The 277431-nt window shown below is 48.2% G+C and overlaps 14 protein-coding genes and 2 long non-coding RNA genes across 39 annotated transcripts; 8 read left to right on the top strand and 8 right to left on the bottom strand.

Moving 5' to 3' along the window:
- The first annotated feature begins 22493 nt into the window (after positions 1–22493).
- Positions 22494–51486, top strand: RASGRP3 (RAS guanyl releasing protein 3). 2 transcript variants are annotated; one of them, XM_080588443.1, is made up of 14 exons: positions 22494–23075; positions 23929–24060; positions 25369–25516; positions 27800–27973; positions 28380–28496; positions 28801–29076; positions 35123–35200; positions 38664–38777; positions 41615–41730; positions 43799–43946; positions 47400–47436; positions 49013–49138; positions 49912–50276; positions 50751–51486. In XM_080588443.1, exons 1-14 carry the CDS (start codon positions 23071–23073, stop codon positions 50757–50759), a joined length of 1845 nt encoding a protein of 614 aa, XP_080444569.1. In that variant the 5' UTR covers positions 22494–23070; the 3' UTR covers positions 50760–51486. The 2 variants fall into 2 exon arrangements, with proteins under 2 accessions (XP_080444569.1, XP_080444568.1); XM_080588442.1 differs by having other exon boundaries at positions 38661–38777.
- Positions 51487–59694: 8208 nt separating this feature from the next.
- On the bottom strand, positions 59695–78825 carry FAM98A (family with sequence similarity 98 member A). 3 transcript variants are annotated; one of them, XM_080588444.1, is made up of 9 exons: positions 78784–78825; positions 75405–75484; positions 72980–73128; positions 71297–71431; positions 68701–68885; positions 67284–67364; positions 65805–65921; positions 63035–63202; positions 59695–61567 (listed from the first exon to the last, which is right to left on the bottom strand). In XM_080588444.1, exons 2-9 carry the CDS (start codon positions 75455–75457, stop codon positions 60818–60820), a joined length of 1638 nt encoding a protein of 545 aa, XP_080444570.1. In that variant the 5' UTR covers positions 75458–75484; positions 78784–78825; the 3' UTR covers positions 59695–60817. The 3 variants fall into 3 exon arrangements, with proteins under 3 accessions (XP_080444570.1, XP_080444571.1, XP_080444572.1); XM_080588445.1 differs by lacking the exon at positions 78784–78825 and adding an exon at positions 75647–76052; XM_080588446.1 differs by lacking the exons at positions 72980–73128; positions 78784–78825 and having other exon boundaries at positions 75405–75477.
- Positions 78826–83755: 4930 nt separating this feature from the next.
- ZNF318 (zinc finger protein 318) lies at positions 83756–109848 on the bottom strand. Its single transcript, XM_080588419.1, has 10 exons — positions 109365–109848; positions 104318–104463; positions 98923–99553; positions 96371–97795; positions 94759–94858; positions 93714–94000; positions 90473–90676; positions 89898–89997; positions 88658–88776; positions 83756–88219 (listed from the first exon to the last, which is right to left on the bottom strand). Exons 1-10 carry the CDS (start codon positions 109755–109757, stop codon positions 84791–84793), a joined length of 6834 nt encoding a protein of 2277 aa, XP_080444545.1. The 5' UTR covers positions 109758–109848; the 3' UTR covers positions 83756–84790.
- Positions 109620–131163, top strand: ABCC10 (ATP binding cassette subfamily C member 10). Of its 8 annotated transcripts, none has more exons than XM_080588432.1 (22): positions 109620–109751; positions 116612–116788; positions 117757–119125; positions 120083–120310; positions 120588–120744; positions 121218–121357; positions 121807–121886; positions 122034–122205; positions 123221–123319; positions 123536–123725; positions 124088–124165; positions 124551–124742; positions 125181–125316; positions 125682–125877; positions 126027–126370; positions 126542–126711; positions 127002–127162; positions 127569–127822; positions 128142–128287; positions 128660–128757; positions 128952–129064; positions 130667–131163. In XM_080588432.1, exons 2-22 carry the CDS (start codon positions 116628–116630, stop codon positions 130800–130802), a joined length of 4620 nt encoding a protein of 1539 aa, XP_080444558.1. In that variant the 5' UTR covers positions 109620–109751; positions 116612–116627; the 3' UTR covers positions 130803–131163. The 8 variants fall into 8 exon arrangements, 7 of the variants coding, with proteins under 7 accessions (XP_080444558.1, XP_080444561.1, XP_080444560.1 ...); XM_080588435.1 differs by lacking the exon at positions 109620–109751 and adding an exon at positions 110075–110431; XM_080588434.1 differs by lacking the exon at positions 109620–109751 and adding an exon at positions 115994–116068.
- A 905-nt stretch (positions 131164–132068) lies between these two features.
- DLK2 (delta like non-canonical Notch ligand 2) lies at positions 132069–140321 on the bottom strand. Of its 3 annotated transcripts, none has more exons than XM_080588448.1 (7): positions 140239–140321; positions 137701–137798; positions 137515–137616; positions 136682–136745; positions 135423–135553; positions 134634–134778; positions 132069–134294 (listed from the first exon to the last, which is right to left on the bottom strand). In XM_080588448.1, the coding sequence occupies exons 3-7, from the start codon at positions 137585–137587 to the stop codon at positions 133514–133516; spliced, it is 1194 nt and encodes a 397-aa protein (XP_080444574.1). In that variant the 5' UTR covers positions 137588–137616; positions 137701–137798; positions 140239–140321; the 3' UTR covers positions 132069–133513. The 3 variants fall into 3 exon arrangements, with proteins under 3 accessions (XP_080444574.1, XP_080444573.1, XP_080444575.1); XM_080588447.1 differs by lacking the exon at positions 140239–140321 and adding an exon at positions 139670–139810; XM_080588449.1 differs by lacking the exons at positions 137701–137798; positions 140239–140321 and adding an exon at positions 139670–139810.
- Positions 140322–149770: 9449 nt separating this feature from the next.
- On the top strand, positions 149771–167156 carry LOC308192331. Its single transcript, XR_013948724.1, has 2 exons — positions 149771–150426; positions 166848–167156. It is a non-coding gene; the product is annotated as an uncharacterized lncRNA (long non-coding RNA).
- Positions 150433–151457, top strand: LOC308192332. Its single transcript, XR_013948725.1, has 2 exons — positions 150433–150792; positions 150987–151457. It is a non-coding gene; the product is annotated as an uncharacterized lncRNA (long non-coding RNA).
- A 4602-nt stretch (positions 167157–171758) lies between the features above and the next one.
- TJAP1 (tight junction associated protein 1) lies at positions 171759–188705 on the top strand. 2 transcript variants are annotated; one of them, XM_080585768.1, is made up of 9 exons: positions 171759–171853; positions 173394–173447; positions 175335–175493; positions 178528–178556; positions 179642–179803; positions 180465–180531; positions 182253–182360; positions 183032–183115; positions 184786–188705. In XM_080585768.1, the coding sequence occupies exons 3-9, from the start codon at positions 175368–175370 to the stop codon at positions 186103–186105; spliced, it is 1896 nt and encodes a 631-aa protein (XP_080441894.1). In that variant the 5' UTR covers positions 171759–171853; positions 173394–173447; positions 175335–175367; the 3' UTR covers positions 186106–188705. The 2 variants fall into 2 exon arrangements, with proteins under 2 accessions (XP_080441894.1, XP_080441895.1); XM_080585769.1 differs by lacking the exons at positions 171759–171853; positions 173394–173447; positions 175335–175493; ... (1 more) ...; positions 179642–179803; positions 180465–180531 and adding an exon at positions 180572–181034.
- A 980-nt stretch (positions 188706–189685) lies between these two features.
- Positions 189686–196476, bottom strand: LRRC73 (leucine rich repeat containing 73; the record flags this gene model as incomplete). The annotated part of the gene is made up of 6 exons (XM_080585778.1): positions 189686–190119; positions 191761–191944; positions 192608–192708; positions 193906–194028; positions 195047–195207; positions 195677–196476. 6 exons carry the CDS (start codon positions 196474–196476, stop codon positions 190049–190051), a joined length of 1440 nt encoding a protein of 479 aa, XP_080441904.1. The 3' UTR covers positions 189686–190048.
- Positions 196477–196488: 12 nt separating this feature from the next.
- POLR1C (RNA polymerase I and III subunit C) lies at positions 196489–209630 on the top strand. Of its 4 annotated transcripts, none has more exons than XM_080585782.1 (10): positions 196489–196628; positions 197963–198128; positions 206775–206846; positions 206956–207063; positions 207476–207608; positions 207728–207847; positions 208058–208210; positions 208387–208536; positions 208884–209000; positions 209344–209630. In XM_080585782.1, exons 2-10 carry the CDS (start codon positions 198120–198122, stop codon positions 209460–209462), a joined length of 981 nt encoding a protein of 326 aa, XP_080441908.1. In that variant the 5' UTR covers positions 196489–196628; positions 197963–198119; the 3' UTR covers positions 209463–209630. The 4 variants fall into 4 exon arrangements, with proteins under 4 accessions (XP_080441908.1, XP_080441906.1, XP_080441907.1 ...); XM_080585780.1 differs by having other exon boundaries at positions 209236–209630; XM_080585781.1 differs by lacking the exons at positions 196489–196628; positions 197963–198128 and adding an exon at positions 206511–206694.
- Positions 201352–206484, bottom strand: YIPF3 (Yip1 domain family member 3). Of its 2 annotated transcripts, none has more exons than XM_080585783.1 (9): positions 206317–206482; positions 206046–206246; positions 205865–205971; positions 205245–205290; positions 204728–204820; positions 204260–204391; positions 203689–203802; positions 203090–203213; positions 201352–201844 (listed from the first exon to the last, which is right to left on the bottom strand). In XM_080585783.1, the coding sequence occupies exons 1-9, from the start codon at positions 206413–206415 to the stop codon at positions 201723–201725; spliced, it is 1038 nt and encodes a 345-aa protein (XP_080441909.1). In that variant the 5' UTR covers positions 206416–206482; the 3' UTR covers positions 201352–201722. The 2 variants fall into 2 exon arrangements, with proteins under 2 accessions (XP_080441909.1, XP_080441910.1); XM_080585784.1 differs by lacking the exon at positions 201352–201844 and adding an exon at positions 201852–202274 and having other exon boundaries at positions 206317–206484.
- Positions 209631–211280: 1650 nt separating the features above from the next.
- On the bottom strand, positions 211281–240549 carry XPO5 (exportin 5). 4 transcript variants are annotated; one of them, XM_080585761.1, is made up of 33 exons: positions 240364–240549; positions 239557–239678; positions 238853–238925; positions 238118–238255; positions 237631–237813; positions 236624–236665; positions 235721–235747; positions 235218–235403; positions 234461–234537; positions 233928–234027; positions 232775–232858; positions 232226–232351; positions 231963–232053; positions 230361–230489; positions 229529–229644; positions 228426–228581; positions 227972–228013; positions 227276–227383; positions 225721–225920; positions 225029–225128; positions 223954–224135; positions 219203–219303; positions 218024–218120; positions 217365–217501; positions 216968–217065; positions 216389–216435; positions 215905–215999; positions 215022–215084; positions 214590–214672; positions 214032–214139; positions 213718–213855; positions 213416–213580; positions 211281–212945 (listed from the first exon to the last, which is right to left on the bottom strand). In XM_080585761.1, exons 1-33 carry the CDS (start codon positions 240466–240468, stop codon positions 212805–212807), a joined length of 3660 nt encoding a protein of 1219 aa, XP_080441887.1. In that variant the 5' UTR covers positions 240469–240549; the 3' UTR covers positions 211281–212804. The 4 variants fall into 4 exon arrangements, with proteins under 4 accessions (XP_080441887.1, XP_080441888.1, XP_080441889.1 ...); XM_080585762.1 differs by having other exon boundaries at positions 227276–227365; XM_080585763.1 differs by lacking the exon at positions 236624–236665.
- Positions 240550–240642: 93 nt separating this feature from the next.
- Positions 240643–249978, top strand: POLH (DNA polymerase eta). Of its 3 annotated transcripts, XM_080585766.1 has the most exons (11): positions 240643–240688; positions 240817–240893; positions 240972–241106; positions 241201–241412; positions 241763–241932; positions 244661–244764; positions 245806–245925; positions 246682–246805; positions 247235–247300; positions 247984–248147; positions 249027–249978. In XM_080585766.1, the coding sequence occupies exons 3-11, from the start codon at positions 241021–241023 to the stop codon at positions 249853–249855; spliced, it is 1875 nt and encodes a 624-aa protein (XP_080441892.1). In that variant the 5' UTR covers positions 240643–240688; positions 240817–240893; positions 240972–241020; the 3' UTR covers positions 249856–249978. The 3 variants fall into 3 exon arrangements, with proteins under 3 accessions (XP_080441892.1, XP_080441893.1, XP_080441891.1); XM_080585767.1 differs by lacking the exons at positions 240643–240688; positions 240817–240893 and adding an exon at positions 240695–240816; XM_080585765.1 differs by lacking the exon at positions 240643–240688 and having other exon boundaries at positions 240695–240893.
- Positions 249979–252048: 2070 nt separating this feature from the next.
- Positions 252049–262515, bottom strand: GTPBP2 (GTP binding protein 2). Its single transcript, XM_080585770.1, has 12 exons — positions 262272–262515; positions 260355–260381; positions 259552–259736; positions 259137–259245; positions 258423–258620; positions 257952–258126; positions 257108–257327; positions 256550–256685; positions 256110–256168; positions 255207–255378; positions 254769–254933; positions 252049–254363 (listed from the first exon to the last, which is right to left on the bottom strand). Exons 1-12 carry the CDS (start codon positions 262470–262472, stop codon positions 254166–254168), a joined length of 1845 nt encoding a protein of 614 aa, XP_080441896.1. The 5' UTR covers positions 262473–262515; the 3' UTR covers positions 252049–254165.
- Positions 262516–263001: 486 nt separating this feature from the next.
- MAD2L1BP (MAD2L1 binding protein) lies at positions 263002–266017 on the top strand. Its single transcript, XM_080585785.1, has 2 exons — positions 263002–263993; positions 264535–266017. The coding sequence occupies exons 1-2, from the start codon at positions 263706–263708 to the stop codon at positions 265063–265065; spliced, it is 819 nt and encodes a 272-aa protein (XP_080441911.1). The 5' UTR covers positions 263002–263705; the 3' UTR covers positions 265066–266017.
- A 622-nt stretch (positions 266018–266639) lies between these two features.
- On the bottom strand, positions 266640–277162 carry LOC308192325 (epoxide hydrolase 1-like). Of its 2 annotated transcripts, XM_080585771.1 has the most exons (10): positions 277021–277157; positions 275674–275697; positions 274603–274816; positions 273706–273886; positions 272699–272929; positions 272167–272296; positions 271556–271770; positions 268703–268811; positions 268259–268384; positions 266640–267281 (listed from the first exon to the last, which is right to left on the bottom strand). In XM_080585771.1, exons 1-10 carry the CDS (start codon positions 277047–277049, stop codon positions 267080–267082), a joined length of 1461 nt encoding a protein of 486 aa, XP_080441897.1. In that variant the 5' UTR covers positions 277050–277157; the 3' UTR covers positions 266640–267079. The 2 variants fall into 2 exon arrangements, with proteins under 2 accessions (XP_080441897.1, XP_080441898.1); XM_080585772.1 differs by lacking the exon at positions 275674–275697 and having other exon boundaries at positions 277021–277162.
- Positions 277163–277431: the final 269 nt, after the last annotated feature.

The following is a 277431-nucleotide window of genomic DNA, read 5'->3' as shown; positions in this document are numbered from 1 at the left end:
AATGAAATGGCATTTATCAGAGATAACTCATTTGCTCAATGGGCCGTGCCCTAAAGCACAAGTGCTTTCACCTTTGTCTCAGGCAGGCCTGATATTTTACACTTGGCTCTGCGAGCAGCCATCCCCAGAACACAGAGTGCAGGAGCCTCCAGCTCAGTTCTGCAAGGGCAGTTCTAATTCCCTCTTTGAAATTATTCTCCTGCCAGTGTCCTAAACTTAAGGGAATTCATTCGTTGTGGACTTAATTCTCATTTTTAAACTCTTAGGTTTTGCAATCTCCTCTGCCCCTCTTTTGAAACACCCTCAGGAGCTCTGAAGGCCTCGGGATGGCAAAGCCCCATACACGGGGACACTTTTGTTAGAGGCTAGATGAAAGTTTTCATGGAGTTTCTGAGGAGACCACATCAGCACAGCCTCCCAGGACTACCAAGAGGAACAACTTGTTGACATGTTGCCAAGCCCCTAGTGCACTGGGATAAAGCAGTGCTGCACATCTGCAGCAAACATTTACCCTTTACCTAGACACTAACCTGCCATGCCAGAAGCACTCCTTGTGATGCATTTACTTACTGTGTTTACAAAGGCAAAACTGAGGTCTGGCATCATCTTGTGTTCAAGTGTTTCATGCACAAACCCACATCCCTGTTGTGGGAATTGCCCCAATGGTGCACAACCTTTGGACACTGGACATTCAGAAGACCACCGCCAGCTTCACCCTAGCACCCACATGAGATGGGCCACCCGCGTCCCAGCACCTACCTAGGGCACTCCAGGGGCATTATCATGGGGAACGCAGGTGGCGGCAGGGAAATGGCCACTGAGGTGGGCCAGACTGCACTGGGGACCTCAGGCCACTGGGTGCTGCTGTGGGGCCACCCCTTGGCACCTCTCACTCCCAAGGCTGCAATAGGCCCTGGGGACACCCAGGGGCTCCAGTCATAGAATCGCAGAATGGTTTGCATTGGAAGGAACCTTAAAGATCATTTAATTTCAACCCCCCCACCATGGGCAGGTCCATCACCTTTCGGGTCTGGTGTGCTTCCGCCCTTTGAAATGGCTGGCCAAAAGGGTGAAGTCTGATAGAAGTGTTTCCGTGTCTTCTGCGAGGGCCCTAATGGGACTAACAGCCGGTGAGGTGTGCCGCAGTGGCGAGGGCGGGGAGGGTGCCACTCAGGGCTTCACCCTGGGTGAATAACTGAGGTGTCTCCCTGGCCATAAACTGAAGAGACTTTGAGCTAACGCTTCCTTCTCGTATATCTGTTGTGTTCAGGGTGCAGGTGCAGAGATGAACGAGGACAAACAAGGCACCAAACCCTGCCATATCACCAGGAAAAGGCTGGGGTTTCAGGGGTGCTGGTGGCAGAGGTGTGAGGAGGCCACTAGCCGGGGCTGTGGCCAAGGGACTCGAGGATCCTTCAGCACTGAAACTGCAAAAAAAAAAAAAAAAAGGTCCTCTGACAGTCTGGGTTCCCCCTCATTTTCCTGGGTGATAAGAATCAGTGAGGTCTGGGAGGTTTTTTTCATGAAAACTTTTCAAGGAAACCTAGTGGTTTCTCTGTGATACCAAGAAAATGAGAGACCCACAAAGGCATGGATAATTAGCATGAGGGCTTCTTCATTGCTTCAGGCTGTGCTGGCAGCAGTGAGGGTTGCATGCTTTCATAACCATGTGCAAGTTTATACAATATGTAGAGCTGGGTAAGGTCAAAGGAAGCAACCTGAATTGCCCTTTTTTTTCCCGCAGCCCTCATCTTCTGTGATTTGCAGGCATTCATCAATTTCTGACAAATGTGCCAGTTAGATATGCTATTATAATTTAATAATTTAAAAAACAGGCAGCTTTCTGGCTCTGAGCAATTCCTTGAATTTGTTCAAATCTCAGATGCCATACTATTAGTGGAGGTTGTATTTCAGAAAAATGCCCTATAATGCACTTCATAATCCAATGAGACTGTGTGATCTTGCAAGATCTGGTTTGCTTCCAAAACAATAAAGTACCATCCATCTATTGGTGGTAACCACATCCTATACTAGGGTACAGCAATTGCCTGTGTACTGTCAGTTTTTTAGATTTAAACTACCACCAGTTTCAGTATAGTATTTCCGATATGTGGGATGGAAATTAAGCATTTCAGAAAATTGAGTTTTGTGCCTTACCCTCAAAATCCCATTGACAGTATGCTCTTGTCCTCAAATACCTAAATATCTTTAAATATGTGGTCAAGCTGTGGGGAATTAGGCTACAGAGTCTTAGATAAATTTCAGTTATGTATGGCTACATATCTCCATGGAAAATTCCTTCAGAATCTGTTAATTTCTTTACTTCAGTGTTTCTCCTTCATTTGTCCTACATCTGGGAACATGGGGATAAGGATGCTTTTGTTTTCCATTTTATTGTCTCTGTTTAGGCTGGTAGTCCCCACCTCCAATGAGCTATCCCTGTGTGACTAAGCAATGTCTGGCAGAATGGGGAGCCATCTCTATGCTGAAAAAATGCTAGATACTGAAATAGAAATTAACTGCAAGCGTTCATCACTCTACTGTGCAAACACAAGAGGTAACAACATTGCCACTTAAGCATGCCTAATCCCCAAAAGTGGGATTGTTCACATATTTTACGTGATCTGTGGAGAGGCCAGGTCTTAAAGACACTATGAATGCCACTGTGCTTTAAATTGTCCTGTTTCCAACATTAAGACTAAATTTAAATACAGCAAATTGTGAAGTCAGACACAAAACTGAAGCAATTAACAGGGATGTGTTTAACTTTCCATTTGTACTGCCCCTATTGTTGATTAAGGCTTATCTACTGTTTGGTGTAAGTCATTTAGAAAGAAAAAAAAAAAAAAGTTATGGAACACATAGCACCACGTTCCAGGCAAATGCTTTAGCGAAGGCTGCTGTTATGAAAAGGATTTTCTAATAAGGGGAATAATGATCTTCAGATTCTGACCTCCTGGCACAGCAGTGAGATTTATCAGGAGGGGCATGTGACTAGTTAAGACACACAGCCCCAGCTTGAAGGAAACAGCTGCTCATTTCGTGCTTTAGCACTTGGCAGCTGGACAAGGAAGGGTGATGTTTGTGTTGAATACCTCTGCAGAACCAAGTACAGTAAGTGATTTTCCCTGTTTTTATTTTTTTTTCTAAACTACCACTGCTTTCCTATTTTCATCCGAGACCTTTTGTAAAAACACTTAAGAGTGAGGCGTATTTTTGTCACCTCATTGATAAGCAGTCATTCATACTCTGAATGTCTATATTTTTCTGACCTGTGATTAACAATAGCATTGTTTTTACTGTGCAGGAACTAGACAGGTGCTGTGTTTTGTCCTCATGCTAGCCGGGGAGGCAAAATAATGTTTGTTCACTCAGATGATGGTGTAAAGAGATTGTTTATGGCAAATGTATTTTCCTTTCTCGGTAGAGCGAGTTAATAGGTAATGATGCAAGTTGAGAATACAGCACTTTCAGTATTTGGCTTAAAAATGCTCATGTAAGGAACTGACAAAGGTACCCCACCAAAATAGTGTGATCAGTCTGAAGAAAGTTGCTTGTGACTGGTCAGTTTTTAGGGTTGAAAGAAGAGATTTTTTTGCAAAGAAGAAGGTAGAAACAGAGACGTGTAGGAGAAGAGTAAAGATGCACTGATTAAGATATAATTGATTAATTCTGGATAATAATGCATAATTAGCTTGTAAAGATTAAAAAATCCTCCCTAAAAACAGGGAGTGAGTATCCTAAATATCTCCAGGTTTTTAATTCAATTTATTTTTAGATGCTTGCATTTTTGATGTTTATGCTTCATGAATGATTGATTTCCCCATCTGATAATTCTTGACTGTTCCAGTCTGACGTTTTGCTTAAAAACATAAGAATTAGAATATAAGATATACATAAAGAAACTTTTGATCAATTTTTTATGTAGAGATAAATTATTGTGTTTTACTTTTTGGAGGAAGATTTAGAAGGAATTGGAACAAATAAATGGGTAGTAGAGCTTGGTATGTGATGAGACTGAGGAATGCCAGGTGCTTTAGGAAAGGCTGAGAGCAGCAGAGGTGGACAGCAGTGGGATCCTGTTGAGGAAGGTACATCTCAAGTTAAAAGACCTAAATTTCAGAATGGGATCGAGAATAAACACTGGCAGGTTTAGTTTAATGAATCGTGGTCCCTTCTTTAAAGATGGGCAGAATAATCCCGATTGAGACTTCTCACATAAAAGAGAAACTTCATGTATTTCTCCCTGAAGACTTTTATTTATCTTTTAAACCATAGTTTATGGCTCTGCCAGTTAACTGGAAATTTTATAGGAAAATGTCAATCAGTTTCAGTTGTTCACAAAACCAGAAGTCTGCTTGGTTTCCTGCCTGTTCTAGTCTCTGAGGGTAGACTGCCTTTGAACCACGAGCTCAAGCACTGTCTGGCTGTGGTTACCTTGCAGCCTCTCCACACAAATGACCTGCAAAGCCATGAATGTGGCAGCCCTACAGGGCTGCAAGACGCCTCCTGGCTTTGCACTCAGGAGCCTGTAGTCCCCTGGGAACCTCGGCTCTGATGGGGCCTCGTGGGCCTGTCCGAGTCTCCATCCCACATGGGGCAGGGAGGATAACTGGTTCATCCTCCCTTTTTTCTTTGGACCCCAGAATGGCTCTTCCCTTCTTCGGGTTTGTAGGAGCCCTTAATTTGAGGTAACACTAGTTCACAGTGTGCTCATTTCCAGATGTTGTATTTTATGTCTGTGATGGACATTCTCTGTTGAGCAAGCTACCTAGTCAGATTAAAAGGTCTGTTGAAGGACCATGCTTTGAACCTAAGTTAAACCCCAAATCTACCAGAAAATGGCTAACAGCTCATACCGTTCCTGCTTTCCTTCTTTCCTAGCTCTGGCACAACCACTGTGCCAGGGCTGGTACCAAAGCCTGATGTAAAGCCGTATGTTCCTGCATCAGCTGGATTACTAACCTATTGTGTATGTACCTCGTGCAACTGATTTTGTTCTCAGGCATCCCTGGGAGGTGACAGTAGTATAAAGGGGAACTAGAGATGATCGGATAGTAAAAATTACATAACTGTAGTGCCGAACTCGCCTTCAGGTAATATATGTATTGAAACATGCTGTCAAAGCTGTCACTGACTTGTCTCATAGAAATGTGGTGAGGAAATCTCAGTTTTGTGCCTCTATACTGTTGGGTTTTAAGGTCAGTCACAATAAAGGAGAATAACTCATTGCTTGGATCTGCAAACTTTAAGATAAACAACGCAGTTGTATTTACAGCCTCCAGCTGTCATTACTGTATCTTATTTTGAATAAAATTCAAGGCTACTGACTAGACTTTTAAATCCTCTGTACACAAAGAAAACATGAGTGACATTACAAGATTCTCAAGGCCGGGGTTGTTTAAATCCTTATCATCAGCCCACTTTGTTAGGGATAGTTGCTGTTAAACACAGACAGGGTACTTTGAGAAATGAGAATATCGTAGTCTTCAAGCTTTCCTCCCTTTATGGCTTTTCTCATGATTCCAACTGCAACCTCCATTGTTGGAGTACCAGTCTTAGGATGCCATTGGGGCACACATTGATTTTACACTTGAGCAGAAGACACAACCTCTGTACCATCACTCTTTTGTAATTTAATATCCTGATCTCATGAAAACACATGTGCTCAGCTTTTTGAATATAACACCTTCCTGCCCCTCTGATTACGTTTGTGTAAGTCAAGGCAGTTCTGCATAGGCATAATGAAATACATTATATGAATTTCTGGATGCTTTGCTCTGGGACATGCTTGGCCTTTGCACCTCTCATTGACATAGATATATATCCAGAAAGTCCAATACCTAACAGAAATCATTCATCCTGGAATTTCTTACATACACAGAGATTCAGTAACATTGCTGTCCCTCTGCAGAAGTTCATATCACTGAGAACCTCATAAGGTTCCTGTTAAATTCTTTTCCTGTACTCCAAGGAAATAATTAGGGCAACCTTACAGTTCTCTGAATGGGCATATTTCTGCTCTACAAGAAAACATCTATCTGAAGAGTAACCACAGTTTTGCCAGCTCCTTTCTGTAGTTGAAAATGCCATTATACACAGGAGCCACTCCCAGGATGTTCTGAATAAAGAGAGGAAACTACTTATAAAAATACTGAAGGGGTACTTGTGTGGTTTTCTTTTTTGCTCAGCTGTCTGGGCTTGGCTACATAACATTTGTATAGGTACTCTAAACATCTTCCACAGAATGTTTTCTGTTAACATATTTGTGTTATAATCACTTTTCATCGCTAAGTTTGATAGACATGTTTTCATGTTGGCTCCCTGTTTTAATCCAAGAATGACAATGTCTAATACCCAAGTGTTTGAATAAAAAAGCTGATGCAAATTCTCAGGTCTTCGGATTTTTGCTAATCAGTGCTCTTCTCTGTGGGTTTTCCATTCAGTGTGAATAGTCAGTGTAGTAGTGCTTTTTCATTGTTACATTTGCTTGTTGGTGTAACGTGTCTAAAAGCCACCTGGTTATCAGATTAGAGGCACTGGGGCAGGGGATAATGTTTCTCTTATATTGAAGGTAAAAGAATGTCAGCTACAAGCAATGACAATATCAACAGACTGACTTGGCGAGTCCAGTTCAGCTACAAAGACCAGTCCCCAAAAACACAGGTATTTGCAGAGCTGAACTCATGACCGTTCCCATCAGAAAGTTCAGCCTACACTTAAGTGTGTGGGGGTCAGGATCAAAGAGTGGGTGTGTGGAAATACCCACACGACTGATGTTTACAGCTCAGCAGAAAATACAATCTCCCCTGAGAATTACTCTGGTTGTTTTGGTGGCCATCTGCCGTCTCACTTCTCTGAGTAGCCGCTCCCCTTGATGCTGTATCCTCTGACCACATTCAAATGGGTGAAATGGTTTGACTCTCTCTACACTGTACTCTCGCACCTGTGATTTATGCATATTCTCTTTACTAACGATCTGGAATTTCTCAGACTAGGGGAGAAGGCTTCAACACCTGAAGAGTAACACCAGACACAATAAACTTTTCAAAATTAGTGGCACTTGAGCTATTCTTGTTCAGATACTTGGTATATTTAGTTCCTGTAAACAGAAAATAGCCATATCATCTTAAATTAACAGATTTAATATGAGTGATTCAGTAGTATGTCTGCTTTAGTCTACCACGTAAGTCATACCAAGCTTAGTATACCGGTAGCTGATACATACTGATATGACCTGTTATGTAAAATATTACTGAATTCCCATATGCAACTCCTTCTGCTACTCTTAAAACTGCTTCTTCTTTCAACCCTTACTATGGAAACAGACGTTTCATGCAGAATAGTGGTGGGCTTGTGCAAGAGAATCTGGAGTGTGGGAAATGTGTGCAGGAAAAGGATCTGCTCGGTGAATAAGAATTTTCCATATACTTTTGAAGTACATTTTTCTCACCATGCCTAAAGAAGGCTGATGGTTTTTAATGTAGAAATCAGTCTTAGAGGCAATTATTTAAGTAAATGACAGATGATATGGTCGATCAGATTGAATGTAATTTATAGTGGGGGTTTTGCATGCTTACTAAACATATTGGTGAAGCTGTCTTTAATAAATGGCCCCAGGTTGCATATTTCCTTTGTCATGATGCTATATTATTCTTTATATTTTTTAAAAAGACATAACATTTCTACAGCATAAAGTCTGGTCTCACCAAGTCAAATGTTCTTAATCTGACATCCGTCATCTTTTCCAACCTTGATGATTCTATGAAATATTGTTATCATAGATGGGCTTCTGTTCATAACCCACCATTCGCTTAGGTCCACCCAATCCATAATCTTGTTGCTGGTTCATAAAACATGCATCAGGGAGTTCTGTTTGCTTTGCAGCAACCCAGTGTTTGAACCCAGAGCTCACTTGGAAATTTCTGGTTTTGCTAGTGGGAAGGAGAAAAAAAAGTGTATGCGTATAAAGTTATGATGTAATTGTATGCCAGTGGGGTAAATTACATCAGAAAATCTTTGCTGGACTAGGGCTTGAGTCAATTTACCATCTGGCTATATACTGATTTTTGTTGTCCAAATCAGAATAGCCATGACATTCCAACTTTATCATACTGTTCATGAAATAGCTTCCTAAAAAGACTAATAATAATCTCCTCTGTTAAAGACGTCTTGCCTACTGTAGCTTGCTTACTCATGCTCTGCTTTACCAAACTCATGAACACATACTTCCTAGAACAGCTGCCACCCTTCCTAAAACTCTTGGTTTCCAGGCCCTGCCCTAATGACTGTCTGTATATTTTTATCTTAAGTAGGCATTGGGGCAGGAAGTAGAATTTACTTTTTTTTTTTTCTCTTCTAAAGTGAGTACTCTTCTCCTTAAATTATACAGTCATGCTCTTACTTGCTTTTACTCTGCAGCCCAAAGAAACTTCATTATTTCATTTAATATGGAATTTTGTTGATTTTCTGGGGCTGGGAAACATACTCTGTAATCTCAGCCAAGACAGTGGTGGATCTTCAGTTCTTTTAACTAAATGAAATTATTGATCCTGTATTTCTCACAGCTTTAAGGAGTGTTCAGAAGCCTTGGATAAAGAGCCTGGGCTTCACTGCTGCACCTTTTAGTAAGGGAGTGACAAGCTAGGTATGACCAAAGGGCGCTTAATACAGGCAAGGCAGGGGAGTGTTTGGTGTACAGATTCCAAAAGGATTTAGGACTGACCTAAGTGGGGAGCTGCTTGGTGTTGATGACTCTGATATGCTTCTGGAAGCCCATTGTTGAGCATTTGGGATCTTTAACAATGAAAATTCAGAAATAGGCTAGAAGCTTGATGTGCTTCTCACATCAGGCAGTCACCTTCTGGGGTGAGGAGGTGTGAAGGGAGAGACCAGGCTAAGAATTGCAGCCCTGGAGTCAGGCCCTGGAAGTGAGAGGGAGACAGGATTTGGGCACTTAATCCTTTTTTTTAGATATAGTTCTCAGCTCAGGGTTTTGAACCAAAATAAGAGAGAAGGTTTTCAGATTAACATCTAGTAAGGAAAGGCTCTTTTGCAGTTTGCTTGATGTCTATGTTTCAAAATCTGCTCCTTTTGGAATGTCTTCTCTGAAGTCTGTTGTAGTAGGCTGTGTAGTGGGAATAGTTGTGTAACTGCAAGCCTGTGTTAAATATTTCTTTGTACAATAAATAGTTAACTACCAAGATATTCTTAGAAAACTAAAGATCAAGGTTACTTATTTAATGTATTACTTATTAAAACAGGATCTGTAAGACGCTTTTCCTCTTTTTTTTTTGAAACAGACTCAGGGAGTTCTTTTACACTGCTCCTTCCCCTTTTACTAATTTTCTTGCTGTTCTGTGTACTTTTATACATAGCTCCTTCTTCAGATGAGCTTTTATTTGTGTTTCAGATCTTTTGATGAGAAATTTCTGTGTTGCCACTATTTTATTTTTTTTAAAGAAGTCATTTAACTTGTTGGCTGCAAACCGTCTTATTGTTAGGAAGGTACGTGGTTATTAATAAAACTCCCTCTGTTCCAAAAGCTTGGATATAGCCATTAACCGTGGTGACGCTGTTCTCATATCCTGTGCCCCGTAGACTTCTTGTGTTATCATAAACAGTTTGAGAAGTTTGCTCCTTGTCTTCATAGGATCTAAGATTGTGCTAAGCAATGTGTGTTTCTTAGTCAACAGCTTAGTAAGGAGACAAGGTTTAGTCAGCCAACTGACGGTCGCTTTGTTACCTCTGAAAATAAGTTCAAAGTCTGATCAGACACACTAGAAAATGCAAATAGTCTCTCCTCTGCTTTTCTCTTCGGGAGGCTTACTATTTTGAAAACCTGTGAACTGATTTAAGAAACACTGTATGTCTGTGTTTAAAATATTCTCTCTGCATCACTAAGAAGTCAGAAGCCTGCCATTGTTTACACTTCTTCTCAGGGGAAACTCATTGAAAATACCGAGATGTAAGGAACTGCTCGAGTATTTCTGCTCATGGAACTTGGCAAAGAAAGATGCTGGATCTCTCCTGACCTCCAGGCTGTGTTTTTATTCTACCAGCTTTTTGCATGCCTGCTTGCCTGTGAGCTCTGAGTCATCGGCAACTTCTGCAGATGCAAAACCACAGCACTGTGCAAGGCAAGCATCCCTGATTCATGTGAGTGTGCAGTAGTTGGCAATTTTCACGAGTTCCTAGGATGGAGCAGCAACTCCTTCTGCTGTCATGTGTGTCTGTTGCTGTCTTCTAGTGTAATATTTTAATTTGCATTCTCTCTTTAAAAAGCAATTGCTCTCAATTGAATGGGGTGCTGCCACCAGGGAGTAAGAAGGGTTACTGATCATTAGCAACTGGTCCAGTCTTCTCGCCTTGTCTGGGACCTATTAGCACATCTGTGGAGAGATAGCAGTTACATGTGAACTGTTTTCTACATTCATCAAAGGGAAAACAAAAGATCATTCCAGTAGAAATACACCATAACAGCCAAATGAGGGAAAGTGGCCAAAGTCCTCTCCTGCCCCTCTGTCCTTTTAACTCTGTCTTGCTCCATCCCAGACATCCAGCTTCCCATTACCTAAGTCTCTGAAAGCCTCTTCCTGCCTTTATTGTTTTGCCTGTTTGCCAGTTGCCTTCTATTTACTACACTGATAAGTACTTCCCAGGCCATAAACATGTGGTCGAGATATTTCTGAAGTTACCCCATGTTTTGATTGATCTCACACTGGCATGGGTACAGGTTGTGAATTCATGGGGAGAGATGTAAGGTATGGGATAATGGGGCTGAAGAGGAAAACAAACATGCGCTTAACCATCCCTCTTCACAAGGCATTGCCCTTGCTTTTTGTAAAGTAACCGGTTGTTCTTCAGCTGGGGAAATGCCAGAAACCAGAAAGCGTGAGAAATTAGATACAGTCCTTCATGCTGGAAATGATGGCAGGTAGGTGGTAGGTGGTGAAGTCTCTCTTTGTTGGTATCTGTGACTATGGGTATCTTTTCCTGATACAACATAGCTGCAGAGGTGGAGGAGGGAAGGGGCGATATGTTTTAACATCTCGCTTTCTGGGACACTTAGCAATAATGTCCACGTTTTGCATGACCAGCACAATTCTGAGGAGTTTTAAGTGCTTGAGAAACTCCATACATGGCTGTAATTCTTGTGGCATCATAATAATGCATGGGCATTATATGTATATATACAGTCTGCAATGCAGCTGTCAGTGTGGGCCTAGGATGTAGTATGGCTAGGATGTATAGTCTGCAACAGGAAATAACGGGAAGTTACAGAATTATATGAAGGGATAAAGCTTCTTCCAAGGGAAAATCGATTTGGAAGCCATGGGTTTATCAAACAAAAGCTTTGATAAGAAAATTACTGGCATATATTAGAAGTTAGAGGCTCTTATAATTCCCTTTGCCTTAAAATTGATTGAAAACTAGTGTGAAACTGGGAGTAGTGTTTACTCTTAAAACTATCGTAAGTCTTGAGGGATTTAACAGCTTCACAAAAGACACTGCTCCAGGACTATACTACTATACAAGAATTTTGGCTTAGTTAAAAATAAGAGAAAAATTAGCTTGTGAAGGAAAAATCTCCACACTGAGCATATCAGAAGACCTAGGCAAACAGGGCCTAGGATTTCTTAGTAATCCAATTAATAAATGTCTGATTTTTCTAGCTTGGCTTTAAGAGAATAAAGCTAGCAATAGTAAATGATAATAAAATATTAAAATACTTCGCTACAGATATACAGAAATGAATATACTGACTCTGTGTCTTTCAGAACAGAAGAGTTGATTATTTCCCCATGTGTGCTTTAAAATAGCTTTAAAAAATGTTTTCTCTTGGGAAAAGCGAAACCAGTCTCATTAAAAGCATAAAGCAGTATAACCAGTCAAGAGTATATCCTGATAAGGTGTTGTGTTTTTTTTTCCCCCGGCTTGACTAGGTTAACAAACCAGATTCATTGTGTGAAAGACTGTAAAGAGCTATAAGGAAGTTTGTGAATAATAAAGGTAATTGCCAAGAGTTTCTCTTAAGGCTTACAAGCAGTAGCATAACTCACAAGAACTATTGATAGTGTATTGATTCATTTTCTGAAAAAAATGAATTAGGATAAAGGAGTATATGAACTTTTATTGCTGTTAGCTGTTCTCTCTTGATGGGTTGTCCTGTGGTGGTGAAGAACTCTAACATGTCTGAAGGGCAAATATTCTCAGAAGGGCTGCTTCCTCTGATGTCATATATGTTGATCTAATGTATTATATTTGTAATTTTATTTTTTCCTTTACTGGGAATAACAAAACACTTTTTTATGACAAATCTACTGAGAAGTGTGACTAGAAGTTTCCCTCTTTGTGAAGATGAACTAAAGTCCTCCTTTGGATCTTTCTTTGAACTTGATGCATTCCTGGGTAATTGTATTACCTTGACCTATGTAAAGTGGAAGTAAATACTGTAATAATACATTAGATAATTCAGGGATGTATGTTCAGATTTTACTGCCATTATTAGCTGGATTTACAGTTACAGAGACAGATGCCAACACAATAAATTGAGGAAGCAAGTATAGAAATGGATGGGAAAAAAGCTGAAGTATGGTAGGTAACTAGAATTGATTATACTAGGTATCATTGCATAACACTAAAGTTACAATTGAGAATTAAAGCTTTGTTTTTCAGAAATCCATTTATCAAGTTATCTATTATTTTGTGTGTCTTATATATGAGGAAACCTGTTTTTGTTTGTTTGTTTTTTAATTGTCTCAGAAATCTTGGTTATATTTCACAGTAAGAGGTAGGAATGCTGAACAAAACACTGTTTAAGCAGCTCAAGCCTTAATCAAATGACTTTCTGATTACTTAAAGTATTTGGTCGTGTGACTGTCCATTAGCATTCCTCATGATTTCTGTAAGCTTCTCTTTTGTGTTAGGTCAGCATATATAGTACCCCATAATCTAATTTATGAACTTCCACAAGGCATTACGTGAACTAATAGTTTGATAGTGCATATGAGCAGAGCTATATATCCCCTTGGTCTCTTAGCTACGGTCCTGTTCATTTAACTCTTGTTCCTATAGACGAGTGGATGTCTAGGCATCTAAATTGTTTACAACACCCATCTGTGTTAATTGGGTGATATGTAATGACTTGAATTAATTAGCCCAGTGGACTCTTCTCTCGAAGTTGAACACAGTGAAATACATTTGGCAGTTTGTAACTTTGGTACTTTTCTATTAGGGCCACAAACACTCATCCCTTAGAGACTGTACTGGATGTCAATGGCAAGGCTTGACAGCAGAGGGGCTGCAGGTGAGGCCTCTGTGGGAGGAGGCCAGGGGATGCCCTGTGCCAGACACAGGTGCTCCAGCTGACTTTGCGAGGAACCCACCACAGGCCACCACTGAGCCCATCAGCCAAGCTGGCAGTGCCTCTGTGAAAATGTCTGAGCAAGGGCTGAAAATGTTGAGGGGGAAATAACGTGGAGAGTGTGAGGGATGAAGGGTGCAGGAAAAACAGAGGGAAGAGCAGAGGGAATAACAGGGTCAGAGGACTAGGAGCTGCTCTGTAGCAGAGCAGGTACTTCCCAAAAGGACTGTGGCCCATGGATAAGCCAGTGATGGAACAGGTACTCCTCTGAAGGGACTGCAGCCCATAGAGGACCCATGCTGGAGCACAGGACAGTAATGAGAAGGAAGGAGCAGCAGAAAGAAACTGCTCTGTTTCCTCCTGACCCTGACCTCCCACAATGCTCATTGCCTCACTAAAAGGACTGTGTGTAATCTGCAGCAATAAAAAGGGAAACGGAGAGGTATCTGGAATGAAGCTGAGTCTGAGAGAGTAGGAGGAAGGGATTTTTAATGTGTGTCTTCTGTTTCCTAATACCCACGTCAGTAATTAAATATTTGTGCTAATTGGGAATAAATTAAGTTAAATTCTCCAAATTGAGTCTGTTTGCCTGTGACAGTAACCGGTGAGTGATTTCCCTTTCTTTATTTCAATCCATGAGTTTTCTCACTCCTTTTCTTCCTATTTCACCCCATAACGCATAGCAGGGGATGAGGGGTGGGTGAATGGCTGTGTGGGTGCTTGGCTGCTAGCGAGGGACAACCCACCTTGGAGGTTATACTGTTCTGGGGTAGATGAATGAAACTGAGTAGGTGATACTTTATCCCATTGAGTGTCTAGAGGTGTTGAGCCACTATCCCCTGTGCAGTGTCTGTTGTTAATACGAGGTTGGCTTTAACCACTCATCAGAAGCATATACTTAGCCATCCCCCTGTCCACTCCCCAACGGAGGCATGGACATCCCACTCTATTTAGTGCCTTTTGAAGTTCCACTTTGATCCAGATGAAGGGTGAATTAAAGTAAAAGGGTGTAGACAGTTAACAAGGATCTGCCAGTTTACTGGATAACTGCTGCCTGAAGGTATGTAGCAAAGGTGAGTGAATACTGGTGAGTCACTCTGGAAGTGCCCAAGACTCATATTTAAATTGTATTCCTCCCCTGCCCCCAGCCAAGCCTCATATACTGCATGCATGGAGCAGTGCAACAATCTTCCCCTTGTTCTGTGTTCCCATGCCAAATGACAGAGCATCATTGGTAGGCCAGATGTGCCATCCTGCTGCCAGCTGCATATGATGCTTGAGGTCATGGACTGAGACAGAAGCAGTGGCATTAGGCTGCCTGACAGTCCACTGTCACTGCTCTTTCCTGCCTAGCACATCTTCAGCATGTGTCAGCTGGAGAAACTTGACCAAGTAAATTACTTGCGCAGAGTTTTCTAGCGATGGAGTTGTGTGTACTGTAATAAATAAACCGGTACAGATAACCTACAAGAAAATATTAACTGCTTGTGGGGTGGGTAAACTTCAGGAACCATGCATTAGGCAACCTAGGACCCTTATTGAGCCCAAACAGATGTCTGGATTGCACCTGTGTACACAAAGCTGCAGCCATCAAGTGTCCCATCTGGGATTCTTATTATGGTAATTACACTAATATGTGTGGAGACTAAGTGCAAGAAAGCACCTCATGGTGAGATCCTCTTCTGCATCTGTGGGATAGCAGATGAAGTCTGTCCTGAAGAGCTTGTTATGGACATGAACAACACAGGATAAAGCAGAAAAGTATAATAAGGGAGCTCGCCCGTAAACGTTCTCATGAGACTCAATTTTTTTTCTCAGCTTCTTTTTCTGTGTACTGCTACTGATTCAATTTCCCTGTTCAGCTGCTCACATTTAGCAGTTCTTGTCCAGCAGCCACATGGTAGAAACCATTTAATGCAAGCATTCACTGATGGGTTGTGTAGGCTTGGAGAAGGGGGAGAAGAGGAGAGTTCTGGTGTACTTACACCCTCAAGAATGTCCTAATCTTGTAAAGACTATGAGTCTCCTGCATGCAGGTCTCTGGGAAGTTTATGGATGAACTGAGACCCATAGAGGTGCCTTGGTGTCAAAGTTGAACTGTTCACATGTGGCTGTATTTACTGTCCCTAAGTAGAAGAAAAATAATCCACTTTTAATTAACGGGGGAAAATGCTACATCTACATTTACTTTGTCTTGGCTAAAAAGCTATTTTAATTCCACTTAGCTAAATAAATATTACCTTGTATGTCAAACATAAGCCTATTTAAACCCAACTTACTGGTTTTGCTCACACCTGCAACCAATACAACTTATGTGAAACCCATGTGAAAGTGCCCACACAGGGATTTGTGCTGGCTTGACGTTTTAATATGAAGTTAAACCCCTGTAGCTTCTAGGTGTGGACCTCCCCTTAGTAGCCTCCGGCAGTAAAAGTGATGTCTTCTGGTTATACAATAACAGTAGCCACCAGTTAAAACTTGACTGCATGTTGCCCACTGTGTTCTCACCATTTGATGCTTTTACATGAGACCACATGTTTGCTGGCAGTGTACCCTATTTCTTTTAAAAGATAATGCATTACATCTGACTGCGTCTGTCTCAAGAGCTCACAACCTGCACACTCATTTTAAATACATCTCTCCGGAGACAGCCCACAAGGCCATCTTAAGACTTCCAAAATGTTGAACACAAAATGCAATTACACTGCATGAGAGTGCTAAGGAAAGATATCTGTTCAAAATAACTATCTGTGTGTATGTTAAACATTTTTAATTCTTTCTATGTGTGGTGATTTCAGCCTGATGGGCAGTGAAACTCCACCACAATTTCTCTCTTACTCCCCCTCCTCAAAAGAACAGAAGGAGAAAACATGATGAAAAAAGGCTCATGGGTTGAGATAAAGACAGGGCGATCACTCAGCAGTTACTGTCACGGGTAAAACAGACTCAGCATAAGGAAGACTAATGTAATTTATTGTCTGCTAATAACAGACTAGAGCAGTGAGAACTAAAAACAAACTAAAACCACCTCTTCCCTTTCCACTGACCCTTTTCTACATCCTCCTCCTGAGCAGCACAGGAGAACAGGGGATGGGGCTGTGGTCAGTCCCTGAAGCTTTATCTCCACCTCTCCTTCACGGTCACTCTGCCCCTGCTCCCCGTGGGGTCCCTCCCACGGGATGCCGTCCTTCTGAACTGAGCCTGCGGGGGCTGCCCACAGGCAGCAGCTCTTCAAGAACTGCTCCCACACGGCTCCGTACCACGGGGTCCATCCCCCAGGAGCAAACTGCTCCAGCACGGGTCCCCCACGGGTGGGCGGCAGCTCCCCCCAGACCCCCTGCTCCTGCGTGGGCTCCTCTCCACGGGCTGCAGCTCCGGCCCGGGGCCTGCTCCTGCGGGGGCTCTCCATGGGCCGCAGCCTCCTCCAGGCCACATCCACCTGCTCCACCGGGGGCTCCTCCACGGGCTGCAGCGTGGAGATCTGCTCCGTGTGGGACCCATGGGCTGCAGGGGGACAGCCTGCTCCACCAGGGGCCTCTCCACAGGCCGCAGGGGAACTGCTGCTGTGTGCCTGGAGCACCTCCTGCCCTCCTGCTGCACTGACCTGGGGGCTGCAGGGCTGGTTCTCTTACATTTATTACTCCTCTCTGCCAGCTGCTCTTGCACAACACTTTTCCCTTTCTTCAACCTGCTCTCTCAGAGGTCCAACCAGCATCGCTCCCTGCCTCAGCTCTGGCCAGCGGCAGGTCCATCTGGAGCTGGCTCTGATCTGACATGAGGCAGCTGCTGTGCTCTGATCACAGAGGCCACCCCCACAGCCCTGACACTACAAGACCTTTTGGTGTAAACCAAATACAACACGTAGAAAAGCTCTGCTGTGATTTTCTTGTCTGTTTTTGTTGTTGTTGTTGTTTTGTTTTGTTTCCCCACTTCTCTTGCATTGAACTATCGACTATCAGAATATAATTTATTTAATTTAAGTAGGTGAAACTTATAGTTGTGTTTTACTCATCCATCTCTAGATCTGGTGGGGTGGCTGGATACTGTTATGGCACGATATAGACAAGACTTTTCTCGTTCCAATAGAACAACAGTGCTTAATCACACAAATAATGATGTAGTTAGTGGTTGTAGTTGTTGGAGGCTACAATCAAGAGATGTGACATAACATTTTGGCTCAGCTGTGGATATGTGGCTTAGCCCCAGTCAGCCAGTTCTTCCTCCAGTGGAAATGTTACATCCTTCTTTTAGAAGCATAAAACCCATTAGTGGTCAGATAGGCTGTTTGCGAGGGGTGGTACTGTAGCATTAGGATCTAGGTATCTACTGGTTAAGTAGCTGTCATAATTAAATAAAAAACAACACTGCAATTTTACACAGAGCATTACTTGTTGATTACTATTTGGCTGCTTTAACACTGTTTCCAACAGAAGATAGGAATGATACTATCCTATGCTACATATTATCGGAGATGGTAATACTAGCAAAAATGAAAAAACCAAACAAACAAAAAAACAGATCAAATCTCTTCCCTTCCTACATTTCATGCTCATAAGTTTTCAAGGGATAGGCAGAAATTGCAATAGCTTTTCTCAATCCTTTTTCTAAAGAGCTGACTAATAATGTATTTTGAAATAGCAAATATTAAAATTTGTTTTATTTTTTCTTCTCTTGGAAAAAGCTGTCAGATGCTGTTGGGAAAGAGACAGGCAGCTGGCTTGGTGAAAAATCAAGCCATTAACTTAAGCACTTAGAGAAGGATGCTGGTATGGTCAAAAAGGACAGACATGCCCAAAGTGGGATTCTAGCAAGATTTAGGTGCCGAAGTACTAAGTTATGATTTTGAAAAGTACTACTTACCTGCTGGCTAACCCTCAAAGCATGTGAAAGAAGCGAATGTTCTACTTTCTTTTTTTTCACCGTTAGTACCTAAACAGTCCTGGGAACAAAAACTGAACCTAGGTAACTATGTGTGGCCTGACCAGCAGATTAGAGAGACACTTAACAACCTGTCTTCTCTCCCTGGCCCACATCAGACAACTCTGTTGCTTCTGTGATAGCACAGCTCTAGCAGGAAGGGTTGAGGCTGCTTGGCTTAGCCCCAGTGCTAGCTGTTAGGACAACTGCTACAATGACAAGCCTCAAAGCCAAGGATCACTCTGAGCTCACATTCCCATTTTTCTTAGGTGACTGCACTGACCTCTGTACGGCTGTGTGAAAGGAGTAGTTTTCCTCCAGTTAGATGCAAATAGGAGTTCTGCTTGACTCCTGGAAAAACAGAGGTGTGTTTCTTCAAGTGGGAGTTTCCCACCACTGAACTTCAACAGAAGAAAGTGCTTTCTTTCAGCTTGGAGGTAGATTTTGAAGGTAGATTTTGAAGGTCTTCTCAGCAAAATCCCACTTCATGCTTAGAGCAGCCTGAGCTCTGCAGGCCTCTGAAGCTGTGTCTGTGGAGGATTAACCAATGTGGGACACTTGTCCACATTGTGCTGGGATGCTACAACCTGTGCTGCTAGAGGGTCCCTGACCAGCCAGTGGTCTCCTAAGTAGATCTCAGGTCCAGGTGGGAGTTAGTATAGGCCAGCAATGAGCAGTCTGCTTGTGCCAACTCTCTGGGAGGCTGAGAGACTTCACTGGAGTAGATATGGGACAACCTCTGGTAGTTGGCCTTGGCACCTGGGAGATGGTCTGGTCGTGATCAGTTCAGAAGTATGGACCTAGCCTGAGGAGGAAAAAAAAAAAAAGGCATTTTTTTTTCTTTCTGAGAAATTGGATCTTTGGAAGTCTTTGTTGTCCCTGCCTTTGGCACCATAAGTGCAAGTTGACCAGCTGAGATGGCACCAGTAGGGCTAGCAAAGCTGCCACTGCCCAGTGGCATCTGGGAGAGGGGCAGGGTGGGTTGGTAAAGAGGTTGAAGGATGCCAGTTGTAACAGGAATGTGTTTGCAGTTACGAGGTCAGTGGTATGGCATGTTTGCAAAACTTGGTATTTATGGGAGAATTAAAGTGGATATATATGGTGCTTCAGTATTTTGCCTGACCAACATTAAGAAGTTATTTGCAACAAATTCCCACACAAAAGAAACTTCTGGAAATCCTGTATTGTCTTGCTTCAAGAATTGATTCAGTTCTACTCTTGGATTTTTTTTTTTTTATGGAAAAGTTGCTGCATGTACTTTATTACTGTTGGTATTTTTCAAACACTTTTTAGGGGTCAGGAGGCAGTTGGGCTTAGCGACAAGTAGACATCAACTACTGTTTTCTTCAGTTCATAGAATCATAGAATGGTTCTGGTTGGAAGGGACCTTAAAGATACCTAACTCCAAACCCCCCTGCCGTAGGCAGGGATGCCACCCACTAGATCAGGTTGGCCAAGGCCCCATCCAGCCTGGCCTTGAACACCTCCAGGGATGGGGCACCCACAACTTCTCTGGGCAACCTGTTCCAGTGCTTCACTACCCTTACAGTGAAGAATTTCCTCCTAATGTCTAGCCTAAATCTATCCTCTTTTAGTTTAAGACCATTCCCCCTTGTCCTATCAGTTCTTTAAATACAACTTGAAAATTCTGAATTCTAACCTGGAAATTTATGAAATCTAGTAAGAGAGTACTTTGTGCATCATTCAGGTAAATGGATGTCTGCTAATTAAATACGTAGTAGATGTATGGTACAGTTTAGGAGTTTCTGTATGCATTCAGCCTTTTCTGTGTGTTCAGCTACTGTAGAAAGATTTATTCTTAAAAGCTGTAGTAATCAATCTTCAGGTCCTTTGAAAAATTGCCTCTGAGTTTAGTGCTTGCTATGAACTTCATTAAATGTTTTATGTGGTCTGTACCAATTAAGAACATTAGCATAAAAAGATATCTACCATGAACCAGTAACCTTAGGAAAAACAAATTGTTATGCTTTGAACATGAAAGCAGGGTTATTAACAAGAAGTGACTTATCAAGTGTACATAAAATGACCTGAACAAAGTGTGCGTCATCGTACATGCATGCCCTCGTTTACCATCTGGTTTCTGTTTTATGACCCCTGCCATGGATTTATTTTGTGCTAGTGGACAAACAATTGAACAATTGGAAAACACTTAAAAACACAGGCTGGAACGTAAGGAAAGCTTACCGCAGTCTTTCATGTGGTCTGTGTTGTGTGCAGAAAAAAACACTTTACAGAGAAGATGAGCTGAACTGTAAACATTGCATCCTGATAATTCTTTCATATAGTCATATAGTTTTGATTTCTTTTACTTTCTTTCTCCAGATTTTCCTCGAAGAAAGAAAGCTAAGAATGCAACCAACAATAAAGTGAAAAAGCTGTGCAGCTGAAGAAGCATTCTTCCCCTTGGTGAAAATGTCTTTTATTTTTTGACAACGATTAAAGAACAATGGGGTCAAACACACTTGGGAAGGCTGCAACATTGGATGAACTTTTGAACGCTTGTATTGAAATGTTTGGTAGGAGTTTTCAATGTTTTGCTTTGTTGTTGTTCTTGAAATTCATCTAATAGCATAACCCCTGCAGTTCTCTGATTTAGCCAGTCTTTCCCTTGGCAAACAACATTTCTGTTCTGTAAAATTTTCCATGTTTCATTTTGTCCCGGAATCATACAGACCAGAATATGCATATGCGTATTTAAGCATATGCATACTGTGTTGCATTTTCTTAATACAGATAAAGAACAGCATTGGGTATAGTGGTTTTAAAAGCGCTGACCTTGATCAGCACAAGCATTTAGTTGAATTGTTCAAGGAGTTATTTCTGGCATTGTCTTGAGTGGTTACACAGCTGCTTTTCTGACCAGTTGTTATTCTGAAAGGTTTTCCAAATCATCATGCAATAACTGGAAATAATATGACTTAAGTCTCATGTAATCTTTCTACTCTTATTAAAATGTGATATACCAGGTCTGAGGGAAAGAAGTGATGAAATGGACTTTGATCCACAGCACCATTAATCATGACATATGTCACCCTGCAGCCAGATGAGTTCATGGATGTGCTTAAATGATTTGAAATGGGGCCTTAATTCACAAAGCTACATTTCAAGTCTCTTGAAACACAGGACAGCTTTTGATTTGAATGAGGTATTTTTTTTCCTTTATGGAGAGAAACAAGCATATGAAGGTGAGAAAGATTAAATAATTAAGGGCCAGATCTTGCTACTGAATGTAGTGCATCCCTGTATACCCACTTTTGTAGACCACCATCATGCCTATTGCCCTAGATAACTAACAAGAAGTAGCAGAGCCCATATACTTGATGTCTGCTGGAAGTCAAGCCTCTCTCCCTTGTATACACACTCTCTTGACAACTGTAAATCCGTGTGTGGTTCCCATCTCATACACACATATTGACTATTGGCTATCGAAAGAAACAGAAAATAGTTGAAGATTGTGGGTGAGGAGCACTGATGGTCAGCCAGCCTGCCAGGAAGTAACTTCCTGTAGTCTCAGTGGCTGTGTTGCAGAGATGCAAGGGTCTGTATGGCAGCTGGAGGTAGGATCCTGCACCTCCAGACCTGAGGTGTTGCTTTGAAAATGAATTCCTTGAGGCAGATCCCCTTTTTAAACAGTCCAATATTTAATTGGACTGTTTAAAGCTGCAATAAAACAAATACTGTAAGTTGTTTTGGATAAGCCATCTCCCTGCCCTTTCAGACTAGCTTTGAATTTGTTCTTTGGATTACTGTCAGTCTTCTTGTATGACATTTCATTTAGTGGTGTCCATGCTCCATTTTTCTAGCTATGGTCTGTTATCGTCTCAGATTTTCTTTTCCTTTTAAATACCCAGCACTACAACTTAGCAATATTTATGCCTAAAGGAGCATTTGTGTGCTTTGCTTTTGTTTCCCACCTATTTGGTAGATAATCACCTAACATTTTCACTTTTTATACCTTCTGTCTCCACTTGAAGAATACCAGCTCCTCTCTGTTCATGGGTAGTTAATTCACTTGTTGCTCTTTTGCAGATGACAAAGGAAATCAGTGCTCCAGCCATTTGCCAAGAACCTTTCTTCTAATGCACCGCTGGTACCTGCCTTCCACAGAGCTCGCTGGCAAGCTTCTGTCCACATATCCTTTCAGGAAGTCTTGCAAGTCAGCATTACAATGTTGAAAGCAGATTGCTTCTGTGAACGCATATAAAAAATGTCAGTTAATTACTGACAGAGCTGGCTTTTGTTTGTTGGTTTTTTTTTTTTTTCACACTAGGATGTGGAAATCTGGGAGCTTTCTTCTGCTATTGGTTGTAGACTTTTTCCATAAGTACAAGTTTGCTGAGGCATGCTTTTTTTGAATAAATGGAAAAATGTTGCCAAGATAACTTTTCAAATATATGCTGGCAGGCTGGCAGTGGACTAGTATGAACTACAGTGGTCGCTAAGTGCCCACATGTCTTCAAAACTATTCAGCAGAGTACTCAGAATAGTGTAATAGAGGCATTTTTGCTAGGGCAAAAACCAAAATAGCAGCCAATAAATGTCCTCTGTCCTAAGATGTTGTGAAAATGAATGAAATATCAGGGTATGCTGTAGTTACCTCTAGAAGTTTAATACCGTTCTTATTCAGCTAGTATAGAGTCACAGACTGCTATAGATAAAAACAACACTACTGAATCAAGGCACACAAAGCTTTCTTTAACTAGTCTACATATAGAGATGCCAGTGGTGAGAACTGCAATGAATTCAGATTAAAAATCTGCTATTTCATGAGGTAGGCATGCCTCTGTTTTTATGCTGCTGCAGATACTGTTATTGTAATTTGTTTTTCTAAAGTTTAAAACTAAACCATGGAAATATGCTTTTTCTTTCTTTTTCTTTTCTCTTTCTCTTTTCTTTTTCTTTTTGAAGAAGAAAGAATGTTCTTTCTTCCTTCCTCTGGACTAAATTATATCACTGCCAAGGAAGGGGAGAAGAGTACTGAAAGCAGGACTGATGATGCCTTTTTCCCTGCTCTCTTAAACAGCAGAGGAGTGATCTTGTTTGCATGGTTATCATGGTAGAGCTGCCCCTTAAATTCACATTTTAATTTCCCTGGAAAATCTTTTTCTGAGCACAGTGTCTCCCTCTAGACAAGGGATAATTGCAAGTGTCATCTGGGTGCCCTGGCAGTGTGAATCGGGGCACATGTGGGTGCCTTTTGTGTGTGTCACCCCATGCATCACTTTAATCTGGCATTTCAACAGAATGCTGCTGTGTTGTGCTCTGGTGAGTTAGCTGAAGGAAATTAGATGATAAAGTGCCTTTTGCGTGATGCCACTGATCCTTTCATTGGTTGAATATTTTGGAGTTATTTGAGCCTATTGATTCAGCTACTGAGAGAGCTGGAGGTGAAAACTTTTTTACCAGTTTTGTGACTTTTTATTTTTAAAGTCTGGAATCTTTGTCTTCAGTGTCAGAGAGAAATACAGCATCAACAGACTGGGGTAGTCCACCCTCTCTGCCCTAAAGCCAGTGGGTCTCAAATATTCTTAAGTTCTATTGATTAAAATGTGAGTATACCAGCACAGCCACTGAATATTACACCTAAATCCCTCAGTGTCTAAACCACTTTCTGTTGATTTCAGATACTGGATTTTGGAATTTCCTGCAGAATTTAACTTGGATCTTGGACTGATTCGCTTGACTGAAGAGTTTCGAGAGTTAGCCAGCCAACTCGGCTATGAGGATCACATCCATCTCATTGATATCTCCAGCATGTAAGGATGTCATGAGCTTCACCACTTTTCTCTCTATTCTTTGTAACAGCAGAATTCCTGTTTTGTGCAAAACACAAAAATATTAAGGGCCATCCAGCTCTTGAGAGAGTAAATAATCATTTACAAAACCCCTCTCATCTTCTAAATTTGAAGCAATTAAAAATTGAAATTCTAGTTGTAGTGTCACAGTAAAGAGAAGACTTATTTATACATAAGTATTTAATATAAATGATAAAGAAATCATTTTCCTGACTGTTGAAAAAGCTAATGCTAATTAAATTACTTTTTTTCTTGTAACTTTTCATATAGAATTACAAGCAATGCAGAGACTGGCACATCATGTAAATTTTGTATTTTCCTATGGAAGCATTTTTATTCTTGCATCTGAAACCTTTTTAATTTCGCCAATGCCTTTCTGTGTTCTTTTTTCTATGATTTAACTGGATAAACTTTAGCATCAACGTGTGATTTTTTTGCATCAAAGTGATTACACTACTATTTCCATGACTTCCCAAAAGTTACCTTTTAAACATAGCCAGGCAGGTTTCCATATCTCATGTGATATTGTAGATTTTCTTCTAAATCGTGACATATTCAGAATGTTGTGTGTTTTTTTTTCTTTATTAAAAAAAATGTCATAGTAATCTGGAAGGACAACTAATTTCAGTGAGGGTTGCAAGATTTTCTGCAAGAACAATGCCAGTGAAATCACATAAATGCAGGCTCCTAAATCTTGATTTTAAAATTTTAAGTTAGCAACCACTTTCCACTCTGTGAAGTGCCTTTACTGTATTTGGGTAGGAATTATTCCATTGCTCACAGGTAAATTATTAACCTTTTGATGCACAAACTCCATACTGTTTTGGTAGCTGTTTGACTGACGGTGTTTCTGCTGTTCTATTGTTTCATGGACTTGTGGTCTTACACAGTAAAAATTAATCTTTGATGTTATTCGAGTCTTCTTTTTCTTAATCAGAGTTTTGTGTTACTTATTTTTATTCTGGTCCCAAGGCATTTTTGAATTACAGCTTCCTTTATCATAGAGACTAATACGTTGTCCTTTTGTTTCTACAGAAGCCTTCTATCATTTATCATTTGCAGTAGCACCTCTGAGTGCTACTGAGTGCCCTGAGTTCCTTACCCCCTAATTGCACACCTGAACGTATCTTACTCTGAGTGTTTGTTATGTGCTGGATGTCACAGCTCAGAAAAGTCATGATCTGTCTCTTGAAAATTTTATGCAAACTGTAGGCTACACTCACTTGTACCCAAAAAGCAATGAGAATTGTGCCTATTTTTCCGTTGCAGTCCTTCCTATGACTGGATGAGAAGAGTTACACAGAGGAAGAAGATTTCCAAGAAAGGCAAAGCCTGCCTGCTGTTTGATCATCTGGAGCCCATTGAGCTGGCTGAACATCTCACTTTTCTGGAGCATAAATCTTTTCGGAGAATTTCTGTAAGAAGCCCACAACTTTGTCACTTGCAATTAGGAGCATGTCCTTAAAGAGAGTGTTCATATGGTTTAACACAACTTTTTTACATTTCAGTGTCGTTAATCTTTATAATCCTTCATATGATGTACATAGCCATGGCTGCAGCAGCACTTCCTTAATCTTTTTCATGACTGATGATTTTAGTGACAGAATTCAATTTTGTGGAGAAATTCTGGGTGAAAATTGCTGCTAAAAGCTACTGCAGCCATGTGTCACAGTAGTTGATTAAGCTAATGTTATTGCTCAGAATATTCAGGTGTGCTTTTGTTTTTTTCCTCTGCAGAAAACTGTTAATTCCTTTTCAGGAAACAGCAGAATCTTTGCACTTCATAATTTTTGAAGCGACTGAAATATGTATATAACACTTCTCTAGACTCCCTTCACTCCCAGCTGCTTCAGAAACTGTCCTTTCATTTTTCAGCTTAGCATCAGAGGATAATTCAAGTTGGAAAGATCTCAGGAGGACTCTAACGCAATCCCATACCCAAAGCAGGGTCAGCTCTGAGTTCGGTCCACGTTCCTCAGGGCCTTACTGTGTTGGGTCTTGAAAGACTGCACAAATTCCCTTTCCTCCTGCTCTTAGGGCTCGGGTGATCCCCTGTCTTCCCACACTATTTCCTCATCAATGTATTTCCACGCCTGCTGTTGCATCAGCCTGATGCTCCTGACATTTAAAGACTGCCTGATCACACACCTGATGAGGTGTGTTTGTTACAGAATAGAGCCTGGAATTACTAAATGTGTGTATTACCTCAATATAAATAATGTAGGCATCGTTCAGATACATTTAAGATATCTGTGCATGCCTCTACCTTGGGCTCTTTTCTGTGGTCTTTCATTTTCTAGATGATCTCTGTCTTGCATGGCTTGATAAAAATGGTTGTTTGCAACTAGAACAAATCTAGAAGACCTCTATAGTTCCAGTTTTGGAGAAGATAGATATTGGTACTGAGGAAAATTCGGATACAATTGCTGCTTTTCCAGACAGGATTGTACATAAGCAAGAGGCAAAAATGGATAAAGATGAAAGTAGTGTCTAAGGCAAAACAAATGAGTAACCTAAATGCCAACAGAAATGCTGATTTCTGCTTGAAAATGTCTATCTGAAAAGGGCACATGATGCTACTGTAACTGGTGGCAAATGGAAGCTGTAAGCTCTCAAGTTAAGTTGTCTTCTGCAAAAATATGAGATTTTTTTAAAGTGTTTTCATTAAAGAAATCAAGATCCAAAACTAAGAAAAATATGTCTTTTGTTTATTTGTTAGTTAGAAGGAAAAAGAGATCAGGGAGGAGTTAAGACCAGTCTAAATAGAATGTCTCTTTTGACATCCTTTAATAATGTTCAAAGGTTTATTACTCGAGGCTTCAAATCATAGGAAAACACCCTATAGTGATCTGTGAAAAGCTAACCTCAAAGGTAAAGGAACAAGAACAAAAGGATTGGATTTCTAAATACATTTAAGATATATTTTAATTCCAGTGGGAATTCCAGAAAGATGACTCAGACCTGCAATACATTTTGTTTTTTTTCTTGTTGATTTTTTTTAATTGCGAGTTAATTTTTCTGCTTGAATTTTGCTAGCTCAGATATTTCTCTGCAACCAGTTAGAGTCAACTAATCTTATACTACCCTGTAATGTGAAGAATTAGTTTGAAGTTGTGTTGCCTATTTGCTTGAGACAGGTAACAAAAATGTTGTAAAAATGGTGCATTTCCAGGAAATAAAGTAAGGGCAGACATCAGAATACAGAGTTTGAAAAACAAGCCCAGGATCTTTGAACCAGTTTGCAGAGCAACTGAGAGCTGCTGCAGAGAAACAACTAGCATTTATGTGGAGGTGTCAATGAGTCCAGGTGATCTGGAATCTGCTTAGAAATGTAACAGTGCCACTTATTTTTGCAGGGTAGACTAAAGTGTTTTCCAAAAGTTATGTAATTGTAGATGATGATTAGTTTGAATCTTCTCTTCGGGCTTACCTATTAAAAAAATTAACAAATGGACAGGGGTGGGAAGAGAGAAAAGAGAGTGGTAACTATAATAGAATAGGTAGAGCAGAAGTTATACATTAAGTAATAAAAATAAGACCAAAAAATACTTTTAAGAAAGTGTAGCAGGGTCTACTGATCCTGAGTCTCAGTTTCTTTCTAAATAAGTGGAGCTTTAAAGGGAAAAAAAATAAATATTAGAGTTTGATTTTGATTCTTAAGTTGTCCATCATTTTACTGAAAATGCCTTTCTTCTGTTAGTTCACAGACTACCAAAGCTATGTGATCCACGGCTGCTTGGAGAACAATCCTACTTTGGAGAGGTCTATCGCTTTATTTAACGGTATATCCAAATGGGTCCAGCTCATGGTTCTCAGCAAGCCAACACCACAGCAAAGGGCAGAAGTAATCACAAAGTTTATCAATGTTGCACAGGTGAGTCTTGTATATTAGTCTTCTTTCTCCAATATAAAGCAATAATAAAAATAGAGATTGCAGAAAGCTGAACTATGCTCTTTGTGCTGTTTCCCCAGTGAATCGCCTGTTCAACATAATTGGTAGGTTTTTATTCAGGCGTGGTATGACTGCATATTTAAATTAGCAGACTAAACTATAAAATGTATTTTTTCTTTGTTGTTTTCTAGTTGTCAGCTGTCACTATTGTGAGTTTCTTGTGGAGCCAATCCAATTAAATAAACGCTGAACCCTTACATCCCTTGCTTTAGTCATTTCTGATTTATCCATGGTAGGATGTCTCCTTTAGCTTGTCTTGTGTGATACGGGATAGCTGCCACATGTATTTCTATTATTTTTAATTTTTCATGATCAATCTCTCCTGCAGAAGCTCCTTCATCTCCAGAACTTCAACACACTGATGGCAGTTGTGGGAGGTCTCAGCCACAGCTCTATTTCTCGCCTGAAAGAGACTCATTCTCATCTGTCTTCAGAAGTCACAAAGGTATGGTGGACTCCAGAATAAAAAACATATTGAGCAGAACATCCCCTCTTGGAGGTCTGATGGGTTCTGCAATCCAGGTCTCACCAGCACAATATTTGGATCATGGCAGGGCATCCTAAAAGGCGCTTTGGTTGGGTTTCTCTTGGTGGAGAAGGATCAGCTCACAGAGATCTCTGCTTGATTGCCTGTGCTGGGGAAGAAATTAACACTGTCGACACCCTGCCATGAGTTATGCTCATTTAAAACAGATTAAGGAAATGCTATGAATGCTTTCACAGGGACTTGCTTCTCTGGCTGTTTGTAGGACTGGAACGAAATGACAGAGCTGGTCTCTTCCAATGGAAACTACTGCAACTATCGCAAGGCTTTTGCTGACTGTGTTGGCTTCAAAATTCCTATTTTAGGAGTTCATTTGAAAGACTTGATTGCTGTCCATGTCATTTTTCCTGACTGGATAGATGAAAATAAAGTAAACATTGTGAAAATGCAGCAGCTTTCCATCACCTTGAGCGAACTGGTTTCCCTGCAAACTGCCTCTCATCACTTAGAGCCTAATATGGATTTAATTAACCTGCTAACAGTAAGTATTGTGCAAGTTCCAATTCACTTCCATTACACAAGTTCCAATTGACTTCTGTTATTCAAATGTTGAATGTCAGTACAAGGAAGGTACATGTTGTTATCTCATTTTTGTTTTAAAAAAGGACAACACAAAATGGAAAGTAATTCACATGAGATGTGAATAAAGTTGGAGAGAATTTCATTGATGCAGTATGTGATGGCTGTGTGTAGAAACAGAACAGGATTGCATCAATTATTTTTTTAAGAATGACAGAAAGAGAGGTGTATGTGTATGAGAGGTAAAACCTAAGTTCTGGCTACTTAGAATTTAGGTTTATATGTCCTATGCAAAGATCAGGTGATGTGTTTGCATGCTCACATAAGGAAAATTCTAACTTGGAAGTAATTCTGTTCTGTCTCACCTGTGCTTTGTATGTGGTACAGTGGTCTTCCTATCCAATAAATAAACATGTTCTTGCATGTTCTTGAACTGCTCCTGCAAAACAAAACAAACAAAAAAAAAATAAAACCCACAAAACCAGCAACAAAAATGCACAAGTGATAAGGCTAAAACAGATTGATTTTAAGTCCCCTTTTTGATATGTAGATGAGTGACATTTGATAATAAATGCTATACTTCATTTCAAAACATACTGAAGCATGCAGCCTGAACATACAGACCAAATCCTGCTTCTCTTGAAACTTATTCCACTTAGCACTGATCTTAACTGTAGAAGCATTTGACCCAGCACCGTGGTTTGTTCAGTTTAGGGGCAAAAAAAAATAGCATTTTGGAATTAAAGACAGAACTGGAGAAACTTGAAGACAATAAATGTTTGTTATAAAACAGTTCGTGTTGCACACAGATAAAAGCAAGCCACCTACTTGTCTGAGAGCAGTCTGAAACATGTCACGTTAGGTAAAGGACTCTCTTGATATGTGATCATTTTATGCTGCTTCTGTTCTTGTTATTTCAATTTGTCTTTCAGATCCCAAATCCAGACTGAAAGAGAAGCTGTTTGCTGTCATTAAGTCAGTAGAATCCTTTTCTAAGTAAACTTAAGAAGCAAGCAACTAGGACAGGTGTATGAACTGGGGCAGATTTGTGAACTTTTCCAGTGATTCTGTTTACTTTGTTGGCTAGCATGAATTTCTTAAGACCGCGTTTATCGCCAGATTTCTTTTGTATGGAAGCTGAACCTCTGCTTACATTTTCATTAGCTGCTCTTCTTTCTTTTGGGTGATGGCTTGCATTCCAAAAAGAGCAGAAAGCATCAGATTTTTCTAATACTTCGTAGGTTCATGTCCATCATTGTATCAGCCTAAGTTCTTGTATTTTACCTGTTTTCCCATTTTTAAATATTTTTCTTGTTTTGTTTTCAGCAAAATGATAGAGATTTTATTTATACTCACATAATATTTTATTCAGTAGATTTCATTTACCAGGAGAAGTAATTGAGTACAAGATGAGTACTTCTTCACTTATGATGCTCTTATATATTTGTTCTTCATATAGCTCTGCTGGCTTTGGTAACAATTGAGCCAATCTGACTGTAAATAATCAAAGCCGAATGCCACAATATTAATTCCAGACCTAATCAAGGGTTAAAATTAACTTGTGACACTTTATATCTTTTATGATTCCATGGTGGTATCTGTTCAGCAGCGATGGAGACAGGAATAGGTCCTAAAACCTTTCCAGGGAAATTCTGTCTACTTGTTTAATCATGTGGGAGTTTTGACTTAAGACAGCAACTCCTGGAAGGATAAAAACGAATTTCTACAAGAGACCTCTTGGCCCTGAACTTTGGTAGATCTCATAATATTATAAATATTCTCACTTTTTTTCCAGCATCTAAGTTTTGTCCTCATTTATACCATACGAATACATTTCAGTGCATTTTTTTTATAGTGGTCTCTTGCACGTTAATAATGAACTTTTACAGAAGAAGAAATGTTTCTGTCAATATTTTTGTTAATAACAAAGTTTTAAATTATAGGCTGGGGTCAGAAGAAGAGGAGAAGAAATGCTAGGGTCACAGCCCAAAGCTGACAAGAACTGCAGGCTAAAAATATTTGACCTTGCTATGTGCAAATGGTCTTTTAGCAGATTTAGCCTCCCTTGCTGCCAAAGTCATCCCCAGTTTTGAGAGTATGAAGAAAAAAATATTAAATTTATTGCTATATCATCCCACTCTAATATAAACCCTGTAAAAATTGTCTCATCTTTATGTTACTTAGAGGCTCTCCCTTCCAAAACTAGTAAATGTGTATAAATGTGTGCAGTGCTCTGCGTCATTTGTGCGTCAATCAGCTGGCTCAACTATTTGTTCACTTCTTCTGTTTTCCCATTAAGCCGCTTCTATCCCTGCAAGCTTTTAGTAGGTGTTTTGTTCTGATAAGCAATGTGTAAATCTCTCGTGGAGCCTGCCTTGCTGTGCTGCATTTTACGCTGCACTTGGCAAGCGCCAACAGCCTGGCCTGTGATGGCTTGACAAGTACATTGCTGGGTGCTGGTTTCCTAGTCCAATAACTTGCACAATAAGATAAAATGGGCATTTCATGGACTAAGTGGGCAGGTGGGAATTTGCTCTGATCTTTCTTTTCCACAGTGAGGGAGCCTTGTCTGTTCCAGGCGAGCTGATCCCTTTGAAGTGTTTTGGAAATGGTGTTCGAGGAAGCTGTGTTAAGAGATATGAGGCTATGCTGGCCTAAAAGCTGGGGCATAGGGCTGGGTAGTAAAGCTCAAGCCACTTGGTCAAGGGTTTTACAGGCATTTCCCAGGTGCTATTGTGCACGTTGACCAAAAGGGTGAATGGGGGAAAAGAGGACTTAAATCTCTCTGACTTCAGGAGTAGCTGCTGCAAGGTCAGCATTTTGGAAGGTTGGAGCTCTCTCTTATTTTAGATGTCTACATGCAAACTTAGAAGTCTGCTCCCTCCTTTTCCCCCTCTCTTCTTAAAGTCAGCATAAAACATCAGCTTCTAGATCAAAGGATTTTAACTTTGATCACACACCTGAAGGAAGCCAATATTTTGCATGGAAGGTAAGATGCCACAAATAAGGCAAAATTTTGTTGTATGGAGGGCAGTGAGACAAACGCCCACTTTACTGGCACAGGAGGCTGCAGAGACTGAGAAAGAGCTTTAGTGATGTGAGTCCTCACTTGGTCGTGTAAACGAGACCAAGTTACATGGGCAAGAGGCCTGAATATGGCATGGCTCAGCTGCCAGGGAGCCAGAGCATGTTACACGAAGACAGACTACCGCCTTTGTGCATGCCTGCTCTTAGACCATGCTCTTCTTCCTCTTGTCCTGAGTTATCACCCACACTTATTCCATCCCCACTGACTGCACCTGGCCCTGGCCCATATCCTGGTATCTGAAATCTGGGGCCAAGAAACAGAAGTGATAAAAGCAGAAATAAGCACAGGCTCAGCAGTGTACCCAAGAGAAATAATGGCTCTAGTGACGTTTTCACAATTAGAAAACTTACGTTTGGACACAAAGCTTAGGGGATTTTCTTACCTGCTGTGTGGTATTTCCACTTTTTAAAATTTCACAATGTGAATAAAAGCCTGTGGGTAAATATTTCATCACTTTCCGTGGATTGGGAGTGGATCTCAATCTCTTAATTAGTCTACAGTGCATTTATACTGAGTTACAACTTATTTGGTGCCACCATTTTTTTCCCTGCTATTTTTAGGTCTCCACAGATATTTAACTAACCTGTTCTGAGACTGTATGCAAATGGCTGGAAAGTCCCATTTGTTTGTACAGTCTAGTGAAGAGAATGAGAAATATCTAAACAATCAAATTGAAAGTCACCCTGCCTAATTTTTCTTCAGTAAGTTCCACTTACAAAAATAAGCCATGCCTTTCTGATCCCCCTGCACCCTCCTCACCCCACACCCCAAATTGCTGAGGAAAAGAGGGCAGCAATGAAAGTCGGATTAGAATGGAAACCACCACCTGCTGCAAAGATTGTCCTAGGAAAACTCTTAGTACACTTCATCTGTCAGCACAAAACTGTAGCTGAAAGATAAAAGGACAACTTATTTAACTACCCCGTAGGCACTATGCCTGAATATTTTGTGCTAGTATTTGACACTTTGCTAGTATTTTGAAACTACGCAATACTTGATGCTTACGTGTTGTGCTTAATTAAGTGACAACTGCTGCTTATTACAAGGTGAGATAATTCAGGCAAGGGACATTAAAACTCGTTCAGTAGATATAAATGTATTTCTATCCCCAGACGCTCCCAGCCTGATGATAAAACTGTGCTCTTTGGTAGCAGGGTGCAAGGCCTTCTGTCAACTTGTTCTGCTGTCAGTCCCCATCTGATCTGACAGTGTCATTTGCTCCAAGTGAGTTGTGATTACTTACACTGCTAAGTAGCCTAAGAACACAGCCACTGAACAAATAATACCTGTACAGTGTTTGTTGCTTGATCTGCGTTATGTTTAGGACAGGTCCCCATGTTCCCCTGTGACAACAGTGTGCGAAGTGGCTGGATGGATCTGCTGAGGGCCGGCTTTCACTGCTGTCCATGACCAAATTACAAAGCACAAAATTTGGTATAGTGTTATTGCTAGAAATAATGAGTAATGCAAAATCCAGACATCCCTAAAGTGATGTGTTCACTCTTGAATGCAAACCTATCTTGGGAAAAAGACACAACCCTGTCTTGCTCATTGCACAAAATTTTGCCCAAGAGAAGGTGGTTCCTGGGACTGGCCCTGTTCCTCACTAACTCAATAATTCAGGTTTCCTAAAAATAACCTTCTGTTATAGTCATTTAGTCAGTAGTAATTCTATCTGTCTTCTGTAAAATATCCTTTTAACTCAATCTAAGCTTAACTGGAGATTTGCAAGGTGGTTGGTAACTTCAGATCATGTCAATTACTCCAAAGCCAGTTAATGCAGGGAGATGATCACAGGAAACATGTGATGCTCGCTTCCTCTCACTGCATAACGGTGATTAGATTTTTTACACCACAGATTACCTTTTTTTACACCACAGTGGTGATTACCTTTCTCCTTCATCACTTCAGCAGGGGGGAATTAACTGCAGACCTGCATCTGCACAAGGCCACAGCTGCCGAAGCAAAAGCAAACACAATCATTTTACTTCCACTGTATGCCCCTTCTCTTCTCTCAGCAAATCCTCCAGGGAAAAAAGATGAGTACATGGAAGAAAGATCTTTAGTTTATCTAAAAAAAAAAAAAAAAAAAAGAAACTGAAAATGGCTGGCTGCTGCTCAGGGCTCCCCAGGGAGGCTCCTGCTGCATGGGTTGCTCTCTGTAAAGGGTCGCGGTAGTCCCGTATGTCTTCATGAGTCAGATTTCAGCACAACATCATCTGTAGTACCTCCAGCCTTGCCCTTTTACAACCTGTTCCCTGCAGTTTTTATATTCACCAAAGTACTTCTCTGTGATCTATCGCGCCCACTGAACTGCTCAAAGAAAGCTCTTTGTGTGAGCATGGTCCTTGGTGCCAGTTCTCTTTTGGGAAGGCCAACGCGCAGGCCCTCTCACCCGGCATCTTGTGCTGCAGGCCATGACAGCCCTGGAGTACATGGAGAGAGCCAGTCTCATTTCAGCAGTGCCCAGTGCCAGGACGAGGGGCAGTGGGCACAAACTGGAGCACAGGAGGATCTCTGTGAGCACCAGGCAGCCCTTCTGTGCTGTGTGGCTGACAGAGCCCTGGCACCGGCTGCCCAGAGAGGCTGTGGGGTCCCCATCCCTGGAGACCTTCAAAAGCCACCTGGTAATGGTCCTGGGCAGCCTGCTCTGGGTGTCCCTGCTTGAGCAGAGCTTGGACCAGGTACCTCCAGAGGGCCCTGCCGACCTCCACCGTCCGGTGATTCTGTGCTCAGCAGCACGGCTGTGCCAGCTCTGTGAAGCTGCAAGCAGCTCCTCCGTGTATCCTAAGTTCCAAGCAGCAAAACTTTTGTTCAGCATCGGTGGGAGGTATCTGTCTGCTAACAGCCCTATTGTATCCGAACCAGTCTAATAAATATTGCTTTTTTTCCTCCCTTTTTTTTTTTTTTTTATACATAGCTGTCCTTGGACCTCTATCACACAGAGGATGACATCTACAAGCTCTCATTGGTGCTGGAACCAAGGAACTCCAAATCTGTAGGTCATCTTATACTATGTTTTGTTGTATTACTTATTTTGTCTGCATGCAATTGCCTGTATTTTTGAATGTCCATTAGTACATTTCATTATTCACCTTCATTTAAAGCCTTTTATTGTGTACGCTTGTACAGTAAAAACAGTCACTACAGGTTTTAATACACATTAAAAGTGAATAGTGAAACATGCCAGACTTCATTACTAATTATTTTGCCATAAAGTCTCTGGAAAACATAGTTCTGCTTTATGTGAAAACATCCTTTGTAAGCTTATATCAATTATTTATTGTGTGACCATTACTTCATTTTCTGGATGCTGGTGCAGTTACATAAAACAACACTGAGTCCAAAGATGTGTCTTAGGTAAGCCATAGCACTAGCTGCAATGTTTTAAAAACTGTTTGCTTATGCGGAATTGACAGTACCTTGGGCTCTCAAGCAATGTCTGAACACCTTAGGATAGGTACCTTCTTATCTTTTAGTATGTGCGACTAAAGATAATGCTTCATTGATAATATTTTATATTATGCTTTGCAAGTCTGAGGTAAATTTCTTAATTAGTAGTTGAATTTGTCATTTAAAGTATTACTGTCTCTCCTGTTGTCAATGTTCGGGTCTTACGCTGCCCTGTGAGCATTTATTTTGGTGCACTAACACCCTTATTACATTCAGCACATGATCCTCTCAGGTCGAGCCCTCCCAGTCTGACACCAGCAGAAACTGAGAGTGACTGGAAATGCTTAGGAGCATGTGAGAGCAGCATCCAGCAATGGGAGGTCTTTCTCTTCAGTGTTTTTTACTTTTTTGAAGTTTTTGCAGAAGCAAGCAAGGAAGCAAAACCCCTTAGATTTCAAGTATAAGGCTTCTGTGGCTTTAAGGGTGGTTCATCACTCTTGAGCAGCTTGAGGACTATCTGTGTGCTCTCAGCAGAGGATGAAGAGCAACACTGAACAGTTCCATAGTCAGCATTAATTCAATCCAAACACCTGGAATTTCATTACTGAGTCTCCAGTCCTTGTTGGATACAATTTGGCCACAACTGTTCCCATTTATTACAGCCATTCTGGCTCCCTCACTGCTTTCCATCACTGCCAGCAAGGTTGCACAGTTACAGCTCCGTGCTGTGGAAGGACTAATGAGCCACTACCTTCAGTGAAGAAAATTACCATGTTGCTGCCTTGGTCTTAAGCCTCAGCTTAAAGAAGGACAAAAGCAATAGGAACAGTGCTGTGGATTTTAACAGTTCCCAGCAGTTGGTGGAGACTTATGTGATCAATGAATAACCAGGGACATTCAGCTGCTACAGCACCATAATGGGTAAAAAGCTATGGCTGAATCTACAGAAGCCGGACTATTTGAAGCGTATGTCTCTGTACTTCAGGTCCCAATGCACACAAAATATTTTGAAGGGGAAAGAAGCTGTAGACCTTTTGTGTGTGGCAAAATTTGTCAAAGGAATCAGGACAGTGTAGTTGTATCATTAAAAGCACTCCACAATTTATTGCTGCGTGGGTACAGTCCCCACGCTGGTTGCTGCAGTCATTTTCCAGGCGGACTGTATGCTATCCATTAGCATGAGCAAGACTTTTGTTGTGCTAAAACTGGAAAGAGACACTTCAGTCAGTGTGGCGGCCTAAAGAAATTAATTACTGGGGACTGACTGCCGGCTGTAGTGTGGCATCTCCCTCTGTCACACAGCCCTGCTGTTTCCTGTGTTATTTTCTTGTTGGGGTTTTTAACTACTACAGCTGTTTGCTAGCAGGCAGCTCTGCCCAGCAAAGTTATGCCACTGAGGACACACTAACATAGGTTTTTTGCTTCTGAATGAGATTTATTTCATTGCTGAAATATTGGCATTGGCACCGTAAATAAATAAATAATGAGAAATACTGAATGAAAGCCCAAATTAAATAGCTCAGAAGAAAGAGGAAGGCAGGAACGCTCCAGTGGATTTGATCTCTTTCTGCCACTGTACACACGGAGCAGCAGTACTTAATGGCTCTCCGTGAGGATGTGGTGGTCTAGCACCACTCTCACACTTTGCTGCTGATGCTTTTAGTCCCATTAGTCTAGGCATTTTTTAAGAGAAGGAACACATCAAATTTCTTCTCTGACCATATTGGCAAGAATGTCACAATATTGGCATGTTAAGTATTACCATGTAACATGCTGTCTTTAAAAAACTGCTGCGTTTCCATGTATTTTTAGAGCAAAAACACTTACCAGCAAGTTGATCCATCACTGTGTGGTGTCATTCATTTTAGGATTAAAAAGTTCTGTAAGTGCTACTGGGATATAGAGCTGGATGTTCAGGTTCACCATTTTGTTGTTGTTGTTGTTGTTGGAATTGAACTCTGTGGATATAGGGATTTTCTTCTTCCTAAGCTTACCTGAGCAGATGTGTATAGTGAGTCAAGAGACATTGAAGAGCTAATAAAAGCTGTTGTGACCACTGAAAAGGGAAAAGCCAAATGAGTAAAGCAAACCATTAACACATCCTTCTTTTTTTTCCTACCAAACACAGTAGAGTATGACCTTGTGACCATTTTTCATCTCAGTGTGAAAGTCTACAATATCCTTATTATACCCAATAATAGCTATAACATTTTTAGATAGCTTAATTACCTCTGTCTCAAATCACACCAATTAACAGAGGACATGTGGGACCCAGATTTATGGCTCGTCAGCTAACACAGGCAGACTGCAGGCCACCTCCTGCTCTGATCCAGACCAAGCTGAAATTTTCCTGCCTGATGCTGCTTCCTTGGCCAGATACCCAGCAGCAGATGTAGGACAATGCCAGGCTGCCCTGCAGCATTTTTAGTGCTGACTGGCGATTTTTGAAGCCTTACCTGAAACTGAGTTCAGGTTTGTCCTCTGTCTTCATCTTGCTGCGTGCCAGAGCTGTTCCCAAAACACCATGGCCGCGTGGAGTGAGTCAGACTGCGTGCTCTGTGTATCAGCTGAGCTGGCAGCTACCCTCTCATCAGGACAAAGATGTTTTTGAAGTAAAATAGCCTGGCTGGTCTTATCATGGCCAGGTGAATCAAGCCATGCCTCCTGGCCTGTTGTAAATTCACTCAAGTCCCCGCCTGGAAACATTTAGCTCTTGTTCCACTGCAGCGCAGTGCCTTGGTTGTAAATCAGTGGTGTTTCTGTGCACCAAGCACTCAGAGATCAGCACTGACATGCAGTCCTTCACACAACTCCTGTGCACCCTCCCTTTGTCCAGGTCACCTCATGCTGGCGAGCTCCTTGGGGGCTCTGTCAGGATGGAGAAAAGCAGATTTCTGTGCTATTTCTGATTCCCATTGTGTCCAGAGACCCTCCTTCCTGCCTGCTTCCTCTGAGTCTTGTTGCTGTTGAAGCTGGTTCCAGCACTGCATATGGTGCTGCTTGTAACAGGAAACTGGATTTCGTAATTCAGATTCAAACATCTTTATGTTTGGCTTGTCTCCCAGCAGCCTACCTCCCCGACGACCCCAAGCAAGCCAGTGGTGCCTCTGGACTGGGCATCTGGAGTGGTACCCAAGCCCGACCCGACAGTCATTAACAAGCACATAAGAAAGTTAGTGGACGTAAGTATCTGGAAGAATTTATTGGCCAAAGGGAACAACAGCTTTGATACTGTCATCATTGCAATTAATTTCATTTGAGGTTTTCAAGGAATTGTTGCAGTTGAGATGAATTTCAGATATCTGATAACAGATTTGAACTTTTGCTGATATCTTTAGAAATATTTCTATTTTAGTCCTGGAATCAGAGGCGGCATAAGTAAGCAGGTTTCCAGATGCAAACAAGCAAGCTTTCAGGAACATCCAAACCTGGCTGCTGTGCAATGGGTTCGATTAGCAAACATAAATTGAAAGGGCAAAGCTGAGTTGTTGCAGCTCTAGCCATTCAGTTAATGTCTGATGACAGACAGCTGGAAGTAAAAACACTCAGAAACAAGGACTCACACATTGCTAGGTCCAGAGAAGGTCTCCAGAAACCCTGCCCTATACCAAGCATTGCACTGTGCTGATCTGCTGGCAAAAGACAAGTTTTTTGGTGTCTGTATGTTAGTGCCTGGTGGCCAAGCTGTCCAAAGGGCACAGATCAAATCTACTGCTCAGACCAGTATACCAGAAAGAGACTTTATTTATTTATAACAGAAACCGATTATCCAACATGCCAAGGTTAAAATGACGTCCTTGTTCTCTAAGGAGCCACCTGGGAGACAGCAAATGCTGACTGGCAAATTCACTGTTGGCCGGTGCTTTCCCAAGGGTGAAGACTCCTTGGAAGCCCTCCTCTGGTGGAGGTGCTGTGTCTGCTCTGTGGGTAGCTCCTGGCTGGGCAAACACCTGCCTGTTTTGCTGCCTTGTTTGGAGCCTCCTCATGAGTCTCACAGTGTGCTCAGTGACTTCAGTGAGTGCTTAGGGAGTACGTTATTACACCTCACTGACTCCCACTGGATTTTGGAGATCAGATTTTTAAGTGGAGCTGAATTGGAATGACCTGGATTTTTTTCCCTTTATTTACTTCTACACCAGTGCAGTCTCTCTGCCTTTTTCTGGTTTTCAACTTGCTGTCATTTGTCCAGAGCATATTATGCATGGTAAAGATAGTACTGTCTTGTTATCACTTTGAAAATCTGGGCATGAGGTCATGGAGAATTACAGCTGGGATCTTGCAGCTTCAGTTTAGAAGCTGACATGTTAGGTGATGCAAACAAAACCAGGCACCATGAGGGCCCTTTGGAGCGACTGAGCCCTGTTGTGTAGCTGTCTGAGGGACTTTTAGTGAGGAACCAGGAAAATGTTATAGATAATGAAACAAGATATCCTTTTGCTTTTTACAAATTAATAACTAACTCCGGGAGGAAGTATTAAATTCTGATCTTGTCTGCATTACAGGTCATTAATTGGGGTTGTGTAGTTAAGGTAACGAAGTCTTCAGTCTCTCACTCAGACTACAGATACATTTTGCAATTTCATCTTTGTATGTGTTTTTTGTTGTTTGTTTTTTTTTTTTTTTGCTTGCTTGCTTTTCCTCCTAATGTGGGATGCCAGAAGTGCATGTGCTATTTCAGTATTGCTTTTGTCAGTGCCATATGTTGATAAATTCACCCCACATCCCAAACTGTCTTTGATATAGCTTGTTTAAATCACAAGTCTGTTGGAACTCCTTAATCTTTCCAGAATGTGGTGGGCAAAGGAAATGCATGCCTTCATTCCACAATTTTGGCCTGGTTCAGGACACGTGAGCTTGAGCCTCACAGAATTAAAACATAGTTTGGGGCTGTTAGAGATACGGCTCACCAAAAGGCCCACCACACCATCTGTACAACTCTTTGTTTTGCCAGTCTTTGTCATTTACCAGCTGCTTTGAGTTGGGCCTTAATGCATTGTTTTTAATACTAAAAGTGCTGGATACTGCTTGGTTGTGCAAGTTGATTCCTTCTCAACATATTTTTGAGGTCTGCCAGTCATCAGTTACAGGTCATTCCATGGTTGCTTTGAAATTGGCTTCTTCAAATTCTCATTAAAATAAGGACTCTAGAAGCACCTTTCAGAGGTCTCAGTATACCAAGTTCTTGTCTTTGTCAACCAAATATTAACCTAATGATAGAGTTTGTGTTTCAAAATATCTTTTACATGCTCATGTTGATTTTGACACATCTTTCCCAACAGATTGATAAAACATGTAGCTTTAATGCCCCTTATGGATCTCCACAATTAGTATAAAATGGAATATACTAACTCCTTAGTAGCTAAGGAGAGCTTTCATCACTTTGTGCAACCTTTTAAATTTGATCCCATGTCTCTTTTTACTTAGCGGTACACTGGGTTGGGTTGATGGGAGGGAGTGTTTGTTATATACAAAGTGCTTGTGATCTGGTTGCCAAAGTATCAGTAAGCAAATTGGATTGAAACAGCACTGTGGCAGAACAGCGGTGACCAGTTAAAAGCTAAGTGAAGCCAAAAATATCCAAACCACTCATGGGAAAGCTGCTGTTGGGCTGGTTTTATTTAATTTCTTCTTTTTTTTTTTCTTTTTTTTTAATTAAAAAATATACTTAGTGAGACAAAGGGAATATGTCACACAGGGCAGAATTTTAGTGACATTTCAAAAAAAAAAGAAGAAATAAAGCCAAGAATAACTATGTCTGAAGAGGTGTGGAGGAGCTTGAGAAGCTTCACTAGCTAAATACTGAGGTCAAGTTTTCTTAAGAAATTAGCCATTTTCCCCTACAATCAAATAAATATGGATATTGAAGTGCCAAGTAGTATTTATAGGAATAAAACAATGGAGTAGAGCATGTGATTAGTAATCTTGAAAGTTCATTTAAAAGCAATTAAAAGACTGAAGAGCTGGTACAGATTCAGGACAGACTGGATGTTATGACAAATATTTCCTTTTGTTTTTCCAGTCTGTCTTTAGGAATTATGATCATGATCACGATGGCTATATTTCTCAGGAAGACTTTGAAAGTATAGCTGCCAACTTCCCCTTTTTGGACTCTTTCTGTGTGCTGGACAAAGACCAGTAAGTTTGGGGGTTTCTTGTTATTTTTGTTTGTTTAGTTGGTTGGTTGTTTTATTTAGTTTTGTTTTGTTTCCTTAATTGAAAAACTCATTAAAACAAAATGTTGAAGACACAATGTCTCCCAGTTCTCCAAGCCTCTTGTGTTTGGCTTCTCACTCAAGGAACTGAAGATCATTGATGGCTGAATTCTATTTTCATTTAACTTCTTACACTGCATTGCCACCCAGGTAGCAGTCTGGCTTTTCCTGTTACCTTAAAAATCATCTGTTTAATAGCTTAATGAACTTTGTTCCTTCCGGAACTGAGCTGAAACCCTTAGAGTACTGTCAAACTACTCTGGAGATCCTTACCCAGACCAGCTATCAGACTGATAAAAAAGTTTTGTGTGGGACAAGAGAAATGAGCATAAGTAGCTGAAAGATGTTAATAAATATTCTGGGAGGTGCTGGTGGTCAGCTAGGGGCATAAGCATTGGGACTGTGTGAGTAGAAAGTGGAGGTATACATTCTGTAGTGGTGGTTTATTGAGATAAGAGGTTTACATGGTCAGTTAGGCCCTCTGTACGTATGCAGTCTTCCTGTGGATTCAGATGTTGGTGAATCCAGCAAAACATTTGAGCACGAGAATTGTGCTCCTGCTCGTTAAGAATTGAGTGGTCTCAAATTCCATTTTAATGAAGCCATCTCCATCTCTACCAGGGAAAAATACACAAATAGTATTTTGCAATGATTTGACTTCCCAGTTGCACCATGTACGTTTTCAGATGAAAATACACAAAAAATGCAGTTCAGCTGAGCACAGCACTAACTGTATGGTTGTCTTGGCTTGTAGCTGGCATTTGTTTTGTAGATGGCTCTTCTCTCTTTCAAGATGAAGTGGTAGATTTCACACCCCACAAAAATTATCACCAAATGTTACTGTTCAGTAACTGCAGGATGTTCCCAATCCCTACTCCTGGTTTGCCTTCGGCTTTCTGAGACTTGGTGAAAACACTGTGCTTTAAAGATCTGTCTGGTTTAGAGCTGTTTGCAGCAAGTGCTTTGCTGTTCATCAGTTCAAACAGACACAGCCCCCATCTGCCAAGGGAAAGACGGGGTATAGTCACTTGGGATGTAAGGATATGCTCTAAAGGACATCAAGCAGCAGGAGGATGTGTTTTGGGTAGTCCATTCATTTCTACTTCCCCAAACTGTCCAGCCCGTAGCTCCCTTGCAGCAAACCCCAGGGGTACGTCTGGCATCAAAGCCTCCAGCTGAGGCTTTCAGCTTACCTGAACTAGCAATCCTCACAGCTTGGGAAACTGCTAAAAGCTCTGTTTAAGTAATTTGTGAAGTTTTTTGTTTTGCTTAGCTGGGTGCAGTAAAACCTTGGACTACTTGGGGACGTGTTTCTCTTTGTCTTTCCCTGTGTCTTTGATGACCTAGTCAGACCCAATGTTTACCATGTAGGTCCTTTCTAGGTACATCCCCGATTCTCATCCCGGCCATGCACTGTTTGGTAGGGCTGGTGGCTAACACCAGCCTTAAGCTCTCCTCCAGAACTCGATGTGTAGGAGATCGCAGCCAGCAGAGCATGGCTGTTTCTCTAACATCCCTTTCGAGAGCTTTTCAAACCCAAGTCCAGGAGAGAAGGTGTTTGACCAGGCCTTTAGCTTGCTGTACCATTCTTCACTGGGACATGGTGCATGGTTCATGGGGAGTGGTGGTGGGTGCCGAGAGCAGGCCCTGGCTCCTTTCCAAGCCACCTGTCTCCATGGCTGGCTGGGCCAGCAGTGGCCATGGGCCTAAGGAGTCTCCTTCACAGGATGGCCTGGTCTGGGCCACCAAATGCTCTGATACCATGAACAGGTGAGAAACCAAGGCCCGTGCTATGAGTTCAGTGTCTGCTGTTTAATGAAGAGTAAGAACCGCAAAGACGCTAAGGAAAAGCTTGTTTCTTCTGCCAAGACGATCGTAGCTCTTTCAAAGAACGCACTTTGTGTGCTGCATGCTTTTTGCAGTGAGAAAATCCTGACGTGTTTGGTGCCATGAGCAGTGACAGATCTACTCTATTGTTTTTTTCCTAACAGAGATGGTCTTATAAGCAAAGAAGAAATGATGGCTTACTTTCTGAGAGCTAAATCGCAGTTCCAGTGTAAAATGGGACCAGGGTTTATTCACAACTTCCAGGAGATGACCTATCTTAAACCAACTTTCTGCGAGCACTGTGCAGGATTTGTAAGTATGTTTTTAGTAACAGCATACCTCACACGAAATTTCGTGTTCTTTAACATAGATAGGGTCAAATTGGTTCCATGTGCTGTTAAAGTTTCTTCAGCTTGGCCAAATTTCCTCATTGCACTTCGAAGCACAAAGCATTTCCTCATGTAGCTGTGGTACCCAGTTTTGTTTTGGTGGTTCCTGAATACAGGCATTTGTAAGAATTACTGTTACAGGGAAAAAAAAAAGTAAAATTATGTTAGCTAAAGGACATTAGAGACTGTATGAATGGCCTTACTTGGTTTATCTTAAGTTCTTAATTTGGCTTGATTTCCCATGTAAACAAGCTCAAGGGAAAATGGGTGTCTGGAACAGAGGATGTAGATGAAGCAAAAGCCGTTCTTTCTCAGGAAATTGCACATGGCAACATAGCTCTGCTCATAATTCTCTGAACAGCCATAACAGCCTTATTCCTTTCTCTATTGAATTAATAGATCTTCTAAATCAGTCAAGAAATCAAAAGTGCTTCCAACAGTTCTGTAACATGAGAAAGTTTGGCATTTAATTATTTTTTAAGTTGCTTTTTCTCTCAGTCATAACTTACAAGAAGACGTTTATTAGAGTGCTCTACACAAAGCTGGCAAACAATTGTGTTTGTGAACCTTTGTGTTGCTTGCAAACCTCTTCCATCTTTTCCCACTTCAAACCAAGTAAGGAAAATTAATTATTATGATTTAGATGTCACTTTAACGTACACACCTTGCTGAAGTCAAATGCCCACACGTGGCCAGCCACAGGAGTATGCAGGGCTAGGAGTTTCCATCAGGGCAGAGGATCCTGCTCTCTGCCTGCACGTGGCCCATGCTCAAGGTGTAAAGCCAGAGCGTTGTCCCTGCTGTCCCATGCTGACCTGCTGCCGGTATCAACGGCAAAATCTTCAGCTTCTACTCTGTGACCTTTCCCACCAAGTAATATTTCTTCATGACTGAAGGCAACAACTACAGCACCACCGAGCACAAAGACGTGCCTGCTCTCAGGCTGGGGCTGCCGTTCCTGCTCCTGTCCCTTTTCCCACTGATCGAGGCCAGGGGAAGAAGGAATTCCACCTATTTCCGCTGGAACTGCAGAAACCCGAGAGGTGACAGAGTTAATGCTGATTCAGGAGCCTGGTGGCGGGCTCTCCAGCCGAGAGATCCAGCAGACCATCGGGGCGCTGGAGGTGACCGGTCTTAGCCTATTGTTTCGGGCTGCCTGCAGCCTCAGGAAGATGTCATTGCGTTCGTGACACTTGGTTCATGCTTGGAAAGCTTCCATGGCCAAGTGGGGCTCAGGAATGTCCTGCAATGTGTTCTCCACCAGATATTTTTCTCCTGTATCAGTTTACTGGCTGGTCATTGTTGTATTTTTCACGTCTCCCCGAATACATCCAGTTCAGGAATAAAAATGAGTAAGGGGTTGTACGGGAAATGGAAATAAGGTCATTTTTCCTGTCAGCTCACTGAATTCATTGGCATTGTCCTGTGGATGAGTTGGGCGGATAGGACAGGAACCAATGACAAAATCTGCTGCGTGCTTGCTGTGCATTTCAGTGCCATCCATCCGCAGGTGGAAACTTACTTTTGCACTGATGCAGTGATTCACCGTCAAAAAAATGTGCACTGACTGTGCAGTAGGATGAATGGGCATGACAGTGCAATGTCCGCTGTACCCAGTAAAATATCTATTATTAAAACTATATGACCTTTAAAGGTCAAGCTAAAATCTAATGCCGTTCACAGTGTGAAATTGATACCACCGCTGCCGGTCTCAGTTCCGACCCACAGCTTGAGTTGCGCCATGTGTCGGGGTGGCTGACCACCCATCCCTTCCAGCTTTGTCATCCGAATTTGCACAGATCCTCTTACCCTGGGGCTGGCTCGAGCCAGCTTTGCTGCAAAGCCATATCAGATGGATGCAAAGCTTTAGGTCAGGATCACGACATGGCGCTGCAAGGAAGCTGTGCCAACTGTGTGTGGCCATGAGAGCAGTGCCAAAACCAAGTAAGATGAAGGCTCGGAGCGAGAGAGGTGAAAAGGCTCTCCAGTAGGAACAGAACGGAGCTCTAATAAAAGAAATAAGTCATCCCCCTTCAGGTGATTCTGGTGTCTCTGTGCTGCTCTCCCAGGAGGGACAAGGGGGCTCCACCACCACCATGAGACCACAGCACGCACAATTGCTGTGCACATCCACAGCATTTGCAGGAGGAGGGCAAGCAGCAGGCTTTCTAGGGGCTTTGTTCCCACTGCTGTCCCTTCTGTTATTTTATTCACCTTTCTTCCTCCTTGCCTAATCTGGTTTTCTCTCTTTCCAAGCCCCTGTTTTTCCTCACAAATTCTTTTTTGCAGCATATGATTGTTATGTTTGCAGCATATATAGGATTTTTTTCCCCCATTATCTTCCTATTTTGTCTTATTTTACTCTTTCCTTTGTCCTCCGAATGTTCTGCAGCTCTTCCTTTTGGATATCTCTTTACTCAGCACATTTACCCCCTGCACACTGTGCATCCCCTCTTAAAAGCACAGCGAGGCAGCACGTGCAGTTTTGACTGCCTTGATATGCTCACCCTCCCTGCTAATGTTTTGAATGAGTTCAGGATAAATAAACACTGCAGTCCTTGACCTTTTTTCCTTTAACACTGGGCTAGACTCCTCTCTCTGCCTCTTGGAGTGAAAAATGTTTGTTTTCATAATGCCATGGTTGTAGTTATCTCTCTTTTTTAAGTGTAGAGATAACAATTTACTAGGGATTTTTTTTCTACTTCCAAGCAATCCTGCTCACATCACGGGCAAAGCTTCCCAAAAGTGGGACCGTACATGCTGCCTCCTGGAGGGCCAGCATTTGCTTGTTTTGTACTTCAGCAAGGACAGCCTCTGGGAGGAGGCAAAGAGGGAATTTATCGGCTTCTCTGCCTGTTTCAGGCTTCAACCATCTCGCAATGGAAAAAGTCAGGTGAATGAATCACCTTGCTATGGCTGGGTGTTCTGGGGACCAGTTCAGGAGCCAAGAACCTCGTGTTTGTCCCCAGTGGTGTTTTCACCTGCTATTCCTGAATGGCACAGACCATTTGTGTGTCTGAAGAATGGACGTACAATGGAAGTTACCCCCGAGATGACACAAAGTGAGCTAGAAGCAGAACACACTCTGCCGGTTTCAATAAGCTTGGTATGACAGCAATTCCCAACACGTTCCTGGAAGCACACCTCAGCTGTGTCTCCCCTTCTCTGGTAATCCCACTGTAGGCAGTAGAAATAAGGGGGGAGCCACACAAGCCTTATCACAACTAGAGGGGGAGGTCTGCCTGACAGGAAGGGTGTTAAGAGCAGTTGTATCCTGTTTGTGCTTTTGTAGCCATTGGTACTTCCTCATTGTGACCTTGTTTTCCTTCCGGCTTTCTTTTCTGATTCCTTGACGTTCTTTTGTCTTTCTTTGCAGCTCTGGGGTATAATCAAACAAGGCTACAAATGCAAAGGTAAATAAATATTTTGCATGGATTTTTCATGGTATGGGTGCTGGGTTTTAACAGAAGTCAACCATATTTTTTACTAGAACGGCAACTGTTCATCCCAACTTTGCTTAAGGACTTGGTGCCACCTATGACCGGTGGCTGCTGCCACCCCACAAAGCCTCACTGCAGCAGGGGACGTGGCTGTTCTGGGAGCTGAAGGTCCAAAGCAGCCACTGGCTCCACGAGGTGTCACTTTGTACCAGCAAAAAAATTGCATCTCAGAAGACCAAGTGTCCTCCTGCCAGCAGGGAGACATCCTGAAATATAACTCCTGAGACCTGGGGTCAGGAGAAGGTCTGCTGGCATTAGTGTCTGTATCGTGTACATCTGTGTGCCAGTACTGAAGGCTAGCTGGCCTTGCAATGCAGCAGTGGCTGAGCTAGAAATAGACAAGTATTTAATTCCTGAACTGCCCAGCAGATCTCATTGCAAGGACTTCTGCAGCAGTTCAGCATAAAAAAATCCTAGAGCTCTTACAGCACTCTCAGTTGCTTTCACTAATGTTTAATTGCTTACGCAGTACTTGCACCATGTCAAGCAGGTCAGACCAAGAATGACATTGTGCTGGTCCCCATCGGCTCTAAAGTCCTGGACCAATTTGTTTCACAAGCAGAAGAAGCTGAAGGGCTTTTCACAGCTGTAGTTGCACCTCAGTTATTTACAGAGGAATGTTCACATTGGAGCTTCACAGTCATATTTATATGCAATCTCTTTTTCCCTCGGTCTTACCCTGGCACCCAGCAGACTGCTGAAGAATTGGCAGGATTGTTTTTTAGGATACCCCCTATTTTTTAGGATACCCTTATTCCCATCTTCCTCTCCCACCCACGAACATCTCTTCCTCTGAGGGGGTGAGGAAAACGCCCATGACTAAGCCACTGCACGCAGCTCAGCTGTTCCTGACCACCGTCATCTGAGCAGCTACAGCAGGGCCAGTTGTGGTCTGCACTTTTCCTGGTAGGCTGAGGGAAGGAAGGTAGAGTTTTGTCACAGCAGCCCTGTAAACTCGAGATCCGAAAGCTGAGCTCTGTCCTGCATCATTGCTTGCAACCGTGGCCCAGTGGGGAGAGAACAAAAGTGGCTCTGTAGCATCAAAATCACAGGCACTGGAGCGTGAGAGTAAGAGAGCCGAGCTTCTCGCTCAGATCTCCACGTGGTCAAGGAGTGCCTGCCCTCTGTGGGTACCAGCTGCTGCACCCGTTTGGGTGATTTCTGCCTCTGGGCACAGAACTGTCACCTTCTAGCTGGCACCTCTGGTGCTGCACTAGCAAGGGGGGCAGGATTCATCTGTTCAGCTCTGCTCCTGACCCCAGCGCCGTGGCTCAGGAGATGAAGCTGGGCAGTGTGGTGAAGGTTGTTTTGTTTTTATTTCGAACTCCCATCACAGCAAATGATCCATTTTTGTAACTCCCTTCACACCCTCTGTCAAAGTATCTGTTTGGTCAAGGTCCCTCCTCTCAGCTGCCTGCTAACAGCCCTGAGGAATCACCAGGTAGCCGTGACTTTGCCTTCGGTGACTTGACAATTCCCTCCCTTACAGACTGCGGTGCCAACTGCCATAAGCAATGCCGAGACCTGCTTGTGCTTGCCTGCAGAAAATTTTCCAGAGGAACCTCAGTGGGCAGCAACCACGGCTCCCTGCCTAGCAGCCCCTCTCTGCCGCCAGGTGAGAGCACTCTTTTGTTTCTATTTTAAACCATTGCTGGCATCCTCTTTAATAGCCAGTGTCCTTACTGCCTCTTCTAACTTTTCCTTTGTACCAACACACAGAGCAGCCTGTGTACTTTCCGATGCACTGGCTTGTGTTCAATGCTCTAATTACAAGGGCTCTTTCTGCAGGGAGCTGTGGTGGCCTTAGTCTCCCGCCTGAACCTCCCTGTCCTGCTATGCCAGCTGAAAATATGAAAAATAAAATGAGAATTAGGGAAATTGCACTTTTCCTTGTAGGACACTTAGCGGCAGGGACTGAGACACACAGAGGCACAATTCTGGCTCTGCCTTGCACCCCCTCAAGCATGCAGATGGAGGGAAGAGAAAATTGTGCACACAAGGCCAGAATCAGCTTCTGAGCAGCATATGGATATTGCTAATTACACCACTGCTTCATATAGGGGGCTATCTGGAAGAAGGAGCAGCCTCCTTCAGAGCTTTCCTCGGCAAAGTGATGCTGCTGCCTTGTCCTCCATGCACCCTAATGCTGCCTGCAAAAAGCACCCCTGCAAGCCATCATGCAGTTATATACAGTGGCATATCAAGACCTAGTCCTGAAATAGATTTAACTACTAAAAGACTTGCACAAATCTCCCAGAATAGCCAACTTTTTTTTTCTGAACCTTTAAATCCCTTCCTTCTCTCCCCTTGACCCAGGCTTAAGGTATCTTTTTGCAAAGATCTTGAAGAATAATATTTAAAATAAATAATTTCACTTTTTTCTTTCAGTCCAGGATGAGGTATTTGAATTTCCCAGCGTTGCTACAGAACACCAGGACCTCGATAGCAGAGCTATCACCCTTGTCACTGGCTCCTCGCGGAAAATTTCAGTGCGGCTGCAGCGGGCAACCACCAGCCAAGCAACGCAGACAGAACCGCTGTGGCATGAGCCGGGCTGGAGCGATTCAGGATCCCATACTTTCCCCAAAATGAAGTCCAAGTTCCACGGCAAAGCTGGGAAGAACAAAGGGTTCGCAAAATGGGAGAACGAAAAGCCCAGCATGCAGGCCAATGTAGATATAGACACTGAGGCTCCCCAGCACATCCTGGATCACAACGGAATAGAAACGCTCCCCGAAAGACAGGAATCTGAGGTGAGTTGAAGCAGCCACCAGGACAAATTACAATCTGCTAGTCTGCAGTCTCATAAGGCTACTTCATGAATTTTAAAACACTTTTTTCACTCACGTTTCCTGTTACTTCTTAAATGAGGGTCACTTTCAGAAAAACGTCAAATCATCCCTAGATAATTTTCTACACCGCAGCGTGTATTTACTGTAACTCTGTAAACACGGGTTTGGTTCTCGGTGGCAGTAAGCGCTTTTAGGAGCTTGATGTTTTTCTTTTTGAGAATCATTAAAATACCTGGCTAAATTCTGCTGTACCTTCACACCACATGGCTCCGTGTTAGATTCACAAGAACAAGTCTTTCGATAAACATGCGAGTCCAGGCTAGGGCATGGCTTCTGTTGCTCTTACCCATAAAGTTTACAATCCCAACAATCCCAAGGCCTCATGCTTTTATTGACTGCTTTTGGTAAAATGTGCCTATTTTCTTTTGGTTACAGGACAGCTGATTGCTCACCCTGAAACACAGAAAAATGTATGACAACTGTAGTACAGCGAGTTGACAGACTGTCATAGACCACATTTGGCCATGGGAAGTTTTCCTGTACCTCATACTTTTAAATTCAACCGTAGCGTTTTCCAAGCTGATAGGTGTTACAGAGCACTATTTATTTTCTTGCATGATTAAGCCATTTGGATGAACATTACACGGACACAGCAGAACAGATCTCTGCGCTCAGTGTTTTTTTCTCTTGTATGACTTTGTGGAAACTTCCTCTACATGCCAGCGAGGATGTATTTGGCCTCCTTTGAATATACTGCATCATTTCAGTATGTCTGCCAGCAACAACAATGGTGAGGACAGAAGCCAACCATCCACGTTCGTTTGATAACACTCATTTTTCAGAGGCTTGTAATGATTTTTAATGAAAGAAGTAGGTGTGTATGTTGATTACATCCCAAACAAAAATCTTTCCAAAAAGTCCTCTACACTGAAATCCTTTGCACACCTGGTGGTTTGAATCTGGGGCACGTTTACCTTGCTAAAGCGAGCGCAGTGATGTTCAGCACGGTGATAGCAGTTCCCAGACCGAGGATCCTTCGAGCACACAGCCCGTGGCTGGGAGCAAAGGAGTTCCAAGACACTATGCAGATGTCTGGTGATACTGCAAGGGAGAGGAGTCCTCTCTGCCAGCACTGATTATGGTAGAATTAGTATGTAATAAACATCTTAGTTTAAGTGTGTGTCTGTATGTGTATGTAATGTTTCATGTTTTTCTCAGGGTAGCAATCCATACATGTTGAGTAAAATATGACACAAAGCGTACTGATGAGTAACTTTCAAATTAAGTTCGTTAGTGTAGGATCTAACACCTCAATCTGCAATGACTGGAGAAGCAGACTCGAAGTGGGATGTCTCAGAAACATTAACTTACCTAAGGCGCACAACCCTCACCTGGAATAAGAGAGAAAAGCAAAACCCAGGGCAAAGCTCAAACCTGAACAACATGGTCCACACTGGTAAACACATTGTCGTCATCTCCTTCCCCCTCCACCTCCCCAGAGAAATAGTGGCTGTGGGGGAGCACACACGCTGAATTAAAGCAACCCTAAATAAAAGATTTCCTACAAAATTCAAGTCATTGCACCCTTCACCAGGTGAAGCCCTGAAGATCAAAGAGCACTTCCATAGACTTCCCTAACAAAACTGACCAACTCCTCTGTGGAAATCTGACTGTAAACTGTGCTGTGACTACACGAGGCCTGCTCAGAGTTGCAGGTTTCCTTTGTTTTCCAGCCCTAATGGTAATGATGGTAAAAATCCGAGAACAGAAAGAAAAGGTACTCTTAAAAGAAAAGAATTAAGAAATAAGCACTGCAGTGAGCACTGATTTCTGAGCTAGGATGAGAGCCAGAAGCATCCTTCACTCACACTGCTGCGGGCAAAGAGCAGACACGAGCAGAAATAGAGAAATACAGCCTGTATTTCCTGTGGGGGCCAGGTGACGGGCCGCCACACGCTGACTGCACAGCTACCGTTACAGCGCACGGCTCGCACACAATGAAAATGATGTGGTAGAGAATTTGAATAGAAAAATTTGGTTACGATCCAGGCTGTTGATGGATCTGTTGAGATAAGCCTTTTAACGCTTTATAAATGAGGTGTTTGTGTGTAACTTCATTCTTAACATCATGTAAGAGTTTTAAGCAGCGCTGGGTCTGTACAGCTCAGGCTATTTCTCACAGGCTTTTGAAAATCAGTTGCAGCTCTTGCTCTGAAAGTTGCCTGCTCTCCTGTTTCTGTCAGGCCCACAGACCATGCCTATCTGCATTTCTTTGTCGAAGAAGAATGTTTCTAGCACAAAACCCTTACCTATTCCCCAGGATATTTACAGATTTTTGTCTGAGTTATTTAAAAGGCTAGGTGCTCTGTTCTTTTCTTTGAACATATGTTGTCTCTTCCCCATACACCATCATCAAGAGATAGAATCGCATTTAAGAGAAAAGTGATGTCTTCTACAGAAGCAGCTCCTGCTTTCTGAGGGACCTTTTCTGCTAGCAAGTAGACTGCTTTAGCTTCAACCCACTGCGGAAATCTCATCAGTGCATCTCCTGAAAGCCTGGCAGCTTTGGGCAGCTACGTGCTTACCTCAGCAGTAGCTAGAATTAAGTTGAAGATCAAGCATAGACTGTGTGCACACCCAGCTGATCCTTCAAAGCAAAGTATCACCACGTCCAAGAAGGACCCACACTAGGGGAGAGTTTCAAGGAGCTGCTCCTGCTGGAAACCCTTTGCTTTAGGCAACCTAGGAAGGGGAATGATGAGAGCATTGCAGGCAGTAAATGTTCACTGCCACTGGAAAATCTGAGGAAAGATACTGGGTCGAAATGCAGCCACCCACCAAAAAGGAACAGGCTCATCATAGACAATGTAATAACTCAATTTAAAAAAAAAATGCATTAGCAGGTTGTTTGCAGCAGAACACTGATCTTTCTTTGACAGCAAGCGACTGAGAGTGGAGAGAGGTGGCAGGGCAGGAGCAATCACTTTAAGAAGTCAGTGTAAGATGAGCTCCTTACTTTGGAGAACGCCTGAATAAATAAAATAAAAAATCCTTTTCTCTCCTTACTTCATAGTTGATGCCTTTTTCTGAACGGGGACAAGACTTTTCCTCAGCTCACAAAAACAAGCTTAGATCCCCAGTCTGAGTAAAGCAACAAAGAATTTCTTGTTTGGCTCTTCTGACTTCACAAAAGGCAAAACCTTCACAGATCCCAACTGAGCTATACACCTCTGCTGTCCTCGGTGAAATCCTGCCTGCTTGTAGAGCAATTCCAGGAGAGTGTTCAGGAAAAGGTGCAAGAGGGTCATGTATATTGGATTAATGAAGTAGCTACAGTGAGAAACAATCCCAGATGATGCCGGGTACTTCTACCACATCCGTTCTTCCTTCCTCTGGATCTTTAGGAATCTGAGTGGGAAAAAAGGGGCATTTTTGTGCTTTGAAGGAGCAGAAAGAAGAAAGATTATGCCAAACTTTATTTACACGCCAAGTCTTATTTACAGCCTTATCTGTGAATGCCAAAGAATAGAAGCAATGACAGTAGGTGAAAAACGCAAATGCTTGGGTAGACCCTGTATGAGATGGTAGGGCTGTTCAAGCCAAACCCACCCGCTTTCTGTGCTTCTGCAAATCCTACACAAAGCCTTGCGTTACAAGTAAGTGAGCTGCAGCTTTGCCACCAGATTTACCAAGCAGCTCTGAGCACTATGCAAATAGCCAAGTGGACACCCGTCTGAGCGAGCTGTAAACCAAAGGAGCTGTATTTCAGCGCTCTCCCCGAGTCTAGATCTTGCCCTCTCCCGCCCCCAAGTCTTACCCAGCCTTTGGACTTTAAAAGAATAATCCCAGCTCTATAAAGAAACATTTTCCTAGACAGGGTGTCTTCTGAAATGAGATTTCCTCAGCCAGGGTAAGTCAGAATTTTTTTGGGGGGGGAAACAGGGAAGGAGGAACAGGGTGGGAAAGCAGGGAAACAGTACCATGCTTTCTGATCAGAGCCAGTCCAAAGCATGAATTTTCCCTGAGTGGGAAACGTGGGCCTTTCTCCTCTCAGTACAGAAGATAAAAAGCTAGGCTGCAGAGCAAGGTTAGGGGCAGCTGCTGCCTAAAATTTTATATTTTTCTGAACTGGAGTGGGCTGGCTGCAGCCAGCCCCGTGGTCTGTTGCTCAGGGATTCCTCTGTGGAAGCCAAAGTGAAAGCAGAGCCTGACATAGCCCCCAAGGCTTTCCCCCAGGGCGCTTGGACAGCTCTGCTTGAGGCAGCCTGAGCACCCAGACATGGATCCCTGCAGCTTGGGACCCAAGTTCCCGAAGTTTTGAGCCTCTCTGTAGGAAATAGCTTCATGTGAAGGATCCTGGACACAGGGAAGAAAAACACCACAGTAAACAAAGAACAGACAGATGGGGACTAAGCGTGGGAAGAGGCATGCTAAGAGAGCTCTCCCTCTCTACGTGACACCAGGACTGGAAGGGACCCCAACAGAGACCCAGCAGAAAGGGAAGGAAGGAAGGAAGGAAGGAAGATCTGAACGCAGACTTCAAGGAGACAAGGAGGAGAAACAAGGGCTTGTTGTTCTGTGATCATCACAGACAAAAAAAAAATTAACCAAGGTTTGCTTCACTCAGCATCAGCCTAACTGATGGGCATCCGTACAGCACGAAAAACAGCTCCAAGTACTTCTCGAGAGAGTCTTGATAGAGTTGGCCCACACGGGGACACTGGAGGAATAGATGTAACTTTGGAACAAGTTTTTGAGTTATCAGCACACTGAACTAGATTCTCAAAAAAAGCAGTGCAGCCAACATGTCTCTCTCAGGCTAAGTTCATTGGAAAATCCGTGCTGAACTCCAAATTGCTGTTTACAGCTGCTGACAATCCAGTCCTAAGAGACTGGAAAACCATCAGCAAAAGGCTACTGCTGGGGCACTATGAAATTTAGCCAAAGAGTCTGCTTTTTCCATGAGTTAAGCCAATGCCGGAAAGTTTAAAGAGTCCTTATCACCTTCATCTCTGCTTCATGTGTGAAAACGAGTTATGACCTTCCACCTGCCCACAGCACAGGCAGACTCTCTCTTTCTTTGGTTTTACAATAGTTTTTTCCTACTTTTTGTACTTGTTTTTCTCTCCTCTGTTGTGGGAAAGACCCACGTGGACAAGAGGGGAAATTACTGGACAATAAAGGGGAAACAATGACACTGACAGCACTCGGAGCTGTAAAAATCATAGAGTAAACATGGGAGAAAAGATATTTTTTCCCCTTCTAACCTTGTTTGTTTAGTCATTAGATGTTCTACTTATGTTCAGCCAAGGGAAGAAAGCAATGTTTACAGCTGGTTATAGCGCCTGCTTTTTCAGTTTGCGTCCCTTTCAAAAAACAACCTGAAACAAACAAATTCATAGAATCATAGAATATCCCGAGTCGGAAGGGACCCATAAGGATCATCGAGTCCAACTCCTGGCACCACACAGGTCTGCCCAAAAGTTTAGACCATGTGACTAAGTGCACAGCCCAATCTCTTCTTAAATTCAGCAGGCTTGGTGCAGTGCCTACTTCACTGGGGAGCCTGTTCCAGTGTGCAACCACGCTTTCGGTGAAGAACCTCTTCCTGATGTCTAGCCTAAACTTCCCCTGCCTCAGCTTGACACCATTCCCGCGGGTCCTGTCACTGATGATAACGGAGAATAGGTCACCTGCCCCTCCACTGCCCCTCGCGAGGAAGTTGTAGACTGCGATGAGGTCCCCCCTCAGCCTCCTCTTCTCCAGGCTGAACAGGCCCAGTGACCTCGGCCGCTCCTCATGTCTTCCCCTCTAGGCCCTTCACCATCTTCATCGCCCTCCTCTGGACACTCTCCAATAGTTTAACGTCCTTTCTGTACTGTGGTGCCCAGAACTGCACACAGTACTCGAGGTGAGGCCGCACCAGTGCAGAGTAGAGCGGGACAATCACTTCCCTCGGCCGACTAGCAATGCCGTGCTTGATGCACCCCAGGACACGGTTGGCCCTCCTGGCTGCCAGGGCACACTGCTGGCTCATATTCAACTTGCTGTCAACGACAACCCCCAGATCCCTCACTGTGGGGCTGCTCTCCAGCGTTTTGTTGCCCAGTTCGTATGTATAGCCAGGGTTGCCCCGTCCCAGGTGCAGGACCCAGCACTTGCTTTTGTTAAACTTCATGTGGTTGGTGATCGCCCAGCTCTCCAATCTGTCCAGATCTCTCTGCAAGGCCTTTCCACCCTCATCCGAGTCCACAACTCCTCCAAGTTTGGTGTCGTCAGCAAATTTGCTCAAAACACCTTCTAGTCCTACATCCAAACCATTTATAAAAACATTGAAGAGGACTGGCCCTAAAATGGAGCCTTGAGGGACCCCACTAGTGACCATCCGCCAGCCAGATGTGGCCCCATTTACCACAACCCTTTGAGCCCTGCCTGTCAGCCAATTGCTCACCCATTGCATGATGTTTTTGTTAAGTTGTATGCTGGACATTTTGTCCAGTAGGATCCTATGGGAAACCGTGTCAAAAGCTTTGCTGAAGTCCAAAAAGATCACATCAGCTGGTTTCCCTTGATCGACTAGTTTGTTGATCTTATCATAAAAGGAAATCAAATTTGTTAGGCAGGATCCACCCCTCATGAACCCCTGTTGGCTGGGTATTTTGAGAGCCTACACAGGAGAAACACTTCCTATTCATGTCACATTCTGCTCTCTGCAACACTGATGTGATTCTGACATAAGGGTACACTAGGAGGCTAACAAAGCAAGAGTGGTTTCTTATTAGGCCAGAGGTTGGTTGATACAGAGCCTGTATCTGGGGCACTCAGATACAAACAGAATTTTCAAGGAGACACAGCTGAAGCCCTCACCATATTAGAACAGGTTACCTGCGTGCTCTGGCTGAGAAATCCAACCTGCGGATAGAGGAGCCCCTCTTGGGGCCACCACCTGTAATGGCACACCACTGTGAAGCTGCACGCTTCAGGGGTTTGACTAGAAACATGAGCTAAGGACTATCAGCCAACACCAATCCTAAAGATAAACCAGCCAGGGAACAGCTACAAGCAAAAAGGCTTCCTAGGGCAAGTGAATGATGCATGGTGAAAGTTCAGCTTGATGCCCTGTTCCCTTGCTGCATTACTGGTTTGCACACAGTAAGGAATATTCATCTTTTTCTTAGAACCCGACTGTGACTGCAGTGCAGACAGAGCACAGTATTTTAAGTCACGTACCAACATGCCTGATGTGAGAAGCAAACGTGTGTTCAAGACTATGAGAAACAGGATGCATTTTCCTACAAAGCAACAACACTTAGGATAACTCTCTCAAGAGACAGAATGGAAAAGCAATGCAAATGAAGCTATAGGAGACAAAAGTTGCTGGAGAGAAAGACGCAAAGGGAAAAGCAGAACAAAATGCCCAAAGCTTGTAGAAGAGAGAGTGGGAAGAACAACCAGGGTTTAAATGAAGAGCACTGTTTCATTGTATAAATGCCTGCTTACTTAGTTGCCTTCTTGATCTCCTGGAGTTCTGCTTTCCATCACACTGTAAAATGAAATCCAGCACATACATTCAATCCACCACAAGCCTAATAATCTCAACAACCCATCTCTGCTCTCCCAGTTTCCAGTTACGAGATTCCTTTCGGCCCAGCAGGAATCTTGTTTGCAAAACAGTATCAAAGTATCAGGGCATCATACAGACAATAACAAAGCAGTGGCTGTTTGCTTTTATTAATAAAGGCTGCTCTCTACACATATACAAAGCTTGTTTTCTCTGAAAAACAAAAGAAGTCACAGCACACTAGGAGGAAACAGAGTAAGGAAAACAACAACAGCTGGCAGAAGCAGTGTTTTCTTTCCTCTAAAGCCTCCTGTTTTGAATTTTTTTCTCCTTCAGAAAGTCCCCCCTCAAACAGCAATAAAAAAAGGGGTCAGCATACCCTAAATACTGGAAGAGGGAGGAGAAGCTGCATATTTTGAGGAGAAAAAGCTACTAAAACAGGGGAAATCTCTGTTCTCCCCCAACCCCACCATTAGCATTTTACTATGCCACCTCAGCATGCAAAGTAGAGAATATCCACTGCAGCAAAAGACAAAGCCTCGCAGAGAAACTGGCAGCTCTAGCACAGAAAAGTCTCTGAAGGTGCTGTTGCAACTCAACCAGCGCCTCTCTAAACAGCCTCCTAAGTTCTCTCATTAGGGATGGGTTTGCAGCACTCAAAATGCACTGACAGAAAACACCAGCCTCTTTACCATGAGGAGCAGCGTGAGGAAAAGCAGAAGCTGTCAGCTTGACACTATTACATTCCCAGACAGAGGCTCTTTACCTCTGCCTATCCACCTCTATCAGTCTAGGACCATCCCAGTTGAAAGAATCTAAATTTTAAAAAAGCCACTAAAACCCGCTGACCCAATCGGGCAAGGTATTGCCCTCTCACACGGCAGATACCTTTTCTGGAGCACCCCGATACAAGAATCCACCAATACCTTTGTGATGCAGTAACATCCATCTTTAGATGGATGCTTTGTGATTTGAACTGTATTATGCTGAGATAGCTCTATCTGGGTGACCCCCAAAGACCCAGATTCAACATGGAAAACTTTTTCCTTGACAGGCTTGTCAAAATCTGTTTGAAGCATTTAAAAAAAAACACACCATAACAGAGATTTCATGGAAAGGCACTTCACTTCTAGCTTGTGAATCACTAGCAGCACCTAGTGGCCCGAACAAATTAAGCAGGAGATTTTCAGATTGATCCCATAATGAAATACAGGGAGATAGAGTCTAAACAATGTTTTACCAGCTTATTTACATGATTAGTTTGAATTACAACAAAACTAGCGTTACATAGATTCTCTCAAATGTAATGTTATTTCTGTAATCCTTGGATTACTTCTACCTGCATCAACCTGAATTCAGCCCCTAGGGTACTTTACACAGCCCAGCCACTCTGCTATCAGCACAGTCCCTGCTACAGCTGTGAAAGCAAGAACCTAAATTTCCCACAACCTGGGACAGCATCAGGAGAGTCCCCAAAATATATCAAGTTCACATGACATGAAGGAGCATAACCAGGAGACTGATGCTGAGGCAGCTTAAGAGTAACTTTGTATAAAGACCCCAGAGAGGGACTATGCTGCTACACCAAATCAGAGGGGAGGAACAGAACAAACTGAAAGCAACAAAACCCATTCCTCCCATCTGCTCCAGTTCTGACAGCTTTTAAGGAGGCAGAATGCACAGTACTTCTGGACAATCAGAACATATAAAAGAGATTAAAACAAAATAGATGAAGAAGCCAGAAAACCCTAGAGTTTCCAGCTACTGCAGCAACTGCTTTATTTATTACCAAGAAGGAAAAGAAACTAAAGCAAAAGGGAACATACAGATACTTTTATTGCTCACCTTTTATACAACAGCACACCTTCAGCCATTTTCTTTCACAGCTTGACAATGTTTATGTACACAAAAAAACCCAGCAAGAAGCATTATGTGGCTTTCAGTAAAGAAAAAAAAAAGTTAGAACATCAAACTCAGCCAGGCTTTGTTTTCTGCAGCAATAATAAAAGGGCTTCCTCCAGGCAGGAACTAATCTTCCCAGGCCGTAGTGCATTTCTTTAAAAAGACAACCCCCAAAACAAATTGCCCTAGATTTGCTGAGCCAGTGGTATTAACTTGCAAAAAAAATAAATTTCAGTTTGTCATTTTTTTTAGCTGATTTCAAGTAAAAATTAGGTTTGGAGGAGGAGCAACTTGTTTTGGATGGATGCAGGTCAGTTTGAATTGCTACACCTAACTACAGGCCTACACACACTATCAGTTCACAATTTAGCTTAGTTTTAAATGATCTTTGCAGATTTTGGCGGCGGTCAGTCTTCAGAGTTGAGCAGGTGGGAAAAAACTTTGCTTAGTGGAAGGTAAGGCTACTAAACGTGGCATCTACAGTAAAGCTCATATAATAGACAACAAACCTGGTTGTTAAGATTGAATCTGCTGTGTGGGCTCTCATATTTTAGTCAAAGTTACACACACACACACAAGAGGCCAGCAAGCCAAGAGCAATAGTCTGGTTTTAGATCATGTAACTGAACAATGATTGGAGGGTGGGGGAGATGCAGATCTATTGTGTATTGCAATGTACATTTTTGACCAGACAAGTCTTGATATTTCTCTAGCCAAAGTGGAAGGCAAACATAGCAGGTAGCTGCTCAAGACAGATGTGTTTTGAGCAGAAGACATCAGTCCAACATCTAAAAAGCACAGCTATTAATTCATATTTAGGTGAAGTGCAGTGAGTAGTTATGATGCATTTAATTCATACAGGTTGGGGCGGGAAGGGAAGTCTACAGAAAACTGTACTTTGCTCAGTACAAAACATCCCACCCAACAAGATTCTGCCTGATGCGTACAAATCTGTACTAATTCTAGAAGAGATTAAGCCAGGCCACAAAACCAGGTTTCTATTATTTGAGCTCTGCTGAAGCAAAAGTTTTTAGCAGCCTCAACTCGTAAAGTGTCTTCCTTGTCCAAAACCAGATTGGTTATATTGATAGCCTCCATGCTGGAAGTGCTGCTCAAATTGCCCGCCTTGATTAAAATTCTGTCCTCCTCTGCCTCCCCAGCCTCCTCCTTGACCTCCGCGGCCACCACGCCCACCGCGGCCACCTCTCCCTCCTCCACGCCCACCCCCTCGGTCACTGTGGGACCCACCATCCTGGTATCTGTTGTCTTGCTGGTAACCACCACCCCCTTGGTAGCCACTTCCTGTGTATGAAGATGACTGGTAGCCACCATAGCCTCCTCCTTGGTAGCCACCACCACCACCACCGTGGTAGCCACCTGTTTGAAAACCTGCATCTCTGTAGTTGTTCTCCCTGTAGCCGCCATCCTGATAGCCACCACTTCCACCATCTGTCCAGCCTCCTTGGAGCTTGTTTCCTCTTCCACCTCCTCTGCCGCCATGATCGTAACCACCACGTCCTCCTCGCCCACCTCGATCATGACTTCCTTGTTCATGACCTCCTCGTCCTCCATACGATGAGTCATAGCCTCCTCTTCCTCCTCGGTCGTGACCCCCATGGTCATAGCCTCCTCGCCCGCCATATGAGGATTCGTAGCCACCTCTTCCTCCTCTGCCTCCACTTTGCTGTGGACCAGCCTCTGGTCTTTTCTGCCAGGGTGGCATCTCAGGAGGTGGTGGTTCAATTTCATTGGGCCTTCCTCCTCTGTCAGGTACTCTGCCCATAAGCACCTGCAAAGGGAAAGAGAGAACTTTAGGAGTTGTTACACCTCACAGAAGAGTCACAGGAATTATCTGGTACTCCAAGCACTGCTAACAAGACAAGCCTAGAGACCTGGGTCCCTTGTTCAAGCAGCAGGCTCACAAATAAAGGCAGCATCCACACAATCTTTCACTAAACCATTTAGTGCTGCAGACTGCTCACCTCAGACTGAGTTGCACCATACTCATGGCTTTCTCTTCACTGGTGTTCTGATTTGCTGTATAAACCATCAGCTATGATGATAGCTTTGGAAAACCACATGCAAAGATTTTTTATTTCTCAGTAGGGACACAGACAAACTTTCCGAACTTCACACACCAACCAACAAATTTCGGACAGCACCAGAGGTAAGCAAGACTCTAGAAGTCTTCAGCTGTCCAATGATGCTGTGACATTAAGGATACAGCAAGACTACAGATGGGACAGGACATTTGTATCATTTTAAAATGTGAAACAATGCAACAGAAAAAAGCTTCGATGGAAGCAGGTTATTTTGTTAATTTCTGTTAATGTCTTGGAAGACATTTAATACTGGTAATGACTAGCAGTTAACAGAGTATGGAACAGCAGCTGGGCAGTACTGCATTCCTAATAAAATGTATATACAGTCTGATGATACTGTATATATAACACGTCTTCATGCCCACTCACTTTCTTTTACATTCTTCACTCAAAGTACGCTAAAAAGGTGCAAAAACTTTTTGGGAGGTCAAATCAGCACAGCACTATTCCATACTAGTGGAATTAGAACATTATCTGAACTACAACTGGTACCCCAAAACAGAGAAAAGTGTGTATGTACAACTACAAATTTTAAAGTACCAGATATACTTCTGTACATAGTTACTGAGCTTCAAGTTCAGTACATTTGCCCTTGTGAGCCCATTACTCCCGTGAAAACTTAATTCTTGAAACAAGGGAAATCATTTAAATTATATTCCTTCTGTGTCATTACTAAAACTACACAACTTGACTAGAATCTCTTATTTGCATACAGAGAAATCTAACATGGAATACATTCGCTTTAAGATCTTAACAGATTCTATTTACATAGGACAAAGTTACTATAGAGGTGTTAGTTTAAATATCATGAATTTTAAATATCATGACAGAATTAAGTAGCAGCAGTGCAATATCATCAGTAATTCTAATAAGATAGAGCAGGCCAACTTCCACTGTCCAAGATGGTTTTTTTTTGTTTGTTTGTTTTTTTAACTACCCCTAAGAAGGGGGCACTCTGAACCTGAGCAGATAAAACTGAAGTTCCCTAGATTGTATATCAGTACATTATGGAGTACATAAATGCCACGTTTCTTATCCCTTATATCTAACTTCCACTTACAATCCTAAAAAAAGTAAGATTTATTACCACATTCAAATCACTTGAATATTCATTAATAGGAGAAGTGATGTTAGCCACTCATCACCAAGAGTACCTTATTAATGGCACATGCAGTCTTCTCTCGGATGGACCCACTGCTTGTTCTCATAATCTTTGACAGATCCTGTCGAGCTGCCAAGAGATTTGCAACGGAAATAGTGCACTTAGTAGATAAGAGGGCACGTTTTGGCTGGTAGACTTTAGCCAGTTTTTCTGTCTGACTCTGTTGAGGAAAAAAACAAAACCCAGTCAGCTAAAGTAATAGGCAAAATAGGAAAGGAATGGGACACTTCACCAAAAAAAAAAAATCGACACTGAAGAACGAGATGCCACTGCAAATAGAACAAAAATGAATATAAAAACAGGAAGAATCGCTTAACTAAAAATCACCACAACAAATCCCGCATTTGTCAAATTAATTTCTGAAGTAACGCGTGAAACACTATTCTGACTGAACTGACAAGACACCGATTTTCTGACTATTTTAACATTAAGAAAATATGTGCAGACTTATTTCTCATGCAAACGCAGAACAAGAGTGTGCCATATAGTTATAATGAAGTACCGCTAATGTGGTACCAAAAGTGAAGCACATTCGGAACCTGTCCCAAGCCCTCCTCCTGTGTCTGCACAAATTCCTGCCCCGCATCCATTCCAGTTACAATTGCATCACCAAATCACCAACCCTGCACCAGCAGGAACAGGCTGCATTAACTCTTTCACAGTCAGGTCAGGTTCCATCAAGAGGTATTGTCAGAACCAAAGCTCTCAGGAACTTGTTCCAAACCAGTCCTTTGTCTTGTGTAGTGTAGACCCCAAGCTAGAAATCAGATCTTAGGGTTCAACTTTGCCTTGTAAGCAATCTCTCTTCCTCTAATACTTTTTTGGCATTAACTGTACTTGCTGTTTCAAACACCTTAAAACCATGATAGCAATTATCCAATTGACGGATGTAACAAAATAGTGCATGAGTTAATACATGAGTTACATCTGCCTTCAGTTAGAATACAACGTAGGATGCAGTTAAGATAAAACAGATTGCAATCTGCACAGAGACAAAATGGCTGCAGGGACAGCCGGACCACAGATGACAGCAGTGGGAATGGGCAAGATTGGTTTTCCAACAAATCTCTTGACAGAGCAAGAATTTAAGAGCAAGTTTTAAAATCCTAAAATCTTTTTTTCCATCTAAAGACAGAAAACTAGAACTGAGAAGAGTTTAGAGTATGTATTTCCAAGTGACTCCAGGATTAAGTTTTTAGAACCAAGAGCTTGTACTTCTACATTACAAGCTGAAGAAGGTTTATTCAAAAGGAAATTATTCAAAAAGGAAAACATGCACTTCATTACCTGGCATTGGCTAAAGTCAGAAGAAGAAACAGTATCCACCAGTAATGTTTTTGTTTTCTAGCAAGTTTCACTGAGCTCTTGTGATATTATTCTTTTAATTCAAAATTTTAAATTTTGCCTAAATAAAAAGCCCTAATAACAGACTACAAAAATTTTACTGATGTTTTCCACCATCTGGAAAAATAACTATTTAGTTAATATTGCCGTATTCTGATACTTTATTAATTTTAAAATATTTAAAATGACCACCATGTATTAAAGCATTGCTAGAAATTACTATTAAAACAAACTGTACTGCGTGTTTGGAACACTATAGCCACATCGCCCAATTTCATAGTGTTGTGGTTGTAACAACTTTAGATTTGAATTTCAATGAATATAAACACATGCACTTTGTGGTTTCTCTGAAAGGCTTTCATATAGCTAGTCAAGCTCAAAGACATCTTAGAATTCTCCTAGGGGAAGAAAAAACAAAATCATGGATTTGGATACTAAAGCTGTAACAACCAAGAGGAACCTGTTTTTTAGCCTGGTCCATATTTTTGCCTCAGTCACTATTAAAATATTCAAACAACTGGATAACTCCCTGATCTACTAAGAAAAAAAAGAAAAAAAACAACACCAAAGAATGCTAGGTTTAAGAGAAAGACATCAGCAGAAGTCCTGTTTAGGTGATGAATAAAAGGGGAGAGGCCACATATTATGATTAAAACGCAGTTGCTTTTCGAATGAAAAACACGTGGCACGTCATGTGCCACAATTTATGGCTAACAACTCCTCAGTCTCAAACACTGCTAGCAGCATCATAATTAACTTCATGTTTGCCGATTTGGTTTAAGCCCTAGAAAATAAACTTTGCATACAATTTAAATACTGTCATACTTGCTGTATGCAGTAATGCAGATTTATTGTCATAAATGCTCATTCCTTTTTTGCTATAAACCACAGGAAACGAGGAAAACATTTTTAAATATTTTTTTAAAACATTTTTAAAAGCAGAATTTCCTCACATGCATCTGTCAAGTTGTGCTTGCAGACACACTTTGAGCTAAGGAAATCTGATCACTATGGACAGCACAAAATTAAGGAGTGGTCAACAGGAAACTGCTTTTCTACCATCACACAGATACAGCACTCACAGATTCACATTGAGGTACTCTCAATGCAAATGGTTGGATCAGTAATCTCCTACTCTTTTTTCTAATGGCCTATTAATTACCTGTTCTGGCTTTGGTGTACATTATACACGGTATATCTTCTCATTTCACATGGTGCTTTTAACAACAAATTAACTTTAAAGAAAATTTTGTAGTCATCTTACATTGTCATAAACTTCTTCAGAAACTCAAAACAAAAGCAGACAACTTCTTTGGTTATTTCTTACTCAGAGAGGGCAAAACAATGAAGCAGTTTTCCAGGGATAATTATTATAAGGGATTACCATAGACCAGGACTTCACAGCAAGTTATTTGTACCTTAGCTCTATCTGACCAGCCAAAGGACTGCACAGTAACATCCAAACGTTTGACTAACAGTTTTCTTCGGACTTCATATTCGTTGACTATGGCTTGATTAATTGCTTCAATTTTTTCCTGAAATGAAAATTTGCAAATATAACTTATGCGTTATAGATAGAATATTTCCATTTAAGACAATTAACTATGTGTATGGAAGAGAATCAGACGTGTGGACACTAACCAGGGCTTAAGCCTGCAGTCATCTACTTTGACAAATGAGCCCACAGCAAGCTATGTCTGCTGACAATACTTTCCCCAAAGGCTTTGTTATCTCCACTTTCAGCCTTATACCTTTTCTAACAGGCACAGCTGTCTGTTGCTTATAAGGGACTTAAAAGCTGCACGCACTGTTAAGACATGTCTCAATACCCACCAGGACATATAAGCAAAAGCGAGAAAACACTAAATACAACAGGTTGAAGGAGATACAAGCATATAACTTAAATCCTAGGGACCAGGGCGTCCTTGCCTTCTTAAAAAGAAGCAAGCTTAAGTACAAAGATAGAGCACTAAAAGTAAGTAAAGAACTGTAAGAGGATCTTGATTAAAGTACAGCCTGCATACAGACAAGACAACAGAGTGCCCTACGGATAAAAGCCCTCACCAGAAGCACACAGAGGACTAGTCAGGGCAACAGATTAGATATGCAGCATTAAAGAAAATATTTATGTACCGACTGAAGCCTGGCTGGAGGGGGGTGGTGGGGACCCAATTTCAGCCCAGACAACACAAACATTCAAGGAAACAGACTGTTGGGAATAGAAAACCTTCAACCTTAAGCAAGAGGCTTGAGAGACTCCCAGAGTTTTGCAGTAGCAAACAGCTTTGTGCTGGTTCAGCAGCAGTATCTAACCAAAGCAACACCCTTCTATAACAGCAGGTGACAAAGCCAAGTCCCAGCTGGAGATGATCATGTCTGCCACCTGGGTGTACAGCCCCTCTCAGCTTCTACCTGCACACCCGGCTTCTCGGAGAAGAGGCTATGAAGGAAGATGACTACTCTAGCAGCATAGAGAGAGGAAAAAATGATGGGAGGACCCACAGGTTAACTGGAAAAAAGCTATGGGAAAGGATGTTAGACGTCTCAGCAAAGCTACATCACTCAGCACTGGAAAGGGACAGGAGAAGAAGGCTTAAGCTACTGCACAAGCACACAGGTCAGCAGAGCCCCACCACTGTAAATAATAATTTTCTCCTTTACGTTGAGAAACTTTTGTGTGCATCTGATCATGCAGATTCACGAACTCAAGAAAGACCTTCAGCAATCGCTGAACATTTGCTGTATTAACATACGTTTTAAAACACTGCAAGAAATTGTCACCTCATCTTTGGAAAGGGATGAGAAAAAAACATTTTGCAACATCGCACACAGAATCAAGATTCACACTTTATATTCCTGGACAAGGGAAACAGGCACTAACACCTGCAACTACTTACCCAGTGAGCTGGTCCCAGCTGTTTCTTCAACAGAGGTTTTCCAACATGATTAGGTGGAACCTTTGCTAGGGTTTCTTTCAGCTGTTAGGAGACACACAAAAATATAAGTATTCCCTAAAAAAATTAGCTTTTCAAGACTCAACTTGCAGGAGAGGACTCTTGAATGGTCATAGGCACAACACAGCAGCTTCCAACATTAAGTTGGTTTCTTTGGGACAGAGAACCGACCACACTTCTTTTGGAAAGCAACTATATTTTAGTACTTCTGGTAGTTACAATATAATTATCTAAAAATTAAGAGAAAGGTCTATAGAGAGATCTACAATTAACATAGAAAGTTTCCATGACCTAAAGCTCCCCTTGAATACAGAGAGGGTATTCTATACATCACCTTTTTAATTCAGAAAAAAAAACTTATGTCATAAAGGTTGTATTAAGACTACATGAAACAACAAGACCTAAAGAAGGACCCCTCTTTACAATCAAAAGAAGAAAGTCTTCCACACCAGAACTTTAAATTTCATTTGCATTTTATAAGTTAAAACAAACTGCTTCCATTCCACACCTTGGCCTTCTGCTGGAAAACCATCATCCCCTTCTTTAACAGGTCAAACCAAACTGATTTTTTTTTCAAAGCAATGAAGCACTGGTTTCAGTTGCTTAGATTTGGTTAAATATAACACAACTAAAAGGTTAATCAAAAAACTTGTCTACGGTTATTTTCAGGAGCTACATAAACTCATCCATTCTTTAAAATTCACAAAGATTCTTTGGTGCTGCTCTCCTCTCCCCTCCAAAAAACTTATACATAATGTAGCTTAAAAACCTCCACTTCCAACCTTTGGTCTGTGCACTGGATAGTCTATTCCACTTTGGTTTTTGCTTTGTTAAAGTCACTCAAAGAAAGGAAAACTTTAAAAAAAAATTGGCAACCTGGAAAACACATACACGTAAAGAAACAAAAACAAATGGAACCACAAAACCTGATAAAGCCTCAGGGAAAATGTTTGACTTTAGTTATAATACCTTTTCATCTAAATATTTTTAAAACAATAGGTTCCTGTAAAAGTTTCTTCTTAGTTATACATCTTGAAATACTTTCCTCCTTAGTGTTCTTTCTGATGCCTAAGCTCAGCATTTTCCATGTCTGCAACAAGTGATGACATTAACACCTAGAGAAGAGTAAGAAGTACCTCACTCTTTAAGGCAATGATAGCAGCAGTCCTGACCTCGTGCCTTGGCGTGGAAAAAGCCTTTAAATTCATTTTCAGAATTCTGACTCTTGGCATACCCAGTAAACCATCACAATTTAAACACTGGAATATCATAAGAGGCAAATCTCTTCCTGGTCGCAGAACTACTTTCCATTAAAATAGTAACATCTTAAGTATTCTAGTTTTGTTCCTTTGGATCTTACTTTTTTTTCAATTCCACTGAAGAACTGGAACATCGTTATGTTGGCTGGAGGCTTGGACATGCCTAAAGCAATACATATGCCTTTTAGCTCCTGAAAGACTTCACTGCCACCTCCTTCCTGTGCTTTTTTAGGAGGGGCGTTCACACACAGCATTCGGGCAGCTTCCAGTTCTGAGATGAGGTATGCTGGGGTAAGAAAAATTAGATTTCAGCATCAAGTATATTTGAGATAAATATTTTAGAACCAATGAGAATTCAAGCGCTTACGACCAACAAATGTGCAAATGGAGCAGTTTAGAAAGAGTTAGGGCTATAATTTTGGTATCCGCAGAACACTCATATTTTGAGCAATCGATGAGCCCAATGCTAGAAACACAACAAACAGGGAAAAGGTTTAGTGCAACCAATTAAAGCCTGGAAAAAACCCTTGCAATTCTGACAGGTATTATCACAGAGTTCAACAGAGCACAGCTCTTTTCCTTCAGGCTTTGCCCAGCAAAGACAGGAGACTAGGAACATGAAAATAAGCAGGATGAGGGACTGGGGCATGCACTTTAAGCTACACAAACAAGTACTCCTTGAGGTTTTGGGAAATGAAGCCAGGACATGACTAAATAGAAATGAAATGTTATATGAATCTCTTCTACTTCTGCAGTCAAGATGCACAGGGGAAAAACAACCTCACTTTTTAAAGTACTATTGAGTATTCAGGTTTACAGGACAGTAGTAATTGTAATTGATAGGTAGTAATTGATGAAACTGAAGCTAAAACACCTGCAAGGCTCCTTAACATTACAACTGTGAGAGTCCCCCATCACATTAAAAATCCTTTATCAAACAAACAAAAAAAATTGAAAGCCACAGAATTTCTGAACATGGTCTGCATCTACAATTACAGCATTATGATGTAGGTTATGGTGATAAAAATTTAGCCCACAGCCTTTAGTTGCAGTTTTCACAAATTGAAGGTTTGAATTAAAAGTATTGTTAAATGTGTTTATTTTTATCTTGAATCATACTGGGTGACCTTAACAGCAATTTACATAATTAGTTCTTAGAATAAAAATTGAAAAATAAGAAACTATAGTGATAAAAAAAGACTCGTGAGCATGTAAACCAATAATTATACAATAGCAACTTATTACCTACAAAATTGGAATTTCTTTTTGCAGATGCCAGCACTTCGTATCGTATTCTAGCGATGTTGTTCACCAATACAACCCTACCTACTTATGTTTATTCGTTGCTTTTGGTAAGAATATTGCTAAATCTTCCATTTAATATTTGCTTAAAGATGGTAACTTTTTTCTTTAAAAAAATGATTAAGGCTCACATACAAAAAGATACCTAATAAGGTAGCCTGATATAGATAATAAAAGCTATGCAGAATTTTTAGATATTACTATCACATTACATACAGAGTTTGGCATCAATTTCAAGTCCATATTTGACAAACAAAATACTGCTTCCAGATGGAACACCAGAGTCCAGCTCCTGAACACAGCTTTGTATTACCAAAACGTACATCACCACAGTCCTCTGGGATAAACCATGTCACAGACAAACCATGACTATTGAATGGCTTGGCCCACAGAGAATAGGCTGAATGGCAGATGTGCTTGAACTACAAAACATTTTAAATACTATAATTGCCTCACTTTCTGATATTTTCAAACATACTTTCAAATCAAGTTCAGATCAAGCCTTACTACTAATTTTTTTCCAGTATTGGAACCTACTCTGTAATTCATTTCTTATATCTCAGCTGAAGGCAGAATATTTCTGTTCTGAAAAGTTAAAGAATCAGCAGCAACTGAGGGAACAACAAAAAAAATATGTTGAATTTAAGATCAGATTAAAATTAGCACTAAAATTCTTAATTCTGACTTGCAATTTTTTTTATTATTTTAAATGTGAATCAACATCACACACTTTTTCCAAATTTAAGTACTGTTTGTTTTGCACCTATACTTCCCAAGCAGGAATAAACCTGCTGGATGGAAAAGTAAATGGAAGACATTAGCCTTGCTACTGTTCATTACTTTTGAAGCAGCAGAAAGCAACATTGAAGCTACTTACTAACGGAGATGATCAAAAGAACTGCAGCTGGAATAAAACATTCTCTTTTTCACAAAAGTTCCAATTATTTTTGGAGTGTAGGAAAATGCAAGTCTTATTGTGCATTGCAAGTCCTGGTGGGGGCTCCTAAATGCTGATGCATTCAATGTTAGCGGTCATTTTTATGATCCTTCTGAACAAAGTTCAGTGACTAAAACCTGGTAGAAATCTTCAAATGATTCCCTCTTAAGATTTCCTTTTGAGAATTAATAGGACAGGCTTTTTGTCACTAAATGTGAGAAAGGTTAACGTTCAGAATATTTTCCATCATGCACTGGCTGCAGAGTGACTGGTAAGTTTATGAGACCCAAAAGTGTAATTTTTTGACACCATATATTACAGGGAAAAATAATTTGTGATTTTAGGTAGCTGTTTTTATACACTGTGGGGGAAATAGCTCCCAACAGTATCTCACTAAGCATAAGAATACAATTCTTAGCACAAAACCAAAATTGCCTACCAGCACCCTTTTTACTTACTAAGCAGCAAGAGACAGTTCTTTTGATTAAGAAGGCGCTTTGTCACATCTCCTGATGTTAATGATGCATATGGACAGTTCATTTCAGCCAGCAATCCACTCACTTCGAGCTGAAATTCTTCTGCTTCGTTTGGACCTTAGAAGAAAAAGAATGATTTGTTTACAGCTAGTAACTCTCCCACTGACTGTGATTATATGATTAAAGCAAATTTACTCTTATAAAAAATAAATAATGTTTTCCTCCAGTTGCTATTTAACATGGAAATCCTGCTTTTAATGGAAGCCAAATGCATTCTTTGGGTTTCTCAAAGACACAGCACAACTTATTTGTATGCACAATGTCCCTCATTATTGTTAAATTACTTTTCACTGAAAGCTGTTTGCAGCTACAACAGACAGCCACAGGTAAATTCTATAGTGAAGAGCAGCATTAAATGCAACACAAATTTTACAGGGGTATTTTAAGTATTAACTAACTGTTCCTGCCACAAACATGCTAGATAATCCTGCTAAGATCATGAATAACACAGTTTATGAGTACTTATATTTTTACTTCCTGTCCATGTTGACTCTTGTTTGTCAATTGATCTTGTTTAATTTCACTGAAAATAATTAAGTCATTTAAGCCAGAGCTTAGTCTCTGACACAAATATCAATCTAAGTGCTACCAGTGAAGCTAATCTAACATTGTTAAGTCAAGTTATGCAAAAATGGATATAAAGTAACAGTCTCCTTTTGAAAAGGGAGTGTAACCCAAAACTGTCTGTTATTTATAAACTCAAGTCACATAAAATAAAGGAAGGACTTGATGATGCTACAGATAAAAATGTTTCTACCCGTGTATTCAGAGAATTTGAAATATTTGAAATATTGCCACATTGTATTATTTTTTATAAACAAAACATATAGTAAGACTCATACTACTATAGGAGGCAAGAAGCTATGTTGTTCGAGATAGGGAGTCAGATACACTCAGAAGAAAGGAACCACATGTCAAAAATAGCAAGAAAAAGGAAAACAAGGTATGTTGAGGTAAAAGGCAGCAATCTTTCGGCACTGAGTAGATTGAAAATTAAACACATTTGGAGTTGATACACGAAATATTTAGAAGTACTGATTATCACACTAATTTAACAACTTAATCTGCAGAATGTCACAATTTTTTGGAAAATTAGCATTTGCTTTCTCCACCAAAAAACAGACTGACATTTTCAGGCTCTTTTCTGCAGAGTATTTCATAAAGAGAGAAAAATACATGATTAGGACAGAGTTACGGTAACCAACATTAAAAAATAAAATATGGTCACGGTAGTTGTGAGGATGTTTCCTTGGTCAGTATTTCTTATATCAAAATTATAAACAAAAGGCTTGAACAGAAGTCTTCTCACGATCTAATAAAAAACCTAATGTTTCCTCAGATCCATCCACGAACTTTAAGAAACATCTGTGGTTGAACAATTTAACAAAACACTAGTATCAGAAGACTGATCCTCACTATTATTTCAACCACTACTGGCTGTTCATTAGGTAAGTTTGAAGACCGAGGTGGAAAATAACCAGCAATCTGACAGTGTGCAGACAGTACTCACTGGTACAACAGATTTAGCAATTATCAGCCCAATTCTTTATGGCATGCAAGAACACACACGAAGTGCACGTTTGTGCTAGAGTTATGGCTACTTACTGTTAGTTGCCTGCACATTTTCCTCTAGTTTACAGAACAGCCGTAACTCAGATACCAACCAAGCACAGAGTTTGGTGAACTCAGGGGAACTGGCTCCACGAGAGACTGCCTGAGCCAGCGCTCCGTCATCTAACAATGGACCTTTGTAACTGACAAGTAAAACAAAAGCACAGTTCATTAAAGGTTGCTGTGACTGATGTCCTGCTGCACATTTATTTTATGCTGTATGCATATGGAGAGCTACGCCCTCATCGCATATGAAATGCTGAACATGTAAACTGGTAAGATATTCCTGTACTGAGCTGTAAACGTCTGAGTAAGCCAAGCGTATCCATGCACAATAGCTTAATGCCACAGAGACTGGGACGCAAAAAAACACCATCAAACTTTCATCCTGGAGAAGGTTACCACATACAGCTGCAACTTCTTTGCCTTTAGCTCTCGAAGATGTTACAATATACCTATACACGGCAACTGCAGTTCCAAAGTACTGTTTGCGAACACAATTTTACAGCACATTGAATAATTACTGCTAGAATGGTGCATCTTTTGTATCATTTCCTACCAAATGTTAAAGGGCTGCCATACAAAACAAACTGTGATATAAATATTGTCAAAGCGATGCTAAACAATATCCTCTTTGGAAAAGCTGCTCTCTTAAATGGGGCACAGAAAAGCAAGTAGCAGCTAGTTCTTTGCATGAGGAAAATAAAGCAGAACCAGGCCTAGTGTAAGAAAGCGTGATTCTGCAGAGCTGGTTTCAGAAGATGCAGTTTTCAGGACATCTGTGAGTGATGCCCTGCTGGGGGGAGAGAGGAGACTAGGGAGAAGGTAGCCTAATTAGCCAGGCAGAAGCACAAAGCCAGAGCTTACCAAGGCGTAAGCAGAAAATGCACAACATTTTTGATGTACTGCACCCAAAACAGGAAGACATCCAAAAGTCAGAATAATCAACAGAAATCACTCTTTTGAGCTTCCAGAGTAAAGTCATCAGTAAAGACACAGAAACCCAGTAAGTTCAGTCAACTCTTGGCAAATCTCAGAAGAAAACCATCTCTCAAACAGTACATTAAAGTGTAAACTTTCACACTTTGTTCTTGTGCTTATCATCACACACAAAGGGTTTGTCTTCCGTGTAACAACTTATTACCTCAGCCAAACGAAATGAAGAAGCCACACTCAAAAATAACTTTTGCCCCATAGATCAGCAGGATTAATGGCACAGAGTGCATTTACTAGCAATTGACCGGAAGCTGAGATCTGATATACTACATCTCTAGCACCTTACCACAGCGGGGCAGACAATTCCAACATGCTAATTGGAGCAAGTTTAAGTCCTGCCCCACATGTGTATGGGAACATATATGACTCAATAGAAACATCAAGTTATATATCCAAGTAGAACTGAAGCAGCGACAGGCCTTTTGCTGTGGCAGGATCTGCATTTAAGTCATTTGTCACATTTCTAGGATTCTTCGTTGACAGGTGAGACATCGTAACTGAATTATCTCTGGTTACTACGATTTCAGGCACACAGCTCTTTGGCCTGTAATCCAACTTGCAGACTCATGACTGCGAGCAGCCTTTTCCTTCCATTTGTGCCCACACCCCCGGCTGCCTGTGCTCTACAGCTATGCTCCTCTGTCGGGAGCGTTACGTTGCCATCTGTTTGCTTTTTCACTAGTTCAACAAAGTGACTTAAACAGAAGAGGCTGCCGTTTAAGCACTCAAGCACAAGTCAGAAAAAGAGCAAAGAACTCTTCGATGTGCAATGTTATTGAAAATAAAAAAGTGATATGTTACAAATGTCTTCAGAGTTTGGTTACAGTGAATAGGTTGAGCTGTGAAGGATAACAGAGTTACCATCAAAGCTTGAGGCCTTCAGCACTCCAGTTGTTACAGACCCAAGGGAACTGACAGAAGACATTGAGCTGCACGCAGTTTTTCAGTGTGATACTAATTCAATTTGTTACTAAAAGTCCCATGACTTTTGCCCTCCAAGTTTTCCATTTCAATCCGAGTTGCCAATCCTTGCTGATATCACCGATTTTTTATCCCGTTTTCATTGTTCACTTTATGAGAGCCAAAGATCAGCAGTAACACAGATTAGGAGCAGAACTGACAACTCCTTCAAGCCCTTAACATCCTTTTAAACACGTGGCAGAAAAAAAACCAAGCGGCTGGATATGGTAGGTGCATCACGGCAGGGACCTTTTCCCCTTTCAGCCCCAGCAACGCCTGCCAAAACAGGCGCCTGCTTGTCAAGCTTCGGGGCGACCCCCACCAGCTTACCCTGGAAATAAAAACCTTTGCGTGTCGAGCCACCGCACCCCGACAGCGCGCTGCACGGCCACGTACGGCCGCCCCCAACCGCGGACGGACGGACGGACACCCCCACACCCCCACACCCCGTCCGGGCGCTTACCCCAGGTCCTCCAGCGACTCCAGCACGTCGCTCTCCAGCAGCTCGAACTCCATCCTGCGGCGGGGAGCGGAGGCGGGGACCTGCGGGACACGGCGGGACTCGCTCAGCGCCGCCGTTACCGTTACCCGTGACCGTTACAGCCGTTAACCCGCCGCCCCCCCGTCCCCTCAGGGCCCCAACGGCCGCGCCGCGTGAGGAGCCCCCCGGCACGCGCCCCCCCCCGGCACGCGCCCGCTGCTCACGCGCTGCTGCTGCTGCTGCTGCTGCGCCGCCGACTGCCGGGTTGGCATGTCAGGGGGAGGGGAGGGGGGGGAGAGGGAGGGAGCAGGTCCCCCGGCTGCCCCGCCGCGGCGCCTGAACGGCCCTGGTTGTTTTTCTGAGGGGTTCTCCGACTAAGCGCCGAGCCAGGCTGTGCTGGTACAGGGAGTGGAAGGGTGGCAGCGAGAGGCTCGTGGTTCTGCGGGGTGGGAGCGCGGGACGAGGGGAGGAGGCGGTGTTTCTGTTAAGGCACTGCGCGGGGCAGACCCAGGGAAGGCCCCCTCCGCGCAGCGGAACCCACGCTGGAATGCGCCAGGGCGAGCCGCGCAACACGGGGCGAGGGAGACGGCGGGGCGCGGGGGCCAAAACGCCTCCGTGAGCGCACGCGCCCTCGCCTGCGAGGACCCCGCAGGGGCGCGCCACGGGGACTACAACTCCCAGCATCCCCTTCGCGGCTGCAGTAGGCAGCTTCCGGCTGCTGAGGGAGGCGGCCTGCCGGGCGGCGGGGGGGGGGGGGGGGGGCTGAGGGGGCCCCACAGCAGCCGAGGGTTGTCGCGGTTGTGGCGTGTAAAAAATATAAAATAAAATAAAATATAAAAAAATAAAGTTAAAAAAAAACTAAAATAAAATATTAGAAAATAAAATTATTAAAAAATAAAATATTAAAAAAAATTGTTAAAAAATACAATTGTTAAAAAATAAAATTGTTAAAAAATAAAATAAGAATAAAAAATATAGAAATTGCTGCTCCTGTGGGTGTCGTTTCTCTCCGGGTGGGTTTGTGGGACCGCTGGGTGAAGGCACAACCCTGCTGGGGGCTGGTAACGGGCATTTTGGGGGTGCTGCAGCGGGGCTGGCCACGGGGGGTCTGCCTCATGCCCCACCACCGGTGAAATGCCCCAAGGTTATGCTCCGGCAGCGTGGTTTTAATTTTGGGGTCTGGGAGTGGGAAGGGCTGGTGCACACAACAGCCCCGCAGAAAGCACGCCGGTACTAAAAAGGAAGCGTGCGGTGGAAAGGCCGGGCTGTGTCAGGGAAAGCCAAAAGCACCGGTGCCAAAAATAATCCCAGTCCCTCAGCGGCAGTGAGTTCATGCTCCGGTAGAGGAGCCCTGGGTACTTGTGCTTTGTGAAATTGCCCTCGTTCTGCATAAAGGAAAGCTGCAAATAAGGAAGGATCGTATAGCTTCAAGGTATGAAGACAAGTAGTATCTTGAAGGGCTAGAAAGAGGTAATTTTTCACTAATAGATGGATCAATCACTGCTTCTGCAGCTCAAGGCAGGTCAATCTACTATTTAAAGGAAAAAATACCTCCAAAAAAAACCCAAAAATTTAATGTAAACGGAGTAATATGGGTATCCCTGTTTGTCTGTTTGCTTCTAGTTGGACAGTTGTTGGTAAAGAAGAGCAATAGGCTATTTCAACTTAAGCAAACAATCCCCCCCTCACACAGACTAGGGTTCATAGCAAGCTGCTTTATCATTGCTGGGCTAAACTTGTAAGAATTTCCTGCTTTTACTTTAGTCTACAAGATGAATACGTTCATCTTGTATTTACTCAAAGCATCTCAGATGCTCTGTCTCGGAGCTTGGGCTAGATGAGTAGTCTCAGCTGAGGGCTTGGGGGATGTTTTTTTTTCCTTCCAAACGTTGGTTGGTAACACTTTCTTGGTGCAATGGTTGTGCTCAGCCTCCTTGCACAGCTAGATGTGGGTAAAATGATTAATCTAACTTGAGGGATTCATATTGTATGTCTGTATTTTCCACTAAGGACCTTCATCCCCATCAGCCAGAGAGGTGAAGAAGATGACGGTGGTGTTGATGTTTCCATTTTCACAAGCACTGTTTTCTCATCCTTGCTACTGGCAGGACCCAGTGAGATGGAGCAGCAGGTAGCCTCACCTCTGCCAGGATACCAGATTGAGCAACTCCATCCAACACTTCTCTCCTACTGCTAAAGAACCAGGTTAAAATGCAGCCATTGCATGGCAGTTAATTTCTTGACTTCAGTATGTTCCTGATTACCTTATGAGCAAAAATATATGCTTATTTTCTAGAGCAGCTGGATCTCTTCTACTCTGCAGCTTTGGTCACTAAAGAAATAGATAAAAGTACTGTCAGGCTCTTCTAGACAGGGCGTTTGAATCTATCCTCAGACTACTCCTCCATTAGACAGAGGATTTCAGTGCTATGGTAATTAGTTTACTAAAGAGCTTCTGCAGCAGCAATTTAAGGAAGGACACTGTTGCTAGGAATCACATTAACATTGCATGGAGCTCCTGTGGGGAATACTAGCATTTCTGAAGTGCTCTCTTTCCCTGAGCAGCAGCAGCAAGCTAGTTTGTGTTTTCTTATCATATGTATAAAGCAGGACGATCCCATCTGCATACTGTAAAACATTTTATCACACATTATTTTCTAGAATAATCAACTGCTATGATAAACCTATGCAAAAAGGCAGACTAGACTGTCCGTTTTCTTTCTTCTTTTCAGCTTCCTAGCTGCTGTTGGGACATTTTTGGTGGTGAAACAGGGCAGTATTTTCCCTTAGGTGAAGTAATTGTGCAAAGAGTTAACAAGAGACTTCTTGCGATCACATGAGAAAAAAGTTTGCAATAATAGTTTAATATGGTTGCCGAGTTGCAAAATAACAGCAAGAATCCAGGTTAATCCTGAGGCAGGAGTTTTAAAAGGCACTTTGAGCAGCACTTCCAAGAGATAAAGAAGCTGTTATTGTAGGGCCATGAAGGCCCTATGAATCAAGAAGCTTCAGAAACTAGCTCCATCTCTTGCTATTAGATCTTGAAGTAGCTTGCACTTTTTAATCCTCTTTAGAGAATAGTTTTTAAACAAACAGCACTCAGGGTCCAGAATTATTTCATAAATGTTTAATATTTGTTTTTAATATAATACTGTTTAATCAAGAGAAAAGAAGCATCCACACATACAGTCTTCTTGGATGCCAGCAAAAGAACTCACATTACAAATACACCCATGAAAAACATGTTTAACCATTAAGAATATAGAAAATCCTCACTGAATAACCATTTTAATAACAATGAAAAGAATTACCAAAGTGAAGAGAAAGAGATACCATTCCAGGCATGCAAATGTGCACCCACCTTTTCAGAAGAGTATTCCAGAAGTCCAGCAGCTCCAGGTAACACGTTCATAGCTCCTGTGGAAATTAACCAAAAGCCAGGAAAGGGAATGGGCTTGTTACAGCAAACTCAATGCTCATCCTCAAATCCCACCTGCTGACCGTCTGTTGAGTTTGACTGTTATAATTCCAAGTCTGAGGACCTTTTGATTCCTTCCCCTCTGCATTAAAAGTTTTCAACACCAAAAGCACTTGATACAGACTGAAAGAAGTCTAGCAAGCTTAAAACAGCATGAAAATAGCTGTAATTGGACATACAGCGAATGCAGGGAGTACATGAAGATTTTAAGAACTAGGATAACTAGAAGTTGGATATTTGATGCTTTGGTATAGGATGCTAACCTTATAAAGCAGACGGTTTCATCTTACAATCTTACATTTTTCTTGGGTTCTGAAACACAGATTTAAGCCTCAGAGGAATAATACAAGTCAGCATCTTGGATGATCTCTCTCTGTAGACCCTGTAGCCAGCTTGAAGCAGGCTGCCCACACCTGTGTCTTTTACCAAATGCCAGATACGATCAAATGTTAATTATGAAGTACTGCAGCAAATTATGTATGAAATTATTTTCTTTTCCACCAGTCAAATTGAATCCATTCTACTGAATGCATGAAATGCAAGTATGAGTTTTTTTTGTAACCCTATCTTGGATGGTATGGCTAAAGACACAATTAAGATGTACTGTTTTTGAACCTCTCTCGTACACTTGCTAAAGTAATATAATCTGTGAAACTAATTGCCAGAGGACATGAACTGTAAAAAGTGCCTGAAAATTGCTATACTAAATGGGTTTAATTGCATTAAGCCTTCAGTTCTTGTGAGAAAAAGCAGTGACTGATACGCCTTTGCTAATGGACTTTGTTCTCTTGTTCTGCTAACCTAGCATTTCTAGATACTATCTTTCAGGTACATAGCTACTGAGTCCTTCTCTCATCTAATTATCTATCATTTTCCTTTTATTTCTGTTTTTTCATGTCTGACAGGAGACGAACATGGCCTAATGCAAGTACTGACGTGAGGATCATCCCTACCATTTTTTTATCGGATTGCTGTTACTAGCCTTTTCATAGTCTTCACAGCTACCTCTAATCCTGAAGTGTTATTTTGCTTCAACAATCATGTTTAAGTTCTACATTCATCAGCCAAACTGAACAGGGTTATATCCCAACTAATTGGTACTATTTCAACTTAGATTCTGTCAAAAGCTCTCCCACAAAGAAGCTTCTTAAAAAAAAAAACAACGAAGTGTTTTATTAAGACTTGAAAACATTACCTTACATATGCGCTTTGCTCTCTGTAAACTGAAGATTCTCCAGTCAGCCTACTGGTAAAAGGGAACACTGCGTCTCATGAAGCAGCTTATTTGCTACAGCTACTCAACCATTCACCACCACCTTCCCTTGCAATTTTGATGGCTCTGCTCTCTGCATCTCCAGCTGCTGTAGGAGCATTCTGGGAATAATTACAGCAGCTTGACTAGCTTTACCAGAGCAGCTTGACTATCTTTACCAGAACTGACAACTTACAGCACTCAGTCTTCTCACTGCAAGCAACAGGACAGCCCAAGAAGAGGTGCAGGTGGATCACAAAACAAAACCAAGGCATTAACACTAAACATGGAGCCTCGATCTTCTGCTCTGTGACAGAAAGTAACAGTCTAGAGCTGCTTTATTTTGCTCAAGTCGGTCACAGCCAAGAATACAACCATACTAGCTAAAAACAGTTAACAGAAGAGGTGGCCTAGGAACCATGACCTGCATCTCTTTCTCGTCATGCTGGATACCAGCAGAGGAGTTGAGTAAAACCCTTGGCTGCTCTCTACTCCCACAGCAGTGGCATGTAGGCTGCTTTAATTTACTCTGTGCAGGGGGGAAAAAGAGGACTAAATTCTATTCCAGAGGATGATTTTGCTCCCCTTGCCCTTCTGTAACATTGCAAGAGAGTAATAAACCAACATAATATTACATGAAGTGCCACAGGAAAACCTATCTCACGTGCTATCTCCTGCCCTTCCTCAGGGAAAAAGAAGTCTGTGTTCTGCAACACATTAAGCAGACATTCTTGCTGCTGTAGTTCCAGTCTCAGGGGAAATGAGTTATCAACTCTAAACCTGTCACTGCACTGAAGAAATATAATCTTAGCATGCTTTGGAACACACGGGTTTGGTGGACGGTTGTAGTTTGGTTTTGTAGCTGCTTTTTTAAAAGAGACCTGCTATCATTACTTACTACACTTGCTACTTTTGAAAAAAACATTTGGGGTTTACCAGCCTAAAAAAAACACGAAGAAAGTGGGCAAAGACAAATTATCTAAGGGCAAAAATTAAGATCTTCACGCAGCTTCCCTTAGCTAAGAATTAGGCATTTATTTCCACTCTTGGCAAGAATTAAGGAGTGGCAGAGACCTTATATCTTAATCTGCTACTTGTAATTTCTACCAGTAAAACATATACATTTGGAAAAAAAATAGTAACAGAATGCTGGTTGATATATTTCCTCCCTGCTCACATGGCCATTATAAAGTGTAAAGCAAACACACAACCCTCCCAAAAGCCTATCTGCTGCTTAGTTAAATCTCTACCACAATAATAATAAAAAAAAAAAAAAACACCATACTGTATTTTGTCTAAACCATGACTTCCACTTTTAAAGTTTTCTGCAATTTTTAAGTACTTGAAGGCTGCTTCTCCTTTCCAAACAGAGCCACAGGTGTTCAAAGAAACCTGAATATTTAAAAACACCAGGATTTACAATAAATACTGACAAAATGCCAGCAGCTTTTCCATGGCTCTTCTTCCACCTCCTGTTAATAAAGCTCTGCTCTGCAACAGACTTCACCCAGGAGAAAGGCCTTCCTGCCAGCCTCCAACATGGCAAACTGAAGGTTGCAGTATCAAATGAATGCCTGGAGTTAATTCATAATCCTTTGAATTTACTAGGTATTTCTGCCTGGTTTGAAGTAGTGTAAAGAAAGAAATATTCAAATAGGCTTACTTACTCCTTATCAACAGCTCTCTAAAAATCAGGAGAAAGGCAGATTTCAGAGAACTAGGTCAGGAAGGAAGGAAGGAGAGGTAATGCCATATTGTACCATTCAAACACACAAGTAAATCCCCCTCCATTAACTCACCCCTCCTCCTGAGGATCTGGAGTCAAGAATCCAAGGCCAGCCTAGAACTTAAGGCTTCCCAGTCAGTGCACTATGCTACAGCTCTGCCAGCACAGGGGATCAGTACAGTAGATAAATCATTTACTGCATGCCTCTGGAAACCATAGCAAAAAAAGAAAGAAAAAAAAAAAGGAAAAAAAAGAATACATAAATAAAAATATACATGCCATTTCACAAAATTGCAAAACAACCTCTGTCCACCAATCTGCCTGCACATCACATCATAGTCTACACCATCCATTTTGTTTCTGCCCATTCCAGCAGTTCCAGGAGTACCTTTTACTCCTACCTCAAGAGACCACAAGAATCTTTTTTCCAGGGTGGAATAGAGCACCCTGCTCCACTCAGGCACAGAAGAACAATTGACAAAAGGGCATGAAAAAAAAAGTGCTATTTAACTTGTACCACATGAAGGTTCAGCTTCTGGAAAGCTGAAGACAAACACAGGGTAACAACTTTTAGTTTGTCATTTGCAAAGCTCTTGCTTTCCTTTGGTGCTAGCTGCTGCTCTTCATTTGTGGCCAGCTGGGCTCTGCACTGACCACCACCACTAGTTGTAGAAGCAACTGTAGGAGAGCAGATCAAAAGGACATTGGATGGATGTTGGTGTCCTTTCCACCCAAATAAAGTTAATCAAGAGTACATCCCACACAGGTAACACAGCATTCAATGAGGATGTCTGAAGAAGGTGATTGTCCGAGTGAGTTTCTGTTTACCGTTGCATACACTGAGACCTTTGTGAAAATGAATCTGAGCAATGAAACTATCCAGGTGGTCTGTATTCCAAATCAGCACCATCTAAATGCAGAACTGTGGAAAAAAGCAGCCTTCTCTCAGCATCTCCCTTCCCTGCACTGCTATCCTTCAACACAAGGCAGGCAAGAAACACAGGCTCCCTCTTCCACTTTAGATTTACAAGGCACCAAGCACTTCACTGAAAAAATTAGAAAGAACACAAGGGTAAAAAATAAAAATAAAAAAATTAGCTGTAAACTGTGAACAAATAAGCTTAGATATATAATCAGAAAGACATTTATAGAAGAAAACCAAGAAACAGCTACAAAGGAGTTCATTTAAAAATAAAAATAGGATTTAAACAACCTACTCATTACCCAACTTCCACTTTAAAAAGCATCAAAAGTATGTCAAACCCTGTTTTCTTTGGTTTTGACAGCAAATGGTTATTTGAAGAAAGTAGGGCAATGATACTAACAAATACTTCTTATATTCAGTTTATTTTTATATGCAGTAACTGCTTAAAATCACAAAAAGAGGTCAAAGAGCCTCTCTCAAAACCCTCTTCCCTTCTTAATTACCTTTTTTTGGTGACTTGACCACTTACACTAGATTTACAAATTCAGCTTACATTCTTACATTTCTAGTATGAAAACACCATAACAACTCTGAAAAACATTTTGTACCATCTTTACACACAGTCACGGAAACAGAAGAGAAAAGATCCTTTGTCCCCCTCTGGAGGTCTGCATGCTGGTAGCAATTACAGAAACATGAACTCTGCTTGTTTTCCCTCCTCCCCCCAGTTTTACACAAGGCTCAGGACTTCAGACAAACTTCCACTGATGATGTTGACAGAAGTTCTTCCATTGACTTCAGCTGGGAATAAATCAGCCTTTTACTGAGCAGGCTAAGTGCTGAATATCTTCATTGTCTACAGTTTCTCAATTTTATCAGCTACTACAGGAGGTAGAAACTACTTGAAATAAAACTCTTTCCTAGAGTTAAAAAAAGAAAATCAAGAAGAAAGTCTTGTTCACCACCATATGTTTATTTTTTAAACAATTTACAAATAAAAATGTTATATTTATCCAAGCAAACACATTTAATACTTTAGTCTTTAACAAGCTATACAAATGAGAACCATCACTCTAGAGCTTTTGATAGCACTAGGACCATTCAGGGTAGGCATGCATGTGTCTCTATCACATGAAGCGAGTCCAATTCCTGACACCAGGGTTCTGATCTTCTGCTTCTTCAGAGCTGGTCAGCTGCTGCTAAATGATTTAACACAAATAGTTACTGGATCACAATACAATGAAAGAAAGCCCATTTCAAATCATGTAAGTGACCTCAATATGTCTGGTCCAGGTGTCAGGCCACAGAGCCTTACCGATTAGTCTTCTTCTCCAAAAGCCAGTCGGACAGATTTTCTCCCCTTGCTTACTGATGTGGCATCCAAACACGTGCTTATACAATACAATGAAACAGCTTAAGTACAGATGTAATATAACAGTAATTACAAATCACAAGGACAGATAAACAAAAAAATCAACTCGAATCACATTTCTTGCATTTCAAACAAAAAAAGTAAACAAAACCATGCATTACAGTTTAAAGAAATTTTCAGTTTTAGCTCTTCTGCAAGTCTCCATTTCCTCAAGTTCTAAATTGCTGCTCTTGAGCTTGTCCCAGAGGTTGGGCTACTCGCAATGCTACTGACAGAAAAAGGGTGAGCTGGAAATCATCGAAGAATGATCAAAGAATAAAAGCCCCCAAAATAAACAACAAAGACGCACGCATTATAAACGAGATATTCCATTTTAATAGCAGAGTGTAGAAAAGAAATTGGCAAAAAATTCACATGAAAAACATTTTACACAATTAATTATGTACAGAATAAAGTATGTGTCTGGTTTCTGGTGACTGAAGTTTCACTTTAGTCAAGTCCTACCACAGGATGCAAAATGCACCCAAAACCCTCAACTGGAACAAAACAAACAAAAAAACCATATACATAATCCCAGCTCTGGCTCCACAAATATTGGGGCTGGCTGGGTTCACTTCAACCCACTGGGCTTTCTGCTACGCTTTCAGCGATTCCTGAATTTGTTGTAGCTTCCAAACTACTGTCAGCAGTTTCTGTTTGCTCAGTCTTCTTGGTCTGGATAGTGCAGACTCCTTTGCCTCCCGAGCCACCATTCTTTCCGCGTGTTTCTTTGAGCCCAGGAAGGAAAGTTTCCACACACCCAGATGCCTGACTTTCTGTGCTGCCTCCATCACAGCTCAGTGATGGCATTTCAGCAGCACCACCTTTGCTCTCCTCCGCTTGCAGAAGGATCTCAGACACAGGAGAAATGCCCTGCATTTCTAGAACTGGCATGCCCACTTCTGTACTGTCGCTGTTTGAGGACTGCAATCCGCGCTGCGACACAGCTGTTTGAGAAACTTGGGTGCAAAGTTTATCTTCCCGAGTACCTGAAGTCAATGCAGCAACATCAGTAATTTCTGTTTCATCCACTGGTTTTCCAATGTCCGCCTTGCTAACTTTGCTGGACTCCAGCCTAATGGATGCAACAGCTTCTAGTTTTGAGACTTCTTCCATATTCTTATGTAAAAGTCCTGCTGAAAGGATACTGAGGTGTTCACACTTTCCCTTAGTATTTGCCAAATTGGTATCAGTGCTTTTGACCTCGAGCTCTGCCTTCTCAGACAGAGTCTCATTGCGTTTCACATTTTCTGATCTCAAGGAATCTTTCTTGTGATCCACACTAACATTTGGAGAGAGACTTTCAGATTGCTCAGTTTTAAATCCTGAATGAGCAGTATTCAGACGGAAGTCACTGTTGGCTGCTGAGGTTCTTACAACCTCACACTTTTTTTCTAGGGAGTGGACAGCTTCTTCTGAAAGATGCCCCACACACACATCTGCTGATAAAGCAACTGCTGACTCTTGGACAAGATCAGAGCAAGTCCTAGAAAATCCTGCAGTCCCTACTTCTTTTGCATCTCTCTTAGCAAAAATATCATCTAAGATTACATCAGATCCAGTGTGTCCTAATGATTTTTTTTCAACTTCAACTACTAATTCTACACTGGATCTAAGTTCAACAATGTTTGCTGAGCAGGCGTTGACTAACCATGCAACCCCTTGCCTTTGGGTTTGGTTATGTAATACTGCACGGCCTGAAGGTTCGGGTCTTATCTTTTCTTGTGCTTCTGATGTGCTATTTCTAGTTTCTGTGTCGGTGAGACATGTCTCTGGCTGTATCTCTGTGAATTCTGAAGCACAAATTTTATCAGAACCACTTTTCATTTCTATATTTGGAGTACTGGATAGTTCCCAACCACTTTCAGAACAAGAACTGGTTGTCATGACCTGTTCTTCTCCATTACTGGTTCTGGAAGTGTCACATTCACCAGGACTTCTTGTCAATTCCAAAATCTTATTTTGGGTTTCTGAAATCCGAGGAGTTTCACCATGGACTCCTGGCTGAGGTACTTCCAAAGCTACACTGTTCAATTTTGCATCTTTTAAGGGGGTATCAGTAGAATTCTGCTCTGTCATTACTGCTACTAAAACATTTTCTTTTGAAGTGTTTTGAGAACCACAGAGCAACTGTGGACTATCAGTTTTTGAAGCAGTTCTACTGCTATCACTTAATTTTTCCTCTACCAAATGGGAATTTCCCAAAGTTTGAATTTCATTCCGTGTTTCAGGTAATAAAGTCTTTGGGTGTTCTAAGCTAAGCTCAGGCTTTACTGCATTTACTTCTTTCATCTCTTCATATTTCTCTAGAGTGCCAGGAACATTTGTCTTAGTAACTGCAGTTTTATTTGTGTCATCCTGTCCAACTTTTCCTTGGACTTCCGTTTTCTGCAGATCACAGAATTCCTGCCTGCCTTCTTGCTCTCTGCTTGCTACATCCACAAGTCCCATTTCTGCAGGCATCTGGACACCAGAAGCAGTTTTTGTTTCTGGCAATTCTGTGACTGACCTTTCCGACAGCTCAGGCTGAAGTGTCTTCTTGTTCATTTCAGCCGGATTCTCACCAAGAACCCAACTGCCCGCTACTTGAGTGTTACACTGCCAAGAATCCTCCTCTTTCGACTTAGTCTGAACGTCTGCTGAAAGAGTCTGGAATTTTTGACCTCGGTCCTTCTGAATGCCATTTTCAATGTCAGTGCTCATTTCAGAATGAGGTACTGAAGTTTGCTGAGTAACCGTTTTCTCCATTTCTGAGCCTCTCTTAGCTGAGAGGACCTGGCTAACTTCAGTAGCCACATTCTGATCCTCTTTAAAGGAGGATGAGCTATTACTTGCTCTAGGGTTTGCAGGCAAATCTGCTGGTTTTGCAAGGTTAGAGTTTTCTCCATTTGGAAGCGCAGAACTTGCAAGCTTGCTGTCAGCTGAACCCTTTCCACCACTACTGTAGAAAATATCATAGAGATCTTTAGCATTGGCTGTGGCCAGGCAAGAGTTTCGTTTCTCTACCTTTTTCGCCTGTTCACTAAAAGCAGTTGAAGGTGGTGGTGGCGGAGGGGGCCTCACGAGCATTGCCAGCATTGTCTGCTCACTTTCAGACACACCTGGAGCTACTTCATCTGCAAGGATGACAGCTGCCTGCTGGACTGCGGGTGGAAGGGGTGGGTGAGGTGGTATATCAGAAGTCTGAGAAGATTCATTTTTCTCTGCTGCTTTCAAATCCTCCTCCGACCCCTTTAAAATTACCTCCTCTCCTCCAAAAGCTTTTGAGATGATATCGGGAGGCAGCACAAGATCTGTATTGGTTTCTTTTACCACAGGCAGTGGCTTGGTGGTAGCTCCAGAGGATTTTATGGATAAAAAGGTGTTCAAAGGTGGTGGTTTACTAACTGTTGCAGTAGTAGATTTCCTGAAAATCATGGTGGGGACTGGAAGATTGGGTAGAATTTTTGCTTGGGTTGATGTGGAAACAACTGGTGTCCATGGGCTAGTGTGTGGGATAACAGTTTTCCCAGACAGCTTGATTTCGATGGGCTTGGCATGGAGTTTCCCAGACTGACATTTATTCTCCTCTTTGATTCCTTCCACACCCTCCTCCTTCGGAATAGCTACTCCTAGGCCTTTATCCTCCCCCCTCTCAGTCTTTTTCCAGCTGAATTTCCCAAAGGACATCTGACTTGATTCCTTTTTAGGTTCCTCTTTCTTTTCTTCTTTTTTCTCCTCCTTCTCTTCCTTCTTCAGCTTAAGCTTGATACCCATTTTTCGCCCAGAAGAATCTATTTTGCCTTGAGTTTCATTTGCCCCTTCTCCAAGCTCCGGGATGTTCTTTGTTTCCTCTTTCTTTATTATTTTTGGTTTCTTCTCATCCTTCTCTTCTTTCTGTTTCTCGACCAGTTTCCGCTTCAGCTCACTCTGCCGCCTGCGCTCTGTTTCCAGAACTACAGCCAATCCAGCCTGACGGTCTAGATTTCTCCTCTCTTCATAGAGTGGGTTTTCATCTATGTATTTCTGTGGAAATAAATGGCACAATTTTAGCAACTGGTTCCAGGAGAAAATAAATCAATTCAGCTCTGTTACAGTTTTGCCTTGTTACATAAGTGCCATCTCAACACTGAGAGAGCAGAGAATTTCTTCCTACCAAAAAAACGAGATGCTACAAACTCCACATTCTGTAGTTTAATGCGAACTGAGTGGTGGCTTGCAGCAGAGCTGTCACTCTACTTAAGAGTGAAAATCAACACTGGGACTTGAACGCAATTTAACCTCATGTGGATGAAAGATTAGTCTCTATGTAGTGGGAAGTTCCGCTCAGTTTGTTCAGTACAATATAGTGAAGGTAACCAAATACATACACATCAAGTCAAATGTAATTCTTCAGGAAAAGAAGACAGAGCAAATAGAAGCTAACAAAAGAAATGACACACTCCTGGTACATCAGTTACGAACCTTGTATTTCTCATTGTGGGGATGACTTTTCACATGCTGCTCTGCTGAGATTTGATCTCCAAAAAATTCATGACAGAGCTGGCAATAATATCCAGTGATGGGAATCAGAAACTCAGAGCCTGGAAAGGCCGAAGAAAACAATCAGAGAAACAAAATTTCAAAGATGCCAAGTTCTTAACAGAGCCAAATAAACATATCAAAGAATAACAGCAAAACCTCCAGCAATGTTCCTGTTCACACTTTTGAAGCAGATAATGGTGCTCTCCCTACACTTACAGTATGGTAAACACCACTACCAGGAACAATCACGTAAAGTGAAGAAGCTTGATTAGTATGATTCAAAAAATTATTTTAGTGCTCTTCATATAGCTATCCTCTATAGCTATAGCTCTTCATAGCTCTTCAAAGCTACCCTCTATCCAAATAAGTTAATACTTCCTACAGTATTTATCTATTTACCATCTTTGTGGTGTAGTCTGCTCAAATTCTAAACACCTGGCTTATAAAAAGAACACAAGCATTTCCACTGCAGTTCAGCAAGACTGCACCCCTGGGCCTACAGAACCTGCTGCAGTTATCTAACACACTGCAGATCCTCTCTCGGGCAGACACTACTAAAACTAGGTAACATAAACAAACTGAGATTGATCACCAGCAGGCCTATTTAATCATTCATTGACTGAATGTAAATCATTGATTTGCATTGAGTCAGATTTTAAATCCTATATGAATTTACAAATGACTTACAGCCCCTTCCATATTGCTTTTTCACATTCTCTGTACTCACACTGCACCAAACACTCATCAGTAATTCTTCAGAGACACCTTTACACAAAATGTACTGAATCGAAGAGTCTGTTACAAGACTGTGTGGAGTATTCCACAAGATCTGCTCAAACACAGCAAGCCTTTGTGGTCATATTCTGAACCAAATTCTAATGTTAGCAAAAATCACTTCAGAACTACACTGGAAAAAAGTCACCCAGTATTCAAAATAAAGACTAAATCCTAAAGAGAAAAGAAGGAACCTCTTCTATGTTTTCCTATACTCTTGCTCCATGACTTTTTTCACAAGAAAATCAAATGATCTGCCATTGACCTAAGAATACAGTATCTATATGTGCTCCTGTAACTAGGTAAAGTTTTGAAATAACGTTTTGAAATTCCTTTCTCTGAGTCACTGGAACCTGCTGGAGGGCTAAGGGAGAAGAAACCCAAGTTTTTTAAAAAAATAACATACCTTTGGCAGGAACAGTTATCTTATCGATGCGTTTTATGGAGTCTTGTTTGGTCTCACTCTGGGTCTTCGAAGCCCAAGGTCTGTTGTAAGGATCCAGGGTCTATTTGCACAGTGACAGAGGTATACAGGCTCATATATTACACTAGCACGGCAACTACACTTGTCTTTTTCCTTTTTAACATCCTTTCAGAACACCGAATATTAAAATCAACGTGCAATTATTTATAGGAACTATGTTTTCCTCTTTCCCCTCCCATTCTGCAATTTATTATGAGAAAATAACCTGTGAAAAGGGTAAAATGTAAATGATATCAAAGGACAGGCAAACACGAAACACAAATATCAAACACTAGGTCCCATGTGAACTGAACATAAGCCCCGTTTACATTAGTCGGAACACACCGGTAACTGTACAAACTGCTCGAGTCCAACATTAGGGTAAAAGAATTTAATAAGCAGCTTCTTGGGTTCGTTAATTCAGATTCTCTTGTAAAACGTAGCTCTGTGATGTATGTTTTAGTGTTAATATTTATAGCGATATGAAATGCACTTAGTGAAGGAAGCCTGCCACATACCTGTCTGTGTTTCTTATTATGCATGTGTGTGAAAAAGTCAAACATGGTTCCGCAGATGGTATTGCAGTCTTTGCACCAGTGGTTCCCTGCATCATAATATTCATAAATATTGGCCAACTGGAAAGGATGTTTGGAGGACTGTGTAGAGGATTCTGCTGGCTTCGGGCTTCTACCTCTGGACTTTTCATTAGCTGGTTTTGATTCCTAGATTGAACAAAAGGAAACACTTCTCTAAGACAAGGCAGGACAGACAGAACGCTCTGGAACTCAGAACCTGCCTCCAGCAGAAGCCACACGCACAAAAAAAAAAGTATATATCACCTGCTTTTCAGCGCCCAGGCTAATTCCATTGTTTCAGAGAGCTGGTATTGCCGACTAAGACGCTGCGAGGCCACAGTGAAGAGCTTCCAGTAAGGCTCCCAGATGTAATGGCTGGATGGTTGTAGGCAATCGAGGAACCAAATGAACAAATCCCCTATGGCATGCACCCTTCCCACTTCATGACTTTCACATAAAAATTTCAATAGTTCCAATACACCATACTAGCCAAACAGTGCCCAGAACACCTAAAGGCACTTAGAAATTCCCCTATAAACGCTCAGAAGTTACTGTAAAAGTAGCTTGGATGAAAGCAGAATGAAAAAGGAAGTAAGAGTTAGTTGACTAGAAGCATTTAACGCCATCAGCTTTATCAGACTATTTGAGAGTGCCTGAATTCTCCAGAAAACCCATTGCTTAACCATAATAAAAAGATGGTGTTTTGTTAATTACCTATGCATATATGGTGAAGCATCTTGTGATTTAAGCGTGTGATACTTACACTTGCATTGATTTGTACAGAAAGACGCCATACAGCGATACACAGACGTTTCAGGACTCTAGCCAAAATCAATACATTTTGCTCAGAATCTTGATGTATGCTAACATTGCAGAATAGCAAAACAAATAATCCCCGTACAGTAACATTGCAGAGTAGCAAAACAAATAATCCCCGTACAATAACATTGCAGAATAGCAAAATAAATAATCCCTGATATAGGCAATGAATGAGCCCTGTTAATTTATATTATAATATCACTGGAAAGTAATCGGTGTATTTTGAGTTTTGATTGACATTCTCAATGGCTGAAAGCTCATCATGTTATTATTTCTAATCTGCATAGCAGTCTGGAAAGAACAGCATTTTTCCAGAACTTAGCAGGCCCAAATTAGTTGTATAATTTCCAAGTTATTCAGTATCGGTGTCAAACAAATTTACTTAAGCAGATTTATAATCGTTAAATAACATCTGCCTTACTAGATTCTCTCCTTTTAATAATATTTCATGAAACATACACTGTAAATCAAACAATGAAGACACATCCATGCCACTATGTGCCCCATAGGTATACACGTGCCAGTACAATCTAGCTGTTGGTAGCAGAGTAGGAAGTGACCCAGTGAATATTTGCAAATATTCTGTCTGCAGGAACTTAGCAAAGCTTACATTTTCTTAAACAATGAGAAGATCAACTTATGATCTGCAGGAAATGCATGGAAGGATGTTCATGATGTCTGAAAAGTGTTTTCTTTTATGTTATTTACGTACATACATCCACCCAGTATACCCTATAAAATACTACCTCAAGCAGAACTTTAAAAACAATGCTTCTCAAATGGATGAGTGACAGCCAACTCTAACCCGTTTGTGCTTCCACATTCAGCAAAAAAATAAGCAGCTTCCAGATCACAGAATATCACCTCCACATCAACAGAAACTTGAGATAAAACTCAGATGTAGTTTGGTACAACTAGGCTAGCTTTACCTTTGCACTTTGTAACTACAATAGACAAACACAAGCTGGGCAGCAAGGGACCAAAAGGTAGCTTGCAAAGATGCAGAAAGGCATAAATGTTTTTGCCCTTAGGTTGGCCAAGTAAACTGACCACAGTGTCCAAAGGCCCACACCTTCTTTTTTTTCCACTAAAATATAAGTTAACAATCAGAATGACAAGGTGAATCTTAGAGACTCAGGGCAGTGTCCTATGTGCCTGCAGATATCTGAAAATATTATGTGTTCTTGATCAGAACTGAGAATTCTCCATGTTAAAATAAGGAACTACGAAGAAGGATCAGGTCATTATGGGTTCAGACAACACAAACAATGTAAGTTAAAATAATGTAGGATACATTCACACATGCCATATCTCAAGAAAAGAAAACAATGTAACTTAACGCAATGTAGGATTTAACAGACATTCTTGTCTACTTTAGTTTTACCATGTGACGTCTGATGCAAATAATTTGTAAAGATAAGTGGATACTGGACACTGGTGATGTTTCAAGAAACAAACAAACAAAAAAAAAAAAACACAAAAGAAGCCTTAAAATAAAAGGCATCTAATGAGTTCCCTGAACCAGACCATGATGAAGCATAAGGAAAAGTTTCCAGGGTTCACAGATCTGAGTTGCCTTGTAGGAGTCACCTCTTACCCTACTAACACTTTCACCTCCACAAAAAATACACAGTAAGGTCAGGCCTACACAAAAAGCATCTGTCATCTCCCATCATCCATACCAGTTACATAATTAAGTATATATAGAAAAGCGACATCATTAATCTCCTGAACGCACACATAACCTTTCAGATGCTACTAACATCATACCCTACTTTCAGAGTAAAAACTTTCTGGAACATGTTAAGTTTTTTCTTGTCTGTTAACCTCTCAGAGACCACGTCAGAGAGACCATAATGATACATACTGACATTTCGTAAGAAAAACTTATAGCACGTATGTAATAATCATGTTAAGACGACAATCATATTTAAGTCTTGCCCTGATTTGTTAATATCATCACCTGGTGAGAAGACTAACATGCTCCAAACTTGCAGAGCGCTCAGACAAATATTCCTTCCTGGCAGGCCATGCCAGAAATGTTGTAGAGAACGAATCTGTCCTCCTGGTATGGAGTTGAGACCTAACAGCTGCGAACACTTACGCTACTGTTCAATCCAACCAACACCTCAGCAAAACCAAGAGCAAAAACAGTATGTGGTACCGAACTGCACAAACTCTTGAGAGAAATTATAAAGAGTGATACATTTACTCTCACCTGCATACACAATCAAAATCAGAATATGAGATGTGGTAACAAATGACATCAAATGAACCTTCTATTAAATGTTTGGGAGCAGCTGTTTCACCACTGCCCTCTTCTCTTAGTGGGAAAATTATTAGCATACAAGCCAGAAGATTTTACCTTATTGGAGGAAGATGCCTTCTCCACACCTTTTGCATTTTCTGACTTGCTGTTCTTTTCTGAGGAATCTTTGGTTTCCACAGATGGTTTCCGGGGTTTTTCAAATATGTTAATCCCCAGGATCTGTGCTACTTTGTCAAGCTCAGACTGCTTCTTCTCAGCTGCATCAGATTCTTTATGGAGCTCTGAAATCTCCTTCATAATATTCTCTTGCAGTCTGTTCACCTCAACCAACAAGGGGTCTTTGTGTCCATCTTTCTCACGACGTTTCTTCCTCAACATCTCTCCTAAACCAGTCAAGGAAGTAGAATAGTTGGCAATGTAACAAGAAAATTGTCTCAAGATCTGTATGACTATTCCAGCAACAAGTAAAATACCAACGCAAAATACTACAGTTAAATGTTGACCTTTGTGAAGGTGGAACTGACTCTTAGGTACAGCATCACTAAATCGGCAAAATCCAGCTCTATAAGGGTTGTCTTTATATACACCCCTAACAGAGGCACCATAATCCTCAAGAGAGAGGATCAATTTAATTACTATTTCGCTGCTTGACCAAAGAAGCAAACATGTTTTCGAAGTTAATCGTACATTATAACCTGAAAAGATCATTTTCCAGAGGTGAAAATTATTATTTACTTGGATCAAATGTTTTAAAATAATATAAGCTCACTCTGTACAGAGAGGACTTTTCCTTCTCCAAATAAGATTCATAAAAAATTGAAAGACATGCTCACATGTCTTCAGTTGCTACTTCTCACTTCTTCTAAAAAAGCGCTAAAACGCACAAACTGCAAGTCTTTTAACCTATCAAGCTGCTGAAGAAGATGCAAGAGCAACTGCATGCTTCAGTGTAACAGTCAAATTTTGACATCATTAATTTTAATACATTAATTAGGTCATTGCTTTCTCAAGAATTCTGCACTGCCAAGAGTATGAAAATATTAGTTACAAATTATAGCCTATATATTTTGGTCTTCGCTTCTCCTAGCAGGAAGAAAAAAAATGCTGGTAGAAAAACAAATGGAGGGTAGACTTGCTGTACCTTGCTGTTTACGAAGCCTGTCCAATTCAGTCTTGAGATAATAGAGCTTCTTTTGCCGTGCTTCTCGTTCATTCTTCAGTTTTTCTCTCTCTTCTATCACCTAAACAGATTGCAAGAGGACTGGATTTTCTTCTCTTCCCAACACAAGTTAATCACTCTTGCAAAAATGACAGCAAGACCTCAGTGTGCCAGTCACAGAACACTGCTCACTGTTCTCAGAATGTTCCCGTGTTTGTAATACAACAAATAGTTCTCTTGATTTGCATCTGTAGGTAACTTTATCTATGCCCATGCTTCAACTGTGTATGAAGGTGTTTTTTCTTGCCCTGATTCAGACAGACCAACTTAATAGCACTGTTGCTGCCACTAGCAAGAACCACCGTAGAAACTGTAGTTCTGAGTTTTGTAATTCAGCCACTGGTAAGACAGAAAACATTTCTCATTCTAATGTGTTAGCAGGCTATGCCACCTCCTTTCTAAATGTGGTAATTTGGCTAGCGTATTTCTCCAATGCTCTTTTGTTTTTCCAACAGCACTCAGACTCAGCTGATTACCTTCTTACAGGGCTCAGCAAGACCAGTGTTAAACCGCTATTCAAAACTCACGCAGCATCTCTACAGCTCGTATATTCCATCACTGACAAAAGACTTCACAGCCCTTCACCTTGCCTTCTGCTTTGACTCTGTTCAATTTTAGCTATCTCTCAGGCTTCTGCCTCAACCTGATCTTAACTGTACCACCAGATGTATTTTGCAGGCATAAGTGTCTGAAATTAAACACCTGGATGAAGTTTGTTTCTTGCTCAGTAAGGTAAAGACTAGTAGGAGGAGCTCACACACCCAATTTTCACCTGTTTGCATCCATTCTTACCAAAGGAAACCAGGCAGTATGCTAAAATAAAACCTGAAAAGTTCCTTCAGTTTCCTTCCCAACATCATTTTTCAAGAGACAAATCCCAATTTTGTTTACCTTCACAATGCTCCCAAAGCTTACAACTGACTCCTCCCATGAACAAGCTAGAAACGATCCAAGGCCTTGTCTTCACTAGAGGATCACTACTATTATAGCAATGTAAATGTTGGCAGGATCCTTAGATCGTGCCTGCAGTAATCACTGTATATACCAGGGGAAGATGTTCCACCAACACAGTTAGGCCACTTCTTGAATAGCACAAGATGATGATGACGATGATTATTTTTAATCAGCAAACCATCGTTCTGTCATTTGGGGTCTTTTGCCAGCATAGGAGCATGCAAGCTTTTATACTCCAAGCCACCCCAGTAAAAAACTGGACTAAACCCAAGCCAAAGAACTCTGTTATCACAGACAGAGCCCCAGAAGTTGTACCAAGACACACAGGCAAGCTACCAGTGTGTATCAGAGCTGTAACCTATAGGTGTGCTACTATGGGGATTTTGCATCTATTTTTAAAATTGTTACAGAGTAAACAGACAAATGCCTGGAAATCTTTAGCAAAAGCAAATATAGTTTAACTGCCTTTAAACTGGAACGACTCAGGAGGAAAAAAAAAAGTGCATCTAAAGAGGAAAAGCTTTTACCCCAGTAAGCAAGCAGCCTGACATATTTTAATATATTAGACTAGATGACATACCTTCTGCTTCTGAGCTGCCCGATTTTTTTCATCTGACATCTTTTCGGTAGTACTTTTCAGATTGTGTGAAGACAGACGAAGGGGCACTTTGGAATGAGCAGGAGTGGTAGGGACATGAACAAGCACAGAACCATCTCTTTTCAAATCAGGGACATTCTTTCCCATAGAGACCGTCTCAATCACCCGGAGGTTGGGACGCGTGGGGTTTGCTGACATGGCCATAGTAAGAAGCCCGTGAGCCTCTGGCAGCGTAGGATTAGGCTGCTGGGTAGGGGGGTACATGGGCCAGCCTGGGGCTGCATAAGCCATATAATGCCCGTATGCATCATACCCCGGAGGAGCCATTGTGGGAGGTGGATAGTTTTGGGGCATCTGAGTGGCAGTGAACTGGGAATAGTTGGGAATTTGGTATTGGGAAACAGAAGTAGGTGTAGGTGGCAAATTAGCGGGAGCTGGTGGAACTGAGGGAATGAGAGAAACAGGAGGAAGAGGCTGTTCTGGTGCGCATGGAGGCATGTCCTGTCCCACTGGCTTGTTCTTAGCATACTCTGATTTCTGAAGAGAGGATGCATCTTTAGACTGCTGGAAAGAGATGGCAGGTGACGCTGAGCGCTGCTGGCCTGACTCTGGAGACCGAGTGTCGCTTCTGCTGCGACGCAAGTCCCAGTGGTCCAGTCTGCGAAGATCTGCAGAGCGGCGGTCAGGAGAACGAGATGCCAACTTTTTGCCATGAAGGCGTTCCTGAGTGCGGACAGCCAGTTTTCCAATTTCAGCAACGCCAATATCAAGTCCAATGGTTTTGAGTAAGTCGTGGATCTTTGCGTACTCAGCATTAGGCTCTTCTAAAGGATCCAGCTTGACAGCTGGAGCAGGAGTAGGAGGTGGGCTCACTTTCTGGCTTATTATCTCATTGCCACAACTCACTGGGGGCTTCTGAACAGGGAGAGATTCAGTTTTGATGTCTTCATCCTCATCACCATAAAGAAATTTCTCTTCATCTTCAATGTCAGGAAAACTACGCCTCCTCTTCTCCTGAGCACTGACAGAATCAGCCATCATGCCCAAAATTCGGGAGAAACCACTGCCATCCTGACTGGCCCTCTCATGAGGCAGCAAGAAGTCTGTGTGGCGATCAGCAGGTTCTGATTTGGCTTCTATTTTCTCCTTGTGACTTAAGAAGCTTCCAAACTTCTCTTCAAATGTGAAAGCATCTTTGGGAGCTCCAGAAAGTGGGCTCCACTCATATAAACCGTCACGCAATTCCTTGTTTGCAGACTCCACAACAGAGTCTTTGTTAAACCGTTTGAGAAAGTTCTCCACTTCAGAGGAAAAAGGAGCTGTGCTGTTGCTCTGGGGCAAAGACGAATGACTAGAAAGAAGAGGAAGATCCTTGCTGGGAGCAGGGCTGCTAGAAAAGCCCTCAGGCTGAAAGACAGAGAAGTTATTATTTACTACAGCACCCTCTGAGGGGACTATTCACCTTGCAGAACAAAGGAATGTGACAATTTCTCCTCAAGTTCACTGTTGAAGAGAAGGGTTAGAAAAGACAATACACAGTTGAATGAGAATAGAGAAGATCACAAAAAAAATTGTCTAGTGGTTCTGGAATGTCATGTCCAGCAATGAAAGCTTATCTCAGAGAACACACAAAATTACAACTACATTTTATTAACTTTTTGGCAAGCTTCAGAACCAAAACTTCTAAGTTGAAATGCCATGACATAAATTCAGCTATGCTTTGAGTTTCGTCACAAATAGTATATTACACCTTCAGACAGGTGAGAGTAATTGTACTGGGGTTGTTCCTAACCACTTCTTCAGATATGTGTAATTGATACCAAATTAAATAGGATTTCCATTAACAGGTATAGAATGGGATCCTCAGTATTGGAGGACCTCCTGATATAAATATGCCACCATCAAACCAAAATAGATCAGTATAACAAGCAGATCAAAAGTGATGTGCTAAAACATGAGAAAAGAAAATGGTTAATTTATCACAGCGGTCCCACCTGCATGCCTTTCCATTGCTCTAATTTTGAGATTCAATAGGTATAGCTCGGGTACAAATTAAATAGGCTTAATATCAGCCTACAGTCTAAAGAGAAAAAATAAGGAAACTCAAAGGTAAACACCTTTGCCAGAGATACTGAGGATTCATCAGGCAGTTCTCTAGGTTTATAAACAAACAGAAAGAGGCACTGTGACAGGCAGAGAGCTTCGATCAATGTCCTGACTGTCTGTGTACAAAACAACTCAGCTTTTCTATAAAGCTGGCCCAGATTTTGGCATGCTGGGCTGCATTTCAACAAGGACATTTCATTCTGCCTTAGATTTTATAGATATATGATCCCTGATTAACTGCCTTCACCATTTAAAGTTTCCAATGCAATTCTAAATCATACAGGCCTGCAAAAAGATGCCTGTCCTCTCAAAGACAAGTAAACATAAAGATTTGACTCTTCTGTTTTGGAAATAAAACTAATATTCTGTATCAGGAAGTGACTGTTTTGGAAAGTAGAAGTGTAGAGACAGACAGACAATGATCAAACCTGAATAGGAGACTCTACTTCCATCTCCACTCGTTTCTTCAAGATGGATTTTTTGGGCATGGATGGTATTTCCTCAGGCCTGTATGTATAACGAGGCTCAGAAGTCTGTAGTGCGTTAGTCAAGCCTGGGATCACATAACCACTGCCTGAAACATCATGATTCAAGTTTCTGCTACGTTCTTCTTCTTCTCTTTTCCTCCTGGCACGGTCAAGCTCTCGGAATTCTTCATTCAGGTACGACGGGCTTGGGCTTCTACTGCGGCTGCGGCTTCGTCTGCGATAGTTTCGTGTTCCCGATGAGAAACCCTGATGCTCTCCACTCACACCATGCATCTTCTCATCTTTTTCGTACCGCGGACGCTTTATTTCTCGTCCCCTCTCTTCTGGCCTTGATGGATAGGAGGATTTCCTGAGCTTGTCACCATCTCTGTCAGACCCACGAGGTAGCTCTTCTCGACGACCGTAATGCGGACTATAATCTGAACGATGGAGAAAAACATCGCGGTTGCGGTAGTCTTCATCATGTCTCATGAAGGGACTTGAAGGTTGGTCTTCATGCGACGGGTATCTCTCAAGGCCTCGAGAGCATGACAGACCCCTAGTGAATATAGGGCCATCAGCCATGTCATCCCTGTATAAGAGAAGCATAGAACAAACATAAGGGCTTGAGTCAGAATCAACTATGTCTTATTCTTACTCAAGAGCAAGAAATTTCCAAATAAGTTTCAGAATAGCATCTCCATCGCTAAACAGAAGCAACATTTTATGTACTTAAGGGGCAGCGGTGAGGGAGGGTTGATGTTTTTAATGGTAATATACTTCCTTCCTATGAAGTCACCTGCAAATACAGTGACACGAACAATTCAACTCACACTGCAGAAAGAGAGCCTTGAAAAACTGATAGGATGGATTTATTTCTGTGAAGGAGAAATACTACACATTTAAAAAAAAAACATTGCTATCATATTTCAGACCACAATCCCTTTCCTCACCTCTCGCAGCAAGATGCCATGGTCACATTTCATATGAATTATTCAAGGTGTAATTCAGTTTCACACTGGCACATGCAACCAGATTCTCTTTTTATCTTCAGCGGTGGCAAAGGACCACAAATTCTGGCAACATTTTCTGTTGCAACAGATCTGTAGGCAGGACTGTCACAATCACATGGACTGCTTTACCCCAAAACAAGCACAGTTTTTTATAAGATATCTATGAATGAGGGGTAGTAAATGTACTAGTATCATACCTTTGTTCCAGCCCATGCATTGTACACGGTAGATTTGCAACTAGCACAACACTGGAATAGCTAGCTATATCTCTTGGTGTATCTTCTGTTGGACCTATTCCTACAGACACTTCCAACTAGGATTACTGTTTTAATCAAGCCCTTTTCCCTCAGCCCCTAAAAACTTCGCTAGTGCTGTCATTCAGATCAGGCAGAAGCAAAACGCACTTGTTACCAACTGCTGGTTTTATTCTCAGATACTTCAAAAATCTATCAAGATCCTCCAAGTGAATGTGCTTGTTAAGTGAAATCAGTGAGACAAAAACCCTAGAAAAATGTCTGTGTGAGCAAGACATCAACTTGAGATAAACTATGTATGATTGCCTGAATCCCCAAAAATCATCTGCTTCTACTAAGAAAAGTCCCTTGATAGATCTGAGAAGAGACCAATAAAATCATGCCAGATGACATCTTAAAAAAATAAATAAAAATCTGCAGATAAATTATAGCCCCAGTTTTTAAAGTCACCAGACTAAGAAATAACTGACATGAACAGATAAGGTCTTTTTCTTCAGTATAGTCATAGTTTACATATGCATATTTAAGAACAAAATTAACACAAAACTACGCTTCACCTCTTACCTACATCACTGCAAAGTATTTCATATGTTGTTAGCTGCTTTACTGGTCTAACACACATCTTAGCAAATATGGCGTACACTGGTATCTGTGGTATTAGATGGAACCTCTTTCATGTCCAACAAACTCTCTATCTCCACCCTTTCCAGAAACACCAAAACATCTACAAAGGAGCTGTAATTAAGTTTTATACATAAGTGTTGCTGTTCACAGCCTTAATAAAAGTATTTATCTGGTTCTAATAGCAAATATCTGTCTTCAGTGTCGCCATCACTTTACGTGAGAGCCTGCTATACCTATACAGGCTGCATGAACACAGCTGGTCAAGTCACAGATGTATTTCACCATACACCTTCAGCTGATTTTTGTGAAAATAGTTTGCATGCATGCTTGCCAAACACTCTGACTGCAGCAACAAGGCAGAAGGAATATTAAATCATACTTTGGAAAGAAAGGAACAGCAAACCTACTGCACTTCTAACTAGAAGGATGTTCCAAACAGTCTGAATAGTAAAGACAGATTTAAAACCTAAAGATTAAATAGAGGTGTGAGAAAAAGGATTACTTGCCTTACAGAAACTGTGCCTCTTTGAAATATGTTTTCAGTAAATACAGTCCAACAGAGATATGTCCCTCTTATCTGGCTTGGGTGCTTTTTAGTCAGCATTGTCCACTAAGTGTATTGCAACTGTAGGAGAAATACAAGGTGGTACCACTCTGACCATCTCAATTCCTTCCCCACCACAGAATCTATGAATTACTGGAATGTGTAGAATCAGGGAAGGAAAACAGACCACAGACTATGTAGAGATGATGCCTTAAAGAAGCAAAATCGGTGTAAGGTAAGCTTGCTTTCTGGCATATTTATGTATTTATTTGTATACAAAGAAAGAGAAATAAACAGTGGTGTTCTGCTGTCAGCCACCAACAGGACTCCACCTTAAAAGTCTTTGAATAGGAAGTCAGACGAGCTGTTCATACTCAAGCCAGCTGTCACTCTTGATATTAAGCCAAAATCTGCTATTTCAGAGCACAGCTTAACGCTGACTTAGTCTCAGCAGTGATAAGGTCTAATCTTTAGCATTAACCCCAGATGAAAGAATTGGTGGGATGCTCTGTATAGCTTATGCCAGCTCAGATAGCAGTAGAATATCTTAAAAACACTGACAGAGACGGAAGACGAGGGGAGATAAGATACATTCTTCACTTTGATAAAGTGAGATTCTTGGAGACAAAAAGAAAGGTTAATCCGTTGAAGTAGAAGACAGAAACTGCTCAAGCGACCTCAAAGTCACAGACCAGCTTCATTCAACAAGCTTACTTAAGACACATGCAGGAGGCCAGCTGCCTTAAAAACCTGGGGCAAATTCTTACAGATGTTTCAGGATGGACATGCACATGGACACACGCCTTGGGAAATTTACCCTGATGTCTAACCTTTGGAATTTTACTTCCTTTCTATGCTAATGAATCTTTCTACCATCCCAACATCCTGCAAATTACAGAGAATAATTTGTAGAAGTGATTGCTTCAAGTCTCTAAGTAGTTACCAAAACCAGCTGAGAATAACTAAATTCAGATTTATTTGTTCCAATTACTTCAAAATCCAAAGAGTCTTCAAAAAACACTCTTTTAAAAATGAGAAGGAGAATGTACCATGTGTCCAGTAAGAATGTGACATGCCCAGTATTAAACTGAATGATTAACAGTAAGGGCCACTTTAAAGCCCCATGACAGATATAAAATAAGTGTCCCAGCAACAGGGCAGCATCTCAGAAGGAAAAAATACATGATAAACAATATCCTTAACAACTAAACCAACTACAAACTGTGTTTTAAAACAACCAAAACGGTAAACAGTGAAGAAATCTGCAAGTTAGAAGCAGTACCTACAGGTTTTAGGAAAAGCTAAGGGATGACACTTTAAGCTTCTGGACATTAGGTACCACTCAGACAAGTGCTGGTAACACAAACAGATTGGACAAAGAAAAAAATCAAAAAGAAACAAAAAGTACACTTAACCACATGGAGTTCTTGCATACTTGAAGGTATATGGAAAGTCACTTAAAAACTGAGGTCTACATTGCCTCACTATCCCTTATTCTCATCCCAATTCATTTGTCATTCAGTCTTCTCTGGGATCTGTTCCAACTTTTTTTTGGCCTTTTTTACCTGTTACCATTTTTGTCCAGTCACAGAGATAAAGTAAAAGTTCTTCACCTATCAAAGAGGTAAAGATCCTCGCAGCAGTCATTTTCACTCTAATGTTAAAATAAACTCTGCTGTATGTGCTGTTACTTCTAGCCGTGAAGCATAACCACAAAACAGGTTATATACAAAACCTCACTGAAGAAAAAGAAGCAACGGGACAACCCCACTACCACCACCGTGTTCTTAATCTGCCAGAGCAGTACAGTGACAGTTCTTCTACATACCTTTTCCTGCTCGTTCCAACCACTGTACTCTCCCCAGGCATATGCACTCATCTTGTTCAGAAGACTGCAGGCTGCACAGGGGACTTACCAGTTGAACACTGACCTCAGAAGAATCGAGGTAAAGGCGTAAAAGTGACAGTACTGAAAACTAAACTCTCTTTTGGTTTTCCGCACCTGCTGAAACTTACCCTTACATTTCAGAAAGACAGGAAATTCACTTATTTTGCTCACTTCCCTCTTTTTCTTTATTTTTTGAACAGTTGGGGATATTTGCATCAAAAATGGACGTTAGAGACTTTTTTGTTCTGGATGCTTATACCCAACTGGAAATTACAATTTGGCTGCTCCGAAGCACAGACTACCCCTATCTTTAACTTTGCAATTCAAGATAAAGAAAACGATTTCATTTGCACAAAGTCTTCTCATTTTACTTCTGCAGCCAGATTATACCTGTTCTTCCACTGAAGGCAAATCAAGGGACCCTAAAAATTCTAATTTATTTTACTACTTATGAGATTGCCTGACTTCATTCACTTCCCCTCTGCAGGGTTTTTGAAGCCAAAATAATAAATTTCTTCAAGCTACACTAGGGCTCTCTTTTGGACTATTCTCAAAAATCAGGAAAGTACGTTATTCCCCCCCAAATAAATGAGGAAGTTGAAGCTTTGTGCTATCTGTAAACAACCTTCCTTTAAGCCAAACTAGGTAGGTTCGTAAGAAACAGGAGGCGGCTGAAGCTGTGAAATGTCAAATGAAGCAGTTCCTTCCTGGAAGATACTCCGAGCACTTTTAGTTTATACGGCTTCAAGAAGCAGTTGACAAAAATCAGAGCAGAAATATCTGTCTAGAGTTACTAGGAATGCAGGCAGTGACTTCTGTTTGGGAATTCCCTGTACCACAACTTGCTGGAGGCTTGGGAAGTACCGCAAGGAAGCTTCATTACGTGTTTACCCTATTACCCATGTTCCCCACGCATCCACTGTCAGTCCCTACTATATCCTGGGCTAATTAGGCATTTGGTCTCACCCAGTACAGCCATCCCCACGCTCTTACTGTTTCATACACTTGAATCCCCACCTGCGGAGGACCATACCTGTCACTCAGGTTATCAATTGGTGAGCCCAGTCTATCAGGCAGCCTCCTTCGCTCTGGTGTGCCAATGCAATACCGGTCATTACCAACAGTAATCCGCAAACTCTGTTCCAGTGAAGACTCAGAGCGGAGACTCGGTGAACGTCTCTGTAAATTGAAGAAAGAGTGCAAGCCCATCAATCAGGGAATTGTAATTTCAGCTACAGTAAGGCAAGTGACTCTGCTTTGCTTACCACGTGAGACTTGGGTTGCGTGGATCAACCAAAAAAAAAAAACTAGAATATTTTTTCCAAATATCTCAATTGCCTATCGTTACTAAAGAAAGGGGAGGATACTGAGTGCATTTAATTTCTCATTCCAGCTGCCAGCAACAAGCTTTACATTTACATTATCTAAAAGGGAAAATTTCAACTCAAAAATACCTTTAATAAGCTACCATTTTGGAAGGTGGAAAAACAGAGGAGTTAAAGAAGTCCCAGATTTGCTGCTGTGCTCCATTCTTTGTTAGAGCAGAAGCAGCTAAACAAACATTGCATAAAAACAGTGCCAGGAATTTCTTAATAAAAGCATCTGGATTTCTGTCCCTTTCCAGCTCTAATAACAACATGAAGCAAGGTATAAAACAAGAGTAAACAAAGATTTTCCTAGCAGTGATGTTTTCAACAGTTTTCCTCGTCTCATGCTGCTTTCAGCTGATAAGCACAACCTAATACTAAAAATGTCAGTGACGGTAGAAACAGCTTCTACAACAGAATCCCCATTTTCATCACTGTTGGTAGAGCTAAACCAGAGTTAAGCTGTCCTGGAAAAAACTACAGCAGAGAACGCCTGAGCTAACTGTCTCTGCGCAGATCTTCATTTGGAGACATACCCAATACAGAAAACGGCATTACTGTTAGGTTATGCTTAATTAGGTATGCTTCGCCTCCTTTTAGAATTTGTCACTGAATTCCAGGAATGATCAAATTAAGCGGAGTTCCAGAAGAAGAAGGTGAGATTGGCTGAAGACAGAGAGGCTTGATTATTATTGTTTTTTAAACCAACATGATTTATATTCTGCTTAACAGGAAACAATGAACCAGCCTCAGTTCTGCCAAACCAGTCATGCGCTGCATATTGCTTTCAGAGCAGTAGCAAGCTGCAGGTGCACTACGTTGCCCGCACCCAGGCTGTCCACCCTGGGAAGAGGCAGCAGATTCAGTTCAATGCTCCAAGAGACCGAAAGAACAGCACATAACCTCCGACAAGAAAGCAGAATTCCCTCACAAATTTGCCTAACACAACTGACTCGGTACAAATCTGCACTAGAATCCATTGTGTGCATATCCCTGTTCCAAGGTGACGTCAAACTGATTTCTATATCTCTCTGTTAATCTGAATCCCATCATTTATCAGAACACGCTCTAATGACTTTTTAAAAGCAATCATTTTGTATTGCATAGTATTATCCTGGAGCAGTCGGGCTGAGATACAACACATACAAGGTGCACGCATCTCATACGAACGCTGAAGGCCGAAGTTGAACGCTGAAGGTTTAAGTTGAAGGCTCAAACGTGCCCAGTTTAACACTGAATTTGGAGGGCTGCCTGGAGAAGCGATTGCCTTGAAAGGCAACTGCTTGCCGTCAAGACTGTCAGCAAGTTGTGCACATACATTACAACCACCTCCGGGAACTGGAGACGGAAAAGTGATGATTAAACCTTAGAAGAAAATTCATGGCAAGAAAAGAAAATTGTTTACATTTAGATAGTTCAGGATATATATGACCACCATACAGATCACCCAGAGACAGCACTTAAGGTGATACATATTTGAACTTTGCATTTTTTTGTCTGAGTTTGAGAAATTCAAGTTTTAACAGCATTTGCATTTGGAGTGCCACTACTAGTCAATCCTACCCATGCTCTGTTCTGTGTTTTCTTCCCTTCCTATTCTGGCTCCCAAACAGCAGTTACCATTACTGTATAAACTCACAGGTTGCATACCAGCTCTTCATTTCTTCTTTCTCTGCCAACCCAAAACATCCCAGTCCTCCAATTTCACCTAACTTTCTTACAAGAAAGTAAAGGAACTGACAAGAACTATAAAAAGAACGAGCACGCAGATCAGCAGTGACAAATACAAGCAGCATGAACGTTGATCAGCCTTGCAACAGCCAAACTCCCTCACCACGCAGCTCTGACCATTCTTTTCACCATTACACTTTGCAATACTTGCACCAAACTTTTTCTGACACTCCATGCTTTTCTAAATAACATGAAGTTTCCCCAGCTACTAAGAAACTTACACCATCCATAATCCTGATGTGCAATATACAGTCAACATCCCAGTTATACGTGAGAACAATAATACCTGGGGATTCCCCAGATACCCAGGGGAATGCACGCACTCCATCTCAACAATACAATGCCCAGAATCAAGAAAAGGGAGTAAGAATCTCAAAGGCTACTCCTTCCATATTCCAATTCATATGCAGGGACAGTAACTCAGAGCTTGTACTCAAAATTTTTCCACTTTTCAACCCTAACCCCTTATCCCATCAGTGTCTGCATTCCACGTCTTACATCTTCTACTCTTATGCATACACTCCGCTCGTCCAAGTCCTCCTTCCTTACTGCAGCTTAAATCCTTCTTTCTGTCTTCTATCTCAATTCATCCCCTCTCAGTGACAGATCCAAGATGCCACCTATTAAAATGTTTGTGTAACTCCCCACTTTTCCTCCCTTTATATCCTCAAACTTCTGGAGAGACTGTTTTAAGTGGGATAGGTCTGAAAACTTTATTAAAACTTTACCAGATCATGTTGATCCCACGTATCTGCTGTTTACTTTGTTTTGATCACACTGAGTTCCACTGTTTGGAAAACAACTGCATAATCCCAGCTTTTACCTTTCTCTAATTAATGCTAATTTTGTAAAGAGTAGTTCTAAAAAATAAAATCAACTTGTACATGTACCTTATGCTTTATAACAGCATTTTAAAATAAGTACTAGTGATGGTTGAGCACCTTTTGGTGGACAAAACCTTCAATCGAAAAAATATACACAATATACAGTCTGAGAATTGTCTGCATTGGGCTTCAGTGTATGCCAGAGAATGCAAAATTCACGCTAAAGAGCTATATTAAATCATCCCACATTAACTCATCTTGTGCAAGCTGCTTCAGAGAGAAGGGTTTTCCCTTAATACAGTAACATTCTTGTAAACAATCAAAAAATCTATTTGGCTCAGCAGCTCAGCGCTAGCTAACTTACCAGAGCATAATTTCAAAGATTAGTAATTTTTCTATCCTTTTTCCCTGAAATTAGAATTGGTAGAAAAACATCAAGAATTTCTAACAATTTGCTGTGAAGACTACTGCAACTTGAGCCAGATGCGTGCAAAATAACACTGGAAGAATAGCGTTTGTCAAGAATAATGTTTGTGTGAAGTTGGGTTTTGCTCATTTGTTTGCTTGTTTTCTAAAGAAAGAGTGGGAGGCTGCAGATCAAAAAACCCTGGTTCAAATTTTTCCAAGTCTAAACCACCAACACATTTGGCATTAAAAGCTTTGTTACAGCCCGCAGAGGTTCACAACCTACCACGGATATAGTGAAATGACAGACTGGCTGCTGATGAAACCAATTTGAGAAAGTTGTGCTGTTGTATCCCAGTTTGTCATCCCTTCAATTGTGACCATGCCACTGTTCATCGAGCTACAATGTAAACTGACATGAACCATATTAAAAATCCATTATATTAAAAAATTAATTATTTTCAACCGGGATCTTCTTAGCAATGCAATTTGCAAGGGTACTCCTCTCCCCCCGCTTCGCAATTTATAGGACTGGGATAACAGCGAACAGCAGCCTGAAAACAAAAGGCCAGGGGCAAAGCTTCTCAGCCTGGCTTAACTGTCAAATACAACATTATCTCCCATTCCATCAGGATAGATTACCTTCAAGTAACAAACAGCGCCCACCAATAACTGAATTTTAACTCCACTACAATCACCTGGGATCTCTTCTATGGCTACAACTCCAAGAACCTGTACCACCACCAAAAAAGGGCAATCCCATTCTCTTTTGGGGTCCTACCATGCAACGAATCACGGCAGGCCACAAATTTTTGTTGAATTAACTTTCAGCCAAATCAGTCCCTCGAATCAGCTCACCTCGCAACTTCACAATTACAAGTGTGACTGCAAGGGAATGGGCTGACTATACTGCGGAGCGTGAGGAGAAACTGAGCGTACCGTTCCTTTTACCCGTACACATGCTGGATTAAGTGACCGTGGAACCACCGCCTAAAATATCACGGTACAAAAATCTCTTCTTTCAGTGCAATAGAAACACACAGTGAAACTACTACTTACCACCGGTAACAGTGACTGGAAAGACGATCGCTGCACCAAAGAATGACAACAAAAAGCCTAAGTAATTGAATGCCGTTTGCTCAAAAAAAAAGTACAAAAAGTACGGCTGTGCAATTTTGTTTAGTAAAAAGGTGTTGGCATCCAAGGTGGTATGACCTCAGATGCAAACCCCCAGTTTCACATGTCCAAATCAGTTTTTGTCAGACTGAGTAAGAAGCCCTGAACACCTTGTGCACAGTTGCAACTACAAAGCAGCACCTACCAAAGAATAACTCTCGAGATAAAGATCTGTAACAGAGCCTCCTTCGTACGCTCAGAGGAGCAGGAAGAGCTCCGAGAAAATGCTCATTCAACATCTTGTTAAAAAGTTACCCTCCTGTAAATTAAACTGTGTTTATACAACACACAACGGTGCCGGGCGGAGGAAAGAGGCTGGCTGCATCCTTCCCCTTGGCAAACGATAGCATCTTCTCTCAGGCTTATCTAAAATGGCCCTGGCTGTTCCAGAGAAATAAAAATATAACGGGAAGAGAGCGCTGCCTCGAAGGGAAGCAACCGGGCTCTCTGAGAAGCTGGGGGTCCCGCACAGGGAGGGAGAGGCCCCGGTGCCGGGCGCGGCCTCCCCGCGGCCTGACAGCCGGCCCGCACCGGGCAGCGGCCCCGGGGGCCCGCCGGGGCTCACGGCGCTACTCACCCGGCCGCTGCCGTCTCCGTGCTCGCTCCCCCGGCGGCCCCCCCGGCCGCCCCCGGGGCCCCCCGCTCCTCCCGGCGGCGACGGCAACCTCCGGCTGCGGTGCGGCGAAGGGGAGCGGCGGGAGGCGCCGCGGTGGCCCGACGGCGAGCGGTGGCGGCGAGGCGGCGGCGGCGGCGGCGGCGGCGGGGGACGGGGCGAAGCGCAGCGCGGCGGAGAAGCGGCGGCGGAGGCGGCGGCGGGAGGCGGAGGCGGCGGGGGAGGCCGGCCGCGGCCCGGCCCCGGCCCCGATGTGCCGGAGCGGGAGGCGCGGGGCCCCGCCGAGCCGCTCTCCTTCAGCCGGTGCGAGGAAGACGAGGACGACGGCCCGGAGCGGCCGCTGCCGGAGCGGTACATGATGGCGGCGGCGCGGGGGTCCCAGCGGCCTGCGCGGGCGCCCCGGCTCCCCTGACCCGTCCCCCCCCCCCCCCCCTCCGCCGCCGCCAACCCCCCCCCGCCCCGCGGCGGGGGCACCCGCCCCCCCCCGCGCGCGCGTGCGCGCCGCCGGCTGCCCCGGGCGCGCTCCCGAGCCCGGCAGCCCCGAGTGGCGGGGGCGGGGGGGGGGGCGGGGTGAGCCCCGGGAGGGGCGGGGGGGAGGGAGGGGGGAGGCGGGGACGGCCGCACAAAATGGCGGGCGCCGGGCGGCGGTCACGTGGGCGGGGCGGGCTGAGGCATGGCGGGCGGCTGGTGAGGGGCGCTGCGCCCTCCCCGGGGGATGCGCTCGGGCGGCTGCCGCGTCCTGTTTGCCGCCGCTCCGGGGCGATGCCTCCTTCCCCCGAGGCCGCCGCCCGCCGGTCCCAGGGGCCGGGGAGCGGCTGGTGGAGGAGGGGAGGGGGCTGTGGGGAGCCTTGGTAGCGCCTGGCTCTAGGCAAGAGGCAAAGGGGGTTGGTGCTTCCTCCCTGCTGTGGGGCTGTTTGTCCGCTTTGGGGCTGCTGAGCCTTCACTTTGGTACATTTCTGAAGGACTGGGAAGGAATTGGCTTGTGCCTCCTCACCTGGGCACCTGCTATTGTCCGTGGTCAGTGCGGGCATGTAAGTGTGGCTGTTTTGATGCTTGCTTGTAAGTGAAGCATGAAGTGTTCCTCCTCTTTCTTGCTCCTGTGAGGAGGAAGAGTATTTTTGAATAACTGGGATGGGCTTGCAGCTAGACAACAGGCTGTACTGATCAGGTGTAGTAAAATACAATTTCCTCTTTGAATGCAGAGAAGTGAAGGTTCCATAAAAAAATCCACTTCCCAAATTCATGAGCCTTTATATCTTGGTTAGGAACTAGAAGAAGCTTCATCTGTTAAACTTTTTTTCCTTAATATATAAATGTCACTTTCCTCACTGGTGGTGAGGCACTGGAGTGGGTTGCCCAGAGAAGCTGTGGATGCCCCATCGCTGAAGGTGTTCAAAACCAGGTTAGGTGAGGCCATGAGTAACCTGACCTAGTGGGTGGCAACCCCGCCTATGGCAAGGGGGTTGAAACTAGCTGATCTTTAAGGTCCCTTCCAACCCAAGCTGTTCTATGGTGTCATGAGCCCATGTATTTGAAGACCTAGTCACTTTTGGTAGACTTGGGGGAGGGGGTTATCCTTGTTTTTTGGGAATGTGTTTGCTAGAACATAACACTATTTGAAGCATGCTACTTAAAGCAGCGGTAAGAAACATCAGGTTTATGGGTGGGGGTCTGTCTGGTAATATAACAAGGTATTTCTGCTGGAAGTGGTTAGGTACAACTGCATGCTAAAAGTAACTGCCCCACCTTGACATTTTCTGAGTGAGTGCACCACTACACAGGCTCAGGAAATATGCTCAGCTATTCCAGTCATCAAAATAGGCAGAAGATATATAAAGACTATCTTATTTTCCGTTACCATTGTCTACTCTTCCCCCTTCTCTCCTGTGGTTGTTAATGTTCATCAGTGACCTTAATTGAATTACAAGTATCCTGGGATATAAATTTCATGTTTGAAGTGCACAGTGTTCTGCAGATCTGTTTCTGGTGTATGGAAAATGTAACGATAGTGGAGGCGATTAATACTGAACCTTTTCCAGCTAAGTACCCCAGGCAGCAGAGATGGTAACAGTTGGATAGGCACAGGGTTGTGCTTTATGAGAACTACAAAACTGATGTGTCTCTGGGGGTTTCTCCTCTAGTTTTATATCATAAATGGCACCCAAACAGTTTCTTACTATAAGGAATATATATTAGCACAGGTGTATTCAGATTTTTTATTAAAAGAAATGGCATATTTTTTGTGCCTCAGTGTCTATGTCAGGTACTCAGTTTCAATGACTGAAATAAGTAAAAACAGCCTTAAAAAGGGGGAAAATTGATTCATTTGGCTTTGGATGCCTTTTCTGTTATGTTGCTTTCCTTAATCCATTAGTGAGTAACACTGGTGGTTGAGGGACAGTTGGACCAGATGATCTTAGAGGTCTTTTCCAACCTTTATGATTCTATGAAAAAATGTTAAACCAATTTGATTTCAAAACAGTCAAAGGTAAAAAGCTGTAAAACCAGGAAAACCACTAAGTTGTTTTTTCTTTTTCATGTTGGGTTCTATATAAAGTTAGGCATATAGTATCTAATGTCTTTGCGAAGTTCTAGAACATCTAAATATTAACTTTCTTTTGGCCTTGTATCCAAAGGAGGTGTAAAGGAGGTGTCCTGGTGGCTTATGGTGAGAGATTTAAGTGGTGCTTGGAAAGTGAAGGAATCCAGATGCCACTAACAGATCAGAAAGTTCACTAAAACTTCACTATGTGTCAGCAAGTAAACTGGAGGAGGGAAGAATGGAAAAAAGAAGCAAAGAGCGTATATGCTATAGTGTGCTTTTTTTTTAAATAAGGTCAGAAGATAAAAATTCCATTTGTTGGCAAAACATACTTGACTGACTACTGTTCATTAGCATTTTGTAGCACCCTCTTATCTTACTGAACATCACTTTACAACTATTAGACTCATTCTGTACTTGCTATAGTGTCCTTTTTCAGTCATGCCTTACTGAATCAAGTTTTTAACGAACTGAGCACTCACAGTAGAATTCAGTTAAATTAATACTAAGATTAGCACTAAAATTTGTGCCCAATGGCACAGAGGAAACTGAGGGTTCTCATCTCTTTGCAATAAAAAGTGCTATAGTCTGATCCAGGATTTGAAAAAATGAGTCAAGGTCCTCACCTGCTTTGTAGAGTTTTGTAATACTCATGCAACTGATGGTCCAGACTCTCATCGGACAAAGGAGGTGCCAGTCAGTCTGCTCTGCTACCAGTTCATCTCCCAAACTGCTCTTTGGAATTCCAAAACTCATCAGAGGAGGTCAGAGGAACTTGCAATTAGCTGCTGCTTGGAGCTGCTTAGCTAATTGGATGCTGAGGGCAAAGTTGGGGTAATAAGGTGCCTCTGAATTCTTGTTTGGCCTCAAGGAAGAAAGTCACAGGAGCAAAAGGCATTGAGAAATAGAAGAACAGAATAAGAAAAGTTAGCAGTAGCTCTATATGAACAAGTAAACAGTAATCAGATCTAATGTTAATTCAGGTTAATTTGAGGTTAAAAAAATAGTATAGAGAAAAACATGTCAATTACAATCTTTTACCTTTGTACATCTAAGTCAAGAATATATCCAGTGGTGTGAGGCAGCCATGCAGCACTACCTGTAATGTTAAAATGCTGGGTTACTAGTAAGAAGACAGGCAATTCCTGTGTTTTTGTGATAAAATGAGTACTCTTGTGAGAAAGTGCAGTGTAAGATTCTCCTCTCTATTTTGAACTTTGCTTTTTTTTTCCCCCCAATGGAAAGCAGTGTGAAAAATGTATGTTGTCTTCAGGTCCAGGCAAAGCAGCCCATTCATGAAAAATTTTGGGCTGAGCCAAGTAATCAAGCCATTCTTGGTCATGATGTCATGGAATTTGAGGATGGTTCAACTGATAGGAGAGCCCTGGCTGCAGGCACAGAAAATGCATCCAAATAGACAATTGCTTTCAGAGATTTTACATCTATAATTACAAGGTTGATATTTCTGAATTTAAGGCTTGTCTAGACTGGCTTCTGTTTCAATTCAATATTTACTTTTAGCTGGGAAGTGGAACGGGCATGGAGCCTACACTCCTTCTCTGACTCCCCAGTCCTGGGAGGGGTATTAAGTAATCTGTTACAAAATAAATTCATAAGAGAAGTGGGGGACAATCTCCCTTTTGCCAGATTGCTTTTCCTCACTGTAGATATTTCAGTCTAGACTGTTGAAAAACTCTGGCCAATAGACAATGAGTAAAACCTGACCTGTGTTGGACTGTGGGGGTGGATTAAATCAAACCTGGTGTGTTTTTTGTTTTTCCATTTGAATGCTCTGATTCTTTGATAAATATCAGGTGCATGATTATTTATAGTATGCAAGGTACTTTGTAACTAATACACCCACAAGCCTGTATTTCATATGACACATCTTAAATCAGTCAAATATGTAGCAGTAAATGTCACAGGCAGCAATATTCGGGAAGAGAGGAAATAGCCGACAGGAAGCATGAAAATAAGGAATGTTTTAAATGCTGGCCTTGCTCGTATTTAGGCAGAACAGGCACCAGTGATTTCAGATCAGTTAGGGTGGATTAATATTCTCAGTGGCACATGAAAGCTGTCCATCTTTCAGTCCATGTAGGGAAATTCATGGTTTTGAAGATTAAAAGAGAGGTTAGGAGAGATGAGCAAGCAGAAGCAGCACACAAAATGAGAATGCCAGAATACAATGTGGTTGAAATGAAGAACTCTTGAGAGTGATTAATTCAAGGGAGAGGGGATGCTCTTTGTCCTGATATCTGAGAACTTCTTTGGTTTCTTACAGAATCAGGGGGAGGCTTTTTTTTTGTTTTTTCCCCATTTGGAATGAAATAAAATACTGGAACGACGAAATCTGAAAGCTTCACTTGTGTGCAGCTCATGCTCCATCCTCATATCTGAACTGTCTTAAGAAATTGCTGTCTTAAGAACTTGCTCCTTTCATTTTTTGAAGGGAAACTTCCTTGAGTGTAAAGAACATAATACTTACTATCAAGGCCTCTACAGGAAAGTTTATTCTAGAAACCTTTGAATAGCCTGTGGGAGAAGGACCAGATGATCTAAATGCTCCTAGTATACAGATCAGTAGCTTACTTGAACACAAAAAGGCAGCTTTACAACTCTGACACACAAGTGAAGATTACTTTCAGGACTCTGAGAAATCAGAATCCTCAAAGACAACAATTAAACAAGGATACATATATATAGATTTAGGAAAACAGCACTATGCTAGAAGGTTGACCTGCACAGAAATTCTGACCCCTCTTCAGGTTCATATATTGTAAGGCAATAAGGGCTCTCAGTAACTAATAACACAGTGAATGTTTCCTTCTTGTTCCTCTTTATAGTACAGTCTTCACACCAATTAGGTTTCTGTGCAGGACTCTGAGAACAGGAGTAGTATGTCTTCAGTCTCCACCTGAAAGCTGACTTTCTGATATGATGGTCCCCAGTCCTGAAAATCTGTGGAGAAGATGGAGAACTGACAAAGCTTGACCAAAAGAAAAAGACCTTTTCTCACATGGCAAGAACGAAATCAGAGAAGAGCAGCCTGGTGTGGAAGGAGTTTCTGAACTTGTGTGGGATTCTTGTAGGGATGGCAGGTGCCCTGACAGGTCTTCCCATACTTTCTCCTGCTTCATAAGCTCACAGCAAAAGCCTTTTGGTGGTGCCAGCTGCTTACTACTATGCCTTTCTATCCTGCTTCTTTGAAGGAAACCATGATTAGAGGGTACTGTGGCCTCCAAGCATTTGCTCTTACCTCTGCTGTCTTACGCCTCTGACCAGATTGTTGTGTCTTCCTAGACAGGAATGTCACTGACACTTTGCTTTTTTGGCACCCTGCTGATGACACTTTGCTTTTTTGGCACCCTGCTGATAACACTTCCAGGCTCTGAGAATGCTTTATTGTCCCTCTGAAGAGCTGTGTGTTGAAAGTAAAATTTTGCTACCTGTGATGAATTACTCACAGGGATACACTAATTTTCCCTGGCAAGAGAGATTACTGAGGGAGGGTTTGGGAAAAATGAATTGCCCAGAGCACCTGCCATAAAATCACCAGTAGCAGCTACAATTGCCAGGATGTGTGCCGAGTTTACTGCATACACTTATTGTATAACAATTTGGAGGGGTTAGGGCTGGATGTTTTCTGATGTTATTGCCTCAGATGGGAAGCTGAGCATTTACTCACCTGATAATGCAACATACTCTTGTGATGAAGGCTGAGTCTCATATTCTGTGATGCCACTTGCATGTGTTATGTTCCAGACATAGTCGCTGAGCACAAGATGGGTAAAACCAAGTAGCTTTTTTTTTTTTCCAGCTTGCGTTGTTCAGACGACTGTATTAGGTTAACATAATGATCTCTTCTGACTTTATCCGGCTATTACTACGTTAGGAGAGCTCCGCAACTTCGGCTATACTGAACTATGGTTGGCAGAGCGCTCTTGTAGCGGTACCGTGGGCCACAAGCGACGAACGCTATGCCCTTAAAAGCATTTATTTATTTATTTATTTATTTATTTATTAATTACTCATTTATGAGCCCAGCTACCGCTGCCAGGCCGCCGCCAGGGGGGGCGCGGGGCGGCCTGGGCCTGGCCGGGCCGTGTCGTGTCGGGGGGCAGAGGTTGGAGCCGGAGCGGGCCGCAGGGCCGGGGCCTCGCCAGGGCTCCCGGCCCCGGGGGCGGCGGGGCGCGGGCATGGAGGGCTCGGCCGGGCCGGGGCGGGCGGGCCGGGGGTGCTGCAGGGCCGCCAGTGCCGCTGCTGGCCCGGCCCGGCCCGGTGTGAGTCCCTGTGAAGACGTGGAGGGGTGTGAGCGATAGGGGCTTGTGTGCGCAGCTCGCTGTGTTTTGCTGAGGGGCGCAGGCGGGCGGGTGCTTCCCGAGGTGATTTCAGAGGGCGAGCTGGCCGTGAAACCCTCGGCCTGGGAGCGAGCTGGAAGTCTCAGATCGCCAGAGCAGCGGGGTGACCTGAGGAGAGCGCGTAACTTGAGCTGGGGCTCGATCAGTGCGCAGAGGAGATGATAAGACAGCAGGCGTGCGATAGCCCAGCCTGGCCTGCGCGCCCCAGGAAGTTGTTTCTAGTCCTAGGTTCATTTCGTGTCACAGTCCGCCCCGGCTGGGGCTGTGCTTGGCCCGTGCCTCACGCTCCTTTCACTTTCCTACCCTAGGAGCTCCCAGTAAGAGATGGAGAACATCCTGACAGGCTTGTGTGGCACCGGCCCGGAAGATCCGCTCCCGCTGTGGGTCCGTGGCAGCGTTGGGCATTGCTTTAATCAGCTGACGTTAAATGCGATTCCTCATGCGATCCTTGCAGCGGTCAGTGCCTGCTTCCTTGGCACTCCCAGGTATGACAACTAACTCGTCTAGCTCTTGATTATTGTGCAGGGCTGGAGGCGGGGTGGAAAGGCTGGAAATTAGCTCTCTCTGTAATGTACTGGGTATGTCCTTAGAGAACAACACGATATTGCAATGCTATTACATTTGTCAGCATCTGTCCTAATTCAGAGTACTGTGTCCAGCTCTGGTCCCTCCACTGCAGAAAGGAATCCAGAGAAAATAGAGAGGATACTGAGGAAAAAAAAAAAAAAGAAAAACAGAAAATAAGCTAAAAGAATTTCAGTGAATGGGGATTGGGAAAACTGGGGGTCTTGCAGGAGAGTATGTAAATCCAAGGTGGCATGGAAGATATACATGAGGTAATAAGTGGTTCAGAGAAACAAAAAAGTTTTCCTGTTTACTGTCTTGAATTTGTAAACATGACAATGTTGAAAGGCCGCAAATGATAATGAAGCAAGTGATAATGAAATCTCTTGTTGGGCAATAGATAATGGACTTTACTTAAACAGCATCACTGAAACCAGGAGTGAGGAAAAAAAATCTTTCTGGAGAAAATATCACAAAGATGAGAGAAATCAAGGATTAGAAATGTGACAGAGAATTTGATCATCAAAATGTTAAATATACTTTTCTGTTAATCTTCAAGGGCTGGAGTCTGATTTGACCACAATATATCACAGCTGCAAACAAATTTATGTAGATAAAGGCTATTCACGGTATCTGAATCTCTGGTGTTGATTTTTTACTGGACTTTATTGACCTGCTCTAGTTTAGCAACACCTACGGTCTGAAAAGATTACAAATCTAGGGAGGGGAATACAAAGGTTACAAATTGGGAAGTGAATACAAAGAAATTAATTAAGAATGAACAGATAGAGGGGAAGAGGGGGGAAAGAAAGTAGAGTGTTGACTCTCCTTGTCATGAGATGTGATGGAATACCAACTGTGAAGTTTTTTCTGCTCTTTCTCCCTCTAGATCTGGCTCTGGGGTGCCTTGCCGGCCAGGCTGGAGATGCAGAATTGCTGCTTCTTTTACACTCGCTGGCCTGTTCCTCGCTGATATAATCCCAGCCGCCATTTCTCAGCAGGAGCTGGGCCCTGTCTACCTGGAAGTGCTGGCCAGTGGCATCGCCGCACTGACGTGGCTCACTCACGGCGTCGCTCTGCTCATGCTCTGCAGGTCCATTCATGGCTCTACCAGGGGCCCTGCAGCCCTGGCTCTCCTCACTCTCTTACCCCTACCTTCTCTCATCATCACGCTGGTCTGGTACTGCCAAAGGGGGACAGCTTGGTCCCCTGCCCACCCTGCTGTCTCCTCCAGGTTCACCATTCTCTGTCTGCAGCTGGCATCTCTGCTAGTGTATGTGATTAGCTACCTCTTACCCACCACGGAAAGGCACGAATTCCTCTCCATCAATAGCTCCTGGCAGCAAGACCAGCTCATCTCAGAGCCAGGCACCTCCCTGTCGGGTCAGCAGCGAGTGGCAGAAGATGGGGAGAGCTGGCTCTCACGTTTCTTTTATGCTTGGATGAACCCTCTTATGGAACGTGGCTATCAGTGGAAGCTGAACCAGCCGCAGGATGTCTATCTACTTCCTCGCCAGCTCCAGGCTGCCAGGGTTTGTGATCGGTTCTATGCCTGCTGGCAGAAGAAGGCAGCTCTGCACCAAGTAGAGGAGGAGACAGTGTCTCTTACTAGCCCAATCATTGCTGCAGGCGACGGGAGTAGCGATGTCCGGGACAGCTTGCACCGTGCCCAGGAGCCTGTGAGACTCTTCTCAGTGCTTCATGCGGTCTTTGGGCTTCGTTTCTACTTGCTGGGACTTCTCAAGCTGGCCGGCAGCCTGCTCAGTTTCTCGGGCCCTCTGCTCCTGAACCTGCTGGTGAACTTCATGGAGTCGCGGCAGGAGCCCCTGAGCCATGGGGTGCTCTACGCGCTGGGGCTCTTTGCTGGCTCCTTCCTGGGTGCTCTCCTGCGCAACCAGTTCAGCTACGAGGTGAACAAGATGACGCTGATGGTCCGGGCTGCCATCATCTCTGCCATCTACCGCAAGGCCCTGCGTGTTGGCAGCACCAGACTTTCCCGCTTCACCGTGGGTGAAATCGTCAACTTCATGAGCACGGACGCCAGTAGGTTGGTCAACTTCTGCCTCAGCTTCCATGAGGTGTGGAGCCTGCCCTTCCAGTTTGCCATTACCCTTTACCTGCTCTACCAGCAAGTAGGCGTAGCCTTTCTGGGAGGCCTGGCCTTGGCACTGCTGCTTGTGCCCATCAACAAGGTCATAGCCAACCGCATCATGATGAGCAACAAGGAGATGCTGCAGCACAAGGACGCACGGGTCAAGGTGAGGGGCAGCTGCTGGCTCTCTGAATTTGTTATGGTATTCTCTGCCCATTTGTCTCTGGAACATTGGCTTTTGGCCTCTTGTGGTGAATCCCAAGTGAGTGAACAACTGTTGGGAAAAGTGCTAGAGGGGGCGCACGTGTAAGTGGTTCAAAAGTATTTCAGGGTGAGGCATGTTCACCACCTGCAAGATAGCAAACCTCTAATGTTTGTCTTGCCCCCTGGGCAAATAAAAGTTCCCTTGCAGGTTCCTTTTCCATGTGTAACAGTTAACGTGGGTCTCCTGATTGCTTCCTTTAGAGACGCTTCTGTTCTGTTACTCGAGTAATGCTATCAGTGGTGAGGTGTCTTGCAGCCTGGACAAACGCAACAATCATGGATGTAGTGGTTTTATTTCGCTCCAGCTTGGCACCCTCAGTCAGCTCTTCCACAGCTGTTTGGAGCTTTTGAAATATTTATCTTCCTAACAGAAGGTGCATCTAGTTGTACGGGATGTGCTGGACCTTCTCCAGCTATTGCAAGACTGGTTTGCTAAGTGAACTCTTTCTGGTTTTCTTTCATGTCAGGCACAAGCACATCTCAGCTGGCTCTGCACATGCTGACCTGAGAGCAGGAGCGAGAGGGGAGCATACTACAGGGATGCCTGAGCTGCTGGATGTGAGCCAGCTTGGCTCTGGACACAGGCTAGCTGTGAAGTTGTCTCGTGTTTTGCCTTTTCCTGAACCTTACACAGCATAGTAGTAGCTGAGCAAGCTGCTGTGGAACGAGAAGGGGCAAAGTTCTCAGGAGCTGCCACTTGAGTTTATGCATCTGTTAGCAATAAATGGCTCCTGGTATCTCTAGCCTGGCCCTTAGCAGGAGGCAGCTGCAAACCTGGGCCCAGCCCAGATGCCTCGCTGGCATTTGGTGTGTTGGGCAGCCACTGGTTACTAGATGTGATTTTCCCCTTTGCCTGCAGCTAATGACCGAGTTCCTAAGAGGCATTCGTGTGATCAAGTTTTATGCGTGGGAGAAGCACTTCAGCACCAGGATAAATGCCTGCCGGGCTAAAGAGCTGCAGAAGTTGCGAGCCATCAAGTACTTGGATGCCGTGTGCGTGTACCTGTGGGCAGCGCTGCCTGTTGTTGTCTCCATTGTCATCTTCATCACCTATGTTCTGTTGGGTCACCAGCTCACTGCCACAAAGGTGAGTGAGGGAGGAAATCCCAAGTGACAGCACTGCTCACTGGGGGTAGCAGGGAGAGCTCTAAGTCAGATACCTCAGAGCTCTAACTAGGAGACGAGGTAGAGTAACTAGGAGAGCCTAGTTAGAGCCCTGAGGCATCTCCTCTGTGCAATGAACACATCCTGTATCTATCTCCCTGCAGCTATTCAGGCTCTCATTGGTGAAGCTGTTTGAAGAGCACGAGATGCCAGGGAAGTACAGCCTCCGATTTATGTTTCTTCCCTTACTTGTGCTGCAGGTCTTCACAGCGTTGGCCCTTGTAGGGATGCTCATTCTCCCCCTCAACAGCTTCCCATGGGTGTTGAATGGGACCTTGGAAGCCAAAGTTTCCCTGGATCGAATCCAGCGTTTCCTTGAACTTGAGGACCAGGACCTGGAAGCTTATTATGCCCTAGGTAATGAGGAAGGATGCTGCTGGGCTTGGGACTCTGGGCAGGAGATGTTTGTAGCAGAGAGCATTCCTCTTTACCAAATGTAGGCCATTGCTTGTCCCTAAAGAGCCCCACCATTAGTGTGCCTCTAGAACGAGCTGCTCCCTCCCCTGTCCAAAGGTCTGCCAATGATGCCTTCAACAACCTCAGCTTGGCCTGACAGAAAGGTTTGGGTGTGTGCCCTCTCCTAAACCATCGCTGCTCCCTTTCTCTCCTTCCTTGCCATTTACCAGCTCCCTTTCACCTTCAACAATAAGAAAACCAGGTTATCCTTACAGTGTCTCCCTGAGAGTGTCTCATTCTGGGGTTGGTCCAGAGCATCCTGGCTGTGCCCTCTCCCTGCCTCTTCCATTTGGGAACAAAACTGATAGTATTTGTTATGTCAGGTCCCTGTCATTCTCTGTCCTTCTCGTTGTAGTGTTGCTTTTCCCTTGCAGGTAGCCCTTCAGGTACGGCTTCTGCCATAGAGATGCGAGGTGCAGATTTTTCATGGGCACCAGTCAAAGAAGACAGCACCAGCCAGCCCTTATCCACAGGCACTCTGCAATTGCACATCGAGAACCTCTCAGTGAGAAAGGTGAGCAGGAATGCAGGAGGAAAAATGGCACTAGAGGAGCCGGGGTGATGTGTTTTCTTGGTCTTACGAGCCGTATATCAAGATCTTTTCTTTGTCCAGAGGCACGGGACACATACCACATCTCTCAGAGCTGACATAGGCTGGGGGAGTTGAGGCTCGGCTCACAGATGGCAAAGAACTCCCTCTACTTTCCACAGCTGCTGCAGGCGAGGATTAAGCTGGGCACACATCTGGGCTCCAGAGTAACTTGGTTGTTAACTCTCCTTGCAGACTTGTGTCCTGCCATATCAGGGATCCGGTTTATGCCGCAGCTGTGCTGAGCTCTGCGGCTGTACTTGTGAGACAGTCCTAGCTTAGGACAGCTCTCAGCTTTCTTACAGGCTCAAGAAACCTGGCAAAGCCGGCGTGCATTAGCTCACCAGGTTGCTCCTTTTCATTTCCCTTTACAGGGGATGCTCTTGGGAGTTGTTGGCAAGGTCGGCTCTGGCAAGAGCTCTCTGCTTGCAGCCGTCACTGGAGAGCTTGTTAAGTAAGTAACCCGAAGACTTCTCCCTGCCTGCTCCCTCCACGCCACAGCAGGCAAGGACCATCCAGAGCTGCCTGTATTTACAGGTCATTTTGATCTGCTGATAGTTCACCTGTGCTGCCTTTCCATCCACCTCTGGTGTGCTTGCAGACAAGGTGGACAAGTGTACGTTTGTGACCTGGAGCAAGGATTTGGTCTGGCCACACAGGAGCCTTGGATCCAGTTTGCCACTGTCCGCGAGAACATCCTGTTTGGGCGGGACTATGATGCCAGGCTGTATGAGGAGGTGGTGGAGGCCTGTGCCCTCTCTGAGGACCTGAACGTGAGTGCCTGAACTCTAAACCTTCCTGGGCCGCCTCGGCCAGCTTTTGCATCCAGCCTGAGCCTCACGGGGAGGAGTTCTCATTCTTGCAGGCTTGAGCCTGCTTTTGCAGTGTCCCAGTCACAGGGGCTGGAGCTAGGTGATCGTTAAGGTCCCTTCCAAACCAAGTCATTCTATGATTCTGTGATTCCCAATCCCAGACCATGCCTAGCCCCACTTTTCGTTAAGGCGTGAAGTCGCTTTGGTAGCACTTTGGATGGTTTCCTCTGTGCTGAGTTCTTCATCCTGGGGAAAGATGTTCTTTGCAACTGGCTGTTACTGCCGGGTTTTTCAGGCAAAACCTATCAGCAGCTGATGCTCTTTTGTATCAGAGGGCGACTTCCTGGGATCTGGAGGGGCTGAGTCTGTGGTCCTCCCATCAGGAATGCATGTATGCTAGGTTTGAAGCTTGTGGCTACGTTAGCCAGTGAACTTTCTGTTACACCTGACAGGAAACTTGCCTCTTCCTCTGAGTTTATAAACTGGAGCCCAGTTTTCTGACGTGCCAAGCACTAGAAGTTCCTGCTGACTTCAGCAGAAGTTGTGAATGCTATATAAGATGAAGTATTTATTTGAGAAGTTGTAGACATTGCCCATGGAAGTTGTTTCCGACTATTGAAACTCAACTGTTTTTACTGTTTGGATGGGCCCTGGCATTATTTTGTTGAAGGCACAGCTACTGCTCTCCCAGAAAAATCCTAGGCACAGTTTTAGGGTTGTCTCGGACCAGAAGTTGCTCAATGGGTGGTTCAGATGTGGCCACCTGCTGGAGTCTAAGAGACTCTGTTGACACAGAGGTTGCCAAGCTTGCCAGTTGTCTGCAGAACCAGGGTGTGTACTGTTGCATTGCTTCATTTCTGGTAAGAGGTCACCCTAAGGAGTTACTGCCGGCGTCAGGAGAGGGATCCCAGTGTTCTGATCCTGAGTCCCCAGTAGCTTCCTGCCCCTTTTAAATGGATTTTCTTGAATGTTTCAGATTTTACCAGCAGGTGACCAGACAGAGGTGGGCGAAAATGGCGTGACACTCAGTGGGGGACAGAAGGCTCGGATAGCCCTTGCCAGAGCTGTTTACCAGGTAAATAGCAAAGCAGCTGTGCTGCACCCCGTGCCAAGTCAGATGCAGAGAAGTTGGAAGCACGCAGCTGTGCAGTGCGCTCTGGCAGCACGTCTTAAACCACATCGGGCTGGCCTAAAGGTGCTGGCAGTGTGCCATGCTGAGGCACTTGCACTCTTCAGCACTGCCTGCTCAGGCAGGGCCAGGGGCTGTATCCCTGTCTTTTGTCTCTCTCAGGAGAAAGAGCTTTACCTCCTTGATGATCCCCTGGCTGCTGTTGATGCAGATGTCGCCAATCATCTTATGCGGAAATGCATTCTTGGAGTTCTTCAGCACAAAACCAGGATCCTTTGCACCCACAGGACTGAGTTTTTGGAGAAGGCTGATGCCTTGTTGTTGATGGACAATGGCAGGATAGTCAAGACAGGTACAGTGGCTGTCTTTGCAGGCATCCATTTGTGCCTGTGGGCTAGTTTTGAATGGCTTGAGCAAAGATGGCCATGAAGGAATAGGAGTAACTAGTGGGAAACCCAAACAGGGGTAAAGAGCTTGAGGACACTGCATGTGGGCAAAGAAGGCAGTGTGGAAAGGAGTGTGCAGGTGCACAGATACAGAGATGGGGAGCTGATAAGGCAGAAAGCCATGGCAGGATATAAGGAGCAGAGCCCTCAAGGATGCAGCTGCTGTGAGAGGAAATATGGGATGTCGTGTTAGAGCAAAACTGGGCCATTTTGTAGCTGGAGTCTGTTCCTCTCAGTCTCTGAAGCATTTGCATGTCTCTCTCTGCAGGCACACCAGCTGATATCCTGCCACTTGTGGAAGCTATCCCCAAATTCAAAGATGTGGACAAGAGGCAGAAGGACAAAGGTCTGTACCTGGCAAGCTTGGGGGTGGCTGGGGCAGTACAGCTCAGCTGAGCACCCAGGCAGAACCCGTACCTGATGGCTTAAGCAGAGCTCCCAGCACCCTGCTGTGCTGTGGCAGTGCTGATCTGTGGGTAGTCTGTTCACAGGGGGAGAGGAGGCCTAGGTATGATCAGGTGTTGGTCTGGAGCAGTGTTTGAATCTTCTTTTTCCTTTGTGGTCCAGATCTGGATGAAAGTCTGCCAGAATTGGTGCACCTACCTTGAAAGGGGAGAGAGGATGGAAGAAAAGTCTTCCTTATAGCCTAGATTTCTTCCATGTGCAGCAAGGAGCAGCTCCAGGAGGTACTTACATTGCACTGACCTTTGCTTTTGCTTCTATCTCCACAGCCCCTGATGAGCAAAGCCAAGAAGAGGACATAGAGACAGAGGCAGAAGAATCATCCCAGGACAATCATCTTCTCCACAAGGAGGAGGAGAAGAAAGAAGGGGCAGTGGCTTTTCAGGTCTACAAGGCGTATTGGTTGGCAGTGGGCAGCTGCTTGGCATTATCCATCCTCTTCTCACTGCTCCTGATGCAAGGTGAGGCAATGACCCAGGAGTGCATCTCTCTTTAGATGTTCCTCTCCTCTTGTTTCCTGGTTATCTGGAGTCCAGGGAAGGAAAGAGACTGGGGGTTTAATTGCTCTCTCTGCACCAGGAAGAGCGCTTTTCTCTTCCACAAACTAAAGTAGCGTGGTGGGGACAGGGGGGGGGAATACGTGGGAACTGGCTCTTGCCTCTCATTTGCTGCTGCAGTTGTATGTGTGCTCCTTTAGCAGTGCCCTGTCACTGCTGCAGCTCGTGGCAGTTCCCTTGCTCGTGCTTTACTAGGAACAGTGCAGAGTGAACACAAGGGAAGACTAAACTGGGCAGTGAGACAAAAACAAAAGCTGCCCACCTACTTCCCTTCCAGGTTTCCTGCTTTGTATTGCTGACTTGAAGGCTGAATCCCTCTTTATAGTCTATCTCTCTCTGTAGCATCCAGAAATGTCTCGGATTGGTGGCTCTCACATTGGATCTCCAGCATATCCAAGACAGCAAATACCTCTGTGATGGTCTGCTCAGCGTCCCTGCCATCTGCAGAGCTGCTTCTCTTCTCCGCTGTTGGGCTCGTGTAAGTGAACACTGGGCAGGCAGTGCCAAAACCAAAAACACTCCCATTTTGCCCTTGTGCTTTTGAATATCCTTCTGGAGACCACCCCACTGCAGGTGATCCATATAGCTGCTTTGAGAAAGACAGAATGGGAATCTCTGGCCAGAGGGGGAACTGATAAAGTGCCTGTAGGGCTTGTAACCTGAGGCTGACAGAAGACCCCTGGCTGTATAGTAATCAGAGCATTTGTCTCAGCATAGCAGAGGAGGAGTATCAGGCTGGAGTATCCCGATTTCCCCTTGAGTCTGCTTTTGGGTCCTGGTGCCCTGAGTGTACTGCCATAGGGACCTTGGCAGATTGATAATCTTCCTCCTTCCCCGTTCTAGCTCCCCTGTTCAAGCTCTGGACACAGCCCCAGTCCCTTCCAACAGTTCAGCAGATGTGAATTTCTACCTGATGGTTTATGGGAGCATTGCAGGAGCCAACTCCCTCTTCACCATTTTTCGGGCCTTCCTCTTTGCTTATGGCACCATCCGTGCTGCCATTGTCATCCACAACCGACTGCTCCAGAGGGTTATAAAGGTAATGGTCAAAAAGTCCAGGACAGGCTGGGGTTCCTGCAAGTCGTTCTGCCCTGCTGTTCTTCTCATAGTTGGGAGTAAAGGTGTGAGAGATGGCTTTCTGCTGGCATTAGCTGATGAGCTCTTGCTTTCTCGTTCCCTTGCTGCCAGGCCACGGTCACCTTCTTTGACACCACGCCAACAGGCCGCATCCTGAACCGCTTCTCCTCAGACCTGTACTGCGTGGATGACACCTTGCCGTTTATCCTCAACATCTTCCTGGCCAACATGTACGGGCTCCTGGGCATGCTGGTGATAATCACCTATGGCCTGCCTTGGATTGGCCTGGTCTTACTCCCTCTGGCTGCCCTCTACTTCTCTATCCAGCGCTATTATCGGCGCACGTCGCGGGAGCTCAAGCGCCTTTACAGTCTCACCCTGTCTCCCATTTACACTCACTTCTCAGAGACCCTCTCGGGACTGAGCAGCATCAGAGCCATGCGGGCAGCAGAGAGGTGAGTGGAAGGGAACAGCACCCAGGGGGCCAAAACTTTGGCTTTGTAGACCAGCGCCATCCTGACGTGGGGCCGCTTACAGGGTGGTGGGAATGCCCCTGCTCTGGGGCAGTAGGGATGGGGGTTGAGTGGTGCACAGTCTGCTGTGAACCTCTGTTGTGCTCCTGCCAGGTTTGAGTTGGAGAATCAGCTGCACCTGGAGCAGAACCAGCGCTGCCTCTTTGCCAGCAACACAGCAATGCAGTGGCTGGACATCCGCCTGCAGATGATCGGGGTCGCTGTGGTTACTGCTATTGCAGGAATTGCCATCATCCAGCACCAGAAGGATCTGGGAAATCCAGGTAGGCTGCCAGGAACTGTTCTGTCCCCACCCTGGGGCTGTGGCCCAGGGGTTCCTCTTCTCTCAGTCCAGAGCTGCGCATCTCCCTTTATCAGAGTAAGATCCAGAGCTCCCACTCCCTGTCACTCTGCTTTCTTGCCTTCAGCTCCTGTTCCTCCTTCTGCATGTCCCCCTTCTAGAGTTGGATCCCAGACTCCAGAGCGCTGACTTCTCCCGTTTCTTTGTCCTGCCACCAAGGTCCCAGCTCTTTCCCTGACGTTAACGCTCTTGTTTATGTTTTTGTCCTATCAGGACTTGTGGGCCTGGCGCTCTCGTATGCGCTGTCTGTCACAAACCTTCTCTCAGGCCTCATTTCCAGCTTCACTACGACAGAAACCATGATGGTGAGTGTGGAGCGGACAGAGGAATACACTACAGACATCCCTGTGGAGCCCCAGGATAAAGTGGTCCAGGTAAAAGCTTAAATATGTTCTCAGGGACTGGCCCTGTGCCCTGCACTTGCCTCCAGGTGGAGATGAGAAGGTTCCAGCGTGCAGGGAGGGCCCTCACCTACAGAATCCGTTTTGATCATTTGTCCTTTACCAGTGCATCCCAAGGGGGGGGCGAACCTCAGGCAGGAGTTGTTGCAGGCTAGAATGACAGGAAGGGTAGAAGAGCAGAAAGGGGTGGTAGGGCTACGCTGTGAGGGGAAAACAGGCATAGAAGGGGGCTGGAAACAGAACTGGTCTGCACCTTGAGTTTCTTCAAAAGCCAAGCAACAGTCCGAAGGGGTGGATGGGGCTTGGTCTGCGTGAAGGTGAGGCTGAAGGTGACAGTGGGTCACAGTCACGCTCCGTCTCACTCTGGTGCCCCCCTTAGGTTGCTGCTGACTGGCCAAGCAGGGGGCTTGTGGAGTTCCAGCACGTGGTCCTGGCCTACCGAGCAGGCCTGCCCAATGCACTCGACGGAGTGAGCTTCACCGTGTACCCCGGAGAGAAGGTGGGGATTGTGGGTCGCACAGGATCTGGAAAATCCACTCTTTTCTTGGCACTTTTCCGTATGCTGGAGCTGAAAGCAGGCCGGATTCTCCTGGATGGTGTTGACAGCCGGCTGGTGGGCTTGGAGGAGCTGAGGTATGGGGGTCTGAGCAGAGCAGGGGGCAGCCCAGGGGGGTCAGGAAGCTGAGAACTGTCAGTGGTCGGATGCCAAAGGGAAGAACGAGGAGGAAAGGGTTTACTGCCCGTGCACCCTCTTGTCATGGCAGCTTCTTATGAGTTGCTCTGTTGTCACTGTAGAGCTGTGCTAAGGAAACCAGGAGGAATATGTGATCCATGCCCTGTATCTGTGTCTCTAAACTATGCGGAGAGACACTGCCCCAGGAAAAAAAAGTAAATAGGACTTCGGTTTTCTGCAGAACCCACCCCATGAGCTCTCGGCTCTCCTTTCTTGCAGATCTAGGCTGGCCATCATCCCCCAGGATCCATTTTTGTTCAGTGGTTCAATCCGGGAGAACCTGGACCCTCAGGGAAAAAGGACGGACGCTGAGCTTCACGAGGTGCTAGAGCAGTGCCACCTGCGGGACGCAGTTACCCAGATGGGTGAGTCTGAACGCAGCGTGACGAGGTTGGTGAGCCCTGCTCCTGGGAGAGGGGAGAGGGCCTCAGCTTGGGCAGGGAGCTGAGGAAAAGAGGCCAGGCGTGCAGCAGGGAATTGGTTGGGTGAGGCCATCCTGCTGGTGAGGCCAGGCCTCAGTGAACACCTGAGGGAGACGCCGGTCCCCTTGTTCTAGCAGAGCAGTGCGTCTCCGTGCCAGCCGTCGTTTGCCTCTGAGCAGAGGAGCTCCAGTTCCCGAGGCTTGGGCCTGAGCAGGATTGGGATTTTGAGTGCCACTGGGAAAGCCCCGGACTGGGGGAGCTGTGTGGGGGCTACGCACAGCCTGGTGGGGTGGCCGCTGAGCTTGCCTCCTGCAGGTGGATTGGACAGCGAGCTGGGAGAGAGAGGAAAGAGTCTGTCAGTGGGACAGAGGCAGCTGGTGTGTCTGGCAAGAGCCCTCCTGACGCAGGCCAAGGTGAGTGCCTGCTGCCACCCAAGCGAGGGGTGGAGGAGCTGCTGACAGCCCTGCTGGCCTGACAGGACGGAGCTCCAGAGGTGGGGTGTGGAGGGGACGGGTGGCCTGTGCTACCTTCTCAGGCCGTCCCCGGGCGGGGATTGGGGTCTCCCAGAGGGTGCGTGGGAGCTCCCTTCGCTCTCTGTCCCTGGCAGGTGTTGTGCATTGATGAGGCCACCGCCAGCGTGGATCAGAGGACGGACCAGCTGCTGCAGCAAACCATCCGCCAGCGCTTCGCTGACAAAACCGTTCTGACGATTGCTCACAGGTAGGGAGGAAGCAGCAGCACTCGGCGCGTAACTTTATCCTGCCACCGTGTCATTCCCTCACAGGGAGCAGTGGTTACGCCTGCCATGCCTGGACCTTGAGCTGTGATGGGGCTTTTCAAGCGTGAAAGGACGGAACTTGCCTGCGTGCCCGTTCCGCTTTATTAGCCCCTGGGTGCTGGGAACAACTGGGTGTTAAAACGTTGTACCTAGAAACTGGGGGACGGCAAAGGGCAGAACACCACCGCAGCATGTGGCAGGGGGCTCCCCTGGGCGCTGCCTACCGGGGGCAGGGAGCGCACGAGGCCGTGTGGTTCTGCCTGACGGGGCAAGGCGCAGTGGAGAAGTGTCCTACAGGAGGGAGCAGTTGGACCCACGGGTGGAGCGGGTGTCTCTGGCTCAGTAGAGGGCACTGCAGGACAGCCAGCGGCGAAGGGCTGCAGCCAGCTTCTGGCCAGAGGAGGCAGAACGCGGTAATTTCGCTTTCCGAATCCCTGAGCTTTGGTCCCCGCCTGCACCCGATGCTGGCCGGCTAGGCGTCGCCCAGGCAGGAGAGGGCAGCAGTGCTTGCTCCACAGAGGAGAGATTTAATGTAGGAGTAGGGGCAGAAGATGGTTACAGGCAGGACAAAACGCAAATACCGTGGATACTGAGAAGGGGTGGGTCAGTATTAGGCAGTGGTCTCTGCCCAGAGTATTCTCGCAGATGCCAAGCGGAGAAGAATTTGGAGGAGGGATGTGCAATTGTGCGTAGGGTGTTATAAAGGGAACTGCTTCCCAGCACAAAGGTTAGCACAGAAATAAAAGTCGAACAAGCAGGTGGCGGGGGCTTGTGTCCTGCCCCACAGGAGTGGGAGAGGTGGGTGACGGGCAGGGCGAGCTGGGCCTTGCGAGTGAAGCGTGTGGGTCTCGTTAAATGAGCTAGGTGGGAGGGAGGCAGGAGGGTGTGGTGGGAACGTGGCTCCCCCGCTAGGGAGGTTACGCAGAACGAGTAGAAATGTAAGCACACTGTGGGCTGCGGTGTGTGTTTGGGGTGAGGGCAGGCCTTCTTTGATGGAGGAGCAATTATTGAGGAGCAGCAGCAGAGGAAGGAGTGACAGGAGGCAAAGCAGCAAGACTGGGCTGAAGATGGCCCCAGCCTTTCTACCACTGGGACGGAGATGGGAGAGCAGTAAGGAGGGAGAGGTGGTGATGGGGTTTGTACCCGTGGTTCTTCCACACTATTCAGCTTTGAGTGAACCATTCGTTGGATGGGTGAAATTTAGGGCTGGAAGCGACAAGTACTTGTCCTTTGCCCCTCCAGGTCACTTCCAGTGCTGCAGCCTGGTACTTTTTTGGGAATGAAACAGAGTCCTGAACCACCTGGTGCTTTAATCTGCCCAAATCTTGTGTCCTGGCCTCCTGTCTTGTGATTTTGTAGGGATGTAGTTCCTTACTAAACAGTGCGCGACCTTGCAAAGACATTACTGCTGCCCCGTCCATCCTCCCCGGGGCCAGCAACAAGGAGATCCCGGTCTCGGGCCACCCCTTGCCAGCAGGCAAGGCAGCATGTGGGGTTTCTCCTCAGGTTCCCTAACGTGTGTCCTGGCCTCGGCTGTTCCGCAGGCTCAACACCGTCTTGGACTCGGACCGTGTGCTGGTGATGCAGGCCGGGAGAGTGGCAGAGCTGGACTTGCCCAGCAGCCTGAGCCAGAAGGAGGGCTCCTTGTTCCAGCGCCTCCTGCGCAGCGGGCAGCAGTGACCTCCCCGCCGGGCTGAGCCCAGGCAGCCCCTCTGGCTCTGTGGCTGGCTTTCCTCCAGCCTCAGCCAGCAGCTCTGTCCCCGCAGGGCCGGGAGCTGCTGAGGTGAGAGAAGGGGTTGTTCCTGCCTGCAGACAGCAACTGTGTGTCCTCGGGGACGGGAGCATGGCACGGCGGCCCTTCCTTTAGTAGGAAAGATGGGAACGGGTGCTGAGGGCCGTGCAAGCCTGGCTGGTGGGGCACTGTTCCCCTCCAAGGCTTCCCTTTGAGATTTCAGAGGGCTTTTCTGTTCGCTGAAGAATCAGTGACTCCTAGTCTGAGACTGAGTCTCACATGTGCTGTTCAAAATAAAGTGGAAACATCCTCGTGGAGCTCTGTTATTTGGGTCTGTCCCCTGTGCCCCCCAGACACAGATATCCTTTGAGAGCTACGGGAGTGGTGCCCTCTTTGCATGAAAACAACCCTGCCTGCTCCCTTGCACTGTCAGGGGACACTGAGTGCTCCAAGTACCCCACAAGGCTGCACCCAGGAACCTTGCTTCCCTTTCTCCCAGCTTACAGAGGAGAAAACCTTCCCCCTGAAGGGCCAGGATGTGATTACGCTGAAGGCCTCTAAGATTAGTTTATTCCAAGACCATCTTTCCTAGGGGAACTCGCAGTGACTCCTCCCCTGCTCCCAGCTGCACAAACACATGGCTTCCTTCAGTTTTAGGATCGATTTGCTCTTCCCATTAACGTTCTTGGACTCATTTTTGTGTTTTCCCCTTCTCCCCAGCACTCTGAGGCAGCACCTAGCATGTACACACTTTTGCTGTGCCGTCCTGAGGCAGGTCCCCTCTCCTTCCTCTAAGGCTGCTCGCAGGAGCCACCCCCACCCCCTGCAGCCCAGGTCCCCCCTTTGCCCAGTGACCCTGATAACCCCGGTAACCTTGGCTTCCCAAGCCAAGCAGCCTCCGATTTTTGGAGGCATCGAGGTCAAAGAGACCCTGGGAAGGTCCCTGGAGCTCGCCAAGCAGCACAGTGCCAGGGCGGCGAAGCCAAGGGCTTCCAGGCAGTGAAAATTTTGTGGTGGCTGGGGCCAGAGCATGGGGCAGAACAACCCCTGTGCCACAACCTGTGTTCGTACTTCTGAAGGCAGCGATGGGGGTACTCAGAACAGGGCAGAGGAGGAAGCTGAGCGATCTGATCTGATCGGATATGCTGAGGGCGGGAGATTGATGCCCAGAGGTTCCTTCAACCTAAATTACTTTACGATTCCCCGATACGCTGTTTCTGGGCTTGTATTTGTTTTATTTGATAAAGGTACATCATCCATCCATGTATTAAAAAAATAATCTTTCTGATGAAGCCCCAGTCCCTTCTCCCAGGCCTCCCTCCTGGCTGAGCGTTCACTCCTCTGTCCACTCTCTTTGCACATTGCCTCGAGCTCAGCTCTGCAGCCCTGCAGGCCAGTAGCAGGGTTTATTTTGTTTTGTTTTGCTTTGCTTTGTTTGTAAGGGATCCACTGCTTAACCCCCGGTTCCCATGAGGCGGCGGCGCAGAAAATCCTGGCAGGGAGGCGCTGATCGCTGCGCACCAAACCAGAAAAGGCAGAGCAGACCTGGTACCCGGACTAAGTGCCACGGCAATCTGCTGCCTCTCAGCTGTGCTTTAGCAACGGTGGGGAAGGCAGCGCTCTGCCTGCTTCCTACAGTCGTCCCGGGCGCGTCACAGCCACGGCCGGGAGCGTGGCCTGCTTTGTATCAAGAAGCACTGCAGTGGCTGGTTTGAGGTTAGCGCTGGCAGCCTGCCTTGGCGTGGCTGGCAGGGGAAACGAGGGTCTGGATCTTGTGTTGCTCCTAACCCAGCCACAGCCCATCTCCAGCCTCGTCCATCTCCAGTTCCACCTGCAGGGGCGTGTGAGAAGGAGCAGCCCAGGCCCTGAGGACCCCGGAGGGGAGCAGGCTGTGCTCCTCCCCGTCAGCAAACAGCGAAGCAGAAGTGCGCGCTGGGGAAGCTTTGTGGTTTGCGTCCAGGCCAGAAAGGACGGCTCGGTAAGTGGGGGGAAAAGACCCCATGGATCATCAGGAGGAAGGTACGGAACACGTTTGTAACGCCAAGGCTGACAGCAAGAGGAAGGGGGCATCCATCACACGGCAGGAAAAGAGCAGGAGGAGACTCCAGGTGATCTCCAGAGTCTCTTTGAACTGGCTCACAGAACCACAAGGCCGCGGAGCGAGAGCGTTTGCTCGCTCCTCAGGGACACGGCACCTGAAACGACAGCCTCCAGAAACCGCCGGGAGACCCTGTCCCATCCCGGGGCAGAGAGCCCTGAGCAGACGCAACCATCCCAAAGGCCCCAGAAGAAACACCCCAACACCAGCAGGAACAGGGCAAAGCCACTGCCAGTAGTCACAGGGAGGAGTTGCAAAGGGCCTGCCAGAAGACGTCTGTGAGACGGCCGTGTCCTCCTCCTCCGAGCGCTCACGTCGGAGCGGTACCGGCGCTGCTCCCTCGTGGGGCTGGCCCCACGTGGCCCTGCCTCGATTCCCGCGGGCGCTGGCTGTGCCGGCCTGGCGGAGATGGCTCGGACACGTCGCGCCGTGCCCAGCGCCGTGGGGTTTCGTCGATGCGCTCGCTGCCCCAGTTTGCACCAGAAGAGCTGCCCGGGGCGCAGTCCGAGGGGGTCTGCCAGCACGACGACCTGCCGGGGCCTGGCTCAGAGTCCTCGCAGCTCACAGCTCCGTCGTCTTCCTGGGCTCGATCAGGACGGTGTTCAGCATGCCCACCTGGCACTCCTGGTCTTGGAGCTTCCTGGCAGCCTGCGAAGGGCTTTGGCACCAGTTCGACCTCTGACGGCCCCTCTGCCAGTTCCTCAGGATGAGCAGGACGGTGATGAGGACCAGCACCGCCGTCAGCACCCCGAACACCAGCACCGTCACCAGCTGGGCTTCACTCAGCCCGGAGTCCCTCTGGGTCACCACCTCCTTCACAGAGATTTTCAACAACCCGCCCCCCGGCACTTTCTCGCTGTGGTTGGCCACGCGCCGCCCCGTGACCGCAGTCCTGACGGGCTCCGGCTGCGTCACCCCGGGGGGCGTCTCGCTGGTGGTGCTCCGCATCGCCCCGCCGCTCTCCTGGTTCGCAGGGTGGTAGGGGGCAGCCCAGGTGGGCTCGGGGACGGAGATCTCGCAGGTTTTGCCGGTGAAACGGTCAGGACACAAGCAGTCATAGTCGTTGATGCGGTCGTAGCACTTTGCCCCGTTCTTGCAGGGCTGGCTGGCGCAGTCGTTGATGTTGATGGTGCAGAAACGCCCCTCGAAGCCCACCTGGCACTGGCAGGAGAAGCGGTTGATGCCGTCGTGGCAGGTGGCACCGTTGGCACAGGGGCGCATCAGGCAGTCGTCCACGTCGTGCTCGCAGAGAGCCCCCACGAAGCCGGCGAGGCACCGGCAGGTGAAGTTGCTGGCAAAGCCGTTTTCGTCTTGACACTGCCCCCCGTTCTTGCACGGAGACCTGTGTGGGGAGAGCAAGGACAGGTCACGGCCCTGGCAAGAGAGCTGTTCCCCCTGCCCTCAGGAGGGAAATGCTGATGCTGCTGCTGCTGCTGCTGATGGAGCCAGCACGGTGCTGGCCATTCCCAAAGAGAGGACAGGGGATGGGAGTTTGCTCAAACCACAGCCCCAGCGGGACCACAGTGTGCCAAGCTAAGCCAAAGCTAACGATGGTTTTGGCTTAACTCCATTAGCACATGGAAATCCACGGATAATGAGCCAAGCCGGGCTGCCGCTCGGCAGTGCGTGACCCACAGCTAATGCTGTCTGTAATCTCGCCGCCCCAGCTGCTGTGTCTCACCCTGCCTTCTCGCACGGCCCTGCCTTCATCTCACAGTCCTTCCCGTGGAAGCCCTCTGGACACAGGCAGGAGTAGTCCCCGTCTCGGTCGTAGACGCACTGAGCCCCGTTCTGGCACGGGGACTGGTGTTCGCAGATGTGTATGTCTGAGGGGAAAGGAAAAGGTGGAATGAGCGAGAAATGGGGTCAGCGCGGCCAAGTTCAGCTCCCACACCCTGTCAGGCCCAGCGGGATGGGGACTGGCCGCAGTTTCTCCCTCCTCCCTTCCAACAGGCACCGGCAGCAACAGAAGTGCAGCCTGCAAAGCACCCAGCTTGGGGTGCAGAGAAAGCAAGAAGACTCCTCGTCGCCCTGCAAACTGCACCGTGGGTGTCAGCTGGCTGGCGGGCACAGACCCGCAGCAGTGGCACAGAGGCCATGGGGCCGGATGAAGGGACTTGTCCGCAGCAGGAAGCCCAGGGGAAGCTGGAGGTGCTGCCCAAGCCCAGCCGTGGCGTGGGAAAGGCAGGGAGTTCATCCGCTGCGTTTCCGGAGGCTGGCCCGCGTCATGCAGCTCTCACCGTGCTGACAGGGACAGCCAGGGGACGTCGGGACATCCCATCTCCTGGGCAGCCCAGGCCAGCATCGTCTGGGTGGCTGCTAGCTGTGCCGTCCCTCCCGTCCGTGCAGGGTGTGCTGGGCTTCAACCGCAGCCCTTCAGCCAACGCGCAGCACAGGGGATGAGCTCGGGTGAAGCCCCTCTGTCCCCTGCGGTGCCACCTACCAGTGTCGCATCCAGCCCGGGACTCACCTTTGTCGCAGAACTTGCCGGCCCAGCCGCTGTGACAGATGCACTGCCAGGGCTGGTGGCAGGTCCCGTGCAGGCACCCCGGCATGCGCACGCACTCCTCGCAGTACTCGCCCTCCCAGCCTGGATCGCACCTGGGGGACAGGGCAGGGCAGCGTCACGACACGCAGGCTATCGGCACCTCGTCTTCATGGAGACGCAGGATGGCAGGGCAGGGGGCAGCAGCACAGCTCAGCAGCCCGGCTCGGGGTGCCAGCATCCTGCTGCTCTCCTCCAGGCAGCTGCTCTGCTATGAAACCCCTGTGCATCCCCCTTCACACGGCCAAAGGGGTAGAGAAAAGACCCGTCCGTAACACCAAAACCCGTAGGGAATGGGACAAGAGGTCCCCAAGAACCCCATGCTTCGCTGCATCCCTTTGCATTATAATTTCCATCATTTTTCATCTGAAGTGGGCAGTAACCCAGGTGCAAGACACGTGGCTGGTGTGTGGAATACACTGACCAACGGGCTTATGGGGGCAGCGTGATGGGACAACCAAGCCCTGCAGGACACAACAAGCCCTCTGGCCCCAGATGGGCAGTGAGGTGGCCGTGGCTGTCAGCAAAGCAAAGCTGTGGTGCCCCAGTGGCTTTCCCTCACCCTGCCAGCTCCAAGGGGGAAAGCAAGCAGTGAGATAAGAAAAAGAGGGCATCTCTTTGGAAGCAGTGCTGAGTGGAGGTGGTACCAGACACTAAAAAAGCTATAAGCAGAACAGCACAAAGTTAAACCTAAGGAAAACAATGCAGTCTCTACAGTAAGCAAAGGGATTAATTTTCATGGCTGGGCTCGTTTTAGTGAGATGCGTGGTGACTGCAGCTTCAGCAGGCCAGCCTGAGGCTGCTTGTTCCCCACTGAGACTGGCTACTGGCGCTATGGGTTGTTTTGAAGAGCTCAGGAACATGGTAACAAAATAAAATATTAATCAGAGGATTTTTGACAGGAATGGAGGTGGTACCCTGCACCTGATAGAGTCTGGGCAAATGCACTCCCACTTGGAGAACCGTGAGCTGAGAGAGGGCTGCAAGCATCCCTGCCCTCGGGTACCATAGGCTGCAATGAGCAGGAGGCTCGAGCTCCTCTGCTTTCCTAGAAAGAGAGTGGTCAGCCGAAGAACTGCAAGGGCAGAAGCTTCCCTGAGCAGGGGGGTGATCTCAGTGGGGCATTACCAAGGTGGAGGCATCGAGGGAGGGGGAGCAGCCGGGGCGGGGGCCCAGGGACGTACCTGCACTTCCCATCCTGGTCGCAGCAGCCGTGGGCCAGGTTGCAGCGCTCGCTGCAGTCATCACCTGCAAGGCAGGGGACAGGGGACAGAGGTTAAGTTCTGCTAGTGCCGGTATCCAGTTCTGCTTATTTATTTAAAGGCTGCTGTAAAGAAGCTGTAACTGAGCCGTGGCCTCGCCGTGCCGTGTCTCACCCGCTACTCAGCACTGGCCTGCTCCCTCCTGCCCCGTGTCCGCTTTCATCTCCACCTTCCCCTCTCCCCTGTCACCTGCTCAGAGGTTTCTGCAGGAGCCCAGGTTCAGGAGATGGCCGCCCTCCCCTGACCGAGCCTCTCCGTACACGAGGCAAGAGCCTCTCAAACCAAGCCAGCAGCGTCCAGGGACGGCTCAGCCCAGGCCTGGGCATCGCCGTCCCTCCCTCCTGGCAGATGGCTTTGGGAACTCAGCACTTATCCAGACCTGGGGGAGGGCAGAATAATCTTCAGGGGGGGATTTTGCCTCACGGGATCCAGGATGAAGCCACTCGGGTTCGGGATCTTCTCTCCCCCTCACCCTGCCTCTCCAAACGGGCCCATCAGTGCCCGTGAGAGGTGGAGCGGCGGAGCCTCACCGCCAGCCTGCTCAGCCACTGCCACCCCCACGGGCAGAGAGCGGGGGCCCTGCAGTGGCCACCAGTCACCCCCCAGGAGCTGGATGACCGAGCAGCATTTTCTGGTCTTCCAGGTCATTTTCTGGTCTCCCAGGTCTAGTTTGCATGGTGAACTGAGGCGACTTCAGCCATGCCAAGGACAGGTTTGGAAAGACGGACAGAAGAGAGACGGACCCAGAGACTCACCTTGGGCGAGCTGGTGATGCGCCAAGAGGATCCAAAGCAAGGACATGAGCTGGAGACAGAAGCTCCTGAGCATGGTCAGCGTGGCCCCACCGAGATGAACACCTACAGAGGTCAGAAGAGCAAGCTCAGGGAAGTCCCCTGGCTCACGCCGCAGCCTCGCTTCACGCATCCCTTCCTCTCCACTACCTGGGAGTTTTGAGCTGAAACATCCAGTTTTGTATGGACTTGTCACCGCACTCCTCTCTGTCCTTCCAGGCTCCTTCCTCTAAGGCAACGGTGGAGCGCTAAGAACCAAAAAGCCTTTTAACATGCGTGTGTGGGAGAACAGAAGGCATACACCCAGCGCTGAGCGCACAGCCGCTGAGGCTGCTGCACCGCTCTTCTCAGGGGAGCAGAAGCCTCCAGCACCCCCGCGCAGCTGCGGGGACCTTCACCTCCCCTCTCTGGATCAGGGGGACGTGGGCATCTTGTTAGGCAAGGTCCCTGCTCTGCACCCATCCTCCCGTGCGCGTTCAAAGGGATAGATGGGCCGAGTCTTTCTACGGAGCCTGGGCTGCTTTTCAAAGACTTGCTGCCTGCTTGCTGGGCTGCAGCGAGAAAAACCCGATAAGCCGACGGCTAAGATGCGAAGCTCCTTCTGTCTCAATTAGACGCAGGGGGCCCCGGGTAAATCTAGTCGACGAGAGGGCAGCAAATAGCACCGGGGCTGGAGCCCCGAGCAGCGGAGGCGAGCACGCACCCTCGCTGGGCGCAGTCCTTTCCCTCGGCCGTCCTGCAGAGAGCCCCGTGAGCACAGCGCTCCCGCACCCGTTTATTTCCCGGCCGCCTCCTGCCCTCCAAGTAGCGTTAAATACTTTCCAAAAACGCTTCACTCCCTCCCAGCCTTCTGGGGTTGTTAAGGGCAGGAAATTCTAGGGTGATATCATAAGGATATTACTATAATGAGATGGGAGGGGTTAAAGCGTTCTGCGAGGAGCGCGGTGCAGGTACAGAGCAGGCTCCATCCAGCTGCGTGGGTGTGATGGGCAGGGGCCATGCCACTCTGAGCCTTACTCCGAAGCGAGGGGAGGTTGTGTCGGGTCGATTGCTACACGAGAGACTACTCGGATTCGGAGAGATGTCCCCCCCCATGCCCGCGCATACACATCCATCGCAGGAAGAGGTGTCGGGGTCCCCGCTAGCGGCTTGACCCGCCTGGACCAGACAAAACAGCCCGCCGAACCTGAAGCAGCGATGTTGCTCAAAGCATCTCGCCAGCAGACAAACCACCACCCACAAAGGACGCGGCATTTTCAGGGGGGCTGGGGGATTTAATCGTCACTGCCCCAGCCAAATCCCAGCAGGGATCGCCGCATCCCCCCTCCGCACGCTCCCCTTGCCCCAGGACCGTCCTTCGCTCCCTGCCCCAAAATGCCGGGCAGCGGCGAACAGCTGCTGCATTTCAGGGGAGGGCGAAGGAACGCCTAGGAAACTTATAAAATAATTTAGGGCTGATGGCCGAGCAGTTGGGAGCCCATTCCCTCAGGGCTGGTGGGAGCTCAGCCTCGGCCACACGTCATCGCTAAGGTCCCTTCCCCGCGGCTCCCCATCGCCGCACCCCGGCCTCCGGGCGATGCTGCCCCACGGGCAGGGTGCTGGGGGCACCCTGGGGGGCAGCCGGGAGCCCCACGGGGGTGTGAGCGGGCCCGGCCTCGGGGCGCAGGGATGCTCCCCATTCCTCCCTTACGGCTGGGGGCTGCGGGCTATTAGTGTCCCCCCCCCGGGGGCTATTGCAGACACCCCTCGGGGGTCACCAGGGACCTCCGTGTGGCTGTGGGGGGCACAGGGACAACGCCAGGACGGGGGCTCTTCGTTCGCTCCCCCAAACCGCGGCTACCGGGGGCGCGGGAGGATGCACCGGGGGATGCCGCACCGCCACGGCTCTCCCCTCCTGCCCCCCCCCAGCAGCTTCGGGACCCCCCAGACCCCCCCGCACCCTCCGGGCGGGGGGTGCCCGCTCCCCCCGCTCCCCCCGGAGCCGCCTAGGGGGGCACATTTTTGGGGTAGAGGGGAGAGGGGGGTGGGGGGGGAGCTCTCACCGCCCGGGCCCCGCCGTTCCCGGGGCGGTACCGGGGGGTCGAGGCGCTGCCGGTGCCCCCCTCCCCGGGCTGCTCACCTCGGCTCGGCGGCGGCTATCGCGGGGCGCGGCGGCGGCGGCGGGGGGCGGCCATGCCCGGCTCGGCGGCGGCGGCGGCGGGGCTGGGGAGGCGCGGGGCTGCGGAGGGAGCTGCCGCGTGTGCCGCTCCGCCCGCCGCCGCCGCCGCCGCCGTGCGCCCCGGCCGCCTGCCAGCGGCTGCGTGTGCCTGCACATCCCCGCTCCCTCCCCGGGACAGCCCGCCTCCCGCAGCCCCAAACCGCAGGCGGCCCCCCCACACCCCCCCGCCCCGGCCCGCTCACCCCTGCCCTGCTGCTGCCGCCGCCGGGGGCGGCCACACGCGGGACGCCCACCACACGCACCACACGCACCCCACACACCCCACACGCACCCCACGAACCCCCCACGCCTCACAAACCCCACACACCCCACACGCGGGACGCCCACCACACGCGCCCCACACGCACCCCACACACCCCACACGCCCCCCACACACCCCACACACCCCACACACCCCACACGCACCCCACACGCGCCCCACGAACCCCCCACGCCTCACAAACCCCCCACGCGCAGCCCCACGGACGCACGGAGGGGTCGCCCCACAGGCCAGGCCTCGGCGCCCAGCCCCTCAGAGGGAGCCGATGACCCAGGAGGAGCGAAGATGTCCCCCCCCCCCCCCCCCCCCCCGAGGCCTTCCCCGCCTGCCCCAAGGCCCTTGGGTGCAGCTCCGTTTCCAGGGCGCGGGGCAGCTCGGGGCAGCCACCCCAACAAACAAGAGCCGTCCCCCCTTCTGCTGCCGCTCGCAAGCCGTGACCACCAATGCCCCAACGCTAAGACAAACCCAGGCAGAGGGCCGCCAAAGCTTTGCGAAGGACAGCTGCCCGTGCTCCTCCTCACCTTGCGTGGCCTTTCTGCCACTCGATAAGACCGCGTTTCTCTGCCACCTTCGGAGGTCCTAGCCGTCCTTTTAACCGGATTCCAGCCAGCCCTTTTCCACCCCACTCCAGCCCCCACAGTTTGCCATTCCCACCAGGAAGCAAGACCGACCCCACGCTCCTGGCACTCACGGGGATGCTGCCAAATCCCACCTCCTCACCACATCGGACAAAGTCCACCGCATCCCTGCTCCCCCCTTGTCCCCCTCCAGTCCCCCTGACCCTTTGAGCCCCAGCAAAGCCCAGCTCGTCACTGGCTCTGGCTGCAGACCCCTGCTTGCTCCATCTTCAGCAGGTCTGGACAACGCCGCCCTACGGAGCACCAACATGGGTGCCTCTTGCCCCGACGGCCTCCTCCCTGCCTCTCTCCTGTCAGCCAGGAGCTCTGTTCCTTGCTTCCTGGTCCTTCCTGCCTCCTCCTGCCTTGCTCACCCCACATAACAGCTCCAGGGACCGGACAGGTTGAATGAGTATGAGGAAAACCTCTGGACACCGTGTGCACGCTTGAGGGAGCACGTTTGCAGAGATGTTGATACCCGTGAGCGTCCGTGTCCGCACGAGGAGCGGTGTGGCAGAGGTGGGATCGGGCCGCCGAGAGCTGTGACAAGAAATGAGAGCAGCCAAGGCTGGGGAGGGCAAATGGAGTGCTGGAGACCTGAGTGCTGGGGCAGGGGAGAGAAACCACGGTGGGGCTTCGGAGGAGGTGAAGTGGGTGCATTTGAGGAAACGGGGTTTGGGGTTTGGTTTGTTCCTGTCGCTGTGAGTATCACGGACAGGGAGGGATGGGCATAGAAAAGGCGGGTGCAGAGGAGGGGGAAGGGACCAGAAGGGCACGCCAAGCACCATGGACCCTAGGCATGCTCCTTCCTCAGCACTGAAGGGCTCCTGTCCCATCCCTGGGCAAACTCGCGAGTCCAAGCCTTGCTCTGGCAGCCCCCGGGCTGCCCAAGATGACTCGAGCTAAGCAGCTCTATTTGCAGACCCAAGATACGGGGGCTGAGGAGGGGATTCCTGCTCTTGGCTTAGACCCGGCTCTGCTACGCTCTGATCCCTGCCATGCCATCCCTAGGGGCGTCTCACATGGAACAGCTGCTGGGTCAGAATTAGGAAGGATTTTTTCCTAGCCATAAGAGTCCCTCCAGTGCTTTTCCCTCCGGTGAAGGAAACCCCACAAAGCAGGGACCCGGAGTGGGACTGGGAATGCCCCATCACCACGGTGCCTCTGTGCCTCTCCCCTCGGCACGTGCCAGCCGCAGCCTCCCTCCCGTGATGTCCTCCCGAGGCAGCACCACCGCTCCCAGCGAGACGGAAGAATTACCTGTCAGCGCCAGCTGGAAGCGCTTGCCTTTCCTCCAGCGTTTGCAACCTGTGCCTTGGAGGCAGCTGGACATCAGGGGCGAGGATGCTGGGCTGCGGGAGCAGGTGATGTTGCCTCTTCTCCTCCACCGAGGAGCCTTCCCCGGAGCAGGGAGAGAACGAAACTCTTCCCTGTGCAGACGCCTACGGAAACTCACCCCTTCCTGCCCACTCCAGTCCCTCGAGGGAGGCAGAGGAGCAGCAAAACCAGCTGGAGAACGGCCGCGGACACCTCCGAGCTGCCAGCTCACATCATCATCCTCTCCCACAGCTCGGGGTCACCCTCTCCGCCGTACGCCCGCCCGCCGCACGGCACCAGCGGTTAAAACAAATGTTCTCCCCCATACCACCCCCCTTGCTTTTCCCATCCCACCCCAGCCCACAACAAACATCAGCAGCTCGCTGGCCCCGCAGCCATGTAACCCAACCCCGGCCATTGTTCCCCCTTCCCCAAGGTCTATATTTGACTCTGCGGCAGCACCGTGGCTGCGGGGATGTGTGTGTGTGTGTGTGTGTGTGCATGTGCGTGCTCACCGCACGCGCACGCTCCGATATTTGTTCAGAGCCTCATTCCCCAGATGCCCGGGATTGCTTAGAAATAGCTTCCATGGGCAGTAGGTGTTTGTGCCTGCAGCGGGGACGCGGAGGGGGCGGGCGAGAGAGGGGCAGGGAGAGGGTGAAGGTCGAGGGTGGAGAAGCTCCCGGCTCATCCCTGGCAATTTTTGGCCGTTTCAGTGATCTGTCATCCGGCAGCAGATCCGGGGAGTGATGGAGAAGAGGCCTACCCGTGGTCTTGGTGAAGCCATCCTGTCCCACCCTGCCCAGGTTTTCCCTCTTTGGCTCCAAAAGCCCTTCAGACCTTCCTAGGTCTTCTGGCCGAGACCATCAGAGGCGGCAGCGGGAAGGGAAGTATCCGATTCCCTCGGCCCTGGTGGCTCTGCAAGGGGTGCCTGGGCCCATGGGAACTGCCCTGGGATTCACCCTCCTCTGTTTCAGCGCTGCAGTGAGGGTAACCACCCCGGGACGTATTTTGTGTTTCCCCAAAGCCTCCAGGAATGTCGCCCAAGCCCAGTGTCACATTCCCCGTGACCCTGAAGTCCCTGGGAACACTGCTGAGGCTCAGCATGTCTTTATTTTTTTTTTTATTTGCATCCTTTGTGGCCTGCCAGGACACTTGGCAGAATCAGAAATCAGTACAATCAAAATGAATGACGGGAAGGACCCCCTTTGTCCTAAACACTGATCATCCGAGGAACTCATTGCCACCAGATAGAAAGAAAAAGCAGTCAGTAGACTTTCCAAAATGACAGGGCATTTCTAGAGACAATGAAACTAAAGAGTAATGAGCCCCAAAGAGCTATAAACCCTCCCGCTAGGCTATGGGGTAGGGAGCAGCTTTCCACCAGGGCAGCTCCTTCAGCAATTTTGCAGAGATTGCACCTTCCCCTGAACCAGGAGGACTTGGCCTTGGGAGAAGAAGGATGCTGGGGACATGAGGAGGCACCCAGCCGACATTTCCCATCACCACAGCCAAGGGGCTTGGACTTGCTCCGGTGGTGCTATTGTCTCCAGAGAGGTGATTCCCAGTGCTCAGAGCCAAGCGCCAGCCTCCCCCCGAGCCTCTCGCTGCTTCTTCTCAGCTCTGAGCCACCTGCGGGGAGTCCTTCACCACCAGGGCTGCTCCCCGAGAGGGATCTGTGTCCTGCACGGGTGCAGTTGCTCCGTTTAGGGCTAGCTACGGTCTGGCTGTCTCCAGTAAGCCAGATCTCCACATCCAGGACAGCGTGTGCCAACTGTCGTGGACCTGAGCTCGGTACCCGCCGGCCTCCAAACCTGCTGTCAGGGGTTGGAAAGGTAAGCTCAAGCCACGTGTTATTGTGAGATACGGATTTCTTGAGTACAACCTGTGTACTTCTATCCAAGACAGGACAGAGCCACAAGGAAAGAGAAAAAAAAAATTGACTAATTAACTTCAAACAGACTTGAAGGGGAAGGGAAGGAGATAGGTATATGGCTGGAGAAAAGCCCTCACCGCTCACAAAACTGAGTCATCCCCCTTCAAAAAACCCCCATGACTTTGTTGTTGTGCAGGATCTTGTTTTGCCCTGTGATTTTTGGCTTCCCTCTGCGCGTGTGTGTGACAGTCACTTGCACGAGAGCGCTCGGCCCTCGGGACTCGCGCTCCTTCTCCCACCCGACCTCCCGCTGCCAGGGGAGGTCGGGGAGGACCGGGGCAGGGAGGAGAGGCTGGCAGAGGACATCTGCCAGGCCTTCCCCTGGCTGGCACGCACCACTGGGTGCCTCGAAGCCCACCTCCAGCCGTGCCCTTCTCCCTTCCTCTTTCCAGCTGGCAGCTCTAGCAGTAAAACCTCCCTAATCTCACCGGGAGCACGCACGCGAACGTTTAATGGGAGCCTATTGAAGCAAATGTTTTGAGCTTCCTCAGTGCTCGTCTCGGAGCTTGCTCCTGGGTATTTACAGAGGTTGGCGCATCTCCGTCTTTGCAGCGAAACCTGGCAGGAGAGTCTGAAGCAGTGAATTTCAAGGTCATTGCACGAAGCTCCGGGCCCGCGCTTAAAAAGGCTTGAACCCTGGGTGCAAGGGAGGGGAGTCCATAATTACCAGCCCCGGGGGATGTGGACGATGGTTGGAGGGGGAGGCTAATTGCAGACTGACTGTCTCCTTGGCCTTCAACGTCTCTCTCGTGGAGCAGGGAAGCGGTGTGCTCAGCCAAGCACCAAGCGTGTCCTAGGGAAAGGTAATTCCTCCCCGGCCTGCCTGGACCCGTCCCCATAAACAAGGAGAGCTGCGCGGGGAAGGCAGCGCTGCACATTTCACAAAGAGAGGTCTCTCTGAGCTGCAGAAGCGAGCCAGGCGTGCAGAAAGCCTCCTTGAGAGACAGCACGCAGCCACGTGCCTCCTCCCGAAACAGCCCGCGAGTCCCCGACCTGCCCTCAGAGGCCGGCGAGGGCTGGGGGATCGGCGCCTTCCCCCCGGCTTGTGCACCCCACTTTGTGCCACCCCTGGCACCCTGTCATGTCCGTGCCCTTCGTGTGCGGGCGAGGGATCTGCCCCACGCCCCGGCGAAGCCCCGGCTCTGGGCCGCAGCCCTCCGCCGCCTCCGCGCGCAGGCTCCGCTGAGACATCCCCCCCCTTCCCCTCCGCATACTTTTAACTCTGTTCATTTCAAACGCTTTATTAGCATGACAAGCTAAACAAGTTTTGACAGAGGGGAACGGATTCAGAGCCCCTAGAGTCTCTGTCTGAGGCCGACACCAGCCTTTGCTTCCAGGTAGGGTTTTGCCGTGCACTCGAGCAGCCCTTGGGCACGGGCACCATTTCTCCCCGCTCCTTCGCCAGGCAAAATCCCTGGCATGGAAGGATGGCTGCTCTTCAAGTCTCCACTGCAGTGTACACCCGTGCTGGCACTGGCACCCCTTGGGGCGAAGGCTTTGCAAACAGCGTTGGTGGGGCGAGGCGAGGCCGCCGCGGGAGGTGGGCGAGGAGGGGAGGAGAAGATGCGCGGTGCTGGGGCAGCTCCTCCTGCAGAGAGCTCACTCCGGGGAGCAACGGTAATTGTGCCGTGGGTCCCGGCTGGGAAACAGCTCTTTTCTGTCAGAATAACTTGCACAAGGTCGCAGCCCTGTAACCAGTCCCTTGCAGAGCCACGAAGCCCCCCGGGGTAAGAGCTGGAGGCACCTGTGCAGTCCTGGTCCCCGGGGAGAGCGGAGAGCAGAGGGGCGAGGGGGCTGCCCCAGCCCAGCCACTGAGGCCAGAAGGAGCCACAGGGCACAGGGCAAGAGGCAGAAGTGAGCCACCGCCACACTTTTTAGTGGCTGGTTAGAAATGGCCAGTAGGGGTCACTGAGATCTATTTATTTTTTTATTTTTGTGCATATGTATTTACAACCACATGAAACATGGCGGCAATCGTAATGGGGAAGGGTCGATGTGCAGGATATCCGCCAGGTGAACAGGTCGGGGAAAAGTGCCATGATGTACATTTGAAATACCACCGTGTGCTGTGCATCCCTCTCTGCTCAAACGCCATGAGGGCACCGTGCAGGAGCCAGGGTCCTGTGCTGGTGCTTTGCCATCATTGTTCTCCGGCTCTGCCTTCGTCCTCCATCCTGTATGCTCAGAGGTGATTTGAGAGAAATTCAAGAGATTCAGAGATTCAGGCCTCGGGGGCAGAATATTGTGTCTGCTTGTCTTTCTGTGCAGTGCCCGGCACAATTACATCCCAGCTGCCATGGGTGCCTTGAGGCAGTCCCGTAAGAAAAACTTCATTTTTGCTTGGGATGGGTCAGCACAGTTCTGTTCTTCAGCCATTGCTGCTGGGGATCCTGACAGCAAAGTGTTTGCCCATGAAAAAACTCCAGGTGTTTTTGGAGAGTGGCACATATGTTAAAATTGAGCCCCAGCCCCTGCTGTTATGTAGTAGGATGGATTGCATTATGCACCCGGGTATTGTTAGCAGCTGGTTTACTGGTGGGCTGTCTTCCTCTGGTAGGTGCATGCTCCAGGCATGCTGGCAGGGTGTGTTTGGCTGTCCAAATCTGCCTCCACAGACATGTTTGGCTGTCCCAGGCTGTCTGCGCTTTGCTGTTCTTATTGTTCCTGAGGTGCTGCTGATTTTGGGTGCTGGGCTCCTCTTGTACTGGCGTATTCCAGAGTGCAAGCTCTGCTCCCTTATGTCTTGGTTTTCTTTATTTAATTTTGTTTTGTTTTGTTTTGGTGGGCTCAGCCTGTCCATGAAACCTCTTCTGCCTCTGAGGGCTTCCCAGCTGAGGTCCAGTGGGGAATCCTCTGCGCAGCCTCCTTGGGCGGCTGGAGTCACAGAAGCAGTGGAGGAGACAAGCATGTCCTGAGAATCCCTTCTTGACTGCAGCATCCAAGCAGAAAGAAATGGGACTTCATGCAGCTCTCAGGCAGGGATCACCAAAGGCTGGTTGACAGACACTGTTGTCTTCCTAGCTTGACCTGGGTCGGTGGGGAACTTGAGAGGACCAAGCCTGCACTGCCTTCTTCTGGTGGGGAGACATTATTTCTGGTGTCTAACTTCTTCAACCAAGACTGTAGGCACTTCAGAGGGATTTGTCCCTCCACGGGGTGGCACCTGCCCGCCAGGGGTTCTTTTTATACAGTTACAGGCATCTATATAAAGTGCTGCCAGTTGGAAAGTATTTTGAAGAGATTCCTCCCTGCTCTTCATTAAGGGTCATAAATTCAGCTGGTATTTGAGAGAATCTAAATGTACTTCCAGGATTGTTTGCTGAGAGCTTTAGCATCCGCCAGAGGCCCCTTAAAATAAAGGGATTATTGGGAGTCAAGTGTTAGATTACCTGGTGCTTGTTAATTGAACTTCAGAGGCTTTAGCGAGCAACTGGCTCTAGCAGGGAGCAGCACTTTGGCATTAATGGTGTTATATAAATGAATATAATGTAACACAACGTCATGCTTCCGCATCATGTCACATCTCTGGGCTCAGGGCAGTGGTAAGTCCAGCTCACAAGCATTCCGGATACAGGAAAAGGCAGGGTGGATGTGTGTGAAGAGAGAGAGAGGGAGAGAGGAATTGGCAATCGAGGACTTATGGATCTGAGGAAGGGGTTTTTTTTAGTGCTTAGAGCAGGTGACTGCTGTTCAGGCATCCCTAGCTCAGTTTCTGCCTCCCTTTGGCTGTGTGACCTTGGGATCTGATTTTGAGAAGAGCTGAGTTTAACGGAAGCGTTAAATGCTCAGACCACCTTCCTGTAGGGCTTATTTCACCTAAACTCATAAATGCTTGAAGATCCTCTTCACAGATCCTCTGTGATTCTATGATCCTACTCTGAGAGCTCACCAAAAGAAACCAAAGGACTCTAATCATTGCTGCCATCAGAGCACACCCACGGAAACCTGAACAGACCACAACTGTGAATGCTCCAAGGCAGCAAGGCCCATTGGAAATGAGAAACCTCATCAGCTATGAAAATTTCATCAGCTGGCGCGGTGGAAGCAAGAATCTGGAAGTGGAGAGCAGATGGGCAGCCTGGATTCTTGGAGCCATTGTCCTTCTGCTTGTTATCTGACTCCGGCACAGGGAGGATTTGGAGAATTTATGGGGGCACACGTATTGAAGGCTTTCTTGAAATATCCCTGGCTGACGTGTGGCATGGTGCAGACGGCACTTGCTGGGTGCAGAGCAGACGTTTTTGCACAGTATTCCCAAGGTCATGGAAGCAGGGTCCTGCCGAGCACCTGTCTGTTATTGTGTAAGAGAAGAGAATGTTTGGGTCCAGTTTGCAGCACTGTGAGCCTTTTTACTACCTGGATGCACACCTGAAGGCCTTGGAAACATTATACATTTGGGAGTATCATCCAAATGCTGTCAGGACTTCTTTCAGCTATGCAAATTTCCTCTGGATTCAGCTCAATTAACAACCATGTGGTTATCAACTGTTTGTGAAAGAAAGAGCAACAGGGAAGGGAGCAGAGGGTGAGCAGGGCTACAGAAGAGGCCTGAGAGGCAGTGGACAGAGAACGTGTGTGAGCTCAGAATGGAATAAATGGGGTGAGTTGGTTTAAAGTTAAAAGGTATTGACTTCTTGAAGTCTCCAGGCGGGAACAATAGAGTGGATGAGTCTGCAGATAAACGCCAAAGTGCATTACCAAAATTGTGTCCAGATTTGAGTATTTCTCATCCTTCTTTTGCTGGTACACACTGTCCTCAGCCCCTCTTCAAGAAGCAGGCATTTGTCCTTGGGATTTTGAGGTGGATTTTTCCATTCGCTACTCTCCCCCTCTCCCTCCTTCCCCACTGGGATCCGGAGGTGGGATTATGCTTCCACGTTGACTTCCCTGTGATATGCCCCAAAGCGTCAGGGTGTTTCTCAGAGGCTGAGGCACACAACAATCAGAGGAAGCTGCGATTCTGGACGCTGGCTCCCAGGAAACTGTCCTGGCTGGCGAAGACCTAAAGAGGGCAGATCACCTGCAGTTACTGCGAGCCCGTTCTGGGCTCCTGAGTGCACCCACAGACTCTTGGCTGCCATGGCCAGCCTGTAATAACTTCTTCTGTAGTCCTCCCCTGCAACCTTCTCCCCACGTGTCACAAGCGCTGAGCTGCCCCTTCTCAAGGCCTGCTCTGATGTGCATAACCTTAGAGGTAACCTGCGAGGGAATCAAGGGCTGCAGCCTGCTGGGGAGAACCAAGAAAGAAATCAGGCAAAGAGCAGGGGCTGGATCCGTCCTCAGCCATGCAAGAGTCATGCCATGAAGGGGAGCTGAAGGAATAGCTGAGTAGCCATCCCATGCCCTTAAATACACACGAAGACACCTCAGCTCTGACAGTTTTCTATCTGAAGGCACACGGCTCCCGGTTTGTCAGACTATTTCTGTGCCACGTCCCTCAGTGTTATTTTTTCGAGCTGGCTCGCCTCATCAGAGAGATTTACGGGCACAGCTGGAACGGGAAGGTCCACACGTAATGCTGTGGCAGGATTGTGCCGGCTCCGCCACACAGACAGCCGCCCGCACCCCCTGACCCACAGCCCCCCATTTCCCCTTCTTCACCCCGCTCCCCCCCAGCCGCCATTTCAGGGACGGCGCCTCCAGCGGGTGGGGGCACCTTCCCCCGCCCCCCCCCCCCCCCCGCGTCCCGCACTTGGGCTCGCCCATGCCGCTCCCTCCCCCCGTCCCCGTCCCCGTTGGTCGCGCCCCGCCCCTGGCCGTGCCGCCCGATGACGCAGCCGCGGCGCGGCGTGGGGATTCCGCCGGCTTACCCGGCGTGCCCCGCGGCAAAATGGCGGCCTGAAGCCGTGAGCCGGGGGGGGCGGTGAGGGAGCGGGGCTGAGCGGGGGCAAAGTTTGGGGCCGGGCCGGGGCCGGGCCGGGGCCGAAGCGGGGCACGGGGGTGGCTGGGGTGGGAGCTGCGAGGCAAGTGTGAGCCGGTGTGTGTGTGTTAAAGAAGCGGAGCGTCACCGACACGGTCAGGCTCGGGGGGGGAGGGAGCAGCGCTGCCCCGGTGCCGAACCCAACGGGGGGAAGTTCTCCGTCAGGCGCCCTGGTACGAGGGGTGCCCCCCCCCCCCCCCTCCCGGCCGTGCAAGGGGTGAGCAGCCCCTGGGAACATCTTAAAAAAAATAATAAAAAAAAAATCTGAGCGAAAGGTAGCGAGACGCGCCCGGCTCTGAGCTTGAACACCCGCAGCGTGGAGCGGGGTGCGAGGCAGGATGGTGATGTTGGGGTTTTTAGGCGTGCGGGGGGTTGCGTTGGTAAGCGCCGGGGCGTGCGAGGGATACGTGAAGCTGGGAGCGACCCGGGCCTGAGGTATGGCAGGTGGAGGTTGTCCGCTGGAAAGAATCGTCCGTCAGATGTAAATAGTTCCGTGCCAGGGGAAGCTTTTCAGAGGTGTTCATCCGTGTTTTACAGATTCAGAGGAAGAACTGGGGTAAAGGGCCTACATGAGAGGGAGCAATGAACCGCTGAAGCAGCAGACAGCAGGTAAGAAAGCCAGGAATGAGCTGATGCTGAGTCAGGCTGTGCTTTTGTCCCTCTACTTGAATTTTTTTGACACTATCAAACCGCACAGTTGATAGTCAGTCCCTGTCTAAGGTGTTCTCTCCATTCAGGCAACACAAGCCTAAGGTCAGGGCTGCAAATGAAATGGGAGTAAACCCTGAAGAATTCAGTAAGAGTCCCTCAGAGGAAGACTTCAGTTAAGACTAGTGCTCTGTACATGAGATCTAAAGAAGCTGAAGTAGCTGTATTCTCTGCATAATTACAAGAGGTCTGAGCCAGAGTCGCGGTGACATCCTGATCGCTTTTCTGAAGATCCTGCTCTTGCAATCACTGCAGTGTCAGAGTTAGGTAATTCTAGCGACCCTCTGTTCTGTTGGGTTATTTCTTCTACCACGTTGTGTTTTCCACCCATATTTAACCAATCCAGTGACAATGGTGCAGGTGTGTTGCTGGCAGCTAACAGCTTGGTCCTTTAAATTTTCCATCCCTTTCACTTGTCAAGTCACTTTAATACAATTCCTTCGTCTTTTCTCCACTTTTAGTGGATCACTGCAGAAAATGTGTGTGTCCCAACAGTGCTTTGCGTCCAGTGCTTTTCAGCTTCTGGATGTTGAATCAACATTTAAGCCAGCAGGTCCTAGCTGCGGTAATCAGAAGCTCTGATTCTCACCAGGCACCCAGTGCTCTTGAAGTTGTGGGAATGCATTTCAGAAGGGCCAGCGGGGTTCAAAAGTGCAACCTATGACCATCTTCATCTTTAATATTAACAGGACATTGGGTCAGGAGGGGATGTGTTGCAAGCAAAGACCCGTTGACTCTTCAAAACAGCTTTTTGAACCAAAGATGACCTTGCATTCTTTTTCAGTGTTTCAAGTAGTTTGTTGGCTGCTGATAAGTCACTTGCTTTGCAGCTTTCAAATCCTGGATTCTTATCTTCCCCAACCACTCTAAGTACAACCATGTGGCACGGTATTTAGGGAGAGTATGAAATAAACTATACCTTCGAAAGAGGAGTAGTCCTTTGCAAGTCTGCTCCTTTTTGTCCCAGAGCGGGAGACATAAAGGTGGGCAGGATGATGGATGTCAGTGCTGGTGTGAACGGTACCAGAGCTGGCTTGGAGAAAGGATTTGTGGAGGACGACGTGGTGTATAAAGTGCTTTTAAAAAGGTAAAGCATGCCTAACTGTTTCAACAGTAGCAAAATAAGCAAGATTCAGTAAGGTGTGACTATATTTTTTGGCAGTTGTTTGACATATATTTGATGTTTGTGGGTCCTGGAAGCTGATGATTTTTCCAAAGATGAGCTTCCTAACCTGCTGAGATGTCTGCTACGTTTTAAGATGGGTCTACTGAAAACTGGACCCTGAAAATTCCATACATCACCGCATCTACAGCCTGGTCCCGAGAAATAATTCTGGAGGTTAGGTCATAACAAATAACCATCTTGCGTCCTTGTTAGCAAGAGCCGAACTTTACAGTGCAGTGTGACAAGAATAATGTTGTACTTTGTCTGCCTTTCGTGTTGCTGGGAGAAATGCTACATGTAGGAGTCTCAAATGAGCCTGCATGTGATACTGATTGAGGGCAGGATTCCTCCACTAAGAAAGGAAGATTGTACTTGATACCTTTTTTACTCCTCTCTGCTCTTTTGACCAGTGTTGTCAGGAATGGGAATTTGCATAATGAGTGGAGCAGACTTCCTTGGCTGTTGGACTTGGTTGATCCTTTGCAAGTAACTTAAGGTCCTGAAGCTCTCCTAGCGTGAAAGCTTTGTTTGGGAAGATGTCCCCTTTGTGTGTGACACCTCGAGCGTTTCTGCCAGCTGTGTATTTCAAGTCACTAGTAACTGGAAAAATATGGTTCTCTCTAATACCCGTTTTACACAGGAGTGCAAAGGAACTGCGTGCATAATCTATGCAAATAGGGCTAATGCCGTAGGCAAGAAACTGCCTATCATGTTTCCCTGCCAGTTCCCCTACCTGAGGGCTTTTTCCTAACTCTAGACTGGCTGGGTCTGTACCAGAAGTAGGAAGAATGTTACTTTTCAAAACTGAAGTACCTTTACAGCAGCTTGGAGGGGAATGATGGCCAGAATGTTAAACTCTGAGGTGGGATATCTAGTATCTGCCAGAGATTGTGTGAATGTGTTCAGATCATTCCTGTTCCTCACTCTTCATTTTTCGGTTGAAAAATTCCTGCCCCATCTTAGTTTTTAAGATAACCTCATGTCCAAAGCTGACTTCAAAGTGAAGTAGACTCCTGCATGTTCCACTGACCTGCAAGTGCTGTAGCACGATGAAATTGCTGTGGAGTCTAAGTCAGGCCCTGTCATCTTTAAGGCAAGTGGCCACTCTGAGACCCCCCTTTCTTCCCTTCCCAGGAGCTGTTTCCTGTTTCCACAGCTTGTAATGCTTTATCCGGCTGAATCTTTACGACTTAAATTAATCTTTTCTCTTTTGTGCCCCCTTGTTTGTTCCCAGACTAGGAAATTATTCCCTTTGTTGCCCGGATGTTCGTTTATGGTCCCATTGCTAGTATGCTCAGGCAGAGAAGGCCGAGAGCAGCAAGCAGCTCGCAGGCTGTCTCGTAGTCAGAATGCCGAGAGCCACCCTCTCTGGAGTGTCCTCTTGGGAGCAGTGCTTAGGAAGGAGATAGCGTGGAAGGCCGTGTAGGAGTGAGAGCAGCACTGCAATGGTTGGAATGCAGGATAAGCATCACTTGGGTGGGCTCAGTTTCCTCCGCTTTTCAACGGTGCTGGCTGCCAAGTTTGAGGAAGACTGCTGCGTAGAGGTGAAGAAACTGGAATGTGTTCTTCAGTTGAGGTGAACGCAATTCAGTAAAACTGATAGGCATCAAACTGAGTAATGATTTTAAAGTATTTTCACATGATGTCTAATCTGTGGAAATTCGCTACCACATAATAGCACTGAGGCTAAGAGCTGAGCGGGATTCAGAAGAGATCAAGCATTTATACAAATGGAAATGTTCAGACTTGCTTTCGCTAAAGAATTTGTTTCAGAAGGCATATTTTTCAGACATAACCCAATCTCTAACAGGCAAAGGTTAGAAAAAGGGGCAATTCGTTCCATAATTGTCCACTCGGGCTTCTTGCTTTATCTTCTAAACCACCTAGTATTGGCCTGTGTCAGAGGCAAGGTATTGAATCACGCTTACTTACTATTTTATTTGCCCATTAACCTTTCCTTTTGTGATACCTACATCTAGAAAAAGGCACCCCCGCTGCTCTGGTTAGGGCTGGTAGTTGAGGATTTTAAGCTGGTGGAGAGTGGGCTGCTTGGAAAGATAATGCAGTCTGTAGGTGAGGGCTGTCTTATTCATGAATGCGAAGGCAGGTAAGTACTGTCTCTTTACTCCAAGTGTTCAGACGAAGCAATTTGTGCTCCCTGCCTTCGCTTCTAAGCAGGAAGAGTGCGCGTGGAGTTTGGCCTTTCCACGTTGCAGTCTTGTAGTGGACTTTAGTCCTTAAGGTGGCTGGCAGGAGACTTTAAGGCTATTCGGGTGAGATCCAGTATGTTGTAGTACGAGCCTCAACTTAGTGGTGTTTGGGAAAACACAGCCTGTGTCCTGCAGTCTTGTCCAATCCACGTTGAGGATCAGGAGGATCAGCAGTGCTGCGTGGTCACACGGGCATGAATTTGGTTTGCTGGATAGGCCGATAAAGGTCAGTGGCAGTTGTATGGAAATACATGTAAGAGGGTGTTTGTAATATCTGCCTAAATGCAAGGGGAACTCCTGGAGATAATTGCAGACCGGGAGGATTTTCAGAGCTAGGAGCAGGTCTTTCAAACGCTGAGATCTCTGTGTGGATACCCTCCTTATGGGCTGGTCTGGAACAACGTGTGCTCCAGGGCACAACGTAACCCTTCTGTGGCAGGTGTAACTCCTGTGAGTAAAGGGTTACTGGCTTTCACAAAGGTTGTGTGGTACTGAGAGAATAAAGATTAAAAAGTGAAATGGTTCGGGATCGGGAAGTAAGGTTTTAAGGTTTTCTGCAAAGGTTGGGCTAGTTTTTAGGTGCAGGGGTTCTGACCTGCTGCTAGTGGCAAGGGGGAACTGGCTTACATGTCTGATTTCTAGGGGTCAGCAAATTCAGAACTGAGAGTCCAGTGTGACTACTGGGTCTTTGGTTGAGTTCTGTATTTGTATTCTGTCCATGCAATAAAGCTGCTTTTGGCAGTATAGAGATCCTAACAGTGGATTTCCGTACTCTTGTGCTTAAAGTCTCAGTTATCCAGCTGCATTCAGGTAATGCTCATGTGGATGGTTCTGAAATCAAAAGTGACAGATGGGGTAGTTTCTCTGACTATTGGGGAATTATACTTAGGCTCATAAAAAGCCTTAGGCGAGTTTTACTTCATAGCATTTGTTTCAAAAGAATATAAGTTATTTTCCCAAGACAATAATTAGATAATTATTGTGGCAGTGAGATTTTCGACCATTATTTTAGCATATGCTACTCAGGGTAACTTTTCAGACCCAGGAATGTCTCGCTGCGCAAACTCTCTGCAGTTCCCAAAGACGCCTTGCTTCATTGTCTCCTAAATCAGATTTCATCCTGCAGCTTTGCTGTTCATTAGCGAGGGCTCTGCTGCTGCTTGATGGGGAAGTTAAAAATATTCTGGGGAGGTGATTTGAAATCTGGTTAATCTCAAATGAGTGAAAAGTGATTGCAGTTGATTCTGCTGTTCTGGTTTTTTATTGTTTTTTTTGATACATCTTATTTATTGCCTTTTCCTTATTTAAGGGTTCTTCCCCCTTCCATTTTATTGTCGGTGATCATGTCAAATGGGGAAAAGTAATGGAAAATGGCAGGATATTTGTTTAAATTCGAGTTGTTTTAAGTAACCTTCCTTAGAATGGACTTCAAGTTCACTTCCTACCTTCATTTTTCTGAGCAGAAAGCATCTCATGTGCTGAAGTATGCAAGCTGTTTCTTGAACTTCTGGAATTGAGTTTCTAAGCATTGCTTGCGCTATGGTTAATACGAGGAAGTGAAAACTTTGAGAAGGATTTCCTCAGCTAGCTGCATTTTGGTAGCAAATACACTCTTAGCAGATGTCTGTGTAGGCGCTCAGTCCTCTTTCTTCTGGGTCTAGCAAGGAGTGTCATTTTGGGGAAACTTCTGATACCAGGCTGGATTGACTCCTGAAAGCAAGTCACCCTGGCCAGACTGCCTAATTTCTGTAGAACCTACTCGTAAGTGTATCTGTTTTTTCCTCATGTGATGATGCCTTTGTAATAGGTTCCTGGGTGAGTCTGAAATGGCTATAACAGGATTCAGTGTCGTCAAGGCTCCGGCTGGATGGAGAGAACTGTATTACTCTGCAGCTCCGGAGATGATTTACTACCCGACTGACAACTTGCAATATAAACATTAGTCCAAGCATGATCTTGTCCCAAAACCCCGCCTACGCAGGGAGCCAGGAGTCTTCCTGCCACGCGCCATAAATCGTTTACGGTTTGCTCATTCCCGTGCATTTGAAAAACAGCTGTGTAGTGGGGATTAGCAGTTTGCAGAAGGCCCGTGCGGGGCTAAATTAGGGTCTCTTGCCCTGGTGGTGAATACCGGTAATGGAATAGCAGGAGTGCTTCTCTGCAGTGGAAGGCAATTTACTCGGGGAATGGGGGTGGGTGCAGGGAATCCGTGAGGGTACAGCAGCCGAGGGAGAGCGTTGGATTGCAGAGCTCCAATTGGAGCTCACATGCCTGACTGATAGCTGCCCAGCATGGTGGGGGATGGAAAAATTAATTGTAAGATGCGTTTGTTTTTTTAATGTTACTCATGTATTTCTATTTATTATGTGTGCATACATACAAAAATATAAACGTAACATACATCGTATGTACAAAATGCAAGCAGACTACTTTTGTCTCTTAGGAGCTGAAGGGCTTTACAGGGTTTATTTATTTATTTAATTAGCGTGTGTGTGAAGAGTGGTTTCCCCTTTGTTAGCCCGTGGTGGCAGAATTTGATTATAGGAGGGCATCTGGGGCTTCACAGCTAACCTGAAGCCTTTAGGAAAAGTTTTACGATGCCACCTGGATTTATTACAGCTCTGGAATTTCAGCTCCCAAAGACAAACTATTTTTGTGCTGTCTGCGATAATTTAAATTACCTCCAGGAGCTTCTAATGACTAACTTGTGCTTATGGTGAAACCTCCCATTTTTCCAAACCCTAGGAGCACGATGTGTTTCATAACTCGACATGTATTGATGCTCCTACATCAGTGCCGAGTATGTCGGAGCCTAAAGCCAGTCGGTGCCTTAAGGCTGTGTGTAATAAGGAGAACATTCAGACTTTGCTGTACAAATGAGACCAGATAATGGAGTTCAGATACCTCCTGCGTGCTGGGTGACAGACCAGCTGCTGAGTAATGCAGATATAAGTAGTTCGTTCATAGCCGGGTTGGTGTCTCCATCCACAAATCCTCTCTTGGGTGGGTTGGGTAAGAATCTGGGTGGAATGTGTCACCGAGGCACCCCCTTCCAGACGCATCAGCTGAATGCAAGGGCTTCCAGGCTATATCATAAGCATCCAGGGGGCCACCGGCAGAGAAAATGGGCTCTGGGTAAAGCAGGTGACTTGTTTCCAGAATGACAAAGTTAGAAAGGTTCTCACTGTTCTGTTGAAGCTGCTGCACGGCATCCCTCGGAAATAGGAACATCTTCCTGGAGCTTCCTGCCTTGCTCTCCTCTTCCATTGATCTGGGGAGAGCAGCTGGAAGGGCTCATCCTAGCCTTGTCTGAGCCTAGGAGTTGCCTCCCGTTTTTATTTTTCTTTAATTCCTTTTGGTAAAAGGCTGTGCAGTCTGTTTGATTTCTTGTGCCTTGCCGAGATGGAGGCCAGATAGTACCAAATAAGTTTGTGGCTGTTTGTGTGGGCATTTGAGATCTGGAAGGCACCTGCTAATGAGCTGTAGGTCATTCCGTGTCAGATTGGCTAAGTTTCCATCAAGCCGGTTCTTTGTTGCGGCAGTGCGTACGGACTGTGTATGTTTGGGGATTCCTCTTATCTTGCTCGGATGCAGAGGGTTTTCCTCCCGTTTGCTGCCTCCTCGCTCCCCACAAGAAGAAGAATTGCCCGACTCTGGAGAGCTCTTAACTTAGAGATTCAATCAGGTGCTTTGCTCTTGCTTGTATAGGCTTTCCAGATATACACAGAGTGTTAGAGGGGCGTGGGTACGCGATCGTATTTTGAGCTTTCCCTCCTTGGTGCTGTTTTCGATGCTGCTGGTGGAATTCACCTTCCCCTCTGCCTGGGAACTGCCGGGAGGGAGTTGCTGTCACCCAGAGCAAAGCTCAGCCTGATGCCTCAAGCCCTTACCCCTCGGGGCGAGGACTTTGCCCAGCTTCCACAGGCAGCAGGCTGTTTGTTTGTGAGCTTGTATCACCCGAATCTGCTGGGTTAGGCCTGAAGGGAACGGTTCAGGGCAGTGGAAATCGTGACCCACAGTCGCTGAAACAGGGGAGGGAAGAATAGAGCTAGCCGTACAGTTAACTCTCCCCCCCCCCCTTCTTTTTTCTGTTTCCTCACCTGCCCAGCTGTGTAGTAGGTTAGCAGTACGTGTCTGTTCTTATTCTTATGAAAGTAGACTTTGTTCTCTGAAGACTGCTAATCATGCCCCATGGGGGTGTAATCAGTTATAAGGTATTTAATACGGTGCAGGCGGGAACAGGCCGCCTGGCCGAGCTGGCAGATTGCAACACTACGGTTATAAAGGGCCCCTTTCCCCCACTCACCCGCCCACCGGTGGCAGGGTGAGGGCTGTACCTTGAAAATAAAGGAAAATAAAGCTCTGGTGGGGGCAGGGAGAGGAGAGGCTGAAGGGGAAGCTCCTATTCCGGGAACCGGGCCGGTGGCAATGCTCTGAGAGCCGTGGCCACGGCGGGTTGTGCTGTCGAGGCTTGCGGGAGTTCGGTGCAGTCGCCGTCGAAGTGGATTGCAGGGGAACGGCCCTTGGCAGCCTGCAGAGCAGCAGGGGCTGCCGTCCTCTCGGGATTGGGTTTTCTTGTGGTGGCTGGGGTTGGGGAGGTATGGGGTGGTTAGAGCTGGAGAGGCCCTTTCTCCTGCATACGGTGATTTAGACACCTAAGCTGGTTGGGTGCTTTTGTAAATCCTGCCAGGCTTCTATTTATATCTTCGGATATAAATCTATTGGTAAATCTAGCCTTTCATGCCTCTTTCTTCCCAGTGCTGGTGCTGGTGCAGCAGCCTGCCTTCCTGGCTTGGGAGGGAGTAGGTGGCTCGAGGCCTTGAATTTTAATGGGCACGGGAAAGTCTGTTGGACCTCATCTGGCCTGGTCTTGTTACCTAATACCAGGCCGTTCCCCTCAGCGAGGGCCTTGAAATGCACGTGTAGGGTGTGGAACAGCTGGGCCACAGCCTCATAAACCATCCCTGCTCTGGCAGCTTGCTAGATGCATCGGCGTGTTCCCGGAGCTTGCGGCTACGCTGACCTTGCCCCTTCCAGGTTCCCCAGAGATCAGAGCCTTTCAGCCCTTCTGGAGCTCTTTGAATCTGCTGATGCTGCTCTGTGCACTGACAGCACAGGGCTCCCTCCGTGCGTGTGCTCTTTGCTTCTTGGAAAGTAGAAGGGAATGTCTGCTCTGCTGTATCAGCTCGTGTTGTACAGTTTCTGACATTTTTCCTTTAGAAATCCTGCTCCTTTCTGGCATCCCTGTGCTCTGCTGAAGTTGAGAACACACTTTGTGTAGCCCAGCAGCTAGGAGCTCTCTTTGGTGACCTGGGGGATATTGGTATAGATTCAAGTGGGGTATATTCTTGCTACAGCGCTCATGGGAGCGTTGGCTTTCCTGCTGCGCGATGAGGGAACGCTGGCTAGTAAGTCTCACAGTTGTCCCTTAGCACTGGCTGATGGGTTTTTAGGTGGGGATTGGCATTTTATTGTGTCACACGGGGTAAGTGCAGGTTCAGAGCGTGAAGGATTCAGAACACAGCCTTCCTTTTATGGGCTTGAGTGCTGACAGCTTTACCTCCTGGTTCATCTTTTATCCCTTAGGAGTAACTTCCCGTTTAGTAACTGAATTCTTCGGAAAGCTTTTGGGACTTCCAGGAGCTTCCCATGAAAAAAGAGTGCTTTCTGACTAGAACCTACGGTGACTGTAAAAGAGTGAGGTCCTGGGACAAGAGGTTGCTTGTGTGTTGGATTTTTGTGCACTGAGTCTCTCGTGATCATGTAAGCGACCAGGTGTCCGTGCTGCTGGAGAGAAGGATGATGTACAGTGCAGATCAGGTCTGTTTCTGTGGGTAGGAGGGCAGTGTTTAAGGAAGGACTTTTTGCTAATGAGGAAGTGATTGCATCTGAGAGAAGCTGCTTGACTTCAGGCAGAGTGCTTTCCTTGGGGAGGAAAAATACCTGGACCCTTCCAAGCACCCCTGATGCGCGAAGTCAGCCTCCTGTTCAGCTCTGCCCCCTCGGCTCAGCAAGGCTCAGTGCTGTGTTCTCCCCTTCTCTTGTAGGAAAAGGCAGGGAAATTCCCTTCCCAGGCTACCGCGCAGCTCTCGGTTCCCACTCTGGCATGTGGTTACTTCCAGCCCTGCTGATGGCTCTTCACATCCCCGCACCACGCACCAGGTAGCCCTGCTGCCTCGCTCTGGGGCTTTTTTTCCGTGGCTCGAAGTCTCCTGGAGGACTCGAGGAGGCCCCACGGAAGAGTTTGAGGCCGAGGCTGTCATCGGGGTCCTGGCAGTGGCAGGGCTGGCGTGCGTGGGGAGCGTGGCGGGTGTCAGCCTGGCGGGTGTGTGGGCTTGCTGCTTGTTTTCCTTCCCTGCCCGGTGAGGAATGCGATGTGTTTGCCTTCCTTGGCCTGTGGTTGCAGCCACATTCCTGCGCTGGGAGTCAGCGCGGCGCGGCGTGCTGTTCATGCCCCCTGGCTACATGCTTTCAGCTCCACATCAAAGGTGTGTTTGGTGTGTAGCTTGTGCCATTCCTGGCCACACCTGGTGGCCTGCAGGCATGCAGGAGGTGGAGTCTGGCTGTGTTTGCAGATGGCATTCAGGGTTCAGACTTCTTGCTTGTGGAGAGGCTGGAGCTGAGTCCATGCTAAACAACCCCAGGAATGCAGCGGGAGAGCTGAGCGGCACAGTCACTCCAGGGGCATGTCCTAGCAGCAATGTTTCCTTTATAGCTGCAGCAAAATAATTCATGCCTGCTCCTCCAAAGGAACTGGCTGTTTGCTCGGGTGTGTTGTAGGGTTTAATTTACACCGATAAGGCCAATTAAGGTTGGCTTGTCCCCCTGCAGCCTGTATGCTCTTCGGAATCAGCAACGATTGAGTGACTCGTGCCATCGAGCTGTGCTCGGTACAAACCGTGCACAAAATGTCTGCCCAGAGGTGGAATGGGCCCAGGATTTAAGCTGGGCAGGAGTGCTTCCCCCCCAGTCAGTGGGATAAATGTTCTTACACGTATATGCTGCAGCTTGACTGCCCCAGCTTCTTCTGGAGAAGCCTTCCTCTTCTGACTAGTACCTCAAGAGATGAGCGCTGGAAGCTTGGTGAGGGATGGCGGGTCAGGATGCAGATGCATTATTTTGGGATCCTTGCCGGGATACCTGAGAGAAACAGGCAGTAAGTTTTGCATGTCGCTGTCGTAGGAGCCATCCCAGCCCTATTTACAAAGGTCTTTTGTTTGTCAGGCTTGGGGAAAAAATGGTCTCTATTGTCAGTGTCAATCCGAGTATGGGCGCCTTGTGAGCAAGGTTTGTGGGAAGAACAGCGGAACATCTTTTGTGTCCTGCTGTAAACTCTGAGCTTTTCAGCTCATTAGCCAGTTTGCTTTGATCTTCCAGTCTTGCAGTTCCCCTTCTGGCAATTTCTAGCAGCCTTCAGTTCTCTGACCAGCCAGTCATCTCCGTATTCGAGTTCATCCTCTGCAGAAGACCTCCCTACTGCCATCCTTAGCCAGCAACAGGCATGAAAGAACTGACGCTTGGTAGTCCTCTGCCTTTATAGCATCGCTTTTACTTTTTGGCCAGGGCCACAATCTCTGGATCAGTTGCTGCAGAGCTACTGTTACCAGAGTGGTCCATGCCACTGTCTCTTAGGAAACGTACACGGCTTTTAAAAGCAGGATCGCAGTGGTGGGTGATTAGGGGGATGTTACTTGTTGCAAAAGACTATGGTGATTGCAAATAATTTCCAGTCCTTTCACATTGGACTCTCTTCTCCCCTGATTTTATGTAAACTACGCATTTTATTTCAAACAAGTGGCCGCTGACTCTGTACCTTCCTTTTAAGACTTGGGCGTTAAGGAGAAAGTGTGTTGCTTGAATATTTGCTTTCCTTCCTCTGTTCTGCGATGCCAAATTCAACAGTATATCCTGTGGCAACATGAAGTGGAACAAAATATAAATAGGTCTGAAACAGGATTATGTGGAAAGTTATTGATTGAACGTTTAAGTGTATATAATCATTGTGTCTTTCAGCTTTGTCATGCAACATGGGCAACTGCTGCAAAAATGGAGATCTTGCTTAGCAGCAGGAGCAATATTTAATCCAACTTTCTGGTTGCCAGGAAAGGAGTGAGGCTGATTCTTGGTCTTTTGCTTCCCCGTCAGTGAGTTTTAATATGTTGAGGAAAGAAAGTTGGTTCAGCTTCCCTGCTGGCCTTCAGGAAACGTGTAGGAATCCAGGTCTCTGTGCTGCAGTGTCCAGTCCCCAGCACCTCTGCCTGGGAGATGTGCTCCTCTGGCTAGAGCAGGAACCTTCACCGAGCAGCTACATCTCCCCCTGCTGGGACAGGGACCAGAAAACAGGGCTGCGGCCTGAGAGTGAAATAACAGGAATTGTTCTGATCCTGGAGCGCCTTGAGCCAGCAGCAGGTGTGGTGTTCCTCCAGTCGAGACATTCCTTAGGCCAGAGTCACGGGCTCTAGAGCCCAGCTCTTGTAGCTGCATGAAGCAGAGGGCATGAGCCAACAGCTTGCTGTCGGCGCTGGACAAACACCTCCTCACATCTGCCTGGCAGTACGCTGGCATTCCTCCACTCGCTTTGCCCTTAGATGAGTGGCGACCTGCTAGCGCTTTGGGTGGTTTCCTGTGATATCTCCCCCCCAAAAAATGAACACAGAACGTGGCAGTTTGCTTTCTTTAGGACGTCTGGTGCCAACCGTCTTCTCCTCTCAGAGCCCCTTGGGGGAGAGGTGAGCGGAGGTGCCGTCGCTTGCAGCGTGGCTGTTTCTTGTTCCCAGCTTGCTCTCTTGCTTACACGGGAGTCTGCGGGGAGCAGCCCTGTGGAGGTGAAGTGCTCGTCTCTGCTGCTGAAAAGGAGATGTTTTTCCATAACCTCAGAATAATTAACAGGCTTATACTATCCCAGGGGATAACAGTGGTAAAGCCCAGGCACTTCGGTTTTACAAGAGCAATGCCAGGCAGGGGATGTAGTGCTAGTCTGGACAAGCTGACCTTGCGGTAAAACAAAAGTGCCTGGCCTTGCTGCAATCGCCCTTTGGGACAATTCGTGCTCGTTATTACCTCCCGCAGAACAGCGCTGGTGTTAGCAACGATGACAAATGTGGAATGAGATGGTTGATGAGAGTGCTAACACTGCCCTGAGGACAGGCTGTGTCGGGAAGAACTGAAGCAACCCTGCGGGGGGGGGGGAAGGTGAAGCTTTGGGGTATAGGACGAGGGAGCGGGACAGCCAGTGGCTGCTGGTGACAGGCAGCCCCCTCGTGTACTTGTCTGTAGGGCGAGGGGTGGAGGTGCGGGTCCCCGCTGCTGCCGTTAGGGTCCTGCTGTTAAAAGGACCAGCTGGAGCCCCCGTGAACGGGAGGAGAAGGGTCATAGCCGGTTGCGTGCTTCGTACAGGTCACCAGTGAAAGATGGGTGGGTGGATCTGTTTGCTTTTCCTAAACTGGATTAAACGGTGGAGTATCGCTGTGACTGAACTCTCAGAATAAAATCGTTCAGCAGTGCAGTGGTGCTGAAGGCTAAGGGAGTCACTTAAAGCAAATCAAATCAAAAAACCTAAAATAAATGAGGCAAACTGAGGCAGATTAACTCCAGGGCCACGCCACAAAAAAAGAGAGGAGATGCTGCAGGGTTACGTTCTGCTTCAGGAGCCACGCTGCGCTATTGTTTACGGAGTTGAGACAGGTTTTGTGCCCGTTCCTGCCCTTGGCTCAGGCCCTAAATCTGCTAGGCCCTAAGCATGTTTTTGAAAGCAGCCTCCCCTCCTTGTTCGTGCTTCGTGGCCTGTTGAGACTGCTGCTGCCAGCGCGTAGGCGCGGGGGCTCCGGCACACCGAATGGCGCCCGGCTGCAGAGGCCAGGTGGAGGTCGATGGGGAGTGCTCGGTGCGGGCACCGGCGGAGGAAACGGCCGTGACTCGGGTTAGCTGGGGGACAGCCGTGCCTGGTAGGAAGCGTGCTTCCCCATAACTTCTGGGCAGGGAAAGTGGCAGGGTGGGAGAAGGCGGTGAACGCCTTCCTCTTTTCTGTCTGCGGCTGGATGGGTTCGTTGCCCTAACGCCACTTCTCTTCCTCTCAGTGCTGCGCTGCTTTTCTCTGGCAGCTCATAAAGAGCTGTGGGTGAAGCAAGGATCAGAGTGGTTGAAGGAAGAACGACCTCCCACTATCCTTACCCAGTGCTGGAGTCTGTAATTTTACTTCGTTCTACTGACTGCTGTCTGCGTTCAGTGCTGAAGACATCATAAAATATTTCCGTGCTAGAAGATTTTCTCTGATAAATAGCACAGAGGATGGCTCAAGTTTCCATGGCAATGCTTCTGAATGTGCTTCTGTGTCACCAAAGAAAGGGGGACTTTGAGTTGACTAAGGTTTGAAGGTTTTCCCTGAGAAAAGGGAACGGTGGTGAGATTGCATGTTAGTTGTTTGCCTGCCTTTGGGTAGTGCCTCTGATATATAATCTGGAGAAAGAGGAAGCTGACATTTGGCTAATGGCAGGGATGGACTGTGTCGCGCAGACTACAGCTGGACTCCTGGCCGTGCTTAACTGTTCAGCTACAGATGCAGCTGCACAATCACACAACAGCTAAGCCTGTACCATTCTCTGCCTCTCACATCTGACCATCTGCTAGGGAAAAGCTAATTAAACCAAAGCGATTCTTGCTGGGATTAAACCCTAGCAGCGGAGAAAATTGAGAATAGTACCACTATTGTTCTCCCACTGCTGGATCAGGATAGCTGCTTTATTTGTGTTTGTAAAGAATTGCAGCCTATTCAACTCGTTGCTGTCAGGTAGGTGTTCAGCTCATGCACTTTCCTTCTCCTTTCTACCCCAGATCACTCCTGGTTTAGGTGCAAGAAATAAGGCTGCCTTGCTGAATTTTCTTGCGCTTCCATTTTTTATGACAGCTGAGGCTGTTTTTCTTTTACGTGGGATTTCATGCAAATACAGCACACAAAGCTGTTTTCTCTCCTGGTGCCTCTATTTCTTTATTAGTAGAAATTGCTCCTGTCTTGCACAGTGCATGCAAGTACGGTGAGTGTGAATCCTAGCTTTGGTATTGGGGACGCGTAACCTCGTAATTGCTAGAAGCAACTAGTATGAATCTGAGATATGAGACCAAGTAGTTTAATGGGAAAATGTACCTGCAGCCCTTGGAGAGCTTAAATTTCAGTCTCGTAAAATAGAAAATGTGGAAGTGTAGTTCCCTTAGCAACTGAACTCTTGCATGTACCTACAGCCCGTGTTACCATGGGATGAGGGCTTCAAAATAGCTCTTTGCAAAAAAAATAATAAATTAAGTGAACTGGAAACTCTGGTTGATTTCAGTGCTGCTCCTGAAACTCGGCAGAAGTGACAGCTCACCCTGTTGTCCAGGGCTGTGGCACAGTTACTTTGATGGCTGATGAGGGATTTAGTTCTCTGCAAGGGGCTCAGAGTGTGTTTTCCATTTATCTTTGTGTTCTGAACAGGGAAAACTTGTTGCACTGGGGAGGTAGTGGCCCCAGGAGAAGGCAGTGACAAGCAGTGAAGGTTGTGTTGCTGGAGTGGATGTGAGGAAGGTTGGAGTGAGCTCAGAGACCACACTGGAGAAGCCCGTAGAGATGAAAGTGAGAGCACAAAAAGGATGAAGATAAATTAAGTCTTGATGCTCGGGGAGAAACGGTTCAGATAGTTAAAAGTTGAGGAGTGAGGGGAAAAAAATGGTAATTTTGGAATTGCTGGAATTTAACGTTGACAAATTTGTTTCGGGCGGAAATGCTATGGGAGCTGGAGAGGTGAGGGGTGACTTCAGGGTGTGGGTTTGCAGCACTGTGACTTCAGACTTGTTTTGTGTATGTGCTTACTCCAGCGTTAGCAGGAGAACCTCATACTTTCGTGGAAGAAGCGCAGTAGTAAGACCGTGCCTGGGGGCAACTAGCTGACATGCTCCAAAGAGTTTACTCAGATAAGCTGTTGGTGAGCCATACCTTTAGGAATGAGAGAGCGGGGAACATTCCCTTCCTGGTGTCTGAACTGTTGGACATCAGCAAGCAGAAGCTGTGTGGGTGTCTGGAAAGCAGGGTGCAGCACACGGCCTTGCTAGCACCCGGTGCCCCTTGCTTGGGGAGAATGGAGAAAGCTTCGTGCCATGCAGGTCTTGGCATCGTGGTGTTTGTCAAGTCCTGTAAATGTCAGTAACGTTAATACCGTAATATACCTCGAGTAGTGTGGTTAGCTTATATTGATCCTAAGAGAGAGATGCCATTCTCTGTTTTGTCTTGTTTTTTAAAAAAAACAAACAACGAAACCCTCTTAGGAAGCAGAAAAGGGCAAAAAGGGTTAACTGCAATATTGTTAAGGATTATGCCTTTGCAGGGAAGTTGTACTGATTTAACTTAATCAGATTAGAAGCAGTTGTGATTATATTAGTGCGGCATTCTTGTATAGGCATCCTTAATTTAGTTTGTCTTGTATCTATCTATTTAACTTAAGTTGATTCAACACAAAGTGCTCTTAAACTGAATTAAAAACATTTACCCAGGAGGGTTATACCACTTTACATTATTTTCTAACTCAATTGAATTTACTACAGTGTATATGTAGACGAAACCTTGGGGAGAAAGCTGCTCCTTTTTATTACTTGCTGAGCAGTTTGTCATGTTTGGCTGCGGCCGTGTGATCGTGGAATCAAAGAGCCTGTTGTGGCGCGTGTTGCTGGAGGATGGGCACTCTGAGCACTGCAGGCCTTCGTACAACTTGGGCATTCTTAGCCATCGTGGGCGATTAAAGTCATTGTTCCGCCTTATCAAATGGGGCTTTCTTTTCTAGCACAGGTGTGAACCCCCTGGAATATTATCTTGAGGTTGCTCCTCAGCCTGCCAATAAAAGTGCCTGCAGACCTGGTCTGCATGTTGTGCACGCACCAAAAGTAGCATTTCAAAGCCTTTTCAAATCTTTCGTGTTTTAAAGGACTCCGACGGCCGAGCAGGTTTGTGCTGGACTTTTCTACCGCTAGGCAGAGCTGGAGAGAAATTTCACGTAATTTAATGGTGCTTCCCGGACACCGTCTCACCCCAGTGTGCTCCTCCGTACAGTATGCGACTCAGCATGAACGGTGACTTCTGCACGACTCACGGCCAAGGAAGAAGTTACTACAGAAGCGCTGCAGGTGCCAGTTCTCTTTCCTATTGGAAAGGATGAATCTAGTTGATACATGTGAGTGAGGGCTCTACGGGAACAAAACTGACACGTGAATTACTCCACAAGACTGGCTGTGGTGGTAGCGTTTCAGAAAAAAGCTGACTGCTGTAAACACGGGTTTAATTTCTTGAAATTTGCTTTTGCCACCACCTGCACGCATCGGGGCTGTGCTGAAAGCCTCTGCAACCTAGTAAGTCCTCCGTAGGCTGGGTCACTGCAACAAACTTGTCCATCTGTCCTCTGTAAATTATGCAAATCGTGTGCTGTGCTCCATTGTCAGTCTGTGTGGGTACTGCCTGGTGTGTTGGCCATCTGTGCATTACTACAGCTCCTAGATGGAGGGTGTGTTCAGGAGCATATTGAGGCAAGCATATAGGTTGCAGTAACGGAGCATTTTCTAGCGTTGCTGTTTGTCTGCTAGAGGGATGGCTCAGTGACTTTCGGTCTCTGCAATTAAAGAATCGGAGGCCACAGCTTTCTCAGAATTTATGAACCCATAGGCTGAAACAAGAGGATTGCTGGGGGTCGGATGAGGCTTGAGGGGGAATACTTACAGGTGCTGAGAAGGCCACTTGTAGGTTGTTGAAAAATTTAAGTTGTTCCTAGTTTGTCCTAATCCGATGCCTTTTCATTGTATGCTTTAGGAAGGTAAGATAAGATTTTTTTTTCCTTTTCTTCCTCTCCTACACAGTGGAGGAATTGGCAGGGGAAGGGGATTCCTACATGTTGATTTTCTACAGAAATGTTCACCCACTCCCTCCTTCGCTTCTCTTCAATTGTTTGCTTAATGTAGCCATTCTCTAGTTTGTGACTGAGACAGAAAATGTGAGGCCATGGCTCCCCAGTTCCCCTCATGTCATCTCCCAGCTTCTGCCAGATAAATGTCGTTAGGTTTGCTTTTACTAGCAGGACCCACGTAGTTATTTTCAGGAACTTTTGAAAGTACTTCTAATCTCCATGAATAGTTTTCTCATGGCTGGGCATACATCTCATTAAATATCTAAGAAACATGCTCCAAAAGTCTTCCCATGGAAGATCTTAAAAGAAACCAGGTAAGAAGACAGAGTGGGGAAGGAAGTGAAATCTGAGGTGCAAAGATAACGGTGCTCAGGAAGTTTGCAGCCTAAACCACCTTGTGAGAGTTGAAAGGATCACCGAACAGACTAGAGATCAACCCACAGGGATCACTGAACAAACTAAACTGAATTCTGGTGCGTCAGCATTTCTCGGTGAGGGGCTCTCGTTAGCCCCTTGTGTAGATGTCAGCGCTAAAGGTGGCTTGGCAGGTGACCTTTTGCTGAGCTGGTTCTTGTGCGATTTCAGAGGTAGCCATTCAAGGTGATTATGCTCTTCTGTGCATTAGAAAGCTAGCGTTCATTTCCTGGTCAGAATCTCCCCTGGGTATTTTTATTCTCCATTAACATTCCTTCTGGGGATTGTATTTGGGTCCTTTGCTTCCTGTCCTGTTCCTGTTCAGATGTTAATCAGCTGTTGTGTTCTATTCCAGTTACGTGGGAGCGATGGTAGTGTTTCTTGGGCAATGCTGATCTGCTCTGGCTTTTATGAAAGGGTCGGGGAAGCTAAGCTGCTCTTAATGCAGTGACTAGAGTAGATGATCATGCATATTTAAGGTAGGGAGCGCAACTGAATTGGTGGGACTGGGGTCTTTGTATTGTAGAAAGATGGAGTAGGACTAAGAAAAGTGTGATTCTGAGATGTAAGAGACTTCCACAGGGTGCATGGTTACGACAGACACATGATATGTGCTGCCCAGTGGTATTTATATTCAGCCAGAACTATATAAGACTGTGGATTTCATTTACTTTGGAAATACGTTAGGTGCTAAGTAGGGTTTGTTACACGGCCTGTTGTTCAACAGCTAGCCCTATCCCTTTCTGTTGATATCTTTTGGAGTTTTTTCCTATGCAGGGAACAGAGATTTCTGCTTAGCAGTCAAGGTTAATTGGTATGAAAAAGCAGGAATGAGCAATAATCCTCCTGAAACTCAATTTTAATCCAAGAGTCACTATAATGCTATTACTCAGCTCTGAATCGTGAGCATTAACATGCAAGCAGAACTGAGAAGCAAGTTTCTGCACTGGGAGCTGTCATCCTTTTATTTTAAAATGAGCCTCAAAGTAAGTAGCAGCAGAATGGATCTGAACATATTTTTAATTGGAATTCCTTCCCTGAATGAAAAGCTCTCATTAAATGTTAAAGCGTCCTTTAATAACCTTGCAGTCCTTTTCCATTGTGCTTGGCACGAGCGGTCTACAGGGGCTGCTTTTAACTTCAGGCAGCTTGTTCTTCTGTCCCAGGCAAGACCTCTCGACGCAGTTTTTACATCACCTCTCTCTCTGATTAGCTGTCTCGATCAGGCTTACTGCAGCAGCTTCCCACATAATCTGGCTTGAGACACGCGGAGGCTAAGGTTGGCTCTGCCCATACGCACGGGAAGACAAGTGACAAGCCTCTCTTCTTTTCTTGCTTCTCGTGAGGCAAGCGAGGAGAAATTGTTGCCTCGTAAAGCGGGATGCGCCAATCTCCGGTGCTGGATCTGTGTTTGCGCTAAAGGTTGGCTGAAACAGCGTGAAGTTTCTGGGTTAGCTGTGATGATTAGCTGTGTGGCACAGGACAGTAGCAGCGATTATTTTTACACATGAGTACGTGATTGGAGTTTTTTTGGAGTACTCTGACTTGGCGATAGCCAATGAATGTTTCTGTAGTGTTGCTTTAGAAACAAACGGGGCTGTGATGGTGCTATGGAGTGTGTTTTCCCTGTCATACAAGTTTATCTTTCTGAATAAAGAGCAAGATCAAAGAAATGTTGCTTTAAAAAGGAAAACACTGGAAAGATGACAACGCCTGAAATAAGGAACATTTTCCGCAGTGTAGTCACCATATTTCTGTTAAGGAAGGGAAATGCTGATCCTGAACACTGGTGAACGGCCTGTTTTATAGGATCAGAAAAGGCAACACATGAGAAGGTAATGATGAGGAACGCCCTGCAAGTCCTCCTCTGCCCTTTTGTAGGGAACGTGCAGCTGCTCCGACAGCAAACAAGAACGAACTGTGTGCCTCCTAGTCTGAAAACCAAAGCTGATTATTAGTTACCTCGGGGCTCGAGGGACTTCGCAGCTATCAGGAAGGCAATAAGTGTCTGCAAATGTTAATTTTTTTCCTTCGATGCTTTTTCCCTTTAGTCCAAAAGGTTTGTGTGTGTCAGACCTCTTCCTTGTTACTGGAGAAAATGTGGTGTGAGTGAGGTAGTGCTGTGTTTTTGCATGAATGCCAAGTGGCTCTTACTTCTGCGGACCCTGGATGGAATAACCCGAGCCATTCTGTGCTGTACCACGTCTGCTCCTGGTGTGTGGTAAAAGTTTTTGCCTTTCCCAAGCCTCACAGAAAACACAGCCACTCGCAGACGGAGAGGGTGGGTTTTACACGGAGGGCTGCTGCCGGATAGCAGCAACTAGTCAAGCGTGTACGCGCAGCTGCGCTCAGTCGCGGTCGCTGCACCCTGTCACGGTGAAGAGGAAAGAGGTGGTGTGTGTTGTCTTTGTGAGGGGGTGGAGGAATCAGCAGCTTTTTGCATTAACGGAGCAAATTGTTAGGTTTCTACTGCAGTCTTCGGAGCCTTTATATGCTCATGTCTTTGCCTGGAAGACACGGCTATTGCTGAGGCTGATCGGGGTGCGAGCCCAAGCCTGGTAGCCTTCAGTGAGCTTAGAAATGGCTCTGGACTGTGGATAGTAGCTAGAAGATGAAAGAATTGGAGCTAGTGCAAATGATAGCATTTACAGTTTTCTTCCTAGCAGCCTGAGGGACATTGCTGATGAGAGATGGACAGGGCAGATAAAAAGGAGCAGGAGGTTAAGTTTCCTCTTGTGTTACAATGCTAATTAGAATGGCAAAGACTGGGCTGAAGAGCTGCCTGCTGCTGTAGCTCCAGGACAAAGCCGAGCTTCTCCTGGGTAGTCAAAACATGGAGCTGACAGCGAGCTTCCTCAGAGAGAAGCTTGTGAATAGTGTGGTGAGTGCAGAGCAGAAATAGTGCTGTCTTAAACCTCTAGGTATTGCCTGTATCCTTTTCGGCTTTGAAGCACAAGGTCCGTCTGTTCTGCAGAGAGTATCTGCTGCTCTCTGAACAGAGGCACGGTGAATTGAGCCACCTTGGGTTTCTCTCTTTGTGGTAGCAAAGGATGCCCAGTCACTGCAGGCAGAGAGGGCTTAACTGTGCTTGCTGTTCGGTACAGGGAAGTCGGCAAAACAAACTTGGTTGGGGTGGCAGGCTGGTTGGGGCACGCATGGGTGAATGACAGGCTGGATTCCTGGTGTCGATCAGGAACACAGGCTGGGAAGCAGTGACCCCTGGAGCCATCTAGAAGAACCATCTGCCTTTCAGAGGCCAGTTACCGCTCTGCAGAGGCATCCAGCTCAGTGGAGGGCTGCTTTAAAAAAAAACAACAAAAAACAAAACACCATTTTCTGGGACACAGTGAAGACAAGGAGCTTACTTCAGTAGATGGTCCTGTCATCAGATAGTAGCCTGATGGTGCAGCAGTTTGCTGCTGGCTCCCGTCCTGGCACCTGGCCGCGGGTTGGCCTGCGCGTGCCTGGCTGTTTCCATGTGTTGTGTTGATAGGTGACTGACACCGAGTTTCCTTTCTCATGTTTCAGGAGCTGTTGGCCAAATGCTGCTGGATGCTGACAGGAGAAAGCTGATTCGGAGACGAGCAGCCAGAAATGTTTGGACACGTCGTCATTTTGGATCTGTAAGTCCTTGTTTGAGGGGAAGTTGCCTGGAGGCACTGCGAGTATATGAGTGTCTCTGGAAATTCTCAGATTTGAGGGTAGGTTTCCAGTCCTGGTAGCTTTTTGAGGTAGGTGGGGAGGAGATGGCAGGCAGTAGCTGCTGGGTATTGGGTAGGAAGCAGGACAGTCCTGCTTGAGCCTGAGGAACTGTATGCTGAGAGACAGCGAGGCCTTTGGCGTGTTTGTTGTGAGCGCCACGGCGATGGAAACATGCAGGGACCCATGGGGGCAGCTGTACCTGGAAGCCCCTGCTTGTGTGCCAACCCGTCTGGCCGCTGGCTTTGGCTCGATGCTGAACCAGCTCCTGCTGGGAGCTGGCAGAAAAGCAGATTCAGACTTCACTGACCTGGTCCTTCCTGGATTTACACATTCTCTCTCTCCCTCCCTATGCTTTGCAGCTTTGCCCTGCAGAGCAGTTAGACTGTTGTGAAGCTGTTTTTAACTTTGCTAGTCAAGACCCGACTGTAGCATTGTAGTAAGGAAGGGGGCCAGACAGCTTGTTGGGCCAGGGCCAGCGCTAGGGCACCTTTCAGTTTGTTTTGGCAGTGCTTGGGTTTGCGTGGTCCTGGTTGCCTGCCTGTTCCATTCACCTTCCATCTGGCTCTCCCCGTGTGCATACAACTGCTCCACGCCCTGCGCTCCTGTCCCGCCTCCCAGGGCTTGGTGCCATGGACAGGGGAAAAAGCTGCGCAGCAGCAGAAGTGCGTCAGGAAAGGGAAGTCTCCGCTGCGATGTCTTAAGTCAGTGGCAGAGCGATAGCCACAGAGCTAAGCTCTTCCAGGCATCTCGCAGGTGAACCCATTTCTCTTCCTGTGGCGATGCGTACCCTGGGCTGTGAGCGCAGAAGATCATTTCTGAACTTGCGTTATAGCCTGGGTTGGATGGGCAGTATTTTACAGAAGCCTGTTAGCAGCAAGGTAGAGCGGGGCACGCTGTTTGCTGGCAGCCAGAGAGTAGCTTATCTTCCTCTGTCTTGTTGAGGTGTGGGCTATCACAGCGGTAGGCACAAGGACGTAATGTTTTGGCTCCAAGGAGAGACTAATAATTGCCAGCTCATTTGTAGGTGCACCGACTTAACAATTACCTCACTCATCCTTTAGCATTACCAAGCTTCTGTACCTAAGGCTTCGCAGTTAGCATCCCTCCGCAGTAGCGGAGGAAATTAGCAGTAAGGGTCCAGTTTCACAGGAGGTGCCTTTAGTCCTTCCTGGAACCAAAGTTCTCTATGAGCTATTGCTTCATGGATTTTGAGTTTGCATGGTCTTGATTGCCTTGAATGTGTCCTTCCCAAGTGACTTTCCAGGGCTATGTGGCTCAACTGTCCTAAGCTAACTTCCTTTCCTTTCAGAAGATCTGTTGTGAGTTCGGGCAGGCACTGAGAGTGAGATGAATATCCTGTCGTCCTTGGTTATAAACATTCCCCATTCCTTAAATATTTATGGGGTGAGATTTCAAACTGTTTCTTTTATGGATTCTAAGCTATTTGTTTCCCTTCTTCAGGGCATCTGAGTGAGTGTCTGTGCTTCATGAAGCTTTGAATTTGAGCCGAGGCTGGTAAGTTGCTCAGGTCTTAGGGGCTAGAGAAATGATAGTGGTTTCATCTTGGGATATCTGCATGAGTATCTCCTGTCCTTAGCCTGCCAGGAGTTGACAGAAGAGAACCACCTGGTTGATGGTGGGGTGTTGACAAACCGGCTTCTGGTCAGGATTTCAGCATTTCTTCTTGAAGGGGAGAAATGTCTTCACAGCAAGGCAGAGCCAGCTGTGTTGTTTGGAGGTGCGGTGGAATGCGTATTGTTTTGCTGGATGTGATTTTTCTAAAGTATTAGAGATCGCTTCACCTAACTGGTTCCTTTTAAGAGAAGGGATCTTGAGGGAACGACTGCAGCAAAGTTATATTTTAAAGATTTTGAGAGTGGATTTTACAGGCTAGTTCTAAGAAGTTGCTCATGTATGTGGAAAACACGTGAGAGACTTCAGTGAGCCTGTGTTTTTTTAGCATAGTGGAGAACAGCTTACAAATTGTTCTGTGAAGTGTAAAGCCTGCTGTGGCTTGGAGCCACTCTGTGCTTGGTGCAGGCATTTCAGTCCTCCCAGGGGGCTCGGTCTAAGTGCTGAGAGGATGCAGCTAGGCAAGAGTGGATGAGAACTGCAGAGAACTCTTCTTGGGGCCCCGTTTAGACACCTAACAACATGTAAAGCTTCACTGGCTAGAACAGAAAGCAAGTCTGCCAGGTCACTGGCCTGGCAGTGTCCATTGGCCTGCTGTAAGTGGGATTTAAATGGCCCTGCTGTCGGAGGAGTGGAGAGGGTGATCTGAGCTGAGGCAAGTCCTGCCCTTTGTAGTGCTGTAGATCAGGCTCTGAGCATTGCGGAGATGCTACGCTTGGTCGGTGATAGAATCCAGCAAGGGGAAGGGGTATGAGAAGTGAGTGCTTACCCCCAAATATAGGGGTACTGTGGATGATGCGTGTATTTTTATCAGGGGAAGTCTGGTGTCGGGCCCTCTAGGGACTTCTTGGTATCTCCAAGATGTCCTGTGTGTGCTGGAAAGGCTGAAATCCTGGCTGCTTGGTGGGAAGCCTTCCTGCCCTCCACTGCAGTCGCGAAGTGGTGGAAAGGAAAATTATCCCATGTATAGAGGATAGCTGCTTTCCTTCTACCCCATATTTTGCTCTTGTGCCGCTATTGCTCCTGCAGCAGGCAGATTCTTCCTGCTCAGCACAGTTTGGGTAAAGGGACAAAAACTGATCTGGTCTTTCTTGCAGTGGTACTGCTGCATGTTGCAACATCTGACCATAGGTACCAACATCAATGGCATTGCTCCCTAATTTGATGCCACCTGTGACTTGGGGGTGGTCTTTTGTCTTTTCTGACAGAGTGAGGAGTTGTAAAGGTATGGGACCTCCTTCTGACAGGCCTCCCGTGGTTTGCCCCGCTTGTGTCCCAGTGTAAGCAAAAAAACTTCTCAGTTTGGGCTCTTTAATGGCTGGAGTCTCCTCCCACATAGTCCCTGCTGACAGTGGCAGCACATAATCAATAACTCCTGCTGTCACTGCTGCCTGTGAGGCTCGCTGTTTCCATATTGGAAAAGGCCTTTCCTAAAGAGCCTGATCGATACGCTGCTGTGAGGCCTGTTCTCGTTTGCTATATATAATCCAGATACACACAAACTACGTGAGTGAGTGTGTGTGGAAGGGGGGAGAGGATGTGCCAGCCCTCCGCTCTCACTGGCTGGGAGGACACAGCTACCTCTGACTTTGCTCCCTCTCCTGCTGCTGCCGCTCGGGGCTTGCGGTCACATCCCTTCCTTGCTCTGTCCGTACTCTGCATGGGGACCTGCTCTGGGACTCCAGGGGAGCCGACTTCCTGCTGGGTTGCTTCTAGGGTTGGATGGAGTGCGTATGACTCTCTCTTCTGTGCACTTTCTGCTGTTGGTAGGTAGCCCGCTGGCGGAGCCACGCAGGTGGGAGGATGTCGAGCACGGCTCCGTCGAAGAAGCCGTACCGCAAGGCGCCCCCGCAGCATCGCGAGATCCGCCACGAGGTCCCCATCATTCGTGACGACCAGGATGGAGTGATCTTGGCCGAGCAGAGTCAGGTAACGGCTTGCCGGGTGGCAAAGGGATTAGCACCGATGCGCCAGCAAACAGGGCTTAGTTGCACCGAGGCAGGCCAACTCGAGCAGGCGGAGGGGTTTGAGGTTTGCGACCTGAACTTCTCCTCATCGTGGTCCCTGGAGTCCAGCAGTGAGAAGGAAGTGGCAGGGTGCAGAGCAGAGTTGAACGTCAAGAGCCAGACGGTCTTGCCAGCGCTGCCGCGTGGTAGGAGGATGGGACAGCAAAGTGGGAAGCGGTGCCCGAACCGCACTCGTGGGCACCTCAGCAAATTTGTGAGCCGTAGCATGGAGACAGTCGTGGTGTCTGGAGATGAAAAACACCATCCCGCTTGCTCTTTCAAGAGCAGAAGCCTGGAACGCTCGCTTATGTTTAAAGAGCCTCCTGAAGTCTTGACGCCGAGGAAGTTTCGGGTCTCCTCTACGCACCTGCCTCTGAAAGGGATCTTAAAGCAGACCGGCCTGCGGACAGGCACGTGCCCGGAGACCCTACGCAAGTCCCGCTCAGTCGAGACACTTTCCCGTGGCCGTGGCTCCCGCAAGTACAGCGACCCTCAGCTGTGCCTCGGCTGCAGGCAGAAACGCTCGCTGGAGCGCAGCAGCGGTGGTGCTGCCGACTCTGTCAAGCGCAAGGAGAAGCTGAAAGAAGAAAAAATGCTGTTCTCCAAATTCCTGGATGAGATTACCCAGCGGGTGCTGAGTCCCATCCGCTTGCGCTCGCTGGGAGAAACCAGGGGAGCAGAGCAAAACCAGAACTCTGCCCGTTTCCCCAGGGGGTTTGACCCAGAAAGCCAAGGGGAAGGTCATCTGGAAGAGGTCAAAACCAAACGTGCAAAAGAAAGATCCTCATGCCCAAGCAGAAGAAAAACAGAAAAGAAATGTGAGGGGCTGGGAATGGCTTCGTGTCACAGAAATCGTGCAGAGGAGGCTGAGAGAGTTTCCAGATTAAGAAAGAAGCCCATTCTTGGGAAAAAGAACAGTAAGGAGAAACTTCTTTCCTTGGAGAGAAGGGTGGTAGATCTGTGCCAGTATGAGCTGCAGAAGCTGGCAGACCTGGGGCTGGCAGGGACATCCTCTGGGCAGCAGCACTCACTGTCTTCATGGAAAAGCAGTGCAGAGGGCAGAAGGGATGAAAGCAGTCCCTGTTCACGGCTATTACAGCCACACCATCTGTCTGCTAAATTCGGGCAGAAGCATAAAGTGGAGCCGAACCGCCCAGAGAAAGAATCCTTTTCCCCTCCAACACACTGGAGTCGGGAGGAAGGGCCAGCTCTACCTAGATCCTCCCCTTCCTTCAGCCTGGCACTAAACAAGGTAGGTGCCAGGTCTGCTGGCTCTCACAAACGGGGGTCTCACAAAGGCCAGAGCCCCTGCCCGGACCTCACCTTATCTGTAATGCCAGTGTGGGGGGAGAGACCTCAAGCTCTGGGTGCCTCATCACCAGAAGCTGCTGTCCTGTGGTGCTGCTCCTGTCGGTGCTGCAGGCTGGGTTTATCTTTTGGGAGGAACCAGCTTCCCTGTGGCAGGAGGAAGGCAGGAGCTGGTGCTCTTCTCCCCACTGCAGGCTTTCCCGTTGTGTGCAGGCTGGAGGCCCCCGGGCTGCAGGGCAGAAGGTGGGCAGCTCTGTTGTTGGGAGGCGTTGGGAGGCTCCTGGTGCTTTGCGTGCCCCGTGCCTGGCTGTCCTGGGGTACTGGATCTCTGCATCTGATGGCTGGTTCGGGTCTTTGTAAGCCATCTCCTCTTTCCTCCAGCCTGCTTTGGGGCCATTGCCTCGTTTTACTAGAAATCACCTTATCCCCTTTGCCTGGTCACTGCTCTGTGCTATGTGCAGGGGTTGGGGAAGCAGTTGCTAGCTAATTCTGCATGAATTACTGATTGCCGTGTGGGGTAACGATGTGAGGAAAGGGTGGATTGACGTTTGTCCCTTAAGGACAGGAAGATATATGTAGGCACTGAGCACTACCCTTGTAAAAGAGGTGCGCTGATGAAGGAAGCGGCCCCGTGGTGTCTTAGGGCCAGGACTGAGATGAGTTTGCCTTCTGTAACGTTGCTGGAAGCTCAGCAACCTCATCCACAGCTGCCTGTGGCGTGGCCTCTAAGCCCGGCGCTGGCTGTGACGCTTAATGGGCAATTTGAAGTGTGGCAGCGCTCAGGGCTTGTGCGGTGCTGCTGGTCTACCAAGCACCAAAACTAGTCCGTGGGCAGCTTGGGCTTTGAGAATGGTCACAGCCTTGAGCTTTCACAAAAAATATGGTTGTTGCTAGTGCTAATTAAATCTCTCCCAGCTGCGCTGGCAAGCAACAACCATCTTTTGGGCTAGCACGGGGAGTGTGAAGGGCGTGAGAGCAGCTGAGCCATGTGCTCTTGTTGCAGCACTGTCTCTCCTTGTTCTGCAGGTCCCTGCTCCAACCGTCTCTGGGGATCTTGCCCAGAACATTTCTTTCACAGGCTTTTCTGACCTTTAGTGTTTCTTGTGCTATCCCAGAATAATTACAGTGGCGCTCTTCAGGTCTGCAGAAAGAAACCCTTTTCACAGCATAATCTAGCTGGCGTAACTGGTAGACAGACACATCTTTTCATCTCCCAAACGACACACTCTGATTCTTCTGTGGGGCCTCAAGGGTGTTGTGATTGCTGTGGTCACAAGTCAATTGTTGATGCCTGCTGGCCTGTGAGATTCCTGCTACCCACTAACCGTGGATTTGCAGGAAAGTGAAACACCAGCAAAGGTGACCGTGTTGCAAGAGATGCTGATGCTCACCGTGGGAGAGCAAAGTTACCTAACTTGTGTGGTGGTTTCTAGCTCAGCTGTTCTACCGCGAACGAGAACACGCGGTCTGTCTTAGTGTCAGCCAGATGAATGGTGTGTACAGACCCCAGCTTCTAAGCTTGTCTACCCTGATCCCTCAGAGGAAGAGTCCCTGCTAGGGTCTAGCAACAAGACATTGTCCCTTAGGGGACAGTATGAGACCGACTCCTCCTCTGAAAGAATCTCACAGCTGTTTTTTTCCCTGTGCAGGAGCCCTTGACGGATGCGGAAAGGATGAAGTAAGTGTCCTGCTCCCCCCGTACGCTTGTTGTGCTGCATCTGCGTGGGTGCTGATTTCTCACATCTTGGTTGTGCCACCTGCACAGCAAAGCTGACTGCCCCTGCGGGCTCCCCTCAGATCTTCAGCCCTCTTGGGGCCATGTGGGCAGAGCTTTGGTCTGTGCTTTGCCAACCTCTGGAGGTGTGGGGACACAGATCTCCTCCAGTGCAGGTGCAGGCAGAGGAGTTGGTGGGTGTGGTGGAAAGTAGGAGATAAAGCCTTTAATACAGGTGGAGGGAAGAATGCCTTTTTTAAGCCTTCATGTTGTTGCCACTGTTGTAGTGTGAGCCACCAAAACCAGCATGCAAAGGCCTGCTGCTGGGTGAGGGTGAGAACTGGGCCCTTTGGGGGTGCGGGGCACAGACAGCTGCTAGCACTGTGCTTCCAACTCTAGCGAGGAGCGAGTTTGCACTGCCAGAGAGGAGCTGTGCTTCTGGCTTTCTCGGAGCACAAAGGAATGAAAAACAACAGGAAATCCTTCTGACCACCAAGCATGTGCTGGCTGAGGGGGAACAGAGCAGTTCGTGTTGGGATGGGATTCACAGCCGTGATTACACCTCTACGTGCACCCCACCACCTCTGCTACTGGGCTCAAGGCTGTATAGAGTGCTCTTTCCACCATGTATTAAAGGCGTGAGGGCTTTTGAGCAGCTTCAGGGGAGGAGAATACACTTTTACTCTTTTGCCTTCAGCTCTTCTAACCTGGTCTGGGATAAATTATTGAGTGGGTCTCAGTCACCGGAGAGCTGAGCAGCCCATCTGGCGAGTGGACTTTATTCAAGCGCTGTAACCCGAGAGGGAGCTGGGAGCTGATCTCACAGCTAGTATGGGCTTCTCTGCCCCTGCTCCCAGAGGGTTTGAGCCTCCCTCTCCTAACCGTGGTGCGTCATTCACTGCATGGGCTGGGGTCTCCTGACAGTTCAGTTCCTGACTCCCTGGAGCCAAGGTGTGGGGTCTTGAGCCCTAGAGCAGGGCAGTGGGATGGGAGTGCTGGTGTGGAGCGCTCCTTGTGCGCTCAGTGGTACCTTGCTCCTGTGTGCCCAGGTTGCTGCAGCACGAGAATGAAGAACTGCGCCGGCGGCTGACGTACGTGACTAACAAAATGGAGGCGATGGAGAGGGAGCTGGAGTCGGGTCAAGACTACCTGGAGATGGAGCTGGGCCAGAACCGTGAGGAGCTGGAGAAATTCAAAGATAAATTCCGTAGGTATGGAAAAGAAAAAAGAGGGACAGAGTTAGAGAGATCACTCCCACCAAGGACTCCCTCATCTGGTTTGAGCGGGCTGTGCCCTGTTGCATTTATCGGAGGCGTGCTACATCCTCAGAAAGGTGCTCCCCCAGACTGCGGGGAGGGTAAAAGCTTCACGACTATTGCTTCCTCCAGGGTGCAGCGTAGGCACACTGCTAGCTTGAGGGGTTGTCAGCAACAGGGAGTTCTTCATTTAGTGGATGTAAGGGCAGAATCCAGCTTGGGTGGCTATCTGACATGGAAAAGGAGCCACTGACAGCTGCAAGTAAATGCATTGCCACTTTACCTGGGAAGTAGTGCCTCAGTTAGAAATCAAAGACAGTCCCTGATCACGTGGTTATACGTAGCATAGCTCAGAGGAGTCATCCAAAGTCTTTCACACCCTCCCCAGCAAAAGCATGATAGGTCACCCAACCAACTTCAGCTTGCCTCTAGTAACTTGGGGTCTGAAGGCCGTTATGTGGCAGAGGTGAGGCACAGATAATATGCCTGGTTGTCTTAGTACTGTGCATACCAGTCTTTCTGGAGTTACAGAGCAAGTTGTTTTATGGGCAGTTATGAGGAAGACTTGCGTGAATGCCTGAGATCCATTCCTGTGTGTACAACCTTGATTCTGTAGGTTGCAGAACAGCTACACTGCCTCCCAGAGAACCAACCAAGACCTGGAGGAGAAGCTGCATGCCCTAGTAAGTGCCTTATTCGGTCCCTACAGAGAGGAGGTGGAAGTAGACCTATGTGTTAGGAGCAGAAGGGGGAAGGGGCCCTGGCTTTAGCCAGCAGACGTGGAGGTGGGCGAGGGTTGGGATTCTGGCCATGACCATCTATTCCCCATTCTGGCTGGTGTCATGAGCTGGTTCCTTGATTTACTGAGCCCCTACTTGGTCGTGCACGTGAGCTTGGTTGCCCGCAACATAACTGCATGGTGTTCCGTCATGTTGCTTCAGTCCCTCTCAAAATGCCGGGGGTGTGCCAGCCAGTCCTGGGGTGGTCATCCTGGGGGGACGGGGGCAGTCAGAGCAGAGCCAGCGTGTGTGTGTGTCTGTTGTGTGCATTCATAACACTCATGGCTGTTTCTTTTCTCTCCCTCCCTCTCTCTCTCTCTTTCTCTTTCTCCTCCCCACGCTGCTGCTGGCACACGCTGGGCGCGCTCACCTCTCAGGCCTCTCTCAGCCAAAGCTGGATTTTTGCAGTTGCGTCTTTTCGTTTGTGTGTTTTTTCTTTTTCCTCTTTTACGTGTCTCGGCCTGTCGGTTTCATTGTCAGTCCCACCTACACCAGCCCAGCTGGAGGGGCCCCCAGCCCTCGTCCAGCCAAGGGCTCACCTGGTATCCAGCAGCTGCCCGCAGATGCAGCAGGCCCTAGCTTGCAGTGCTCCATCCTAAGAGCGTTTGACACCGAGCCAGCTGGAGCGCGGTGCGCTGGGAAGCGGTGCCCATGAGCTGTGGCACTGCACAAGATGCGGATGGCTGTGAGCCTCCTTTGCTCCCTTTCTTTCCCCTTCTGGGCCGTGAGCAGGCAAGTTGAACAGCTGCCATGCTGATTGCCTCCATGTGGCCCAGGGTGGCTCTGTGTTCTTACTCTATCACGTGAATTTCTCGGGCCAGTCTTCATTGTGCTGGTGCCTAAAGAGACCGAACGTCTGGGAAGGATTCTCCTAACCTCCCCCCTTGTGTCACTGTGCTGTACTTGTGACACAGCCGGGCCCTGGGGGTCACAGCCTTAGAGCAGCTCAGGGCAGCGTTGGGGGAGCTTCTTGAGAAGGGAATGGCTTGGGTATTCGGAGCTGTTGCCCCTCTCTGCTGTTACGTCTGGGTCTCCGTCTGCCCTGCCCCTAAACTGTCAGGGAGTCTAAAGAGACAAGACCACCTACCTTAGGGTGGGCATTACGTGAGCTCCAGGTCCTTTTTCTTACTAGAGCAAGGCTTGAGCTCTTTCAAGGCGCTGCCCTTTCCCTGCCAAACAAATCTTCTGTCCATTCAGCACAGGCTGCTCACCTTTACGGGCAGTGTTCTTGCTCTGTTGCCCCAGAGCGGAGGGCTGGGTATCACAAGCTTAGAGGTCCTTGCTGCTGGTGGCAGGATGGGATGAACTATTCAAACCCACTGTCTTTCCATCAGACACCCTATAAACCAGGGCAGAGAGGAAACATGGTTGTGCTGCGAGAAGAGATACTGCATTACGGAGGTTTAAACTCAGCTGTTGCCTCTGTAACTAGCAGAGTGGCTGGCTCCACTTGCCTTTGGAGTCCCTCCCTGGGTGAAGAGCCAGGCTGTCCCCCTTGTCTGTCTGTCTAGAAGTTTTTGTATCCCAGCTGAACACGTCATTGTGCTATGCTTGGGGCGAGGTGGGTGGTGAAGCCGGTTTCTTCTGTGCTGGGGAGAGTTACACCTTATGTTCTTGCATCCCAGATTAAAAAGGCAGAGATGGACCGCAAGACGCTGGACTGGGAGATTGTAGAGCTCACTAATAAATTGCTTGACGCAAAAACTACCATCAATAAGCTGGAAGAACTCAATGTAAGTGTGAATCTACAAATGGTCGTGCAAATGTGTTGAGGTGTGGGCTTTTCCTCTGGTTCAAAGTCATCAGTGTGAAGGAGCATGTGAATGACTTCAGTGTTTATGAAGGCGTGGGAGTTGCACGCAGCAGTAGGGACAGGCAAACAGAAAAAAGGCCTGAGGGATTGGGCAAGGGGGGGCTGATCTTCAAGTTTGGTGTTTGCTCTTTTGGTGTCTGAGCTTAAGGTTTGACCTGAGCCCACTGTACCAACTGAGAGGTCATTTATTCTGTAAACGGGAGGGAACTGATGCCTTTTCCACGCTATTAATGTGGAAGCTCCTAGATCCAGTGCCTATTTCCATTAACTGCTCCCAGTCCCCTCCAGTCTGTTTGCAAGATGCCTGACATTAGGCAGTGTCTGCAGGCATGGCTGGGAGCTCTGGGATGGGTTAGCAAATCCGATGGGACTTTTGGAGATTGTTTAATTCCACAGGGAGAGAGGAGTTGAAAGGGACGTGTTGGCTGAGCCATAAGAAATACACGGTGGTGTGCAGAGGAGGGGAAGGCAGGTGCCCTCGTGAGTGGTTCATCACATGCAGTCTTCTGTTTGAGCAGCACCTGGCCAGGCGGTGCCTTTTCAGGGAGCAGATGAGTCTGACACGGCCGCACACTGTGCCCTTTCTTGCAGGAACGCTACCGACAGGACTGTAACCTCGCCGTACAGCTGCTCAAGTGTAACAAGTCCCACTTCAGGAACCACAAGTTTGCTGATGTGAGTAGCAGTCCTGCTGAGGCGGGGAAGGAGGGCTCATGGTTTCCACCTGTGCCTTGCCTTTTTCAGCTTTCTCTGCAGGGCTGTTGGCCTCTCATCCTTCAGCCTCAGGCAGAGGTGTGGGGGGGCTCCTGTTCCCAATCCCACTGGGAAGGCAGCACAGAGCCTCTGCCAGCTCCTCTTTCACACCAGCTCCATTTCACAGCTCAGCCAGGAGCTGTTATAAAAAGCACAATAACCTTGAATTTGATAGCCTGCTGGGTGCCTGATGGAAGCTGGCAGGAGGACAGACCTCTCTCTTACCCTGCTCCGTCCTCTTTCCTTTCTCACCTGGCCACGTGCAAGGGCCATGCTGGCTGATAAGGAGTCAAGCAGAGTGGTAGGCTGACCCTGCTTCACTTCTCGCTCTGAGGAGCAGTTTGGGGGGCAACCTTCAGAGTGCCTTTTAGGCCTCCTGAATGGGAGAAGTTGGTACCAGGACGTGCTCCCCCTTGTGGGGTCTGCTCAGCTCATCCTGCCTTCAGGGTAAGCAAAGGTGGAGTCTAGGCCTTTCACGTTAGTGGCATCACTTCTTCGGTTGGCAATATGATTTGGGCCCTTACCCCAGCTCTCTCTTTGCCTTTGCCCCTGGTCTCCAGCCCTTGATAAGTTCCTCTCAGCAAAGCCGTGTGCTCATCTTTAGTAACTCAGCAGGTGACCAATGTGTCCCCCTCCCCCATTGTGTCTCAAATTAGCACTCTTGAGGTCAGTGTGTATCAGTTACTGCTGGGGTAACCTTGACCCCTCTCCCAGCTGTCTCCCCTCCCCAGGGCTTTGCATTCTGCCCCCCCAGAGCGCCGTGTCCCACGCTGGAGGGGGTCGGTGCCGAGCAGCTGTGCGGGCAGTCTGCCCCACAGCCAGCTGTTCTCACGCGCCGTGCCCTGTGCCTCCAGCTTTGGACGGAGTTTCCTTCTGGCTGTGACACAGGACAGACCTTGTTGTGCCACGGAGCGGCTCGTGGAGCTCCACTGTCCACACTCTGCAGGGGTGTGCTCGGCAGGGCGACGAGGAGAACAGTAGCACCCATTTGAAGATCAAGGAGCGGTGCTAAACCCTGTTGACACCTCAGTCCTGAGGCTGTGGTAGTAAGCCTGGCGTTTGCATCTCCGAAATGGAGAGAGTGAGGAAGTGGGATCGGCGGGGACGAGGGAAGGCATCGATCCTGATCCACGGGCAGGCTGCCAAGGCGGCAAGGCTGTAATTACCGCGTGTGGGGAGCACTGCGGATCCAGCACTGGGGGCTGTTCAGTCACTCTGGCGCAACCGCCAGCTGATTTTCCACAGATCAATAGACCTCTCCCTAGCATGGGCTGGCTGGGCCTTGCCTCTGTGCTCAGAGGCGTGGGGGACGGAGTCCTGTGCGCCATCTTTTCATGGTCTTTTTCCAAGCTGGGTCTGTGAGCCATGGCCTAGAAACATGACCAGTGTGACAGCTAGAGAGCCTTGTTAGTCCCTTACATGGGGCAGGTTCTCTTTGGAAAGAGAGATCTACCTCGAGACAAGTTGGGTGAACGTTAGGATTGAGATAAGGAGTAAAAGTACACGTGAAGATTGGTTGGAAAAGGCAGGTTAACTGGAACTTAGTGGTTTCTATGGCAGTACCCTTCTGATGTCCTTTTCCTTCTCCCCAGCTTCCCTATGAGCTGCAGGACATGGTCAATAAGCATTTGCACAGCACTCAGGAGTCTTCAGGCCCTGGTCAAGAGGCAACCCATACCTTGGCCCCGTCTGACGTTGTGCCCACCTCAGTCATTGCCAGAGTCCTGGAGAAGCCAGAATCTCTGGTGCTGAATTCAGCCAAGTCCAGCAGCGGCAGCTGTCCCATGGCTGAGGATGTGTTTGTGCACGTGGACATGAGTGGAGCCCCTCCTGATGCCTGCAACAGTGCGGGACAGCTGGGGAAGGAGGGAGGGGATGCGGGCAAGCAGCAGAACGGTGGCTGCAAGCCGCAGAGCAGTGTGGAAAGCGTGCCCGAGGACGTGCCAGCCTTTGAGAAGCTAAGTCCGTACCCTACACCATCACCCCCCCATCCCATGTACCCTGGGCGCAAAGTGATCGAGTTCTCTGAGGACAAGGTAAGGATCCCGAAGAACAGCCCCCTGCCCAACTGTACGTACGCTACGCGCCAGGCCATCTCGCTCAGCCTGGTGCAGAGCGAGGACGAGAGCTGCGACAGGCACCGGACGCTCCCCAGCAGCCCCGCTTCGGAAGGGCGCCGCTCGGCCTCCAGCTGTTCCTGCCAGCAGTCCCCCAAAGCAGCCAGGGCTCACGGCTCTTCCCAGAGCAGCCCGTTCAGCAGCCCTCCCCAAATCCCGAGCGCCTTTGCCAGCTCTGCCAGCTCTGAGGAGGACCTGCTGGCCAACTGGCAGCGTATGTTCGTGGACAAGGCGCCCCCCACCTCGGAGCGGGTGCTGATGAACCGCACGGCCTTCAGCCGCGACACGGCCCCTGAGCTGCAGAAGAGGTTCAGCCGCTCCATGCAGGAGCTGGGGAGGGCAGCCTCGGCTTACTCGGACGGCGAGGAGTCTGCGCAGAGCTGCAGCTGGACCGTGAGCCGGGACTCGAGCGTGGACACAGACAGCACCGAGTCCAGAGCCCGCAGGAGCCATTTCTCCTCCGACTACGGCACGGATTTCTCCCAGGACGAAGCCCAGAAGCTGTTGCAGGGAAGTGGTGGAGGCCCTGCTGAGCCTGGAAGCCCCCCACCGGAGAAGCACAAGGACTATGTGGACCTTGGCTTGCCCGAGAGCTCAGCTGACGAGAGAGAAATGTTGCTCCAGGGAAGCAAGGAGAGCGGCCAAGGAGGAGCTCAGGAGGAGAGTGGAGAAGGCAGCAGGGTCAAGCCTCTCTTCGGTCGACCGCACCGCAGCCCCAAGAGGATGGGGGTCCACCACTTGCATCGCAAGGACAGTCTGACGCAAGCCCAGGAGCAAGGCAACCTTCTCAGCTGAGGCAGGAGAAGCAGCAGCCACGTGCTGCGGAGCTGTGGGATGCTTCCATCTCCCCACCTTCTGAGGGAGAAACCTCTCAGTACCCTCTTCCCCCGGGGGAACTCTGGGCTATGCTCTGAAATTTTATATTTATTCTCTTCTTTTGCTGCCTGCAAGAGCTGGGGTCCTCCTTTCGTGGCACCTCAGGCCCCCAGTACTAGCACACATTGTGCAGAAGCACACCCACTGCCCCGGCGCGCTCGTGGCTCTCTCCACAGCCTCACACTGGTGCCTGTACCGGACTCTGTTCTTGGTACCCCTCGTCCTGGTGCCTCTGCCTCTCTGCGCTCTCACCTTCCCTTTCCCCTTCCCGCTCAGGTACCTGAGGCCCCGGCTGCTCTCCTGCTGGTGCCCGCAGCTGCTCTGCTCTCTTTCAACGTGTGCCAACGGGGCAGAGTGCCTGCGCGGTGGTGTCTGATTCCCTGGGAGCCCCCGGGGGCCGGGAGCGGGGCACCAGGACTCTCCCAGCGGATGGCTCTGGCCCCCTGGGGGGTGCCGGCGTCTGATTTTCCTGCTGGCTTTTGTTTTCCCCCCAGCCCTTTGGGTGGTTCTCCAGAATCTGCCTCTGCATGTCCCCATCACGGGCTCGGCGCGCGGGTCCCCGTGCTGCGGCACCCCCAGCGTCGGTGCTACCCGCTGGGGGGCCAGCCCGCCCCCTCCCCGGGCAGAGGAGGTTTGGTTCTGGGGCTTTGTTTGCGCGTCTCCTCCCTCACACCTCTTCCCCCGCTCTCTGTGCCGTTGTTTTGTTTGAATGGTGCTGACTCTCTGCTCTTGGGTGGGCTTCTTTCTTCTTCCCCAGCCTTTGGTTTTGGGGTGTATTGTTTTTCCTTTCCCCACCCTGCATAAACAGCCACAGCGGTTGGCAGCCAGTCTGCTGGCGGCGCGGGGGGCGTGTGGAGGAGGCTCAGCTCCGAGCCGCGCTTCCCTCTGATCAGCCTGCAGAAATCCCTCCAGACTTGGGAACGAGATCTTGCCCCCGGGGGAGCGAGGCGTGAAGGATGCTACTGGGATTTTCGGGGCAGGGCTTCGCGCAGGGCCCGTGGGGATGCGAGGGCAGCGCTCTGGGGAGCCGCTCCCCGCGGATGCGCTGCCTCACGGCTCAGCAGCAGCCCTTTGCCAGGGTCTCTTGGTGCCCCCTTCTCTGGAGGGGGCTCCAGGCTGGCTCTGGTGCCTCTCCGGGGCTTCCCCTTCTGGGTAGGGCCTCTGTGCGTGTGTTTTCCTAGCGTAGCGTGATCTCGTGACTTTTCTTCGCTGTCTTGTGTGCTCAGTGTCTTGTTGGGGAGGGGGGAGGGAAGGGGAGAGGTCTGTAGGTGTAGGTATTTTTTTTGAGGGCTTACAAAGCCCGGTGTCCCGTTTTAATTTCGTCCTGTGCCCTTGTCTGTCTCATGTTTCTCACCTGGCCCAGGGGTGTGAGGCAGAGGGCTAGCCTGGTTCCTGGGCTGTGCTCCCCTCGCACCTGCTGGCTGTCCTTGGCCTGCTGTTTTTTTTTTTTTCTTTTTTAGTTGGATTTGCGTTGTCTTCCTGCCCTGCTCCGTTAGTGCTCCTTGCTGTGCCGGAGGAGAGCATCTCCCTGCCAGGGAGGGAGCCAACAGCCAGAGGTGCAGCCAAAAGCTGCCCGGGGGCCCTGCTCCCCTCCCAAAACCCACGTCTCTTCAGAGGGCTGCTTGCAGCTGGGGCCTCAGCTCCAGCCTGGAGGCTCCAGGGCCTGTGAAAGGGAGCTGCAGGCCTCTGGTGGCTCTGCAGGCGGCTCGGTGTCCCCTGCGCCGTCACCGTGCGTCCCACCTCAGGCAGCTGTGGAGCTGGGGCTCAGTATTTCACTACAGTATTTCACTCGATTCCTGTGCAAACAGGCTGGTGCTGAGAGCAGAAGCCTCCCCTTAGCTTGCAGGGCGTTATCTCCCGTCCTGAAAGCAGGGATGGGGTCCTTGCATTTGCTCTCCTCTGCCACTGCGCTGCTGCGCTGCTTCTGCAGCATTGCTGAGGGCTTCCACCTGCGGCAGCTGCCGGGCATCACCTGGGGACGGGCGCTCACTGAGAGCTCCTCTGCCTCCGAGACCCCCTGTGGGACAGCCGTGGGCCAGCACAGCCCCTCGAGCTGGCTGGTGAGGGTGAGCCCGCGCTCCCATTGCAGTCGGGGCTCAGTCCCGTCTCTCCTGGCATTGCCGGTCAGGGGCCAAAACCCGCTCTTGTTGCAGCTGACGGTGCTGGGCAGAGCCGGCCTCCCCCCTGCTTTTGGTTGCCGTAGCCTGAAAGCAAAGCAGCGGAGGAAGAGGGGTGGGAACCGAGTGCCCAAAGCCTTCCCATGTTTGTTTTACAGCATTAGGCGGGCAGGGAGAGGGAGCGGGCGGCCTCAAGGGGAGCAGAGCCCTCGCCTGGCTGGCATGCTGCCTGCCCTCTGCACTCCTGCACACCTCCGGCAGCGTCGGCTCTGGGGCCTCGAGCTGACCCCACTTGCCGTGTCCCAACGCCAGACTGTTAATCTGTAACTAACGTGGTTTTTTTTCTGAAATTTTCAAACTGATGTATATTTTAAGACCAGAAATAAACTATTTTAAAAGTAAGGGGTGATGGCTGTAGTGTTTTCTCACCTGGGTGAGGACCAGGACCAGACCCCTCTTGAGCACGTGTGGAGGAGCAGAGCCTCTCCCTCGTGGCACGACGTGCCAAGCTTGCTGGAGTGTGCGTGCCACCTGTAAGCTTGCCAGGCAGCTGTGAATTCGCTGGTCATTCACTCTGTGCCCGCCTTGGCAGCAGCCTTCCAAGGTGTTTGTGCAAATTAAGTTGTTTGTGTTGGAGGAGAGGCAGCGTCCCAGACAAGGAGTAACATGGGGGATGACTGGTGTTTTACAGCTGTAATCCTATCAGAGCAGACGCTCTGGAAACTGAATATGGATGGCTCAAAGATCAGACTGAGCCTGCAGGAGTGACTCGTGTCACTTTTGACTCAGAGGCTGATGGTGGTTTAAAAAAACAAGCGGATTGTTTTTTTTAATGTTTCCCAGAGTTGCCTGGTTAAATAACACAGGCAATTTTCACATTATTTAAAGGCTGTGGAGGCGAGGCTCGCTCTCTCAGACCCTCTGGGATGAGCCCTGTGATGCCGTAAGCAGGCTCAGAGTTACCCAGAAAGCAGCTGAGCCTTCTCCCAGCTGGGCTGAGTTACTGCTGCCATCCAGAGCCTTGTTTCTTGTGCTTCAGGAGCCAAGCTGCAGCTCGGCTGGGCCATGAGCAGCCCCCTGGGACTGCGGGCACGCAGAGACAGCCTGGGGGGGGAGCCAGGGGATGCCAGGTCCCGGTCCCAGCCCCGGGCGGTGCTGCCCCCTGCTGCCCGCAGGCAGGGCCGGGGCACTGCTGTAGTGCCCCCTCCTGCAGCTGCGAGGGAGGAAATTCCCGTTTTTGACACCATTTCTGTGTCAGCACGAAGGCCCCCGCTGCCACCCCGCTGCCCCGTCCAGAGGGAGCGGCGTGACGGAGGCTCAGGTGGCTGCGAGCGGTGCCACGTCTGTGACCTTTATAAAACTCTCGTTGCGACAGCAGGACAAGCAATAGAAAGACCATCTCTTATACACATCTGAATAAATACAGCCTGCACCCTGCGGGGCGCAGCCAGGCGTGGGGGAGAGGCAGGGCAGCGTGAGCTACACATGCAGCGACTGGACAATCACAAGCGGCCGACGGGGCGTGTGACAACACAGAGACGCGTGTGGAGATTCACTCGGACCGGGCTCCGGCACTCAGAGAGCTGAGGGAGCATCGACGGGACGTGAAATGTGCGAGAAGACCCTCGGGGCAGCTCACCGGAGGCACGGGGACTGGTGGGTGCGCGCTCCCCCCGGCGTGCATGGTGCGAACGCCGGCCACGCACGCGGCGCTCTCCCTGGCAGAAGCAGGCAGGGTAGCCCAGCTACATCTCTGTTTCTGCTAAGAGGCTGTCACCGAGTCCCGACGTCATCAGGACCATCTGGGAGCTGGGAGCTGTGTCGAGAGAGGGAGAAAACCATGAGCCTTTTGGGCTGCGGGAGAGCGTGGCTCCAGAGGTAAGGATGAGGAATTACAGCCCTGCAAGGTGGGATGTAAACCGCTGAGATGATTTGGAGGTTAAGTAGGAGCTAGGCCTGCTCAGGTTCTGGGGAATCACTGTTAGGAGACGTCTGGGGAGGGGGGAAGGCAAAGACAGCAGTGAGACACCACGGTGAGGACCTGTATTTAGCTCCCAGCAGCTTGGGGTACTGGCTGTCAAGAAGAACATTGTCTCTGAACACCCTGAAGCCTCCCTGACGCAGAGGTGCAGCGTTAGTGGTCCTGCTGACCCAGCCGTGCCTTTAGTCAGCCCCACACCTTTAAACCTGCACGCACTGAACATCTTTTCAGCTCTACAGACAGCGTCCAGCTAGGATGAGCTGGCAGGCTGCGCGCAGCCCAAACCCACGTAGGGTGCTGGTGGAGCCTTCCCGAGAACAGGGAGCACGGCGGGCAAGCAGCCATTTTGTGGCAGCAGAAGTCTGGAAATCCTGATCTTGCGCCGTGTGAATGGAGAGTTTGTGCAGCCCTCCTCTGCCTGGCTTCAGGAAGGCGAGGGCAGTTTTCTGGCTCTGGGATGGCACAGAGTGCTGGCCAGGAACTCGGTGACTCCCCCTGCCAAGTAAACTGGCTGCAAGGAGGATGGGCATGCATATCAAGTAAGAAGTCAGCAGGGTACTGGTTTTCCATCCAGAAGACTTTCTAAACCCCAGAAAAAAAAAGTGTTTTTCCTGGATGTGAAGAGGGGAGATAAATAGTGCCCATGTGCTTCAGATCCAGATCATACATATTCAAAACTGCAGAGGGGGATCTCTGTTTTGGGGATCAGTTTCTGGACACTGGATCCCAAACTTGGCCAAAGCTGCCAGCAAAGGAGTTTTATGGCTCTAACAAACGAAGAACCAGATGTTGTGAGGCGCTGGGAGTGGTTGGGCTTGTCTGCTAGCCTGATATCAGAATTGGGAGGGAGGGAAGGTCAATTAACAATGTTAGGTGAAAAAAAGAAAAAAATGAAACCACCAAGCCGGCAGGATCACGATGTAGGCATGGCAATATACAAGATTGTGTATACACACGCAACAGGCTATTGATATTTCCATAATATACCTTTGTTTCTGTTACAAGCCACTGCACAGGCAGGCTGTGGCACCTGGCTCACCCCTCACAAGTTTGGGCCACAGAGATAGGAACAGCTGATCCTGTGCCTGTTCCAGGGAGGTTCTGGAAGCAGTGAGGAATGACACGAGTTTTGGCTAGGATATCTGGCAAAGGCCCCTGAGATCTTTAACGCTCCTGCCCTTGGTTTTAAGACTTTGCACAAAGATTTAATTCCTGCAGCATCAGGAAAAACGCCTCTGAGGTACCGTTTCTACTCTTTGCTGCATTGTCCTTGGAGGTTCCCTTTCCAAGCAGGCTCAGCCCAATGCTACTTAACGTGAAGGTCATGGCTGGAGGCAGTCTGGATTGCAGCTCGCAGGGATAAGGGACAGGTATCATTCACCAACCCCACCACGAGAGACCAGTGGCACTAGAAACACCCCGGACATCCCTGTTCCTGTCTGCCAGCCCCACGAGACCAGGCCCCAGAGCTCTTACTGTTCTGGCAGATCCAGGGGTTCTTCTCCCTGGCCGTGACTTCACGAGCCTCCGTTTCCTCCTCTTCCTCGCCCTCCGAGAGCAGGTCAGAGATCTGCTGCTGCAGCTCAGGACTAATGTTGTTCTCCGCCAGGATGAGTGTCCGTAGGGCTGTGGGGTAATTCTCTACCATGTCCAGCAAGGTCTGGGCAGAGAGTGAGATAAGCAGGCTGACAAGCAGCACAAACAGCAGCTAGGTTCAACAGGAAGAGTTTCAACACCATGACTCCTAACAAGCTCCAGCCCTCCTCTTTGTACCTCTGCCATCCTTCAGCTTTGACTGCCCTTTGCCAGACTGTTTGAAAACCTGAGGGCTTCTTGTCTTTCTGTGGGAAGAACTGAGCCTGGATTTCCTTTCTGCCCAAAAAGGAGCCTGCTCTACACGTGCTGCTCCCACATACCCAGGCAAGGCCCCTCATACTGCTGGGAGCTGGAGCTCTGAAGGCCTGTGCTAACAAACCTTGGCTCCATCTGCACATGGACCTTTACCTCTGATTCTCCATCACAGATCCAACCCCTTACTTCTTCCAAGAAACCCAAACTACAGATGGAGCGGTGTGACTTTCTCTGCTGACTTGAGGGAGGCCCAGGAGCCCTAGGTCAGAGCTGTGGCTTCCAAGTTCCTCCTGCAGCTGAATGCAATGGGCCTGGGGAAAGCAGCAGCACCTCTGGGTGCAGGGAGGGAAGGGGATGTGTGTGGACTCTGGAAAGGGGAAGGAGGCAGGTAGAGGTCCTAGTGCCTCTATAGGTGGCCAGGACCTATGCCACTGAGGCTTCAGTGATGCTGTAGAGTAACAGGTTTCCTTACCTGGGCTGACTGGTTGGTAAGTCCTGTTCCCTCCAAATCCAGAACTTCAAGGGTTCGACTGGAGGCCACAGCGACAGCGAGCATCCCTGCTACCTGGTCACCTGGAGGAGAAGCAAACCAGGGCTGTTGGCAGTGCCTGCCTTCACTCACATACCACCCCTGCCCTCGTGAGGCTGGGGCTGTCATGGAAACACGCTCTGTGAATTTCTGCCGTCAGACAACTTCCGAGTCTCAGCTACCTCAGGGGAAAAAAAGCTGTTAACTGAGAAAAGAGAGAAGATAAAGGTGCACCATTTTGGGGGGTATGGGAACAGTCACTGACTGTCAGGGGGAACACAAAAGAGCACAGTGAAATTGATTTTATTCCCCATGGAACTGTGTCTGCCCACATCTCCTTTCTACTCAAGGATGTGAGGGCCTTTAACATTCCCTGAAAGGGATCTCAGATGCAGAATAAGGAGCTGAATAATCTAAGGGAAAGTTAGAGCCTGGTGGAGGACTATGCGCCAGCTGAAGGGCTGCCACCCTGGAAAGGGGGAGACTTCTGTGGGTGGGTGCAGCAGGACCGGGAGCACTAGAGATCGACACCAGTGAAGAGACTCCAGCGTGTTCTCCTGACGTTCCCTGGGGATGTATGACTGCGACACCTTCTCTCCTGAGGAAAACCAGGCTGACACCAGGTAACAAACACCCCGGGGCCTTCACCGCCCTGGAGGGGGAACCTGCTCAGACAGGGCCTGGAGGGAGGCTCCGTTTCCAGCAGGGAAGCGAGGTGGGAAGCGCCCAGCCGCTGCTCCGGGTAGGGAGGCACGGCCTGGTCTCCTCCTCGCCACCTTGCAGCAGAGCTGGAGAGAGTTGGTTTCTATGGCAACCCATGCCAGCCTCTCCTCCTCCTCCTCCCTGCTCCAGGAGAAGGGAAGGGGGGAGCAGGGGGATGCTCGGCTTCTGCCAAGCTGACGTCAGGCCACGGGGCTCCGGCAACGGGGCAGAAGCAGGGGGTCAAGCGTGATGACAAACGCGGGCAGGGCACAACCTCCTTCCTGCGCCTGCCAGCAGGGCACGTGGCCACGCCACACAGACCAGCAAGGCTGGCTTCCCGACAGCCAAGCGTGCTTGGCAGGGTGGACTCGCTGCTGGGGACCAGAAAGGACCAGTGCAAGAAACTGCCCATCCTGCTGGTGAAGCTCTGCTGCCCAGGCAGAGCGCAGTTCCTGGCCACCCACCAAAGCAAATTTCACAAGCCCAGAAAGGCAGGAGTGCAGCGTCCCCTGCTCGCCCTCCCCTGTCCCCCAGCTTACCCAAGGGGTTGTAGTCCAGGTTCAACACTCGGAGCTGGGAGCTGTGAGCCACCGCAATGGCCAGGCGTCCCCAGCCTTTGCTTGTGACGCCTGGGTTGGCGCTCAGCGTTAGCTCTTTGAGGCCTGGAGAAGAGAGAGAAGCCAAACCAGAGCCTGAGAATCACCAAAGCAGCCAGAGGGGAACTAGTTCAGCTAACCAGATCAGCTCCGAGTCATGTCCCCTGTACTCCGACAGGTTAAAGGGTCTGGTTTGCTCTGACAAACATCATTTTTTATATCACTGCCTTCCAGTGTCCCTTCATCTGCCCATGCCGTGACTGCCCCATTTCTCTGCTCTCACAACCTGTGTTCTGCTTACCCTAAATAGCAAGCACAACGGAGACAAGTAAGGGGTGTGCGAGGTGACTGACTAGAAGGAGGTGGCATGAGGTGACAGGTCAGAGGGAGGATCACAGGGACAGTGGGCTCTGAAGCCTGCACCTAGGAGGAGTGACCGGCTGAGATAACAGCATCGGTGACGTGGTGAGCACAAAGAGGAGAAGGTGCTCGGGAGAGGAGTTGGAAAGCACTATGAGCCTCAGGGAAAGGGGTGCTGATACCTCGGTACCTGCCAGCTCCTGTGTTAATTGACCCACTGGCGTCAGACCACTAAAGATCATCCCCTGTAAAGACGTGAGCTTGGTACTAAGGCTATAACCACCCATCTACACACTCACCGAGTGCACCCACAAGTGGGGACAATTCTCAGGCACTGACAGTGAACCCAAGTGCTGGGGTAGGGGGTACACCATATATTTATCTGTGGTCATTATCAACACATAAATAGAAAATAATAAATGCAAAGCCCAAGCTCTCCCCTCCTCCGGTTTCAAATGCTACTGTCATAAACCAGAAGCAACCTGTTGGTCTCTGAGCAACAAACTGCCAGCAGGACAGATCAATAGCAAAAAGCCCATGCCTGCCCGAGGGAACCAGTCCTATATTGCTTGGCTTTTCTGCTTTACTTAAGTCAGGAAAATAAATTCCTGAGCCCAAACTACAGAGCCTGCTTCTCCCAGGGCTGAGGATTTACTGCTGCACCTATCTGCTCCATGTAAAAGCTCTGCTGGTTCTTGTGCAGCCCACGGCTCCTGGTGCTTACCTGACTTAGCCCCATCGGGTGGCAGGAGCCCACAGATCAGGTTGATGCCTTCGTCCCCCAGCATGCAGTCTCCTAGATCCAGAGCCACCAGCGAGGGATGGATGGAGAGCGCAGGGTTGAGGAGGGCCAAGCCTGCATCTGTCAGGGGACTGCCATGGAGGCTGCGTAGGTAAAAGGGAAAATTACCACGGAGCCTTCTTCCTGGCTGCCCAGGGGTGAGCTAACCCGGTGGGGAGCGAGAAGTGGGTGAAGTGAGGAGGAGGAGGAGGATGACAAATCCTAGTGTCAGACAGGGAAAAAGCGCCGGGAAGGCTCTGCAGAGGGGGTCAGCCGGCAGCTACGGAGCCCGGCAGGGACGAGGGGGTGCGGAGGACACTGGCGAGGCTCAGGCGGGTCCTTCTCAGCACCGGGGGAACCCAGGTTTGTGGGGACGGGGCTGAAACCATGCCAACCAGGTGGGAGCAGAGCTAGCTCCCCCCAGCCCGGTGAAGGGCGAGGGATTAGCGCCTGCAATGTCAAGGACGTTTCTCCCCCGACGAGACGTAAACTCCGGGGAGCTGCCGTCCCCAGCAGGCTGGGCACCCCGAAACACCACCCGGCCGGGCACCCCGCGGCTTCCCCGCTACTCACAAGAGGGACTGGACGGAGCGGTTGGTCTTGAGGGCCTCGGCCAGCTGCTTGACGCGGTTGATGTTGGAGACGATGCCCAGGTTGAGGTTGAGCTGGGCGAGGGAGCGGGACTCGGCCGCCCCGCGGCAGACGTGCCCGAAGTCCCGCTCCGAGAGCTGGCAGCCGCGCAGCGACAGCAGCCGCACCGAGTTCTCCCGCAGGCTCTCGCAGATGTCCCGGATCTCCGCGCCCGACAGCGTCTCACCGGAGATCTGGATGGACCCCGGCAGCATCTTCCCCCGGCTCGGGGAGCCGCCGCCGCCGCCCGCGGAGCGCCGGGGGGGAGCCGCTCTCCGCGCTGCGGGCCGGGGCGAGCTCCAACGCCGCCGCCGCTGCCACCGCCGCCGCCGGGCAATGCCGGCCCGGCCCACCGCGGCCCCGGGGGCGTCACCGCGCAGCCTTACCGGCGGCCGCCGGGCCGCCCCGCTCCCCGCGGCGGGCGGCGAGACCCGGGGGAGCCATCGGCGGGGCTTAACCCGGAGCGGCGCCGGGCTCCGTCCCCACGCCGAGCCGGGGAAGGAGCGGTGCCGCGCCGACCTGCTGCGCCGGCAGCGGCGGGAGGGGGCCGGGCAGCCCCGCTGCTCCCGCCCCGCTCCGCCCGCACCTGCGGGGCCGCCCCGCCTCCTGCCTCCTCCGGGCCGTGCCGGGCCGTGCCGGGCCGCCTCCACCCCGTCCCACCCCGGCGGCCCCCGCCGCCATTTTGCGCCCCGGCGCCGCTCGAGGCCCCTGAGGGGCCGCCGCCGGTGACCGCCCGCTGCCATGAGGGCAGGGAGCGCGGGTGAAGCTCCCCCAGGCTGGGGAGCAGCAGCTGCTGGATGGCTTTGGCCACATTTCCACTTAAACCCTCTAAACCTCTGTCTTGGTCCCGGTGTGTGCAGTGTAACAGTCTGCGGGTCAGCCTGAGCTACGTCTGGTGAGCCACAGCTAGGGGATGGGTGCTGAGGGGTGGCTGGGTTGGTTCAGGCTTCGCTACGGGTTGTGTACGCAGACGGTGTGGTGGAAAATAAGGTTAAAGATTCACTGCCCCGTGGTTGGTTTTGAGGTTTTGTTGGTCCCCCGCTCCAAGGTAAGCCGATGTCTGAGGAGAGCAGGAGGAGCTTGAGCGGAGTGGATGGCCCAGGGGTTGAAACCTGGAGAAAGTTACAATGTGGAAAGGATGAAATTATCTCTTCCACAGCTGTCCAGATCGTTATAGCAGGCTGCAGTGTGGCGTGGAGGTGTGTGAGCCAGCACAGAGCTGAGGTGTGATTACGAGGAGCTCCTGGTGGGTTAATTTAACATATTTTCCCCTCAGAGAAGTGGGGCAGCACATGGAAGGATTCTGGACCGCAGCTGGGTGTACAAGAGAAGCAGAGGAAATCAGGCCATTTATCATGCCTCCACTGGTTTTTCCTCCCTCAGCGGGGAGCGATGTGGGTTGGGAAATAGCCTGACAGAGCAAGGGGGCTGTGGAGGTGGATGTTCCTTTAGGCAGTGCGGACATGCCTCTGGTAGAGACAGGCTGCTGGTAAGGGAGAGACCCTTCCTCTCGTCACAACCCCTGCTGCGTGCCAGGAGGCAGCTGGTAAAAGGTAGAGGGGCTGGGGAAGTACCACAAGTTTGCCTGCATCAGCAGCACACAGCCTTATCCCTCAACCTGATGAGCGATGTGAGGGGCATACCTGACCTTCTTTTAATTTGGTGGTTCAGGTCAGAGGGATTTGCTCCTTCTTTCCCACCTTCTGGTAGTGCTGTACTTGGAGAGAAATATGAAGCAGGGCCCTTGTCGTTTCAACTCCACTGAGCTGAAAAAGGAAGCCAGTGATGTGGAAATTAGGTTAAACCACATAAGTAGGCAGCTTTCTGCACGTAACTAATCTGTTAAGGAGAAAGCCTGGCTGCTGCATACGGCAATGCTCAAGTGAATTCCAATGTAGTGGGTAACTAAGGGACAAACCCAGGCTCCTCTGCTTTGTTTGCAGGCCAGGAAGAGGTGGAAAGTGAGGGGAAACATAGGATATGGAGGGGGACATGAAGCAATTTTCTTCCTTCTGCAATGAAGGAGCATGTCACCTGAGCCACAGGGTTGTATGTTATGTCCTGGATGAGACCAAGGGAGAACAGCAGATAAGCTAGAATTGGATATCAACTTTAAGACTTTGGCTGCAGCGTCTAATTTACAACATAGGTGTCACCCTGCCCTTTGAGCAATCCGTTGCAGCTCTTCAGGGCTATCTACATGTGTCTCCTTGTTTTCCTGTTGCATAGGGGTGCATGGACTCATTTCTGCATCTGCAAGCTGCATCAAGAGCAGACCACAGGCCTGGCAACACATCTGCGCTGGGATATGAACAGCAGCTGTATGCAGCCGTCAGCGCGGTCCTGGTACAGGTGAAAAGGAGCTCCTGATCTCTGAGGTCATTAAATGGTCCAGGTGAGAACATGATCCTGTGTGTTTCAGGGCTGTGAGTGGCAGAGTGAATGTCAGAGTGGTGAGCAGGGGTATGACCAAGTAAATAACAGCTGCTGATCAGCACAGGTCGAATGGAAGGCTGCACTCAGTCTCACCTCACGCTCACCTCCGGGCAGTAATTAACCCATGCTTCGTTCAGCAAGGCTATTATTAGAGAGGCACTTGGAGGAGAGCCCCTGGGGCACGTCCCACTTCAATCGACAGCAGCAGCCTCAAAGCACTGCTTAGGGCATCAGGCTGCTTCTGAAGCCCTAGTGCTGGCATCTTCGCTGCCTGTTGTCAGGTGCAAGACCACATTGAGGAGACAAATGTCCTACCTTGATTTATGCTCAAATACACTGGGAAAAGTGGTACAGGAGCTAGTGGTTGTGGTTCAAAGCCTTGGTTCACTAAGCCTCATCAAAGGCTACGCAGAGGCAAATTTGACAGTGGTGTTTTGTGAAGAGTTAGGTATTACTTCCTTGTTCGTGTGCAGTTACCCAGCAGATATGAGGAAGGTGGTTTATAGTTTTCCTACTGGGGTGTAAGGAAAGAGTTGACTCCCCAGGTGGATGCCATTAATTCCTCACACGCAAATGGAGAAAAACAGTGGGTGACAAGCAGCTAGGGAGAGAGTAGCTGTAGGGAGGAAGACAAATGGGAGAACAAACAGCCTACTTGTAACCCAAAACACAACTAAGGTGACAGTAAGTGCAACAAGGAAAGACTGTAAAAATGGTTGGTCTCCCAGGCACTGCAGAGGAGAGAGGGAGGCCATAGCATGCTTTAATATATATATTACTTTCTTCTTTCTAATCTGGCAGCCTTGTATGTTTATTTCAGCTTTAATAAAAAAAAAAGGGCTTACACAGCTCTTGCAGCATTACCCTTCCTCAAAAGCTATGTGTGTGCGGGGGGGAATTATTTTAGATTTGCTGCAAGGGAGGAGGGAGAAAATTATTTTTGCTTTGTTGCAGGAGCCGTAGAAGAAAACAAAGGCATTAAAGGTAGTGAGAGTCTGGCATGATGGAGATGTAAGGCTTGTACTGGTAGCTAGAGGCCTTGAATAAGCACTGAGGTGCCCTCCCACAAAGACCTGACTAAGGCAGCGTGCTCAGCATGCTCTGTGGAGCTGCAGCACACGTGCGTTTTCCTGCAAAAGCATGTCTCCCTCTGTCAGCAGAAGGGGAGGCTGAATCTCTCGGCACAGTACTGAACTGTGGTAGCACAGAATATTTCAGGTTCCAGCTGCTGCTGCACAGAGAATGAATCGGGGCTGAGGAACTGGAGTAGAGCAAGCCCCAACAGAATCTGAAGAGGGCGGTTTGTCATTACCCTGGTCACCTGTCCCCAGCCAACATGACGTGCAACCTGCACAGGGGCAGCCTGAAGACTTTCCTCACTGCTGTCTCCTGTGCTTTGAGTCAAAACACAGGGCCCAGCTTCATCCCTCTGGCCCGGTGAAATGGCTAGGTGTGGGAGGGGGGCACAGGTCTTCTCTGACGGTGCGTATAGATCAGCAGTGATAGAGTTAGGCCTAGGATGATTTTTCTTTATCTGGAATTATCCTGCTCACAATCATCTTCCTCCTTTCCTTCCCCTCTGCCTCTACTTGGAGAGTCTGCTCCAAGAGAAGCAGCCAGGGAAAGAGGCACAAATCAGGAAATTAGAAGCCAACCTCCCGTGGAGTTATAAAGAGGGAAGTAGCAGACTCATGCAGCATTACAAACTAACGCTTCCATTTTGTTAAGTTTGATGGTAATGGAATTTCTAGGAGCTGACAGTGCTTCAATTGCTCCAAAAACCATGGGGGATATTGGCCCAAATAATTTGATTCCCCAAGCAGCTTGCTCTGAATGGTGTTCTTCTGCCAAAATAAATGTGGGGGTGTGGGAGATAGTGAGAAAATGCATCTGCTATGTATGTGTTAGGGGATGAGCTCTGTGCTTCTGGAAGGGGAACAAATAATTAACTCGGGAATAAGCGAGCTGCAGAAAGGAGGCCTATGACTCAAAATGCTCAAGTCCTATCCAGTGACGTTTTTGTTCTAACTGAAGCAGACGACCAGCCTGTCCACAGTAGCTGCTGCCGTCTTCCTGTCACTTGTTGCACTGTGGCTCTAGTCTGAATGCCCCTACAGCTGTGTCCTCTCCCACCAGCAAAAGGAAGGGGCCAAGGAGAGCAGTTCCGACACGCTGCCTGCCTTGTGCTCAGCTGACCTGGGGGCATCCAAGAGGGAAACTTTTTTTTCTCTCCAGTCTGAGTGCGAGCATCTTAGAGGTGGCTTCTCTCCCCTGCTCATCCTGAACTGCAGGAAGAGGGGAGAAGCTGAAAGGCAGGTAACAGCTTCCCACTCTCAGACCACTCGACATTAGAGCGGTGAGGGAAGACTACAGCTGGACTGCACAACCGTGAGTTACTGCCGTGCAAGCAGCTGAGGCTGGGCTGTTCGGCTTCCCCATTCTTGCTGGAGCTTTCCTGCATCAGGCTGCTGGACCTAACCGTGCCCACTGTATTACCATCGTGTGCTTCCCCATTGCTCCCCTTGCTTAATGGGAACACTGCTGTTGGAGGAGAGTTTGCCGGAGAGTTTTGAGTCTCTGAGGAGTCCCTTCTGAAATAAGGCCTAGACTCAGCTTGAAAAGCCAGCAGCCAGTACACCTGGAGGGAATGGAAGAGCAGGCTGCCTCCGCTGCTCGCAGCAATGAGGTTGTGCCACAGCTGGGAGACGAGAGCAAGCTGCACGAGGGTGAACTAGCCTCCTCAACAGAAATATCCACAGATCACGCACAAACACGCTGCCTCTGCAGGCAGAACTGCTGTCCCAAACCAACACAGGCTGAAGGGTGGAAAGAACAAAAGGTGCCGTGGAAGTGCAGGGACAGATAGATTTCTAACATACACAAGGGACAGTGAGGTGAGATAGCAGCTTGGACCAAATGAAAAGAGAGGGATTGATCTAGGACATGACAAGGAAGAGAATGTGGCAAAAAAGCATGCTACTGCTGAAAATGTGCAGTGACGCTAAAGTTCATGTGCCTTCTGGGCTATAGAAGAGCTGTCCAGGACAGGCCATGAAACATTTGAAGTAGGACAGCATGAAAGTGCAGAGAATTCTGCTTTGACGCTAGGACAGGATGGATCAAGATGCAGAGACCCCACACCACTCTCCCATTACATAGGTAGGCTCAAACATAAGACATCATTCAGCACCAACATCAATTTAATTCTTCTCTCTTCGGGACAGGAACAGAGCAGATAGCCCTGGGGTTACATCAGCAAGTGGAAAGAGGGGTAAGGGACAAACCGAGCTGGGAAATCCCAGCTAAACATGCAGGCGACAGAACCACTCTACTCAAGACAGCCCCGACCTGGGTGGCAGAAGAGTGTAATCCTTCCGAGTCACTGAGGTGCTGTCCACTCAGCTGCTCAAAACTGCAACCCGATGGGCAGGTCCAGGCAAGCAAAACCACGTCTTAACTCCTGCTGTTCTGTCCTTTTCCTAAGAGGCAGCAGGTTACTACGGCCCTATGCAGCCCCAGAAGTAGTGAAGAAAGCAAGTCCAAGACTGTGAAACTACAGGGTCAACGCGACGGCTTTGGCTGTTGTGTTCAGGATAGCGTTAGAAACAACTGGAATGTCTCTGGCGACTCTCTGAAAGGGTGGCATGTTGGGTCCTTCCAATGTGTCCAGGATTCCTGCAGGGAACAGCGAAGAGGAGAGTGGCAAGAGTTAGTTCAGATGCAGATGGCACGTTTCTTCTTGTTTTCCTCTCTGGCCAGTTAATGGCTGATGGTGGCAGAGCCCCGGCCTTGGAGGTGATGGGAGGAGACATCTAGTCCCCAGAGAATGAACAGTACAAACGCCTCCATCCAGAGATGTTCACTGCATACAGATCAGAGTTTATCCCTGGGGCAGGGAAGCACAGATCCTTTCACTTCTGAGGTGCCCAATCCAGTCCTCTGTCATCTGACCTGAACGTAGACACTGCGAGAGGTGTAAATCCTCTCCCCACCTCATTCCAGCACATATCCTGCTCTTAGACCAATTGTTTGCTTTTGTGTTGAAATACCCTTGCAGGCTTGCATCAGGAGCTGCATTTGGGGGTGCAATATGGAATTTTTATCACTGCAATGCAAACATAAGCCGTGGTTGGCAGGAAGCACACATACTGCTGCAACTGTTCTCCAGTTCCTGTCAATTACCCTCTCAAGACTGATAATCAGTCCTGGAAATCCTTGAAGAAAATTGCTTAGACTATATTCTACCCTGTTTCATGTGCTAAGAAGTTGCAGATCAGGGCTCAGAACCTTAGCCATAAGAACAGATCCAGGAAAGAACAGCATTTACCTCTAAAAGGACTTGAAATGCTATGCTGTAACCCTAAATTATGCAGATTTGAATTTAATTTTTTTTAAAGGGGACTAATAGTTTGCTAGGAGAAAAACTACTACAACAACAAAGAGAAAGAGGACTTGAATCTGTATAGCCTGGTAAATAGCACTGACTGCAAAAAGTGCAGGTTCTGCTGTCCGTGTTGTACAACACAAGATAGAAAAGCGTTATGCAAAGAAGGAATACTTTTATGACACATTTCCTGATCAGGATAAAGCAACCTGATTTCACCAGCGTTCAGGAAGGGACTAGGCATCTGCACAAGAGCAGTCATTGCAGTAACACTTTACTTGTGGGCAAAGACAAAGCTTTGTGCCTCACAACTTACGTCTTTAGTACTACACTCAGCGCACAAAGACTACCCCATGTCAACCCACTGCCCTGCTTTGACAGCTGCTAACAAAGCTGGCGCTGGCCACTCTTGGGTGTGAAACTGGCCCAGGTGCCCTCAGGTCAGGCCCACACTGCCCACCCTTTCTGTCAGAGCAAACAGCAGCTCGCCTTCCCCCGCATCTAACAGGGGCTCCCTTCTTATCTCCCTTGCTTACCTTCTACCACCTTGTGGTAAGCAAAGTGCAGATAGAGGAGGAAAAGCATATGCAGAGCAGCAAGAGTCCCACACAGGATGAGCCGCTGGGTATGCCCCACGGTGCGCGACACCAGCACAGCAACCTAGGGGAGAGGTGGAGATCAGAGGGTTTGAGACCAGTTAGCTGCTACGTCGGCCTCTGGCGCGTTGCAGTCAGGTGCACACAGGAGGATGGGCCAAGTAGTGAGAGCCAGTGGAAACAGCGCTCAGAGCCTTCTTTGCGGTTTGCACCAGCAAATTCAGAGTAATCTGACTTTGTTTTGAGTAAATTAATCTTGCCCTATCTCACCAGGAATTCAGGAGGCTCAGGCAGGACTCCCCGCAGCAGCGGGGCTGTAAGGGAACATGCCTCCTACAGCTGTCACAGGGGGTGAGGATGTTAAGCCAGGCATCCCTTCATTACGCCAGTAGCCTAATGACCCAGAAGCGTTAGGCTGCACTTCACAGCAGCCTAACTGGCTGTGAAATGAACTGGCCGGCCCACGGAAGAGAAAGCAGGAAACTTCCCTCCCTTTTTTGTCCCCAGAAGAGGAGGGCTTCAGGCTGCCTGTCACCTACCATTCGTAGTGTAGAGAGTCCACCAACGACCAACCAGAAGATATAGAAGAGGGAATGGAAGTGGATATTATAGGTGACAAAGAGAGTGATGCAGTGTCCAAAAAGACCATAGCCCTGACAAAACAAAAACATTCACATTACAAATGTCACTCTCACACAAAGGCCCACTGAGCACCAGCAGCCTATTCCTGCAATGATTCACCAAAGCAAAGCTTTGCGAACTACTCATTCAATGCCAAAGAGCCAACCAGCACTATTTCAGCAGCAGCTCACGCCCAGCTAATCTGTCTGAAGGAGTCACAGAACGTCAGCAATTGCAACAACTTGGGAAACAGGAAAGAATTTCTGATTCCAGAGAAATTGGAATCTCCGTTTTTTTGGTTTTTTAACCTTTGTGCCATCCCTGAGTCTGGGACGGTGCAGGTCAGAAGAGCATCCTGGATTTTCCAGGTTGTCCCAGTGCAACAGGACTACGCTGACTTACAAAGACTTCCAGAAAAGCTCACAGGCCACCCTCCCACTGGAACACCACGCAGACAACACTGATCTTGGGGCAGCCCCCCATACATACCAACAGTGACAACATCTGCACCATCGTGATTTGGGCATTGCACAGATATGCCAGGAAATAGATGAAAGAGGAGACTCCCAACCAGTATCCAAAGCAGGTGCCGATAGCAGTGCCCATCAGTGTGCCTTCCCTCTGTGGAGACAGCATCAGGATGAAGAAAACTCCAAGAAGTGACCTGCCAGCACCCAAATTCCACCTCGAAGTACCCAGAGCCTTTCATAAGCATTATCAAATAGCATTATCAAATCAGGACACCACACGACCTACACCCCAGCTCTCCCAGCAGAAGAGCATCAAGACTTTCTGATGCAACATTCCTCCCCTCCCCAAGCCAACAGGCTCTTCCTCAGATCTAAGCTTTTCAGGAAGATGCTGTTCTGTTATGGGAGGTTTCCTTTCCATTTTTAGTGTCGTTTTGTCATTCCCAAACCTAGTCAAACCCCAGCTTATCATCAAGACTCTCCGTACAATGATGGTGTCCGAGGTCTTCATCCCATGCAGAAGGATGGCCACCAGTGTGAAAACCAGCATGAGGGGTCCATAAAGCTCACCTGCAATCTTCTACAGGGACAGAGAGAGGAAGGAAGGTTTGGTCAGTGCTCCCAGCTACCAGGCTCCCACCCCAGGTGACATGACGATTATCTTGGATAGTTTATCACCTAGTCACCTGAGAAGTAACAGCAGTGCCACTGCTGACTGGAGCCAGACGGAACAGGCTGTGTGAGGAGGAGTCAAGGTGGTGTTAAACGAATGCAGAAAGGGGATAAGTGAAATCTAGAGGTCTCGAACTGTACCAGCATTAAAGGTAGCAGCAGAATGGGGCTTGGAACAACTACGGGAAGGGGTTTACCATCATTTACATTTTCTGGGAGGTAAACACCTAACAAACTCAAATCCTTAATAACACAGACTAATTAAGTTTTGCAGGGTGTTTGTGGGACATTCACTTAGACCACGGAGTCTAATTCAACAAAAGAGAACTCACCTGTGGGAAACTAATCATCTTCACGGGAATCATGGACTCCAGCAGTCTGCATTACAGCAAAACAAGGAATGACATCAAAAGCAGGAATGACAACGAGAGAGTTAGTAAGATGCTTCAGAAGTAAGAGACCCCATACATGCATCACCAGTGTTTCCTGCTGTGGCCTTATGGGAGTGAGTCCTTCTAGGGGGTCATACAAGGTAACTAAAGAAAACTTACTGTCAGCGGGTTAACTTTGCTGGGGAGGATTCAAAGGTAATATTTAGGGATCCACTCAGGGATGAGTGATCGCTGAGAGAACAGCAGGAAGCAAAAATACCTTTCTTCAGCCAGCCTCAAGAACTTGGCCTTTTTGGACAGCCCTACGCTGCCATCCCAACAGAAGCCATGTAAGCCAACTGAGTAGAAAAGGCTGAAGATGTCCTAAAGCCCTTTTTAAATTTTTCTCTGCTGAGAAACTCAGCTGGGTGACAGGGCTGCCGGTGTTTCTGGGGGCCCCGATGAAGACTGAGCGGAGCTCATCACGGTGTGTTTCTGTGTCGGGGCCGTGCCACGAAGCGCGCAGCCCACCTCACGCTGCTCTGAGGGACCCCGCACGTCCTCGGGCAGGGGCTGCCCACCTGGCGCGCACTTGGACGGGCTCCACGTCGAAGTACGGCCGGAGGATGTCGATGTTGGCGTAGAGGCTGAAGGCCTTCGAGGCTTGCCTCTTCCCCACCTGCCACACCTGCGGGGAGAAGGCAGCGGGCAGCAGCAGCGGGGCCGGGGCCGGCCGGGGGGCCGCGGCGGGGCCTGGCTCACCTGGTCAGCGACCTGCCGGCCGAGCTGCCCCCGCAGCCCCTTCACGCCCAGGAACTCCCCGTCCTCCTCCTCGGCGGCCCCCGCCTCGCCTTCCTCCTCCTCCTCCTCCTTCATGCGCTGGTGCATCTCCCCCATGTCCTCGAAGCTGGAGCCCGACGTGTCGTCCATGTTCTCCATGTCGATGACGGCCGAGCCGCCGCCCTGCGCCGGGGCACACGGCATCAGCCCCCCGCCGAGCCCCGCCGCTCCCCCCGCGGCCGCCCGGCCCCACCTGCATGTTGTCCTCGAAGCCTCCCCACTCCGCAGCGCCGCTCCTGCCGCCGCCGCCGCCCGCCGCCACCGGCCCCGGCCCCGGCCCCGGGGCGGACATCGCGGGCGCCGCGCTGGCTGCTGCGAGCCGCGGGGGGGCGGCGCCGCTGTGACGGCTCCAACGCGGCTCTCGCGGGATGGCGGCGCCGCCATCTTGTGTGCGGCGGGCGGGCGGGCAGGGAGGGGAGGGGAGGGGAAGCCACACGCGGGCGGGCCGCCGGCCCCTCACCTCTTCCGCCCTGCCGCCGCCACACGGGCCGGCCCCGCGGAGATGGCGGCCAGGCGGGGCACCGACGAGATGCGGGAGCGCGTGGTGCTGGGCGAGTTCGGCGTCCGCAACGTGAGGGGGGCGGCCGGGCCGGGGCGGGGCAGGGCAGGGCGGGGGGTCCCGCCGCGCTCACGGGCTGTGCCTCCCCTCAGGTGCACACCACCGACTTCCCCGGCAACTACCCCGGCTACGACGACGCCTGGGACCAGCAGCGCTTCGAGGAGGTGGGCAGGTGGCGGTTGGGTGCCACGGTAGTGGCTCGGTGCCACCCGGGTGGCGGTTGGGTGCCGTGCGGGTGGCACCGTGTGGTGACACCCCGCCTGTCCCCCCCAGGAGTTCCGCGTGGACGTGGTGGGCGAGGAGGACGGCGTGCTGGAGTTCGACATGGTGGGCATCGACGCGGCCATCGCCAACGCCTTCCGCCGCATCCTGCTCGCCGAGGTAGGGCGGCGGGGTGGGAAGGGGGGATTTGGCGATAGGCGGATGGCCTTGTGTCGAGTCAGCCCTTGGAGCTCTGGAAGAGGAGTGAAATTTCTTTTCGTACCTGTGTCCAAGGAGAGCTGGGACCTTAGGAGCCCAAGCGTTAGCACTCGTTGCTCTTGAGGATGCTGTTGGTAACCTTTGGGGGTTGTTCTGCCCTCCATCTCTCATGCTCACCCCTTTTTTAAAAAAAAAGAAGGGAAAGGGGGTTTATTGGATAGCCTCTTTTGGCAAGAATACCAGTGAAAAGAGTCGGCAGAGCAATTATTTATGGGAGGGAAGGGATGGTGAAAATAGGACCACTCTGTCTGGATATTCTATTGGTGGGTGGTTTGACTGTTCTCTTATTAAGTCAATCTCTTGTCTCCCTGAGGTACCAACGATGGCTGTGGAGAAAGTCTTTGTGTACAACAACACATCCATTGTGCAGGACGAGATTCTGGCTCATCGCTTGGGCCTTATCCCTATCCGAGCTGACCCTCGACTCTTTGAATACAGAAATCAAGGTGAGAGTCTTGGATTGAATACACATATTGAAGGTTGAACCCAAAGGCAGAAACTGGGGCCACGTAAACTGAGCAGAAGTGTGATTCCACAAAGACTCATGATGTTCTCTCCTTCCCAGGAGATGAAGAAGGGACAGAAATCGATACACTGCAGTTCCAGCTGAAAATAAAATGCAGCCGAAATCCTCAGGCAGCCAAGGAATCATCTGACCCTAATGAGCTGTATTTCAATCACAAAGGTAAGTTATCTCCCTTTCCTAAAATTAGGAGTTTTCTTTTTCTTTTTTTTGTTCTGTTCTTGGGAGGTGGGATTTGGTTGTTCTCTCAGGCCTGTGAGCAGAGACAGCTGATTTCCTCGTTCTGCTAAACTCAACTTTTGCCACCCCCAGTCCCGTTCAGTCCTGTTTTATGAGACAGCAGCGGCTGATGCTTGCAGTTTCTCTTCACAGTGTACAGCAAGCACATGACGTGGGTGCCCTTGGGGAATCAGACAGACCTCTTCCCAGATGCTGACTTCCGACCTGTTCACGACGACATCCTCATTGCACTGTTGCGACCTGGCCAGGAAATAGACGTGCTTATGCACTGTGTCAAGGGTATAGGTGAGTGCTGGGTCCTGGGGTGGGGGGGAGAGGAGTGTGTGTGCTCTGACTTGAGCACACCTGTGTGAAGGGGAACTGTGGAGAATGGGCTTTCCCCCAGAATTTCAGGCCCCGCATCACTGCATTCTCGTTCCCCGAGGCCTGCCCTCATCCTTAACTCTTAACTGTTTGTGCAGGTAAAGATCATGCCAAGTTTTCTCCTGTGGCCACGGCTAGCTATCGACTGCTTCCTGACATTACTCTCCTGCAGCCTATTGAGGATGAGGCAGCTGAGACGTTGCAGAAGTGCTTTTCCCCTGGAGTCATTGAGATCCAGAACATCAAGGGTACTTTCTTCCCTGCTCTAAAGTGCCTTGATCCTTACAAGTCTTAGCAGAGACTGATTAGAGACTAGGGACAAACCTTGTAGATACAAAACCGTGTTGTGATGTTGCTGATCAGCAGCGTCCTGACTGGGGGTACACACAAGCTTTGTGTTTGGGTTGGAACTGTTCAAGAAGACCCGTTCTATCAGGTTGGAGTTTCATGTTAGGCACGTGTTAATTCTTTGTATTTGTGGCTTTGCTGCCTCTGCTGATGGGAGAGTGCTTGTTTGAGGGGTAGGTACCTTTTGTGACTCCAAGGCATCCACCTGCTGCAGGTGCCCATCGTGTTTTGTCCTTTTCCCTTTTAGGAAAAAAGGTGGCAAGGGTAGCCAATGCTCGGTTGGACACGTTCAGCAGGGAGGTTTTCCGACACGAGGGTCTGAAAAACCTTGTGCGCCTGGCAAGAGTGCGAAATCATTACATCTGTAAGTGTGATTTTATTTTCACAGCAGAGCCCTACTCTGGTTTGTGCAAACAAGCGGAGACTGGCCAGCGTGCGTATCTAGGTCTCTGACTTCCCTTTCACCCTGACATTACCAGTCTTCCTACGTTCGTGTTCCAGTGGGGAACTACTGAGACAAATTTTTGGCGCAGCTTTGGGACCGAGTGTGTTTGCGTTTCTTGCCGGCACGTGTAACCTCTTCTCTTCTGGCTGCAAAGGTCTGGCTTGCCAGAAGTGCAGCGCAAAGGAAGATGAGGGACGGAAATGCTGGAGCCAGGTGCGGGCTGAAGCTGCGTGGCGGTGTGCTGACTCGTGTCTCTGTGCAGTTTCAGTGGAGTCCACGGGTATCTTGCCTCCAGACGTGCTGGTGAGCGAAGCCATCAAGATACTGATGGGCAAGTGTCAGCGCTTCCTGAACGAGCTGGACTCTGTGCCTATGGAGTGACCAGGGGGCAGCTGAGAAGCTTCTTGCACCTGCCTGCAGGAGTTGGTTCCTCTTCCGTAGGCAAGAGGTTCGAGATGGGTTTGAGTCCTCAGACCATCTCTTTAATCTTTTAAATTGTTTGGAATGAGCCTCAGTGAGGCGATGGACTAAAATAAAAGCTTTCCTTTACAGCTGTCTGCTTCTGTGCTGTTAACAATTGTGAGGCTGTAATACGCGGAGAAGAAAGTGGCAGCAGGTCTGAAGCTGAGTAACAGCATTTATTTCAGGTTGCAAGCAGTGCGTGAAGAGGACTGATGCGGCAGCGTAGTAGAGCACTTGGCAGCAGGTCAGTGAGATCGTGACAGGTCCCTGTCAGCTGGGGACTGTTCTGGAGGTGTCAAGCTCTGTGGTTGCTTACAGGCTGTGTTGTCACGTAGTGCTGGGCTTCTCTGTATGGGGGGGAAGGTGGAGTTGAAAACATGCTCTGGAAAAACTGTCTGTCCCCTGTAAGTATCTCAAGCTATGATACTTCTCTCTGGGTGTTAGTTTTGACTACTCTGTTCTCAGCGACTGAGTGTGATTTGGGCTCACCTTGAAGCAGAACTGAGTTTCCTGGGGCAGGGTGGAGGGCAAGTGGCGGTTCACATGCCTGTCTCCACCGAGGGAAGCCTGGGATAACGTGCAGGTTAGCAACGTGGTGAGCACTGCTGGCGGCACCGGGGAGTTCCTGACTTGTGAAAGTCTCTCTGGACATGCTGATAAAAGAACAGGGACACCAGAGCGGGCTGGGAGGGAGGGTGTGTGCCAGCTGCCTAAGTTAATTGGCTCGAGTGCAGGAAGTCGTGCTTTCTCTGTACTGGTGTCACTGGGATGTGGTTACGCGCACTGTGTACGTACACCGTGACAGATGGCGGGGGCTGCCCCGTAGGGAGTGTGCGTGTTCAGGGGTGTTCAGGGCAGAGCCGGTGATGGTCTGGAAGCAGGGCAGGAACAGCGGGTCACCCCTGGTGTCACCTCCCTGTCCCACGTTGCTGTACTGCTGCAGGCCCGTGCTTTGCCTCCAGGGTGTTCGAGCCAGCTGGTAGTGGCTTGTTGGGAAGGTGGCTGCGTCCCTGTAAAGGCTGGTCTGGGGGCGCAGTCTGTTCCATCAGGGTGCTTGCTGGCTCTTGCACCTTTGTGCTTTCAGCAGCTTTGCAGGAATCGGGGCAGGCAGATTTGGAGCCCCAAGAGCTAGGCCTAGGTCAGTTCTGTAGTCTGCACCTTCTCGTGTAGCGCTCCTTACAGCCAGAGCCGAGTGACCTTCCCCATGCTTCTTGCTCGTTTAAAACTCCGTTCAGTGATGCAGACCTGTCCCTCGTGTATGAGCTACACAAGGCAGGGGTGAGGGCAGGTGTAAGAATTTCAAAGTTCCCTTCCCTCAGCTGGGGCTAGACAAATGGCCTATCAATGCCATTTAGGTGTTACAGTCTCTTTTCAAAAATAGTAATTTGGAGCTGGGTCTCTTCAATTTAAACAAGCTGAAACAGTGTCCCTGCTGAGCAGGGTTACAGTTGGGGCCTTGGGAAAAGATTTTATAACAAAAACTTAGTGAAGGGTCTCAAGGGAGAGGCTATGGCCTTCTGCTATGGCAACACCCACCCTTTGAGCTCTGCCTATGTGAATATATGTGCCTCTATGAATACGTTAGTGCAAATCTTCCCTTGCTTTCCAATTTAATTAGCTAGTCTGGAATGGTGCATCCCTTCCCTGATGAGGTACGTTGACTACCATCACCTGTGCTTCTTTTTTGGCAGCTGGAATAAGGAGTGCTGAATACAAATGAGATCATGACACCATGGGTATGAAACTGGAATAGCTTTACTGACATTCAGAGGTGTAACACAACCAGTTCAGAGACAGCTTCAGATTTCAACATTCCTACAAAAAAAGGTTCTAAAAACCATTTAAAAAAAAAAACCCTTGTGTCTAGCATGAAGTCACAGAATGTTAAAACAACACAATAAATACACCCAGCCTTTGCTAGAGCCAGGAGCCACGTTAGCTCAGAGGTTAAAAAAGTTTGAGGCCAGGAAGAAAGTGGAGGGTGCTGGTGGAACAGCGGGGCAGGAGGGTGAGCAGATTCCCAAGGCCTGCTCTTCCTTTCTGTGCTCCCACCCTTTCCACCCCAAGCCCTTCTGTCTGGTCTGCCCAAGCGGAGACGCCCCCTTCTTCCCCGACGTGGTTTACTGCCTGTTCTAGCTCCGTGGCCAACCTGCCAGCTAGCTCAGGACAGACCCTCCCAGCTCGCGTGCCACAGGGAGTAGGGTGAATGAGCTGTCTGTCACGTAAGAAGCACCAGCTTTGTGGACTGGCGTGTGCTAGGAGTCCCACCTCATCTGAAACCCACTTTCTGGCCTGGCTCCTCCCTGTAAACTGCAGTCTAACCCCCGCCCCTCCTGCCCCACCACCTTTCTCTGAGAAGGACCAGGCTGGGTAAAAACGCAGGCTCCTGCCACAGCGATGGGGTGAGGAGATCCCTTTTGGTGTGCAGGTGCTTCAGCTATTGGTCCAGATTTGGTATACCCTGCACTGACCATGATCAGGGTGTGGTAAAAAGAAAAAAAGTAAGAAAAAAACCTGTCCTGCTCCCCCTGAGGGATGGCCAAGAAAGGCTGGCAGAAAGTAAGAAGCCTTCCCTTTGGCTCTGAGTAGAACAAGCTCTATGATCATATATATACACACATACCTATGTATATATATGTATGGTGGCGTCTGCCTCCAAGAGAGGAGCTGCACCTTAAAAAGACTGATCTCGAGGAGATCCTAGAGCGCTGCAAGGCTTCCTGGCACACAGCCCTCAGCCCACGGCTCTCAGCAGCCCGGATGGAAACGGATTGATCAGAATACAAGTCTGCTAGGGACAAGTGTGATAGGCATGGCGGGAGTGTCCGATGGCTTCCCTGCAAAGCCTGGCTACGAGCACCCAGAGAAAGGTGAGGGAAGCCCCCTTCACGCGCTGCGCTACTCTGCCTTTCGCATTAATCCTAAACCCCAAGAGATGAAGGAGTAAGAGTGACCCAAGGCTACAGGATGACTGGGCTTCACCTAACAGTCTACGGGCTCAGCTCCCACCTTGCAGAGATGCAAGGGCTGAAGATGCTCATCCAATGGAGAGGAGGGGAAGGAATAAGAGAAAGCTTAACAGACTGGGTCAGATGCCACTGCAGGCCCCATCCCAGCGTCGGGAGGAGAACGGGACGGGACCTGTAAGGGCTTTATTCAGACGAACGCTGATGGAGGCGATGACAAGGAGAATCTAATGTGCTTACTATGAGAAGAGACAAAACATAAGGTAGGAGAGGAGACAGTTGCAGCATCCCAGGCTCAGGGCTCAAAGAGAGTATTAAGACCTTCTCCATCCTCGTTTTCTAGCACATCTGTCTCCAGTGATGGCTTCACCTTTTTGAAGAGAGACGGCAGGTTCCGGATATGAACGTCCTTGCGGAACTGCTCCCCAAGGGGCTTCTGCGGAGGACAGAGAGGCAGGCATCAGCCATTACCGCCCTCGTGGCCCCGCTCGGCTCAGGGGCAGGCCCCGGGCTCAGAGCAATCCCACACTCGCATTTTGGGGAACCTCAGGCCTGGTGTTTCCCAAGTGCCAGGGCATCAGGGTAACAGCACATTTTATGTCAGCGCATCAGCCTCCAGTGCCCCCATCCCCACAAAAGGCCAGCACCCCCTCCGCAGCTGTGTTCATATGTTCTAAGCCCGTGTTCCCCAGGGGCACCCCTGTGTAAGGCAGCCTGCCTCGGAGTGAAAAATCACTGCCAGAGGGGCTGTGCAGCCTGTGCTGCCATCTCTGCTGTACCCCCGCTGCGGCCTCCTGGCTGGAAACGGGGTGGGCAGGGGGAGCCAGGCAGCCCGGCTGCCCCGGCACTTCTGCAGGGCACAGGCATGAAAGGAAAGGGGCTCGTTTCCCGCAGGATGTCACCTACCCCAATGCAACCCGTGATGAGGCGCTTGAAATGATCCTTCCGGCGCTTGTCTGCCACCTTCTGCAGCGCTGGGTTCAGCAGCTTTGAATCAAACTGCTCCAAGGAGTCCTTCTGGATGTCCGGGATCTGCTCCATCACGGCCTTCAGCTCAGCATAGCGAGGGCGCTGCAGGGAGAAACGTGGCAATGCAGCTGCCATCCCCAGGGGCCGTTAGCTCCTCCGCCCCAACCCAAGCGGGTGTGGGATTCGTCTCCCACCGCTCCCCAGCCAACCCCGCGTCCCAACGAAGAGCAGCTTCTCACCAAGGCCTCGTAGATCTGGAACGCCAGGTGGACGAGAGCGGCCATGCAGCCATCATGCTGCCCGTGCGTCTGCAGGCCCTTCAGCACGCCGGTGAAAAACCAGGACACGGCGTCGGGCAGCAGGTTCCCTGAAAGCACCTGGGGGAGAGGCACTGTCAGCACGGAAGGACACTGGCAGCCGACTGCCCTTCTGCAGCAGCTCAGCCGTCCCAAAGGAGAGGGGTCCCGGGGTGAAGCAGCCGTGCTTCTCGCTGCGTTCGCAGCTTCCTCCCCTCATCCTGCCAGAACCAACCCCCTCTTCCTCCCATAGGTACCTGTTTGAGCAGCGGCCAGCAAAGCTGGGTTGTGGTTCTTTGGCAGGACAAGGTGTCTTTCCAGGAGAGGGACGTATAGGCAGTGACCAGCAGAGCAGTGCAAACATCCTGAAAAGGAGTCAGAGAAGTAAACGGTCAGAAGCTGTTTCCCACCTCTGTGATTCGAGCCAGAAGGGACACATGGGCTCCTGGGACAGCTCTGGGAGATTTTACAGAGAAAAAACAGTCGCTGCTGTGTCAAATCCTTCCTCATGAGAACAGGAGTAGGATGGAGGCAGAGCCAGGGAGTGCCTAGGGGGCTGAATGCCCTGTGCCTCGCCTGCAGAAGAGCTGAAACACTGTAGCTGGACGTTATGCTGGATCCCAAGCCCCCAGTGTTGTGTGTGGTTTCTGCCACAATTATCAGAGCCCCCACAAAACGAGTAGGTTCTGGAGAGAGGTTTCCTGTGCAGGGGAATGCTGAAGCAGTCGATCTCTGCAGCAAGGTCTGGCTGCGCCACAGAGAAGCGTGACGGAGTGCAGAGAAAGGGTGGTGGCGGTCAGAGCAGGAGCTCTTACCTCCTGCTGCGTCAGACACTTTCCAAGCTCGGTGAGCTCTGCGCTGGCAGGAGGAGCCACCTCTGTGGCCATCGCTTCATCGTCTGCAGAGGAGGGAAAAGCAACGCTGTGAACACGGCCTCCCGAGGACTGAGGAAGACGTAGCGAGGACTGGGCTCTCAGGAGCACTGCACATCCCACCCTTCTCCTCAGCCCTCCCCTTGGTGCCGTAAGGATCAGCTGCTCCAGCAGCACACCCCCTACGGCACGTTCACGCCTAGGCGAGACCGGGATTTTCTGTGGCCCCCAAGCACATCAGGCTGAAGGCTGTGCACCAAAACAGTACCACTCAGGCACGGCTTCCAGCAGCAGGCCAGCCTCCCCTTTTAAGGAACAGGAAAAGGGTTTGCACACACCAAGGGGGCGGGAAGGCAAAGGTGGGCAGTTACTCACCATCTCCCTCTGCAGCAACAGCAGAGTTATGCTCAGCGCCTTTCTTAGAAACACAGCAAACGGCTGCAAAAACAATTGTAGGTGAGAGGAGCAGAACAGGCAAGATGTTAGCTCAGAACATGCAGAGATTATCCTGCACACTCTGATGGGATCAGAGCTGCTCCAAGCTCCCCCCAGCTCTCTCTCCCTAGACCTTTCTCCTCACACAGTATCTGAAGAGTCTGACAGCACAACATAAAAGGCCAAATGCTGCACTAACGGGAAGGCTGAAACACCTCGCTCACAGCATCCTCCCACCGTGGAACCTGCTGCATGGTGACTGCTTCACATTACTAAGAACGTGCAAAATCATTTGAAGCCTAAAGCCTATAACGAGCAGCATTTTAAGGCAACAAGGCTGACAAAGAAAGGAGATACGAGGTTGAGGACCTGTAAACTCTACAGGAGTGGAGTTAATTTTCCCAGCCTATCTGCTCAAAGCCGCACTGGCAGAAAGATATTAGAGAAAGGGAACACAGAGAAGGGAGACTGCTTGTGGGAAGGGACTCTTCCCTTCTGTCTGCAGCAAAACTGCTCTAGACTCAGCTTCCGAAGGAGGATGGAACTCCTATGGGGACAGTGCCAGAGGCATGGAGCCCTAACTGCTAACAAAATGAAAAAGAAAACAAACAATAAAACTTTTTTCTGAAGGTTTTAAATTGATCTCTTACTAGGTTTTAGATGAGATGTTGACAGGGTTAACTGTCTCACACATGGCTTTGTAGGATCACATTAATTGCTACTGGCCATGAAGGTTAGTTTTTACTGCAAGCTAGAAATCCCGTAGTCCTTTCCAGGGCAAACCTCCCACACATGCCAGCGGACCTAGCTTGATTTCACTTACTGATGAGATCCATGACTTCTCGGGTCAGCAGCCTGACCAGCTGCTCCTCAAGCATCTCCTGAGACTCTGGGTTGTCATCCGCAGCATCGTCCTCGCTGAGGAGAGCAGGTTTTAGTGTGAAGGGAGCCAGAGTCTCACAGCATCCCCTCTGCCCAAGCACCGGGAGTCAGTCACCATCAGGGCAAACACAGAGCGAGCCCTGGGTCCCACTGAGCCCACCGCTCCCTCAGCACCGTGGGGAGCGCTGAGGTGCAACTGTGGCAAGGGGCAGGAGCGGTTAAGCAACCTCCTCACCAGCACCACCTGGTAGCAAGTCCGAGAGCAAAACCAGAGAGCTGCAAACTCGAGTCGGAGCCCCAGAAGCACCAGCATTTTCCACCTCTCTACCGACAAGGCTGTTTCGTGAGCAAAGGGCCACGTAAAAGACCAGAGCTCCACCCCGCGCCCCACTCCCCACTACCAGTGCTCATCAAGGGGTGCTTACCAGAGCATGCTTCGCTGGTTGATCACTTGCCATTTCTGAGACAACCTCTGTTTAAGACCAAGACAAAAGAGAAGATTCAAAACCTTCCCAAGGAGCCATCCTGGACACACTGCAAAGAGGCCCAGGTGCCACTCTCACTCACGAGCAGCAACAGCTGCCTAAGGAAGCAAAGTAAGAGCTTTAAACACAGCTCGCGTTTTGAATGGGACAAGAACTGCGCCAAACTGTGCCAAAGAACCAGAAAGACATTGGTGGCTGCATTGGCTCAAGGAATCCAAGTGAGCTGTCAGAACAAGTGTGGGGGGACAGGCAAAAGTCCCCCCCAAAAACTCTCAGTGCTGAAGGTTTGAGGATCTGACAACCACGGGTTTGAATTCACAGCAAGGGGTGCTGTGGGACAATCAGGGTTCAACGAACCTCAAAATCCTCTCCCCCTCCCCCAAGAGCATAAAAATCATTTAGTATCAAGGCTCTGCCCTTGTCTCTGCTGGCTTTGGAGAGACAGAAGCTCTCACAAACTGCTGCCAGCCGCAACAAGGAGTCTGGGCTGCGAAGGAACAGAACAATCTGTTTTCTTACCATGTGCAGATAGGTGAAGAGTGGTCCCAGCATGGGGCAGACAAGGGTTTCGTAGTATTCCGGAGGGCAGGAGAGTACCAAGGGCTTCACAAACACACCTGCACAGCGCACTTAAGGAAGAGACACAGCACACGTGGCCAGCTGCTACACTGCTGGACACAGCCCACTCCACCAGGAGGCCAAGCGACAGCATGCGGGGCTCCTCCTAGAGGAGCTGTTCCTGCTCATGCCCTCGCAGGCTCACACCTCTGCCACACCAGGTGTACCCGTTTGCCTACCCCCCCAGTCACTCTTCTTTGGCTTGACCATACTGCAAACAACGCTAGGAAGCCACCAGGCTTTCAGTTTACATGCTTGAAGCCCCCCTAGCTGGCCTGAGACAGTGAGGGAAGGATACGGAGCATGGGACGCAGCCTGTAATCAGGAATGTTGTTGAGATTGATGAAAGCTGAGCTGAGGAGTTGGGCGGCAAGACCCTCAACGGTGTAGAAATCCTGCTGCATGGAAGGGCCTGCATTGCCCAGGATGTGGAAACTGCAAGGAAAAACAAATTAGACGCAACTGTGCCAGATAACAGGTACCATGCACCTGACCTGGAAAGGCTGCAGGAACTATCAACCTGAGATTACGGAGTTGCCGTGCACTTACAGAAACATTACAAAGGAATTTTAGCATAGTATCTGTCTGTTTTGGGATAGCTGCAGAGAGAGGGTCCATAAATTAAGCATTTAAGCAGTACAATGCACTTTCAAGTGCTGATGTATCAATAACAATTAAAAAGGGCGAAGAGACAAACTAGGCCAAGTGCTCCAATCCAACTACCCTGTTGCGGAAGAGCTAAAAAGCAGATCCCCATTTTGAGTACTTTCTCCAGTGAGTGTGTACCGTGTGTGTGGCAGGTTAAACCACCAGTGTAGCTCACCACTGCACCTGGTACTTGGTTATTACAGGATACAGAGCACACAAAAAGCCCAAGTCTGGAAGCCAGCAACAGCAACAGCCCACTGCTCCAGCTACGCAATGTAGGATTGTGTGGGGGATATCTGGTGCTCTTACCAGTTGTCGTAGAGGGTACAAAAGAAACCCTGCATCCTTTCTAAGACTGTTTTGTAAACAGGAGAGTCATAAAGCTCCAGCAGAGGCTGAGGGAGACCTGTGGGAAAGAATAAACTTCAGCTACATTAAGGAGAGCACAGCGCACCCCTCAGAGCACGTTGGGCAGGCCCCAGCCAGGCCTGGAAGCACTCAGCAAGACAACGTGCAGCCCCGCGGGAAGAGGGGCAGCAACCCCAGAGCCGAGCCTCTCTGCAGAGGTCAGCCCAGCTCAGACTGGCTGTACCAATGCAGAGGTGCTTACGGTAGGGCTGGTATAGCCCCCTCATTCCTCCAGAGCAAAACTGACTGGAGCTATCAAACCCACTCAGAAGCAGAGCCGACAGTTCTGCAGCTCACCTAACAGCCTGTCCCTTCTGGTCTGCATTCATCTCTGTCAGCACATGTATTACTTACTGCTGAACTGCAAAATTAATAAGCTTAGAGCCCCAGGGCTTTCCATCTCTTCTCTATGCGCGCAGGGCACAGGCAGAGTTTATAGGTCACAGAAAACAGATAAAGCATCTCCTCGTTTTACAGACAGGAAACGGAAATAAGAAAAGACAAAGCAACTTCCCCAAAGTCTTTCGCTCAGGCAAAACCTGCAGTTAAACCCCAGTTTCCAGAGTCATGGTTCATACTTTTGCCCACAAGACATTTACGCTAAGCTGGAAAGGCTTCTGTGTTCACAAGCTCAAGCCTATTTTAAGGAAGTTCCAAAAGTCTCTTCTTAATAAATGACAGGACCATATAGCAGGACTTGGCTCCTACCCCGGATAGGTTTCTGCACCAGCACTCACCGTTCCTGTTTGAGCACTAACTCTACTCAAAGGCAGACAAGCAGAACAGCTCCAGTCCCTCCAGCGTGAAATGCCACGTTGGACAGACCCCCACCCAGCTGGGTTAAGCCGTTTGGTAGAGCACCATTCATTTCACGCAGAAGAGACAGAAATAGACCTGTCTGAGACCAATAACTTATTTAACTTCTTCCTTCTAGCAGGTTCAAAGCAGAGCTGAGCTGCAAATACTGCGAGGAAGCTGGTGCTCCAGCCCCTCTTCTCTTCCACCGCTCTTGGAAGTGGACCACTACCTCATACACCTTTGAAGACCCTGCCCACACATTCCTGAAGAGCAGCTCCTTACCTAGGATGGCATTCTTCTCCACCTCCAGCATGTCTAGAGCTTTTGCAAACGTTTCCCCCAGCTTAGCCACCATCTCTGGCATGTAGAGATTGTTGTGAGTCCTGAAATAGAAGAGTACTTGGTTTATATTCATGTGGCTCGCCCCCTCTTGCCCTTGACAGTGGGATCCTCTCCTTCAGCTTGTGAACAGCTCCTCTGAGGCAGACGATGAGGAAGGTGAGACCAAGCACGTGTGCATGGGATCCCCCTTCCCCACCTGCAAAAATATTGGGGAAGCTCACCCGACAGAGACATGGAGTGATTCCACCTCATGTCCTGAATCTCCTGGCTGCCCCTCCTACTTGTTTCAGTCCACCCCACCCCTTGCAAGCACTGGCAGTAAGAACTCCCAGCAGTTCTCCAGCTGATGCTGGCAACAGCTTGGCCAAAGGGATCAGAGAACGTATTTTAAAAACTGACAAGACACGGATTCTGTCATCTCAAAAGATCTTCGGCACCTGAGGCCCCTGCGGAGGGAGGGGCTGTTTCAGCTCCAAAATACACACACTGCCCCCCAGGGATGGGTCACAGTCCCCAGAATGGCAGGCGGCATCGGAGGGACTCTGGGGAGAACATCAGCCTGATGCAGGTGTTGCTGGTGGCAGACACACGCGCCCCCTGGACAAGGCATCCAGCTGGGAACAGCTCCGCAGCACCAGGAGGCGGCCACGGTCAGCTCTCCGAGAGGGACACCAATTCGGCCACGGGTGGCTGGCTCTTGCCATCCAGGCCAAAATGGGCCCCCTCTTAGCCAGGGCACTGACGCTCAGAGCTGGACTCGGCAGGGGGTGTCTCTCTCACCTACCTCTCTCCTTTGAGACCTCAGACCTCCACTCTGGGTGTCGCCAGCTGCACACAGCACAAATCCTGCAGCCTCCTCCAAAACTGCAATGCCATTGTACCTGCTGCTAGAGGTGATCAAGGGCAACTCAGTATCTCTCCCTAGAGCAGCGTTTCCCAAAGCAGGGGGGTACATGGGAATGGCTGGGGGAAGGGAGCGCAGACAGACCTCAGTATGTTCTCCAGAGTCTCAGCTTTCACTCATGTCTTAATGATTTTTTTGGTTTATTTTAATTTTTTGGAAGGTGTCTGTTCACAATCCTGGAAACCCCAATGCAGCGATAGCTGCCTGCGTTAGCTTCGAAACAGCAACTCTCCCGTTTCTCTCTGCAAGTGTTCAATACTTCCCGGCTCACTGCATGTGAGGAAGGCAAGTATTTAAGCCTCATAAGAGCTACACAAATCACTCCTTTGCCACTCATACTCTCATTCTGGGCTGGGTCTCAAAGCAGGCAACGGTCCTCAAAGGGGACAGAAGCTGGTTTTACTTTCTCAGGAGAGGCCACGGATTAGCCCCGCTTCCAAAAGTTTGGATAATGCTGTTCCAGTGGCTCAGAAAACTGTGCATTTCTGCTTAAGGCTATCCTGAAACCTTGCTATTAAAATCACCTCTTGTACGTCTCCTGCCTGCTCCACGCAAACATTGGCTTTGCCTCATGCTAAGCAGAAGGGCAGCGAGGCAAACCCAAGGCCTGTGGTATTGTGGGGTGAACCCTGAAACCTCACTGCTCTAACCCCTACAGGATGGGTCGGACAGTCACATCCTGAAGCGGTGGTCATGGTCCTTAGTTGTTTCAGAGTCTCTGAGGCATTTTCTCAAGTTTGACAGTTTGGGAGGGCAGATATCCACTCACAGGCCAATCTCCCTCACTATTTCAGCCACGTCCCAGTGGTAATAGAGAGACAATGTCTCAGTTGCTGTCCCTGGGAGTTAAAAAAAGCATCCAACAGCCCTTGTACATGATGAAGATCTAGTCCCTAGGCATGGTCCAGCTGAGACTCTCATCACTGAGCAGCGTTCCTGGGCATCCCACAAACAAGAAAGCATGGAAAAAAAGAATTGAGAGATGTTTATACTTTAAGCAAAGGATATAATACTTGAGGAAGTATATTTTCAGAAAGGGTCACAGCTCTGCTGGAAAGAGTGTCTGATGCCTACAGGTGTGGGCTTGGAGGCCAGAAGATGAGTCCTTTAGGACAGTCCATGCCTGAAGCGTCTTGACCCAGACCTGGAGCTGTCTACACTGAAAATGCTACAGCATCCATGTCTACCCGACAGTTCTTTCACCAGCATTAATCCCTTGACAATATCAGCATCTCATCAAGAGCAGTTCCAGAAAAGCCTTTGTCTGTGCAAAGTATTTTGCTGCGCCTGATCAGTCCATTTGTATTTAAAAAAAAAAAGCCACAAGCAAATCCGAACACAATAAAGGTGCTGTGCCAATCAGTCCATGCAGCTAGCTGTTGGCTCCAGAAGTGCCCTCGTCTAGAGGCAAGATAACATTGGTGGCTGGAGATCGCTATTTGGGGTTTAAACCCAGGAGAGAACAATTTTAGCCAGAAGCTAGAAAGCAGCTGGGTGAAATGAGGTACCACAGAGAGCAGGAGAGTCATCGTTCAAAAAGCTGCAAGCAGTGATAAGCAAAGCGACCTCAAAATCATTCAGTAAATAAGAGCTCCTGAAACAAATGCAGCCAGGCACAAAAAGATAGGCTGGCAGGGAACACACCATGCTGTCTCTGCCACTCAGAACTACCTCATTTTCCGTATCATTTGGACTCCCTCTCATTCAGCTTGGCTCTCTGGTCTCATCCATAAGCTCCTTATCTTGGCAAGGACCCATCAGCTTAGCAACTTTCACTGTTTCCGCCCGCAACCACGGCAGAAAAATGCCACGCAATGTCCAGAGAGCAGCACACCCAACTGCTCGGCTTGCCAAGTGCCCTTTTTTTGCACACTGCTGCCTGACACGGAGTTCAGTTCAGCTGCTCAGGGGGATCTGTGCAGCTGCTGCTCGCAGATTTGCTTACACAGCAACCAACGCCACCTGCGAAGGACTTCCACATCTGCTTCCTGCAGAAGCACAAAGCAACACTGGGCCTGGCTTGCCCCTGCGGGGCTGCCTGCTGGCACACAGCTAAGAGAAGCATCCATCCCCAGCGCAACCAGGTTGCTGAAGGTATCCTCACGCAGGCTGCTTTCCAGCCTGCCAGCCCTCCTCCTATCTCTGTACTTGTCTGCGGACACGCTGCTACAGATTCCCTATTCTCTCGTGCAATCCATATTAGGGAGGCCCGAGGAAGCAACACAAGGAAAAGGCACTCAAAGCCAGCAAAGAACGCACTAGAATCGCCATAGCACCATCTCCAGCTTCTCCACAAAGCGTTTACAGCATTTACACTGAACGAGTTTGCAGCTGTCGCGTGGAAAGGCCTCTGTGTCCAGCAGCTGCCAGGAAAGGAATCGAGTGGAGGATCTCTTGCTCTCCATACCTCAGACGTAGGTTCTTGTTGGAGCACCCAGCCTTCAGAAAAGCCTGGACACCTCAGAGTGAAGTACAAGCCACTTCATGTATGCTACCAAGTGCTCAGAAAAATCCTAAAAAGCCTTTAGTTTGCAGTGGAAAAGCTTGAACACCACAGATGTGTTATGACAAAAACCAGCAAGGGAGCCTCCTCGTTTATGTTGACGGGGAAGTGCTAGACTAGAACACTGCTTATGCATTTTCCTGGAAGAGGTAAACAGCAGACACAGAGTTTCTGCTTCTTTAGAGGTACTGCAGTGGAAGTCTGACAGAGAAGAGTGGCTGACAATAGTTTCCTAAGCTTGTTGCAACAGGGATATCTAATATTTTCAATAATGCGTGAGTTCTGGCAGGAACACAACTCTACTCTACCCAACCTGCCCCAAAAGTTCACCCCTCGGATATTTCCTTCATGATGAAAGGCAAAACCACCTCAAGCACAGCTCATCTGCACCACAGCCACAACCAGGGAGGTGCAGCCCTGCCCACAGGCCAAAGAAGCACCCGATGGGCCACAAGGAGCTTTGAGAGGAGAAGCACTGCTAGAGCGGGCCAGGACAGCGTGTGCTTGTCCTACCAGTCCAGCACGGTGCTTCTCACTGGAAGCAGCACAATCTGGAGTTCACCGGTGACTACCAAACATACCTGACTAGGCAGCACGAGTAAAAGGGCAACACTGGCAAAACCCCATTGTCAGCAGTCACCCTGAAATGAACTCCTCATCTATAAGTGTAGGAACGGTGTTATACAGGATTCCCCTTTTCTACCGGATTTTTCTCCCTCCTCTGGCTGCCCTAGACGTGTGCACCACCAGGGATGTGCAGAGAGGCACAGCAGGGTAGCAACAGCCTGAGAGTATGCATCCACTGGCTTCGATAGCAGGCAGTGCTTCAGGAAGCTGACAGTCATATTCAGCAAAACCAGCTTAATTTAACACTGAAGAGAGAACAACGCAAACAGGATGCGATGAGAGCTGGGACTGCCCCGGTGGTGACTGGAGAGGTGGCCTGGTAGGGGCTGAGGGCAGAGCAGAGATGTTAGTCGAGAAACGATTAACTGTGTGGCAGATTTATAGCAGTGGAGGTGGGGGAAGCAATCCCAGCCCAAGCTCCCATTGGCTTTGATGGACACTTGTAGGCCAGGCCAATGGGTGTTCAGAAGGCTCCAGTTTCCCCAGTGCCATTCCCCACTGTGAACAGTCAGGAACAGCACTTGGGCACCTGCACCAGCCTGTGTTCCCACTGGCTTCGCTGGGGGAACATGCTCCGAGCATACCAAGTATCTATAAAGGTTTAGCTTTCAGAGACTCTTAAGGCAACATAAATGATTTTGAGTCAACTCGACCCACCTTATGAGAGCAAGCAAGTTGTCAAAAAGCTTCAGGACCTGCTCAGTGCAGGGGTTGCGGTAGATTGGAGCTCCACTGGGCATGAACCCAACCAGGAATCCTCCAGCTTTCGCCTCTTCCATGGCGGCAGGCCAGCGAGCTCGCTTCACAACTCCCAGAATGGTGTACACACAAAAGCTTATCTGCAGCAAGAGATGTGAGCAGAGTGTTATCAGCCAAAGCACAACCTGAATAAATAGGTATCCAGAGAAACCCACCATCATCCCATCTCAAAAGGAAGACTCTAGTGAGTCTAACTAGGAACAAACTCTGGTGGGTTTGTTACCACGAAAATGCAGCAAACTATTGCGTTACTACTTTCCATCACCTTCAGGGACCCTCAGCCATGGCAGGATGGCCTAGGATCTCATTATTAAACAAAACAGTGCATACAGTCTAATGTGTACTCAAGCAACCAGGCAGGTTCCCCTCTAAAATGCTCAACACCACCAGTCCTTCATCTCCTTCATGTACTGGGACAGATGTGGACATGGGCAACGACACAGTGGTCAAACTGCATTAGCATCAAATCACACGCACAGCTCCGTGGAGCATTTCAGCGTCTTCTGCAGACCTAATGACAGCAGCTCCATTTGCAGTCTGTCCAAGAAGTGAAGACATCTCACAAGCAACTTCAACAATGTGAATGTCCTCGGGTGAATTTCAATTGTATTCCATGCTGCAGTCTCAGCATGATGCTTTCCATACTGCCTGGCTCAAAAAGCACAACTCAGCACACTGTATTTCCAAAAATCAAGTAAACCAATGGCTTTTCCAAAACCAAACTTTGCCACACAGAAGAGTAGGGAATAGAGTGCTTTACTGTGCTGAATAATCTATATTGCACAGCCTACATGCTCACCAGAGAAGCAAAAACCTGCTTGTTACTCTGCCATCAGAAAAACCTACTGATCCACACACTAAAAAAAAGAGATGATTGGGAGAGATCTCATGTGTAACCACGACAGAAGTGCAGGATGCAAGGAGGAGAGGCCTTCTCTTTAAGGATTGTGCCTCTCCTGGTAATGATACTCACTCTAGAGCGGTTCAGGCCACTAGGATCTTCCAAGACTGGATCAGCAATTTTGTTATCTGCACCCACGTAGGAGATAAAGGCTTCAGGATCTGAGAGGACTCTAACAGCAAAAGACAAGGGAATTATTATTTGTACCAGGGTACTTTGAACAGAGCTTTGCACTGGCCAATAAACATCTTAAAAACACAGAACAGGCTAGAAGGGCTGGCTAGCACTCCACATTGTACTTGAGAGAATGAGAAAAAAAAACAGCTGAGTTGTGGATGTTCTCCAAGCATCTTCAGTCCTCTTGGGCCATGAGGATCCAAGATGTTTAAATTTCTTATATAGACAGCAGTGTTGGAGAAAACTCTTGTGCATGCCCAGCTGTCCAGGGCCGCAGAAACAGCTCAGCTCCCTAGCTTCTACTGGAGATGAGCAAAGGTTTTTTCTGAATTTCTGCAAATGCTTTGAGCATGCTGTGAAGCGTTCTTCCTTGCCGGGAAGAGTTAAACAACTCTTACCAAGGTTCTACAAGGTTCTAGCAAGGTCCAACAAACAGCACTTGGACTTGAGCCGGCAATTTCTGAATGGCAGAGCTATGATCACAATGACTGCCCAGAGCCCAGGTGTCACTAGGCACCACCCCACTCCTGGGCTTCACACCACCTCTGGAACACGTCCAGCTCAAAGCTCAGAGCAGCGACCCGTACCTCTGCATCTCCGCGGAGAGCCACAAGCCAGCAACGGGGGCCATGAGCTCCTCCAGAAAAGCCTTCTGCCGCTCGTAGTCCTTGAACTGGTTGCTGATGAGGACGAGGGCCTCCATAAGTGCACACTTCTCCATCTGGGTCAGGAGTAGCTCGTTGGAGAGCAGCTGCTTTACATGGTTGTACAACATCTCAAAATTTGGCTGGAAAACACATCCAAGTGGAAGAGCGTCACCATTTGGTGCGGAGGAAAACCACTGGGGAGAACAGGGGTGGGAACTGGGGCATACTGCACTATCCAAAACAGCTGGAGAAGCATGTCTAAGTTAGTTTTTTTCCACATAACCATCTCCTTTTCAGTCTCAAGTTCCTCCGAATGTTCAGTCTAAAAAAAAAACTCTTTTCTTCCCTGCCCTTCTGTCATAATCCTGCATCCAGTTTACTTTAGTCTCCAAAACGACTGAAGTATGCAGAGGACATCTCTCTCTTCCAGGCAATCATTTCCCTTACAGTAGGGTCACACCTCAAAATAGTTCTGGTCCTTTTACTTAGTCACAGAAAGTACCTTGCTCTTTTGGCTAAGTGCCAGACTTAGGACTCTTCCGTCTCTTTGCTTACAAACTAGGTTAATAGTGATTCATATGGTCAACACTATCTCCAAGGAAATGGTTGAGTTTCTTCCCTACCCACTCCAGTTGCAACCAAGTCTTCCTGTAATTTTGTGCGAGTATCAGAAATCATTTTGCTGCAGCAAAGTCACCAAGATATTTTGGGAGCAACTCTGGGCCCTTGGCTCTTCCAGGGAGAATATTTGGTTGGCCGTTGTCAAGAGGGAGATGTAGTTCAGGGACCAGTACAGGGGGAAAGAGACAAACCCACTAACTCTCGGTAGCTAGTGCAGAATGCAGACTAGAACTAAACTACCTTAATCAGCATCCTCAAGAACTCTCTTTAAGCAAACTAGCAACTCCCTCTCGTGCTTCTTTAACCCTAGAGCCACCTAAAATAAATGCCAATAAAAGGAAGGAGCTCAAGAGGTATTCATGCTGTGTGCAGGCTACTTAATTCAGCAAAATGAAACAGAACACCAGATCATGGATTTCAAAAGTAAAGAATGTCTGTATTTTCTAGTCTCCTCAAGCTAATCCAGAAACAAATAGTCTCCTCTTGCTCCTTCATTCTTTTAAGTAACGGAAGAAAGCCTGGAGATTAGTCATTGCTAACGTCTTCAGCTAAGGAATCAACTGAGACTACCACAAGTGACAAAAGAGAAAATCAGCAAACAATTCCCACAAAATGAATCTAGTGCTGCTTGTTTCCTCCTCCTCATCCATTTTGGATTTAACTCATGACTTTACAATTCAACTTTCCGTCAGAAAAAAATTTTGGAGGCTGGCAAGGGGTGGTGGGGCGGGATGAAGGAAATAAAACACTTTGTCATTTGTGCAGCAGGAACGTTTCCCTGAAGAAAAACAGAAGCTGTAGGCATGGGAAAGATCCCGTAAAATCCAGCTGAAATTGAGACAAGACTCTTTGTGACAGAGCTGCATTTACGTACCAGGACAAGATGAGGGTAATCCCGACACATCTTTATGATTGAGGAGCATGCATGCCTTCTCACATTTTTCACTGCTCGAGTTCTAGGAGCCTGGACAGACATAACAAACTTCAATGCAACAAAACGAAAGTTCAGACAAATGCAGGGTATCATCAAGACACAAATGCATTACATACACTTTTCTGCACTGTTGAGTACACATCAAAACACCCCCCAACATTACACACCCCAACCAGCCATGCAACAACCAATTTCCTCTGGAAAGCAACCCAAGGAACCTACATTTGGACAAGCTGTGCTCCCGGAGTGATGCTGTGGATTTTGCTGACTATATCAAGACTCCAAGCATTCCCTAGGCAGCTGGCAGCTTTAGAGCCATTGTTCACAGCCACGGATACCAACCCCTGAAGACTACCCACTAATGAATATACTTCACCCTCAGGAGGGCCAGCATAGGCTTGGGACCAAGTGCACTGGCCTCAGACCATGCCTGTGGCCTTCTACGTTTGTGAGCCAAAGCCTATTAGGCTATGTCAATCAAGAGATCAGTTATGTTTAGACTCCTCAGCTCTTTCCAGGAGCAGGGCTATACTTGAAAAGCTTACTACAGTAAGAGTCTTCAGACTCAGCATGCTCTTAAATAAAACATAATTTGATCCAGCTGTTAGAGAGTATTAGAGAATAATTCAGACGTACCTTACTTTCTTCTACAACTTCAAAGGTAACTGAAGCAAACAGCTGTGAGAAAAAGGAAGAAAAATCCAAAAGCCTGTGTCATTTGTTAATATCCAGCAGTCACAGGCGTTTTGAGCTCAAGGAACAGATCATAAGACTTTGGTGCAAATTCATTAATGTCAGTTAACACCTGACTAAGTTGAAAGATGAATCATAAGCACAGAGAGGCCTTGAAATGAAACATGGTACTTGTTGGCCAGAGTGCACTCAATGTTAAGATTTAAGGCTGGAAACTGCAAAATTTGTGTTATTTGACATTGTTTCTCCTTGAACAAGACTCAAACTGTTTTACCATCATTAACACGGAAGACAGTCTTTCCCTGACAGGGATGTTGAGAGAATAAACTACTGCAGCTTAGTACATGGGCCTTGCTCCAAAGCCTACCTGATTTTAGCATGGTCTGCAAGTACCTACCTTGGAAAGTACTTGTGGTAGGTATTCTGGTCGGTAAGTGACAAATGGGAAGAGAGCAGAGACATTGGTGAGCACACAGGACAGGATGAGAGGATCCTTTGTTTCAAAATTAAGGACAAGCTGCAGGAGATCTATGCCATCATTCACCGGGATTTCCTACAGGAGCAGGGAAGGGGAAGGAGGAGGAAAGAAAAAAAAGGAAGCAACGCTCAGGACTTCAGCCTGTAGCACACACCCTAGAACTCTTAAAGCTAGACTGAGTTGCTGCTGCTAAAATATCAGGCTTCTCAGCTGAAGACTGCTTATCTCAAAGCAGAAAGAAAAGCAGTAGAAACCTCAGTTTACCTGCGTGCTCTGTGCACTTGCTGAGGAAGGAAGACAGCAGCATTGCCACTGCTGCTAGGGCAGTCTTACAAGTCAATCTGAAATCCCCAGTATTGCTTGTACCTCTGAGGAAGGCAAGTTTCCCCTCTCAGTTTGGATTCCAATTCTCCTTTTCACTGTCCAACAGATTGCATGCTTAACCAACTATACATCAACCCATGTAATTACTGTGATTAGAATTAGTGTGAGCAGCCTAACCTGACAAAAATCAAGCCAGTCTACGTGAGGCTAAGAAGAAAAAATGCTCTCCTGATTTGCCTACTGTTGCACAAACAGCAGAGAAAAATTTCATCAGATCTTCTGATCTCCCACACCCTGAGCACGAGTCCTTCTCACTCAGATAAAAGCACAGAAAATGAAAAGAAAAAACAGGTCAAATCAGAGGATGATTAAAATGAATAAATGTAGGAAATTTCTGCTTAAGCAGGCCTCTAGCAAGGCACTGTCAAACCATGTCATCTGAGCACTCTCCTGTGACCTCTCCTACCATCCGGAACCAAAAAATGTCTGACAGAATAAGCCAATATGAGACTGGTTCCACCTAAAGAAGGGTCAGTACTCATGAGAAACAGTCACCAAACAATCGTTTTTTTTTTTTTTTTTTTTTTGCATGGGGGTGAATGGTAACTACAAAGTTTTCAAGGACAACACAGGTGAAAAGAACACACGTTAACCCAAAAGAAGCCAGGAGAGCAGGTAAGAGCATCTGGTACACATACGTCTTTATCCAGGGTTCGAAACATCTGGCTGATGACGCTCTCTGAGAAGAAGGTCATGGCATCCCACTGCACAAAGGATGGGGAGAAGATGGAGCAGAGACCTTCACCTGTCTTAGCTGAAAGGAAGAGAACATTGGAGCTCTCACCATGCTCCTCCCCTCGCACACAACACCAGGCTGATAAGCTCCCACGCCGCAACATCTCAGCACTCCCAAGTACTTCAGTCACAAAGCACTCCCTACAGATGCCTAGCAGGGATGCACTGGAAGCAGTTAAGGTACTTCTTTGTGATTTGCATTATTTATGTCAAGGGTCCTGAGACACAGGTCTGATCTTTGAGGTACTCTAACGAGCAACACCAACAAATCACAGAAGGGAAAAGAAAAGGAAGGACCGCATGCCCAGACTCAGCACTGCAGGCAAGACTGCCCTCAGCGTGACTTTGCAGAGCACCACGTGGCCCTCCTTCAGAGGAGGGCAGCCAGGTGACTAACAGAGGGATTTGCCAGTCAAGCAAAACTTCCCTCAACAAAAATAATGTTACAAATTAAGGCCCACATAACTGTAAAATTCTATCAGAGGGAAGATGCACCTGCTTTGCAGAGGAGGAGCTTTCTTGCTCACCATGAGCTCTACAGTAGCTATTCCATAGGTATACAGCAAAGGATACATATTTTTTTGTTTGCTTTTGTTTTCAACTTGCAAGGACTTTGAAAGCCTGAAAACCTAGTGTAATCTCTTGGCTCCCCCTCACAAAATAAAAAAGGCCACAGAAGTTCCATCTTGACTTGAATTAAAAACCAAATCCTTATTTTTTTTCTAGATAACTTACAGTTCATGGGTCCGGTATCAACAGGAGCTGTGAGCTGGTACTTCAGCCATTCACCAGCCATTTGGAAGCCAGTTCGAGGGTCCAGACGACAAGCCATCCTCATCACCTCCCCTTGCTGGGCTCGGAAAGCTGCAGTAAAAAGAATCAGACGCCATGCAACGAGCTGATGCTACAAATGCTATCTCACCAAAGCTCACCTGCATCTTTGCAGACCTGGGAACATTTTGGACTGTTGTTCCAGCAATAGCTGTGTATTAATCTCAAATAGACAGCGAGTAAACTAGCTATAACAGGATGCACATTTTTTGGAAGAGATATAAATGGACTAAAAAATGATGGGTTAACATAAAAACAATTAAAATGCAATACGAATTATTAAAATTACTCTAAACCGAGATTTAATAAAATTGAGCTTCTGTTTTTCATTTTAAAAGATCTTTAAACTATACATGTTTGCTGTTACAAAGCACCTTGAGATACTGAGATACAAAACCCAGCATTAGGTAACTATCACTTCCCACAGCTAAACACACTTTTTCCAGTTTATTCAACTTTACCCAGTTAAGTGACAGGCTGAGAAGCTACTGCTAAAAAAAGAACCAAAAAAACACCACCCCAAACCAGCAAGTCTTGTTTTCATTTCCAAAGATATGAACAAAAGCAAAGTCAAAACAAGAAATTTCATCGGTTCCAAAATATTCCAGGACACGACCACAGAAAAGAAACAGCTCTACTGATTACAGATGCAACTTACATCGTTTAAAAGAGATGTTTGACCAAATAGTTTTATTTTGAATTTCACACCAATTTTATTTTCTCATATCCATAATACCTTCAAGACCATTTAACTCCCTAACACTATTTCACATTTTGTCTTTGTGCATTTAGCTTTTTGATTTCCACACAGATTTATTATAAGGAAAGCAAACAATCTAATAAGCAATACAAAAAATGCAACGCTCAGAATCTTCAAAAGTAACAGTAAAAAGCAAGCAGTTATTAAGAATATCCTCTCAGCCACCAAGTACCTAACTACACCAGCCAATGAGAGCCAACCTCATTTGCAGAAAATAAAATACAGAAAGAAAGCAAATATGAAATTATTAAAATCCAGGTTTCCCTGCTTGCTGGTTTAAGATCATGATTAAGATCAGCTATTTTAATTGCTCAGTCACACAGTTGGTACTGAACCAAAAGCTTCCTAGCAGGGCCAATACAGACTTTCTTTCTGGAATGACATACAAAGTCTTCTGTAAGCTGTTTTCCTCTCCTAGCCCGAGCAGGATTCCAGGCCATTTCATTTCCTCATCTAAGTGATCAAGAGGGCTATTTTCTTTGCCACTAGGTAGCAAATGCTACTTGACCATTCACCTGGCCAAAAAGCAAAATAATTGGAAAGTATGATAGCAAAATAGTAAAATGAAATGCCTGAGCCGTCGCAGGAAAGTCACAAATTCATTCAGCTCCATGATTCAGGCTGAAAGAGTCAGGACATGACTGGAAGCTGCCAAATCAACACGGCAGTCTCCGAGCTCAGCCAGCAACTGAACGTAAGAGGAAAGGCACACACAACAGCATCCGCATGGGGTGAGGGCAACTTACAGTTGAAGAAGGCATTGAAGTCCTCATCGCTGTCAAAATCGAAGCGAGAGTATTCACAACTGGGGCTGTCTGCTTTAGAGGGAAAGCCCACCTAGAGACAGAGTGGACAACATCAGGAAGGAAGAGAAGTCGCCCATCAGATCTAACACCAGCTTCAAGGAGGCGAGACTGAAGGAGCAGACAGTAAAATGCCAAGACAGAGCTGTTTGCTCAGCAGCCTGGAGATCATGTCTCTGGCACTCGCAACAGACGTTCCCACGTACCTTCACCAGGTTGGTCATAGATGCACGAAGGTACTTGGGGATCATCGCCAGCAACAAGGGGTCGCGAGACAGAACCTCGTGCCGAAAAAGGGCTCCCCACGTGATCTGAGTGGAGGATCGCAGAAACTGGGAGGGAAGAGAGGGAAAACGGGAACAGAGAAGGATTTCAGTACTGGAATCTCCACTGCTAAGCCTCCAGCGTTGCAATTAGAAGGTAAGGGCAGATTACACTGACTATTCAGCTGAGGCCAAGACACCCTGCAGGCTCAACCTAAACTTCCAGGAAGTCAAAAATCTCTCTAAATAAAAACTAGGGCTGGATGCAAATTCTGCATTAGATTCTCTACTCAGCACTTTTATGTCAGGTACCATTCCTAATGGGGTGGTAATAGAGAAACCACTTTGTATTATTTCAGGTCTTCAGCTGAACTGAGAGATTTGAGAGCAATAATTGGCAGATGAAGTTCTGCAGTTTTACATAGGGTAGCTTAATTATGAATTCACACATTCTTACACAGACCTACATAAGACTTTCAGCCCTCTACATACCTGGCTGGGGTGGGTTGTGAAGGCTAAAAATGAGTCAAGGTATTTTCCAAAGTTGGCGGGTGTTTCCACATCAGAATCTGAGCCCTGTTAGGAAGACAAAGACTTTCAGAAAAAATACTGAACGCGTGTCATGCTGGGTTCACAAGTGCCATGTCTTTGGGTAAAGCAGGAGAACTTACACCCAAGGCCACAGGCTGTGAAGGAGCAGAGACAAAACCACAGAACACCAGTGAGTTTTTCTGAAACCAGCAGCCGAATGAGTAGCAAGTTCTGCTGACCAGCCTGGGGGTGCGGGACTCAAATCCTGACCTCATTACTTTGTTATGGACTAAGAACTCCCAGTGCCTAACAGCAAGTGAAGTCCCTGTCACTGGAAGTAATAACTCACCCTTTGCTGTCTGTTCTTGTAAGGGATACATTCTCAAAGATTTTTTTTTCTTTCCCTGCCTGTGAGAATTTACTCTGCTCTATCACTTTACACAGGCTGGCTGCCTCAGTCTCCTCATGAACAGCATCTCTCAGCAAGCCTGCCTTCCTTGCTGTAGAAGCACTGTGCTGAATGAAGGGAGTGGGAATTCAGCAGTCAGCATCCCATCCAAAGTATCAGTGTGCAATTTCATCTCAACATTGACACAAACAGTATTAAAAAGATCAACAGCAGAAGAAAAACAGTGTTTCTTGTTTCTTAAGCTTGAGAGAATGTTGGTAGAAGAACAAACAGGTATACTCTTTGAGAACATCTCTGATGTTATATATGTATGTTAAGAACAACTATCTTTGAGATATTTTTAGTGGTAAAATTTAAAAAGCTTCCCACATGAGTGATTGCCTCAAGTAGTTTTCCTGTAGTAAGAGGCAGCAAGAAACTAAACAATTTTCAGTAGGTTACCGAGGTTATTGGAGATGATTCTTGATGACAGCAGGGGCCTGAAATCAGGCAGGGTCCCTTCATTCCATGTCCCTATGACTTGGCAGGATACAGTTATCCTACCTGCAAGCAGAGTCATTTCTGCCTTTTCCAAATGGGTGGAGAACCTTAGGGCTGCCAATCGTGCAGAGAGAACCCTGGTCTCATGTCAGATCAGGGTTATCTCACCCCAAGCCCTAAAAGCTAGCCTTGCGAAGACTGCTGCTGGTATTAGGAAAGACTTACTAGCAACGCACACAGCTGGCTGCCCAACGCGCACAGAACTTGGCAAAGTCTCTTCAAGAAAACATAGTGCTTCTCCACCAGGCCTTCTCCATCTGCCGTTCTGGGTGTGAAGGGAATGAAAAACACTGTTACTCATGCTGTAGGTAACTATCTTGTAGACAAAGAGAATACTAGAGCAATTAGGTTCTTTCACGGTGGGATTTTCTTTGCTTCTATCAAAAATCAAAACTTTATTGACATCTAAAACCTCCAAAATGGCTTCTTTCAGAGTCCCTCCTCATAAGTTTTAGACTAAAAGAGAAAGCTGGGGAAGCTGATATATTTATCCCACTTTGTCCTTCAAATATGGAATCTGAAAAAATTTGCAGCTTTTCAGGTTTAGGTTCAGGAAAAAAAAGGTGTTTTTTTTTCTCTCCTAACCCAGCTCCAGCTTTCTGCAGTTGAGCAGGGCTGTTTTTTTTTTTGTAAATTACTTACAGAAAGCCATTGCTATGCAGTTTTATGTGAAACAACAGCAGCAAGATGGTACTCACTGGGCAGCAGAGAGAATGTAGTGCATGGCAACATCTCCAAACAAGACCATCAGAGGTTTCCGATCCTCCAGCTTCCCCTATGTATAAGAAAAGCCAAATGCCTCGATTAGAACACAACTACTTACTCCCATCTGCAAGTGAAGTTGGAAGATCCCCATTTGTTCTTCCATCTAGGGGAAGGTTTGCATTTCACAAATGATTTCAGTAAAAACTGTTATCCTCGCACCCCACAAAGAATAAAAAAAAGGTATTATTCCTTTCAAGAATTCTCCCACAGCAACCTTAGTTGTCAGTTTAAACTGAAAAATTGATCTTCAGACACTAGCTCTTCTTCATTGCAGTCTGGCTAGTTACTTAATGGCAGCTGAGGAATACTCAGCCTTGACACTTAGCTGCCTGTAAACAGACAGGGCAAATTACCTGTTCAGAACCTGCTGTCACTGCTCTGAGCTGCTTGATGACACAGCTAGGTGACATATTTCCCACTTTCCAGTTGAAGGAAGTGAAAAAAAAATGTTAACGGGGATCTCCCAAAGTTGTGAGAAGAGGCAAGCACGCAAGTTGGAGTGTTCCAACAATTGCTCCACGTGTTGTGCTGGCACGACATTCACTATAAATGTCATTAACACAAAGCAGTCACATTTGAATGTTGTTGCCTTAAATAAAAGAGTAAAGATACCATTGTTTGGTCTGAAGAATTATATAGGAGAACAGAAGGAAAACAAAGAGGACTCAGGGTAGCTGAGGAAGAACTTACTTTCCTGCTGACAGCAATTAGGAGACACTCTGCTGCTCCTATTTGGAGCTCAGGCTCATTTAGGAGCAGACACAACATCTCCAAGAGCTTGCAGTTGTCTGCCGTGATGTGGCTCAGGGCCACCCAATCAATGTAGCCAGCCAGCGTGTTGAGTGCTGCTATCCCCACGCGGCAGTTTGCCTGGGCCTGCGAACAGAGGAAGCAAGAAGTCAGAGATGAAGAGAAACACCGGTTCCCACCTAGAACTGTCCACCCCCTGGAAAAACACCATCAGGAACTGCACTGAGAAAGTGAGGTGGCAGCAAAAGGGCCAACGTCCCCACGCTAAGGATGTCAGTTAAAGTCTTGGCATCTCTCACTTCCCTCTTCTCAGTAATTAGTATAATGAATGAAAAAAAAAACACCTGCAGGTAACAGACTCCGAAGTCTGGAAGAAGCTTGTTTCTAAACAATCTTGGTTTTAAAAATGGCTAGTGCACTAATACCTCCATAGTTCCACTCACCTTTGGTTCCTGAGCCAGATCAGTCTTCTGAAAAAGAGAACAAGGAATGGTAAGTGAGCAGCTACAGCACAAGCTTACTCCCAGCCGCTGCTGGACAGGCTTATTCTCGAGAATGCAGCCAGAAGCAGCTTCACAGAACGGCTCCCTAGTGAAAGAGGCTGCAGCAGTCTCCTGCTCAAGCCACTGCTACAGCCATCAGAACCACCTCCGCAGCCCCTGGCAGGTGAGATGACAGGACTTTCAGTTGCAGGTTAAGCCACCGTTTCCTTCTCATCCAAAAGATGACGCTCCAGTCAGCAGGCACCAGGGAGACACAGCGGACAAGAAGGAAAGGCATCTCAGTGCTTCCTGGAAGCTTCCAGGAAAGAAGCTTTTGACCTTTTAGAGTGTCTTACACCCAAGAGTCAGTCTCTGAAAGATGCTGGTGGCTTTTATCTACTGAGATTCACGTGTGAAAATGCTAAGTAATTTGTCTGTGGTTAGAATGGCAGCTGGAGAGAGTGCTGGGGCGAGAGCTTACAGCCTAAATCACAGTTGCAAACACTTAACAAGGCACCGCTTGCACCATCTTTTTACCTGACACGCAGTTTGAGGCCCTCAGAGAGGCAAGTGTTATTTGTTTTTCAGATGCAAAGACACCAGAAGCATTTCTTTCCGCTGCAAGGTTTTGGTTTGGAAACTGTCCACTAATGTATTCAGCGCAGTTACTTCAAAGTTAATCTGTTTGGGTCCCAAATATTTAACAACTGAGCTACTATTGCAGAACTGCATACTTAGAAGCACTGCAGATTACGCTCCTGGGGAACTGTCCGTCGTCCCCCCGGTCTCAGTGTGCAGGCAGGTAACTGAACACCCAACCCTCAGAATTTTCCCTGTGCACAAACACCCCAAAGATCTGCTAACCTGTGGAGTGGTGAGGGCTTCTTGTTCCTGGGGTGCTCCAACCTTGCCAATCAGAAAGATGCCACCGTTAGCAGAAGCAGCCACACTTCAGAACCTCAAGCACTGCAATTCAAACCTTACCTGGAAATGCATTTCAACCAGACTACAAAACGCACCAGGGCCTCCCACCCACCACCACGAACTATACAGAGAACTGTCTGCTCTACAGGAGAGGTTGTTCAGCCGATCAGTTTATTAGGAAAAGGAACAGAAGTCAGGTAAGGCATGTTTTTTTCATTTCTTCCCAGTTTCACTTCTAGTATAACTCTGGATTTCAATTCACAGGAAAAAAAAGGAAAAGAGATACACCTAAGCAGGTTATTTCTACATTGGTTTCTGAACTCTGCTGCACTCTCTCAAATCCACTTCCTTCTGACAAGTACAGACTGGGGCAGACATTTGCCTACGCTATTGCATCTTGACCAAGCTGCACACCTCTGACAGTAGGCAAGAATTCAGGTGAAAAAAAAAATATCTTTACACAAAAAGGAAGAGCATTCCTCACCACACCTAGGCAGAAAAGGGCCTCCTGCCCTGAGCTCTAGGAGAAAAGGACCAGAGAGGCCCAGATGCAATGTGTGTGTCAACACAAACACGACTGCAGCAAACAACAGCAGATCTGAGCCCAGGGCGACATCGCTTTACCACTGCCTGTTACATGAACTACCCCAATCTGCCTGTTCCTGCCACGACTACCCCTTGCTCTTGCCAAGCCACACGCCCCTAGTGTCGGCCAGCTGAGCATTGCAGCAATGCTCACGAGGCACGTGTCCACTCGAGCCATTTACACTCCAAATCCAAACTATCAACGCTAAACCTGTCAGCCCTGTCACAGCAGATCCCTGCCCCACACCTACAGCAACGGGTTTCAGACAGTTTCTGCCCTTGCTTCCCAAGACGTGCGAGTTGCATGCCAGTTCCTAAATGCCTCCAAGCAGTGAGTGAGCCTAATGAAAGGAGACGCTTACCATGCGCCTGTACTTGTTGACATTCTGCTGCAGGGCCGTTAGCAGGAAGCTGAAGATCTTCTCCATGTTCTGGGTGAGGGTTTGCTGGATATCTCGTCGCCGCTGGGTGGGCAGCGTTTGGAAAGTCACCACGTCCTCTGCCAAACGTAGGAGGATGAACATCACCAGTTCTGTCTGAGTTTCCTAATGTCCCAAAATGAAGCACACTCCATGAGCACAGCTGAAACATTAAAATCCCTACAGATAAGTTCAGAGATGCAGAAAGTAATCATAGATGAAGATACAAGTCACGTTTTGGGAAAAGAAAACAGAAGGAGGGCTCTCTCTGCTAAAACCATCTCCTAGAATAACTGACTCTTGCAGGTACTTTTTGAGTGCGTCGTCAGCCTGTCTCACCTGACCATGAGTTAGGCTTTCCTCAGAATCACAGAAGACCGAAACCCACCCTACCAGCAAGAGGAAGGGAACAGCCAGGTGTGGTTCATACCCCTTGCTTGGAGAGGGTATCCAGCTCCTTTAGCATGTCAGGCCAGTGCTGAGGCCATTCACGCTTGATCATCTCCACCACGATGCGAGACAGAACATCCTTAATGTGACTTTCCTCCTCTAGGATACTTTGAGTTCCCTGTGAGAAAAGAGGGGCACAGTTACACAAGCACGTAAACACCAGACAATTATAATTCTGTCACAGAATTGTCCAGTGATTGCAAATATTCTAAACGACAAATGAAAAAAAGAACACCACCAAACCCGAGAACAACAATATAGGGAAACTCCACATCTCAGCTACCTTGAGCAGGACTCCTACCCTCCCAAGCATCCACAGCTGGTGAACTCTAGGAACCAAAACAATTTTCCTCAAAGGGAACTCACCCAGCCATGACAACAACCACAACTGTAAAGTAAACATGACTAAGATAACGGCTTTAGTATTCTTGCAAAGATAAAACATTTGTATTTACTGAAAGTCCTTCTAAGAAAGCAAAAGTAACTCACAGAAGCCTCACAGCCTCCTGCCACGGACATCACTGTTCTACAGGTGACCTGACTACAACACGAAATAAAACACTGCAACAACCAGGGATGCACAGCAAGAGAGTAACGATATCCAGACTTGAATTCAGGTCCTCTGTGCTAATTAACAGGAGTTTTTTCACCTTTTTGCTCCCACTTTCTATCTCCAAGTGAAAGAATCATGCTTCAGAGACTAGGAAGTACTTACATTGGATATGAGACCCATGACATTGTTCTTTAGATAAACCTTTTCCAGGCGAGGCATATTGTTCCAGCGGAACCTGTTCAAAAGAGTTAGAAAGAAGAGAGGAAAGAAAGGACCCCAAGTCAAAACGTTTATGAAGATCTCTGACTTGATTCTCACTGGACCACCACTTCTTTACCCAAACTAGATAGAATGAGACGCTGGAGCCCAATGTCCCTGCCACTGCCCAATCGCTTAACGAAAAGGCTGAGTTAAAACTGCTGCTGGCAAATGGGCGTGCTCTGCTGAGGTCAACAGACACGAGAAGCAGCAGCAAAGCACAAAGCATCAGGTCTGTAGAGGCGACAGAGAGAGGAATCTCAGAACTGAACTAATACAAAGCCTCTTTGTTAGCATGAGGCTAATGATAGAGAACACTGCAAAGGACCTACTTGTAACCCCGCGTGCCTGTTTACATCTTGCAGTGTGAACGTGGCTCAGAGCTTGGTGAATTAACCCTCCCAACCTGCCCGAAAGCCTTCTTCTCCTCAGAGGAGAAAGGAGAAAAAGGAATAGCAAGCGGGCCATTAGCCATCCCCTGCTGCAGGACAGGCTCTCTGTGTGCCGAAACCTCCCCCTGGAGCCAGGAGGCATCGAAGGGGAGTGGAACAAGGACCAGCGGCTGGCTGGAAGTGGACCGGCCCCCAGCCCTGGCGGAGCACCCTTACTTGACCACATGCTCCAGGATCTGCAGGCCGAAGTGCCGGACGATGGCCGTCTGCGTCTTCTCGGCCAGCTTCAGCCCGCAGGGCACGCAGATGGGACACTTCTCCTTGAACTCCTCGCAGAACTGCTCGGGGACACGGACAGACACACGGCGGCCGCTCAGCGGGGCCATTCACCTCCCCGGGAGCTGAGCAACCCCCGGTGGGGACCCCCGTGACCCCCCCAGCACCTCGCAGCCTCCCCCCAGCACCTCGCAGCCTCCCCCAGCACCTCAGAGCCGCCCCCCAGCACCTCGCAGCCTCCCCCCAGCACCTCAGAGCCGCCCCCCACCACCTCAGAGCCGCCCCTCTGCACCTCAGAGCCGCCCCCCAGCACCTCGCAGCCCCCCCCAGCACCTCAGAGCCGCCCCCCAGCACCTCAGAGCCGCCCCCCAGCACCTCAGAGCCCCCCCAGCACCTCAGAGCCGCCCCCCAGCACCTCAGAGCCGCCCCCCAGCACCTCGCAGCCCCCCCCAGCACCTCAGAGCCGCCCCCCAGCACCTCAGAGCCTCCCCCCAGCACCTCAGAGCCTCCCCTCAGCACCTCGCAGCCCCCCAGCACCTCAGAGCCTCCCCTCAGCACCTCAGAGCCTCCCCCCAGCACCTCAGAGCCGCCCCCCAGCACCTCAGAGCCGCCCCCCAGCACCTCAGTGCCTCCCCTCAGCGCCCCAGAGCTGCCCCTCAGCGCCTCCCCCGGCATTTGGGACCCCCCCACACCTCCAGACCGGCCCCCTGCGGGGCCCCGCGTGGCCGGGGGCAGGGCACCGCGTACCTTGAGCGCCTCCAGGCGGTAGCGCTGCGTGGAGGCCGGGTCCATGATCACCGTCACGGCCTTCACCAGCTGCTCGCACAGCCCGCTCACCTGCTCGGCCGACATGATGATGGCGGCGGCGGCCCCGCGCCACCGGCCGCCGGCGTGCGGGGTGGGAGGGGGGAGGGAGCACGCGGCGCAGGCGCTATGCGCGTGCGCGGCGAGGAAAAAATGGAGGAGGGGGAAGGCGTGCGTGTGGGTGTCCCGTTAGAACTACAAGTCCCGGCGTGCCCCGCGCGCCGCCTACAGCTCCCGATAGGCCGCGGGGCGCGGCGGCGGGCGGGCGGTCAGTCGGGCGGGTGGCGGCGGAGAGGGAAGGAGGGGTGTCGCTGCTGCTCCGCCGCCGCCGCCATCATGTCGCGGGGTCGGGAGCGGGTGGTGGCCCTGGTGGACATGGACTGCTTCTTCATGCAGGTGGAGCAGCGCTTCGACCCGCAGCTGCGCGGCCGGCCCTGCGCCGTGGTGCAGTACAACAAGTGGCAGGGCGGCGGGTAGGTGCCGCTCGCGGTGTCGCGGTGCCGCCGTGCCGCGGTGCCGCCGTGCCCACCCGGCGCCCCGTTGCCTTGCAGGATCATCGCAGTGAGCTACGAGGCGCGCTCCTTCGGCGTGGCCCGCGGGATGTGGGCGACCGAGGCGCGGGCGCTGTGCCCCGAGCTGCTGCTGGCCAGGGTGCCCGAGGCGCGGGGCAAGGCCGACCTCAGCCGGTGAGCGGGGACACCGGGATGGGGGGGCGGGGACGGGGACGCACCGGCCCCGGGAGCCGCTCCCCGGGCCCTGGCTGAGGCTGTGGCCCGGCAGGTACCGGGAGGCCAGCGCCGAGGTGATGGAGGTGCTGTCGCGCTTCGCCGCCATCGAGCGGGCCAGCATCGACGAGGCGTACCTGGACCTGACGGGCAGCGCTCGGGAGAGGCTGCGGGAGCTGCGGGGCCGGCCCCTGGGTGCCGAGCTGCTGCCCACCACCTTCGTGCAGGGGCTGCCCGCCGGCCCGGACCCCCAGCACGCCGCCAAGGGTAGGCAGGAGCCGGCCCCGGTGGCCCCGAGGGGCTCCCGGTGGCCGGGCCGGAGCTTGGTGCGGCGGGGATGCTCCGACGGCTTGGCTGCGAGGGATGAGCCCGCTCCTGCTGCTCCCCCTTCGTGCTCCTCAGCAGCGTCACAGCATGAGCTGCTTCATCCTTCTGGAGACACAGCACTGTAACCAGGATCTCTGGTTTCCCCACCGCTAAGGCGCCTGCTGCTCCCCCTTGCCGTTGGCTTGCAGCTACGGGTGCACGCAGCTCTTCCCTAGGGCTTGCCGGTGGTACCGGCCCCTTTGCTGGGCTCACCGATGCCCACGCCGGTCCCCTTTGTGTCCCCCTTCTAGAGGAGCTGCGGGAGCGTGGCGTGCAGGAATGGCTGGCATCGCTGTCCTTCGATAACCCCGACTGTCCTGACCTGCAGCTGACTATGGGAGCGGTAATCGTGGAAGAAATGAGGGTGGCCGTAGAGAAAGCCACTGGGTTCAGGTGCTCAGCTGGGATTTCGCACAACAAAGTACGTGTGTAAGGTGCCAGCCCGACTTCTCTGAGTAGCAGGGTCAGAACATGTGGTGGATCCTCTGCTAGATGGAAGATGAGTGGGGAATGCAGCCGTGTATGAGCACGCCTTCAGGGAAATTACAGGACATCTGGGAATGTGAGGAAAACTCCTCACAGAGATGTAGCCTGTGCAGCCAGCAATCTGTTAATTTACTAGCTGGGTTCATGGTGTACTCTAACCACTTTTCTCACTAGGAAGAAAACGTTTTTGAGTCCCTCAGGAGAGTTGCAAAACACAACAGCTTAAAGCAGGTAGCACCCTGAGTTTTAGGGAACAGTGGGTCCATCAAGGGAATGTTTTTTACTGACTTGTTTTCCAGTGATTTGGAGGAAGAAGAAAAGCAGTTTGGTGGCTCTGAGGTGAGTTGAGTTGCTTTTCCTCTTTCTGGTCAATCAGTCTTTACCCGCTGTTAGCCACGCTTTGGGTGCTGCTCAGCCAGCTGCTGAGAGCACATCATGCACGACAGCAGCTGCAGAAACAAACTGACTTTGATGCTGCAGTTGTGGATGGTTTCCTGCTGGGTGAAATGCTTTGGGTGGTTTTACTGATAGCCCCTAACGCTTGTTTCAGCCTTTGCAGGAAAGGCTGGTGCATACAGAGACGAGGTGGCTGTGGAAGCACCTTAGCACATTCTGCACAGTCATGTGCAGGCGTTTGACCTGGTGGTCTCTGCATTGCGCTTGATAGCATAGATAAAGAGTTCTTTAGGGACAGCATAGTCCATCGTAATTTCCTTATTTCCCTTGAAAAATAAAATAGAATGCTGGCATAGAAACTGGATGGGAGCTGGGAGATGCTCTTAGGAAGAGCAGGAATGTTCTCTGTTATTGCTGTTAGGCAGAGCAAAAAGGCCAGCTGAGCATCCCTTCCGGTGGAAGTTTCTACACCAGTGCTCATCCTCAGCTAGCTCTGCAGAGAGAGTTCCAAGACATCTGTTCAGTCTTTATCCTTTTCTTATTTTGGTCAGAGCCTATATATTTAAAGTTGTAACTGATGAACCCTTTCTGCAAAGGCTGAGTCAAGTGTTAGGGGCTCTCAGTAAAACCACCCAAAGCATATCACCCAGCAGGAAACCATCCACAACTGCAGCAGCATCAAAGTCAGTTTGTTTCTGCAGCTGCTGTCGTGCATGAAGTGCTCCTGGGGCAGCTCTCAGCAGCTGGCTGAGCATCACCCACAGCATGGCTAACGGCGGGTAAAGACTGACCAGAAAGAGGAAAAGCAACTCGACTCACCTCAGGGCCACCAAACTGCTATTCTTTTTCCTCTTAAATTGTTGGGAATTTGTGTCAGTAAAACAGTCTTTCCCTGCGTGCATCCACTGTTTCCTAAAAGTCAGCGTGGAGGTTTCCTGCTTTAAGCTCTTGTGTTTTTCCTGTTTTAAAACCCATTTCTTCCCAGTGAGCTAGGGTTAGAGGACACCAGGAACTCAGCTGATAAAGAGGGAACGGCTGCAGGGATTACTGGTGAATGTTGAGCACAGGTAGAGCTAAGGGCCCGGGCTGTGAGAGTTTTGAGCTTAAATCAGAGCAGAAAAGTCCAGAACCAGTCTGAAATCCTTCCTATTTCAGTGGCTTATAGGGGGCGAAAAAAAGAAACTAGGAGGCTTTTGGCTAAGTTGCAGTAAGTTAGGAATTAGTCTGGAGTTATTGTGGACAATCAGCAGGATGAGTCAGTAACAGGAGCGCTCTTGTAGAAAAGGCAAGTCCTGCTTCAGCGTGTGTTAATCAGAGAGGTGTCAGAAAAAAAGTAGATTACTTCTCCCCATGAAGTCTCAGCCACTGGTTCAGTTTGCAGCAGTTCACTACAGGAACAGTGTGGGTAGACTTGGAAGAATCTCCAGTGAAACAAGAATAACGATAATTGGGCATCTGGAAAATGACTGAATGAGAAGAGTTGAAGGAAAAAGATCAAATTCCTCTAGAAAAGAGTGAGGACGTGTAAGCCTGTGAGAAAGGCCTCTAATAAAGATCATAGCTTAATCTGTGGGAAGGAAGCTTTGTTTAGTTATAGGATGTAAAGCAGTTATAGGGGCAAAGCAGTGAAAGAGGAAAATTATTGGATTTTGTAATTAAAAAAAAAAAGCTATGCTTATTTCTGGCTAGTCTGTGTATTCTTGATCTTGAGTTAGATGAGGGTGGGAGGGGAAGCTGTGTAGCAGGTGGGTGAGAGGACATCCCTTCCAAGAGCTGCTGTATTTTGCAGATTTCCTTTTGCAGCGTTATGCTGCTGCGGACCCCACAGACAGAAGATTAAAACAGTGACACTGAGAAAAAGCAAGGTAGAGACAGAAGACGACGGAGAGAGCATAGCGAGAGAAATAGCGGGGGGAGGCTTATGGGGGTGCTCTGGAAGCTCTAATGTGCTTGCCTGATGGAAACTAAGCCAGTTAGAGCAGGGGATAGGATAGATCCCCCGAGCTGCCTGGAGCAGAAGTCTGGCCCTTCGCAGAGGCATGAGTCTGGCAGCAGCAGCGCTTTCAGAGCCCCCAGCCAGCACACACCAGTCCCAGGCTGGCTGGGCTGCAGAGCCAGCAGTGGTGTGATTTATACGTCCTTCCTAGCAGCTGCTCCACGGGCAGCCCTCGGTGCTGCTACAGCACGTGCCGTTAGGTACAGTCCTTGGCAGTAACGCCGGCGTAGGGTTTGTAATAACAGGCTTTCCACCCTCTTCCATGTTACAGATGCTGGCGAAACTGGCCTGTGGGTTAAACAAGCCCAACCGCCAGACACTGGTATCTTCACGATCTGTCCCGCAGCTCTTCAGCCAGATGCCTGTCAGCAATATGTAAGTACTGGGGAGCTGCCTGCTTCCGTGCAGCTTGGGGCTTGGGCTGAGCTGTTCTGTGGCGAGAGCGTGTGCTTGAAAGGCCGGAGCTGTGCTTCCACAATCCGGGCTTTTATCAGGAAGAGGGCCTTGTTTGTCTTCGCTGCTGGGGTACTTGCTTCAGTGGGTTTTGTCGTTGCTTGCATAAGGAGAACCAAAATGACTTGGGGGTAGGAAACGGTTCCTGGCCACCTCAACAGAGAGCAATTTAATGCTAATTTATAGCAGCCAGCAAAGGCTTTCAACATCCACAGTAAGCGCTCACCAGTGTGTGTAAGAGGGAGAGGAAATCCTGCTAGGAATCCCTCACGGCTGTGCGTGACAGTTCAAGAGGAGCATGCTTGGGAGTCACAGCCCTGCCAGTGAAGGAATCGCACCTGAAGAGCTCAGCAGCATCTTCTGGGCAGCCTTTCCCTGGGAAGAGCTGTCCTCAGGATGACTGCTGGGATGCACGGGTGTAAGGCGGCAGCAGCCGTGGGCAAGGGGACCATAGCTGTGCCCCAGCGTGAGTGACAGAGCTGCGCTCCCAGAAAGCTGCTGTGGTTTCATTTTGAACACACCGGTGCTGTTCCTTGTGTGGGGAAGTGTCACCAGCCCCGCTGCTCTGGAGGAATGTGTCTCCAGTGTCCAGGCCTGCAGTGGCTTTCTGCCTTCGCTGTGTCACTAGTGATAGAAAAGTGTGTGTTGGGGGGAAGGGTCCTGTCCATGTAGAAAGGAAGCAGGGAGCATGTGAGATGTTCTTCAGGGCATAGTTTGGGATCGTCTTTTGAAGATGGATCTGAGAGAGGCGCTGAAACTAGGTGAGCCAAGGAACAATTCCCACTTCAGCTCTCATGCATCCCTCTACTGTGAGCAGAAGACTTGTTATGTACCAAGTGTTCCTTTTTGTCCTCCTAACTTCTGACTGCTTCTGGTTGCCCTGAACTAGAGGCAGCTGCTGCACGAAGGCTTAGTGTAGTCGTCCACACGGTGCTTCATTTTCTTTCTTTTTCTCTACTGTAGCCGTAACCTGGGGGGCAAGCTTGGTGCTGCCATCACGGACATCCTGGAAGTGGAGTACATCGGGCAGGTGACGCAGTTCAGTGAGACAGAGCTCCAGACTCACTTTGGAGACAAGACAGGGTAACGATGTACCGCTTGCCGCAGTTTGGCTCTTGACAGGAACCAAGACTTCCTTTTGATTGTAGGTTGTTCTGAAGCAGTTAGGAAGGTTAGGAGGCAAAAATTCAGTGACATCTTTGAAGGAGCAGAAGCAATGGTGCAGCAGGCCTACAGACAGGCTTCTGGGCTTGCCCTCTCCCACACACCCTCACCAAGACAACATTTTGCCTGTCACCAGCTCCTCTGCCCTGCTCCGCGGTGCCTAAGGATGGAGCCGAGCGGGACCAGGGCTCTCAGCAGACTCGACAGTGTCAGTACAGAGGGAGTTACAAGGCCGGTCTGGAGCTTGAAACACCACTTCTGGGCTCAGTGGTGGTTGGGGTGCCCTGCAGACTGGCGAACTGTTGCCACCTCAGGAGAAAGGAGGCAGAGGAGCTGAGCTGACAGGCAGTTGTGGCCTGAAGGGAGCCTGCCTGTCCAGCTGCTGGGGGTGAGGCAGTGCCGCAGCTCGCACAGATGAAAGCAAGGCTCAGCAGAGGGCTGATGTGCTGCCTCGTGGTCAGGGAGGGAGGCAGTTTGTCACTGCTAACATCAGAGCAGGGACTGAATCCCAGAGTGCCTGTTGTGCCATGGTCAGGGCTGTCACAGCTGCCTGTGCTCAGGGCAGCAAACTATCCACTGGCACCTGCAGGAACACTGCAGCGGGTGTCCCTGGGTTTACACATTTCTACAGGGGCTGCGTTGGCTCATTTACCTCATGCTTCCTTTGGCTTTCAGGTCCTGGCTCTATGACTTGTGCAGAGGAATTGATGACGAACCCGTCAAAAATCGGCACTTGCCTCAGTCCATTGGCTGCAGCAAGAACTTCCCTGGGAGGACAGCCCTGGCCACACAGAAGGAGGTAGGAGAAGCCCACACATGGCAAAAAAAGCTTGGCCTTTGGACCGGATAAGAAAAGAACATTAAAAGCAGAAACTAGCTTGCAAAAACAGTGCTTTTCTGTGTCACAGTGCCCTGAAACCTGGGCTAGGGGCCTGGTAGGGTGGAGGGATTTGAGACCCATGAATTAGAGAAATCCCTTGTTGACAGAGTAGCATTGACAAACTCTTCCACAAAAAGGTCCAGCCTTGTAATTTCCATGAGCAAAATGGGCCTGTGCTGTTCAAAAGGTATTCGTGGTGCCAAGCTTCCAGGGCTGATTGCTAGAAAGAAGGTAATTAGCCCGAAGAGGGAGGAGGCACCTTCCATGTTTTCTGGGGGGAGCATTGCTCTGGCCTGGTGGCAGTGCTATCAACACGGGCCCAAGCCTGCTTGTTACTGTTTTGTCCAGGTGCAACACTGGCTCCTGCAGCTGGCCTTGGAGCTGGAATCCAGACTGATCAAGGACAGGAGTCAGGTAAGGGGTGGACAGCATCCTTCCTGCTGTGCCCGAGGAGGCCAGGCCTTCAGGAGGCCACGTGGTGCTGTTTGCAGGAGGCTGAGGCTGGTGGTGGTGGTGGGAGGAGGGTCTGCCTGTTCTCGGCTGTTCTCTTGCGCTGAGGTGCTGCAAAAAGGTGTGCGAGAGCCCAGCCAGCAAGGATGGCTCTGTCCCAGAACACTGCAGGGCTAAGGATGGTCCTTGCCCTGTGCTTTAGGACACAGCGACCTGAAAGCCTACTGCATCCTCATCCTGCCTTGCTGCTGCTCCGCTGCAGCTTGCAAGCCCTTTGCTCTTGAAAAGCGATATGGTCAAACCCACAAGTGGCAGACTGCAGGCCAGGGTGAGGTCAGTCTGCTGCTAGCTTCACCGCTGCAGGGAGGCCGAGAAGCGGTGCACAGCTGCCTTTGAAGAAAAGCAAGGACAAAATGCTTGCCAACCTGCATGATGCAGCTGTGCAAGTCCTCGCTGTCCTGTGTCACACCCCTTGGAGACCAGGCTGGGCAGGACAAGCTGCTGTCTGTCACGCAGCATCAGAAGTGGTAACTGATAGCAGAGGGCTCTGGGCAGCGAGGCCATCTCCGCAGCCATTCCTGCTCTTCCCTGTAGATGTCGCTTGCAACTCAGCTATGTCTTAACTCAGCTATGTCTTCTCTCCGCAGAACCACCGAGTGGCCAAGCAGCTCATGGTGGTCATCCGCATGCAGGGAGACACCCGGCTGTCACGCTTCTGCGCCGTGACCCGCTACGATGCCCAGAAGATCTACAGCGATGCCTTCGCCCTCATCCAAAACTGCAACATGGCCGGGGCTCACCAGGCAGCCTGGTGAGTGGGGGAGGAAGTGATTCGTGTCCCTTCTGGGGTTTGCTCTGGCGCGGGGGGTGCAGGATGAACAGGGACCTGACAGATGGGAACGAGAGGCTCGTGCCGACTGGCAGGAAGAGCGATTCCTGGCCCATGCACAGCAGAGTGCGTTGACCTCTGCGTTAGTGCTAGGACAGCAATTGGGCTGGCATCTAGTCCCACATCTGGCCAGACAACTCCAAATTCTGTACTTGGAGCTGATGACTGCTACTGGCACAGGGGAGTCCAGCCGGAGCGAGGCAGTCCTTGCTGCCTTGTGTGCGAGAAGCTAGCCGGGCCTTGCTCTCCTCCCCGAAGGACAATGGTGCTTCTTGAGAGGGAGGTGTTGGGGCAAGGAGAAACACTAGGTTGCACTGCTCCTGTGCTTGATGTTACTTCCCTCCCTCACGCTCTGCGGTGAAGGCTGGGGTGTGCTTAAAGCAAGACAGTACTGTTAGGCTCTGACAAGGCTGCTGCTCCCTGAAGCCCCCTCTCTTTGACTAGAAGCCTCACCGCAGCTCCAGCCTGTGGTGGACTGAAAGTGCAGGCGGGCAGCTGGCTACCCCTGCTCCAGTGCCTGGTTGCTTTTTTCTTGGGGGAAAATGCTGTTCTGGGAAGAGGCTTTCTGCTCTGCCCAACCCAGCCTGCTGTGTCCGTGAGACTGTGTTGCAGAGATAGCGACGCTAACACTTTGTTACAGGAAACCTCCTTCCCACCCCTTGCCAGATACCCAGACTAAGCTCTTTTGCATGTTTCCCTATCCCCTGCCCGTGAACATTGTATGTTGCTTAAAGTCTTACCTCAAAGGACGTTTTGCTTCCCAGGATGGTGTCTGAGTCAATCTTGTTCTGTCCCTTGCAGGTCTCCGCCGCTCATATCCGTGCTTCTCTCAGCAAGCAAGTTCTCAGAGGCCCCCACGCTCCTTTCTGCAGGTATCGCCACCTTCCTGACTAGCGACACTCAGCCTGATGGCACTGACAGTGCAAAGACCGCGTCTTGCAGGAGGCCCAGGGTCAAGTTTTTCAGGAGCCCAAGCAAAGAGCATAGACAGAAGCCGGCTAATGCTATTGAGTCGTTCTTCCAAAAGGCAGCAGAAAAGCGGCAGTCACAGGCAGCAGCAAGCAGCCTGCCAGCTGCTACCACCTCCCCAGAGCACCCGGAGGGAGCTGCTGTTGGACTTGCCTCTGAGCACCGTGATCTGGAGTCCCCCGTGAAGCAGAGTCCCAGAGATGGGAGCCCTACTTCTCCTTGCAAGAGGCTTCCCTGTGAGACGTTGCTGTCTGATGCTACGCAAACACCCTCGACTCCACCCAGCTCCAGGATGCTTCTGAAATTAGAGCCAGCTATGGAAGGAAACGAGCAGAACTTGCCACCCTCTCCTGAGCTCACCCTGTTCCCTCATGCCTCGCCGGGGGACCAGCAGCGCTGTGAGAAGTGCGGCCAGCACGTGCTGGTGTGGGAGCTCCCGGAGCACATGGACTACCACTTCGCCGTGGAGCTGCAAAGCTCCTTCCTGGAGTCCAGCTTCCCCACAGCTCCAGTGGCAGTTCCCAGCCCAAAGGCTGCAGCTTCCAGGTCTCCTGCCAAGGCAAAGAACAAGCCCAAGACTCCGGCAGGATCTAGTGCAAAACGACCTAGGGAAGGTGTGACAAGGACTTTAGATTTTTTCTTTAAACGCTCACCTCCTTAACATCCAGCCCTGCTGGGAGTTTTTAGATAATCGCCGTTTTTAAATACGGTTAAAAGTTTTTATACTGCCTTGCCAGGTTTTAATGCAGAAAAGTCTAATAAATTATCTCTACCCCAAGTCTAAGAGGAACTGGAACTGATGAATAGTGAGTGTGTGGTGCAGGACGTACCCAGCTTTGCAAATTGCTCAGATTTGCTAGCCTGCTTGGTGCTACCAGAAGCTGCATCATACTCGCCTACACCTCCTGCCATGGGTATTTCCATAGCCTCTCTGCTCTGTAAGTAATGCTCTTGCTTTTTCCTGGGATGGGAACGGTGGCTCCCAGCACTGTAAAAGCAGGCACTGGGAGCACAGTGGCTTATCCTAGGGCATCTCCAGCCAAGACTAGTCCTGAACCTCAATCCAGTCACTTCGGATGAGGCCTTCACCTCGTGATTGTTCTCCCCTGGCCGCAGTTGCAGGCCTTGTCCTTACAGTATTTTATGTACAGTAGCTTAGTCCTATGGTTGCATCTCTACTCAACAGGAGAATTTTTTTTTTCCTTCCACCAAACTGGATTTTTCCATTGTATTGTTTCTTCTACAGAAGGATTTTTTTTTTTAATATATAGTTTGACAACTCTCTCTATGTAGCAGTCCAGTGCATGATGTTTATCACCAGCTCTGGAGCGCCCAAGACAGACTGCTCCCTCCTTTGAGGAGGCTGGAGCAGCACAGTCATGCTTTCAGTGGGCTTTTTGAAGTCTCAACACTAGTTCCAGGTAATTGCTATTGATGCATATGCCAAAGTCCTAATGTTAGGGAGCGGGAAGCACGCTAGTCATACAGGCCTTTGAAAGCTTCCCTTTATGGCAGTGTAACCACATTTCTCCTCCTTACAGACTCCGGGTGATAGTACACACAACTCGATGAGAGGTATCGGTATCTGCTTTGTTCTTGGTTGGCAGAACAACTTGTTCAGCTCTCTGGGCCATGGTTCACCCGCAAGAGCCTCCCCAAATGGCAACAGAGCTGAGAAAGCTGATTATCTTACATGGAAACTGCGGGCACCGAGAAGGGGAGATGCCCTTCAGGGCAGGAGACGCGCTCAGGGCTCAGCGCCCTGCCACTGCTCTAATTGCCTGGAGCCCGGGGCCTCTTCCAGCTGTGCAGCTGCAAGGGTTTGGCTCCAGGCAGGGGGAGGGAACTCGCCACGTCAAAGCAGCTCTGGGTGGGGTCTGGAAACTCTTTGCAGAGGGTTTCATCAGCTGCAGCCATCCCCTCCTTCAGCAGGGGGAGAGCCTTTCAGGCAGCAGATGATGCAAAGTGCAGCTGTCTTTGCACGCGCTGTTTCCCTGTCATTTCTGTGTGGTACCACCCTACGTGTAGCCATCGCTCTGCCCTCCTTCCACCAACCCGCCTTCTCTCTGTGCTGGACAGCAGCCACGGGGCTGTCAGCGGGTGTCTAACACTTGACAGTTGTCGCAAGGTTTTGAGAAGCACGTGGCACAGCTCCTGCTCGTGCGTGCAGTCACGAGAAGAAGGAATTACAGAGTCCCTCCCGTTAATGACAGCCCTCACGTTGCAAAGTGACAGGTTCCCCGGAGTCCTCGCATGAAGAGAAACAGCAACCAGTCTGGTAGGGTTGCCTCACGTTCCTGAAACGACAGCACACCTCACATCCTAAATGTCTGGCCAGACCAGACTCAGCAGGTGCCACTGCCTGACACAAAACCACGCAGGGAACAGACACAACCCTTCAGTGACATGTCACCTCCATGGGGGAGCCCTCCTGCCCCTGCTCGGCCCGAGGGAACGACGTGTTCTCACGGGCAGCAGTCGCAAACCCCCTCGATAAGGCTGACGCTATTTTAAAAACAAGCCACGGGTTAGGTCTGTGCCCTAGAAAGCCTCCCTTTCATTAGGCTCGGAGGGAATGCGTGACCGCGAGGAAGCACCACCAGCGGCGGGCGGTTCCGCCCCCGCCAGCCAGAAGTGCTGTGCTCAGGGTGACGTGGCCGCCCGCCGCCTCGGGCTTGCTCCGATAAGCTGGGAGGGCAAGGTTGTAAACAGCAGCACGCACGCACTCCTGCCCCGCCACGGGACGGTATTTATAGGGCCGAACGCAGGAAGCTTAGCAAGGGGTGACCCAGCACCCGGGCAGCAGGACGAGAGCCCGGCTCCGCCTTTGCCCCTTGTACAACTCAGCCGGCAATCTCAATAAAACATCTTTATTCTGTACATTTATATAGAGGTGCTTGGGGAACACGGACAAAGGCCCAGCATTAGAAAATTTCAAGACAACAAACCAGCAGTTACGAAGAGCATGGCACCGAGAACAGTCAGGCCGCAGGGACGAGCTGAGCCCAGCCCTCGGCTGCCCCAGAGAAGGCCGCAGCACCCCACGCCTGCTCCGGCGCAGAAGACGCCGGGGCTGCTGCCAACAGCTGGCATCATCCCCCCACGCAGGGCAGCTTTCTTCGGGAGCCTCTAGCACCAAAGGCAGGAGCCTGCCGCCAGCCGGGGCCTGTCCTTGCAGGCACGGGTGAAGGACCGTGCCCCCGTAACACCCGGGGTGGGAGCACAGCGGGATCCTGCGCGAGCAGTGACCCTGAGCCAGCAGCTGCCGTCTCTCCGCTGGGCCGAAGGGCGGGAGGCAGGCTTGCAGCTGGCTCAGTGCTCCTCCCAAAAGGCAGGTGACGCGTGCTGTCGCTGCTGGGCCGCCTCCCCGTCCCTCTGTATACACCGCCATCCCACCAGCTTCCCCGCACCTCAGCACGCTCTCTTTGCCGGGTGCCACCATCCTTGCCTCCCCCAAGAGCTGACACGCGGGGAGCGTCCCTTTGCGACATCCGCCGATCAGCACGGGCTGCCCAGCCCTGCACACGCTGCCTGTGCCAGCAGCCCGGATGCAGAACTTGCTGTCAGGAGGGCAGAAGAGCCATGTGGGTGTCCGTGTGCTATTGCAGGCCCTCTCCCTTCTCCTCAGTCAGGGCTGGCAAGCCGCCGCGTCACACGACGAGGCGGGCTGAAGGGCTGGTGCCCGTGGCTGACCCACATGATTTAACAGTCAACAGCAAAACCAAAAGCCTATGTACAGCTCGGCAGCCCCTGCTGCACCCTCCAGGCTAGCAGGGCCTGGAGGAGCTGCCGCACACGGGAGCTGCGCGACAGCGAGTAAAAAACACAAGTGCTCCGCTTTTCGCGCACAGAGTCCTCGCTGGCATCACCAGCTTTCCTCTCGCAACGAGCCCCAGTGGCAAGGGAAAAAATAAAGTCTTTCTCGAGGAGAAAAAGAAAGAAATTCACGCCACTGTCAAATCACAGCTAAATAGAAGTCACCTTGTTCGGTGTTAGCGATGCAGCCTGCCCCCACACATTAAGGCAAGCGTGTGAGGAGCAGCGAGCTGGGCCGGGCCCTGGAACCGCCACACCAGGGAGCCCACTGCAAACCGCTGCTGCCAACGCGCTGACGGCACCGAACATCCTCGGGAACAACCTGCCCGTGCCAGCACAGGCCCAGGCCCAGCTCTGCCCCGCAACACAGCCCCCTGCTCTGCTGCTGCGAGGAGCAGACCAAGTGCAGACGCTGTCTTCGCGCCGTTCGGTCAGGAGGCTGCGCCACGCAGAGCGGCCGCAGCTTCCTTCGAGTCAGAAAGGGGGATGCTGACAGAGTGCCAACACGTGCGCGGGGACAGGACAGGACAGGACGCCTGCCCGACAGTCAGACACTCCGCTTGGAGTAATGCAAAACCAACACACGAAGGGACACGCAGCAGATTAAAGCCAACCAAGGTTAAAACGGTTAAAAAGTGTCCTGAATGCGTTTTGAGAGGTTCGAGCAAGACCCTGCTGCAGGAAGCAGGGCCTCTTCCATCCCCTCCGCCTGGAGGGATGTGCTGCAGGATCACTGAAGAAAGTGCTGTGTTAACCCAGTGCTCGGAGAGCTGGAATGGGGCCAGATCCCGTACGAGAGATGGAAAAACATCCCTTCACTGCTCGTCTCCAAGGGTTCTGCTCCTCCCAACCAGTAATTTGCAATCAGTAAACAAAGCCAGAACTTGCCTGCCCAGGTCTGCAGGTGCCTCTGGTCTATTCTGAAGGAGGGCAGGGTGATGAAAGCAGCAGGCGATGCGGAGAACGTGCTTAACTTGCCCCTCGTATGGCACTGAATGCGAGAAACTCTCCGAGGCTCCATCTCACGGTGTGGAGGAGGGACACCCATGCTAGAACCGGACAGCAGCAGCTCCAGGCTTCACTCGGAGAGCCACGGGAGCTTCCATCCTTCTCCCCGGTCGGTGGTGAGCGGAGATCTCTCTGACCTAGCGGTAGTCAGAAGTTCAGCTGCCCAGGCCCCAAGGACTCCTCCAGGCCGTTTTCTTTGGTGGTGATGGCTTGGAGGTCAGTGACATGCCCGATGCCTTTGGTGACTCCTTCACGGAAAAGCAGCTTGGCTCCAATCTTCAAGTACTCAGGATGCTTGATGAACCTGAAACAGACAACGGCCTTCTCTCCTGTCCGCAGCTTGTCCTGAAGAGAAAAAGGGGAGAGCTTAGACCCATCTGCCCTATCCATGCCCACAGGAGGGGTGCACGCGGATGCTAAGAGGAGGAAGCAAATGAGCGGGTTGACTCCCTCTGGCTGCATGGCTCGAGTCCCTCCCGTTACTGTTTGCACAGGGGAGGGCAGGAAAACACAAGCTCTGGAGAATGCAGAGCTCATCCCCCTCCACAGTCTTGCTGTAGTTTATGAGGAGGGAATTCTTTAACACATTAGGAGGAAAAATGGGGAGGGTATAGGGATGGAGTGTGCTCCTAGGAAGGGACACGGGTACACAGGATAGCAGTAGCCCCTAGCTTTAGTAGAGGGCACGGGAGAATCCCAGCAAACCTCACACGGAGGTACGTCTTTCTCTGTTTTTCTCCCATGCCTTACCTTTCCATGGATCTTCTCTACGATAGCCGTCTGCCGCACGTTCCCCACGTGCACTGTCACCTGAAACCCCTTCCGGAAAGTCGTGGCATGGAACAACAGCACAATCTCAGCTTCAAACACTGAGCAGATGGTGGGGTTCATTTCGGGGCTCACCATGACCATGCCCTGTACAACAACCCAAAGCTCAGACCAGTTAGGGCCAACCCCCCAGCTTCTGAACAGCACCCAAACCACAAAAATGTCTCCACTCTGGGACGTGGCCTTGCACCCCATTCTCAGCCCAGTACTCACCCTATTTCACAGGCCATTTCTTTCCCTTCCAACAGGTTTTCTACAAACGTCTTTACCTCATTCCCGCTCTACCAATGGGGGATCCCCAGGGAAGCCTCCAGTCCCTCTCGCTAGACCAGAGAGGAAGCTGGCAACAGCAGGACTCACCTTGCGCAGCAGGGAGCGGTCGAAAGGTCCGAGGGCCAGCGTGGCTGCCTGGCCAGCCCGCAGCACGCGGCAGGCCGAGCGGTTGCGTTGGATACTGCACACTTTCAGCCGGAGGAACTTCCCGTCGTCAGTGGGACCGACCACCAGGCTCTCCCCTTCTCGGCAGATCCCACTGCCCAGGGCACAACAGCAGGACAGAGCTCATCAGGAGACAGGGAGGAAGTTGCACCCTCCAAGTTCAACCTACACAAACTCCCCAGGGCCGAGGAGGTGAGCGCCTTTGGACTTTTACCCAGGCGTGTGACCAACTAACAGGGACGTAACACTGGTGAGGACAGGGATTTCCTACAGTAGGAGCAAAAGCCACACTATCACTCCTCAGAATACCAAGTATCCCTCACGTGGGGCCCATCCCTCTGCCACACTGTATTGTTTTTGCTGGAGAGGCTGCAATTGCCACCTGTTTTGTGTTAGTGCACTCTAATCCAAACTGCTCTGACCATTCCCAAACGCCGAGGGACAGCTGACTTCTCACGGAGTAGCATGAGGTTACCTTCTCCTGGGATCATGGGACTTGCCTCCTACATTTCCTCCCCCTGCCTGAGGAAGGAGGAAAGCAACGCCTTGGGATCCTGGCTAACCTCTGCTGACTCTGGATGCCAGCGTGCCTTCCTCCAGCTCACTACAGGTCACGCTCCTATCTCCCTGCTTGCCACTGCATGAGCAACGATCTGCTCGCGGCACCACCCAGCACCCTGTAGGGCTCTGTCCTCCCTTGGCCCAGTTATCTGGCAGGAGTCAGCACAGAGCTTTGTACTGCTTCCACCTGCAGCGGGTAATTCTAACCTTGTGGGAAACCCAGCAACCACTCACACCCACGCTCGTCTGCCTGGCCTCGCTTACCTCGACAGAGTTCCGCCCACAACAGTCCCCACCTCTGGCACGGTATAAATTTCATCAACCTGCAACACGGAAACAAGAACAAGCTGCTCAGACACCTGTGGAATAGCACTCCAGAATGAGAACAAGCTGCCTACCCAGGGGGCATCAGACACCACTTGAGAGCTTTCATCAGCCTCTACAACCTTTCTGTTGGACGACCCTTTGCCTTTTAAGGGGAAACCAGAGGGAAGAAAAAAAAATCTTCTCTTTGAAATGTGCATCCCTTACTTAGGAGAAAGCCTAGCCTAACAGGCCTTTTTCAAGAAACGAGTCCTTTCTTTCCTTGAACCAATAGATCAGGAGTTCACTGTTTCTCTCCCTGTGGTGTCCGGAGTCCCCAGATGTTTGTCACATGGCACAACAAGTGCAGGAACAAAACAAGCCAAACTATCCTGAAGTACCTGAAACTCTGTGAGTTGTTGCATTAATTCCTCCTGCTCTTTACTGTTGGTCAGTGGAGGAAGGATGTTGAGGAAGACTTTCAAGAGATCCAGGTTCTCCCCAGAAACGCTGGACAGTGTGAAGATTGGGGTGATGCTGTCAGACACAAAGAGAGAGGAGTAAGCACAAGGCCAGAGTGCAGCTGCAGAAGGTGGCTGGGATCCTGAATCTACCCAGTCAGCAAGAGGACAGAGACTACAAAGATAAACAGCCAGAGCAGGAGGGCACATGGGCTAGGTGCAAATCTGCAGTAACCCCTGCCCCAGTGACTGGTTGAGGCGCCAACCCCCTGTCAACCCACGTTTCTGTCTTGGAGAAGCAACTCCATGAAACCTCTAGCACCTTCTGCTCCCAGAGCCCAGAAGAACGCCTGGGATGCAAAAACGCAGAGGTAGGAAACCTGATGTTTTCCCAGATGTTCAAAATGTGCTGGTCTCCCCTGTGGTCGCCCTTTCCCAGCTCCGCACAGCAGCCCAGTCTGAATTGCCTGGTCCCAGCAGAGAAGAATGGTCCCTTACTTGGGAGACTGTGCAAACTGCTGTGCTGCTGTAACAGCATCATCGTCCGAGGTGACGAGCAGGGGGAGCTTGTTGCAGCCCGGCTGCTTCAGAATTCGCTCCAGCTGCTTCACTGTCCGTTCCACGGTGGCTTTTGAACACAAGTCAACTTTGCTGATGACAATGAAGAAGGGGACCTTGAGGGCCATGGCCAAGCCCAAGTGCTCTCGCGTTGTGCCTGCTGCAAGAGAGAAGTGACAGTGTTGGTGCAGTAGCATTCACCACTGTTGGTTGCTTATGTGACAGCTACATCTCCTGGCCCTCCTAACTGCCCACCCTAGGGATTTCACCCCAACTGCTCAGTCCATCAGGCAATGAATAAACAAAATTATTCTTTTAAACAAAAACCAAGAGCATTCCAGAAAAATAAAACCAACCCAGAATTACTGTAAGTGATCTCTTTGCTTCAGAAAGAGGCAGTAGTTTTCCTTCTTGAGCTACAGTTTGCCAGGGAACAACCACAAAAATGTCACAGAAAGATGTGGGAGAACTCCAGCTGCCTTTTCACAAGGCTGAAGGATTCAGCACCCCTAAGAACATGTAAAAGCTTTTTTTTCCTTTTTCCCCCTAACAAACACAGCCTCAAATTCCAAACAAAGCTTCTCTGTCCAGAGCACTGTTTAATGTGGTTTACGGCTGGTAACCCAGCTCTGCTCCCCTCCCAGGCACTCAGAGGCATTGGCCTACAAAAAAATCAGTAGGGACTTGCAGACTAAAACGTTTTTCTGACAGCTACTACTGCTAACAAAGACCTGCTCCCCCCATTCCCCATTTCTATTAGCTCTGTAGACAGCACAAGACTTACCAATGCCGGTGTTGGCGCTAACCACCAGCATAGCAAAATCCGGGCAGTAGCTGGTGAGGCCAAAGATGGTTGTTTTCAGGTACTTGTGGTGGCCAGCCAGGTCAATGAAAGTGATCATCTTGGAGGAACTCTCACAGATCTCTTCTGCTGTTCGGGAGTCACTGTAATTTACCACCTGAGGAACATGAGGACTTGGTGAGTGAAGGAGCCTCAGCAGGCAAGTGAAGGAAGATGCAGCTCTTATCAGTCCACTTTGACCTCAAAATTAGTGAAGAGAGATCATTTACCATGGGTGCAAGAAACTACTTCTGATGCAAATGGGCAAGCAGCACTCAAGTTCACCTACGGGGACACGGAGTTGTGCCACCTCTCCTCTCCCATGTCCCCCTCAGTGCTGTAACAGGAGGGTAGTCCTGTTCTCCTCCACCATCCCAACCACTTCCAGCTGAGTTCAGCAGCCCCCTCCCTCACCTCTCCTTTGCTGTTGAAGCCGAGAATTTCAAAACTGATGCTTGATGTTCTTCCTGACTGGATTTCATGGAGATGCCGGAAGAGGTTGAGACGTGCTCGGCCCCGTCCGTTGTCCAGCTCTCCTTGTGTCAGGACACCCAACAGGGTTGATTTCCCTGAGTCCACATTCCCCAACACAGCCACTCGCAGGTCTAAGAACTACAGAAAAAAGAGCAAAGAAATAATGAAACCTAATTGCTGCTCTGCTGGGTCTGCGTGAGCCCTGCATGGTAATGGAGACGTGCCCCAGAGAGCTTCCTTCCACGACGGACACTGCAGCGTAATCTTGCTCTGATTCTGCTTCTGCTCATGGCAAATCACAGCTCAGGAGTTGTGATACACTCTCTGGTGTTGTGACTTGACTCATCAGCAGGAAGTCTAAATTCTTCCTTGTTTGCACACTGGGCTGCATCACAACTGTTGTCAAAGAAGTGAAATAGTTTCTCGCATCTGATCCAGCCAATCTCTCCTACTTGGAATCTGCCGCAACCACAGCCTTGGAGATAAAAAGCACTGTCCTCAAAGTCTCCCTCTGGCAGCTCTTTAAAGCACCTGCTATGACCCAATCTAGGGTAAAGTGCCTCTAGGGTTTAGGCTCCCATCCCAAAAGTAAGCTTCTTATGTGAAGGCTGTAAGTTGCCAGCAGAAGAGGACAGCCAAACCTCAGGTCCCTACCTGTTGGTTGTCAGGCACCTTTCGGACGAGCACCTCTGTTATCTTCCTTGGAACGTCACTGTCGTAATCCACCTCCCTCTCCCGCAGCACCGTAATGTCAGCCCCAACCCTGGCACAAACACAAAAGGGAAGAGTGAGACACGTGCTTGTACTCAGCACCCCTTGTACCTGCACAATCAGACCTGGCAAAGGGAACGGGACAAAAGCTAGGAATAGCAGGGCAGGCGCCTCAGGCTTTAAGCCAAAAGTCCTCTAGCTGCCTTCCTATTTCCAGAGCCTCATGATAAGGGAATTTCAGTCATACAAAGACGTTGTGGAATGGAGCCACCAGCTCCTCTGGGGATTCCTGGAGCCAAGTCTCTGTACTGGAGGCTGTTTCTGCCCATGGGTCCTGCAGAGAAAAGGACGCACGTACTTCTCTGCCATACGGCGCAGCGTCTTGAGCGAGGCGCGCATCTCCTCCTCTGAGAGGCCCACCAGCAGCCCGTTGTCCTCCACGCCGATCTGATAGACAGCCTCACCGCGGCCTTCCTGTAGTCGCCACTTCATCTGTGTCACCAGGTGCTCAAAGCGGTACTGCGAGGGGTTCACTAGCTTTAGCTGTTTAACAGAGCAGGGAGTTACAGTCACAGCTTGGATGCAGAGGGAACCCCACTGCCCAAGCCAACAACCCTCTAAATCAACCCCATGAAGCAATGCCCCCAGCCCTGACCCACCCCTGGGAAACACACCCCACGTTAGTGTCTGCACAGGAGAGATGGAATAGGTGAGAGAGGGTTTCACAGAGGTGCATGCATATGGTAGCAGAACATTCCCATGCTTTTCCAAAGGGATCTGTACCCTACCCAACGTGGGGGTAAAAGACAGCACCACGCGACCTATTTGTTATACACGAGCCAAGTAAGTATGAATGGTAGAACAGCCACAATAAAGTGATCAATGATTATCAGGGCCACCTGCACCTCTCTGTCAAAAGGAAGAAGATTTCAGGAAAAACAACGGGTCCTGTCTCCTAAAACAAATTCCTAAAATGAGTGCTGAGATCAAACTGCCAGCTCGGCATACTGAGTATTGCTAGGCACAGAGATTGTTCTTTAGTACAGTGCCGCTTTTCTGTCCCTTCCTTTGACATGTTCCCCAGAGGCTGTCTTTGCATAAGTTACTCACTGCAAGGTAATTGTCTGGGAGGAAGATTTCCCGCAACCACAAAAGGCTCACCTTGTACTCGATGTTCCCATCTTCTGCCTGGTCAGAGAATAAATCAAAACAAAGGTTAGATGCTGTGCCAGCAGGGACTTCTATGGGCATCAGCTGCACAGATACTCTGCAGCTCGTATTGACAGTTTCAGAGAGGGAAAACTGCAGAAAGATACTGTTAGGTCACAGCCCATTCTGCCATTCACTCCTATACTAAACTGGAACTTACTTTAGGTTTGTTTCTGCTGTTTGCATCACACATGATGAAAACCAGGGGATAAAGCTACAGAGTGACACAGGGCATAATACTGCTTTGGGGGGATTTTTTTTTTTTTTTACTGCCAGCAAAGGATAGGGACAGTCACAGAGAGTTCCAGTTTCAGAAAGCGTACAGGCCAGCGTATGATAAAGTGTGTTCCCCCCTCCCCATTCACATCCCACACTGCCAGCCACCCCTTCCCACTCCCACCTCATCCAGCACCTTCCATTCACCCAGTGTGCACAGAGACAGGGGACTGCGAACAAAAGTTGCTGTATCTTCTCTCACATACTGACACCCTCTCCCTCCCTCAATTATTTTTCCCTTGACTCCTTCCCATATCCCTGCACATCTACCCTGCGAGAGACAAGGACTACAGACATAAGGGTGCAAGCTACTGACTCCTGTGCAGCACAGCAAAGTGGTCCCTGGCCTGGCACTCCTGGAGGACCGGACGTGATCAGGACTGTCTGTGCACAACGTGCTCAGAAGAATTTTCCCAGGAAGGGCTGAAGCCAGATGGGGCTGTCAGAGCCTATAACAGAAAAGCCCGTGGACTCATCAAGCCCACTGCAACCGCAGCAGGCTCCAACCCCCACGGAGAACACGTAGCCAAAACCGAAGTAACTTTTGGTCTAAGCTCCACTGAGCCTACCAGAAGCCAAGCACTCTGTCAGACTACGCTAAGCTACCAACGCTAAGCACTTCCTTTTCCTCTGGACACCAATTTGCATGTCAAGAGAGGCAGCAGCCCTCTCCCTGCCTTCTAGCCGAGCTTCTAACCACAGCGGAGCTTCTGGTGGCAAAAGGCCAAGGGAGGGAAGCTCCGAACTGCCGGCTCTGCTCTCGGGCAGCGGAGCCGTGCAGCGAGGAAAGGGTACGTGCAAAAGGGTTTTCCTCTTTTACCATCCGCCGGCTTTCCAGCTCTAAGAAAAACACCACGTCCTCTCAATAAAGGGGTGGGTCTCTTTCAAGGCAGCTGAGAGGAGAAAAGCAACAACCCGAGACCATGTACGGCCCAGGGCGGCCAAGAAGAGGAAGCCGTGCTGACACCGCAGGGGGCTGCCCAGCTCTCTGGCTCAAAGGACCGAAAACAGAACCGCAGCTGCGGGGGACGATCGTGCCCACGGAGGAGATCTAACAACCGCTCCTCGCCGAGAGGAGCCCTGCCCTGCGGAGGAGCACAGGCTCGTATATTTTACTGGGAGCTCGCCGGCGGGGCCGAGCACCCATCCCTGGGACAACGTAACGCTCTCCACAGCCTCCTGAGCGCCGTGCCAGCTGCCTGAGGGAACCAGCACACCCACTTACTACTGATGGCAGTTTTCCCAGTGCCAGCGACGGGGGACACTGCCTCGGAGCCTGCCAGCACCCCCCGCGTCGGAGAACACTTGCCAAATTCCCTGCAAAGGGTGTCACCAAAACCCGCCGAGCGCTTTCTACGAGCCCGGCAACTGGAAAAAAAAACAAACAAACAAACAAACCACAAACACTCACACCCACCAACTCCGGGGGAAAGCTGAGCAGGGCTTCGTTTCCCATCCCCGGGCGGCGAGGCGCCGCCGGTGGGCGCAGCACGGGGGGCACCGGGCGGGCGGGGAGGGCACAGCCCCGCCGGGCCCCGTCCCCCCGGGGACCCCCCCAACCCTCGCCAGGCCCCGGGGCGGCGGTGGGCTCACCTCCGGCGGCAGGTACGGCGGGTTGTTGGCCTTCCCCCCCCGGCTCCGCCCGCTTTTCTTCTTCGCCTTCGAGCCGCCGCCGCCGCCGCCGCTCCCCCCGCAGCCGCCGCCGGTGCCGGGAGCGGCCCCCCCGCGCCCTCGCAGCGCGGCGCCCGCCGGGCGGCAGCAGCCGCCGAACAGCTCCGACACCCGCGAGTCCATGGCGGCCCCGGGCTCCCCGCCCGGGCTCCCCGCCGCCCCGGTGCCCCCCTCCCTCCTTCCTTCCCTCCCTCCCCGCCCGCTGCGCGGCGTCACGGGAAAGCGAGTCCGTGCCGCCTCCCGCCTACAGCTCCCGGCACGCCCCGCGCCGCGCCCCGCTGGTTGCTCTATGGATTCCCCTCGCGGGGGAGGGTGGGAGTTGGAGTCCCGCGGAGGCAGCGCCGCCCGCAGGGTGAGGGACGGGGTGCTGCCGTTTCTCCGCCCTGCTCAGCGGGAGGCTCCGCGGACCGCGGCCTCTCCGTGCCTCCCGGGGGCCGTCCTCGGAGATACGGGGGGCTGGCAGCTCGCCGGCGGGGCCCGGAGTGCCGCCCGTTCGGTGCCGGCAGGCTTCGGCCCCGGCTGCGGCCGCCGTGAGGGGCGGGGAGGCAGCGCGTTTGTGAAGATGTTTGACATCAGGAACACCTCACAGCTGCGCAGAAACGGCAGCGACTCGAGCTACCCAAAGAGATACCGTGACCTCCTGCCGAAGGGGGCTGGCAGCGAAGCCAGCGGGCTCGGGATGAGGCCCTGCCGTGCCCAGCGCTTGTCTCGGTGTCACTGCCGCCAGCAGCAAGCCTGGCTGCCGGCCCCGCATCCCCTGGGGACGGCGGCGCGGGCTCGGCGCTGGTGAACTCGTACTTGGGGATCGCTCGTCCCACCGCCCGCCCCCCGCCGTGTTTTGGAGGCTGCGCCCAATGGGGCCGCGGCCACGTTGTTTCCAAACACGGGGCCGCTCCTCCTGCCGCCGCGGGGCCCCGCTCCCCGCCTCCGCCGCGGTGAGGCGCTGCCACGGAGGCAGCTCCGCAGGCAGCCTGCCAGCGGGGAGCGCTCCAGGCCGGCGGCGGGGGCCTCTCACGGGGCAGGGACAGCCGCAGCTCCGTGACAGCCGCGGGAGATGAGGGGAGAACAAACCCCGCTGAGTGCCGGAAGGCTCCCGCTGCACCGCTTGGGCGGCCCTAAACGGGGACAACCCATGCTTAGGGAGCTTCAGGGCCGGAGCAAGCGGCGCCACACCGCCCCAGCGCGGCGGGTGGCGAGGAAACGGTGCGGCCGAGCAGCCACCGGGCGGCCCGAACCCCCTCCTCCTTCTCCCCGCCGCCCTCCCGGAAGCCGCGGGGCTGGGCACGGCGCCGCTCCCATGGTGCCCCGCGGCGGCGGCCATTCAAACGCGAGCCGGGAGCCACCGCCGCCTGCAAAATGGCGGCGCCGGGGGGAGCGGAGCCGCCCGGTGTGGCGGCGAGCCCCGCGTCCCCGCTCCTCAGCGCCGAGGCGCCGGCCGCCCCGGAGCGCGGGAGGGGGCCCCACCGCAGCGGGCTGGCGGCGGCGCCGGTCGGCCCCTCGGTGTCCGTGGTGTTCCCGGGCGCCGTCAGCCGGGAGAGCTGCTGCCGCTTCGCCTGCGAGCTCCTGAAGCACGTCCTGTACCAGCGGCACCAGCTCCCGCTGCCCTACGAGCAGCTCGCCTACTTCTGCCGGCGGCCGGCGCAGGTGGGCTGGGGGCGGCCGGGGCCTCGGGGGGTGGCCGTGCCCGGGGGGCTCCCGGCTGAGTAGCTCGGCCCCTGATTTGTTTTTTTCTGACAAACTCTTTCTGAACTCTTCTGGAAAAACTCCACCAACGTTACGAGAAACAACTGGCAGGGCTCAACGTGTTGTTATTTATCCCCTTTTGCTCCAGTTTCCACTCGAAGCATGTTATTGTTGTCTTCTTGCACGAACAAGGCTGACAAAACTTTTTTAAAGTGGCTTCAGGGTGGCTTCATCTTTGAAAGATGGATTTTCTTATTCTTGTGGGGATTTACTGGTCGCTTGATGCAGACTCAAATTGAGCAGCAGTAATGTGGCATTTTCTCTTATTCCTGGACCTCCTGATTTCACGTGAGAGTACCTTATTACCCTTAAAAGGAACATAAAACCCTATAAATCTTCATCAGGTTTCAGGGAGGGCATGTGCCGTGCTTTCTGAAGAATGCATTGGGGCCCTCTCCACTTTTTCATAAATGTGCTAACTGGTTTTTGTTTCGGTTTCCAGGTTGGCGATGTGATTAAAAAGCCACCCTCTGTGGACCTGGCAAGCAAGAAATGCCAGCAGGTGCTGATGGATCTGGAAGGAATGCTCCAGCACTTGGAAGTAATGTTCAGTTTGACTCTGGTTCCCCGGGTCCTTATCCTACTTGGAGGCAGTGCCGTGAGTCCCAAGGAGCTGTATGAGCTCAACTTGGAGGGGGTCTGCGTGAGCAGTGCTGAGAAGAGCCTGAAGACCACATCCTGCGTGCGTAAGCTCTTTCACTCGCTCTTCATAGCAGACGTCTTCAGTGAACTTAAGGCTCTGCCTGTTATGGGCACTGTTGTCATGCTCCAAGGACACCGCGATTGTGGTGTTGAATGGTTCCGGCCCAAGCTCAACTATAAAGTACCAACTCGAGGGAGGAAACTAACTGTTAATTTGTCCTGTGATGGAGACATCAGTATAAGTGCCTCAGCTCCTTCGAGTATGACTTCTGCTTGGGAGGACTACATATGGTTTCAAGCACCAGTGACGCTCAAGGGCTTTCATGAATGACCTGTGCTCTGTAGAATTTCAATGGAGTATTGAATAACCTTTGGTGCTGCTTTATGTGGTAACTTGATCAAATGTAACAGCACATTCTTGTCTATCTGAATCTTTTCTCCAGGGTACCTACTGCCTTCCTGTAGCTGGACCACGTTCTTCCATGTTCATCTCCTGAATTGTCTTTGAAAGCAAATACCCTCTAAGGCACAGTTGCATACAGATACCATGATTCATTAGGAACCCGACCTGAGGCACAGGAAATGAATTAGTGTCTTGGGAATAAAACTTCTTAGCCACCTACTTGTTGAATTGACAAATACTGGATACAGGTTTCTGAGTTTTATTGCAGCCATATCTCTGGTATAATAATGACTATGTTAGCAGATTATTTTGGATTATAGATAATGTATGCGATTATTAATATAGTTGGCCTTTACCACGAAGGCTGTAACTATTTTTATCTACCCTACTGCTGTGAAAGGAGACATTTTCCTGAAGTCTGATCAGGCTCGAGCACTGAAGTGCTTGCCCATCTATTTCACAAAATCAGACTTCCCCATGACTCAGTTCCAGTTTGTTAACAATCTAAGGAGTGGCACTTTTTAGCAGTTGGGAGATTTCATACCTAGCACAGTGTCTTTTACAGGCAATGAAAAGAGGTTAAGCAGTCCTATGGAGGCAGGGGAGCACATTTTCTTCCTATTTTCTACTAACCTTTAGTCCATCAGACCTGACAATCAGTTTGATATACAGTTAACATTAGGAGTAAGCAATTCCTTCTCTAGCCTTCTTCAGAGAAAGTTAGGACTCCTGCCCCAATATGATAGTTTATTCTCACTTAACAAAAAAAAAGGCAAAATTCTTCTTGCTTACTTTTGCCTTTCAGATATTTCAGAGTCTTAGACTAAAAGCTTCTGAAATGAAGAGGAGGTAAGGGGCATGTCATCAAGTTCAGCACTATCTTTAACTGTCACCTCCTGCACTAAGTCAAAATGTCTTACCAGGAAGCAGAACTTGAGTCCTTTCTTCTGGACTAATGTCTAGTACAGAATGGGACATGGAGGGAGGGAAAGAAACCTGTGAATCACAGTGTGCCAGAACTAGATATCTGCTGGAGTTGTCTTGAATCGTCTGTGCATGTATCTGTAACATTATGAGCTTAATAGCTCCATCCCCTTTGAAGAGAATCTCTAGTCTACTGGCAGTGAGGTTGTTTGCAGTTATCTGCTAGCAAAAGCTGCTTGATGGGGTGGTAAAAGTCCTTTGAAAGGAGATCAGAGGGTGAAGTAACCTTCCATACCTGGTACATATTTTAAGCTTGTCTGACATTTTGGCATGAAATAAGATTGTAGAACTGGAAGGAAATTAGTGAAGTTCATATTTTTGAGCTTGGAGAACACTAGGAGTGCAATCTTTGCCTTACTATCCACTGACAACTGTCATATAATGTGTAGTAACTGCTGAAGTTAGCTCCAGGGGAAAAAAACTGCTAAAATAAAGTTGCCTTATGTACGGCTGCCCACTTGGGAAAGTAATCACAGGTCTCTCGAATGAAATATAACTTGAACTATTCAGTAGGAGTGTTTGGTGTGCTCAGGAGATCAAAGCCCTCCCGCACTTCCACCAAAGCTACTTGTAATGCATATTTAAGAATGCTAGCACTCAAGAATTTAAAGAAGCTTTTGAAAAGACGCCTTAGTTCTGAGGAACAAGGGGCATGCTCCTTACTGCTTTATCCCCCAAATGAGTGCAATGTTACTGCATTAAACTGTTTACATTCTCTGTTATACTTGAACTATGAATGCAGCAATTATATGGTGCTGGGAATAAAAGATGACAAGATGCTTTTTTACATAGGAAGAGCTTTAGAACTTGTTAATCAAGTTTAGTAGTCATAATCATTATCAAAATAAAATGTTGGCTTCTGTATTGTGATTACATTGAGTTTATTTAATCCCTCAAAGTAAGGCTTCTGTGGGTAGCAGAACAGCTTGCTTCTTTTCTACGTATCTAAACGACAGGTTCACAGCTGCTCCACCCTTCTCACAAAGTGTATGATGTCTTGTGCCAGAAGCTTTGGTTCCTCAAAAGCAGCAAAATGGCCTCCGCGGGGCATGTAAGAGTAACTGACAATGTTCTTGAAGATCGCCTTTGCCCAGGAACGTGGTGTATGTGCTATCTCCTCAGGAAAAGCTGCAATCCCCGAGGGAACGTATACTCCAATCCTAAAAAGACATTAGTTAACTGCATTTTCAAAACAGTTCTTAGGGAAAATCCGACTTTCAGAGTCCGAAGTAAAACCTTTTGACTCTGGCAGCTGTCAGGGCGAGTTGGAGAAATTTTACTATGTTGTAGTCTATACTCTGCTGAAGAGCTTCATTTGTATTTGAATCTCTTCGAGTTCAAAAATGTTATATCCAAAGATGCATAAAATGAAGCCCACTTCACAAACAGTATTAAATCTTGGAAAATGTTTCAGGTTTTTGAGATTGCTGTATAGCTTTGTGATATGAGATAGCACATCTCTATGTGAAACTCAGAAATGAGCTAACTCATTTACTTTTGGATTCATGGTACCAGTATAATAAATTACTCTCTTGAGAGGGAAGGTAAACTGGTTGTCAGTCTACAGAGAACAAGACTCCCCTATTTTGTTTCTAATACCAATCACTTGGAGAGGAGTTCTGCTCAGCAGTGTGTTTCCTGGTCAGCCTCTCTTGTAGTCATCTTAAAGCCAGCAGCTGTTAGAAGGTGTTGGGTTTCAAGTACTGCTCTACTGGAAGCTTGTTTCCTTAGAAAAATCCCTTCCCAAACTGCTTCTACAAGTTTCTGCGTAACAGCTGTAGTTCATAGTTTATCCACCAGTAAGCCATAGCCTTCCTAATTCAGTTTAAACTTGTTAGAAATGCTCATGTTTTTCTGTTTTGTATTTACCAAACCAAGCCATGGATTACGTTTGTTTGTCTGGTAAATCTATAGACCTGTATTTGGAAGACGAGACTGAATTACCTATTTTCTTGACTACAGGCCAGCCTGTGTAGATTTTTAGGTTCAAAGGAAGTGACCTTTAACTTTCATTTATCAAAGAAAAAGAACTGGGATTGTGTTCTCACATAGGCTAAACTTGCTGTTGTAAGTGATCTAAATGCAGGCAAATCTGATTGTCTTGTCTGCAAATGTTTTGCACCTGCCGCTTCATTACCTGGAATCATTAGTTAGATGAGGATCCTGGGAGAAGTTCTCCTTGTAGTACCGCATTGAGGGCACAATAGATGATGTCACCCAGTAAATCATCACATTGGTCAAAAGCTCATCTAGCGAGTACTTGCTATTGAGAGAGAAAAAAGCAGCAATTTATCTGAGAGCTATTTTTCAATACGCTATATTGGGCTTATGCCTTGAAGAACAGTTGGTTGTCTGGTTCTCTACTCATTTTCAAGCAGCAAATCAGTTGACATCTGTGTGCTCAGACCAAAACTGCCTGGTGCTGAACCAGTAGCTTGCAGGCAGCCTACTATAAGGTTAACTACTTGTCTTGTAATCTTTCATCCTTAAAATTAACCCAATCTTTTACCTATCTCCTCATTAGCTGTCATCACACTGCCTTTTAATGAGTTTTCTCATCAAAGAGCTTTTGTTTCCTTACCTTTCCAAGCCTCCATCATCTTTATGCAGAAATGATTTATTTGTCCAGGTAGAGAATTTCTCCAAAATATATGCAGCAAGCCCCACCGGGGAGTCATTCACTCCACAACCTAGTTCAGGAGAACAGCAGAGCTTTTGCATTTGCATGGCATTGTAATACTTCAACTGAAGTTAAACTGGACTTTCACAAGTTCCTCGGAGTTTTACATGAGAATTTGGTAGAGAGGTTGTATTTAACTAGCCCTGGCAGTACTTTATTCTTGATGAATTTACCCCTGTGGAGTTCCAGCTGTAAGCGACAGTGCTGCAAACACACGTGGCTCCTATGCAAGAGAAGCAAGGAGCAAAACCAGACCTGTCAGCTTCCTGTTGACATGCGGCAGGAGCACACTGGGATGTAAAGGGATTACACTGTACAAAGAGTTTTTAAATAAACCATATGGGAATGCTGTCCTGCTTTGGATGGGTAATCAGGACACTGAGCACAGTTCATCACCTTTTATGTAATTTAAAGAGGGGAGTGCTGTGTATCCACTACCTGTTCCTGCCCTTTGGGAGCACTATGTTATAAATATTATAAAGGTAGCACATACGTGTCACATAATCTCCATGTTTTACTTGTAAAACAAGGATAGTATTTACTTCAGTAGTGATACAGGCTTGCCTTCAGAAAATTCCTTAGCAGTACTCTAGGCTGTAATTTTAGAGTATACTAAGCATTGTGTACTTTCAGGTGCATTTTAGCGCGGCTTCAGCACTGAATGACTTTTTAGAAGATGATGTACACCATGGACTCAGTTTAATAGTGGGCCTAGCGGAGTAAATTTGTACATTGGCACAACAATTTCCTGCATGTCAGGCCCAGAGTAATGTGCTACAGATTGAAATCATATAAACGCTTTGGCCAGCAACAGTAGGGCAGTCTTAAATGCGTCATCCAGCATAAAACCCATCTGGAGATGAGCATTTTCTGGGCTGAAAGCTGCCTCTGAACTACTTTATTGAGTGTCTGTGGATTAGACCCTCAAACAGCAGACTTGTTTGCAGCTTGTTACTCAACCTGTACCATATTCAACATGCCACAACTGGTGCCGTGTGAAAATACTGTGACTTTGCTTTAAACTTGCCTGATAAGAACTGATAATATAGATATTTCTTATGACTGAGTAGGGAATATATATTTTTTTCATATTTATTTTCTACATTTCACAATTCTAGTGTGCTAAGAAGTCCCTGATGTTTTATCTTCCAGGTTACAGAGTCCTATACTGTGTACAGTGTTTTTATGGAAGCTGCTTGATCATGCCAATTTGCCTTTTTTCCCCCCTTTTTGTATTCTGATTCTAAAGCACGCTTATGAAACAGGGTGAACAGGAATGCAATGGATTCTGAATATCATGGATTTGGTATTTTGTCTTGGTCTTTTTTTGTTGTTTTGTTTTATTTTATTTGACAGTCTGTAAAATGCTCTTGAACTTTGGCTGAGCTGGCTGACATTTGAAATAACTAACCATGACTCATGGATTTTCTTATATGGCAGCAGCCAAAGAAGAGCCCATTGTGATTTCTTCCCCTAATTGCTTTGCACTTTGGTGACATCAAATTTTATTGGCCAATTTATTCAACTAGTCAATTAAATGTTTTCGCAACTCTCTGCAGTTATCTTTAGATTAAACTAAGCCCTGGATAGCACTCAATTTTTCACTTAACAATTAACTTTTCTCTGTAGAGAAATTAGGATCATGCTTAATTGTACAGGTGCCAGCACAGATTTTTGTGATACTCTCCTCACCCCTGGAACTTGCTTACTTATTCCTGTGTTCAGATTCTCATGTTAACCAGTTATTAGTCATGAACTTAGTCCTATTCTAAAGGCAGTTTCATTTTTTGGGAAACATCGGGGAGGAACCTCAATAAAACTTAGTTTTTGGAATTTGCTCTCATTTTTGAACCCTGATTTTCCTGTGATACTATCACCTGTAAATCAATTTTCTTCTTTAAAATAGTTCTGCCAGCTTACTGATCACAAAGACTAGACATACCGATCTGTATTTTTCCAGGGCTGCTGTCCCACCACTTCTTGTCTATTTAAAACAAAACAAACAAAAACCAAAAACAAACAAAAAAAGCAGCCTGGTATCTTGCTTGCCTCCTTTTATTTCTTTGGTATTGTGATGAGTTCAAGCAACAGACTAGGTATTATTTAACATTTCACTTTCAGTTACTTCTGAAAGTTTCAGTGAATAGCCAGGCTGAGATACTATTCATTCTGTAATCTCTGCTAGTCACACCAGTCTGATGCAGTTCTGCTGTCTTTCCTAGTGAGAGAAAGTACTCAGAAGAATACCCCATAATCTTTACTAGTGTGGACTAATACAAATAATTCATTTAACCTTTCTGAGATGGCCGTATGTTTCTTCTGACTCTTTATCTACTGGCCACACTGACTCTGTCAGCCTTCTGGCTTTTAAGATTTAGGGCTGAGTCTACCTTTCTGCAAATTTCACATTACACTTGCTTATGATCTTTTTTTCATGTTTTCACCCATTTTTATTTCTAGAAGCTTCAGTTTCAAGACCCTACACTTCACTTTAAGAGGCTTTTTGCAAAGGGGTTCTTTCCTCAAGAGAAGTGGTACTCCATTTTAAACAGTTTTAAAAGTGATATTTGCAGTGTCCAACTTTTTTTTTTTTTTTTTAAAGACAGGTTTTGGTCCCATGTCTTGCATTCAGTCACCGGAATGCATTGCTTTTCAGATGCAGTAGGCCTTTGTTCGACTATGAGTTTTTTTTTTCTTTTTAATACCATGAGCAGTTTGTATACTATATATAGCAATATAAAGAAGGTTCATTACCTGCAGTGTCTGGTTTGGTGGCTTGGATATGTAAGTATCCAGATTCTCGCAGAAGATCATACACATTCTTCTGCATGAAGGGGTACATCCGTCGAACGTCTTCCCTAGTGAAGCCTACAAGCCATGGTACGTAAGCCCCAAGCATCACTTGAACCAACTTTTTAAAACCTTGCATGGTGATGAAGACAAGATTCACATGAATCCCCTTCACAGATCTAAAATCAAATTAATGAATAGAAAGTTAAATCAATAAACTTTCTGTATCCAGATTTTCTAGAAAGTAAGTCTGACTGGTGCTATGATAGAAGCATTTCATAGAGTCAGATATATCAAGCCCTGAAAGAACCTGAAAGGTTCATCGTGGTTATCATGGTTCAAAAAGATTGCAGGAGTTAGAAATTATACAGCTGGTGCCATCTCCATTCAGCTGCGCCACTGGTATGTGATGCCACTTTTTAGGTGTTAAATGCTGAGCTATGATGCCATCTTCCACGGAAGGTATTTTGTTTCTTTTCTGATCAGGCTCCCTCAACTTTGCATTTTAGATGGGAAAGTGCTATACTCTTCAGCTGCTGAAAGGATGAGCTCCTTTGATTCCCTTTGCTACTCACTCTGGCAGCATCTGGGCCATGTTTGTAGTAATTCGAGAGCCCCAGTCTCCTCCCTGAACATAGTATTCCTTGAAGCCCAGTCTCTTCATCAGCTTGTGAAATATCCGAGCAGTTGCGCGGCTGTCAAAGCCTGTAGGTAAAGAGAAACACCACACAGGAGACCCGTTTGTCCTAGCATGCATTCCCTGGCCAAAGATCACAGCCTGACAGAGGCAAGTGAGTGTGCTGCTGTGAAGGCACTGCTCCACCTCACTCCTTGACAATAAACAGAACTCCAGACGATGTAAATTCAATGCAAAGAGGAGAAAGTGGAAAGCAGAGATGGCTTCCAGCTACCACTGCCTTCCAAATCTCCACAACCAGCCTTAGAGCCTCAGTCACGTCAGCATACGTGCAGAGCCAAGTTTACTGAACCTCAGATCCAGAATCTGCCTTCCTGCATTCACAGGCTTCAGTGCACAGGGGTCTGGGGGATAGCTGAAGTGTTACACCAAAAACCTTGCGATTCCGATGGAGCCTCTTCATCACTTACCTTTCTGGTGCGGAGCCTCTGAGAAGCCATAGCCTGGGATGGATGGGCAGATGACCTCAAACACCACATCGCCATCACCCAGGCCGTACTTGGCTGGCTCTGTGAGCAGAGGGATGATCTTGTAGAACTCGTAGAAGGAGCCAGGCCAGCCGTGGACCATCAGGATAGGTTGAACAGCTCGTCCATGAGGGACGTAAGGAGGCTTCACATGGATAAAATGGATATCAATCCCTGCCAGACATCAAAGAGATAGATTAAGCTCTGTCTCCATCTCAATTTCTGTTCTGGACTCTGAAGAAGGAGGTTGGCAAAGTATTAATTAGGTTTCATGGCAGAAATTATACAGTCAACCAATGGCAAGAAGATGCCCAGCTGAAAGGGGGATGCCTGGCATTGTAGCTATTTCTCATCTTTTGCATACAGACCAAGGTATTGATCTCAGCCCCAGAAATTGGAGTTGCAGCAGACTGAGCATCCCTCTCCTGAGAAAGTGGTTTCACAGTAATGGGTAGAGCTACACTTAAATGCACAGCATAATGCAGGGAAGACATTGGGCATTACCACACAAAAACATGACATAATGACATGAAAAAATATTCTAGCCTTAGAGCCTGGATAAATTTTGCAGTCTTTAAAGGTGTCTTCAAGGCATCACTAGAAGAAAACAAGAAAACCTCATAGTTAATTAGCACAGGTTCTGAGCCAGAGGAAGCCCATTTTGAAACATACCTAAACTTATTACCAATGTATGATGGTCTCAATTTATACATGGTTATTAATAATGTGGGCCACAATAGTGATATTTCCCTTACATCACTAAGCTGTTATGCATACTGTTGTCTTAAATATTCTAACATCTTACAGTAGCCATCAGGGCTGGGCTTCCAGCAGCTCCTTGTGTACCACTGGCAAGAGCAAAGTGAGGGCGGCTGGTATCTGCCAGAGAAGTGCCCTGTGTTGGACCAGGGAGCCACGTGGACCTGCTTGTGACACAACGACCCCCTCACCTTCGATGGTGGTGTGGAAATGAGGGTATTTGTTCAGGATTTCCACTTGCTTGCGCCAGTCGAACTGGTTCCTCCAGTAGGCCACCACCTTCTGCAGGTAGTCGGAGTTGAAGCCGTAGTGGAAAGCTGCCCCTTCCAGCGGAGGCGCGTAGCGAGCCTGGTCGAGGCGGTGGTGCAGGTCCTGCAGGAGGAGCGAGGCTGCCCAGCTGCCCACCCGTACTGAGCTCCAGGGCAGCCACGAGCAGGAACCAACTCTCAAGGTGGCTACCAGCTTTCAGACCGCTCCTGGTACACCACGAGGCCGGCTGAAGCAGTGGCATGCTCTAAATGATCTCATCAATCACTTACATGGGGAACACATTTTCTACAGATTAACTGTTCCCCCAAGAGGGTCCCACTCCTGCCCTGCTGCTAATTTCTTTTAGGATTTTTGGAACTAGCAACTTCCAGGCCTTGCTGGCTGGAAAAAGAATAAAAAAGTGTGATCAAAGATTGGGCCCAGATGTGTGTTGCTAATTGACTGGATAATTAGGGACAGGTGCTACAACTCATCAAGGCTCTGTCCCTTCACCCTTTCCAGGCATCTCTCTGTGGGAGCCCCTCAGCCCTGCCCTGCTGTAGCCGCTGCTGTCCCTACACCCTCCTGCCCTGCCCCACCGCCTGCAGACCCACTGTCAAACTGAGCTGCTCGAGGTTGCATAGAGGGTCTGTGACATCTGAAAGTCTTTAGGGGACATTGCAATGAATCTGAACCCAGATCTGACTCATGAAGGCTGATGAGACAGCATCATCTAACAGTATTAAGTAACTGCACTGGCATATCTCTAAGCAGTAAGGTGGTGACAGAGTCTCCATCTCACAGCTTCCTTCCTCTCCCTATATCCCAGCCATTAGTACCTCAATTTCTTTGTCAGAGGTTTCAATCTTGAAGGGGCGGATTCTTTCATCTTCGTTCTCTCTTAGGGGTCTTTCACCTGAGCCCCACCATCCATCACCCATTTCGAGTCTCTTGATCTTGCGTCTAGACATTAGCCAGCAAACCACCATTCCTCCGACCCCCAGAGTGGCTGCAGGGACCAGGACTGCATTCTTCTGTGAATATTGAAAAGACCTAGGGAGGCATAACATTTGCATTCAATAACAGAAGCGCCAAGGGTAGTGGGACTGTGCTGAGGCTTGTTTTCACAGTGGTTGGGCCCAAGAAATAACAGATGTCCAAACGCCCCATGGAGTCGGCAGGGGCTGAGCATTTCTGTTATTTTTGAAGACCACATGCAAGATTTGGGGCAGCCCCGCAGAGAGCAATGAGTTCCACAAATACCAGCTCAGCAATCTGAAACCAGAGTAGAGATATTAAACTCTAACAACAAGAGTCTGAAGACAAGAAGCCTCAAGGTTACATCTACCAGTGCTCATTAGGGATCTCAAGCTCTTGCTGATCATGACTTGCTGATCACAAGGCTCCTGAGTAGAGACAAGGGTCTTCAGCTGCCAGAGGGAGCTTGATGTGCTGGACGTGCCCTTCTCAGCAGTGCTTTACACATAGCTTTCCTACAGATTCAAGCATCTCTTAGGGCAACACTGGCCCTCTAAGATAGCCCTCCACAGGTAGGGGTCTAGGTTGTCTGTTTGGTGCCCCCATTTCTGTTCCACACAGCCGAGTTTAGGACTTTCTTGAAATATGGGAGCTAAGTTGCCAGAGCTGGTTTTAACAGACATGTAGCATGTTCTGAAGCTCTTTAAATGCATGAGCAATCAGTCCCAAATGAATGGTACTTTCCTGTCCCTCTGACCTGTGGCTCAAGCTCTGCAGCTTTGCCTGGGGATTAGGAGTTGTGCCTGTTGCAGGGGGCTGCAGGAGGACTACAAATGAAAACTTGTTGTTGTCATATGGAGGTGGGAAAGGACTATGCTGTATCCTAGGTCGGGTGTTAAATGAAAAGTGGAGGGCTTGGCTATTTCACTCACCTGATGCGGGATAAGATGCTCTCCCTAAATAAAAGAGAAAAAGAAAAAAAAGATCCTTACAGACTGATCGTGTTGTCTGAATAGTACCAATCTTTGGGGAGAGTGCAAAGAACCTCATCTGCCTTGGGATTGTGAGCTGTTTAGCCACACGGACACATCCACAATTTTTCTTGTACATTCGGATGAGAAAGAGAGGGAGTGCAGAGGCAATGTTTCTTGGCTGCGTGCTAGCTAGATATCTTGTTTAAATAATATTACCTCCTTCAGCACAATTTAGATAAAAGGCCCTAAACAGACGGGTAGGTGTCCTTGCAGTCTTTCATCCTACGAGTGGCTGTGATACTTCAGCCAGGAAAATCAGTTATTTTGACCACTGCATGGAGATAGGCACAAAGCCCTGCAGGGAACTTTTAAGATCAAGGTTCACTCTGCTCCCAGCCACGCTGTGCTCATTGTGCCACAGGGCTGGCACGAGGAGAGGCTTGTAGGACCTTTACCTGCTCAGATTTCAGTGAGTTGCTATACCTTTCCTACTTCTAACGACTCCTAACTGGATACTGAGCTTTTAGGTCTTATCTGCCTGCAAGAAAAATGAAAATTCCTCCTTGGTTCTGTTTTAGCCTGATGGATTGTCTTGCAAGAATAGTTACTTCTGGAAAAAACTAGAAGTAACAAGAAAAAGTTTTGCCGCTCCACCTTACGGAAGGTGGCTGAAGTAGGGAGCTGTTTGGCGTCATAATTAAGGTATCTCAAAACAAATAAAAGGGCACAAATCTCCATGAAAACACACACCCATTTGCTGTTTCTTTTTACCTGCTATCATTTCCCACCACTACCTGTGGCAAATAATCTGGTGCCTATACTGGAGACCGTAGCAGTCCCCATGGCAATTTGGTAATGATCTCTGATAGCTCGTGTGTGATTTTTAAGGAGGTACCTCCTTAAACAGCTCCCTGCCAAGGCAAAACAAAGCTTCTGTAAGCAAACAATGTCACCCTCCACCTCACGGAGGCTGAGCAGCTTATGCAACAGGTAATAATATCCCTGTGCACTTACGTCCCAGACTTTAGTGAGTCGGAGGCATGAAACAAGTTATTGTGGCACTAGCACCATCTCAGCACTGTTAACAAATCAAGCACGCCAGAGACACAGCTCTCCGAGCAACAAAAAGCAAGGTTCGGTCTAGTACAACCTCCTCCCCAGTCACGCTCAGGAGAAACCAGCTGCGTGCTCCCCACACCCTCCGATGGCTTGGCTCAGCCTGGGTTACCCTGCAGGGCTTTCCCCGACCCCAACCACAGCAGAGCCCTGTTTGGGGCCTTCCTCCCCACCCCGAGGGCATCTCACCAGGCGTTGGGAAGGACCTCCTGCCACATGTCTGCTCCTCCTCGCCTTGCTGCAGCTCTGAGCAAAGCAACGCAGGTGTCTCCTCGGCTGGCTTTCTCTTGGCACTGACGCTCTCTCAGTGACAAGGCAAGCTACATCATTGATTGGTGCCACCTATTGCCTAAGTGTGCGCATGCAAATTAGGTTCAACAAAGTTCAACAGAGGCAAATACAAAGTCCTGCATGGGGAGGGAATAGACCTGTGCACCAGCACAGGCTGGGTGCCAAAAGCACAGAAAGCAGCTCTGCAGAGCCTGATTTGAGGTCCTCAAATGAATCACTCAAGGAGGGGACCTCATGGCAAAGGCTAGCTATGTATGGGGCTATACAGCAAACATGTTAGACAGCAGGCTGGGTGAAGCGATCCTTTCC

Source organism: Anser brachyrhynchus, assembly GCF_964034855.1.
Source record: "Anser brachyrhynchus genome assembly, chromosome: 3".
NCBI classification, from domain to species: Eukaryota; Metazoa; Chordata; class Aves; order Anseriformes; family Anatidae; genus Anser; species Anser brachyrhynchus.
The sequence above is the reverse complement of the archived record's forward strand: the minus strand, read 5'-3'. Positions and strand labels throughout refer to the sequence as shown.

Bases quoted from the DNA above. Each gene is read 5' to 3' on its own strand.
- RASGRP3 (XM_080588442.1), top strand. The intron at 25,517-27,799 runs GTAAGAAGCCCA...TTCTTCTGTTAG, and splicing joins AATCTTTTCGGAGAATTTCT to TTCACAGACTACCAAAGCTA. The intron at 29,077-35,122 runs GTAAGTATTGTG...TTTTATACATAG, and splicing joins ATTTAATTAACCTGCTAACA to CTGTCCTTGGACCTCTATCA.
- FAM98A (XM_080588445.1), bottom strand. From the start codon at position 75,694: ATGCCAACCCGGCAGTCGGCGGCGCAGCAGCAGCAGCAGCAGCAGCGC. The intron at 71,432-72,979 runs GTAAGTAGCCAT...TTTTCTTCTAAG, and splicing joins AAATGTGCAGGCAACTAACA to GTCCAAACGAAGCAGAAGAA. The intron at 68,886-71,296 runs GTAAGTAAAAAG...TTCTTACCCCAG, and splicing joins GAACTGTCTCTTGCTGCTTA to CATACCTCATCTCAGAACTG.
- ZNF318 (XM_080588419.1), bottom strand. From the start codon at position 109,757: ATGTACCGCTCCGGCAGCGGCCGCTCCGGGCCGTCGTCCTCGTCTTCC. The intron at 104,464-109,364 runs GTGAGTAGCGCC...TTCAATTTACAG, and splicing joins ACGGAGACGGCAGCGGCCGG to AGACGTTCACCGAGTCTCCG. The intron at 97,796-98,922 runs GTTTGATCATTG...TCTGTCTTTCAG, and splicing joins AAGTAGAGTCTCCTATTCAG to CCTGAGGGCTTTTCTAGCAG.
- ABCC10 (XM_080588432.1), top strand. From the start codon at position 116,628: ATGGAGAACATCCTGACAGGCTTGTGTGGCACCGGCCCGGAAGATCCG. The intron at 116,789-117,756 runs GTATGACAACTA...TTCTCCCTCTAG, and splicing joins TGCTTCCTTGGCACTCCCAG to ATCTGGCTCTGGGGTGCCTT. The intron at 121,887-122,033 runs GTAAGTAACCCG...GTGTGCTTGCAG, and splicing joins GTCACTGGAGAGCTTGTTAA to ACAAGGTGGACAAGTGTACG.
- DLK2 (XM_080588448.1), bottom strand. From the start codon at position 137,587: ATGCTCAGGAGCTTCTGTCTCCAGCTCATGTCCTTGCTTTGGATCCTC. The intron at 136,746-137,514 runs GTGAGTCTCTGG...CCTGCCTTGCAG, and splicing joins GCATCACCAGCTCGCCCAAG to GTGATGACTGCAGCGAGCGC. The intron at 134,779-135,422 runs GTGAGTCCCGGG...CTTTCCCCTCAG, and splicing joins CGGCAAGTTCTGCGACAAAG to ACATACACATCTGCGAACAC.
- TJAP1 (XM_080585768.1), top strand. From the start codon at position 175,368: ATGTCGAGCACGGCTCCGTCGAAGAAGCCGTACCGCAAGGCGCCCCCG. The intron at 180,532-182,252 runs GTAAGTGCCTTA...CTTGCATCCCAG, and splicing joins AGGAGAAGCTGCATGCCCTA to ATTAAAAAGGCAGAGATGGA. The intron at 182,361-183,031 runs GTAAGTGTGAAT...CCTTTCTTGCAG, and splicing joins ATAAGCTGGAAGAACTCAAT to GAACGCTACCGACAGGACTG.
- YIPF3 (XM_080585783.1), bottom strand. From the start codon at position 206,415: ATGTCCGCCCCGGGGCCGGGGCCGGGGCCGGTGGCGGCGGGCGGCGGC. The intron at 204,821-205,244 runs GTGAGTTCTCTT...CTGTCCCTGTAG, and splicing joins AGATGATTAGTTTCCCACAG to AAGATTGCAGGTGAGCTTTA. The intron at 201,845-203,089 runs GTAAGCAAGGGA...TGTTCCCTGCAG, and splicing joins TTACCACAAGGTGGTAGAAG to GAATCCTGGACACATTGGAA.
- POLR1C (XM_080585779.1), top strand. From the start codon at position 206,626: ATGGCGGCCAGGCGGGGCACCGACGAGATGCGGGAGCGCGTGGTGCTG. The intron at 206,695-206,774 runs GTGAGGGGGGCG...GCCTCCCCTCAG, and splicing joins GCGAGTTCGGCGTCCGCAAC to GTGCACACCACCGACTTCCC. The intron at 209,001-209,235 runs GTAAGTGTGATT...CTGGCTGCAAAG, and splicing joins AGTGCGAAATCATTACATCT to GTCTGGCTTGCCAGAAGTGC.
- XPO5 (XM_080585761.1), bottom strand. From the start codon at position 240,468: ATGTCGGCCGAGCAGGTGAGCGGGCTGTGCGAGCAGCTGGTGAAGGCC. The intron at 225,921-227,275 runs GTACGTAAATGC...TGTGTTTTCCAG, and splicing joins ATTACCCTCATCTTGTCCTG to CCAAATTTTGAGATGTTGTA. The intron at 224,136-225,028 runs GTGAGTATCATT...CTCTTGCTGCAG, and splicing joins GTGGCCTGAACCGCTCTAGA to ATAAGCTTTTGTGTGTACAC.
- POLH (XM_080585765.1), top strand. From the start codon at position 240,757: ATGTCGCGGGGTCGGGAGCGGGTGGTGGCCCTGGTGGACATGGACTGC. The intron at 241,933-244,660 runs GTACGTGTGTAA...TCCATGTTACAG, and splicing joins CTGGGATTTCGCACAACAAA to ATGCTGGCGAAACTGGCCTG. The intron at 244,765-245,805 runs GTAAGTACTGGG...TCTCTACTGTAG, and splicing joins CAGATGCCTGTCAGCAATAT to CCGTAACCTGGGGGGCAAGC.
- GTPBP2 (XM_080585770.1), bottom strand. From the start codon at position 262,472: ATGGACTCGCGGGTGTCGGAGCTGTTCGGCGGCTGCTGCCGCCCGGCG. The intron at 258,621-259,136 runs GTAGGGACCTGA...TTTTTTCTGTAG, and splicing joins AGGTGCCTGACAACCAACAG to TTCTTAGACCTGCGAGTGGC. The intron at 256,686-257,107 runs GTAAGGGACCAT...TGTGTCTGACAG, and splicing joins CAGTTTGCACAGTCTCCCAA to CATCACCCCAATCTTCACAC.
- MAD2L1BP (XM_080585785.1), top strand. From the start codon at position 263,706: ATGGCGGCGCCGGGGGGAGCGGAGCCGCCCGGTGTGGCGGCGAGCCCC. The intron at 263,994-264,534 runs GTGGGCTGGGGG...TTCGGTTTCCAG, and splicing joins TCTGCCGGCGGCCGGCGCAG to GTTGGCGATGTGATTAAAAA.
- LOC308192325 (XM_080585771.1), bottom strand. From the start codon at position 277,049: ATGTGGCAGGAGGTCCTTCCCAACGCCTG. The intron at 268,385-268,702 runs GTAAGGAAACAA...CTCTCTCAATAG, and splicing joins GATGATGGAGGCTTGGAAAG to CAAGTACTCGCTAGATGAGC. The intron at 267,282-268,258 runs GTAATGAAGCGG...ATGTCTTTTTAG, and splicing joins CATCTAACTAATGATTCCAG to GATTGGAGTATACGTTCCCT.